The sequence below is a fragment of the Triticum aestivum genome, chromosome 5A, assembly GCF_018294505.1.
Source record: "Triticum aestivum cultivar Chinese Spring chromosome 5A, IWGSC CS RefSeq v2.1, whole genome shotgun sequence".
Taxonomy (NCBI): domain Eukaryota; kingdom Viridiplantae; phylum Streptophyta; class Magnoliopsida; order Poales; family Poaceae; genus Triticum; species Triticum aestivum.
Window position 1 is genome coordinate 528,621,977 of NC_057806.1, and position 288,358 is coordinate 528,910,334.

General features: G+C 45.5%; 1 protein-coding gene across 1 annotated transcript; it reads left to right on the forward strand.

Moving 5' to 3' along the window:
- Window positions 1-184,235: 184,235 nt before the first annotated feature.
- Window positions 184,236-187,959, forward strand: LOC123104513 (B-box zinc finger protein 18). Its single transcript, XM_044526378.1, has 5 exons — window positions 184,236-184,518; window positions 186,876-186,972; window positions 187,057-187,172; window positions 187,258-187,497; window positions 187,606-187,959. The coding sequence occupies exons 1-5, from the start codon at window positions 184,426-184,428 to the stop codon at window positions 187,693-187,695; spliced, it is 636 nt and encodes a 211-aa protein (XP_044382313.1). The 5' UTR covers window positions 184,236-184,425; the 3' UTR covers window positions 187,696-187,959.
- Window positions 187,960-288,358: the final 100,399 nt, after the last annotated feature.

Sequence of the window (288,358 nt, forward strand, 5' to 3'; positions counted from 1 at the left end):
AAAACTGCTAAACCGGTATCTATCATTAGTCCCCTGGTTGAACCGCCAGAACCCATTTGACGCCGCATTGTAGAAAACCGGTTTATAGGTACGGCCGCCGGTTTATCGTAGTTAGATTAACACCCTTTTTTTTATCCGGCATGTCCTTGAACTGGATTACCTATTTCTTGTAGATCTCGTCATGGCAAAACAAGTGTATGAGTGCAACTGGGTTCCCTCTCGCGTCACAGAATCACAGTTGGACGATCTAGTCCTGATCGGCGCTTTGGATAGTAAAGATACGATCCACTGGAGGGTTCCTGGAGATGAATGTCCTCCTACGCCCCAGGAAGGAGAGGTCGTGGTCTTCGCAGATCATATGGCCCGGGGCTTCAAACCGCCCGGCTCTAAGTTTTATCGGGATGTGTTAGCCAACTTTCAACTCCGTACACAGGATATTGGCCCCAACTCCGTCACCAATCTATGTCACTTTCAAGTACTTTCTGAGGCATACCTTCAAGAGGAGCCTTCAGTCGAGTTATTTAGAGATCTCTTTCATCTGAACCGCCGTACTGAATTCACTGACGGCCCTAATACCGAACTGGGCGGTATGGCCATTCAGAAAAGGAAAGAAATCACCTATCCCCACGTCAAACTCCATACTCACCCCAAGGAGTGGAACGCAACTTGGTTTTATTGCAAGGATACCTCCCCTGACAATGAAAATCCCTTGCCTGGCTTCCGTCTGGAACGGCTCAGCAACACTCACCCTTTTCCACAAAGGCTAAGCGCCAAGGAGAGAATTAAATATGCTCCTCAACTGTCCAAGCTCCGGGCCTTCATGGCCAATGGTTTAACAGGAATAGACCTTGCACGCTGCTGGATATCATGGAGCATTTTGCCTCTAAGCCGGCGCCCCAATTTGATGTGCAAGTATACTGATAGTGTCGATGACCCACTCCGACACACTAAAATCCAACTCCCTGATGACGAAGTCACAAAATCTGTGAAAAAGATGCTGAATGAACCGGAGCACCTCTGTGCTCAAACCGGTCTGCCTCCTTACTGCACCACCAACAAACCGCCAGCGGTAATATTTTAATTGCTCTATTGTTGAACCGGTTACTTTTTTTATATGTTTAACATTTAATTACTGCTAATCCAGGGCGATAATCCATTTTGGAGCAAGAAACTTCCTCAAGACAAAACGGAGAAGGCAGGACGGCCAACCCGACCCAAGACCAAGGTTATCAAGAAACCAGCTCATAAGAGAAAAACCACCGCTTCATCTGACCCAGCCGTTGATGATGATGTGGGTAATCCGGATCTTGAGGTAGAACTTGATTCACTTGGCTTGCTTTTTACATGCCTTATTGATGATAATGCTTGTCAGGATGACGCTGAAGCCAGCAATGCGGGTTTCGTTGAGGTAACCATTCTCTCTTCCGATTCAGAAATCTTGCCTTTGCCAAAATTTCGCCGGGCAAACCGGAAAGTTAAATTTTCTCATCCTCTTGCTTATCTGGATTCCCAATTTCTTATGAAGACCCAGCAACACGAAGCTCGCCGCACAACCCGGCACAGTGGCCAGGTAGTTACCTCTGCCGGTTTACCAAACAGTCCGGTTCGAAAACGCCGCTCCGAGGTCTCCGACCTTTTTATTGATTTAAATCGTAAAGCGGGTTTCTTCCGTCAACCTCTTAATCCATCCGACTCCGATTATCAGGTCACTTCTCATTCATCGTCTGGTGAATCGTCAGCCACTCAGCTACCACCTTTGAAAACAGTTGCTGGGTAAGTTAAACTGAACATATGCTTCCAGTATACCGCATAATGGCTTATGCTTTTCCTTGACTTTTTGTTTTTCTTTCAGGGCTAAACCGAAGCCAAGCAAGAAGGCCCGCCTGGATAAAGCGGCTGAAGAAGATGTAGCCCCAGAACATGACCAAGCGCCGGATCGTGAAATGTTTACTTCTGAAGATATCCCCAATGATCCTCCTTTGCAAGACGACGTTATTCCCGAAGAAGGGCTTGTTAATACTCCAGCCTCTACCGATCCGCGTGCCAGCTCCATCCGGATTGAGAAATCCCACACTCCTGCTGACCAAATGGCCGCACCAACACAAACTGGCGAGTCCAAAGATGATGATGTTGTGATTACCGGTGTGGGCCGCTCTGAACCCGGGAATCCTGTCACCCTTACCAAGCATACCATCAAAGAAGATTTTTCCGCTTTGAACAAAGGAAAATGGGATGTTGAACTAGAGACATATGCTGCTCTGAGTGCCCAAGATCTTTACTCCGGCTATTTAAACCGGTTTTACACTAGCCGTGACTGTGAAGCTGGCCTGGTCAAAATGATGAAGGATAAATTTGAGGTAACTTACTTCTTTCCTTGCTGATATTACCTCCATCCGTCTAGCCCCCAAGGGCCGGTTTGTAACGTTGGTCAAACCGGGACTTGATCCTGAACATTCTTGAAACCGATCGGTATAGCCCGCAAGAACCGGTCTAACTCAGCATAAATAAACCGGGGCTCCAATAGAGAACTGTCCTTAGAACATAACTTGATCAAATAGCCATTAGCCCTCAAGTGCCAAGCTGAATACTTGTATTGAGCTTGGGACTTTGTAATCGAGTAATATATAAAAAATTGAAGGTGCATTAGCCCCCAAGTGTCAGGCATATAACTTTGTTATGTGGTTGATACTTCAACTCCTTGGATTGCCTGTGCAAAGCTTAAACGCCGTCTGTGTGCAGGCTGAGGTGAAAATCAAGGAGGACCGAGTTGCCGATTTGCAGGAGGCCTTGAAGACCCAGCAGGCTGAAACAGATAAGGCAAAGCAAGAATTAACCAGCGCTTTGAGCACTGCTGAATGGCTGAAAGAAGGCTTCAAGAAAGAGCGGGCTGACTGGGCCACTGAGAAGGCCGGTTTAACCAAAAGAGCGGAAAATGCTGAAGCGGCCCTTAAACCAGTGGTGGATGAACTGACGGCAGTACAGTGGCAAATACACTCCATGACTGCTGCAATCTTTGGTAAGCTCCTTGTAACCTCTGTGATAAATTTGAATCTGCTGTATCGTAAATCCGGTTTGAGACCATTCCAATCTTGTTGTAGGCACACGTATTGGGCACTTAGGAAATGATGTGCGGAAGAAATTGAAAGCTGCCTACACCTTGGTGGAACAATTGTATACCGGAGCCCAACGGATCATCACCACAGCTTCTTACAACAACCCGGTGCCCTCTTTAATCCAGGACACTCTTAGCAAGTTGTCAATGCTTCCAGCCCGGATTGAGGAGCTGAAAAAATCCGCTGCCCGAACCGGAGCCATCAATGCCTTAATTCGGGCAAAGGCATGGGTGCCCGACTTTGATCCTGTGGAAGCAGCTCAAGGCTATCCCAGTCTGAAAGAAGATGGCTCTGAATTCAACGAAGAAGATTTAAGGGCCATAAACCGTGCAGTGCACCCTCTGGCTTGCCAGCTAGCTGAAGAGGCAGATTTGACGCATTATCAAGCGCAATATAATAATCAAAACAAACGAGTGCCTGCCCCAACTGTTGAAGCGAAGAATCTGATTCCTCCAATCCGTAAGCACACTTACGCCCCTGATATTGAACCGTCTTCCCTGATCCATGAAGAGGCTGTTTTCCAAGATTTAATGGGAATCGACTGGACCACTGTTGATTTCCAGCCGATGGGTAGAGACGAGGAAGCTGGAGCGGCGGAGGATGAGGAGCAGGCTTGAACCGGAAGCCGGTTTGAAGAGCTATTTGCAACATCCTTCCACAAAAACAATGATTTTGTTTGAGCACCATGCTGCCTTGTAATAGGATAGTTAAAACTTCTGCCTGGAATATGCCTTCGTGCATAAGTACTGAAGCTTTTGCTTGAAAAACTTTAATTCATATTTCCTGCAATCAGAAAAATTTGAACTTCGGTGGCGGTTATACTGTCAGCCGGATTATGATCTTGATATGCGTATCAGTAATATAACAAATAGATGATACATAAATACCTGCCATGTTTGAGCATAAAGCTGGCTTTAGCCAAGCCTGAAGCGGTGGTTTTATAAACCATTACCGTCAAAAGGGAGAAAGTAGCTCCCGTACAAACCGTACTGACTTAATACGAGCCCCCTGGTTACTCCATGATGTTAACAGGGAAAAGGTAAACCAGGCAGACTCCTCTGGATTTAAAGGGGGATCAAAAATCATTGGCTGAACCGGAAAAAATATGCTTGTTGACATAAAAGAAATCGAACAAAAGCAAAGAACGAACAAACCATGAAAACAACATGGAAGCAAAGGCAATGATAAAAACCATTTGCAAAAATATGCTATACTGAGCTATTCAGATGGTATTACCATGGTCGGACAGGATCAAGGCCCCCAATAGGAGTGACAATGATTCAAGTCAGCCAGGTCCCCAAATGACTCGTGGCATATATGCCAGATCAAGAGGCGTGACAATGGTTCGGGTTCGACCATGCCCCCAAGTGATTTTGTGGCCTTAGGCCGACCAAGAGGCGTGACTGGTTCAGACTTGACCATGTCCCCAAATGATCTCGTGGCTGTCGCCTATCAAAGGGTGTTCGTTGGTTCGGACACGACCAAGGCCCCCAGTGATATATAAAAAACAAATGTCAAGGGGTAAACCGGAGGCCGCTTTAAACAGAACCACTCCGTGTAACCTCGCATGATGAGAAAGACAGAGACCCCGCTTTAGCTGAGGCTCCGGTTTGATATATCAAAGATAATATATACATTGTCATGATATGTACATAGATAGAGCCGATGGCTCAAGTATAGTAAGGTCGAAGATGAGCTATATTCCACGGCCTGTTGGTCTCCTCCGCTGATGTACGTGAGTCTTGATGCCCTCGAATATCAATCAGATAGTATGACCCGTTGTGCAAATTCTTACTGACCACGAAAGGTCCCTCCCAAGGTGGGGATAACTTGTGCATATCCGTTTGATCTTGGATGAGTTGAAGCACCAAATCTCCTTCTTGAAAAGTTCTGGTTCTAACCCGGCGACTGTGATAACGACGAAGATCTTGCTGGTAAATCGCCGAACGGGCAGCCGCTATATCACGCTCCTCGTCCAATAGGTCCAAAGCATCTTGCCGTGCTGTCTCGTTGTCTGCTTCAACATAAGCTGCCACACGAGGCGAATCGTGCCGGATGTCACTAGGGAGAACTACCTCTGCTCCATAGACCATAAAAAATGGCGTGTATCCTGTGGACCGGTTTGGCGTAGTATTGATACTCCATAATACAGACGGTAGCTCTTCAACCCAACATCCTGGTGTTCTTTGCAATGGGACCATAAGCCGGGGTTTGATGCCTCGCAAGATTTCCTGATTAGCTCGTTCTGCCTGTCCATTGGACTGGGGGTGTGCCACTGACGACACGTCAAGTCGGATGTGCTCACGTTCACAGAACTCCTTCATAACGCCCTTGGATAAATTGGTACCATTGTCAGTAATGATACTGTGTGGAAAACCAAACCGGAAAATCACCTTCTTGATGAACTGCACCGCTGTTGCTGCATCACACTTGCTGACAGGCTCCGCTTCAACCCACTTGGTAAATTTGTCAACTGCCACCAAAAGGTGGGTTTTCTTATCCTTGGATCTTTTAAAAGGCCCAACCATATCCAGCCCCCAAGTTGCAAATGGCCATGTTATTGGGATCATCCTCAATTCTTGAGCCGGCACATGAGCACGCCTTGAAAATTTCTGACATCCATCACATCGTTTAACCAAGTCCTCCGCGTCAGCATGCGTTGTCAACCAGTAGAACCTGTGATGAAACGCCTTTGCCACCAGAGACTTTGAACCGGCGTGGTGTCCACAATCCCTTCATGTATTTCTCTTAAGATTTCACGGCCTTCCTCAGGAGAAACACAACGTTGAAACGCCCCTGATACACTGCAATGATGTAATTCACCATTGACAATCGTCATAGACTTGGATCGCCGGACTATCTGCCTTGCCAGAATCTCATCCTCTGGTAACTCCCCCCGGTTCATGTACGCAAGATAAGGAACTGTCCAATCCAGAATAACATGCAGGGCTGCCACCAATTGAGCCTCCGGATCAGGGATAGCCAAATCCACCTCACCTGGGAGCTTGACCGACGGGTTGTGCAACACATCCAAAAAGACGTTAGGCGGGACCGGTTTACGCTGAGAGCCCAACCGGCTTAAAGCATCCGCCGCTTCATTCTTCCGACGGTCCACATGATCCACTTGATAACCCTTGAAACAACCTGCAATATTATCCACTTCCCGACGATACGCAACCATGAGCGGGTCCTTAGAATCCCAAGTGCCAGACACCTGTTGAGCCACTAGGTCCGAGTCACCAAAGCACTTAACCCGGCTTAAATTCATCTCTTTAGCCATCCGGAGACCATGGAGCAAGGCTTCGTACTCAGCTGCATTATTAGTACAAGGGAACATTAAGCGGAGAACATAACAAAACTTATCACCTCGTGGGGAAGTTAATACGACTCCAGCCCCCGAGCCTTCCAATTGCCTGGATCCGTCAAAATGAATAGTCCAATATGTGTGATCCGGCTTCTCCTCTGGTGCTTGTAACTCCGTCCAGTCATTGATGAAATCAACAAGTGCTTGAGACTTCACTGCCGTCCGAGGCACGTACTTCAGTCCGTGTGGCCCAAGCTCCATAGCCCACTTGGCAATCCGGCCAGTCGCCTCCCGGTTCTGTATAATATCACCCAAGGGAGCTGAACTGACCACTGTGATGGGGTGCCCTTGAAAATACTGCTTCAACTTCCGACTAGCCATAAAAACACCATAGACCAGCTTCTGCCAATGCGGATACCTTTGCTTGGATTCAATAAGCACCTCGCTGATATAATAAACCGGCTGCTGAACCGGATATTCTTTGCCTGCCTCCTTGCGTTCCACCACAATAGCCACGCTAACTGCCCGAGCATTCGCGGCTACGTATAATAATAGTGGCTCCTTGTCAACTGGGGCTGCAAGAACCGGCGGATTAGCTAACTGCCGCTTCAGGTCCTCAAATGCCTCATCAGCAGCTGGACTCCAGACGAAATTGTCTGTCTTCCTCAGCATTTGGTACAAAGGGATAGCCTTCTCCCCGAGGCGGCTGATAAACCGGCTCAGCGCAGCGATTCGGCCCGCCAAACGCTGAACATCGTTGATACACTTCGGTTTAGCTAGGGATGTAATAGCCGTAATCTTCTCCGGATTAGCGTCAATTCCTCTGTTAGACACCAGGAAACCCAGTAACTTGCCCGCCGGAACACCAAAAACACACTTGGCCGGATTAAGCATCATCTTGTAAGCTCGCAAGTTGTCAAAGGTCTCCTTCAAATCATCCACCAGCGTCTCCTTCTGTCTTGATTTTACTACAATATCATCCACATAGGCGTGCACATTGCGGCCGATCTGCTCATGCAGGCAATCCTGTACACACCGTTGATAGGTGGCTTGGGCACTCTTGAGCCCGAAGGGCATAGATACATAGCAGAAGGCTCCAAAGGGAGTAATAAATGCTGTTTTCTCCTGGTCCTTAACCGCCATCTTGATCTGATGATATCCAGAGTATGCATCCAAAAAACTCAAACGCTCACAACCCGCCGTGGCATCAATGATCTGGTCAATACGGGGGAGGGCAAAAGGATCTGCCGGACAGGCTTTGTTAAGATCTGTGTAATCCACACACATACGCCAAGTGCCGTTTTTCTTAAGAACCAGCACCGGATTAGCAAGCCACTCTGGATGGAACACCTCAATAATAAAACCAGCTGCTAGAAGCCTGGCCACTTCCTCTCCAATGGCTTTGCGTCTTTCTTCGTTAAACCGGCGGAGGAACTGTTTCACCGGTTTATACTTAGGATCCACATTAAGAGTGTGCTCAGCGAGTTCCCTCGGTACACCTGGCATGTCAGACGGCTTCCATGCAAAAATGTCCCGATTCTCACGGATGAACTCGATGAGCGCGCTTTCCTATTTGGGATCCAGGTTGGCACTGATAGTGAACTGCTTGGATGAATCGCCGGGCACGAAGTCAACAAGCTTGGTCTCAGCTGCCGATTTGAACTTCAAATCTGAGTCATGCTCTGTAGTTGGCTTCTTTAAAGGGGTCATATCCGCCGGATCAACATTGTCCTTATAATACTTCAACTCCTCCATGGCACAGACTGAATCTGCATAAGCCGCATCACCTTCCTCATATTCCAAAGCGACCCTACGGCTCCCATGAACCGTTATGGTCCCCTTGTAACCGGACATCTTGAGCTGCAAGTAAATATAACAAGGCCGTGCCATGAACTTGGCGTAAGCCGGCCGGCCAAACAAGGCGTGATACGGGCTCCGGATCTTCACCACCTCAAATGTTAGTTTTTCCGACCGGGAGTCGTGTTCGTCCCCAAAAGCCACATCCAGGGCTATCTTACCAACAGGATATGCAGATTTACCAGGCACCACACCATGGAACACCGTATTCGACGGTCTGAGATCTTTGTCTGTTAAACCCATGCGGCGGAATGTCTCATAGTACAATATGTTAATACTGCTTCCTCCATCCATGAGTACCTTGGTGAATTTATAACCCCCCACCTGAGGGTCTACCACTAATGCTAGCTGGCCCGGATTATCAACCCGGGGCGGGTGATCCTCTCTGCTCCACACGATAGGCTGCTCCGACCAGCGCAAGTAACGTGGTAAGGCCGGTTCAACAGAATTCACCGCTCGCCTGTGGAGTTTTCGGTCGCGTTTATCCAAACTAGTTGTGAAAACATGATACTGCCCATTGTTCAACTGTTTTGGCTGGCTCTGATAACCCGACTGCTGCTGCTGCTGCTGGCTGTTCTGATTATTCTGGTGATTGTGACCACCCTGATTGCGACCTGAACCGGAAGCTCCATCGTGATCCGGCCCGTGGAAACCGGATCCTGAACCGCCACCTGATCCGTGATCATACCAGAAAGCATTAGAGTTTTTGAACTCCTGCATGATATAACAATCTTTCCAAAGATGTTTAGCCGGCGCCTCCTTCGTCCCGTGCTTCGGGCAAGGCTGATTCAACAAATAGTTCAAACGGCTTGCGTTAGGATTGGGAGCCCCATTATGATTTGCCGCTTTACCTCTGCGCCGCTGCCCCCTATCTTGTGCATTAGTGTTGGCCACAAAGTCCACGCTGCCATCCGCTTTGCGCTTGCCTCCGTTTCCATGACCCGCTAGTTTGTACTGCTGCTGTTTGGAGTTGCTATTCTTCTTTCCCTTCCCTGCTTCATCATCATTAGGCTCAGGATCCTTGGTACTGTCCGAATCGGCATACTTCACTAAAGCGGCCATGAGGGTTCCCATGTCATTACAGAACCGCTTCATGCATCCCAACTTCAATTTTAGAGGCTCAAACCGGTAGTTGCCTTCCAGAGTTAAGATCGCAGAGTCAGCATTAATCCTGTCAGACGAGTGCAAAATTTCCGAAATGCGGCGCACCCAACGGGTCGTTGATTCTCCTTCCTCCTGGACACAAGCCGCCAGGTCTACTATGGACTTGGGCTGCTTACAGGTATCCTTAAAATTCTGTATAAACCGGGCCCGCAACTAGGCCCATGAGCTGATAGAATTGGGTGGTAGGCTCTTTAACCAAGTACGAGCCGTGCCCTCAAGCATCATGGTGAAGTATTTTGCACATGCGGCCTCATCCACGTCCAGCATTTCCATGGCCATCTCATAACTCTCTATCCATGCTTCAGGGGGTAAATCAGCGGTGTAATTCGGCACCTTGCGTGGACCCTTGAAATCTTTGGGCAGGCGCACATTACGTAAAGCAGGGATCAAGCAAGGCACTCCCAAAGCGGATGTGATTCCTGGTCCGGCAAAGGTGGTAGAACGAACCGGTGTAAGTTGGCCCGCATTATCCTGTGCTGCTAACTCGGCCTCCCTTTGTGCCCGGGCCCGGTCCACCGCATCCTGAGCATCGCCAACACCACCTGCCGGGTCATTACCACGGGCCGCTTCACGGCCTCGCGCATTGCTTGATATGGCCGGTTCATCCATGCGCCTGCTATAGCTCCGGCTCGGACGGGGCGTAGAATGAATCCGATCACGGCTGTATGAGTATGCCTCCTGCTGAATCAGCGCAGTCTGGAGAAGCTCCTTAACCCGGCGTGTCTCTATCGCTTGCGGAGAGTCCCCTTCAACTGGGATAGCCTCTAATCGCGCGGCAGCTGCAACAAGGTTGTCCATAGGATTAGAATAATGACCTGGGGGCGTCTGGACCGGCGGAAAATTCACAATGTTCTGCTGAGGTGGTTCCATCAGGCGAGGTTGGACCGTCCCCCCTGGTCCTGGTGCCTCAATCCGGTTTGTCTTCGGGTACTGCGGCGGATTACTGGGTCCAGCCCCTGGAGTGTGAAAGAGATTTCGGGGGTCAAACCCTACCTGCAGGCGTGATCTGTGCTTCCGCTTCAAAACCTCCTGTGATGCGTTCTGGTCAAGCATGAGTTTATAGGCCTGGGCGTCCAAAGCGGCCCGCTCTGCAGCCATCCTGTCTTTTTCTGCTGCCAGATCCGCTTTGGCTTGCGCGATCTGCTCTCTCACCTTCGCAACTTCTGCATTATGGGCCTCCTGATCCGCCGGATTGGCTTCCACCATAAGCGCGGCCAGTGCGTCAAACAGGTCGGATAGGACTTGAACCGGCGGGCGCATAAGGCCTCCTGCCCCTGCTGCTGCTGCCGCTGCTGATCCGGAGAGCATTGCTGCGGCGGTCGAAGAGTGGTTCACCGCCTGGGTGCCGGCCATGAATATTCCAACCCGGTTGACCTGGCCTGGGGGGTCCGGAATACTGTCGCCATCGGAACAGCCCCTAACCTGGTCGTCTTGCAACTGGTATAGCGATTCGGTCTCTCCGGTCGAGGACTCGTCGCCGGAATAGACGACGGTCTCGCTACCGTGTTCTGACTTGTCCTTTCGCTCTCCTCCGTGGATAACTCCAACGAAGGCATGCTTCATGGCCGGTTTAGCCTGGGTAGATCTCGCACGCTGAGCCGTCTCGATGAGGTCGGTGCAGATGTCCGGCTCAGGCCTAGGCTCACCGATCTTGCCAATGAAAACGTGTATGCCACCAAAGGGGACCCGATACCCGTACTCGATCGAATCGGCCTCGGGACCCCATCCTGCGTCGTCGATGTAGATCCTGCCCCGACAACTCTTGGTCATCCGGCCCACAACATAGCCTTCGAGTCCCTTGAGCTTGCCCTCCAAGATCGTCAAACCATCGTGCGATAGCCCCACGGTGGGCGCCAACTGTCGTGGATTTGTCACGGCAGATGTCCTAGCGAAAGGACTTAGTCGTGGAGCCATCGCTACGAGTTTACTTGAAGGGGTTAAAGCGGACACAAAGACACGAGGGGTTTATACTAGTTCGGCCCCTTCAATGAAGGTAAAAGCCTACGTCTAGTTGTGATGGAATTGATGTGGTCTCGATGGCTAGGGAGCAAACAAGCTTCGCCTAGGCTCGAGTTGTGGTTGTCTGTCCTGAACCGCCACCGGGTCGTCCCCTTATATACACGGGTGACGCCCGTCGGTCCATAGAGTCCTAACCGGTTCATACTCGTATTCCGGTTGGTATCTCTCTATTCCTTACTTACAATACAAGTCATACATCAGGCCGGTTTACGGCTACATGTTCTAACCGACTACAGGCCTTGGGCCTTCATCTGTTTATACCACTAATGAAGTTAACCCGGCCCAAGTAGGCCGGTTTACGCCTAGTGGTAATATCCCCAACAAACGTCGTCTTCCTCGTTTCCGATCTGCTGTCGCCATGCCTGATTCCCTAGCTCTGAGGACCCCCAACGCCTCTGCCGCCTCCCTTGAGATCCGCCTGGTGTTCCCAGCGTTGCTGAAACCTCCCCAACAAGCTCATCGACCCTGAGTTTATTCCTCCCTGATGTTGTGCCCCGGTGGTTGCCGCAACCATCCATGGCACCGCTGTCGTCCTTGTCGACCTAGTGTGCAAGGCTAGGGCGAACTCCTCCTTGTTTGCCTCAGTTTCCCCGAAGCACTCTCTTCCCCTAACTTGATTCCCGCATGGAGTTGCCCCGGCCCGTCGCCACACTAGCCCATTGCCGGCCACCTTCTGTTCACCCTACAACCCAATCCAATGAAAACAATGCCATGTCATCCCCAAAAACCAGCAAAATTATAGCAAAACTGCTCAAGGGGCAAATTTGTCCGGTTTTGGAGTTTTCATGGTCAAAATTGTACCTAATTAGACTTCAGGGTGGGATTTGTCCATTGAGGCACATTTGGGGGTGAGAAATGAACTTCTTTCTACTTCAAAATGGCATCCACTACCCAGGGCCGGCCCTGGGGCAGGGCGAACGGGGCGGCCGCCCTGGGCCCCCAAAAGTCAGGGGCCCCCTCCCAAGTATGCATGTGTAGTATTAGGGCCCATGTTTAGAACGATTTTATTTTTTGAAACCCAGGCACGTGTACTAGCCCATGTTCGCATGTAGGCAAAGACATGAAGGAAATATGCCCTAGAGGCAATAATAAAGTTTTTATTTATATTCCCTTATATCATGATAAATGTTTATTATTCATGCTAGAATTGTATTAACCGGAAACTTAGTACATGTGTGAATACATAGACAAACAGAGTGTCCCTAGTATGCCTCTACTTGATTAGCTCGTTAATCAAAGATGGTTAAGTTTCCTAGCCATAGACATGTGTTGTCATTTGATGAACGGGATCACATAATTAAAGAATGATGTGATGGACTAGACCCATCTGTCAGCTTAGCACTATGACCGTTTAGTTTATTGCTATTGCTCTCTTCATGACTTATACATGTTCCTATGACTACGAGATTATGCAACTCCCGAATACCGGAGGAACACCTTGTGTGCTATTAAACGTCACAATGTAACTGGGTGATTATAAAGATGCTCTACAGGTGTCTCCGACGGTGTTTGTTGAGTTGGCATAGATCGAGATTAGGATTTGTCACTCCGATTGTCGGAGAGGTATCTCCGGTCCCTCTCGGTAATGCACATCACTATAAGCCTTGCAAGCAATGTGACTAATGAGTTAGTTGCGGGATGATGCACTATGGAACGAGTAAAGAGACTTGATGGTAACGAGATTGAACTAGGTATGATGATACCGACGATCGAATCTCAGGCAAGTAACATACCGATGACAAAGGGAACAACGTATGTTGTTATGCGGTTTGACCGATAAAGATCTTCATAGAATATGTAGGAGCCAATATGAGCATCCAGGTTCCACTATTGGTTATTGACCGAAGATGTGTCTCGTTCATGTCTACATAGTTCTCGAACCCGTAGGGTCCGTGCGCTTAACATTCGGTGACGATCGGTATTATGACTTTATGTGTTTTGATGTACCGAAGGTTGTTCGGAGTCTCGGATGTGATCACGAGCATGATGAGGAGTCTCGAAATGGTCGAGGCATAAAGATCGATATGTTGGAAGCCTATGGTTGGACATCGGAATGGTTTTGGGTGAGTTCGGGCATTTACCGGAGTACCTGGGGGTTACCGGAACCCTCCGGGGAGTATATGGGCCTTATTGGGCCTTAGTGGAAAGAGAGAGGGGAAGCCAGGGCAGGCCGCGTGCCCCCTCCCCCTTGGGATCCGAATTGGACTAGGGAAGGGGGGGCGGTGCCCCCCCCTTTCCTTCTTCCTCTTTCATCCTTCCTTCCTCTCCTACTCCAACTAGGGAAAGGGGGGAATCCTACTCCCGGTGGGAGTAGGACTCCCCTAGGGCGCGCCATGGAGAGGGCTGGTCCTCCCCTCCTCCACTCCTTTATATACGGGGGAGGGGGCACCCCATAGACACACAAGTTGATCTCTTAGCCGTGTGCGGTGCCCCCCTCCACAGATTTCCACCTCGGTCATATCGTTGTAGTGCTTAGGCGAAGCCCTGCGTCGGTAACTTCATCATCACCGTCATCACACCGTCATGCTAACAAAGCTCTCCCTCGACACTTAGCTCGATCTAGAGTTAGTGGGACGTCACCGAGCTGAACATGTGTAGATCGCGGAGGTGCCGTACCTTCGGTGCTAGGATCGATCGGATCGTGAAGACGTACGACTACATCAACCACGTCGTCATAACGCTTCTGCTTACGGTCTACGAGGGTACGTGGACAACACTCTCCCCTCTTGTTGCTATGCATCACCTAGATGGATCTTGCATGTGCGTAAGAATTTTTTTGAAATTATTGTGTTCCCCAATAGTGGCATCCGAGCCAGGTCTATGCGTAGATGTTATATGCACGAGTAGAACACAAAGGAGTTGTGGGTGCGGGTATATACATATTGCTTGCCGTCACTAGCTGATTCTTGATTCAGCGGTATTGTTGGATGAAGCGGCTCAGACCGACATTACGCGTACGCTTACGCGAGACTGGTTCTACCGACATGCTTCGCACACAGGTGGCTAGTGGGTGTCTGTTTCTCCAACTTTAGTTGAATCAGATTCAATGAACATGGTTCTTTCTGAAGATCAAAAATAAATCACTATACCACGTTGTGGTTTTTATGCATAGGAAAGAACGGTTCTTGCTAGAAGCCCATAGGAGCCACGTAAAACTTGCAACAACAGAGTAGAGGACGTCTAACTTGTTTTTGCAGGGCATGTTGTGATGTGATATGGTCAAAACGTGATGAGATATAAATTGTTGTATGAGATGATCATGTTTTGTTAAAGTTATCGGCGACTGGCAAGAGCCTTATGGTTGTCTCTTTATTGCATAATATGCAAGTGCCATACAATTGCTTTACTTTATTGCTATGCGATAGCAATAGTTGGCGAGACGACCATGTGATGACACGTTGATAGAGATCAAGATGATGGAGATCATGGTGTCATGCCAGCGACGATGGAGATCATGACAATACTTTGGAGATGGAGATCAAAGGCACAAGATGATGATGGCCATATCATGTCACATATTTTGATTGCTTGTGATGTTTATCTTTTAAGCATCTTATTTTGCTTAGTACGACGGTAGCATTATGAGATGATCCCTCACTAAAATTTCAAGGTATAAGTGTTCTCCCTTGATGAGACACCACGTGATGATCGAGTGTGATAAGCTCTACGTTCACATACAACGGGTGCAAGCCAGTTTTGCACAAGCAGAATACTCGGGTTAAACTTGACGAGCCTAGCATATACATATATGGCCTCGGAACACTGAGACCGAAAGGTCGAGCGTGAATCATATAGTAGATATGATTAACATAGTGATGTTCACCATTGAAAACTTCTCCATCTCACGTGATGATCGGACATGGTTTAGTTGATATGGATCACGTGATCATTTAGATGACTAGAGGGATGTCTATCATGGGGGTTCTTAAATAATATGATTAATTGCACTTAAATTTATCATGAACTTAGTCCTGGTAGTATTTGCATAGTTGTAGATCAATTGCTCGCATATAGCTTCCCCGTTTTATTTATGATATGTTCCTAGAGAAAACTATGTTGAGAGATGTTAGTAGCAATGACGCGGACTAGCTCTATGATCTGGGGATTATCCTCATTGCTGCACAGAAGAATTATGTCCTTGATGCACCGCTAGGTGACGGACCTATTTTAGGAGCAGATGCAGACATTATGAATGTTTGGCAAGCTTGGTATGATGACTACTTGATAGTTTAGTGCGCCATGCTTTACGGCTTAGAATCGGGACTTCAGAGATGTTTTTAACACCACGGAGCATATAAGATGTTCCAAGACCTGAAATTCGTATTTCGGACTCATGCCCGAGTCGAGAGGTATGAGACCTCTGACAAGTACTTTGCCTACAAGATGGAGGAGAATAGCTCAGCTAGTGAGCATGTGCTCAGAATGTCTGAGTACTACAATCACTTGAATCAAGTGGGAGTTAATCTTCTAGATAAGATAGTGATTGACAAAGTTCTCTAGTCATTATCACCAAGTTACTAGAATTTCATGATGAACTATAATATGCAAGGGATAACGGAAACGATTCCCAAGCTCTTCGCGATGCAGAAATTGGCGAAGGTAGAAATCAAGAAAAAACATCAAGTGTCGATGGTTGACAAGACCACTAGTTTCAAGTAAAAGGGCAAGGGAAAGAAAGGAAACTTTAAGAAGAATGACAAGCAAGTTGCCACTCCTGTAAAGAAGCCCAAAGCTAGACCTAAGCCTGAAACTGAGTGCTTCTACTGCAAAGGGAATGGTCACCGGAAGTGGAACTACCCCAAATACTTGGCGGATAAGAAGGATGGCAAAGTGAACAAAAGTATATTTGATATACATGGTATTGATGTGTACTTTACTAGTGTTCATAGTAACCCAGGGTATTTGATACCGGTTCAGTTGCTAAGATTAGTAACTCGAAACAGGAGTTGCAAAATGAACAGAGACTAGTTAAGGGCAAGGTGACGATGTGTGTTGGAAATGATTCCAAGGTTGATAAGATCACCACCGCACACTCCTTTTACCTTCGGGATTAGTGTTGAACCTAAAATAAATGTTATTTGGTGTTTGCGTTGAGCATGAATATGATTGGATCATGTTTATTGCAATACGGTTATTCATTTAAGTCAAAGAGTAATTGGTGTTCTGTTTACATGAATAAAACCTTGTCTACTCCGACGGTGAGTCATCGGTTGGGGAGACGGAATCAATCCGCCCCTTGTACGATGACAGACTCGGGGGCAGCTCCGACAATGAGTCGGCCCCGGTTGACCATGAGTCGCCCCGTTGGACCACCATCTATATGGTGGGCACCGCTCCAACTCTTGAATCCTCCATTGCGGGAGTTGTGAACGGGACCAGCCCTTCGGTGACTTATGTGAACGCATCCGGCCCGGTTAAACCAGCGGCTCAAGTCCTTTCCAAGTTAGTTACCACTTTAATGATGCTCCTCGAGTTGCCGTTGACACCGGAGAACCAGGCCGGGAGCAATACTAAAGTAGCCAAGATCTGTGAGCATATGTCCAAGGCTCAAGAGGACGTCAACACCGAGATTGCTCGCATGATACAGCTACAAACTCATATTCAGCAGGAAACAGAGGCTTAAGGACATAGGCTTGGCGTTTGGGCCTTCGCCGACACGCTTCTGAGGCGGTTCACATGAGACGTCATGAGACTCACCTGCCCCCTGGCTTTGAGGGAAGACGTCTGTTCAATACACCCGCGCCAGGCATTGGGTCGAGCACCCCTGCGACACCGGTTATACCCCAATAGAACCGGGTCGTGCCACAAAATGATAACGACGGGCTGTCCCCGAACCAGCCAACTCCAAACCCGCCGCCTATCCGGACGACTCCCAATCGCTTCGTGACGCCGGTGGGTCACTTCTCTAACCCTATTGATAACTTGGTGGCAGTGACAGCCAATCTCACTATGCTTCCATTCACTGGCACCACCCCTGTGGAGAGAGAGGCTCTGGATGCCATCGACCTATTAAAAACAGCGGTCGCTCAACAGGTAAATTATTCTTACAGTCAGCAACGACTCCACTCTACCCCGCACCCAAGCTGTAGCCGGAGCCGCCATGCTGAGTCGCCAGCCATTTCTAGAAATGCACGACGGCTATGCAAACAACAGCATGACCCGCCCCGGCAAGGAGCTGTGGATGCTGATAACCCACAAGTATAGGGGATCGTTTGTAGCCTTCTTGGATAACTAAGAGTGTCGAACCCAACAAGGAGCTAAAGGCAGAACAAATATTCCCTCAAGTTCTATCGACCACCGATACAACTCTATGCACACTTGACATTTGCTTTACCGAAAACAAGTATGAAACTATTTTGTAGGTGTGATGCTAGAAGTACTTTGCAAGAATAAAACTAGAAGTACTTTGCAAGATAATAAAAGTTAGGTGCTTAGTAAAAGGGTTGTTGTCAACAAGAAATTTATTTGTCCCTAGGCAATTGATAACCCACAAGTATAGGGGATCGCAACAGTTTTCGAGGGTAGAGTATTCAACCCAAATTTATTGATTCGACACAAGGGGAGCCAAAGAATATTCTCAAGTATTAGCAGCTGAGTTGTCAATTCAACCACACCTGGAAACTTAATATCTGCAGCAAAGTATTTAGTAGCAAAGTAATATGATAGTAGTGTAACGGTAGCAAAAGTAACGGTAGCAAAAGTAATATTTTTGGTATTTTATAGTGATTGTAACAGTAGCAACGGAAAAGTAAATAAGCGAAGAACAATATATGGAAAGCTCGTAGGCAATGGATCGGTGATAGAGAATTATGTCGGATGTGGTCGATCATGTAACAGTCATAACATAGGGTGACACAGAACTAGCTCCAATTCATCAATGTAATGTAGGCATGTATTCCAAATATAGTCATACGTGCTTATGGGAAAGAACTTGCATGCCATCTTTTGTCCTACCCTCCCGTGGCAGCGGGGTCCTATTGGAAACTAAGGGATATTAAGGCCTCCTTTTAATAGAGTACCGGACCAAAGCATTAACACATAGTGAATACATGAACTCCTCAAACTACGGTCATCACCGGGAGTGGTCGTGATTATTGTCACTTCGGGGTTGCCAGATCATAACACATAGTAGGTGACTATTGACTTGCAAGATAGGATCAAGAACTCACATATATTCATGAAAACATAATAGTTTCAGATCTGAAATCATGGCACTCGGGCCCCAGTGACAAGCATTAAGCATAGCAAAGTCATAGCAACATCAATCTCAAAACATAGTGGATACTAGGGATCAAACCCTAACAAAACTAACTCGATTACATGATAAATCTCATCCAACCCATCACCGTCCAGCAAGCCTACGATGGAATTACTCACACACGACGGTGAGCGTCTTGAAATTGGTGATGGAGGAAGGTTGATGATGACGATGGCGACGGGTTCCCCTCTTCGGAGCCCCGAACGGACTCCAGATCAGCCCTCCCAAGAGAGTTTAGGGCTTGGCGGCGGCTCCGTATCGTAAAACGCAATGAATCCTTCTCTCTGGTTTTTCTCTCCTCGAAAGTGAATATATGGAGTCAAGGTTGAGGTCGGTGGAGCGCCAGGGGGCCCACGAGGCAGGGGGCGCACCCAGGGGGTAGGGCGCCCCACCCTCGTGGACAGGGTGTGGGACCCCAGACGTGGATCTTTCTTCCAGTATTTTTTATATATTCCAAAATAATTCTCCGTTGATTTTCAGGTCATTCCGAGAACTTGTATTTCTGCACAAAAATAACACCATGGCAATTTCTGCTGAAAACAACGTCAGTCCGGGTTAGTTCCATTCAAATCATGCAAGTTAGAGTCCAAAACAAGGGGAAAAGTGTTTAGAAAAGTAGATACGGCGGAGACGTATCAACAATCGATAACAAGTACCAGTATTCATTCTTGCAATTCTATGCGAGGGAGAGGCATGAGCTAACATACTTTCTCTACTTGGATCATATGCACTTATGATTGGAACTCTAGCAAGCATCCGCGACTACTAAATATCATTAAGGTTGTGAAACCCAACCATAGCATTAAGTATCAAGTCCTCTTTATCCCATACGCCATAGCCCACCTACTCGGGTTTAAGCTTCTGTCACTCTGGCAACCCACCATAAGCGAACCACGAACATATTGCAACACCCTACAACGGGGGGCCCTCACGTTTGCGCAAGAACGGAGGACACGGTAGGACAACACCATAAATAAAATATACAATCATACCAACCAAGATCACGATTAACCCACAGGACAAAATGGATCTACTCAAACATCGTAGGGTAACCATAGATCATTGGGAAATAATATATGGAGTTGAGAACCATGTTTAAGTAGATATTACAGCGGGGTGAAGAGGTGTTACACCGCTGCATAGAGGGGGAGAGAGTTGGTGTTGACGGTAGCAAGATTGTTGATGTAGATCGCCGTCCCGATCATTGCCCCGGTGGCACTCCGGCGCCACTAGAAGCAAGGGGAGAGAGCCCCCTCCTTCTTCTTATTCCTTGCCCCCCTAGATGGGAGGAGAGTTCCCCCTCCGGTCCTTGCTCTCCATGGCGGTGGAGGGGCGGGAGCCCCTCCGAGATTGGATCTCCCTCTCCGTTCTCTTCTGTTTTGTGCTCCAGATCTGGCCAAAAACCGTTTCTTATATTCTGGGAGATCCGTAACTCCAATTGCGCTAAGATTTTAACAAGATTTTTTCCGGATATAAGCTTCCTTGCGCCCGAAGTAGAGCTCCAACTAATGTTCGAGGAGGGCACAACCCACCACCACGCGCCAGGGGCCTCTGGCGCGCCCTGGTGTCTTGTGGGCTGTGTGGGCCTCCGTTTGCGGTGATTCCAACTCCCAAAAATCACATATATTCCAAAATAATTCTTTGTGAAATTTTATTGCATTTGGACTTCATTTGATATGGATACTCTGCGATACAAAAAACATGCAGAAAACGGGAACTGACACTCTACACTGGATCAATAGTTAGTCCAATAAATCATATAAAAAGTTGCCAAAATATGTGAAAGTTGTATAATATTGGCATGAAACAATCAAAAATTATAGATACGATAGAGACGTATCAGATGCCCAGGAGATCGTTGACTCGGCCCGGGCATGACAAGAAGCAGAGACTGCCAATGTGGCGGCTTATCAATCACCTCCTATGACCCCCTTGGCTTCACAAGGTGTTAGGTCAAGCACCCGAACTATCAAGATTCCGTACCTAATGTCGGCTCTGCACAACGAGCGTATGCCCAAAGATTTGAAGGGCCCTCGGAAGGTTTTCCAACTACACGCCCGACCTTGAGCTGGCGGCTTGTATTGAGAGTTATGAAATCGCCATGGACATGCTGGATGTCAGCGACGCGGTCTGTGCCAAGTATTTGACTATGATGCTGGAAGGGTCAGCTCGTATGTGGTTGAAGAACTTGCCCCCTGACTCCATCAATACTTGGGCAGAGTTAAAAGCGCGCTTCATTAAACACTTCCAGGGAACTTGCAAACGTCCTATGACCATTGTTGATTTACATCATTGTGTTCAGCGTGAGGGCGAGTCAGCTCACCATTGGTCTCGCCAGGTTGCGAACATCATCCACTCCTCGGATGGCATATTGGCAACTCAAGCCATTTTTATCCTGGAGAAAAACTGCCATTTTGACCTTATCGTTCAGAAGCTCGGTTGACTCAAGCGGACGGTTACGGACATGGGCGAGCTCATGGATGCCTTGACCCGGTATGCAAAGTCAGACACCACCAAAGATCCTAACCTGGACGATGATCAGACCAACAAAGGGAAGAAAAATGGTGGAGCCAAAGGTCAGCAGGAGGGTAACCCGGGGCACAGTGGCAACCATGGTGGTCAGAGCAATGGTGGTAAGTGCGAACATCCGGAGGGCGGCTCAGACCTCGTTGCTAATACTAATACTGGTTACAAGGGCCAGAGACGGAATAATTCCGGAAGACCACTGAGTGCAAATAAAGCTTGTAATTTTGAGGAAGCCCTTCCGTGTCCAAAGCAGAGTACCACAGATAGGTCGTCAAGTCACTCTTGGGAAAACTATATTATCATTTAGGCTTATCACAATAAAGTCCACCAGAATCATGAGGGATGTGGCGGTGGCAACCTTGGACAACCGGGGGCTGGCTGCTCAAATTTCCCAAGAGGCGGCTCACCGGGTAACTATCACAACCCATGTTATCAAGGCTCGGGCGGCTCAGGATCTGAATATTAGGGGTCTGGCAATCATGGTGACAATCAACATTCTGGCAAAGGTGGCAATCAACATCAGAGCAACCAGACAGGTTTTCAGAGCAATCCTAAGCAGATAAATAGTGGGCAGTATCACGTGTTTACCACTAGTGCCTGCAAGCGGGACAACAAGGTTCAGAAACATGCTGTTAATCTGGTTGAGCCGGTGGTTCCTCAGTATTTGAATTGGTTAGAACAACCAATCACTTGGATTAGGGTTGATCACCCGCCATGGGTTGATAACCCCGGTGGCCTGGCTTTGGTGGTGGCACCTCAAGTTGATGGGTATAAGCTCGCGGAGGTACTAATGGACAGAGGAAGCAGTATCAACATCTTATATTATGACACCTTCGGATGTACTCCATCCATTCCAAATTAGTCGTCGTGGTTTTAGTTCAAATTTGAACTAAAACCACGATGAGTAATTCGGAACGGAGGGAGTATGAACTTATTTGAGAAGCAACTCTTACCTTCTTCAACAGTTTTTCACATGATCGTCCATGAAAATCTGCCTACCCCACCAGGCGGATCAAGCTTGAGGTTGCGTTTGGCGATGAGTATAACTACAGAATGGAGTTTCTGACATTTGAGGTGGTTAAGATCAAGAGTCATTATCATGCCCGTTCGGGCGGCCGACTTATGCTTGTTTCATGGCTCGCCCTTGCTATGAGTATCTCAAGCTCAAGATGCCTGGGCCAAAGGGAACTATCACGGTCAATGGGGAGAGAAAGGTTGCTCATGAATGTGAAGAAGGGGACGCGGCTTATGCTAAGTCGGCCTGCGCAGTGGAGGAGTTGAAATTCTACATGTCCAATGTTGACCCAATCCCGACGAATGCCCACATAACCGTCAGATTTCCATCCGACGGCGGTCTTTTTTTAAGCCATAGTATTTGACAAAACTTCCACCCAACTGGCATGTCTCCCAGCGAACGTTTGCTGGGGATTGGCGTTAGTACCGATGGCGGTTCATAGTCATTCCACGCTCGGGCATTGAAGTTTGTAACTATTTACAATATACTACTCCTCTGGTGCTAGTATAGCAGAGTCCTACTCCACTATACTCCTAGGGCATAGTAGTAGGTACTGTAGTTTATTGTACTAGTACTGTGATCACTAAAGTTGTCTGGCATCGATATGACCCTACGCTGCTGGGATGTGTCTCGTAAGTCAAGCGGTGTGCTGCTTCTACATTGTCGTCATCACCTGTCCACTTCCCGCAGCACATATTCACTTCTCCATCCTCGTCCGCACATAATCGTCCAATCTTCCATCCTCGCTAGGCACCTCCCCCTCTTCCGAAAAACAAGCACTAACAATGGCAGAACCAAGCAGCGTCCGCCAAAAGAGTGGCTGGAATTCGCTCCCCACAGAGGTAACCAAACTCATTGTTTCATGTGTGGACAATCTTAGTACCATGCCGCTCGTCGCGTGCTTGTCGAGGTTGTACTGTTTACTCAAAGCCCTCAGGCCAGAGCTTTTTAAGCCAGCTCCCTACTTGCTGATGCCGCCTGATCTTCAGAAATGGTGTGTCACACAACATAATGATTGTAGGGTGGCAAACTGAAGGAAATATGCCCTAGAGGCAATAATAAAGTTGTTATTTATATTTCCTTATATCATGATAAATGTTTATTATTCATGCTAGAATTGTATTAACCGGAAACTTAGTACATGTGTGAATACATAGACAAACAAAGTGTGACTAGTATGCCTCTACTTGACTAGCTCGTTGAATCAAAGATGGTTAAGCTTCCTAGCCATAGACATGAGTTGTCATTTGATTAACGGGATCTCATCATTAGGGAATGGTGTGATTGACTTGACCCATCCGTTAGCTTAGCACGATGATCGTTTAGTTTGTTGCTATTGCTTTCTTCATGGCTTATACATGTTCCTATGACTTTGAGATTATGCAACTCCCGAATACCGGAGGAACACTTTGTGTGATACCAAACGTCACAACGTAACTGGGTGGTTATAAAGGTGCTCTACAGGTGTCTCCGATGGTACTTGTTGAGTTGGCATAGATCAAGATTAGGATTTGTCACTTCGATTATCGGAGAGGTATCTCTGGGCCCTCTCGGTAATGCACATCACTATAAGCCTTGCAAGCAATGTGACTAATGAGTTAGTTGTGGGATGATGCATTACGGAACGAGTAAAGAGACTTGCCGGTAACGAGATTGAACTAGGTATGATGATACCGACGACCGGATCTCGAGCAAGTAACAAACCGATGACAAAGGTAACAATGTATGTTGTTATGCGGTTTGACCGATAAAGATCTTCGCAGAATATGTAGGAACCAATATGAGCATCCATGTTCCACTATTGGTTATTGACCGGAGATGAGTCTCAGTCATGTCTACATAGTTCTCAAACCCGTAGGGTCCGCACGCTTAACGTTCGGTGACGATCGGTATTATGAGTTTATGTGTTTTGATGTACCGAAGGTAGTTCCGAGTCCCGGATGAGATCGGGGACACGACGAGGAGTCTCAAAATGGTCGAGACGTAAATATCGATATATTGTACGACTATATTCGGACATCGGAAAGGTTCCGAGTGATTCGGGTATTTTTCGGAGTACCGGAGAGTTACGGGAATTCGCCGGGGAGTATATGGGCCTTATTGGGCTTTAAGGGGGAGAGAGAGGAGGCTGCGCGCCCCCCAAGGCCTAGTCCGAATTTGACTAAGGGGAGGGGCGGTGCCCCCTCCTTCCTTCTCTTCTCTTTTCCCTTTCCTTCTCTCCTACTCCTACTACATGGAAGGGGGGAATCCTACTCCCGGTGGGAGTAGGACTCCCCAGGGAGCGCCATAGGAGGGCCGGCCCTCCCCCCTCCTCCACTCCTTTATATACGTGGCCAGGGGGCACCCCATAGACACAAGTTGATCAGTTGATCTTTTAGCCGTGTGCGGTGCCCCCTCCACCATAATCCATCTCAGTCATATCATAGCGGTGCTTAGGCGAAGCCCTGCGTCGGTAGCTTCATCAACACCGTCATCACGCCGTCATGCTGACGGAACTCTCCCTCGAAGCTCTGCTGGATCGGAGTTCATGGGACTCCATCGAGCTGAACGTGTGCTGAACTCGTAGGTGCCGTACGTTCGGTACTTGGATCGGTCGGATCGTGAAGATCTACGACTACATCAACCGCGTTCTCATAACGCTTCCGCTTACGGTCTACGAGGGTACATAGACAATACTCTCCCCTCTCGTTGCTATGCATCACCATGATCTTGCGTGTGCGTAGGAATTTTTTTGAAATTACTGCGTTACCCAACAGTGGCATCCGAGCCAGGTCTATGCGTAGATGTTATATGCATGAGTAGAACACAAAGGAGTTGTGGGCATGGGTATATACATATTGCTTGCCGTCACTAGTTGTTTCTGAAGGAAATATGCCCTAGAGGCAATAATAAAGTTATTATTTATTTCCTTATATCATGATAAATGTTTATTATTCATGCTAGAATTGTATTAACCGGAAACATAATACATGTGTGAATACATAGACAAACAGAGTGTCACTAGTATGCCTCTACTTGACTAGCTCATTAATCGAAGATGGTTATGTTTCCTAACCATAAACAAAAGAGTTGTTATTTGATTAACGGGATCACATCATTAGGAGAATGATGTGATTGGCATGACCCATTCCATTAGCTTAGCACCCGATCGTTTAGTATGTTGCTATTGCTTTCTTCATGACTTATACATGTTCCTATGACTATGAGATTATGCAACTCCCCTTTGCCGGAGGAACACTTTGTGTGCTACCAAACGTCACAACGTAACTGGGTGATTATAAAGGAGCTCTACAGGTGTCTCCAAAGGTACATGTTGGGTTGGCGTATTTCGAGATTAGGATTTGTCACTCCGATTGTCGGAGAGGTATCTCTGGGCCCTCTCAGTAATGCACATCACATAAGCCTTGCAAGCATTGCAACTAATGAGTTAGTTGTGAGATGATGTATTATGAACGAGTAAAGAGACTTGCCGGTAACGAGATTGAACTAGGTATTAAGATACCGACGATCGAATCTCGGGCAAGTAACATACCGATGACAAAGGGAACAACATATGTTGTTATGCGGTCTGACCGATAAAGATCTTCGTAGAATATGTGGGAGCCAATATGAGCATCCAGGTTCTGCTATTGGTTATTGACCGGAGACGTGTCTCGGTCATGTATACATTGTTCTCGAACCCATAGGGTCCCCACGCTTAAGGTTTCGATGACAGTTATATTATGAGTTTATGCTTTTTGATGTACCGAAGTTTGTTCGGAGTCCCGGATGTGATCACGGACATGACGAGGAGTCTCGAAATGGTCGAGGTATAAAGATTGATATATTGGAAGCCTAAATTTGGATATCAGAAGTGTTCCGGGTGAAATCGGGATTTTACCGGAGTACCGGGAGGTTACCGGAACCCCCCGGGAGGTATATGGGCCTTAGTGGGATTTAGTGGAAGAGAGGAGAGGTGGCCAGGGCTGGGCCGCACGCCCCTCCCCCCTAGTCCGAATAGGACAAGGAGAGGGGGGCGGCGCCCCCCTTCCTTCTCTCTCTCCTCTTTCCCCCTTCCCGAATCCTATTCCAACTAGGAAAGGGGGGGAATCCTACTCCCGGTGGGAGTAGGACTCCTCCTGGCGCGCCCTCCTCCTGGCGGCCGCACCCCCCTTGATCCTTTATATATGGGGGCAGGGGGCACCCCTAGACACACAAGTTGATCCACGTGATCATATTCTTAGCCGTGTGCGGTGCCCCCTTCCACCATAATCCTCGATAATATTGTAGCGGTGCTTAGGCGAAGCCCTGCGACGGTAGTACATCAAGATCGTCACCACGCCGTCATGCTGACGGAACTCTTCCCCGACACTTTGCTGGATCGGAGTCCGGGGATCGTCATCGAGCTGAACATGTGCTAGAACTCGGAGGTGCCGTAGTTTCGGTGCTTGATCGGTCGGGCCGTGAAGACGTACGACTACATCAACCGCGTTGTGCTAACGCTTCCGCTGTCGGTCTACAAGGGTACGTAGATCACACTCTCCCCTCTCGTTGCTATGCATCACCATGATCTTGCGTGTGCGTAGGAAATTTTTTGAAATTACTACGTTCCCCAGCAGTGGCATCCGAGCCTAGGTTTTATCTGTTGATGTTATATGCACAAGTAGAACACAAGTGAGTTGTGGGCGATATAAGTCATACTGCTTACCAGCATGTCATACTTTGGTTCGGCGGTATTGTTGGACGAAGTGGCCCGGACCGACATTACGCGTACGCTTACGCGAGACCGGTTCTCCCGACGTGCTTTGCACATAGGTGGCTTGCGGGTGACAGTTTCTCCAACTTTAGTTGAACCGAGTGTGGCTACGCCCGGTCCTTGCGAAGGTTAAAACAACACCAACTTGACAAACTATCATTGTGGTTTTGATGCGTAGGTAAGATTGGTCCTTGCTTAAGCCCGTAGCAGCCACGTAAAACTTGCAACAACAAAGTAGAGGACGTCTAAATTGTTTTTGCAGGGCATGTTGTGATGTGATATGGTCAAGACATGATGCTAAATTTTATTGTATGAGATGATCATGTTTTGTAACCGAGTTATCGGCAACTGGCAGGAGCCATATGGTTGTCGCTTTATTGTATGCGATGCAATCGCGCTGTAATGCTTTACTTTATCACTAAGCGGTAGCGATAGTCGTGGAAGCATAAGATTGGCGAGACGACAATGATGCTACGATGGAGATCAAGGTGTCACGCCGGTGACGATGGTGATCACGACGGTGCTTCGAAGATGGAGATCACAAGCACAAGATGATGATGGCCATATCATATCACTTATATTGATTGCATGTGATGTTTATCTTTTATGCATCTTATCTTGCTTTGATTGACGGTAGCATTATAAGATGATCTCTCACTAATTATCAAGAAGTGTTCTCCCTGAGTATGCACCGTTGCGAAAGTTCTTCGTGCTGAGACACCACGTGATGATCGGGTGTGATAGGCTCTACGTTCAAATACAACGGGTGCAAAACAGTTGCACACGCAGAATACTCAGGTTATACTTGACGAGCCAAGCATATACAGATATGGCCTCAGAACACGGAGACCGAAAGGTCGAGCGTGAATCATATAGCAGATATGATCAACATAGCGATGTTCACCAATGAAACTACTCCATCTCACGTGATGATCGGACATGGTTTAGTTGATTTGGATCACGTAATCACTTAGAGGATTAGAGGGATGTCTATCTAAGTGGGTGTTCTTAAGTAATATGATTAATTGAACTTAAATTTATCATGAACTTAGTCCTGGTAGTATTTTGCAAATTATGTTGTAGATCAATAGCTCGCGTTGTTGCTTCCCTGTGTTTATTTTGATATGTTCCTAGAGAAAATTGTGTTGAAAGATGTTAGTAGCAAAGATGCGGATTGGATCCGTGATCTGAGGTTTATCCTCATTGCTGCACAGAAGAATTATGTCCTTGATGCACCGCTAGGTGACGGACCTATTGCAGGAGCAGATGCAGACGTTATGAACGTTTGGCTAGCTCAATATGATGAATACTTGATAGTTTAGTGCACCATGCTTAATGGCTTAGAATCGGGACTTCAAAGACGTTTTGAACGTCATGGAGCATATGAGATGTTCCAGGAGTTGAAGTTAATATTTCAAGCAAATACCCGAGTTGAGAGATATGAAGTCTCCAACAAGTTCTATAGCTAAAAGATGGAGGAGAATCGCTCAACTAGTGAGCATGTGCTCAGATTGTGTGAGTACTACAATCGCTTGAATCAAGTGGGAGTTAATCTTCCAGATAAGATAGTGATTGACAGAATTCTCTAGTCACCATCACCAAGTTAGTAGAAATTCGTGATGAACTATGATATGCAAGGGATAATGGAAACGATTCCCAAGCTCTTCGTAATGCGGAAATTGACGAAGGTAGAAATCGAGAAAAACATCAAGTGTTGATGGTAGACAAGACCACTAGTTTCAAGAAAAGGGCAGAGGGAAGAAGGGGAACTTCAAGAAGAACAACAAGCAAGTTGCTGCTCAAGTGAAGAAACCCAAGTCTGGTCCTAAGCCTGAGACTAAGTGTTTCTATTGTAAAGGGACTGGTCACTGGAAGCGGAACTACCCCAAGTGATTGGCAGATAAGAAGGATGGCAAAGTGAACATAAGTATATTTGATATACATGTTATTGATGTGTACTTTACTAGTGTTTATAGCAACCCCTCAGTATTTGATACTAGTTCAGTTGCTAAGATTAGTAACTCAAAACGGGAGTTGCAGAATAAACAGAGACTAGTTAAGGGTGAAGTGACGATGTGTGTTGGAAGTGGTTCCAAGATTGATATGATCATCATCGCACACTCCCTATACTTTCGGAATTAGTGTTGAACCTGAATAAGTGTTATTTGGTGTTTGCGTTGAGCATGAATATGATTTGATCATGTTTATTGTAATACGGTTATTCATTTAAGTAAGAGAATAAATTGTTGTTCTGTTTACATGAATAAAACCTTATATGGTTACACACCCAATGAAAATAGTTCGTTGGATCTCGATCGTAGTGATACACATAATCATAATATTGAAACCAAAAGATGCAAAGTTAATAATGATAGTGCAACTTATTTGTGGCACTGCCGTTTAGGTCATATTGGTGTAAAGCGCATGAAGAAACTCCATGCTAATGGGTTTTCGGAATCACTTGATTATGAATCAGTTGATGCTTGCAAACCATGCCTCATGGGCAAGATGACTAAAACGCCGTTCTCCGGAACTATGGAGCGAGCAACTGACTTATTGGAAATAATACATACTGATGTATGAGATCCGATGAGTGTTAAGGCTCGTGGCGGGTATCATTATTTTCTGACCTTCACAGATGATTTGAGCAGATATGGGTATATCTACTTAATGAAACACAAGTCTGAAATATTTGAAAAGTTCAAAGAATTTCAGAGTGAAGTGGATAATCATCGTAACAAGAAAATAAAAGTTTCTACGATATGATCGCAGAGGTAAAATATTTGAGTTACGAGTCTGGCCTTCAGTTAAAACAACGTGAAATAGTTTCACTACTCACGCCACCTGGAACACCACAGCATAATGGTGTGTCCAAACATCATAACCGTATTTTATTAGATATGGTGCGATCTATGATGTCTCTTACCGATCTACCACTATAGTTTTGGGGTTATGCATTAAAGACAGCTGCATTCACGTTTAAAAGGGCACCATCTAAGTCCGTTGAGACGACACAATCTGAACTGTGGTTTGGCAAGAAACCAAAGTTGTCGTTTCTTAAAGTTTGGGATTGTGATGCTTATATGAAAAAGTTTCATCCTGATAAGCTCAAACCCAAATCGGAGAAATACGTCTTCATAGGATACCCAAAGGAGACTATTGGGTACACCTTCTATCGCAGATCCGAAGGCAAGACATTCGTTGCTAAGAATGGATCCTTTCTAGAGAAGGAGTTTCTCTTGAAAGAAGTGAGTGGGAGGAAAGTAGAACTTGATAAGGTAATTGTACCTTCTCCCTTATTGAAAAGTAGTTCATCACAAGAAATCTGTTCCTATGACTACTACACCAATTAGTGAGGAAGACTAATGATGATGATCATGTAACTTCAGATCAAGTTAAATACCGAATCTCGTAGGTAAACCAGAGTGAGATCCGCACCAAAGTGGTACGGTAATCCTGTTCTGGAAGTCATGTTACTAGACCATGAAAAACTTGCAAACTATGAGGAAGCGATGATGAGCCTAGATTCCGCGAAATGGCTTGAGGCCATGAAATCTGAGATGAGATCCATGTATGAGAACAAAGTATGGACTTTGATTGACTTGCCCAATGATCAGCGAGCCATTGAGATTAAATGGATCTTCAAGAGGAAGACGGACGCTGATAGTAGTGTTAATATCTACAAAGCTAGAATTGTCGCAAAAAGGTTTTCGACAAGTTCAAGGTGTTGACTATGATGAGAGTTTCTCACTCGTATCTATGCTTAAGTCTGTCCGAATCATGTTAGCAATTGCCGCATTTTATGAAATCCAGCAAATGGATGTCAAAACTGCATTCCTGAATGGATTTCTGGAAGAAGAGTTGTATATGATGCAGCCGGAAGGTTTTGTCGATCCAAAAGGAGCTAACAAAGTGTACAAGCTCCAGCGATCCATTTATGGACTGGTGCAAGCCTCTCGGAGTTGGAATAAACGCTTTGATAGTATGATCAAAGCATATAGTTTTATACAGACTTGTGGTGAAGCCTGTATTTACAAGAAAGTGAGTGGGAGCACTACAACATTTCTAATAAGTATATGTGAATGACATATTGTTGATCGGAAATAATGTAGAATTATTCTGCAAAGCATAAAGGAGTGTTTTTAAAGAAGTTTTTCAAAGAAAGACCTCGGTGAAGCTGCTTACATATTAAGCATCAAAATCTATAGAGATAGATCAAGACGCTTGATAAGTTTGTTCAATGAGTACATACCTTGACAATATTTTGAAGTAGTTCAAAAATGGAACAGTCAAAGAAAGAGTTCTTGGCTGTGTTACAAGGTATGAAATTGAGTAAGACTCAAAGCCCGACCACGGCAGAAGATAGAAAGAGAATGAAAGTCATTCCCTATGCCTCAGCCATAGGTTTTTTAAAGTATGCCATGATGTGTACCAGATCTATTGTATACCCTACACTGTGTTAAGCAAGGGAGTACAATAGTGATCTAAGAGTAGATCACTGGACATTGGTCAAAATTATCCTTAGTGGAATAAGGAAATATTTCTCGATTATGGAGGTGACAAAAGGTTCGTCGTAAAAAGTTACGTCGATGCAAGTTTTGACACAGATCTGGATGACTCTAAGTCTCGATCTAGATACATATTGAAAGTGGGAGCAATTAGCTAGACTAGCTCCGTGCAGAGCATTGTAGACATAGAATTTGCAAAATACTTACGGATCTGTATGTGACAGACCCGTTGACTAAAATTATCTCACAAGCAAAACATGATCACACCTTAGTACTCTTTGGGTGTTAATCACATAAATGATGTGAACTAGATTATTGACTCTAGTAAACCCTTTGGGTATAGGTCACATGACGATGTGAACTATGGGTGTTAATCACATGGTGATGTGAACTCTTAGTGTTGAATCACATGGCGATGTGAACTAGATTATTGACTCTAGTGCAAGTGGGAGACTGAAGGAAATATGCCCTAGAGGCAATAATAAAGTTATTATTTATTTCCTTATATCATGATAAATGTTTATTATTCATGCTAGAATTGTATTAACCAGAAACATAATACATGTGTGAATACATAGACAAACAGAGTGTCACTAGTATGCCTCTACTTGACTTGCTCGTTAATCGAAGATGGTTATGTTTCCTAACCATAAACAAAAGAGTTGTTATTTGATTAACGGGATCACATCATTAGGAGAATGATGTGATTGACATGACCCATTCCATTAGCTTAGCACCCGATCGTTTAGTATGTTGCTATTGCTTTCTTCATGACTTATACATGTTCCTATGACTATGAGATTATGCAACTCCCGTTTGCCGAAGGAACACTTTGTGTGCTACCAAACGTCACAACGTAACTGGGTGATTATAAAGGAGCTCTACAGGTGTCTCCAAAGGTACATGTTGGGTTGGCGTATTTCGAGATTAGGATTTGTCACTCCGATTGTCGGAGAGGTATCTCTGGGCCCTCTCGGTAATGCACATCACATAAGCCTTGCAAGCATTGCAACTAATGAGTTAGTTGTGAGATGATGTATTACGGAATGAGTAAAGAGACTTGCTGGTAACGAGATTGAACTAGGTATTAAGATACCGACGATCGAATCTCGGGCAAGTAACATACCGATGACAAAGGGAACAACATATGTTGTTATGCAGTCTGACCGATAAAGATCTTCGTAGAATATGTGGGAGCCAATATGAGCATCCAGGTTCCGCTATTGGTTATTGACCGGAGACGTGTCTCGGTCATGTCTACATTGTTCTCGAACCCGTAGGGTCCGCACGCTTAAGGTTTCGATGACAGTTATATTATGAGTTTATGCTTTTTGATGTACCGAAGTTTGTTCGGAGTCCCGGATGTGATCACGGACATGACGAGGAGTCTCGAAATGGTCGAGACATAAAGATTGATATATTGGAAGCCTATATTTGGATATCAGAAGTGTTCCGGGTGAAATCGGGATTTTACCAGAGTACCGGGAGGTTACCGGAACCCCCCGGGAGGTATATGGGCCTTAGTGGGCTTTAGTGGAAGAGAGGAGAGGTGGCCAGGGCTGGGCCGCGCGCCCCTCCCCCCCTAGTCCGAATAGGACAAGGAGAGGGGGGCGGCGCCCCCCTTCCTTCTCTCTCTCCTCTTTCCCCCTTCCCGAATCCTATTCCAACTAGGAAGGGGGGGGGAATCCTACTCCCGGTGGGAGTAGGACTCCTCCTGGCGCGCCCTCCTCCTGGCCGGCCGCACCCCCTTGATCCTTTATATACGGGGGCAGGGGGCACCCCCAGACACACAAGTTGATCCACGTGATCATATTCTTAGCCGTGTGCGGTGCCCCCTTCCACCATAATCCTCGATGATATTGTAGCGGTGCTTAGGCGAAGCCCTGTGACGGTAGTACATCAAGATCGTCACCATGCCGTCGTGCTGACGGAACTCTTCCCCGACACTTTGCTGGATCGGAGTCCGGGGATCGTCATCGAGCTGAACGTGTGCTAGAACTCGGAGGTGCCGTAGTTTCGGTGGTTGATCGGTCAGGCCGTGAAGACGTACGACTACATCAACCGCGTTGTGCTAACGCTTCCGCTGTCGGTCTACAAGGGTACGTAGATCACACTCTCCCCTCTCGTTGCTATGCATCACCATGATCTCGCGTGTGCATAGGATTTTTTTTGAAATTACTACGTTCCCCAACAGTTTATTGATTCGGCGGTATTGTTGGATGAAGCGGTTCTTACTCAGCCCATAGCGCATGACATTACGTGTACGCTTACACGAGACTGGTTCTACCGACGTGCTTTGCACACAGGTGGCTGGTGGGTGTCAGTTTCTCCAACTTTAGTTGAACCGGATTCAATGACCATGGTTCTTTCTGAAGATCGAAAAGCAATCACTATACCGCGTTGTGGTTTTTGATGCGTAGGTAAGAACGGTTCTTGCTCAGCCCATAGCAGCCATGTAAAACTTGCAACAACAAAGTAGAAGCCATCTAACTTGCTTTTGCAGGGCATGTTGTGATGTGATATGGTCAAGGCATGATGCTATATTTTATTGTATGAGATGATCATGTTTTGTAGCGGAGTTATCGGCAACTGGCGGGAGCCATATGGTTGTCGCTTTATTGTATGCAATGCAATCACCCTGCAATTGCTCTACTTTATCACTAAGCATTAGCGATTGAGGGAGTCCTGGATTAGAGGGTCTCCGGATAGCCGGACTATATCCTTTGGCCGGGCTGTTGGACTATGAAGATACAAGATTGAAGACTTCGCCCCGTGTCTGGATGGGACTCTACTTGGCGTGGAAGGCAAGCTAGGCAATACGGATATGGATATCTCCTCTTTTGTAACCAACCTTGTGTAACCCTAGCCCCCTCCGGTGTCTATATAAACCGGAGGGTTTCCGTAGGACAACATACAATCATACCATATGCTAGCTTCTAGGGTTTAGCCTCTCTGATCTCGTGGTAGATCTATTGTTGTAATACTAATATCATCAAGAACAATCAAGCAGGACGTAGGGTTTTACCTCCATCAAGAGGGCCCGAACCTGGGTAAACATCGTGTCCCCTGCCTCCTGTTACCATCCGCATTAGATGCACAGTTCGGGACCCCCTACCCAAGATCCGCCGGTTTTGACACTGACATTGTTGCTTTCATTGAGAGTTCCACTGTGTCGTCACCATAAGGCTTGATGGCTCCTTCGATCATCGCTAGCGATGCGGTCCAGGGTGAGGCTTTCCTCCCCGGACAAATCTTCATATTCGGCGGCTTTGCACTGCGGGCCAATTCGCTTGGCCATCTGGAGCATATTGAGAGCTACGTTCCTGGCCATCAGGTCAGATTTGGAAACTTGAACTACACGACCGACATCTGCGGAGACTTGATCTTCGACGGATTTGGGCCCATGTCGGACGCGCCGTACAGTCTTGACGAGCATGACGTAACTCTGCCATCGGACAATGTTCGGGAGATCGCATCCGCAGCTACTCCGTCCATCAACCCGGAGCAAGTCGCGCCATCCGAGAGCGGAGGGATGGACCCTGCCATGGAGGCCGCACTCTCAGTGGCGATAGAGCAGGATACTGACTTCACCCCTTACGAGAGTCGTGCCGCCAAACCACTGGATTCATCTCCGGCCACAGACTCCGAGCTGCTCATATCCGTGCCCGTCAAGTCCGACTGGGCGCCGATTATGGAGTTCACCTCCGCGGACATCTTTCAGCACTCACCCTTCAGGGATGTGCTAAATTCATTAAGGTCTCTCTCCCTTTCAGGAGAACCTTGGCGGAACTGTGTCCGGCTAGAATGGGATGCGGACGACGAAGAAATTCGCTGCGCACCCACCACCCACTTAGTAGCCACTGTCGACGACTTAACCGACATGCTCGACTTCGGCTCTGAAGACTTCGACGGTATGGACGACGAGGCCGGAGATGAACATGATCCACCGCCCTCGGGGCACTGGACCGTCACCTCATCATATGATATATACATGGTGGACACCCCCAAAGAAGCCAATGGCGACGAGAAAGCGGAGGATGACCCCTCCAAGAAGCAACCCAAGCGCCGACGTCAGCGGCGCCGCTCTAAGTCCCGCCACAGCAAGAGCAGTGATACCGGCACAGGAGATAATAACACTCCGGATAGTGCCGAAGACAACAACAATCCCCTCCAGCACAGTGCAGAGCTAGAGGACGAACAAGCTGGCCCCCCAGAGCAGGCAGCAGATGGAGAACCAGAGGAGGACAATTACATGCCTCTCTCCGAAGACGAGGCGAGCCTCGGCGACGACGAGTTTATCGTGCCTGAGGACCCCGTCGAGCAAGAGCGCTTCAAGCACCAGCTTATGGCCATGGCAAGTAGCCTAAAGAAGAAACAACAACAACTTCAAGCTGATAAAGACTTGCTAGCAGACAGATGGACTGAAGTCCTTGCGGCCAAGGAGCATGAACTCGAGCGCCCGTCCAAGAGTTACCCAAAACGCAGGTTGCTACCTCACCTCGAGGAGGAAGCATTGAAACCTCATTCACCAGTGTACGATGCGGCTGACCGGCCACTACGCAGCCGAGCCAGAGAGGCGTTTCAGCCTAAAGTTCAGACCGCACCCCGTCGCCACTCAGTCAAAAATACTAAGGCCTGGGGCAACACAGAGGACCTGCGAGACATCTTGGACAGTAAGGCAAAAATCACAAGGTCAATATACGGGACACGAGCACGTGCGCCGACACGGCACGATGATCGTCGCGTTGGATACACCAAGAGTAAATTCGGCCGGGCCAAATACAGAAGACAAGACTCATACGAACTACGTCGGGATATAGCCCAGCACAGAGGCGCTGCAACCCCCTATGCTTCACTGATGATGTTATGAATCATGAAGTCCCGGAGGGTTTCAAACCCATAAATATCGAATCATACGACGACACAACAAATCCCGCTGTATGGATTGAGGATTTCCTCCTTCACATCCACATGGCTCGCGGTGATGATCTACATGCCATCAAGTACCTCCCACTAAAACTCAAAGGACCAGCCCAACATTGGTTGAATAGCTTGCCAGCAGATTTAGTTGGCAGTTGGGAGGATTTGGAAGATGCATTTCTTGACAACTTCCACGACACTTATGTGCGGCCACCGGATGCTGATGACCTGAGCCACATAACCCAGCAGCCAGGGGAATCGGCCAGACAATTCTAGACACGTTTCCTGACTAAGAAAAATCAAATTGTAGACTGTCCGGATGCAGAAGCCCTAGAGGCATTCAAGCACAACATCCGTGACGAGTGGCTCGCCCGCCACCTCGGCCAGGAGAAGCCGAAATCTATGGCAGCCCTCAAAACACTCATGACCCGCTTTTGCGCGGGCGAGGACAACTGGCTGGCTCACAGCAACAACACATCAAGGAATCTGGATACCTCGGATACCAAAGACGTTAACGGTAGGCAGCATCGTAATAGACCAAAGCGCCGCAATACGGCGATAACACCGAAGATATGGCAGTCAATGCCGGATTCAGAGGCTCTAAATCCGGTCAGCAGAAAAAAGCCATTTAAAAGAAATACTCTGGCTCCGTCGAGTCTGGATCGCATACTGGATCGCTCGTGTCAGATCCACAGCACCCCTGACAAACCAGCCAATCACACCAACAGAGAATGCTGGGTGTTTAAGCAGGCCGGCAAGTTAAATGCCAAAAACAAGGACAAGGGGCTGCATAGAGATGACGAGGAGGAGCCCCGGCCGCCGAACCCAGGAGGACAGAAGGGGTTTCCCCCACAAGTGAAGACAGTAAACATGATATACGCAACCCACATTCCCAAGAGGGAGTGGAAGCATGCACTAAGGGACGTCTACGCGATGGAGCCCGTCGCCTCGAAGTTTAACCCATGGTTTGCTTGTCCAATCACCTTCGATCGCAGGGACCACCCCACTAGCATCCGTCATGGCGGATCCACCGCACTGGTCCTAGACCCCATCATTGACGAATTTCACCTCACCTGAGTCCTTATAGACGGCGGCAGCAGCCTGAACCTGCTTTATGAGGATATAGTGCGAAAAATGGGTATCGATCCCTCAAGGATCAAACCCAGCAAAACCACCTTTAAAGGCGTCATCCCAGGTGTAGAGGCCCATTGCATAGGCTCAATCACACTGGAAGTGGTCTTCGGATCACCGGATAACTTTCGAAGCAAAGAGTTAATCTTTGACATCGTCCCGTTTCGCAGTGGCTATCATGCACTGCTCGGACGGACAACATTTGCAAAATTCAACGCAGTGCCGCATTACGCATACCTCAATCTCAAGATGCCAGGACCCCGCGGGGTCATAACAGTAAATGGAAACACAGAACGCTCGCTCTGTACAGAAGAGCACACTGCGGCCCTTGCAGCAGAGGCACAAAGCAGCTTGTTCAGGCAGACCACTCATTTGGCGTTACAGCCCCCGGACACCTTCAAGCGAGTCAGGAACAATCTGCAACAGGATCGCCTGGCGCGATCAGCGCTCGCCTAGCAATCCGGCCCCCGTCCTAGTCCCAGTGCAGCGACAAAATTCGTGCCGCGCGTACATAACTATGCATTGAAAATACCATGGACATAGGCGGGGGCACAATCAGGACACACCCCGCATTGTGGCTTAACCACACTAGGGGCTGTATACCTTTGACATTCCTTTTCTCTTTCAGGGCCTCACTCTTCGGAAGCCCTTTCCGGCAGTCTGATTGCCGGACACATTCCGGAAGCAACAACCAAGGCGGCAAGAAGCTAGGATGAACACGGGAACCGCCAGGTGGTCTCTAGTAATACTTGATATACCCGATTTTTACTATTTATGCGTAGCTTGCCTTGGGATAGGACATTTCGAATTGTCCTACTTTATGCTTATTGCACTACTTGTACAAGTACGCTTCGACGTATTATTCAAATAACAATGCATATTATTAATCTGTCATTGCATTATTTAAGTTTTTCTCTTTCTCTTGTATGTCCATTTACGACATTCTACACCTGCACGCTCGGGTGTGGTCAGTATGCCAGGGGCTCTTGTTTACCCCGTAATACGGCGCAAGAAGTCCGAACACTTTCGACAGTGCGGCACCCATTATATGCATCATCTCCGAATCATGTCTTGGGTCAAATGTTGGGTTGCCCGGCTCCCATGCTTTGGTACCTTAAGTTCCGCTATATCGGCTAAGGTAGCGGTGGGAGAACTACTGCGATTGTGTCCCGGTTCTTCCGGACGAGCACCTCAGTAGAGAAAGCCAAAAACTTACTGTCATGATAAGGCGAGAGACTGGTTGCTGTTCGAGAGGTCTCAAGTCCTTAAAGACTTTTTCCGCTTCGGGCGTGGAGTCGGCCTTGTCCGGCTTAGGCGTTTATAGCGCCCCAAATTCGACCCTCCGAATACCAGGGGCTTCGCCAAAAATTTAAAATCATAGACTTCTATGGCTAAGTGAGAGTGATAAAGCATTATAGTCCGATTGCCTGGTTCGTTGTGCTGAGCACCTCCCTTGAAGGACCCAAAATTGGGGTAAAGAGTGTTCAGATTCACCCCGAACACCCCAGTACTAGTTACATGGGGGCAGAAGCCGATGACTGGCTAACTCTCAGATTTTATAAACGGCCGCACATAAGGTAATATTTTAAATTAAGAAAGCGTCGCATGGCACAAAAGAACTCGTTTCATATTACAGGATCACATGGGCATGTTCATTCAAAGATTACATCCTTGTCACACTCATCTGCCACTAAGCGGGAACCCTTCAGGACGCTCTCATAGTAATTCTCGGGGCAGCGATGCTCCTTTCCCTCCGGCGGCCCCTCCTTCACAAGCTTCACGGCGTCCAGCTTCGCCTAGTGCACCTTTGCCCGGGCAAAAGCCCTGCGTGCACCTTCGATGTAGACGGACCACTTGATGACCTCAAGCCGTGGGCAGGCTTCCACCAGCCGCCTCACCAGACCAAAGTAGTTGCCGGACAGGGGCTCGCCAGGCCACATCCAGACTATAAGGCCCCTCATGGCCTGTTCGGCCGCCTTGGGAAGTTCGACCAACTGCTTCAGCTGGTCGCTCAAGGACACGGGGTGTTCGGTCCTAGTATACTGAGACCAGAACAACTTCTCCATTGAGCTCCCCTCCTCAGCCCGGTAAAACTCCGCGACATCCAGCACACTGCGGGGAAGATCTGCAAACGCTCCTGGAGAGCTCCGAACTCGGGTAAGAAAAAGGAAAGTCTCCTTCACATGCTTGCTTTGCATATTGAATGCCTTACCCGCTGCTTGTCGTGGTTCTATGTCTGACAGTAGAATGGGGGGTAGGAATGTAGAGGCAAGATCTTAGCTATGGAGGAGTTGTACACGGGAGTTTTACGAGTTCAGGCCCTTCTCGGAGGAAGTAACAACCCTACGTCTCGGAGCCCGGAGGCGGTCGACTGGATTATATGCGTGTGTGTTACAGAAAGTGCGAACCCTTGTGCCTGTGGAGGGGGTGGCTTATATAGAGTGCGCCAGGACCCCAGCCAGCCCACGTCACAGGGGGTTTAAGGTACATAAAGATGGAGACGTTACTGGTAACGCTTGCAATAAAGATACATAATGACCATTAAAGCTATGACTTAATTCCCGATCGTTGCAGAGTGGAGAGGCTCTAGACCTTCTGGTAGTCGAGTGATTATCTACATGGTCGAGTGTCTTCAGGATTGTCGAGTGGAACATAACTTCATGGTCGAGTGGATGATGATTTTTCTTCGAATGTTCCTGGTACCTTTAGGGATGTCCTTGGGGAGGGTATCTTGAACAGATCCATGACCCTACCCTAGGTACATAGTTTCATCATTAGCCCCCGAATGGATCAGGGTTTGAGTGAGGAAGGAGTTGAGAACACTTCCGACTCATTTTTCGTGGTATGAGTATATCTTGCTCTAGATCAATGATCTGAGGGGATGACACCAACTTCTTTTTCAGTCACCTTGGTCCATTCTTAGTTTTTGTCGAGTGAACTTTTATGGAAGAGTTCTGAGTGATGATGCGGAGGATGTCTTCTGTCTGACAAGTTGTTCTTCTATCCGCGGATTTCGCGGGATTCGAATTTTGGGAAGCATGCCGGATGGGCGAGGCCGTGGTAATCGGGACGGATTAGGTAGGTCACGTCGATTCCCGCGCCACCTTTTTCGCCACGTATCGCGCGCGCGACTGTTGGGGGATTTGATAAGATCATCCGGGCCTACAAGTCAGTCACTTGGAAGTGACCTTATAAAAGGCACCGGACCGGGCTTTTGAACAATGCGCCCTCATTCTCTTTCTTCTTCCTCAGATTTGTCCTCTGCGCCCACTTCCGCTCTCGGCGTCGTAGCCTCCCTCGGACTCAATCCGCCGCCATGGGAAAGGAGAATACGGTGGCGTTGGAGCGCGCGAAGAAGGCGACCACGAAGGCGAAAGGAAAGAGGACCAGCCAGGGCGGATCCTCGTCAAGGTCCAGCCTGCCGCCGGGCTGGATCCAGAGCGACTGGATCCGCTCGATGATCAGCTAAGATGACCTCGACGATCTGGTTGAGGGGGGATTGATCCCCCATGAATCGGCGCGGCTCCCGAGGAATGAGACCGAGCCGCGACCGCTGGAGTGTGAGTGTGTTCTCCTCGCCACTCATGTCGACCACAGGTTCTCTTTGCCTCCCCATCCTTTCTTTCATGGTTTTTTGAACTTCTTTGGGGCTCAACTCCACCACTTCACTCCAAACACCATAGTGTATCTTGCTGCCTTTGTGTCAATGTGCGAAAATTTCTTGGGTTGTCGACCGCACTGGGGTCTCTTCAAGCACATATTCACCTGCCGCTCCCAGTCGGTCAAGAAGGCCAACCCGAGTGACGAGAGGACGCACGTGATCCAGATGTGCAGGGGCCTTGGAATCCAAATGAGGAACAAGAGCACCTTCCCAGCTATGATCCTTCCCGACTCGGTCCGGGGCTGGCAGTCGACCTGGTTTTACTGTAAGGACCAGCCGACCCCATGTCAGTCGACTGGACTTCCCCCCTTTTCCTTGGCTCGAGTGGAGAAGCCTTCCTCCTTGAGGGTGATCCCGGAAGAGAAGGCGCAGGTGAAGGCGTTGGTCGAGCGGGTCGTCCAACTTGTCCGTGACGGGGTGACTGGAATGGACCTACTGGAGGTCTTTCTCAGTCGACGCATCCAACCACTCCAAGCCCGTGACCATCCGATGTGGATGTACTCGGGACTCGAGGACTCCACTCGGATCCACCCGGAGGACGTTAGTGAAGACACGGTGGAGAAGTGGCTGAGAGGAATCACCAGCAACAAAGATAATCCCCGGGGGTCTAGGAGGGTGATTCCATTCGACCATTCGCGCCAGCCAGAACATGTATGATTCTGCATTGTCAAGTATCTTCTCGATTCACTGTGTAACACCTTGTTGACGGTCGACTATATTCCTTTCGTTCATTGTCTTTTCAGGCTCTCATTGATATGTACTCAATGCCCAATGGAGTACAGGAGCAAGACATCAAGGAAGGGGCGAGCGGGGGCAAGAGTGGCAAGTGGCACTCGGATGCAGAGGAGGATGAGGAGAGCGATGACTCGAGTGATGACGAAGAGGTCGACTCGCCTCCTCACAGAGAGATGAGGTCCAAGCACGCTCAAGACCCGGCGAGCATCCCGGTCCTGGCGGCTGCACCGACTAGGCAATCTTTGAAGCGCCCTCGGACGTCTTCCCCAGCGCCGACTGAGAAGGTATCTAAATAGCTCAAGACTTTGCCGCCTCCTACGCCCAAAGCATCGAAAGCCACCTCCTCTAAACCACCGAAGGCTTTGCCCAGAATCAAAGTGACCGTCCCCACCATCTCCGGGTAATCATCTAATCCGTTCTTTTGGTCGACTTGAGCAACAGAACATAATCAACTTAATGTTGACATTTGCAGTGCTGCTACATCTGGAACTTATTCTTACCAATATCGAGACGAGGAGATGGAGGACGCGGTTACCTCCAACCCAGGTAAAAACTCTTATGATCTTGTTCTTTGATTAGTTGGTCGATTAAGTTCTAGTGATTCACTTGGGGTCGACTGATTTCTCTGTAGCTCCACCCAACGTCATCGATCTTCCAGATGATGATGAAGATGTGGCCCCTAGGCCCAGAAAGAACAAAAAGGTAGCAGCTGGCAAGACGTCTCACCAGGGACCGACGACAACACCAACCGTCCGGCAGTCTGAAGACGCAGGTGGGGCCTCTGTAACTTTCGATGTACCATTGTCGAGTGAGCACTCTGCACCATCAATTGTACCGGTGTTTCCTTCAGTCGTCCAACCTCACGCTTCGGAACTCCAAGCTGCCGAACCTGGGTCGTTTTCCCCCTTCTTCACCAACTACCATGTTCCGAAAAACCAGTTGGACGCGGCTGCAGAAGCCATCCGTCAAGCTAACATGATGATGGAGTGGATGAAGACGGTGCACGAGAATAGCCAGGCTGCTTACGACGCCAGCGCTGCACTCCGGTCCAATGTCCAGGTAAGTAAACTTTTGACTGACCTTGTTCTATTAGGATATGCTACCTGAAATATTTTCTTCCATACAATCTCTTATTGTTTGCGTCGAATCTGTACACCCATCGGGTGTTTTGTTGTCTTTGGTATTTGCGGTCTTCCACTCGGCCTGGGCGAGTGAGATGTGAACCGGTGGGGGCACGCTAAGTGCACCCACTGGGTGTAGTCCCCGAGACCGCAGTCGACTGCGGGCAGTCGACTAGGGTCTGAGTTCTTTTTACTTTCTTCTCTTCTACTCAACCCGGACAGACCGGTCGAATGAGATCTAAACCAGTGGGGGCACGTCAAGTGCACCCACTGGGTGTAGTCCCCGAGACCGCGGTCGACTGCTGGCAGTTGGCCGGGGTCTGAATAGTTCTTTTCTCTTCATTTTTTACTCGACCCGGGCGGACCGTTCGAGTTGGGTCTGAATCAGTGGGGGCACGCCAAGTGCACCCGCTGGGTGTAGTCCCCGAGACCGCCGTCGACTGCGGGCAGTCAGCTGGGGTCTGAGTAAACTTTTAAGTTTCATTCACTCGGAAGTAAATAACCTTTGATCTTGTCGATTGACACGTCTTTTACCTTCTGCAGAAATCTTGTACTCTCATTTCTAAGTTTGCCAAATTTGAGGAGAAGCAAAGGCAACTCAACCTCGACCTGGAGCTGGCCCAACAAAAGTCGAAGAAAGCTCAAGATGAAGCTGCTGGTATGGAAGGTAACTGCCTGTCGACCGTTCACGTCGATCGTCTTTTAAGATATTTCTTCGATCTCTTGTTTGATCCGATTGCTTCTTTTGCAGAGAAAATGAGGTTGGCTCTGGAAAAGAAGGACTTGGACCTTGCAGCTGCGCAGAAGGAAGCTCAAGATAAGACTGCCCTTGCAGATCAGAAGCTGGCATCAGTCGAAGCGTTGGAAGGGGAGGTGAACAAGCTGAAGTCCTGTCTCAATGAGTCTAACCGAGAAGTAAGTCGTCTGAAGAAGGATAAGATTGCCTTGAATGAGAAGCTGGAGTCCGTGGTCCGTAAGAGAAATGACACGGAAGCCTATCTGAGAACTCTTGCTAAGAAGCTCTATCTTATGTTGGAAGGTACTCCTTTTAATCCGACTGCTTTGCTGCTTGCAAGTTAATCCTGTCAAGTCAACTCACTAACTCTTTGACTGCAAAATTCTGCCAAAACTTTGACGAGGAAACCGGAAAGATCGATATGGGTCTAGACCCTATCGTTTCTCCGGTTTGCGACGAAACTACCATGAACATGCTTCGACTAGAATCCCATGTCACCAGCGTCACAAATTACCTCGCACGTCTGATGGTGGCAGTTTCACAGATCGACTCATCACTCTGGCCAAGGGCGACACTTCAAAATGACCTGGAATCTCTGATGGCTCGGCTCAACGAGATTCCTGCTCGAGTGCAAGAATGGAAGAATTCCTCTGCCCGGTGTGGTGCTGACGTGGCTTTGTCCTTGGTAAGAGTCCACTGCAAGGAAGCTCATGAAGATAAGCTGGCGGCGATCAAGGTCGCCAACACCAAAAGGCACGATTTCCAGTCCTTTATGGAGACTTTCATCGCTGCTGCCATTCAGATCGCTGATGGAATCGACTTGGATGAATTCGTCGAACCCGCCAGCCCTCCTCCTGCTAAGTGAACAAACTATGAGATTTAAACCTGTCTTAAATTTGCCTCGGAATGCCGAGTGGTTGCTGTAACCATTAAACTCCTTCAGGCTTGATGCTCGAATACTTTTGATTTGTTGCTTGGAACTTTAGGATTTATCCAAACTGCTTTTGAATATGCTTGTGATTGCTTTTGGGATCTGCTCCCTACTTGGAGTGATCTTCGAGTTTGAGATGCAGCCTTGAAACGGAGACTTCAATCGAACTATGCCTTGTCGTCTTTGCGGACAAGGATGAAACGCATGTTGTATTTGTGGCGTAGCTCGAAGGAGAAGGTTGCAGTCAACCTGCGCCTCATCGTCCTTGCGGACAAGGACGAAGCGCATGTTGTATTTGTGGCATAGCTCGAAGAAGACGGTTGCAGTTGACCTGCACCTCGTCGTCCTTGCAGACAAGGGTGGAGTGCACATTGTATTTGTGGCGTAGCACGGAGAAGAGGGCCGCAGTCGACCTGCACCTCGTCGTCCTTGCGGGTAGGGATGGAGCATACGTTGTTCTTGTGGCGCAACTCTTAGGGAAAGGATTGCAGTTGACTGGACTGCAGCTAAGCCCCCGAGTGGGAGGATCGCTCACCATTCGGTAGGTTTTTTACAAACTTAGGCGAGTACTGGACTGCAGCTAAGCCCCCGAGTTGGAGGATCGCTCACCACTCGGTAGGTTTTTTACAAACTTAGGCGAGTACTAGACTGCAGCTAAGCCCCCGAGTGGGAGGATTGCTCACCACTCGGTAGGATTTTATAAACTTAGGCGAGTACTGGACTGTAGCTAAGCCCCCGAGTGAGAGGCTTGCTCACTACTCAGTAGGATTTTACAAACTTAGGCGAGTACTGGACTGCAGCTAAGCCCTCGAGTGAGAGGATTGCTCACCACTCGGTAGGATTTTACAAACTTAGGCGAGTACTGGACTGCAGCTAAGCCCCCGAGTGGGAGGATTGCTCATCACTCGGTAGGATTTTACAAACTTAGGCGAGTACTGGACTCGCAGCTAAGCCCCCGAGTGAGAGGCTTGCTCATCACTCGGTAGGATTTTCTTTCGAACTTAGGCGAAACGGATTCGCGGCTAAGCCCACCCACTGGGGGATTTCAGAGGTAAATAAAAACAACAACAATCGTACAAGAAGATCGTAAAGATCTTGTCTTTGATGAACAAATTACAAAGATATTTCTTATTACATTTTATTCGAACGAGTGCTTAAGTATAAAAGGGGCGGAGCAGCTCCGCGTTCCAAGCCCGCGGCTCGTCCTTCTTATGCTCGACATTGTAAAGGTGGTATGCTCCATTGTGGAGCACTCTGGTGACAATGAAGGGACCTTCCCAAGCTGGGGCGAGCTTGTGTGGTTTCTGCTGATCCACTCGAAGAACCAAGTCTCCCTCTTGAAAGGATCGACCTTTCACGTGTCTAGCATGGAATCGACGCAAGTCTTGTTGATAAATGGTCGACCGGATCAGGGCCATCTCTCTTTCCTCCTCTAGGAGGTCGACTGCGTCTTACCGAGCTTGTTCTGCTTCATCTTCAGAGAAAAGCTCAACTCGTGGTGCATTATGAAGCAAGTAGCTCGGGAGAACAGCTTCAGCTCCATAGACCAAGAAAAATGGAGTTCGACCAGTCGACCGGTTAGGAGTTGTCCTCAATCCCCAGAGAACTGATGGAAGTTCATCAACCCAGGCGCCCGCTGCGTGCTTGAGATCTCGCATCAGTCGGGGTTTCAGTCCTTTGAGAATCAGGCCATTTGCTCTTTCTGCTTGTCCATTCGACTGGGGATGGGCGACTGAAGCATAGTCGACTCGTGTGCCTTGTGAGGCGCAGAAGGTTCTGAACTCATCGGAATCAAAGTTCGATCCGTTGTTAGTGATGATGCTGTGCGGAACCCCATATCTGAAAATCAACTCTCTGATGAAACTGGTAGTAGTACTAGCTTCAAGATTCTTAATAGGCTTGGCTTCGATCCATTTGGTAAACTTGTCGACTGCTATGAGCACATGAGTGAAGCCGCTCCTACCAGTCCTCAGTGGCCCAACCATGTCCAATCCCCAAACAGCAAAGGGCCAGACGAGTGGGGTGGTCTTCAAGGCTGACGCGGGTTTGTGTGACATATTGGAGTAGAACTGGCAGCCTTCACATCTGTCGACTATATCTTTCGCCATTTCATTTGCTCGTGGCCAATAAAATCCAGCTCGGTATGCTTTAGCCACAATGGTCCGAGAGGATGCATGGTGGCCACAGGTCCCCGAATGGATGTCGTGGAGGATCACTCGACCTTCTTCTGGTGTTATGCATTTCTGGCTAACCCTAGTTGCACTTTGTCTGAACAATTGACCCCTTATTACAGTAAAGGCCTTGGATCGACGGACGATCTGCCGAGCCTCTTCTTCATCCTCTGGGAGCTCTTTCCTAAGGATATATGCAATGTATGGCACTGTCCAGTCGAGGGTGATGAACAACAACTCCATGATTAAGTCAACCACAGCTGGAACCTCGACTTCAGTCATATCTGTGGCACTCCTAGGCTGCGGGGGCTCTTCGGCGAAGGGATCTTCTTGAACCGAAGGTGCATGAATGTGCTCCAGGAACACGTTGCTGGGAATAGCTTCTCTCTTGGAGCCTATCTTTGCTAAATCATCTGCTGCTTGATTTTTTAGTCGGGGTACATGATGGAGCTCTAACCCCTCAAACTTCTTTTCCAACCTCCTCACCGTGTTGCAGTAACCAGCCATAGTTGGGCTTCTGACGTCCCACTCCTTCATCACTTGATTGACTACTAAATCTGAGTCGCCATAGACCATGAGGCGACGGACGCCGAGTGAAATGGCCATACACAACCCATACAAGAGTGCTTCATATTCTGCTTCATTATTGGAGGAATCAAAGTGAATCTGGAGGACATATCTGAGCTTGTCTCCTCGGGGGGATACCAGTACCACCCCAGCGCCGGAACCATTCAGTATCTTGGAACCATCAAAGAACATGGTCCAGTGCTCCGAGTGAACTTGAGTCGGCAGTTGTTGTTCAATCCACTTAGCGAGGAAATCTGCTATTGCTTGGGACTTGATAGCTTTCTTTGCCTCGAACTTGATATCCAAGGGAAGGAGTTCAATCTCCCACTTTGCCACTCGACTAGTTGCATCTCTATTGTTCAAAATCTCTGATAATGGAGCGTCGTTGACGACTGTAATGGAGTGATCAGAGAAGTAATGTGCAACCTTCTTCGTGGTCATATAAATCCCATAAACAAGCTTCTGATAATGTGGATATCTTTGCTTTGATGGATTCAAAACTTTAGAGACATAGTATACTGGGCGCTGAACTTTGTAGGTTTTTCCTTCTTCTTCCCGCTCGACCGTAACTACTGTACTGGCGACTTGTCCAGTGGCTGCAATGTAAAGCAGTTAAGGCTCTTTGCTGATTGGAGCAGCAAGCACCGGCTGGGTGGAAAGCAGGGCTTTAAGCTCTGCAAATGCTGCATCAGCTTCGGGAGTCCACTCGAACTTATCTGACTTGTTCATCAGTCGGTAAAGAGGCAGTGCCTTTTCACCGAGGTGAGAAATGAATCGACTTAGGGCGGCCAGACAACCAGTAAGCTTCTGGACATCGTGCACACGCACAGGGCATTTCATCCAGAGTATGGCACCCACTTTCTCTGGGTTAGTGTCGATCCCTCGTTCGGAAACGAGAAAACCGAGTAATTTTCCGCCTGGTACTCCAAACGTGCACTTTGATGGATTAAGCTTGATATCATACCTTCTGAGGTTGGCAAAGGTTTCAGCAAGGTCAGCCAGTAGGTCAGAACCTTTATGTGACTTGACCACAATGTCATCCATGTATGCTTCCACATTTCGACTGATCCGAGTGAGCAAGCACTTCTGAATCATCCGCATGAATGTGGCTCTAGCGTTCTTCAAACCGAATGGCATAGTGACATAACAGAAGCACCCAAATGGGGTGATGAAAGTTTTTTTTATCTTGTCGGGTCCGTACAGACGGATCTGGTGGTACCCGGAATAAGCGTCCAAAAAGGACAAACGCTCACACCCCGCAGTCGAGTCGACTATTTAGTCAATGCAAGGGAGAGGAAAGTGATCTTTCGGGCAGGCCCGATTGATATGTTTGAAGTCGATGCACATGCGAAGTGAGTCGTCCTTCTTTGGGACCATGAAAACATTAGCTAACCACTCGGAGTGGTAAATCTCATGGATAAACTCAGCTGCCAGAAGCCGAGCCACCTCTTCACCGATTGCCTTCCTCTTCTGTATGGCGGACCGTCGAAGATGTTCTTTGACTGGTTTCACTTTTGGGTCGACTCGCAAATGATGCTCAGCCAGTCCCCTGGGAACACCTGGCATGTCCGAAGGTTTCCATGCAAAGATGTCCTAGTTCTCACGGAGGAACTGGATGAGCGCTTCTTCCTATTTGGAGTCGAGTGTTGTTGAAATGTGAGTCGGAGCAGCATTGGGATCCGTCGGGTGAATGTGAGTCAACTTTGTTTCGCCAGACGACTGGAATCCTAAATCTGTGGTAGGCTTCTTGGCTCGCAATAAATCACTCGGATCTGCATTTTTTTGATATTCCTGCAATTCCACTACGGCCATCTATGCATCGGTGATCTTTGAGCCCTTCTGGAAGCACTCTTCCGCCTTCTTCCGACTACCAGTGATAGTGATCACCCCTTTGGGGCCAGGCATCTTCAATTTGAGGTACACGTAACATGGTCGAGCCATAAAACATGCATAAGCTGGCCTGCCCAGAATAGCATGATAGGCACTCTGGAAATCCACAACTTCAAATGTCAACTTTTCTTTGCGGTAATTCTTGGAGTCACCGAACACTACATCGAGAGCGATCTGACCGAGTGATGCAGCCTTCTTGCCGGGAATGACTCCATGGAAACTCATATTGCTTTCACTGAGTCTGGACATCGGAATGCCCATTCCTTTCAACGTCTCTGCATACAGTATATTCAGGCCACTGCCACCATCCATCAGAACCTTAGTCAATTGGGTGGCTTCGACTACTGGGTCGACCACCAACGCTTGCCTCCCAGGGGTGGCTATGTGCGCTGGGTGATTGTACTGGTCGAATGTAATGGCAGTCTGGGACCACTTCAAATAACTGGGTGTCACTGGAGCAACCATGTTCACTTCTCAGTTGATGACTTTCAGTCGATTCTTACTCTCAACGTCAGCGAAAATCATCAGAGTGGAATTCACGTGGGGATAACCATCACCATCCTCTTCCTCGTCCTCAACCTTGTCTGCTTCTTTCTCCTTCTCCTTGGGTTGTTTCTCTCGGAATTGCTGGATTAGGAGTCGACACTGTCGAGTGGTATGCTTCGGGTAAATGAAATTACCTTCTTCATCTTTTTTGGTGTGGATGTGGCATGGTAAATCCAGTACATCATTTCCATCTTGATCTTTTACTTTCTTGGGGTTCCACGGCCCTTTGTGCTTCCCCCTGAACTTTCCTTGAGTCAGGGCTAAGGCTTCACCAGGAGCGGCTGGCTCAGCTTTGCGCTTCTACTTCCGACTAGAGTTTCCTCCTCCGGTTTCATGGGCGACTGTTTTGTGCTTGCCACTCTGGAGTCGGTCTTCTTCTTCACCGTTGGCGTACTTGGTGGCAATTTCCATCATCCGAGTCAGAGTCATATCTCCTATCCGACCGGATTTTAGATTCAACTCCCGATATTTGACTACCTTCTTTAAAGGCATAAATTGCCTGATGATCAGACACATTCTCCACCGTGTGGTGCAATGTGATCCATCTCTGGATATAATCTCTCAAAGTTTCATTCGGTTTCCGAACGCAACATTGTAATTCTGTCAGCCCTGCCGGCCGTTTGCAAGTACCTTCAAATGTTCTGACAAATACTCGAGCAAGATCTTCCCAAGTATAAATGCTACCAAGCGCTAACTGATTCAGCCATGCTCTGGCTGAGCCCTCCAACATCAAAAGAAGGTGTTTCATGGCCACCTCATCATTGCCACCACCGATCTGAACAGCCACTCGGTAATCTTCAAGCCAAGTATCAGGCTTGGAATCTCCAGTAAACTTACTGACTCCAGTCGCCAACCTGAAGTTGGGAGGAATCACCGCACCCCTGATGGCTCTGCTGAAGCACTCTGGACCTGAGACATGCACTCTGCTGCTGGTTGGAAAATCTCTGTCGGGACCTTCTCTGTGAGCTCTATTTCTGTTGACCAGACCCTGAACGAGAATAGATCTCGCGTCAAAGCCCGGTTCCTTGGTGAGGGAGTCCTGGATTAGGGGGTGTCCGGATAGCCAGACTATAACCTTTGGCCGGACTCTTGGACTATGAAGATACAAGATTGAAGACTTCGTCCCGTGTCCGGATGGGACTTTCCTTGGCGTGGAAGGCAAGCTTGGTAATACGGATATGTAGATCTCCTCCCATTGTAACCGACTCTGTGTAACCCTAGCCCTCTCCGGTGTCTATATAAACCGGAGGGTTTTAGTCCATAGGACGAACAACAATCATACCATAGGCTAGCTTCTAGGGTTTAGCCTCTCTGATCTCGTGGTAGATCTACTCTTGTACTACCCATATCATCAATATTAATCAAGCAGGACGTAGGGTTTTACCTCCATCAAGAGGGCCTCGAACCTGGGTAAAACATCATGTTCCCTGCCTCCTGTTACCATCCGTCCTAGACGCACAGTTCGGGACCCCTACCCAAGATCCGCCGGTTTTGACACCAACATTGGTGCTTTCATTGAGAGTTCCTCTGTGTTGTCGCCGTTAGGCTTGATGGCTCCTACCATCATCGATAGTGATGCAGTCCAGGGTGAGACTTTTCTCCCCGGACAGATCTTCGTATTCGGCGGCTTTGCACTGCGGGCCAATTCGCTTGGCCATCTGGAGCAGATTGAAACTTACGCCCCTGGCCACCAGGTCAGGTTTGGAAGCTTAAATCACACGGCCGATATCCGTGGAGACTTGATCTTCGACGGATTTGAGCCTCTGCCTTGTGCGTCACGCGGTCACGATGAGTATTACTTAGCTCTCCCATCGGACAGTGTTAACGAGATCGCGTCGGCAGCCGCTTCGACCCTCAATTCGGAGCCAGTTGTGCCTTCCGCGGATGGGAGGATGGACCCCGCCACGGAGGCCTTACCCTTAGCGGCGATCGAGCCGAACATTGACCTTACCTTGCACGAGAGCCGTGTTGTTAAACTGTCGGGTCCTTCTCCGGCCACGGACTCCGGACCGCCTGCGCCCGTTCCTATCGAATCTGATTGGGCGCCGATCATGGAATTTACCTCCGTGGATATTTTTCAGCACTCGCCCTTTGGCGACATGCTGAACTCGTTAAGGTCTCTCTCCTTATCAGGAGGATCCTGTTCGAACTATGTCCGGCAGGAATGGGATGCAGACGACGAAGAAATTCGCGACCCACCCACCACCCACTTAGTAGCCACTGCCGATGACTTAACCGACATGCTCGGCTTCGACTCCGAAAACATCGACGGTATGGACGACGATGCGGGAGACAAAGAGGAACCAGTGCCCATAGGGCACTAGACGTCCACCTCATCACATGACGTATACATGGTGGATACACCAAAGGAAAACGATGACGAGGAACGGAAGGACGCAACAAAGGGCTGTCCCCTCGAGAAGCAGTCAAAGCAGCGACATAAGCGCCGCCCAAAATCCCGCCTTGACAGAAATAACGATCATATAGACCCAGTGTTAGAGCAGGGCGAACCACTGCCGGACCACGGCAACGCGGAGAATCAAACCGAACAAACCAACTCTGTCAAGGATAATAGTCCGGAGGACATAACACCGGACAGACGCCCAGAGCAACAAAATGCCCATCAAAGGCTTGTTGCCACCGCGAGGAGTCTAAAAAGGTAGAAGCAAAGGCTCAAGGCGGCGCAAGACACTCCAAATCAGATGGAGTAAAGTACTCAACACAGTAGCAAAGTATGGCGGTAATCGCCTCACCAAGAGCTACCCGAAGCGGAAGTTGCTACCTGAATTCGATGAGGAGGCCTTAGATCCCCTGCAACCAAAAATTAAAATGGCCACCCGGCCGAATAGACGACCTCACGGCCAACATGGAGCGGCAAGCAACGCCGCACAGAAGCCAATACGCGATCCATGCAAGTGCTTGCATCAAAAGGACGGAGCAACTAGATCCATCTATGGACCGTGCAAGCGCACTCCAGCACATGATGCAACACACCAAACATCCGAACACCATGACACGCCCAGATACAGGGGCGCCGCACACCCCCTATGTTTCACCGATGAGGTGCTGGACCATGAATTTCGAGAGGGATTCAAACCCATAAACATAGAGGCATACGACGGAACAATAGACCCTGGGGTCTGGATTGAGGACTATATCCTCCACATCCATATGGCTCGAGGAGACGATCTCCACGCCATTAAATACTTACCACTCAAACTCAAAGGGCCAGCTCGGCACTGGCTTAAAAGCCTCCCCGAAAACTCCATTGGAAGCTAGGAAGAGCTCGAAGACGTTTTTCGGGCAAATTTTCAAGGGACTTATGTCCGACCTCCGGACGCAGACGATTTGAGTCATATAACTCAACAGCCCGGAGAGTCAGCCCGAAAGCTTTGGAATAGGTTTCTTACTAAAAAGAACCAAATAGTCGACTGTCTGGACGCCGAAGCCTTGACAGCTTTTAAGCATAGCGTCCGTGATGAATGGCTTGCCAGACACCTCGGCCAAGAAAAGCCAAGAACAATGGCAGCATTAACAAACCTCATGACCCGCTTTTGCGCGGGTGAGGATAGCTGGCTAGCTAGATGCAGCACCAGCGACCCCAGTACATCCGAAGCTAGAGATGGAAATAGGAAATCACGGCGCAACGACAATAACAAACACCGGAATAAAGAAGACAACACGAAGAGCACGGCAGTAAACGCCGGATTCAAAAGCTCTCGGCCAAGTCAGCAAAAGCCGCCCTCTAAAGGCGCCAGAGACGAACTGTCCAGCCTAAGCAAAATTCTGGACCAAGTATGTCAGATCCATAGCACCCCTGGTAAACCCGTTAATCATACCCACAGAGAATGTTGGGTCTTCAAGCAGTCTGGCAAGCTCAACGCCGTACACAAGGGGGAGGATACACCAAGCGAAGACGAGGATGAGCCTCTCAAGCAAGACACTGGGGAACAAAAGAAGTTTCCACCAGAAGTCAAAACAGTTAACGTGTTACACGTGATCAAGCGAAGCAAAGCGGCACTCCCAGAGAGACATGCCCAAGGGCCTATCACAGCGAAGTCCTACCACTGGTCGTCTCAAACTATCACTTTCGACCATCGTGATTACTCAGCAAGTATCCGGCGTGCAGGATGGGCTGCCCTGGTATTAGACCCAATAATTAACGGATACCACTTTACACGAGTCCTGATGGACGGTGGCAGCAGTTTAAACCTGATATACCAGGATACAATCCGCGAAATGGGGATAGACCCAACGAAAATCCGCCATAGCAACACTACCTTTAAAGGAGTAATGCCAGGCCCAGGGGCTCACTGCACGGGCTCGCTGCTACTAAAAGTTATATTCGGCTTCCCCGATAACTTCCGTAGCAAACATTTAACCTTCCACATTGCTCCGTTCCAAAGTGGTTATCAAGCACTACTTGGACGCGAAGCTTTTGCTTGCTTTAATGCAATACCGCATTACGCTTCCGTCACGCTCAAGATGCCCGGTCCACGTGGCATCATTACAGTGAACGGAAATATTGAGCGATCTTTGCGCGCCGAGAAGAATGCGATTGCCTTAGCAGCCGCACACTAAAAACAGCCTCACCAACTAAAGCATTCGATAGGTCGTCAAGACCACGGACACGGTTAGACGAGTCCGGCGCAGCTATATGTAATTCATACCGGATTGAGGGCCACACCCCTATTACAAATACAAGGGGCTCAACGCACGCAGACAAGTGGCAATTTTTTACTCATTTTTATACATGGTTTCTTTAAAAAACCACCTTTTTGCATGACAACTTTTTCACCTAAGTTCCTCTCTTTTACAGATGACCATCGTGCTACACCCGTCCAGGATACGGCACAACGGAGACACAGGCGCAGACGTGCAGCAGGGACCCACTCCAAGGATTCTTTTTAGATTAAGACCCTGCGTAAACTTTTTTTACTCTCTCTTGTTGATACACATCCCTAGAATTCTTAGCACAATTGAGAAGGATGCTGACGTCTTGGCATGTGGCCACGTCAGAATAATGCACGTACCTGGACACAAGGGGCTTCTTACAAAGGGCACTATTTAGGCCCGGTTTATACCATAAAGACCGAATACCTTAGGGAGTGTTCGGCGTCACAAGTTTGGCCTTATATGCATCAGCTCCAAATCATTGTCTTTGGTCAAATGTTGGGTTTGCCCGGCTCCTGTGTTTTGGTGCCTTACATTCCGCTTTATCGGCTAAGGCAGGACCAGGAGAACTACTGCGATTGTGCCCTGGTTCATCCGGACGAGCACCTCAGTAGAGAAAGCCGAAAACTGACTGTCATGATATAGCGTGAGACTGGTCAACCACTCGATGACATATCGAAATGTGAGAATTCCTCCGCCTTAACGAAGGGCCGTTTTCCGTCCAGGCATGTACGCACCCCGAGATCGGGAGAGTGCGGAGCCACCAGGGGCTATCTAGTAGCCCCACTATCAAACTCCTATGGCTAAGTGAAAGTGTTAAAGCATTATAGTCCGGTTGCCTCGTTCGCTGCGCTATCACCTCCTTAATAGGACCAAGACGTTGGGTTAAGTGTGAACACGCGTCTTCTATGAACACCTCCGCATTATATGCGTGGGGGCTAAAGCCGACGACTGCAATCTTTCAGGTTATACACATGTATACAATAACGGCCGCACATGAGGCATCATATTACTTTCAGGAAAAAGTATAAACACGGCCTTAATAAATTTCATAAAAACATTGTGTTTACAATGGTAATACATGTCACTCAAACATAATATTCTTCGAGCATTGGGCCTCTATCAAACGAGCACCCTCGAGAACCTCTTCAAAATAGTGCTCGGCAGCCACTCGGCCTATGGTCGAACCCTGCGCCACAACAGTGGTAGCGTCCATCTCCGCCCAGTATGCTTTAACACGGGAAATGGCCATCCGCGAGCCTACTATGCACGCCGACCTCTTCATCGCATTAATGCGCGGCACCGCACCAAGGAACTGCTGCACTAAGCTGAAATAGTTGTTCGGCTTTGGCTTTTCCGGCCCTAGCTGATCCACGACAGACCTTATGGCGAGTCCGGACAACCTATTTAGTTCGGCCCATTCGGCTAGCTGATCAGTCAATGGAAGCGGACGCTTTGGAACGTTGAATTGCGACTAGAACAGCTTGTCCACTTCACGATCTGTTTGACCTTGGAAGTATTTGGCCGCATCGGCAGCGCTCGCCGCCAAGTCCATATATGCATCTGCCGAACTCCACAGCCGATCCAGAGGGGCATACCATGGATCTCCGAACTTCCTCCGTAGCATGAAGGGCTTCCCAGCCGCAATATCCCCGGCTTCCCGCAGCTCCTCCTTCTTCGCTCTCATAGCAGAGCGGGTGTCTTTGTCCGCCATCGTGGCCTTTTCAAGGTCCGTTGCCTTTGCTAGGTTTTCTTTTTCAAGGAACCGGCAACGGTCGGCAGTGTCTTTTAATTCTATGGCCATCTTGGCCATCTTCTCTTTGCTCTCGCAATGTGCGGCCTTCTCGGCTTTCAACTCTTCGGCCACCTTCAAAGCAGCCGCATTACTAATCCTTGCTTGTTTCTTGGCTCGGGAAAGTTCCGCCCGCAAGGTTTCCAGGGTGGCAACTCCATCTGCAGTCACAACATATTAAAGATACTGACATCATGCTGCTCTTACTATGTGGCATTCACCAGAAAATAACACTTACCCTGTGCCTCATCAAGCCTCTTATTAACAAGCTCGATGCCAGCATCCTCCGCATCCAGTTGCCGCTTCAGTCCGGCAAATTCATGAGTCCGGCTAGCCACCGGAGCTCCCGCTACCTGCACATCAAAGCGGTATGGTTATTACCTGGGACTACGATCCTCTGTTTGCCGTCATTTTCAGCGACAACCAGAGTCTCAGGGGCTACTATCTACACAGGGCACACCTAAAAATGTATGGTACCATCACAAATGTATATCATTTTACGTACCTCAAAGCCCGTTAGTAGACTCATAAAGGCATCATGCAACCCGCTTTCGGAGGATGAGATCCTTTCCATCACCGTACCCATCAATGTACGGTGTTCTTCTGAGATGGCCGTTCGCTCCAACAGCTCTCTCAGTACGTCCGACCTCATACTAGACGGTGTCAGACTCTTCTGTTTGCTCTCTTCGAGAGCCGAACGCTGGGAACTTCAGGTGACTATAGGATTATCTTATGGCCTCGCTGGATCCGGAGAGGCCCTCCGTGACGACACTTCAAGGTCGCCCGCTTCTTGAGCGGAGGAGTCCGGGGGAGGCTTTTCGCTCTCCATCATCTCCGGAAGAAGATCCCCCGAAGATGAGCTCTGCTGAGAAGGGCTAAGATCCGAACTGCAATAAATACTTCGGTTATTCTCCTCAGAGGTAAGGTAGTATGTCTCCACTATTAAAGTACTTTTTGATTACTTACAGCTTGTTGGAGGGCTGATCCCCGCGTGGACTTTGTGCGGCAAGAGCACCCTCCAAGGTAGGACCCTCTGGTGGAGATTTCTTCTCCCGCTTGGAAACCTTGGTTTCTGGATCTTCAGAGGTAGTCCTCTTCCTTCCCCGGGGTGAGAGAATGTCCGATTCCTCCCCTCGGTTATCCTCCCTCACGGAGGTGCTCGTTCCCTCGGTCGGAATAGGTAGCGATGGAGGCACGCTTTCGCCCTCATGATTCCCCCATTTGTCTTCCTTTGAGGGCTCCGGGCAAGGTGCTAGCTCGAGCATCTTTTCCAGTACCAGATTTTCCAAAGCCTCAGGAAGGGGGCCGAACATCGAATCATCTTCGCCTTTGTTATCCATTCCTGGTCAAAGAGCGATTTCTCAGAATGATGTCGTGGTAAATAAGAGATGGTGTGTTCGGCTAAAGGATTACTTACTTGGTCGGCGGTACGGTTGCTGCTCAGGCCCATGTCCTCGGTAGTATCCGGACACTCTATTTGGGGTCCGAAGAATGATTTGTACATCTCCTCATGCGTCAGGCCGAGGAAATTCTGAATAGTATGCGACCCTTCTGGGTTGAACTCCCACATGCGGAGGGGCCGTCGTTTGCAGGGTTGGACTCGACGAACCAGCATAACTTGCACTACCACAACCAAATTAAAATCTCCCTCGAAGAGATCTTGAATGCGGCTTTGCAGTATAGGCACGTCCTTGGCTGGACCCAAGCCCAGTCCTCTGCTAATCCATGACATCAGTTATGGTGGGGGGCCCGAGCGAAAAGCGGGGGCAGCCGCCCACCTGGAACTTCTGGGAGCTATGATGTAAAACCACTCCCGTTGCCATAATCCGGACCTCTGGAAAGGAACCTTTCGGCCACGAAGCTCCTGCCATCTTGCTTATTGACGCGCCTCCGCACGCTGCATGTTGCCCCTCGATCATCTTCGGCTTCACTTCAAAGGTCTTGATCCACAGGCCGAAGTGAGGGGTAATGCGAAGGAAGGCCTCACACACGACAATAAATGTCGAGATGTGGAGAAAGGAGTCTGGAGCTAGATCGTGAAAATCTAGCCCGTAATAGAACATCAAACCCCTGATGAAGGGATCCAGAGTGAGGCCTAGTCCTCAGAGGAAGTGGGAGATGAACACGACGTCTTCGTTGGGTTCAGGAGTAGGGACGACCTGCCCTCGGGCAGGCAGCCGATGCGAAACCTCGGCGGTCAGGTATCTGGCCTCCCTCAACTTCTTGATGTCTTCTTCCGTAATGGAGGAGGGCATCCATCGGCCTTGAAGACTAGACTTGGACATGATTGAAGATCCGGAGCACCTGACCTGGGCTTTGGGTGTTAGAACTCGAGGCGGGGGAATGATTCGATTGAACACGGGAAGGAAAAAAAGTAAAAGCCTTGTCCCTTTATAAAGAGGGCGAATATCAAGCGTCCTCTCCGTAGCCGTTTGGGACTTGCCTATAATCTAGGAGTCCTAGACACGGTTGGGTTACCCACGACCGTGTTAATGAGAATCCCATAATTGGGGGAACACAGTCTCTGCTTTGACAAGACGTGTCAAGAAACCGCCTCGCATTATGTGTGGAGCTGGTTGAAGAAAAACAGTTCGAATAAGCACCGGGCCATGGCATAATGTCATGTTGCCAAAACGTGTCAACAAATTAAGATTTGTGTAAATGTTATTCTCTCTACGACAGTATGTGGAACTCATTTTGCAGAGCCGGACACTATCCTTGTGTTCAAAATCTTCTATGAAGTATTTGGAGGAGGAACCCGCCTTGCAATGCCAAAGACAATCTGCGCGCCGGACTCGTCATCATTGAAGCCTGGTTCAGGGGCTACTGAGGGAGTCCTGGATTAGGGGGTGTCCGGATAGCCAGACTATAACCTTTGGCCGGACTCTTGGACTATGAAGATACAAGATTGAAGACTTCGTCCCATGTCCGGATGGGACTTTCCTTGCCGTGGAAGGCAAGCTTGGCAATACGGATATGTAGATATCCTCCCATTGTAACCGACTCTGTGTAACCCTTGCCCTCTCCAGTGTCTATATAAACTGGAGGGTTTTAGTCCATAGGACGAACAACAATCATACCATAGGCTAGCTTCTAGGGTTTAGCCTCTCTGACCTCGTGGTAGACCTACTCTTGTACTACCCATATCATCAATATTAATCAAGCAGGACATAGGGTTTTACCTCCATTAAGAGGGCCCGAACCTGGGTAAAACATCGTGTTCCCTGCCTCCTGTTACCATCCGGCCTAGACGCACAGTTCGGGACCCCCTACCCGAGATCCACCGGTTTTGACACCGACACCTGGGGTCAACTAGAATCCTTCGCCCACCACTGTGAGGGCGTCTGTCATCCTGTTGCCGAGGCACGTACGATCCACTCCTTGGGGGAGGTGTGGGCACTCTACGATGATCGTCGTGATCGAGTCGGTGATCATACTGCTCGCGGCTTCTGTACTGGTCTCGCCGGTCTCCACGTCCTCCACGCCTCAGGGGCGATCTCGTATTGTGAGCCGACTGGACAGTGTCTGCCACCACGGATCTGCTATGGATCCTATTCCACGACTGAGATACTGCTGTATTCTGCTCTCCCACCGCTCGGATCAAGGCCCGGATCTACACCAGACCTCGACCAGCTTCTGACTGGAAAGGTTGGATTGACTCCACTATTCGGGCCGTAGCTGCGAGATTCTGGATCGGGGTTCGGTATAGCTGAGTCGGAGGCAGAAAAAGTTGGCGTCGACTGGACTCGGGGATACACTGCCGAGCATGCTCGTCAGCGTGCGCGCTGGAGGTTCTCCAGTCGAGTGCGCTCAGCCAAGTTGGCTAGGCGCGCCACCTCCAAGGCCTGAGCCTCAGGGGTTTCTCCAATGATAAGAGTGTGGAGTGCATCCATGTTCCGGCGGTGAAGTTCCTCCGTCCTCTATGAAGAGAGGGGTTCGGGTCGGTACTCTTCATGGACACGCGACAGATCGTCGCCACCATCGCCTCCGTCCTCATGGGTAAAGCCAGGAGGACTACGTGGTCCATTGACCATCAAAACTTCTGCCGCGGGGTCGCTACTGTCACACTTGGATGTAGTCTCTACGGAGCCAGTCGATAGGTCGAACAAGCCGTAGAGAGTTTCGTCGGGCTCGATTGCCGCGACCTGGGGGGTGGCCGATTGGCGAGCCACCGCATGCCTCACCCACCGCTGAAGCCTCGACCGACCGGAACTTTTCCCTCGGTGGGCTGCGGGGAGGGAGGTCGGCACGGGAGCCGACCGATACTGAGTCAATGGCTGCCGAAGGAGGACGCCACAGACGCACGCGTGAAAGTGCATTGCCTCGCGGACGGGGAGTGCCTCGACGTCGAGTGGTCGCTTCCTGGAGCCAAGCGGAGTCGTCGGCGATGAATACGAGCGCACCGAGACGGATCTCGTGGCCCTTGGCCAAACCTCCGCCTGAAACCATGTTGATGAGGATCAGAAAAAAATCGCAACTTCTCCAACAAGTCTATAAGACACCTGCCCCATGGTGGGCGCCAACTGTCGTGGTTCTAAGTCTGACAGTAGAATGGGGGGTAGGAATGTAGAGGCATGATCTTAGCTATGGAGGAGTTGTACACGGGAGTTTTACGAGTTCAGGCCCTTCTCGGAGGAAGTAACAGCCCTACGTCTCAGAGCCCGGAGGCGGTCGACTGGATTATATGCGTGTGTGTTACAGAAAGTGTGAACCCTTGTGCCTGTGGAGGGGGTGGCTTATATAGAGTGCGCCAGGACCCCAGCCAGCCCACGTCACAGGGGGTTTAACGTACATAAAGATGGAGACGTTACTGGTAACGCCTGCAATGAAGATACATAATGGCCATTAAAGGTATGACTTAATTCCCGACCATTGCAGAGTGGAGAGGCTCTAGACCTTCTGGTAGTCGAGTGATTATCTACACGGTCGAGTGTCTTCAGGATTGTCGAGTGGAACATAACTTCATGGTCGAGTGGATGATGATTTGTCTTCGAATGTTCCTGGTACCTTTAGGGATGTCCTTGGGGAGGGTATCTTGAACAGATCCATGACCCTACCCTAGGTACATAGCTTCATCACTACTATCTTCTTCGCCGCATCAATCTCCTGGAGGGCCTTGTGGGCTTCGGCCTTGGCGCTCCGGACGCTTTCAAGCACCTGCGCGAGCTCGGACTCTCGCGTCTTGTAGTCAAGCTCCAAGGACTCGTGCTTTTTGGCGAGAGCCTCGAGCTCTTGCTGCACCTCACCCACCCGGGCTTCTTGTTTCTCCCGTTCAATGTGTTCTTTGGCCGCTTTGTCTTCGGCCACGGACAACGCCTTCCTCAGGGTCTCCACCTAGGTCGTGGCCCCTGACAAATTCATGATGATCCTATTACTTTACACTGAACTTCTTTTTAACTATATAAACTGGGGTATATCTTACCTTTGCTCTCTTCGAGCTGCCCCTTGGTAAGGCCGAGCTCGTCCTCGGACCGCTTCAGGGCCTGCTTCAGTGCAGAGACCTCCACAGTACGTGCGGCAGCGGCCAGCAGGGAAGCCTGCACATACACATAGACATACTCTAATTAGACTCCTAAGTTATCATTTGATACTCTATTCGGCTTTTCTTCGCGAATGCCAAACAGAGCATCAGGGGCTACTACCTATGCGGTAATATTTTTATATTTTGAATGCTTACCTCAAAGCCTGTTAGGAGGCTGGCGCAAACTTCGGTTAGTCCGTTTTTGGCGGACTAAACCTTCTTGACCACCGCACTCATGATAGTGCGGTGTTCTTCATTGATGGAAGCACTGTGAAGCGCTTCCAGCAAGTTGTCTGGTGCCTCTGGTTGGACAGAGGACACCAGTACGGATGGTTGGCCCCCCTTAATGGGGGACCGCCTGCCAAAGTCTGGAACCATCGAAGGTTCTGGCGCAGTGTCTGGCTGGGGCCCGAACTCGAAGCCCGTAGGAGCCTCACTCCCTTGGTACTCAGGGTCTGGGAGGTCGTCGTGAGGTGCCCCCAGGATCACCTTCCCTTGGGTCGGTGCCTTTTGAGACACCACCTCGGCGTTGTCCGTGGGGTGATGGGTGGAAGCCGTTGGAGGAGAACCACTGTTCATATCCGACGATCCCAAAGAGCCGCTCAACGAGGGTACATCGAGATGAGCTTGGGCCGGACTGCATAATCATGTTAGACATGAGCAAATGTAGTACAATAAAACATACCATGAAGTACTATGGTGTCTGGACACTTACGACTTCGCCAGGGGCTTGTCCTTGGGTAGCCACTCGTCGCCTCTATAGGCGGCCGTCGTGGCACAGTCCAGAGGGAGGGTCTTTCCCTTCTTGGACCCTTCGGCCTCCCCGGATGGGTCAGCCTTCCTTTTCTTGTCTCCCCCGGTTGGGGGGGGGGACTTTTCTCCTCCTCCTCGTTTCCGTGGGAGGAGTGTGCGTCGGACTCATCGGACGATGAGTCCGACAGAACCACCTTGCGCCGTAGACCCTTTCGGGTCCCCGCGGCCATCTTCTTGGCCGTCTTTTCCGGCACCTCGTAAGGTGCCGGAGTCAGCATCTTCGTTAGAAGAGCGTTTGCAGGATCTTCGGGCAGGGGGGCTAGGCAATCAAGCTGCTCCGCTGTCTTTATCCAGTCCTGTTAATGACATGAAAGCTTACATCCAGCACATAACCAAACCAGGGCACATAAATACCCTGAGAGACATAAAAGCCTACCGGATGGGCGCGGCGCTTTGCGCTGAGTCTGCGGTCCTCGGTGAGGGAGGGAGGCATCTCAGCGCCCTTGAACAGCACCCTCCAGACGTCCTCGTGCGTTGTGTCGTAGAGCTCTCGCAGCATCTGGTGCTGGGCCGAGTCAAACTCCCACAAAACAAATGCCCATCGTTGGCACGAAAGGATCTGGCGGAAGAGCATAACCTGGACCACGTTGATGAGCTTAATTTTCTTGTTCGTCGTGTTCTGGATGCAGGTCTGGAGTCCGGTCAACTCTACCGAAGAACCCCAGGATAGGCCCTTCTTTTTCCAGGAGGTGAGCCGCGTGGGGATTCCGGATCAAAATTTGGGGGCCGCCAGCCAGTTGGAGTCACGCGGCTCGGTGATGTAGAACCACCCCGATTGCCACCCCTTTATGGTATCCACGTAGGTACCCTCGAGCCAGGTGACATTAGGCATCTTTCCCACCATGGCGCCTCCGCACTCTGCTTGCTGGCCACCCACCACCTTCGGTTTGACATTGAAGGTTTTCAGCCATAGGCCGAAGTGGGGCCTAATGCGGAGGAAGGCCTCGCACACGATGATAAACACCGAGATGTTGAGGATGAAGTTGGGGGCCAGATCATGAAAATCCAGCCCGTAGTAGAACATGGGCCGGCGGACAAACGGGTGGAGAGGAAATCCCAGTCTGCGGACGAAATGGGTAAGAAAAACTACCCTCTCATGGGGTTAGGGCATGGGGATGATCTACCCTGCATTCGGCAGCCGGTGCGCGATATTCGCAGCTAGGTATCCGGCTTCCCGTAACTTTTTGATGTTTTCCTCCGTGACGGAGGAAACCATATACTTGCCTCCTGCTCCAGACATGCTTGGAGTGGTTTGAGAAGAAGAACGCGAGCTTGGGCGCTAGAGCTCGAGTGTGCGGGAATGCGTAAGCGAGAAGGAAGAAGGTGTGGGTGTAAAAAGTAAATCTTTGTCCCTTTATAAGGGAGGAGGAGGCGATGAGTCTCCCCACTTGCCTGGCAAAACCGCTTATTCCCCAGGCATCGCAATTGATGGTGTGGTTGGGTTACCCATGTCCGTATTGATGAGAATCCCGTGATAAGGGGAACACGATCTCTGCTTTGACAAGACGTATCACGAAAACCGCCTCGCGATATGTGCGGAGCTGGTTGAGAAAAGCGGTTCGAATAATAACCGGCCATGAAGTGATGTCATACTATCAAAATGTGTCAGCAGATTAGATTTTTGGAAGTATTATTCTCTCTACGGTGGTATGTGGAACTTATTTTGCAGGGTCGGACATTATCCTTGCATTCAAACTCTTCCATGGTGTATTTAGAGGAGGAACCCGCCTTGCAATGCCGAAGACAACACTGTGCGCCGGACTCATCGTCATTGAAGCCTGGTTCAGGGGCTACTGAGGGAGTCCTGGATTAGGGGGTCTCCGGACAGCCGGACTCTATCCTTTGGTCGGACTGTTGGACTATGAAGATACAAGATTGAAGACTTCGTCCCATGTCCGGATGGGACTCTACTTGGCGTGGAAGGCAAGCTTGGCAATACGGATATGGATATCTCCTCTTTTGTAACCGACCTTGTGTAACCCTAGCCCCCTCCGGTGTCTATATAAACCGGAGGGTTTTAGTCCGTAGGACAACATACAATCATACCATAGGATAGCTTCTAGGGTTTAGCCTCTCTGATCTCGGGGTAGATATACTCTTGTAATACTCATATCATCAAGAACAATCAAGCAGGACATAGGGTTTTACCTCCATCAAGAGGGCCCGAACCTGGGTAAACATCGTGTCCCCTGCCTCCTGTTACCATCCGCCTTAGACGCACAGTTCGGGACCCCCTACCCGAGATCCGCCGGTTTTGACACCAACAATGATAGTCATAGAAGCAATAGTTGGCGAGACGACAACGATGCTACGATGGAGATCAAGGTATCGCGCCGGTGTCGATGGTGATCATGACGGTGCTTTGGAGATGGAGATCAAAGGCACAAGATGATGATGGCCATATCATATCACTTATATTGATTGGATGTGATGTTTATCCTTTATGCATCTTATTCTACTTGATTGACGGTAGCATTATAAGATGATCTCTCACTAAATTTCAAGGTACAAGTGTTCTCCCTGAGTATGCACCGTTGCCAAAGTTCGTCGTGCCGAGACACCACGTGATGATCGGGTGTGATAAGCTCTATGTTCACATACAACGGGTGCAAGCCAGGTTTGCACACACAGAATACTCGGGTTAAACTTGATGAACCTAGCATATGTAGATATGGCCTCGGAACACTAGAGACCAAAAGGTCGAGCGTGAATCATATAGTAGATATGATCAACATAGTGATGTTCACCATTGAAAACTACTCCGTCTCACGTGATGATCGAACATGGTTTAGTTGATTTGGATCACGTGATCATTTAGATGACTAGAGGGATGTCTATCTAAGTGGGAGTTCTTAAGTAATATGATTAATTGAACTTTAATTTATCATGAACTTAGTCCTGATAGTATTTGCATATCTATGTTGTAGATCAATAGCTTGCGATGTAGCTCCCCGTTTATTTTGGTATGTTCCTAGAGAAAAATAAGTTGAAAGATGTTAGTAGCAATGATGCGGACTAGCTCCGTGATTTGAGGGTTATCCTCATTGCTGCACAGAAGTATTATGTCCTTGATGCACCGCTAGGTGACAAACCTATTGCAGGAGTAGATACAAACGTTATGAACGTTTTACAAAGCTTGGTATGATGACTACTTGATAGTTTAGTGCACCATGCTTTACGGCTTAGAACCGGGACGCCAAAAATGTTTTGAACGCCACGGAGCATATAAGATGTTCCAAGAGCTGAAATTGGTATTTTAGACTCATGCGCGAGTCGAGAGGTATGAGACCTCTAACAAGTACTTTGCCTACAAGATGGAGGAGAATAGCTCAACAAGTGAGCATGTGCTCAGATTGTCTGAGTACTACAATCACTTGAATCAAGTGGGAGTTCATCTTCCAGATAAGATAGTGATTGATAGAGTTCTCTAGTCACTATCACCAAGTTACTAGAACTTCGTGATAAACTATAATATGCAAGGGATAATGGAAATGATTCCCAAGCTCTTCATGATGCTGAAATCGACGAAGGTAGAAATCAAGAAAAGCATCAAGTGTTGATGGTTGACAAGACCACTAGTTTCAAGTAAAAGGGCAAGGGAAAGAAAGGGAACTTCAAGAATAATGGCAAGCAAGTTGCCACTCCCATAAAGAAGCCCAAAGCTAGACCCAAGCCTGAAACTAAGTGCTTCTACTGCAAAGGAAATGGTCACTGGAAGTGGAACTGCCCTAGATACTTGGCGGATAAGAAGGATGGCAAAGTGAACAAAGGTATATTTGATATACATGTTATTGATGTGTACTTTACTAGAGTTTATAGCAAACCCCTTGGTATTTGATACTTGTTCAGTTGCTAAAAGTAGTAACTCGAAACGGGAGTTGCAAAATAAACAAAGACTAGTTGAGGACAAGGTGACGATGTGTGTTGGAAGTAATTCCAAGGTTGATAAGATCACCATCGCACACTCCCTTTACCTTCGGGATTAGTGTTGAACCTAAAATAAATGTTATTTGGTGTAGAGTTGAGCATAATATGATTGGATCATGTTTATTGCAATACGGTTATTCATTTAAGTCAAAGAATAATTGTTATTCTGTTTACATGAATAAAACCTTCTGTGGTCATACACCCAAGGTGAATGGTTTATTGAATCTCGATCATAGTGATACACATATTAATAATATTGAAGCCAAAAGATGCAAAGTTAATAATGATAGTGCAACTTATTTGTGGCACTGCTGTTTAGGTCATATTGGTGTAAAGCACATGAAGAAACTCCATGCTGACGGGCTTTTGGAATCACTTGATTATGAATCACTTGATTCTTGTGAACCATGCCTCATGGGCAAGATAACTAAGACTCTGTTCTTCGAAACAATCGAGCGAGCAACTGACTTATTGGAAATAATACATACTGATGTATGCGGTCCAATGAGTGTTGAGGCTCGCGGCGGGTATCGTTATTTTCTGACCTTCACAGATGATTTGAGCAGATATGGGTATATCTACTTGATGAAACATAAGTCTGAACATTTGAAAAGTTCAAAGAATTTTAGAGTGAAGTGGAAAATCATCGTAACAAGAAAATAAAGTTTCTACGATCTGATCATGGAGGAGAATATTTGAGTTACGAGTTTGGTCTTCATTTGAAACAATGCGGAATAGTTTCGCAACTCACGCCACTTGGAACACCACAGCGTAATGGTGTGTCCGAAGGTCATAATCGCACTTTACTAGATATGGTGCGATCTCCCGATTGACCGCTATCGTTTTGGGGTTATGCATTAGAGACAACTGCATACACGTTAAATAGGGCACCGTCTAAATCCGTTGAGATGACACCGTATGAATTATGGTTTGGCAAGAAACCAAAGCTGTCATTTGTTAAAGTTTGGGGTTACGATGCTTATGTGAAAATGTTTCAAACTGATAAGCTCGAACCCATATCGGAGTAGTGCGTCTTCATAGGATACCCAAAAGAAACTGTTGGGTACACCTTCTATCACAGATCCGAAGGCAAGATATTTTGTTGCTAAAAGTGAATCCTTTCTAGAGAAGAAGTTTCTCTTGAAAGAAGTGAGTGGGAGGAATGTAGAACTTGATAAGGTAATTGTACCTTCTCCCGAATTGGAATGTTGTTCATCACAGAAATCAGTTCTAGTGATCTCTACACCAATTAGTGAGGAAGCTAATGATGATGATCATGAGACTTCAGATCAAGTTACTACCGAACCTCGTAGGACAACCAGAGTATGGTCCGCACCAGAGTGGTACGGTAATCCTTTCTAGAAGTCATGTTACTTGACCATGACGAACCTACAAACTATGAGGAAGCGATGATGAGCCCAGATTCCGCAAAATGGCTTGAGGCCATGAAATCTGAGATGGGATCCATGTATGAGAACAAAGTATGGACTTTGATTAACTTACCCGATGATCGGTGAGTTATTGAGAATAAATGGATCTTCAAGAGGAAGACGGACACTGATAGTAGTGTTACTATCTACAAAGCTCGAATTGTCAAAAAAGGTTTTTCGACAGGATCAAGGTGTTGACTACGATGAGATTTTATCACTCGTATCAATGCTTAAGTCTGTCCGAATCATATTAGCAATTGTCACATTTTATGAAATCTGGCAAATGGATAACAAAAGTGCATTCCTTAGTGGATTTAAGAAGAGTTGTATATGACGCAACCAGAAGGTTTTGTCGATCCTAAAGGTGCTAATAAAGTGAGCAAGCTCCAGCGATCCATCTATGGACTGGTGCAAGCATCTCGGAGTTGGAATATATGCTTTGATAAAGTGATCAAAGCATATCGTTTTATACAGACTTGCAGTGAAGCCTGTATTTACACGAAAATGAGTGGGAGCACTGCAGCATTTCTGATAAGTATATGTGAATGACATATTTTTGATTGGAAATAATGTAGAATTTTCTGGAAAGCATAAAGGAATGTTTGAAAGGAGTTTTTCAAAGAAAGGCCTCGGTGAAGCTACTTACATATTGAGCATCAAGATCTGTAGAGATAGATCAAGACGCTTGATATATTTTCAATGAGTACATACCTTGACAAGATTTTGAAGTAGTTCAAAATGGAACAGTCAAAGAAGGAGTTCTTGCCTGTGTTGCAAGGTGTGAAGTTGAGTAAAGACTCAAAATCCGACCACGACAGAAAATAGAAAGAGAATGAAAAGTCATTCCCTATGCCTCAGTCATAGGTTCTACAAAGTATGTTGTTGTGTACCAGACCTATTGTGAACTTCACAATATGTTTGGTAAGAGGGTACAATAGTGATCCAGGAGTGGATCACTGGACATCGGTCAAAAATATCCTTAGTGGAATAAGGAAATGTTTCTTGGTTATGGAGGTGACAAAGAGTTCGTCATAAAGAGTAACGTCGATGCAAACTTTGAGACCAATCTGGATGACTCTAAGTCTCGATCTAGATACATATTGAAAGTGGGAGCAATTATCTAGAGTAGCTCCATGCAAAACATTGTAGACATAGAAAATTTGCAAAATACATACGGCTCTGAATGTGACAGACCCGTCGACTAAATTTCTCTCACAAGCAAGACATGATCACTCTTTGGGTGTTAATCACATAGTGATGTGAACTAGATTATCGACTCTAGTAAACCCTTCAGGTGTTATTCACATGGAGATGTGAAATAATCACATAAAGATGTGAACTATTGGTGTTAAATCACATGACGATGTCAACTAGATTATTGACTCTAGTGCAAGTGGGAGACTGAAGGAAATATGCCCTAGAGGCAATAATAAAGTTGTTATTTTTATTTCCTTATATCATGATAAATGTTTATTATTCATGCTAGAATTGTATTAACCAGAAACTACATGTGTGAATACATAGACAAACAAAGTGTCACTAGTATGCCTCTACTTGACTAGCTCGTTGAATCAAAGATGGTTAAGTTTCCTAGCCATAGACATGAGTTGTCATTTGATTAACGGGGTCACATCATTAGGGAATGATGTGATTGACTTGACCCATCCGTTAGCTTAGCACGATGATCGTTTAGTTTTTTGCTATTGCTTTCTTCATGACTTATACATGTTCCTATGACTATGAGATTAAGCAACTCCCGATTACCGGAGGAACACTTTGTGTGCTACCGAATGTCACAACATAACTGGGTGATTATAAAGGTGCTCTACAGGTGTCTCCGATGGTACTTGTTGAGTTGGCATAGATCAAGATTAGGATTTGTCACTTCGATTGTCGGAGAGGTATCTCTGGGCCCTCTCGGTAATGCACATCACTATAAGCCTTGCAAGCAATGTGACTAATAAATTAGTTGCGGGATGATGCATTACTGAACGAGTAAAGAGACTTGTCGGTAACGAGATTGAACTAGGTATGATGATACCGACGATCAAATCTCGGGCAAGTAACATAACGATGACAAAGGGAACAACGTATGTTGTTATGCTGTTTGACCGATAAAGATCTTTGCAGAATATGTAGGAACCAATATGAGCATCTAGGTTCCGCTATTGGTTATTGACTGGAGATGAGTCTCGGTCATGTCTAAATAGTTCTCGAACCCGTAGGGTCTGCACACGTAACGTTCGGTGACGATTGGTGTTATGAGTTTATGTGTTTTGATGTACCGAAGGTAGTTCGGAGTCCCGGATGAGATCAGGGACATGACGAGGAGTCTCGAAATGGTTGAGACATAAAGATCGATATATTTGACGACTATATTCGGACATCGGAAAGGCGAATGATTCGGGTATTTTTCGGAGTACTGGAGAGTTACGGGAATTCGCCGGGGAGTATATGGGCCTTATTCGGCTTTAGGGGAAAGAGAGAGAGGAGGTTGCGCCCCCCAGGCCTAGTCCGAATTTGACTAAGGGGAGGGGTGTCGCCCCCTCCTTCATTCTCTTCTCTTTTCCCTTTCCTTCTCTCCTACTCCTACTACATGGAAGGGGGGAATCCTACTCCCGGTGGGAGTAGGACTCCCCAGGGCGTGCCATAGGAGGGCCGACCCTCCCCCCTCCTCCACTCCTTTATATATGTGGCCAGGGGGCACCCCATATACACAAGTTGATCAGTTGATCTTTTAGCTGTGTGCGGTGCCCCCCTCCACCATAATCCACCTCGGTCATATCGTAGCGGTGCTTAGGCGAAGCCCTGCGTCGGTAGCTTCATCAACACCGTCATCACGCCGTCGTGCTGACGGAACTCTCCCTTGAAGCTCTGCTAGATCGGAGTTCGTGGGACGTCACCGAGCTGAACGTGTGCTGAACTCGGAGGTGCCGTACATTCGGTACTTGGATCGGTCGGATCGTGAAGATGTACGACTAGATCAACCACGTTCTCATAATGCTCCCGCTTATGGTCTACGAGGGTACATAGACAATACTCTCCCCTCTCGTTGCTATGCATCACCATGATCTTGCGTGTGCGTAGGATTTTTTTTGAAATTACTGCGTTACCCAACACAAACATCAACCCCCTTGATTGCGATCCGATCCCCGTCACCCTCAACTACATTAACGGTATGTACCGGGTCGATATGATCTGGTCGATACATGGTAAGGGAAAAGGATCCTTAGGACATGGTAAGGGAAAAGGATCCTTAGGGCAGGCCTTGTTGACGTCTTTAAAATCGACGCAAAGGCGCCAAGATCTGTCTTTTTTGGGCACCCTGACCAGGTTAGCCAACCAGTCGAGGTGCTTGATGTCACAAATGAATCCAGCTTCTAGTAATATAGCCCGTGTCTCGCCCATAGCTTGTCGCTTGGGCTCGGAAAATCACCGAAGTGCGTGTTTGAATGGTTTTGAACCTTTAGTAATGTTTAGGCCGTGTTTGGATAGATCCCTTGGGATCCCTAGCATGTCCGAAGGGTGCCAGGTGAAAATGTCCCAATTTTCCCAAAGGAAATCTTGTGGTGCCTCATCGATTTCTGGGTCCAACTCGGCACCAATGGACACTGTTTTGTTCGGGTTCGTTGGGTGTACTTGAAACTTGACGATCTCATCGGATGGTTTGAACGAGGTCGATTTGGATCTTTTGTCTAAAATGGTGTTGTCCTAGTTGATTGTGGCCTGGAATGCAATCAGTTCTTCGGCTGCAAAGGCTTCTACCGACAATTCGAGGGCTAGTGAAGCTGTTTTGTTCTCAGCCCTAAGTGCCCTATCCGGGTTGCTGGTGATGGTTATCACGCCATTGGGGTCTGGCATTTTGAGCTTCATGTACCCCTAGTGGGTATGGCGTGGAATTTTATAAACGCTTCTCGCCCTAGCAGGGCATGGTATCCACTTCTGTTGGGTATATAACTATTAGGCATAAGCTGCCCAGGAGGGGTCGGGTCATCCCTATGAAGATTCACCGTAATGAAGCCCAAGATTGTATGGCGGTTCACAGATAGGCTTAGTAGAAGGCCCAGACCCAATGCCGGCTCAAGGCCCATAGAGATAAACTGCCGTATGTACATGACTTGTATTGTAAGGCAGGAATAGATAGAGACCGAGCCGGACAATGTTTATGAGCCGGTCGGGACTCTGTGAGCCGCCAGGCGTCAGTCTCTGTATATAAAGGGATGACTCAGGCGGTGGTTCAAGACAAGTAACTACAGATTGAAAGCTAGGTCAAGCGGATTCGCTCCCTAGCAATCGAAACATAAGCAATACCACCTCAAACTGGATTAGGCCTTTACCTTCGCCGCAAGGGTCCGAACCAGTATAACTCTCATGTCCTTTGTCCTGTTTTAACCCCTTTAAGCTTCCTAGTTGCGATGGCTCCACGCTTAAGTCCTTTCACTAGGACATCTGCTGTGACAATTCCACGACAGTTGGCTCCCACCATGGGGCCAACGCACGGTGGATTTGAGTTCTTGAAGGGCAGCTTCGCAGGGCTCAAAGGATACGTTGTGGGCCGGATGACCAAAAGTCATCGCGGCAAGCTCTACATCAATGATGCAGGCTAGGGCCCCGACGCCGGCTCAATTGAGTACGGGTACCGGGTCCCCTTCGGCGGAATCCACGTCTTCATCGGCCAGATCGGCGAGCCGGGCCCTGAGCCGGACATCTGCACTGACATCATCGAGATGGCTTAGTGTGCGACACCCGCCCGGGCTCAGCCTGCCGTGAAGCATGCCTTCGTGGGATGCACCCATGGAGGGGAATTTTCTGAGAGATATGTGTCTGGTGGTGAGACAGCCATCCAATCTGATGGCGAGACATCCACTGGTGAGACGGATTCGTTGTATCAACTGCAAGATGGTGGGCTTGGGGGCTGTTCCGATGGCAGCAGTATTTTGGACCCCTTTGAGCCGCCGAGTAATACGTCTCCGTCGTATCTACTTTTCCAAACACTTTTGCCCTTGTTTTGGACTCTAACTTGCATGATTTGAATGGAACTAACCTGGACTAATGTTGTTTTCAGCAGAATTGCCATGGTGTTATTTATGTGCAGAAACACAAGTTCTCGGAATGACCTGAAACTTTACGGAGACTATTTTTCGAAATAATAAAAAATCCTAGCAAAAGATCAAGACCAGGGGGCCCACATCCTAGCCACGAGGGTGGGGGCACGCCTGCCCCCTGGGTGCTCCCCCTACCTCGTGGGCCCACTGGAGCTCCTCCGACCTCAACTCCAACTCTATATATTCACTTTCGGGGAGAGAAAAATCAGAGAAAAAGATTCATCGCGTTTTACGATATGGAGCCACCGCCAAGCCCTAAAACTCTCGAGAGGGCTGATCTAGAGTCTGTTCGGGGCTCCGGAGAGGGGAATCCGTCGCCATCGTCATCATCAACCATCCTCCATCACCAATTTCATGATGCTCACCGCCATGCATGAGTAATTCCATCGTAGGCTTGCTGGACGGTGATGGGTTGGATGAGATTTATCATGTAATCGAGTTAGTTTTGTTAGGGTTTGATCCCTAGTATCCACTATGTTCTGAGATTGATGTTGCTATGACTTTGCTATGCTTAATGCTTGTCACTAGGGCCCGAGTGCCATGATTTCAGATCTGAACATATTATGTTTTCATGAATATATGTGAGTTCTTGATCCTATCTTGCAAGTCTATAGTCACCTACTATGTGTTATGACCCGGCAACCCCGAAGTGACAATAATCGGGACCAGTCCCGGTGATGACCGTAGTTTGAGGAGTTCATATATTCACTATGTGTTAATGCTTTGGTCTGGTACTCTATTAAAAGGAGGCCTTAATATCCCTTAGTTTCCGCTAGGACCCCACTGCCACGGGAGGGTAGGACAAAAGATGTCATGCAAGTTCTTTTCCATAAGCACGTATGACTATATTCGGAATACATGCCTACATTACATTGATGAATTAGAGCTAGTTCTGTGTCACTCTAGGTTATGACTGTTACATGATGAACCGCATCCGGCATAATTCTCTATCACCGATCCATTGCCTACGAGCTTTCCATATATCGTTCTTCGCTTATTTACTTTTCCGTTGCTATTGTTACAATCACTACAAAATACCAAAAACATTACTTTTGTTTCATTACCTTTTGCTACCATTACCACTACTATCATATTACTTTGCTACTAAATACTTTGCTGCAGATATTAAGTTTCCAGGTGTGGTTGAATTGACAACTCAGCTGCTAATACTTGAGACTATTCTTTGGCGCCCCTTGTGTCAAATCAATAAATTTGGGTTGAATACTCTACCATCGAAAACTGTTGCGATCCCCTATACTTGTGGGTTATCAAGACTATTTTCTGGCGCCATAGCCGGGGAGCATAGATCTATTCTTTGAGTCACTTGGGATTTATATTTGCTTATCATTATGAAGAACTTGAAAGATCCAAGAACCAAGATTTATCCCTTAATTACGAGGGGAGGTAAGGAACTGCCATCTAGCTCTGCACTTGATTCACCTTCTGTTTTGAGTAAGCTTGTGACACCTAAACCTGCTTCTGCTATTGATTATGATATGTCACATGTTATTGATGATGCCACTTCTGCTATGCATGATACTTATGATGAAACTACTTCTATGCTTGATACTACTATGCCACTTGGTGAATTTCTTGACGAACAACTTGCTAGGGCTAGAGAGAATGAAATTATTGAAACTAATAATATTGATGAAAGTGATGATGAAGACTCTCCCCCTAATAAATATGAATTGCCTGTTGTTCCTGAGGGTTATGTTATGGATGAAGAAGCTACTAGAGCTATTTTAGCTTGCAATGATAGATATCATCTAAAGAGGTTATTAGCTAAATGGAAGTAGCAATCCCTTAATGCTAGAATGAAACCTGACCCTACTTTTGCTACTTCACCTATCTGTGTTACTGATAAGCATTATGAATTCTCTATTGATCCAGATATAATTACTTTGGTTGAATCTGATCCTTTTTATGGCTATGAATCTGAAACTATTGTGGCACAGCTTACTAAATTAAATGATATAGCCACCCTATTCACTAATGATGAGAGAACTTGCTACTTTTATATCCATAAAATATTTCCGTTCTCGTTAAAGGGTGAAGCTAAGATATGGTTTAATTCTCTTGATCCTGGTTGTGCGTAGTCCCCAGGATATGATTTATTACTTCTCTGCTAAATATTTCCCTGCTCATAAGAAACAAGATGCCTTAAGGGATATATATATATAATTTTGTGCAAATTGAAGAAGAGAGTCTCCCACAAGCTTGGGGGAGGCTTCTCCAATTACTTAATGCTTTTCCTGATCATCCTCTTAAGTAAAATGAAATACTTGATATCTTTTATAATGGACTAACAGATGCTTCCAGAGACTACCTGGATAGTTGTGTTGGTTCTTTTTTCAGGGAAAGAACACCAGATGAAGCTGAAATTCTATTAAACAATATGTTGACTAATGAAAATAATTGGACACTTCATGAGCCTATTCCTAAACCAACTCCGAAGAAGAGAGGTGTTCTATTTCTCAGTCCTAAAGATATGCAAGAGGCAAAGAAATCCATGAAAGAAAAGGGTATTAAAGCTGAAGATGTTAAGAATTTACCTCCTATTGAAGGAATACATGGTCTTAATTTACCGCCTGTCGAAGAAATGCATAATTTTAATGTTGGGGAACGTAGCAGAAATTCAAAATTTTCCTACGTGTCACCAAGATCTATCTATGGAGAAACCAGCAACGAGGGGAAGGAGAGTGCATCTACATACCCTTGTAGATCGCTAAGCGGAAGCGTTCAAGAGAACGGGGTTGAAGGAGTCGTACTCGTCGTGATCCAAATCACCGGAGATCCTAGTGCCGAACGGACGGCACCTCCGCGTTCAACACACGTACAGCCCGGTGACGTCTCCCATGCCTTGATCCAGCAAGGAGAGAGGGAGAGGTTGAGGAAGACTCCATCCAGCAGCAGCACAACGGCGTGGTGGTGGTGGTGGAGCGTGGTACTCCAGCAGGGCTTCACCAAGCATCACAAGAGACGAGGAGGGAGAGGGGTAGGGCTGCGCCAAGAAGGAAAGGAACTCGTGTGTCTTGGGCAGCCCAAACCTCAAGTATATATAGGGGAAGGGGAGGGGCTGCGCCCCCACCTAGGGTTCCCTCCCTAGGGGTGGCGGCAGCCCCCAGATCCGATCTGGGTGGCGGCCACAAGGGGGAGAGGGGGAGGCGCACCTGGGGTGGGCCTTAGGGCCCATCTGCCCTAGGGTTTGCCCCCCTTCCCTCTTGGAGGCGCATTGGGCCTTGGTGGGGGGCGCACCAGCCCACCTGGGGCTGGTCCCCTCCCACACTTGGCCCATGCATCCCTCCGGGGCTGGTGGCCCCACTTGGTGGACCCCCGGACCCCTCCGGTGGTCCCGGTACACTACCGGTGATGCCCGGAACACTTCCAGTGGCCAAAACAGGACTTCCCATATATAAATCTTTACCTCCGGACCATTCCGGAACTCCTCGTGACGTCCGGGATATCATCCGGGACTCCGAACAACATTCGGTAACCACGTATATCTATTCCTTATAACCCTAGCGTCATCAAACCTTAAGTGTGTAGACCCTACGGGTTCGGGAACCATGCAGACATGACCGAGACGTTCTCCGGTCAATAACCAACAACGGGATCTGGATACCCATGTTGGTTCCCACATGTTCCACGATGATCTCATCGGATGAACCACAATGTCGAGGATTCGATCAATCCCGTATACAATTCCCTTTGTCTAGCGGTATTGTACTTGCCCGAGATTCGATCATCGGTATCCCGATACCTTGTTCAATCTCGTTACCGGCAAGTCTCTTTTACTCGTTCCGTAACACATCATCCCGTGATCAACTCCTTGATCACATTGTGCACATTATGATGATGTCCTACCGAGTGGGCCCAGAGATACCTCTCCGTTTACACGGAGTGACAAATCCCAGTCTCGATTCGTGCCAACCCAACAGACACTTTCGGAGATACCTGTAGTGTACCTTTATAGCCACCCAGTTACGTTGTGACGTTTGGCACACCCAAAGCACTCCTACGGTATCCGGGAGTTGCACAATCTCATGGTCTAAGGAAATGATACTTGACATTAGAAAAGCTTTAGCATATGAACTACATGATCTTGTGCTAGGCTTAGGATTGGGTCTTGTCCATCACATCATTCTCCTAATGATGTGATCCCATTATCAACGACATCCAATGTCCATGGTCAGGAAACCGTAACCATCTATTGATCAACGAGCTAGTCAACTAGAGGCTTACTAGGGACATGGTGTTGTCTATGTATCCACACATGTATCTGAGTTTCCTATCAATACAATTCTAGCATGGATAATAAACGATTATCATGAACAAGGAAATATAATAATAACCAATTTATTATTGCCTCTAGGGCATATTTCCAACAGTCTCCCACTTGCACTAGAGTCAATAATCCAGTTCACATCGATATGTGATTAACACTCAAGGTCACATCCCCATGTGACTAACACCCAAGAGTTTCGGGTTTGATCATGTTATGCTTGTGAGAGAGGTTTCAGTCAACGGGTCTGCGGCATTCAGATCCGTATGTACTTCGCAAATTTCTATGTCATCTTGTAGATGCAACTACTATGCTACATTTGGAGCCATTTCAAATAACTGTTCTACTTGGAGCTATTCCATTATACGTATCCGGTATCTCTACTCAGAGCTATCCGGATAGGTGTTAAGCTTGCATCGACGTAACTCTTTACGTCGAACTCTTTATCACCTCCATAATTGAGAAACATATCCTTATTCCTCTAAGGATAATTTAGACCGCCATCCGGTGATCTACTCCTAGATTACCTTTGTACCCTCTTGCCAGATACGTGGCAAGGCACACATTAGGTGCGGTACTCAGCATGGCATACCGTATAGAGCCTATGACAAAAGCATAGGGGACGACCTTCGTCCTTCCTCTTGCTTCTGCCGCGGTCGAGCTTTAAGTCTTAACTTCATACCTTACAACTCAGGCAAGAACTCCTTCTTTGACTGGTCCATCTTGAACACCTTCAAGATCATGTCAAGGTATGTGCTCATTTGAAAGTACCATTAAGCGTTTTGATCTATCCTTATAGATCTTGATGCTCAATGTTCAAGTAGCTTAATCCAGGCTTTCCATTGAAAAACACTTTCAAATAACCCTATATGCTTTCCAGAAATCCTACGTCATTTCTGATCAACAATATGTCAACAACATATATTCATCAGAAATTCTATAGTGCTCCCACTCACTTCTTTGGAAATACAAGTTTCTCATAAACTTTGTATAAACCCAAAAACTTTGATCATCTCATCAAAGCATACATTCCAACTCCGAGATGCTTACTCCAGTCCTTAGAAGGATTGCTGGAGCTTTGCATACTTGTTAGCATCTTTCAGGATTGACAAAACCTTCCGGTTGTATCACATACAACCTTTCCTCAAGAAAATCGTCGAGGAAACAATGTTTTGACATCCTGTCTGCAAGATTTCATAAATAATGCAGTAATCGCTAATATAATTCCAACAGACTCTTAGCATCGCTACGAGTGAGAAAGTCTCATCATAGTCAACTCCTTGAACTTGTCAGAAAACATCTTAACGACAAGTCGAGCTTTCTTAATGGTGACATTTACCATCATTGTCGTCTTCCTTTTAAAATCCATCTGTACTCAACAGCCTTACGACCATTGAGCCATTCTGCCAAAGTCTACACTTTGTTTTTCATACATGGATCCTCTCTCGGATTTTATGGCCTCGAGCCATTTATCGGAATCCGGGCCCACCATCGCTTCTCCATAGCTCATAGGTTCATTGTTGTCTAGCAACATGACTTCCAAGACAGGATTACTGCACCACTCTGAAGCAGTACGCATCCTTGTCACCCTACGAAGTACGGTAGTGACTTGATCCGAAGTTTCATGATCACTATCATAAGCTTCTACTTCAATTGTTGTAGGTGCCACAGGAACAACTTCCTGTGCCCTGCTACACACCAGTTGTAGTGACGGTTCAATAACCTCACCAAGTCTCCACCATCCTCCCACTCAATTCTCGAGACAAACCTTTCCTCGAGAAAGGACCCGATTTAAGATACAATCCCTATTGCTTTCGGATCTGAATTAGGAGGTATACCCAACTGTATTGGGTGTCCTATGAAGATGCATTTATCCGCTTTGGGTTCGAGCTTATCAGCCTAAAACTTTTTCACATAAGCGTCGCAACCCCAAACTTTTCAGAAATGACAGCTTAGGTTTCTCTAAACCATAGTTCATACGGTGTCATCTCATCGGAATTACGTGGGTCCCTATTTAAAGTGAATGTGGTTGTCTCTAATGCCTAACCCATAAACTATCGTGGTAATTCGATAAGAGACATCATGGTATGCATCATATCCAATAGGGTGTAGTTATGATGTTCGGACACACCATCACACTATGGTGTTCCAGGCTGTATTAGTTGTGAAACAATTTCCACAATGTCTTAATTCCGTGCCAAACTCGTAATTCAGATATTCATCTCTATGATCATATCATAGATCTTTTATCCTCTTGTCACGACAATCTTTCAACTTCACCCTGAAATTACTTGAACTTTTCAATAATTCAAACTTGTGATTCATCAATTAAATGTACTCAACATCTACTCAAATCATCTGTAAGAACATAACGATATCCACTACACGCCTCAGCACTCATTGGACTGCACACATCAAAATGTATTACTTCCAACAAGTTGCTTTCTAGTTCCATTTTACTGAAAACGAGGCTTTCAGTCATCTTGCCCATGTGGTATGATTTGCATGTCTCAAGTGATTCAAAATCAAGTGAGTCCAAACGGTCCATTTGCATGGAGTTTCTTCATGCATATACACCAATAGACATGGTTCGCATGTCTCAAACTTTTCAAAAACGAGTGAGCCCAAAGATCCATCAACATGGAGCTTCTTCATGCGTTTTATACTGATATGACTTACGTGGTTGTGCCACAAGTAGGTGATACTATCATTACTATCTTATATCTTTTGGCATGAACATGTGTATCACTACAATCGAGATTCAATAAACCATTCATTTTTTGGTGCAAGACCATTGAAGGTATTATTCAAATAAACAGAGTAACCATTATTCTCCTTAAATGAATAACCGTATTGCGATAGACATAATCCAATCATGTCTATGCTCAATGCAAACACCAATCTCGATGGTAGAGGGAGCGTGCGATTGTTGATCACATCAAGCTTGGGAAAAACTTCCAACACATATTGCCAGCTCACCTTTAGCTAGTCTCCGTTTACTCCGTAGCCTTTTATTTCGAGTTTACTAACACTTAGCAACCAAACCGGTATCTAATACCGTGGTGCTACTAGGAGTACTAGTAAAGTACACATCAACACAATGTATATCCAATATACTTCTATCGACCTTGCCAGCCTTCTTATCTACCAAGTATCTAGGGTAATTCTGCTCCAGTGGCTGTTCCCCTTATTACAGAAGCACTTAGTCTTGGGTTTGGGTTCAACCTTGGGTTTCTTCACTAGAGCAGCAGCTGATTTGCCGCTTTCATGAAGTATCCCTTCTTGCCCTTGCCCTTCTTGAAACTAGTGGTTTCACCAACCATCAACAATTGATGCTCCTTCTTGAATTCTACTTTTGTGGTGTCAAACATCGCGAATATCTCAAGGATCATCATATATGTCCCTGATAATATTATAGTTCATCACGAAGCTCTAGCAGCTTGGTGGTAATGACTTCGGAGAAACATCACTATCTCATCTGGACGATCAACTCCCACTCGATTCAAATGATTGTTGTACTCAGACAATCTGAGCACAAGCTCAACAATTGAGCTTTTCTCCCTTAGTTTGCAGGCTAAGAAATCGTCGGAGGTCTTATACCTCTTGACGTGGGCACGAGCCTGAAATCCCAATTTCAGCCCTCGAAATATCTCATATGTTTCGCGACGTTTCAAAACGTCTTCGGTGCCTCAACTCTAAATCGTTTAACTGAACTATCACGTAGTTATAAAAATGTGTATGTCAGATGTTCGCAACATCCACAGACGACGTTCAAGGTTCAGCACATTGAGCGGTGCATTAAGGACATAAGCCTTCTATGAAGCAATGAGGACAATCCTCAGTTTAAGGACCTAGTCCGCATAATTGCTACTATCAACTTTCAACTAAATTTTCTCCAGGAACATATCTAAACAGTAGAACTAAAGCGCGAGCCACGACATAATTTGCGAAGACCTTTTGACTATGTTTAGGATAATTAAGTTCATCTTATGAACTCCCACTCAGATAGACATCCCTCTAGTCATCTAAGTGATTACATGATTCGAGTCAACTAGGCCGTGTCCGATCATCACGTGAGACGGACTAGTCAACATCGGTGAGCATCTTCATGTTGATCGTATCTACCATACGACTCATGCTCGACCTTTCGGCCTCTTGTGTTCCGAGGCCATGTCTGTACATGCTAGGCTCGTCAAGTCAACCTAAGTGTTTCGCGTGTGTAAATCTGTCTTACACCCGTTGTATGTGAACGTTAGAATCTATCACACCCGATCATCACTTGGTGCTTTGAAACAACAAACTGTCGCAACGGTGCACAGTTAGGGGGAACACTTTCTTGAAATTATTATGAGGGATCATCTTATTTACTACCGTCGTTCTAAGTAAACAAGATGCAAAAACATGATAAACGTCACATGCAATCAAATAGTGACATGATATGGCCATCATCACTTTGCTCCTCTTGATCTCCATCTTCGGGGCTCCATGATCATCATCGTCACCGGCATGACACCATGATCTCCATCATCATGATCTCTATCATCGTGTCTTCATGAAGTTGTCTCACCAACTATTACTTCTACTACTACAGCTAACGGTTAGCAATAAAGTAAAGTAATTACATGACGTTTATGTTGACACGCAGGTCATAAATAAATTAAGACAACTCCTATGGCTCCTACCGGTTGTCATACTCATCGACATGCAAGTCGTGATTCCTATTACAAGAACATGATCAATCTCATACATCACATATATCATTCATCACATCCTTTTGGCCATATCACATCACATAGCATACCCTGCGAAAACAAGTTAGACGTCCTCTAATTGTTGTTTGCATGTTTTACGTGGCTGCTATGGGTTTCTAGCAAGAACGTTTCTTACCTACGCAAAACCACAACGTGATATGCCAATTGCTATTTACCCTTCATAAGGACCCTTTTCATCAAATCCGTTCCGACTAAAGTGGGAGAGACAGACACCCGCTAGCCACCTTATGCAACTAGTGCATTTCAGTCGGTGGAACCAGTCTCACGTAAGAGTACGTGTAAGGTCGGTCCGGGCCGCTTCATCCCACAATACCATCGAAACAAGATTGGACTAGTAACGGTAAGCATATTGAACAAAATCAACGCCCACAACTACTTTGTGTTCTACTCGTGCATAGAATCTACGCAATAGACCTAGCTCATGATGCCACTGTTGGGGAACATAGCAAAATTCAAAATTTTCCTACGTGTTGGGGGACTAATCCACGAACACCTATGAGACCGGCGGACCAAGTCCCTTTCGGTTCGGCGGGGGCGGAGGTCGTGCAAAGAGCGGATCGAGGCGAAGCACGCGAGCAGTTACCCAGGTTCGGGCCGCACGGATGCGTAAAACCCTACTCCTGCTTTGTGGTTTGTATTGAGTTCTTGCTCGGGAGCGCCGAGTGCTACAGTACACACCAGCAGCTAACAAGACCGAGTGTGAGTGTTCTATTTTTCCGAACCCTTCTGCATGTTGCGCATGGGCCTCCTTTTATATGCTCAAGGGGTCACCGACAGGTGGCAATGGAGACAAAGGGTAAAAAAGGTGATGCGGTAGGTACAGCTACCTGCTACAGTGTATCATACCTAACTCTGACGGCAGGGGACAAGGGCCTTAAATGCCCGTCTGCGTCGGCTAAACAGTGTAAAAGGGACCGTCAGGGACGCCACCGCTCGCCACGATGGCAATCTTGTCAGCGCTGCTTGCCACCGCGTACCGCTGGCTGCATAGCCGCCCGCCACGCACGCCTGGAAGGGTCTCAGAGCGACACGTTGGTGGGTGTGCTGGAGTGCGGACACAGAGTGGTGGCTTGCCGCGGTAAGCGCCTTGCCGCGGTCGTTGTCTTATCGCGTCCGGGAGCTCGTCGCTCACCGGGCCTTGCCGGGACGCGTGGCGCGCCGCGGCAAGTTCCTTGAGATGCCTTGGGTGGCCTTCCCGGCAAGCTCCTCTTGCCGGGGTCTTGAGGTGCCTTGGTTGGCCTTCCCGGCAAGCTCCTCTTGCCGGGGTCTTGACTTGGATACTTTGTTCTTGAATGGCTCCAAGGGAACCACGGAGGACCTTGGCGGTCACCCGGCAAGCCTTGCCGCGGGATGCTGCGACTGCCCGTGCACAAGTTCGGGATACTAGGGTACCCCTACTCTAGTACACCGACAGGAGCCCCCGGGCCTGGGCCATACACGGTGCCGAGCGCTGTTGGGCCAGGCCCAAAACAGGGCACGGGCACGCACGGCCTAGGTTACGCCGTATCTCTCTCCGTATCCACCGTGCCCTCCCCGAACGGCACGCGTTGAATGCGGCGTCGTGGGAGAGATCATGGGTGGTTACTTTATTCGGAAATGCGGAACGTCCGCCCCCTCCCTCCTTATAAGTAGGTGAAACAGGGGCAGTTCACACATTTGCCAGTTGTTGCTCCAATCTCAGAAATCTCCGCTGCTCCCTTGTCTTCCCAAAGTCGAAAGAGAGCAGCGCTCCGCCCCCCATCGCCACCAGCACCACCAACGCCGTCGACCTCCTCCACCACTTCCGCCATGGCTCCAAAAGCTGACAAGGGGAAGGTTGTGAAGTCGACCGAGGCGCAGCGGCTTGCGGCGCTGCGGAAGGAGCGGGCAGTCTTCCCCCCCCAAGCTCGCCGCGAAGGAGCTGAGGGAGAACTACTACCTCTTCTGGTCGACGGTGACGCGGGTGCACCCGCGCACGAAGGTACTTCCCGCCGCCGCTTGGAAGAAGGCTCCGAACGGATACCCTTTCTTTGCCTTGTTCTTCTACTGCGGGCTCTGCCCGCCTTTCTCTGAATTCTTCTGCGATATCATGAACACCTACGGGTTCCACCTCCTTGACTTCACCCCCAATGCCGTTCTGACCATGGCAGTTTTTGTGCATCTCTGCGAAAACTTTGTCGGAGTCCATCCCAATGTAGCCCTCTTTCGCCATTTCTTTATACCCCGGGTAGAGAGAGGAGAGCCTTTATCCGGCGGAATCGCCTGGATCTCAAGGGCCGAGCAAGAAGGAAACTTATCTGGAGGGAGAGTTCCATGGCAAGTGGGAGGAATGGAGGGCAGACTGGTGCTGGATTGACAAGGAGAACCCGCAGCCGTTTACCACCCGGCGCCAAACCCCAGTAGCACGCGGCAGCGATTGGAGTGATGTGGCCTCGGAAGACGACAGGCTGAAGATTGCTGTCACCCGGATCCTACGCCTCAGGCTTGCCGGGCTAACTGTAGGCGTTGTTGGCGCAGATTTTCTTCGCCGCCGCATCGCCCCTCTGCAGGAACGGGGGAGGCCCGCCTGGGAGTTCAAGAATGCGGCAGATATCATGAGGCTGCGCCCGGGCCTCAACTTCAACTTTACTGTCCTGGAGCTCAACGCGATGCTCCAGGAGCTGTTCAAGTATGACCCCCAACATCCCGAAGTTTTCAGGTTGCCGGGGGGCGTCGTTCCGCTGTGCAACAATTCCTCGCTTGACCGCATCCGGGCAATGATGCCGCAGTGCGACTCGCACGGGATTGTCCCAACTTGGCAAGAGCCTACGGACGACGTCGTGCAGCAATTCTTCGATGGCTTGGTAGAAGTGGCGATCCGCTCCGACGAGAAGGACAGCCTCACCCGCGACACCACCGATGAGGAGATGACACGCATCGCCACCAGGTTGGAAGAGGCGGCGGCAGCCGCAGCCGCAGGCGAATTTGGATTCACCGTGGAGGAGGCAGATGCAGCAGAGGCGGGGAGCCGTGCCGAGCGAGAGGAGCGCGTCGGCGAGAAAGAGCTTGCCGGGCATGGCGCCGGGTCGAGCGAGCCCGCCAAGGATACGAGCGGCTCGCTGGAGATCAACTCGTCTTCCACCTCATCTTCGGACAGCTCGCCGCAAGCAGAGCCTCCATCTCCACCAAGAAGGCGCCTCCGCAAGGCCAGGGAGGTAGCGGAGCGTCAAGCGAGTCAACAGCCGCCGCGCCACGCGACATGCTCCACCGCGGCAAGCCACGTTGCCGCGGGAGCATCTCACGCTGCAGCGGCAACTGGAGTGGGGTCCTCCCGGACCACCGCTTCTGCTCCTGCCGCTTCTCACGCCGCGGCGGCAGCTAGAGCGGGGTCGTCTCAGACCACCGCCACTGTTCCCGCCAAGCGGCCAAGGGAAACCTCTCCTCTGCCTCCTCGCGCTGGACGTGAGCCGGACTTCGACTTCTCCGCGTTCAGCTCCGACGAGGAAGAAGAAGAAGAGTAAGATCCTCTTGTTGTACTTGCAGTTCTTCGATTCTTGCTGTTTTGTCTTGTATATCACTTGCTTTACTCTGAACTTATTCCTTTTCAGGACTCTGGCCCAGAGAGCAGCGAAGAGAGCCAAGGCCCCGGTGATTATCATCGAGGATGAACCCACGGCGACAGCGGGGGGTGCACCCGAGACAACCTTGCCGGACCCGGCAACTTTTCTCCAGAGCAGCCCCCAACGTAAGTATCTGGTTTGCTTTCCGCTGTGAGGCGCGCATGGATACTCTGTCTTTGCTGATATCTGACTGCTGGTCCGTATAGGAGCAGAGCAACCCCACCAGGAGCCAAGGGAGAGTCCTCCAGCAAGGGAGAGCTTTCCGGTAAGGAGAAGTCTCCGGCAAGAGAGAGTTCTCCGGGAAGGGACAGCACCAGCGGCCCCCCGACGGCGGAGACCACAACTGCAGAACCCGGTACAGGTAATCCTCTTGCTTCGAAACTTCCCTTGGGTTCTTCTTCTTTTGATCTTCTTGGGTTTTTGCTTGACTCTTCTCCCTTTTCCGGCTGTCAGACCCATCTGCTACGGAGCTGATGGAGACCGAGGTTGTCGCTGAAGAAGCAGCCGGTGCTGACGATCCCGCCGACGCAGAGGCCGCCAAGGCTGCCGCCGTAGCAACTGGCGAGGGGTCCGGCGATCATACTGACGACCCTGAGGCCGCAGGAGCGCCGGGCGCTACGTCGACCACCGACCCGTCCGCCGCTGCCGCAACGCAAGGCTCCGAAGAGCCCCAGCCAAGCGTTTACTTGAAGGCCGGCGATGGCGTCTTCATCAACCTCCCCTGGGCGTCAAGCTCCAGGGCGCCGGTCGAGGGAGAGATCTTCGACGAAGAAGTGCTCGCCTCCACTGGGCTGACGCTGGTTGATGCGCCAAGCAGCAGCAGCAACGAGTCTGAGGAGGAGCGGCTGCTGCGGAAGCTGGTGTCGCTCTACCGCACGCGGCAAGCCAAGCTGGAATCCCGCGAGGCGCTTGTCGCGAAGGCGGGAGCAGACATCGAGAAGCGCGCGGAGGAGCTTGGGGGTTTCCACCAAGAAGCCCTCCAATCCCTGGCAGAGGAGCGGGAGCAGCTCGCCGAAGCGCAGAAGGCCTTCCTCCTCGAGAAGGCTGAAGTCAGAGAGCAACAGCGGCTTGCCGCTGAGAAGCTGTCTGCGCAGGAAGGCGAGCTGGCGCAGCGGAAGGTCAACCTTGACGCCCACGAGGAGGAGCTTGCCGCGCGCGAGCGAACATTCGGCGGAGCTCTCAAGCAAGCGGAGGATGCTGCCGCGGCCGCCAAAGCCGCCAAGAAGGAGTTGGAGGCGAAGGTGGCGCAGCTGGAGGCCGATCTCGCCGAGAAGGGCAAAGAGCTCAGCGCCGCCAAGGACTCCAACGCGGATCTTGAGTTGAAGCTGTCCACTTTGACCAAGACGCTGGACGGCGCCAAGGAACAGGAGGCGGCCTTGAGAGAAGAGATCAAGGCCGACAAGGCGCTGCTGGAGAGTGTTTCCACCACCCAGAATGCTTTCAGGGAGACTGTGGAGCACTGGACGGAGAGTCTTGTGAATGCTGCCACAGACATTGACAGAGAGTTGGCGCAGCTGGGGATGGAGGATCTCGAGTATCCCTCCGACGAGAACCTCCAACCCAACGCCAAGCTCGTCTTGTTCTTCAAAGGCGTGGCGACGGCCCTTCAGCGGCTCCGGGAGAAGATCCCAAAGCAGCTGGCCGACGAGTCGCGCAAGATCTGCGTGGGAGCTCTTCAGAAAGTGTTGGTGAAGGTGGCCTTCCGCAATCCGGGCCTCAACCTCACCAACGTCCTCAAGACCCTGCCACCGGATGCTGATCTGGAGGCGCTCAAGACCCTTGTCGCACCCATTGTGGACAAGGTGAGCGGGATCAAGAGGATCGAAGGCGATCGCGTAGATTAGGCCGCCCGTTTCTTCTTTCCTTGTCGCTGTTTATCATGTTATGAAAACAATCCGTTAGAGCCGCGACAAGCTATCTTGTAATATAACTCTATTCTGGGTAATGATTGCAATGTTATTCCCTTTACTTGATTCCTCCCTTTGTATGTTTTTGCCCTACGCTTTTAGGGAACTTGCCGGTGCAGGCACCTTAGCCGCGAGCGCTGAGTGCGGAACGTCGGCAGCCTGCTGGCGGTGCCGTTACCGACAAGAAACCTTGTTGCAACTAGTCGCAGCTCACTTAAGTTGTTGAGCGGACTCGAAACAAAGTAAGGGCGCAACTAGCTACGAGTTGGTTCCTCTGCGCACAGGTTTTCCATACAAAGTGCGGTCGTTCAAGGGAGATAACTTAAAATTTTTAAAAATCTGATTGCTCAAACTTTGGCAACTTAGCTTTTCTGTTGTTTGCTTCCCGGCGAGGCGAAACTTTCTTGAACGATGCCTGGTCCATACCATTATCTTCTCCTTTCCCCCCCGGCAAACTTGTGGGCGAGGGAACCTTCCTTTCCTTGAGAAAAAAGAAAGAAGAGAAAATAAAGATATGGAGCCTTACGGCTCGTTATTGCTTACCGGGGAGTAGGTGCTGCACAAAGTATCAGATAACACATGCAAAAAATAGAAAGCATGAAATTGACAAGATGTGTGAAGCACATGAGCTTTACTTATGCACGGGGTCTGCGCCCGGCTTTGTACAAAGGATTACATGCAACAGCGGCAAGAATTGTACAAAAGGTGGTTGCCGGAACAGGTTCCGGCAACCACGCCTTACGGGTAAAACTTACGAAGATGCTCAATATTCCAGGAGTTGCTCACCGGAATGGCATCTTCGGTCTCAAGGCGGACAGCGCCAGGCCTAGTGACTCGTTTCACCCGGTAAGGGCCTTCCCACTTTGGCGTCAACTTGTTGGAATTCTTGGCGGACTGAACACGCCGAAGAACAAGGTCGCCTTCCTCGAAACTTCTGGCATTAACTTTGCAGCTATGGTAGCGGCGCAAAGCTTGCTGGTAGCGAGCAGCTCGCACAGCAGCCTGAAGACGGTCTTCCTCAAGGAGCAGCGCGTCATCTTGTCGCAGCTGCTCTTGCTCAAGCTCATCATAAGCGAGCACTCGAGGTGACCCGTATATGAGTTCTGTGGGGAGAACTGCCTCTGCTCCATAGACTAGAGCGAAAGGTGTCTATCCAGTGGCTCAATTTGGCATCGTTCTGATCGACCATAGAACCACCGGCAGCTCCTTGATCCAGTTTCTTCCGCACTTGTGCAGCCTGTCGAAAGTTCTGGTCTTGAGCCCACGCAGCACTTCAGCATTCGCCGCTTGACCGTTGCTTCTTGGGTGAACAACAGAAGCGAAGCAGACCTTGGCGCCAAGATCTTGGACGTACTGCATGAAGGTGCGGCTCGTGAATTGCGTACCGTTGTTGGTGATTATCCTGTTAGAGATCCCGAAGCGGCAAACAATCGACCTGAAGAACTTGACTGCTGACTGTGCTGTCACCTTCCTCACTGGTTCCACTTCCGGCCACTTTGTGAACTTGTCGATTGCAACGTACAAGTACTCAAAGCCCCTGACTGCTCGGGGAAAGGGGCCGAGGATGTCGAGCCCCCAGACCGAAAATGGCCAGGATAAAGGGATCGTCTGGAGAGCTTGAGCTGGTTGGTGTTTCTGCTTGGAATGGAACTGGCACGCTTCACACTTGGTTACTTGTGCAGTTGCATCCTGGAGGGCTGTCGGCCAAAAGAAACCTTGCCGGAATGCTTTGCCGACAAGTGCTCTTGCGCCAATGTGGTGTCCACATATGCCTCCATGTATCTCTGCCAACAGCTTATGTCCGTCTTCTCGGTGAATACACTTCAATTTCACACCGTTGAGTCTTCTTCTGTACAGTGTCTTGTCGACAAACTGGTACATACTTGACTGTCGGGCTACTCTTTCCGCTTCTTCTTGCTCTTCGGGAAGTTCTCCTGTCTGAAGGAAACGGACAATCTGCTGCGCCCATGCTGGAGCTTGTGGCTCAACAACAAGGACTAAAGGCAAATTTGCTGCTGCGGGAACATCCGCTTCTACGGCGAGAACTTGCGACTCTGCCGGAGCTTGACGTTCCCCGGCAAGTTTGCCGGAGCAAAACTTGTCGGGAGTTTGTGCTTCAACGGAACAAACCCTAGGGCTTGCCGAAGTAGGCTGCTCCTCAGCGCTCTTGGTGTTGGTCTCAGCTGCTGCGGGAACATCCGCTTCTACGGCGAGAAGCTGCGTCTCTGCCGGAGCTTGACGTTCCCCGACAAGCTTGCCGGAGCAAAACTTGTCGGGAGTTTGTGCTTCAACGGAACAAACCCTAGGGCTTGCCGGAGCAGGCTGCTCCTCAGCGCTCTTGGTGTTGATCTTGGGGACTTTCTTGGCGGCGGCTTCGGGAAGCTCTGCCGGAAAATAGTCACCAGAAATCAACTTCCTCTTCTTGCTCTGTCCAGTTGATGGCGTTACGGACGGTTGAGTCAGCTTGAGCACAAAGATCCCTAGTTCCACAGGTAACTTAAGTGTTGCGCACTTTGACAGGCCATCAACAATAGTGTTCTAAGCTCTTGGAACATGCTCCATCTGTAGGCCGTCAAAGTTCTCTTCTAGCTTTCTCACTTCGTCGACGTAGGCTTCCATCAACGGACTCTGATAGCTCTTGTTTATTTGGCGGACGACAAGCTGTGAGTCACCCCTGACAATGAGCTTCTTGATTCCAAGGTCTGCCGCAATCCTGAGACCGGCAAGCAAGCCTTCATACTCTACAGTATTGTTTGTTGCTTGTTCCTTGGGAAAGTGCATCTGGACTACGTACTTGAGGTGCTCTCCGGTGGGTGCGACAAGCAGCACGCCAGCGCCGGCGCCTTGCAGCGAAAAGGCACCTTCAAAGTACATCAGCCACTCTTTGCTTGCTTCGTCGACGGGGATGCTCGTTTCTGGAATTTCTTCATCTGGTGTTGATGTCCATTCTGCTATGAATTCTGCCAATGCTCTGCTTTGGATAGTTGAAGTACTCTCAAACTTGAGGCCAAAGCTTGACAGTTCCAGTGCCCACTCAACAATCCTGCCTGTCGCTTCTGGATTCTGTAGTATCCTCTTCAGCGGAAAGCGAGTGACAACTGTGACCTCATGTGCTTGGAAGTAATGGCGCAGCTTTCTCGAGGCCATGAGAAGGCCGAAAAGCAATTTCTGCATGCCAGAGTACCTTGACCTAGCCCCCTGCAGAAGGGAACTGACAAAGTAAACTAGGCGCTACACCATTTTCTTCTGTATCTCCTCGCGCGTCTGCGCAGATCCATCCTTGTCGGGACCAGAGCTTGTCGGGGAAGCCCCCTGCTTGTCGCTGGATGTGCCTGCTGTGGTTGTTGGCTCGTCATCTGCCTCCCTCTCCGCTACTAACGCAGCACTAACCACTTGATTGGTTGCTGCTATATACAGCAGCAACTTCTCTTGTGGTTTAGGTGCGACAAGTATTGGAGGAGAGGACAGGTATCTCTTCAAGTCTTGCAGCGCAGCCTCCGCTTCCGGAGTCCATTTCATTGGACCTGCCTTTTTCAATAATTTGAAAAATGGTAGGGCGCGCTCAGCAGACCTAGAGATAAACCTGCTAAGAGTAGCCACGCAACCGACAAGTCTTTGTACATCCTTGACGCGCTTTGGTGCTTCAATTTGTTCAATGGCCTTGATCTTGTCGGGATTGGCTTCAATTCCCCGCTGAGACATGAAGAATCCGAGAAGCTTGCCGGAGGGGACTCCAAACACACACTTCTCGGGGTTGAGCTTGAGGCTAATCTTGCGCAGATTTGCAAAGGTCTCGTCTAAATCTTGGATCAGAGTTGCCTGGTCCTTGCTCTTGACCACTATATCATCCATGTAGGCTTCCACATTCTTGTGTATTTGTGGCTCAAGAGCAACATGGACTACTCTTGCACATGTTGAGCCAGCATTTTTTAATCCGAAAGGCATCCGTATGAAACAGTACGTGCCACATGGAGTAATGAATGCGGTCTTTTCCTCATCCTCTTCTGCCATGAAGATCTGATGGTATCCTGAGTATGCGTCAAGAAATGAAAGCAAATCACATCCGGCTGTGGAGTCGACAATCTGGTCAATGCGCGGGAACGGAAATGGGTCTTTGGGACAAGCTTTGTTAACATCGGTAAAATCGATACAAAGTCTCCATTTCCCGTTTCCCTTGCGCACGACTACAGGATTGGCCAACCACGTAGGATGGAGCACTCCTCTGACAAGGCCTGCTGCTTCCAACTTCTTGATCTCTTCTGCAATGAACTCTTGGCGCTCCACTGCTTGCTTCCTGATCTTCTGCTTGACGGGCCGCGCATGAGGACAAACGGCAAGGTGGTGCTCAATTACTTTCTTGGGAACACCAGGGATGTCAGACGGTTGCCACGCAAACACGTCGACATTCGCCCGTAGGAAAGCAATGAGCGCGCTTTCCTATTTGGGGTCGAGAGTGGCACTGATGGTGAAGGTACCACCGACGCCATCCTCCTTGGCGGACACCTTCTTGGTCTCTGGCGGAGCTGCCATTGTCTTCTTACACTTGCCGGTGGAGCTCGATAGTGCGTCTCAACGGCAGCGCAGCACTTCGAAGAGGTGCGCTTGCCGAAGTGGGCATCAGAACTCTTGCCGGACTTGGTCTTCTTCTTCCCCCCGGGAGCTTCAACGGCAAGTGACTTGCGGTCTGTTGCGGCTGCCGCTTCCCGGTAGATCTTGTTGGCGCAGATAAGAGCATCCTTCTTGTTGCCGGGGATAGAGATGACGCTTATCAGGCCTGGCATCTTCAGCATGTTGTATGCGTAGTGAGAGACTGCCATGAACTTGGCAAGTGCTGGACGGCCAAGTATCCCATTGTAAGGCAATGGAATATCGGCAATGTCAAAAGTGACCCTCTCAGTCCTGAAGTTCAGCTCGCTGCCAAATGTTACTGGCAACGTGACCTTCCCCTTCGGCTTACTTCTTCCCGGTTTGATTCCTTGGAATGTGCCGGTCTCTTCAAGCCCGCTGTCAGGGATCTGGAGTTTCTGGAGTACAGCGGAGGAGATCAGGTTCAAGCCGGCCCCGCCATCAACTAGCATCTTAGTGACCTTGAGGTTGCAGATAGTTGGTGAAACCAACATCGGCAAGCACCCGACCGCAGTTGTGCGATCAGGGTGGTCCTCAATATCAAAGATGATAGGCGTGCTGGACCATTTCAGAAGCTTGCGTGAGTCGACAGGTGGTTCCGCTGCATTGACTTCCCGCACCCACTGCTTGAGCTGGCGGTGCGAAGTATGCAGAGAAGCACCGCCGTCAACGCACAACACCTCTGTGGCTTTCTTGAACTCCTGTTTGCTGGTCTCAACATCATCCATGTCTTCGTCATTGTCGTCATCTTCATCCTTGTTGCGGCCGCGGGGAGGTTTGTCTCCTTGCCGCTGCTTGGCCTTGCCGCGGCGTCCTCCCCGGCCGGCGCGCTTCTTGCCAGATTCTGCAGCGCCTCCTTGGGCCCTCTCCTTGTCGCGTCGCTCGTACTCAGCCTTTTGTTGCTGGACAAGCTGCTCGACCTTCTTGCAGCTCTGGAGGTCATGGCCCTTGGTGCGGTGAATCTTGCAGTACTGCTTGTCGGTGCCGTCCTGCTTGTCGGCGACCGCCATAGCCTGTCAGTTGGTGCATGCGGCAATCTCCTTGCCGGAGCTACCGACTTTGGCTTTCTTGGCGCCACCTTCGTTGCCGGACTGCTCAACGACTAGCACATCTTTGCCTTTCTTCTTCCTGTTCCGCCACCGGTTTTTCTTTGCCGGGGCTGCATCCTCGCTGTCAGATCCTCCTGCTCCTATATTCTCTCCAGGGAGTTTCCTCCCTTCTTCAGCACGTGCACACTTGTCGGCCAGGGCATACAGCTCACTGACGTCTCTGATCTTGCACATCGCCATCTCCTCCCGCATCCTGCGGTTACGCACGTTCTGATGGAACGCGCTGATGACCGCGGCAGGGTGGACATCTGGGATGTTGTGCTGCACACGGCTGAATCTCTGAATATACTTGCGCAGGGGCTCTCCTTCCTTCTGGGCGAGTAGATGAAGGTCACTCTCTTGGCCATGAGGTTTGTGGCCACCTGTAAAGGCGCCGACAAACTGATGGCACAGGTCTGCCCAGGAGGATATGGAGTTGTCCGGCAAGTGCATGAGCCAGGACCTGACGTTGGGTTTGAGCACCAACGGGAAGTAGTTGGCAAGGATCTTGTCGTCCCGTCCCCCGGAAGCATGCACCGCGATGGTGTAGATGCTGAGGAACTCCGACGGATGTGACTTGCCGTCGTACTTCTCTGGTACGTCTGGCTTGAAATTCTTCATGCTGGGCCACTGGACTTGCCGGAGCTCACGAGTGAATGCAGGGCAACCTACCGCGTATGGCAAGTCACCTGGTTCCCCTGGCGCATGCATGTCGATAGAGGGCCCAGCGCGCTGGTCTGATTGACGTCGCGCTTCTCTTCGGCGCTCGATGCGAGTACGAGCGTCTTCTTGCTGTCGTTCGTGAAGAACTTGGTGCTGATCTCGACGAGCTCGTGGATCTGATGATGCGGTGGAGTCGCTGTCGAGGTGGATCCGGCGAGTCGGTGATCTTGGCCTTCAGGGCGGAGAGTGCACAGTAGTTGCACCCCCACCGGTCTTGTCGCTACCGGCTCGTGCCTGGCTGACTTGCCGCGGCTGCGACGTGCTCGGCTGCCGCTGAGTGTCGCCGTTGGCGAAGCCGATGAGATTCTGGATGGTGGCCCTCCAGTCGTCGATCTTGTCTGCTATTGGAGGGTAGTCTAGGAGCAGTTGAGCTCGCGCCAAAGCTTCTGCTGCAGTGGCGGGTGGTGGTGGCGAACGGTGCGAGGAGCGGGATATGCTCGGAATTCTAACTATGTTAGAAGGAGCAGTATCCCGTCCAGGCGACTGTGTCTCGCTCGCGCCAGCAGGTTGGCGTGCATGGTGGTCTTGAGCACTCCGAGATCCACCAGCTCGATCTTGGTCCAGCAAACGCATGGTACTGTGAGTACCATGACACTGCCGGTCCCGCGCCTCCTGAGGTGGGCGCGGTGCATGTACGGACGCCGAGGTCTTGGAGTGCGCCCGGTCGTTGTGGGCTACGCCGCCGATGTGCAGCGCGGCCTTGTCCTTGGACCTGGCAGCACCGTGAGCTCCCTCGTCGACGCCCGTTCTTCCGCCAGCATCCGCCCCATCAGCCGTTTGCTCCGGTGGTAGCGGGGCGGACGGAGCAGCCGCCTCCGAAGCCTTCTTCTTCGGCGGCATGTCGATGAAGATGATGGAGATCTAGCTCGTGTGAACGCCGGATCTCATTCACACAACCTCGACGCCCCCTACCTGGCGCGCCAAAGATGTCGGGGGACTGATCCATGAACACCTATGGGACCGGCGGACCGAGTCCCTTTCGGTTCGGCGGGGGCGGAGGTCGTGCAAAGAGCGGATCGAGGCGAAGCACGCGAGCAGTTACCCAGGTTCGGGCCGCACGGATGCGTAAAACCCTACTCCTGCTTTGTGGTTTGTATTGAGTTCTTGCTCGGGAGCACCGAGTGCTACATTACACACCAGCAGCTAACGAGACCGAGCATGAGTGTTCTGTTTTTCCGAACCCTTCTCCACGTTGCGCATGGGCCTCCTTTTATATGCTCAAGGGGCCACCGACAGGTGGCAACGGAGACAAAGGGTAAAAAAGGTGATGCGATAGGTACAGCTACCTGCTACAGTGTATCATACCTAACTCTGACGGCAGGGGACAAGGGCCTTAAATGCCCGTCTGCGTCGGGTAAACAGTGTAAAAGGGACCATCAGGGACGCCACCGCTCGCCACGATGGCAATCTTGTCAGCGCCGCTTGCCACCGCATACCACTGGCTGCACAGCCGCCCGCCACGCACGCCTGGAAGGGTCCCAGAGCGACACGTTGGTGGGTGTGCTGGAGCGCGGACACAGAGTGGTGGCTTGCCGCGGTAAGCGCCTTGCCGCGGTCGTTGTCTTATCGCGTCCGGGAGCTCGTCGCTCACCGGGCCTTGCTGGGACGCGTGGCGCGCCGCGGCAAGTTCCTTGAGATGCCTTGGGTGGCCTTCCCGGCAAGCTCCTCTTGCCGGGGTCTTGAGGTGCCTTGGTTGGCCTTCCCGGCAAGCTCCTCTTGCCGGGGTCTTGAGGTGCCTTGGTTGGCCTTCCCGGCAAGCTCCTCTTGCCGGGGTCTTGACTTGGATACTTTGTTCTTGAATGGCTCCAAGGGAACCATGGAGGACCTTGGCGGTTACCCGGCAAGCCTTGCCGCGGGATGCTGCGACTGCCCGTGCACAAGTTCGGGATACTAGGGTACCCCTACTCTAGTACACCGACACTACGTGTCACCAAGATCTATCTATGGAGAAACCAGCAACGAGGGGAAGGAGAGTGCATCTACATACCCTTGTATATCGCTAAGCGGAAGCGTTCAAGAGAACGGGGTTGAAGGAGTCGTACTCGTCGTGATCCAAATCACCGAAGATCCTAGTGCCGAACGGACGGCACCTCCGCGTTCAACACACGTACAGCCCGGTGACGTCTCCCATGCCTTGATCCAGCAAGGAGAGAGGGAGAGGTTGAGGAAGACTCCATCCAGCAGCAGCACAATGGCGTGGTGGTGGTGGTGGAGCGTGGTACTCCAGCAGGGCTTTGCCAAGCATCGCAAGAGACGAGGAGGGATAGGGGTAGGGCTGCGCCAAGAAGGAAAGGAACTCGTGTGTCTTGGGCAGCCCAAACCTCAAGTATATATAGGAGAAGGGGAGAGGCTGCGCCCCCACCTAGGGTTCCCTCCCTAGGGGTGGCGGCAGCCCCCAGATCCCATCTGGGTGGCGGCCACAAGGGGGAGAGGGGGAGGCGCACCTGGGGTGGGCCTTAGGGCCCATCTGCCCTAGGGTTTGCCCCCCTTCCCTCTTGGAGGCGCCTTGGGCCTTGGTGGGGGGTGCACCAGCCCACCTGGGGCTGGTCCCCTCCCACACTTGGCCCATGCAGCCCTCCGGGGCTGGTGGCCCCACTTGGTGGACCCCCGGACCCCTCCGGTGGTCCCGGTACATTACCGGTGATGCCCAGAACACTTCCGGTGGCCAAAACAGGACTTCCCATATATAAATCTTTACCTCCGGACCATTCCGGAACTCCTCGTGACGTCCGAGATATCATCCAGGACTCCGAACAACATTCGGTAACCACGTATATCTATTCCTTATAACCCTAGTGTCATCGAACCTTAAGTGTGTAGACCCTACGGGTTCGGGAACCATGCAGACATGACCGAGACATTCTCCGGTCAATAACCAACAGCAGGATCTGGATACCCATGTTGGTTCCCACATGTTCCACGATGATCTCATCGGATGAACCACAATGTCGAGGATTCGATCAATCCCGTATACAATTCCCTTTGTCTAGCAGTATTGTACTTGCCCGAGATTCGATCATCGGTATCCCGATACCTTGTTCAATCTCGTTACCGGCAAGTCTCTTTTACTCGTTCCGTAACACATCATCCCGTGATCAACTCCTTGATCACATTGTGCACATTATGATGATGTGCTACTGAGTGGGCCCAGAGACACCTCTCCGTTTACACGGAGTGACAAATCCCAATCTCGATTCGTGCCAACCCAACAGACACTTTCAGAGATACCTGTAGTGTACCTTTATAGCCACCCAGTTACGTTGTGACGTTTGGCACACCCAAAGCACTCCTACGGTATCCGGGAGTTGCACAATCTCATGGTCTAAGGAAATGATACTTGACATTAGAAAAGCTTTAGCATACGAACTACATGATCTTGTGCTAGGCTTAGGATTGGGTCTTGTCCATCACATCATTCTCCTAATGATGTGATCCCTTTATCAACGACATCCAATGTCCATGGTCAGGAAACCGTAACCATCTATTGATCAACGAGCTAGTCAACTAGAGGCTTACTAGGGACATGGTGTTGTCTATGTATCCACACATGTATCTGAGTTTCCTATCAATACAATTCTAGCATGGATAATAAACGATTATCATGAACAAGGAAATATAATAATAACCAATTTATTATTGCCTCTAGGGCATATTTCCAACATTTAATCCATCTCCTATTGAATAAATACATGGTCTTGATAACCCAACACATCTAGTAAAGGTAAATTCTCTCTATAGATACGATAAAGCTGAAATCCCATTTACTAAGTTTGCTAGCCCATGCTTAGATGAGTTTGATAAATTTATGGTTAAGCAAGAAGACTTCAATGCTTATTTTGGTAGAGAATTAAAACGCAGTGCTGATATGTTTGAACACTTGGGTGATTATATGGCTAATGTCAAAGGTGAACTTAAACTTATTACTCCCTCCTTCCATCTATATAGGGCCTAATGCGTTTTTCAAGATGGTCTTTGACTATTGACAAGATTAATAGTACATGACATGCATAATGTGAAAATTATATCATTGAAATCTCCTTTCACATACGAATTTGACGGTATGCTTTGTGTAAGTTGTATGTCATATATTGTTGCTCTCACATTTGGTCAAAGTTAGCCTCGAAAAACGCATTAGGACCTATATAGATGGAAGGAGGGACTAGTAAACATGCTTCTATGGTTACCACTCAAGTAGAACAAGTACTTAAAGCTCATAATGATTTGCTCAATGAATTGAATAGTAAGAATAAAGATTTTGCTATTAGAGTGGCTACTAGAACTGGTAAAATGACTCGGGAACCTTTGTATCCTGAAGGCCACCCTAAGAGAATTGAGCAAGATTCTCAAAGAAATAATATAGATGCACCTAGTCCTTCTAAAAGGAAGAAAAATAAAAATGATAGGACTTTGCATGCTTCTAGTGAACCTATGCCGGGGAGCTGACCCACGAGCACCTATGGGACCGGCGGACCGAGTCCCTTTCGGTTCAGCGGGGGTGAGGGTCGCACGAAGAGTGGATCGAGGCGAAGCACACGAGCGGTTTACCCAGGTTCGGGCCGCACGGATGCGTAAAACCCTACTCCTGGTTTGTGGATTGTATTGAGTTCTTGCTCGGGAGCACGGAATGCTACAGTACACTCCAGCAGCTAACGAGACCGAGCCTGAGAGTTCTGTTTTTGCCAAAACCCTCTTACGTTGCGCATGGGCCTCCTTTTATATGCTCAAGGGGTCACCAATAGGTGGCAACGTAGACAAGGGTAAAAATGGAAAGGTGCTGCGGTTGGTACAGCTACCTGCTACAGTGTATCATACCTAACCCTGACGGCAGGGGACAAGGGCATTAAATGCCCGTCTTTGTCGCCTAAATAGTGCAAAAGGGACCGTCAGGGACGCCACCGCTCGCCACGATGGCAATCTTGTCAGCGCCGCTTGCCACCGCGCACCGCTGGCTGCACAGCCTCCCGCCACGTACGCCTGGAAGGGTCCCAGAGCGACACGTTGGTGGATGTGCTGGAGCGCGAACACAGAGTGGTGGCTTGCCGCGGCAAGCGCCTTGCCGCGGTCGTTGTCTTGTCGCGTCCGGGACCTTGTCGCTCACCGGGCCTTGCCGGGACGCGTGGTGCGTCGCGGCAAGTTCCTTGGGATGCCTTGGTTGGACTTCCCGGCAAGCTCCTCTTGCCGGGGTCTTGTCTCCTTGGCTTGGATATGCCTTGGTTGGCCTTCCCGGCAAGCTCCTCTTGCCGGGGTCTTGTCTCCTTGGCTTGGATACTTTGTCCTTGAATGGCTCCAAAGGAACCACGGAGGACCTTGGCGATCACCCGGCAAGCCTTGCCGCGGGATGCTGCGACTGCCCATGCACGAGTTCGGGATACTAGGGTACCCCTACTCTAGTACACCGACAGGAGCCCCCGGGCCTGGGCCATACACGGTGCCGAGCGCTGTTGGGCCAGGCCCAAAACAGGGCACGGGCACGCGCGGCCTGGGTTACGCCGTATCTCTCTCCGTATCCACCGCGCCCTCCCCGAACGGCACGCGTTGAATGCGGCATCGTGGGAGGGATTGTGGGTGGTTTCTTTATTCGGAAATGCGGAACGTCCGCCCCCTCCCTCCTTATAAGCAGGGGAAACAGGGGCAGTTCACCCATTCGTCGGTTGCTACTCCAATCTCGGAAATCTCCGCCGCTCCCTCGTCTTCCCAAAGCTGAAAGAGAGCAGCACCTCGCCCCCCATCGCCACCAGCACCACCAACACCGTCGACCTCCTCCACCACTGCCGCCATGGCTCCTAAAGCCGACAAGGGGAAGGTTGTGAAGTCGACCGAGGCGCAGCGGCTTGCGGCGCTGCGAAAGGAGCGGGCAGTATTCCCCCCCAAGCTTGCCGCGAGGGAGCTGAGGGAGAACTACTATCTCTTCTGGTCGACGGAGACGCAAGCGCATCCGCGCACGAAGGTACTTCCAGCCGCCGCTTGGAAAATGGCTCCAAACGGATATCCTTTCTTCGCCTTGTTCTTCTACTGCGGGCTCTGCCCGCCGTTCTCTGAGTTCTTCTGCGATATTATGAACACCTACGGATTCCACCTCCTTGACTTCACCCCCAATGCCGTTCTGACCATGGCAGTTTTCGCACATCTCTGCGAAAACTTTGTCGGAGTCCATCCCAATGTAGCCCTTTTCCGCCACTTCTTTATGCCCCGAGTAGAGAGAGGAGAGCCTTTGTCCGGCGGAATCGCCTGGATCTCGAGGGCCGGCAATAAGGACACTTATCTAGAGGGAGAGTTCCGCGGCAAGTGGGAGGAATGGAGAGCAGACTGGTGCTGGATTGACGAGGAGAACCCGCAGCTGTTTACCGCCCGGCGCCAAGCCCCAGTAGCACGCGGCAGCGATTGGAGTGACGTGGCCCCGGAAGATGATAGGCTTAAGATTGCCGTCACCCGGATCCTACGCCTCAGGCTTGCCGGGCTCACTGTAGGCGCTGTTGGCGCAGATTTTCTTCGCCGCCGCATTGCCCCCCTGCAGGAACGGGGGAGACCCACCTGGGAATTCAAGAATGCGGCGGATATCATGAGGCTGCACCCAGGCCTCAACTTCAACTTCATTGTTTTGGAGCTCAACGCGATGCTCCAGGAGCTGTTCAAGTACAACCCTCAACATCCTGAAGTGTTCAGGTTGCCGCAGGGTGTCGTTCCGCTGTGCAACAACTCCGCGCTCGACCGCATCCGTGCAATGATGCCGGAGTGCGATTCACATGGAATTGTCCCAACTTGGCAAGAGCCTACAGACGACGTCGTGCAGCAGTTCTTTGACGGCTTGGTAGAAGTGCCGGTTTGCTCCGATGAAAAGGATAGGCTCACCCGTGGCACCACTGATGAGGAGATGACACGCATCGCCACCAGGCTGGAAGAGGCGGCGGCAGCCGCAGCCGCGGGCGAATTTGGATTCACCGTGGAGGAGGCAGATGCAGCAGAGGCGGCAAGTCGTGCCGAGCGAGGGGAGCTCGCCGGTGAGAAAGGGCTTGCCGGGCATAACGCCGAGTCGAGCGAGCCTGCCAAGGATACGAGCGGCTCGCTGGAGATCAACTCCTCTTCCTCCTCATCTTCAGGCAGCTCGCCGCAAGTGGAGCCTCCATCCCCACCAAGAAGGCGTCTCCGCAAGGCCGGGGACGTAGCGAGGCGGCAGGCGAGTGAACAGTCGCCGCGCCGCGTGACACGCTCCACCGCGGCAAGCACTATTGCTGCGGGAGCACCTCATGGTGCTGCGGCAACTGGAGCGGGGTCGTCTTAGGCCACCGCCACTGTTCCTGCCAAGCGGCCAAGGGAAACTACTCCTCCGCCTCCTCGCGCCGGACGTGGGCCGGACTTCGACTTCTCCTTGTTCAGCTCCGACGAGGAAGAAGAAGAAGAGTAAGCTTTTCTTATTGTACTTGTAGTTCTTCAATTCTTGCTGTTTTGTCTTGTATCTCATTTGCTTGACCCTGAACTTGTTCCTTTTCAGGACTCTGGCCCAGAGAGCAGCAAAGAGAGCCAAGGTCCCGATGATTGTCATCGAGGACGAACCCACCGCGACAGCAGGGGGAGCGCCCGAGATCACCTTGCCGGACCCGACAACTGTTCCCCAGAGCAGCCCCCAGCGTAAGTGTATGGTTCGCTTTCCGCTGGTAGGCGCGCATGGATACTGTTTCTTTGCTGACATCTGACTGTTGGTTTGTGTAGAAGCAGAGCAGCCCCACCAGGAGCGTCCGGAGACCGCCCCCGAAGTGCCAAGGGAGAGTCCTCCGGCAAGCGAGAGTTCTCCGGCAAGGGATAGCACCAGCGTTCCCTCAGCGACGGAGACTACGACTACTGAACCCAGTATAGGTAATCTTATCTTCAAAGCTTCCCTTGGGTTCTTCTTCTTTTTGGGTATTTGCTTGATTTTTCTCCCCTTTTCCGGCAATTAGACCCATCTGCTGCGGAGCCGATGGAGACCGAGGTTGCCGACGGCGACGAGGCCGCCAAAGCTGCCGCCGCAGCAGCTGGCGGGGGGTCTGGCGATCGCACTGACGGCCCTGAGGCCGCAGGAGCGCCAGGCGCTACGTCGACCGCCGACCCGTCCGCCGCTACCACAGCGCCAGGCTCCGAAGAGCCCCAGCCAAGCGTCTACTCGAAGGCCGGCGATGGCGTCTTCATCAACCTCCCCTGGGCGTCTAGCTCCAGGGTGCCGGTCGAGGGAGAGAGCTTTGATGGAGAAGTGCTCGCCTCCGCTGGGCTGACGCTAGTTGATGCGCCGAGCAGCAGCAGCGGCGAGCCTGAGGAGGAGCGGCTGCTGCGGAAGCTGTTGTCGCTCTACCGCGCGCGGCAAGCCAAGCTGGAATCCCGCGAGGCGCTTGTCGTGAAGGCGGGAGCGGACATCGAGAAGCGCGCCGAGGAGCTCCGGGGTCTCAACCAGGAAGCTCTCCGGTCCCTGGCAGTGGAGCGGGAGCAGTTCGCCGAAGAGCAGAAGGACTTCTTCCTTGAGAAGGCCGAAGCTGAAGAGCAACAGCAGCTTGCCGCTGAGAAGCTGTTTGCGCAGGAGGGCGAGCTGGCGCAGCGGAAAGTTAACCTCGATAGCCACGAGGAGGAGCTTGCCGCGCGTGAGGAAAAATTTGGCGGAGCCCTTAAGCAAGCAGAGGATGCTGCCGCAGTTGCCGAGGCCGCCAAGAAGGAGCTGGAGACGAAGGTGGCGCAGCTGGAGGCCGATCTCAAGGCGAGTCGTGAAGAGCTTGCCGTGCTCAAGCTTGAGCGGGAGAAGGGCGCCCACAGCAACTCAGAGCTGCAAGCTCGCCTCGCCGAGAAGGGCAAAGAGCTTAGCGCCGCCAAGGACTCCAACGCAGATCTTGAGTTGAAGCTGACCACTTTGACCAAGACGCTGGAGAAAGTGGAGCACTGGACGGAGGGTCTCGTGAGTGCTGCCGCAGAAATCGATAGGGAGCTGGCGCAGCTGGGGGTGGAGGATCTCGGGTATCCCTCTGATGAGAACCTCCAACCCAGCGCCAAGCTCACCTTGTTCTTCAAAAGCGTGGCGACGGCCCTCCAGCGGCTCCGAGAGAAGATCCCAAAGCAGCTGGCCAACGAGTCGCGCAAGATCTGCGCGGGAGCTCTTCAAAAGTTGTTGGTGAAGGTGGCCTTCCGCAACCCAGGCCTCAACCTCACCAACCTCCTCAGGACCCTGCCGCCGGATGCTGATCTGGAGGCGCTCAAGACCCTTGTCGCACCCATTGTGGATAAGGTGAGCGGGATCAAGAGGATTGAGGGCGATCGCGTAGACTAGGCCGCCCGTTTCTTCTTTTCTTGTCGCTGCTGGTCATGTTATGAAAACAATCTGTTAGAGCCGCGACAAGCTACTTTGTAATATAACTCTATTCTGGGTAATGATTGCAATGCTATTCCCTTTACTTGATTCCTCCCTTTGTATGTTTTTGCCCTACGCTTTTAGGGAACTTGCCGGTGCAGGCACCTTAGCCGCGAGCGCTGAGTGCGGAACGTCAGCAGCCTGCTGGCGGTGCCGCTACTGACAAGAAACCTTGTCGCAACTAGTCGCAGCTCACTTAAGTTGTTGAGCGGACTCGAAACAAAGTAAGGGCGCAACTAGCTACGAGTTGGTTCCTCCGCGCACAGGTTTTCCATACAAAGTGCGGTCGTTCAAGGGAGATAACTTAAAAATTTTAAAAATCTGATTGCTCAAACTTTGGCAACTTAGCTTTTCTGTTGTTTGCTTCCCGGCGAGGCGAAACTTTCTTGAACGACGCCTGGTCCATACCATTATCTTCTCCTTCCCCCCCCCCCCCGGCAAACTTGTGGGCGAGGGAACCTTCCTTTCCTTGAGAAAAAAGAAAGAAGAGAAAATAAAGATATGGAGCCTTACGGCTCGTTATTGCTTACCGGGGAATAGGTGCTGCACAAAGTGTCAGATAACACATGCAAAAAATAGAAAGCATGAAATTGAGAAGATGTGCGAAGCACATGAGCTTTACTTATGCACGGGGTCTGCGCCCGGCTTTGTACAAAGGATTACATGCAACAGCGGCAAGACTTGTACAAAAGGTGGTTGCCGGAACAGGTTCCGGCAACCACGCCTTACAGGTAAAACTTACAAAGATGCTCAATATTCCAGGAGTTGCTCACCGGAATGGCATCTTCGGTCTCAAGGCGGACAGCGCCAGGCCTAGTGACTCGTTTCACCCGGTAAGGGCCTTCCCACTTTGGCGTCAACTTGTTGGAATTCTTGGCGGACTGAACACGCCGAAGAACAAGGTCGCCTTCCTCGAAACTTCTGGCATTAACTTTGCGGCTATGGTAGCGGCGCAAAGCTTGCTGGTAGCGAGCAGCTCGCACAGCAGCCTGAAGACGGTCTTCCTCAAGGAGCAGCGCGTCATCTTGTCGCAGCTGCTCTTGCTCAAGCTCATCATAAGCGAGCACTCGAGGTGACCCGTATACGAGTTCCAGGGGAAGAACTGCCTCTGCTCCATAGACTAGAGCGAAAGGTGTCTGGCCAGTGGCTCGATTTGGCATCGTCCTGATCGACCAAAGAACCACCGGCAGCTCCTCGATTCAGTTTTTTCCGCACTTGTGCAGCCTGTCGAAAGTCCTGGTCTTGAGCCCACGCAACACTTCAGCATTTGTCCTCTCCTCTTGACCGTTGCTTCTCGGGTGAGCAACAGAAGCGAAGCAGACCTGGCGCGCCAAAGATGCCAGGGAGCTGACCCACGAGCACCTATGGGACCGGCGGACCGAGTCCCTTTCGGTTCGGCGGGGGCGAGGGTCGCACGAAGAGCGGATCGAGGCGAAGCACACGAGCAGTTTACCCAGGTTTGGGCCGCACAGATGCGTAAAACCGTACTCCTGCTTTGTGGATTGTATTGAGTTCTTGCTCGGGAGCGCGGAATGCTACAGTACACTCCAGCAGCTAACGAGACCGAGCCTGAGAGTTCTGTTTTTGCCAACCCCCTCTTACGTTGCGCATGTGCCTCCTTTTATATGCTCAAGGGGTCACCAACAGGTGGCAACGTAGACAAGGGTAAAAATGGAAAGGTGATGCGGTTGGTATAGCTACCTGCTACAGTGTATCATACCTAACCCTGACGGCAGGGGACAAGGGCATTAAATGCCCGTCTTTGTCGCCTAAATAGTGCAAAAGGGACCGTCAGGGACGCCACCGCTCGCCATGATGGCAATCTTGTCAGCGCCGCTTGCCACCGCGCACCTCTGGCTGCACAGCCTCCCGCCACGTACGCCTGGAAGGGTCCCAGAGCGACACATTGGTGGATGTGCTGGAGCGCGGACACAGAGTGGTGGCTTGCCGCGGCAAGCGCCTTGCCGCGGTCGTTGTCTTGTCGCATCCGGGAGCTTGTCGCTCACTGGGCCTTGCCGGGACGCGCGGTGCGTCGCGGCAAGTTCCTTGGGATGCCTTGGTTGGCCTTCCCGGCAAGCTCCTCTTGCCGGGGTCTTGTCTCCTTGGCTTGGATATGCCTTGGTTGGCCTTCCCGGCAAGCTCCTCTTGTCGGGGTCTTGTCTCCTTGGCTTGGATACTTTGTCCTTGAATGGCTACAAAGGAACCACGGAGGACCTTGGCGATCACCCGGCAAGCCTTGCCGCGGGATGCTGCGACTGCCCGTGCACGAGTTCGGGATACTAGGGTACCCCTACTCTAGTACACCGACAACCTATTACTGAAACACCTGAGAATCCAAATGATATTTCTATTTCTGATGCTGAAACACAATCTGGTAATGAACCTGAAACTAGTGATAATGTTAATGATAATGTTCATGTTGATGCCCAACCTAGCAATGATAATGATATAGAAATTGAACCTGCTGTTGATCTTGATAACCCACAGTCAAAGAATCAATGTTATGATAAGAGAGACTTTGTTGCTAGGAAACATGGTAAAGAAAGAGAACCATGGGTTTAGAAACCCATGCCTTTTCCTCCCAAACCATCCAAGAAAAAGTATGATGAGGATTTTGAGCGCTTTGCTGAAATGATTAGACCTATCTTTTTGTGTATGCGATTAACTGATATGCTTAAAATGAATCATTATGCTAAGTGCATGAAAGAAATTGTCACTAATAAAAGAAAGATACCGGAAGCTGAAATTTCCACCATGCTTGCTAATTACACTTTTAAAGGTGGAATACCAAAGAAACTTGGAGATCCAGGAGTACCCACTATACCATGCTCCATTAAAAGAAACTATGTTAAAACTTCTTTATGTGATGTTGGAGCCGGTGTTAGTGTTATGCCTCCCTCTTTATATCGTAGACTTGATTTGAATAAATTGACACCTACTGAAATATCTTTGCAAATGGCTGATAAATCAACTGCTATACCTGTCGTATTTGTGAGGATGTGCCTGTTGTGGTTGCAAATGTTACTATTTTAACGGACTTTGTTATTCTTGATATTCCCGAGGATGATAGTATGTCTATTATTCTTGGAAGACCCTTTTTGAATACTGCAGGGGTTGTTATTGATTGCAACAAAGGCAATGCCACTTTTCATGTTAATGGTAATGAGCATACGGTACACTTTCTGAGGAAACAACCTCACGTTCATAGTATCAATTCTATTGGAAAAATTCCATCGATTATTTTTGGAGGTTTTGAATTTCCTCTACCTACTGTCAAGAAGAAATATGATATTCTAATTATTGGGGATATGCATATCCCCGTTGAGGTAACTTAGTGTTATTTGAAATTTCTCCGGTTCCGTGTTATTCGGAATGAGTTTGTTAACAAGACCTGATCAACCTTGCTAATGGATTCCTTTTGATGATCATGAGATGGATGAAGTTAGAAAGCACAACCCCATGTACCCTCCTTTTACTTTATATTATTTATATTAAATAAAGTAAAAATAATATTTTCTGTCTGTTATCTGAATTATCCGTGCAATATAAAAATACCCCGAAAATAAAAGTTCTCCAAATGCCCTGAAATTTAAATATGATTTTTTTCTGGAATATTTGAGAATATTTGGCACTGAGAACACAACAGGGGGCATCCACCTGGCCACGAGGGTGGAGGGCGCGCCCTACCCCCTGGGCGCGCTCCCTACCTCGTGGGCGCACGGTGGCCCTCCTCCACTTATCCCTACACACACACACACTCCTTCTTCCTCCCACAAACACCATTATCCGGCTCAAGCACGAGTTCTAGCTCATTTTGCTGCGATTTTCGATCTCCTTGCTCAAAGCACCTCTCACAAAACTGGTTGGGGGGGATTGTTCCTTGGTATGTGACTCCTCCATTGGTCCAATTAGTTTTTGTTCTAGTGCTTTATTCATTGCATATTGTTGCTGCTTAGGTGACCATGTTCTTGAGCTTGCATGTCAAATTTATATGGTTCCAAGTAGTTCTAATGCATGATATAGGCTCTAGGCACTTGTAGGAGTAGTTGCTATCAATTTTGTTAAGTTTGGTTTACTTTTATTTGAAGTTACTAAAAATTTCAGAATTTTTCAGAAAATAATGAAGAGATTTTTGAGGGGCTCATCGAGCCGAAGCTCGAAGGAAAAGCAACATGAAGAAGCAGAGAGGCCCAAATATAATCTGCCTCGCACCGCGGAGGTTCGGCCGTGTGAATGGCCCTCCGATGATTTCTTGAGAGCAACCGAGATTTATGATGATTTTTATGAATTGGCTAAGAATGCATGCCTCACCAACTTCCTCCGCGACAAACGCGAACAGTATCTCTTACTCACCAATACTTTTGTGCAAAACTTCTACTATTATCCTAGGGAATCACCTCCTTCAGTAGAGTTTCATTTATATGATGTGGTTAAGAAGATGTCACTAGATGAATTTTGCAGGGTTTGCAAAATACCTTTTGAGGGTAGCCTAGAGGAACCACATCGTAAAGATGTGGACGGGTTTATTGACATTATCACTGTAGGGGAAACTAGGAAAGTTTTCGATGCAAGAATCACTAGCATACATTTTCCTGTTTTACGCTACTTTGCAATATTTGCTAGTTGTTGCTTAATTGGTAGCTAAAACTGTGGAAACCTTAGTGTTCCTGATATTATTATTTTGTTTCATGGCTTATTCCGTAACGACTCTATTAGTATGGGCGGTATTATTGCTAAACGGTTAAGTCTGAACCGTACAAAGGGCCCCATCTTTGGTGGTATCTATGCTTCACGCCTTGCTGCATATTATAACATACCCATTAGGCACTATGAAAAAGAAGAAAAAATGTTGCTTACTGTTTATTTAGATTATAAGAGTATGGTACCGCATGATTTTATTGTAAAGAATAGGGAAGGGGAGCTTAAATACAAATTGTACTTTGATAAATGTCATCCTGAGACTATCACCTTGCCTGCTCTTTCCTTGTTTGATTTATCTACAGGCCAGTACCTCGTCTCGCCGAAGGATATTCACGCTTACCAGAACCCTACATCAGCCACAAAGCCAGAGTCGGAACCACAATTTGATCCTCCACGATAGTCTAATTACCAGTGGGATCTGGAGATGATTGCCAACCAATGGCAATCAGAGTCTTCTTCATCACAGTACGACCCCAACTATTACTTTGGGTATTCGCCAGGCCAGCTGTGGCCATAGACCAACTTAGGCCAAAAGCCTAAGCTTGGGGGAGTACGTATTTCTCACCGACATTATATTCATGTTCACACACTCATTGCTAGATGTCGATGCTCATACTTTTTTATTGTAATATCCATACTAGTTTATTTCCTTTTTATGCTTTCTTCTTGTGTGTTTGATAAACCTTAAGAAAAACAAAAAAAATTAGCTGTAGCTTTTGCTAGCTTTAATTTCTATGCCTGTAGTAGTAATTAAAAGGAAAACCCAAAAAGATTTCATGTTCTTCTTTTGCTTGTTGGGAGCTTTCCTGTGTAAATAGTTTTATTTCTTTTCTTTTCTTTGGGGGTCGATAGGAGAAGACCATAATTAAATTGTTGAAGTGGCTCTTATATGCATTATTGATGATCTGACAAAAGAGCCCATATTGCCTTGTCTTCTCATGTTTACTGAATGCTTGCAGATTCCAGCTTAGTCTAATGCACATGCACTATTATTATTATCCACATCGTTCGGTCGTGCAAGTGAAAGGCAATTATGATGATATATGATGGACTGACTGAGATGAGAAAAGCTAGTATGAACTCGACCTCTCTTGTTTTTGTAACTATGATTAGTTCATCGTTCCTGATTCAGCCTATTATGAATAAACATGTTTTCAATGACATCTAGAGATCATATTTTCCTGTGCCATGCTTAATTAGCTAGGAGCCTATAATGGTTTACCTTGGATGCCAACATGCTATTAAAATGGTTGTGATGTGGTATGATAGGGTGATATCCTCCTCTGAATGATTTAAGTGACTTGACTTGGCACATGTTCACACATGTAGTTGAAACAAAATCAACATAGCATTCACGATATTTATGTTCATGGTGGATTATATCCTACTCATGCTTGCACTCAATGTTCATTGACTTTAATGCATGTTCATGGCTGTTGTCGCTCTCTAGCTAGTCGCTTCCTAGTCTTTTGCTAGCCTTCACTTGTACTAAGCGGGAATACTGCTTGTGCATCCAATTCCATAAACCCCAAAGTTATGCCATATGAGTCCACCATGCCTACCTATATACGGTATCTACCTGCCGTTCCAAGTAAATTTGTATGTGCCAACCTCTAAACCTTCAAATATTCATTCTGTTTTGTATGCTCGAATAGCTCATGTATAAACTTTACCATTCTGTTTGGAAACTGTCTATAATTTGTGTAGCATGGAAGATATTGCCATCTCTTGGTTGCTATGTTGACAATGAAAGTATACCGCTCAAAATATTATTCATCTCTATTTTAAAACTAGGCTATGGCACCTCTACAAATCCCTGCTTCCCTCTGCGAAGGGCCTATCTATTTACTTTTATGTTGAGTCATCCTCCTCTTATTAAAAAGCACCCGCTGGAGAGCACCTCTGTCATTTGCATTCATTACTAATTAATTTACATTGAGTATGACTTGACTGGATCTCTTTTATCATGAATTACAATGTTTAGTCAGTCCTTGATCTTTAAAGGTGCTCTGCTTTTATGTTTTACGGTCTCAGAAAGGGCTAGCGAGATACCATCTTGTTATATCATATTATGATTGTTTTGAGAAAGTGTTGTCATCCAAGATTTATTATTATTGCTTGCTAGTTGATTATGCCATTGGTATGAGTAAACATGAGACCTATGCGTTATTGTGAATATGGTTAGTCTATAATCTTTGCTGAAAACTTGAATGCTGGCTTTACATAATTACAACAACAAGAGCAAATAGAGTTTGTAAAAGTTTTTCTTTATCACTTTCAGTTTATCAACTGAATTGCTTGAGGACAAGCAAAGGTTTAAGCTTGGGGGAGTTGATACATCTCCGTCGTATCACTTTTCCAAACACTTTTGCCCTTGTTTTGGACTCTAACTTGCATGATTTGAATGGAACTAACCCGGACTGACGCTGTTTTCAGCAGAATTGCCATGGTGTTATTTATGTGCAGAAACAAAAGTTCTCGGGATGACCTGAAACTTTACGGAGACTATTTTTTGGAAATAATAAAAAATCTTGGCAAAAGATCAAGTTCAGGGGGCCCACATCCTAGCCATGAGGGTGGGGGGCGCGCCTGCCCCCTGGGCGCGCCTCCCTACCTCGTGGGCCACCTGGAGTTCCTCCGACCTCAACTCCAACTCTATATATTCACTTTTGGGGAGAAAAAAATCAGAGAAAAAGATTCATCGCATTTTACAATACGGAGCCACCGCCAAGCCCTAAAACCTCTCTGGAGGGCTGATCTGGAGTCCGTCCGGGGCTCCGGAGAGGGGAATCCGTTGTCGTCGTTATCATCAACCATCCTCCATCACCAATTCCATGATGCTCACCGCCGTGCGTGAGTAATTCCATCGTAGGCTTGCTGGACGGTGATGGGTTGGATGAGATTTATCATGTAATCGAGTTAGTTTTGTTAGGGTTTGATCCCTAGTATCCACTATGTTCTGAGATTGATGTTGCTATGACTTTGCTATGCTTAATGCTTGTCACTAGGGCCCGAGTGCCATGATTTCAGATCTGAACCTATTATGTTTTCATGAATATATGTGAGTTCTTGATCCTATCTTGCAAGTCTATAGTCACCTACTATGTGTTATGATCCGGCAACCCCGAAGTGACAATAATCGGGACCACTCCCAGTGATGACCGTAGTTTGAGGAGTTCATGTATTCACTATGTGTTAATGCTTTGGTCCGATACTCTATTAAAAGGAGGCCTTAATATCCCTTAGTTTCCGCTAGGACCCCGCTGCCACGGGACGGTAGGGCAAAAGATGTCATGCAAGTTCTTTTCCATAAGCACGTATGACTATATTCGGAATACATGCCTACATTACATTGATGAATTGGAGCTAGTTCTGTGTCACCCTAGGTTATGACTGTTACATGATGAACCGCATCCGGCATAATTCTCTATCACCGATCCATTGCCTGCGAGCTTTCCATATAGTGTTCTTCGCTTATTTACTTTTCTGTTGCTATTGTTACAATCACTACAAAATACCAAAAACATTACTTTTGTTATCATTACCTTTTACTACCGTTACCACTACTATCATATTACTTTGCTACTAAATACTTTGCTGCAGATATTAAGTTTCCAGGTGTGGTTGAATTGATAACTCAGATGCTAATACTTGAGAATATTCTTTGGCTCCCCTTGTGCCGAATCAATAAATTTGGTTTGAATACTCTACCCTTGAAAATTATTGCGATCCCCTATACTTGTGCGTTATCATCGAGCAGAGCAGGGATCTTCATGGCTGGCACACAACCCGTTCAAAACTCCATTGCTGCGGCAGCAATAATCTTTGGGTCAGCGGCAGCCGGGGCAGGAGGCCCTGTGTGCCCGCCAGCTCAGGTGTTGATGGAACTCATGGATAGGATGACAGCCCTATTAACCGTCGTGGTTACGCCGGCGGATCAGGATCAACATGATGCAGAAGTGGCATTGTTACGTGAGGAGGTAGTGCAGGCCAAGGAAAACCTAGCAGTAGAGGACTTCAGGATGACCGCAGAGCAGGCAGCTTTGGATGCTCGGGCACAGTAGATTCAATCAGAGGCTTTTCAGCTTACGATGAATATGAACGCATCAAATGAGGTCATGAGAAGAAGGCACCAGAAGGCTCAATCCCGTCTGCCTCTGACTTATGATCCTAGAAACCTCTTCCGTACACCCGGTGCAGGCCCCAGTAACCCGCCGAAAGTAAACCATGTTGCAACACCTGGAGCGGGGACGCCGGTTCAACCACGGGCTATGGAACCTCCTCGGATGAATACTACTCCACCTCATTATGTACCGATGCCATCGGGTCATTATTCTAACCCTTTGGAGAACATGATCGCTGCGGCGGCACGATTGGCGGCTCTCCCGATGGAGGGCGACTCTCCGACGGTAGTTGAAACACGAAGGGTCAGAGAACTCCTTCAGACGGCTCTGGCACAGTAGGAGGCATATTCTTACAGTCGAGACAGGGTTCATTCGACGCCTCGCCCAATCCGGAGTCCGAGTTATAGCAGGCACCCAGATTCAGCAGTCGTTTCAAGCAACGCTCGGCGCCATGACCAGCCGGGCGGGCATGACCCGGCGCGTGATGGAGCTCTCAATTTGGTTAACCAGGACAGGATACGCCAAGAAGCTGAGCGGGCGGTTCAACAGGCGACTGAGCAGGCGGCTCAGTGGGCGGCTTACCAGTCTTTTCCGGTTTATCCGACGACTTTTGTTGAGGCAGGCGTAACTGCGAGGACTGGAGGTGTCCCTTGCTTGGTGCCAGCTCTGCGTAATGAGTGTTTGCCCAAGGATTTCAAGGGGCCTTGAAAGGTGCCTAATTACACGGCCGACTTACAGCCCAGGGCATGGATTGAAAGTTATGAGATGGCCATGGAATTATTGGAAGTCAGATGCTACAATGGCCAAGTACTTCACCATGATGTTGTATGGGATGGCCTGCACTTGGTTAAAGGGGCTGCCACCCAACTCCATTAGTTCGTGGGCAGAGTTGAAGGCCCGGTTTATTCAGAACTTCAAAGACACATGCAAGCAGCCCATGTCAATTATGGATTTGACTAATTGTAAGCAAGAGGAAGGTGAGTCCATGACCCATTTGGTGCGCCGGGTCAAGGCCATAATACATTCATCTGATAAGATGGATGCCGACTCTGTAGTCTTAATGTTGGAGAAAAATTGCCATTTTACGCCTCTGAAATAGAAGCTGGGGCGGCTCAAGCGCGATTGTAATGACATGGGTCAGTTAATGGCGGCTCTAGTCAAGTACGTTGATTCTGATAGTACCAAGGATCTCGAGTCTGACAAAGAGAAGACAGGGAAGGGAAAGAAGAACGGCAATGGTAAGGGTCAACAACATAACCTGGTGAATCAAGGAGGCAATAATAAATGTAAGGCCGACGGTAGCTTGAAGTTTGTGGCTAACGCCAATGCACAGGCAACAATCAACGGCGTAAGGGGAGGCCACTTCCTCGGTCCAGTGGGTGAGGTCCCACTTTGATACGTCTCCAACGTATCTATAATTTTTGATTGCTCCATGCTACATTATCTACTGTTTTAGGCATTATTGGGCTTTATTATCCACTTATATTATTTTTGGGACTAACCTATTAACCGCAGGCCCAGCCCAGAATTGCTGTTTTTTGCCTGTTTTAGGGTTTCGAAGAAAAGGAATATCAAACGGAGTCCAAACGGAATGAAACCTTCGGAAATGTGATTTTCTCATCAGATAAGATCCAGGAGACTTGGACCCTCCGTCAAGAAAGCCACGAGGTGGTCACGAGGGTGGAGGGCGCCTCCCCAGGGCGCACCCCTTGCCTCGTGGGCCCCTTGAAGCTCCACCGACGTACTTCTTCCTCCTATATATATCCACGTACCCCCAAACGATCGGGGACGGAGCCAAAAACCTAATTCCACCGCCGCAACTTTCTGTATCCATGAGATCCCATCTTGGGGCCTGTTCCGGAGCTCCGCCGGAGGGGGCATCGATCACGGAGGGCTTCTACATCATCATCCAAGCCCCTCCGATGAAGTGTGAGTAGTTTACTTCAGACCTACGGGTCCATAGCTAGTTGCTAGACGGCTTCTTCTCTCTTTTTGGATCTCAATACAATGTTCTCCCCCTCTCTCATGGAGATATATTTGATGTAATCTTCTTTTTGCGGTGTGTTTGTTGAGACTGATGAATTGTGGGTTTATGATCCAGTTTATCTATGAATAATATTTGAATCTTCTCTGAATTCTTTTATGTATGATTGGTTATCTTTGCAAGTCTCTTCGAATTATCAGTTTGGTTTGGTCTACTAGATTGTTGTTCTTGCCATGGGAGAAGTGCTTAGCTTTGGGTTCGATCTTGCGGTGTCCTTTCTTAGTGACAGAAGGGGCAGCAAGGCATGTATTGTATCATTGCCATCGAGGATAACAAGATGGTTTTTTTATCATATTGCATGAAACTATCCCTCTACATCATGTCATCTTGCTTAAGGCGTTACTCTATTTTTAACTTAATACTCTAGATGCATGCTGGATAGCGGTCGATGAGTGGAGTAATAGTAGTAGATGCAGAATCGTTTCGGTCTACTTGTCTCGGACGTGATGCCTATATACATGATCATACCTAGATATTCTCATAACTATGCTCAATTCTGTCAATTGCTCAACAGTAATTTGTTCACCCACCGTAGAATACTTATGCTCTTGAGAGAAGCCACTAGTGAAACCTATGGCCCCCGGTCTCTTTCTCATTATATCAATCTCCATCACTTTATTATTGCTTTGCTTTTACTTTTTACTTTGCATCTCTATACCAAAAATACCAAAAAATATTATTTATCATCTCTATCAGATCTCACTTTTGTAAGTGACCGTGAAGGGATTGACAACCCCTAAGCGTGTTGGTTGCGTTGAGCTATTGTTTTTGTGTAGGTATGAGGGACTCGAGCGTAGCCTCCTACTGGATTGATACCTTGGTTCTCAAAAACTGAGGGAAATACTTACGCTACTTTGCTGCATCATCCTCTCCTCTTCAGGGAAATCCAACGCAGTGCTCAAGAAGTAGCAAGAAGAATTTCTGGCGCCGTTGCCGGGGAGTCTGCGCAAAAGTCAACATACCAAGTACCCATCACAATCCCTATCTCCTGCATTACATTATTTGCCATTTGCCTCCCGTTTTCCTCTCCCCCACTTCACCCTTGCCGTTTTATTCGCCCTCTCTCTCTATCCTTCCTTCCTCTCTATTTGCCTCTTTTGCCCGTTTGCTTTTTGTTTGCTCGTGTGTTAGTTTGCTTGTTTGTCGCGATGGCTCAAGATAATACTAAATTGTGTGACTTCACCAATACCAATAATAATGATTTCCTTAGCACTCCGATTGCTCCTCTTACTGATGCTGAATCTTGTGAAATTAATACTGCTTTGCTGAATCTTGTCATGAAAGATCCATTCTCCGGCCTTCCTAGTGAAGATGCCGCTACCCATCTAAATAGCTTCGTTGATTTGTGTGACATGCAAAAGAAGAAAGATGTCGATAATGATATTGTTAAATTGAAGCTATTTCCTTTTTCGCTTAGAGATCGTGCTAAAGCTTGGTTTCCGTCTTTGCCTAAAAATAGTATTGATTCATGGAACAAGTGCAAAGATGCTTTTATCTCTAAGTATTTTCCTCCCGCTAAGATCATCTCTCTTAGAAACGATATTATGAATTTTAAACAACTTGATCATGAACATGTTGCACAAGCTTGGGAGAGAATGAAATTAATGATACGTAATTGCCCTACTCATGGTTTGAATTTGTTGATGATTATACAAAATTTTTATGCCGGATTGAATTTTGCTTCTAGAAATCTTTTAGATTCGGCCGCGGGAGGCACTTTTATGGAAATCACTTTAGGATAAGCTGCTAAACTCCTATATAATATTTTGGTTAATTATTCTCAATGGCATACTGAAAGATCTACTAAAAAGGTGCATGCGATAGAAGAAATTAATGTTTTGAGTGGAAAGATGGATGAACTTATGAAATTATTTACTAATAAGAGTGTTTCTTCTGATCCTAATGATGTGCCCTTGTCTACTTTGATTGAGAATAATAATGAATCTATGGATGTGAATTTTGTTGGTAGGAAATTTTTTGGTAACAACGCGTATAGAGGAAATTTCAATCCTAGGCCTTATCCTAGTAATCCCTCTAATAATTATGGTAATTCCTACAACAATTCTTATGGAAATTATAATAAGATGCCCTCTGATTTTGAATCTAATATTAAAGAATTTATTTCTTCGCAAAAGAATTTTAATGCTATGATTGAGGAAAAATTGCCTAAGATTGATGATTTGGCTAGGAACGTTGATAGAATTGCTCTTGATGTTGATTCTTTGAAACTTAGATCTATTCCACCTAAGCATAATATCAATGAGTCTCTCAAATCCATGAGAATTTCCATTGACGAGTGCAAAGAAAGAACCGCTAGGATGCGTGCTAAGAAAGATGCCTTTATAAAAGCGTGTTCTTCTAGTTCCTATGAAAATAATGATGAAGATCTAAAAGTTATTGATGTGTCCCCTATTAAATCTTTCTTTTGCAATATGAATCTTGATAATTATGGGACTGAATATGATCCACCTTTACCTAGAAGGCGTTCTAAGGATTCGGAATTTGTTGATCTTGCTGCTAAATTTGATAAAAGTGGGATTGAAGAAATTAAAACCCTAGATGTTGCTAAACCCACTATTATGGATTTAAAGGAATTTAACTATGAAAATTTCTATTTGATTGATTGTATTTACTTGTTGCAATCCGTGCTAAAATCTCCTCACGCTTATAGTCAAAATAAAGCGTTTACTAAACATATCGTTGATGCCTTGATGCAATCTTATGAAGAAAAACTTGAATTGGAAGTTTCTATCCGTAGAAAACTTTATTATGAGTGGGAACCGACTATTAAAATTAAAATTAAAAATTATGAGTTTTATGCTTTGTGTGATTTGGGTGCTAGTGTCTCTACTATTCCCAAAACTTTGTGTGATTTACTAGATTTCCGTGATTTTGATGATTGCTCTCTAAACTTGCATCTTGCGGATTCCACTATTAAGAAACCTATGGGAATGATTAATAATGTTCTTATTGTTTCAAATAGGAATTATGTGCCCGTAGATTTTATCGCTCTTGATATAGATTGCAATCCTTCTTGCCCTATTATTCTTGGTAGACCTTTCCTTAGAACGGTTGGTGCAATTATTGATATGAGGGAAGGAATATTAGATTTCAATTTCCATCAAAAAAGGGCATGGAACACTTCCCTAGAAATAAAATAAAATTATCATATGAATCTATCATGAGATCCACTTATGGATTGCCTACCAAAGATGACAATACCTAGATCTATTCTTGATTGTTATGCCTAGCTAGGGGCGTTAAATGATAGCACTTGTTGGGAGGCAACCCAATTTTATTTTTATTCCTTGATTTTTGCTCCTGTTTAGTAATAAATAAATTATCTAGCCTATGTTTTGGTTGTGTTTTTTGTGTTTAATTAGTGTTTGTGCCAAGTAGAACCGTTGGGAAGACTCGGGGAAAGTCTTGTTGAACTTGCTGCAAAAAACAGAAACTTTAGCGCTCACGAGAACTGCTGTATTTTTTATTTGGAAAGTTCTATTTAGTTAATTATTTTTTCAGATGATTAATAGATAAATTCCTCACGTCCATCAATTTATTTTATCATTTTTGGGGTTCCAGATATTGCGTTAGCTACAGATTACTACAGACTGTTCTGTTTTTGATAGATTCTGTTTTTCGTGTGTTGTTTGCTTATTTTGATGAATCTATGGCTAGTAAAATAGTTTATAATCCATAGAGAAGTTGGAATACAGAAGTTTTAACACCCATATAAATAAAGAATGAGTTCATTACAGTACCTTGAAGTGGTCTTTTGTTTTCTTTCGCTAACGGAGCTCACGAGTTTTCTACTTTATGTTTTGTGTTGTGAAGTTTCCATGTTTTGGGTAAAGATTTGATGGATTATGGAACAAGGAGTGGAAAGATCCTAAGCTTGGGGATGCCCATGGAACTCCCAAGATAATCTAAGGACACCTAAAAACCAAAGCTTGGGGATGCCCCGGATGGCATCCCCTCTTTCGTCTACTTCTATCGGTAACTTTACTTGGAGCTATATTTTTATTCACCACATGATATGTGTTTTTCTTGGAGCGTCTTTTATGATTTGAGTCTTTGCTTGTTAGTCTACCACAATCATCCTTGATATACACACCTTTTGAGAGAGCCATACTTGATTTGGAATTTGATAGAATACTCTATGTGCTTCACTTATATCTTTTGAGCTTTATAGGTTTGCTCTAGTGCTTCACTTATATCTTTTAGAGCACGGTGGTGGATTTGTTTTATAGAAACTATTGATCTCTTATGCTTCACTTAGATTATTTTGAGAGTCTTAATAGCATGGTAATTTTCTTAAAATCCTAATATGCTTGGTATGCAAGATTAATAATAAAACTTTCGTATGAGTGTGTTGAATACTAAGAAAAGTTTGATGATTGATGATTGTTTTGAGATATGGAGGTAATAATATCAAAGTCATGCTAGTTGCGTAGTTGTGAAATTGAGAAATACTTTTGTTGAAGTTTGCCAGTCCCGTAGCATGCACGTATGGTAAACTTTATGCAACAAATTTGAAACATGAGGTGTTATTTGATTGTCTTCCTTATGAGTGGTGGTCGGGGACGAGCGATGGTCTTTTCCTACCAATATATCCCCCTAGGAGCATGCGCGTAGTGCCGAGGTTTTTGATGACTTGTAGATTTTTGCAATAAGTATGTGAGTTATTTATGACTAATGTTGAGTCCATGGATTATATGCACTCTCACCCTTCCACCCTTGCTAGCCTCTTCGGTACCGTGCATTGCCCTTTCTCACATTGAGAGTTGGCGCAAACTTCGCCAGTGCATCCAAACCCCGTGATATGATACGCTCTTTCACACATAAACCTCCTTATATCTTCCTAAAAACAGCCACCATACCTACCTATTATGGCATTTCCATAGCCATTCCGAGATATATTGCCATGCAACTTTCCATCATTCCGTTCATCATGACACACTCATCATTGTCATATTGCTTAGCATGATCATGTAGTTGACATAGTATTTGTGGCAAAGCCACCATTCATAATTCTTTCATACATGTCACTCTTGGTTCATTGCATATCCCGGTACACCGCCGGAGGCATTCATATAGAGTCATCTTTGTTCTAGTATCGAGTTGTAATCATTGAGTTGTAAATAAATAGAAGTGTGATGATCATCATTATTAGAGCATTGTCCCAAGTGAGGAATAAACAAAAAAAGAGAAAGGCCATAAAAATGAGAAGGCCCGAAAAAATGAGAGAAAAAAAGAGAAGGGACAATGTTACTATCCTTTTACCACACTTGTGCTTCAAAGTAGCACCATGATCTTCATAGTAGAGAGTCTCTCATGTTATCACTTTCATATACTAGTGGGAATTTTTCATTATAGAACTTGGCTTGTATATTCCAACAATGGGCCTCCTCAAGTGCCCTAGGTCTTCATGAGAAAGCAAGTTGGATGCACACCCACTAGTTTCTTTTGTTGAGCTTTCATACCTTTATAGCTCTAGTGCATCCGTTGCATGGCAATCCCTACTCCTTGCATTAACATCAATCGGTGGGCATCTCCATAGCCCATTGATTAGCCTCGTTGATGTGAGACTTTCTCCTTCTTTTTGTCTTCTCCACATAACCCCCCTCCATTATATTCTATTCCACCCATAGTGCTATGTCCATGGCTTGCGCTCATATATTGCGTGAAAGTTTATAGGTTTGAGATTACTAAAGTATGAAACAATTGCTTGGCTTGTCATCGGGGTTGTGCGTGATGATAGCATTCTTGTGTGACGAAAATGAAACATGACTAAACTATATGATTTTGTAGGGATGAACTTTCTTTGGCCATGTTATTTTGAGAAGACATAATTGCTTAGTTAGTATGCTCGAAGTATTATCATTTTTATGTCAATATGAACTTTTGTCTTGAATCTTTTGGATCTGAATATTCATACCACAATTAAGAAGAATTACATTAAAATTATGCCAAGTAGCACTCCGCATCAAAAATTCTGTTTTTATCATTTACCTACTCGAGGACGAGCAGGAATTAAGCTTGGGGATGCTTGATATGTCTCCAACGTATCTATAATTTTTGATTACTCCATGCTACATTATCTATTGTTTTAGACATTATTGGGCTTTATTATCCACTTTATAATTATTTTTGGGACTAACCTATTAACCGGAGGCCCAGCCTAGAATTGCTATTTTTTGCCTGTTTTAGGGTTTCGAAGAAAAGGAATATCAAACAGAGTCCAAACGGAATGAAACCTTCGGAAACGTGATTTTCTCATCAGATAAGATCCAGGAGACTTGGACCCTCCATCAAGAAAGCCACCAGGTGGTCACGAGGGTGGAGGGCGCCCCCCTAGGGCACGCCCCCCTGCCTCGTGGGCCCCTCGAAGCTCCACCGACGTACTTCTTCCTCCTATATATACCCACGTACCCCCAAACGATCGTGAACGGAGCCAAAAACCTAATTCCACCGACGCAACTTTCTGTATCCATGAGATCCCATCTTGGGGCCTGTTCCGGAGCTTCGCCGGAGGGGGCATCGATCACGGAGGGCTTCTACATCATCATCCAAGCCCCTCCGATGAAGTGTGAGTAGTTTACTTCAGACCTACGGGTCCATAGCTAGTAGCTAGATGGCTTCTTCTCTCTTTCTGGATCTCAATACAATGTTCTCCCCCTCTCTCGTGGAGATCTATTCGATGTAATCTTCTTTTTGCGGTGTGTTTGTTGAGACCGATGAATTGTGGGTTTATGATCCAGTTTATCTATGAATAATATTTGAATCTTCTCTAAATTCTTTTATGTATGATTGGTTATCTTTGCAAGTCTCTTCGAATTATCAGTTTGGTTTGGCCTACTAGATTGGTTGTTCTTGCCATGGGAGAAGTGCTTAGCTTTGGGTTCGATCTTGCGGTGTCCTTTCCCAGTGATAGAAGGGGCAACAACGCACGTATTGTATCGTTGCCATCGAGGATAACAAGATGGGTTTTTTAATCATATTGCATGAAACTATCCCTCTACATCATGTCATCTTGCTTAAGGCGTTACTCTGTTTTTAACTTAATACTCTAGATGCATGCTGGATAGTGGTCGATGAGTGGAGTAATAGTAGTAGATGCAGAATCATTTTAGTCTACTTGTCTCGGACGTGATGCCTATATACATGATCATACCTAGATATTCTCATAACTATGCTCAATTCTGTCAATTGCTCAACAGTAATTTGTTCACCCACCATAGAATACTTATGCTCTTGAGAGAAGCCACTAGTGAAACCTATGGCCCCCGGGTCTCTTTCTCATTATATCGATCTCCATCACTTTATTATTGCTTTGCTTTTACTTTGCTTTTACTTTATTTACTTTGCATCTCTATACCAAAAATACCAAAAAATATTATTTATCATCTCTATCGGATCTCACTTTCGTAAGTGACCATGAAGGGATTGACAACCCCTAAGCGCGTTGGTCGCGTTCAGCTATTGTTTTTGTGTAGGTACGAGGGACTCGAGCGTAGCCTCCTACTAGATTGATACCTTGGTTCTCAAAAACTGAGGGAAATACTTACGCTACTTTGTTGCATCATCCTCTCCTCTTTGGGGAAATCCAATGCAGTGCTCAAGAGGTAGCACACTTCTAGAGTAGTTATTAAATGAGCCCTGTCCAAGGCACGACACTCAGCAGAAACCAGCCACTCACCTATGGAAGGACTGTACGATCTTGAAGGCTTTAAAAAACTCTAACATGTTCGACGGCAATCATGGGCCGGGGTAGCGGCTCAGGTGGTGGCAGTTTTCACAGCCCGGGTGGTGGTTCAAATTACGGCTTTCAAGGCTCTCAAGGAAATCAAGGTGGCTATAATCAGCAATCTAGTGAGGGAGGTCATCAGCAGCAGCAGTCTACATATCAGAGCAACCTAAAGCAGTTGAATAGTGGACAGTATCATGTGTTCACCACCAGTTTGTGCAAACAGGACCAGAAGCTTCATAAGAGGGTTGTAAACGCTGTTGAGCCGGCAGTTCCTCGCTATTTAAAATGGTCTGAGCAGCCTATTCTGTGGAGTAGGGCAGATCACCCTCCCCGGGTTGACAACCTGGGTCACTTGGCTTTAGTGGTGGCGCCTCAAGTTGGTGGGTATAAATTCACTAAGGTGCTCATGGACGGAGGCAGTAACATCAACATCCTCTATTATGAGACTTTCCGACGTATGGGGTTGACTGATAAAAACCTTAAGACGTCCAACACTGTTTTCCATGGAGTGGTGCCTGGTAAGTCGGTGTATCCAGTGGGTAAGATTGAATTGGAGGTAGCCTTTGGAGATGAGCATGATTCTAGGCTGAGAAGTTAACTTTTGAAGTGGTCAAAATCAAGAGCTCGTATCACGCCCTGTTTGGACGGCCGGCTTATGCCAAGTTGATGGCACGACCATGTTATGTTTATCTGCAGCTCAAAATGCCGGGTCATAAGGGCACCATCATAGTGCATGGGAGTCAGTAGATAGCTTTGGAATGTGAGGAAGGCGATGTTGGCTACGCCGAATTTGTGTGTGCAACAGAGGAATTGAAGTTCTATAAGGACAATGTTGACCCGGTGGATATGACGTCTTTAAAGAAGCCAACCACTGAACATGAGACGGTGCTAAAGTTTAAATCGGTTGATGAAACCAAGCTTGTTGATTTTGTCCCAGGCGACTCATCTAAACAGTTCAGTATTAGCGCTACTCTGGATCCCAAATAGGAAAGCGTGTTCATCGAGTTCATCCGTGAGAACCGGGACATCTTTGCATGGAAACCTTCTGACATGCCGGGTGTACCGAGAGAACTCGCTAAGCACACTCTCAATATTGATCCAAAGTTTAAGCCGGTCAGGCCATTTCTTTGACGGTTCAATGAGGAAAGACGTAAGGCTATTGGTGAGGAAGTGGCCCGGCTCTTGGCGACCAGATTCATTATTGAAGTTTTTCATCTGGAGTGGTTCGCTAACCCGGTGCTCGTGCTTAAAAAGAATGTCACCTGGCATATGTGTGTGGATTACACGGACTTAAACAAAGCTTGTTTGGTTGATCCTTTCGCTCTCCCTCGTATTGATCAAATCATTGATGCTACGACGGGTTGTGAGCGTTTGAGCTTTTCGGATGCTTATTCTGGTTATCATCAGATCAAGTTGGAGGTTAAGGACCAGGAGAAGACGACTTTTATTACTCCATTTGGAGCCTTATGCTATGTGTCTATGCCTTTTGGGCTCAAGAGTGCCCAGGTGACTTATCAACGATGTGTGCAGAACTGTCTACACAGTCAAATTGGGCGCAATGTTCATGCTTATGTGGACGACATTGTGGTGAAGTCCAGAGAGAAGGAGACCCTAATAGATGATTTAAAGGAAACCTTTAATAACCTCCGGGTCTACAAGATGATGCTTAACCCGGCCAAGTGTGTATTTGGAGTGCCAGCGGGTAAGCTTTTGGGTTTTCTGGTTTCTAACAGAGGCATCGAAGCTAACCCGGAGAAGATCAAGGCAATCACTTCTTTGGCCAAGCCGGCATGCATCAATGACAGTCGGTGTTTGGCGGGTCGCATTGCTGCTTTAAGCCGATTCCTAAGCCGGTTAGGTGAGAAGGCTATACCACTATATCAGATGATGAAAAAGACAGATGACTTTGTCTAGAGTGATGCTGCTAATACTGCCTTTGAGGATTTGAAGAGATAGCTTGCTGAGCCGCCAGTCCTTGCTGCTCCTATTGATAAGGAGCCATTGTTATTATATGTGGCTGCTAACACCCGTGCTGTCAGTGTGTCCATTGTAGTAGAGCGCAAGGAGGCTGGCAAAGAATATCCGGTTCAACGGCTGGTTTACTACGTCAGTGAGGTGCTCATTGAGTCCAAACAAAGATATCCACATTGGCAGAAGCTCGTTTATGGGGTATTCATGGCAAGCCGGAAGCTTAAGCAATACTTCCAGGGTCATCCCATCATTGTGGTTAGTTCTGCTCCTTTAGGAGATATCATTCAAAATAGAGAAGCCACAGGACGAGTCGCCAAATGGGCCATTGAGCTTGGGCCTCATGGTTTGAAGTATGTGCCACACACCGCTATCAAGTCTCAAGCATTGGTGGACTTCATCAACGATTGGACGGAGCTGCAAATGCCTGAAGAGAAGCCAGACAACACATATTGGACTATTCATTTTATGGATCCAGGCAATTAGAGGGCTCGGGGGTTGGAGTTGTTTTAGCTTCCCCTCGAGGTGAAATTTTTTGTTATGTGCTACAACTGATGTTTCCCTGTACTAACAATGCAGCTGAGTATGAAGCCTTGCTCCATGGTCTTCGGATAGCTAAGGAGACGAACTTAAGCCGGGTAAGGTGCTTTGGCGACTCAGATTTGGTGGCTCGACAAGTATCAGGCAAGTGGGATTCCAAGGATTCTCTCATGGCGGCTTATCGCCGTGAAGTTGATGCTATTGAAACATTTTAAGGGCTACCAAGTGGAGCACATTGATCGCAGAAATAATGAGGCGGCGGATACTTTAAGCCGTCTGGGGCCTCAGCGTAAGCCGGTGCCACCTAACACTTTCTTAGATATTCTGCATAACCCTTCTGTCAAGTTGCCCACAGAGGAAGATCTGGCTGTTCCGGACCCGGAGGCTCAATTGGTGGCGGCTCTTCATGTCATCCCAGATTGGACAGTGCCATATTTGGCTTATATGACCCGGGGCGAGTTGTGTGACGATGAAACCTTGGCTAGACAGATAACCCGGCGGTCTAAGTAAATGACAATTGCCAATGGTGAGTTGCATCATCGCAGTGTCACTGGGGCATTTCAACATTGTATCTCTCCTGAGGAAGGTCAAGAGATTCTTTGTGAGATCCATGAAGGAGATTGCGGCCATCACGCCGGTTCAAAGTCTCTTGTGGCAAAGGCTTTCCATCATGGTTTTTATTGGCTGACGGCTCATGCTGATGCGGAGGATCTAGTCAGTAAATGTGATGGCTGCCAGAAGTTCTCACGACGGGCTCATGTGCCGGCTCAAGAATTGAGGATGATTCCAATTACTTGGCTGTTTGTAGTCTGGGGGCTTGACATGGTTGGGCCTTTCAAAAGGTCCAAAGATAAAAAGACACACCTTCTAGTGGCGGTTGATAAATTCACAAAGTGGGTTGAGGCAGAGCCGGTTAGTAAGTGTGATGCAACCACGGCGGTTCAATTCATGAAAAAGGTGATCTTTCGCTTTGGTTTTCCACGCAGCATCATAACTGACAATGGTACTAATTTGTCCAAAGGCGCTATGGAGGAGTTCTGTCAACGCGAGCACATCCGGCTAGATGTTTCATCAGTAGCTCATCCCCAATCCAATGGTCAAGCGGAAAGAGCTAATCAGGAAATCTCGAAAGGCATCAAGCCCCGGCTTTTGGTCCCTTTACAACGGATGCCGGGTTGTTGGGTGGAGGAGTTACCCTCTATGATATGGAGCATCAATACTACTCCTAATAGGTCTACGGGTTATACTCCTTTTCATGGTTTACGGAGCAGAGGCGGTTCTACCAAGTGACATCCGTCATGACTCGCCCCGCGTGACAGCTTACGTTGAAGCTAGTAATGAGCAAGCCCGTCGGGATGCACTTGACCTGTTAGATGAAAACCGTGACTTGGCAGCAGCCCGATCGGTGATTTACCAATAGGACTTACGCCGTTATCACAGCCACCGGGTTAAGTCCAGAACCTTTCAAGAAGGTGATTTGGTGCTCCGTCTCATCCAGGATCAAACTGATGCACACAAGTTATCTCCACCTTGCGAAGGGCCTTTTGTGGTCAGCAAGAACATGAACAATGGGTCATACTACCTCATTGATGTCCGAGAGCGCAATGACTCACGTAAATCAGAGGAGGAGACCCGCCGGCCGTGGAATATCGCTCATCTTCGGCCTTACTATACTTGAGCCACCGGCTCTCATGATGTACATACTTTGACGATGTATATATTATGATAAGTAATAAGGTAGGACCTTTGTCCTTTTCATCCTCAAAGTTCATATGTCTGCAGCAGAAAAATTTAAAACGACCAAGAGGGGGCTGATCGGGTTCAAATCCGGGTTTCCCTTTGGTCCGGCTCATGATCGTATTTGAATCTAGTCATTAAACCACATGATCACTAGGGGGCTTCCTGTTCAAACATAGGTCGTATTCAAACCAAAGAGAACATAGCTATCAGTACCCTCTTGATCGGCACAATGCTGTAATGCCCCAAGACCGTTGCGCCAGGTGTCTTCCCGTTATGCGCCGTAGTTGCCATGTCATTTGCTTGCATGTTGCATTTCATCATGTCATCATGTGCATTGCATCATCATGTTTTTGAAACTTGCATTCCTCCGGGTCTCCCCGTCCTCTTCGTTGTCCGTTCTGAGCCCAACCACACTCGCACGCGCCCGTGGCATGTCCGAAATAATATTTTATAAGTGGCCGGAAAATGTTCTCGGAATGGGTTGAAAGTTGGCATGCGGTGTAGTTATAGTGTAGATAGGCCACCTGCCAAGTTTCATCGCATTCGGAGTCCGTCTGACGCCCCAACGGATAACTATAGCGACAATATAGTCAGTCAAATCGTCGGACGTTTTCGGTCTCCAAAACCTGTTGCCAGGCTTTCCCTCTCTTTCCTCCCTAGACCATCTACACAGTCCACTACCAACCGCCAGGCCCAATCTAACCCTCCTCACGTCTGGAGCCGTCCGATTGTGATGAGGACCTCGAAACCCCCCTTGCCTCCGTGGCCTTTTGTCAGACCCCCCCCCCCTCTCCGCACAGTTCTCAGATCCCCTCGCGCGTCCGAAAACTTCCCCAAACCCGACCGGGCACTCGTGACCGTTGAGTCCAGATCAACCCCGAAATACCACAATATTTTCTTCATTTATTCTTTTGACTACCCAATTGACTTGGAGCCGTCCGATGACGATCAGACGCCCCAAAAACCCCTTCCACCTGCTATATATACAAACGGAACCCTAAAATTTAGGGATATGTTCCATCCATTCCATCACCGCGCCGCCCTCCACCTTGTCTGTCCTTCCACCTCGGGATCTTCCCAGATCCAAATCCTCCCGCAGCCAACCATCTCCCTCCTCGTGTTCAGCCACCACCAACCAGCAGGCCAGGCCGGACTCCCCATCGTGTCCCTATCCTTCTTCCTTCCCTTCTTCTGGAATTCATCTCTCTCACCCGACTCCCTCTCTTGCGTTCAGGAAACCAACCCCTGCCGCCTTGGGCCCCATCGCCGCTGCCCGGATCTCCACGCCCGCGCTGCGCCAGGCCACCTCGTCACCGGTAATGGATTCCCCAAGCCGCAGCCGTCGTCCCAAGGTCCAGGCCGTCGTCTCGTGCCCAAGCTCCTCCGCCCCCTGCAGACTCATCTCCGGCCATGCCGGCGACCAGCGGCCGCTCGCTGAAGCACACCGAACCAGCAGCTACTCCAGGCCATCGCCCCAGTCTTCCTCGAGCTCCACGGCTTCCTCCCCGTCCCGTTCGTCTGCACCGCTGCCCTCACGCCAAGGCCGGCGTCCCTCTGTTCGTCTCGAGCTCAAGCCCCCCTCTGCTGCCCTTGCTTGGTTAGAGCCGCGCCCCCTCCATTGCCGTGACTGAAGGAAATATGCCCTAGAGGCAATAATAAAGTTATTATTTATTTCCTTATATCATGATAAATGTTTATTATTCATGCTAGAATTGTATTAACCGGAAACATAATACATGTGTGAATACATAGACAAACAGAGTGTCACTAGTATGCCTCTACTTGACTAGCTCGTTAATCAAAGATGGTTATGTTTCCTAACCATGGACTAAGAGTTGTTATTTGATTAACGGGATCACATCATTAGGTGAATGATCTGATTGACATGACCCATTCCATTAGCTTAGCACCCGATCGTTTAGTATGTTGTTATTGCTTTCTTCATGACTTATACATGTTCCTATGACTATGAGATTATGCAACTCCCGTTTGCCAGAGGAACACTTTGTGTGCTACCAAACGTCACAATGTAAATGGGTGATTATAAAGGTGCTCTACAGGTGTCTCCAAAGGTACATGTTGGGTTGGCGTATTTCGAGATTAGGATTTGTCACTCCGAATGTCGGAGAGGTATCTCTGGGCCCTCTCGGTAATGCACATCACATAAGCCTTGCAAGCATTACAACTAATGAGTTAGTTGCAAGATGATGTATTACGAAACGAGTAAAGAGACTTGCGGGTAACGAGATTGAACTAGGTATTGAGATACCGACGATTGAATCTCGGGCAAGTAACATACCGATGACAAAGGGAACAACGTATGTTGTTATGCGGTCTGACCGATAAAGATCTTCGTAGAATATGTGGGAGCCAATATGAGCATCCAGGTTCCGCTATCGGTTATTGACCGGAGACGTGTCTCGGTCATGTCTACATTGTTCTCGAACCCGTAGGGTCCGCACGCTTAAGGTTTTGATGACAATTATATTATGAGTTTATGCATTTTGATGTACCGAAGTTTGTTCGGAGTCCCGGATGTGATCACGGACATGACGAGGAGTCTTGAAATGGTCGAGACATAAAGATTGATATATTGGAAGCCTATATTTGGATATCGGAAGTGTTCCGGGTGAAATCGGGATTTTACCGGAGTACCGGGAGGTTACCGGAACCCCCCGGGAGGTATATGGGCCTTAGTGGGCTTTAGTGGAAGAGAGGAGAGGTGGCCAGGGCTGGGCCGCGCGCCCCTCCCCCTAGTCCGAATAGGACAAGGAGAGGGGGCCGGCGCCCCCCTTCCTTCTCTCTCTCTCTCTCTCTCTCTCTCTCTCTCTCTCTCTCTCTCTCTCCTTTCCCCCTTCCCGAATCCTATTCCAACTAGGAAAGGGGGGGAATCCTACTCCCGGTGGGAGTAGGACTCCTTCTGGCGCGCCCTCCTCCTGGCCGGCCGCACCCCCCCCCCTTGATCCTTTATATATGAAGGCAGGGGGCACCCCATAGACACAAGTTGATCAATGTGATCATAGTCTTAGTCGTGTGCGGTGCCCCCTTCCACCATAATCCTCGATAATATTGTAGCAGTGCTTAGGCGAAGCCCTGCGACAGTAGAACATCAAGATCGTCACCACGCCGTCATGCTAACGAAACTCTTCCCCGACACTTTGCTGGATCGGAGTCCGGGGATCGTCATCGAGCTGAACGTGTGCTAAAACTCGGAGGTGCCGTAGTTTCGGTGCTTGATCGATCGGGCCGTGAAGACGTACGACTACATCAACCGCGTTGTGCTAACGCTTCCGCTGTCGGTCTACGAGGGTATGTACATCACACTCTCCCCTCTCGTTGCTATGCATCACCATGATCTTGCGTGTGAGGATTTTTTTTGAAATTACTACATTCCCCAACAGTGGCATCTGAGCCTAGGTTTTATATGTTGATGTTATATGCACGAGTAGAACACAAGTGAGTTGTGGGCGATATAAGTCATACTGCTTACCAGCATGTCATACTTTGGTTCGGCGGTATTGTTGGACGAAGCGGCCCGGACCAACATTACGCGTACGCTTACGCGAGACCGGTTCTCCCGACGTGCTTTGCACAGAGGTGGCTAGCGGGTGACAGTTTCTCCAACTTTAGGTAAACTGCGTGTGGCTACGCCCGGTCCTTGCGAAGGTTAAAACAGCACCAACTTGACAAACTATCGTTGTGGTTTTGATGCATAGGTAAGATTGGTTCTTGCTTAAGCCCGTAGCAGCCACGTAAAACTTGCAACAACAAAGTAGAGGACGTCTAACTTGTTTTTGCAGGGCATGTTGTGATGTGATATGGTCAAGACATGATGCTAAATTTTATTGTATGAGATGATCATGTTATGTAACCGAGTTATCGGCAACTGGCAGGAGCCATATGGTTGTCGCTTTATTGTATGCAATGCAATCGCGCTGTAATGCTTTACTTTATCACTAGCGATAGTCGTGGAAGCATAAGATTGGCGAGATGACAACGATACTACGATGGATATCAAGGTGTCGCGCCGGTGACGATGGTGATCACGACGGTGCTTCGAAGATGGAGATCACAAGCACAAGATGATGATGGCCATATCATATCACTTATATTGATTGCATGTGATGTTTATCTTTTATGCATCTTATCTTGCTTTGATTGACGGTAGCATTATAAGATGATCTCTCACTAATTATCAAGAAGTGTTCTCCCTGAGTATGCACCGTTGTGAAAGTTCTTCGTGCTGAGACACCACGTGATGATCGGGTGTGATAGGCTCTACGTTCAAATACAACGGGTGCAAAACAGTTGCACACGCGGAATACTCAGGTTATACTTGATGAGCCAAGCATATACAGATATGGCCTTGGAACACGGAGACCAAAAGGTCGAGCGTGAATCATATAGTAGATATGATCAACATAGTGATGTTCACCAATGAAACTACTCCATCTCACGTGATGATCGGACATGGTTTAGTTGATTCGGATCACGTAATCACTTAGAGGATTAGAGGGATGTCTATCTAAGTGGGAGTTCTTAAAGTAAATTAATTGAACTTAAATTTATCATGAAACTTAGTACGTGATAGTACCTTGCTTGTTTATGCTTGATTGTAGATAGATGGCCCGTGTTGTTGTTCCATTGAATTTTAATGCATTCCTTGAGAAAGCGAAGTTGAAAGATGATGGTAGCAATTACACGGACTGGGTCCGTAACTTGAGGATTATCCTCATTGCTGCACAGAAGAATTATGTCCTGGAAGCACCGCTGGGTGCCAGGCCTGCTGCTGGAGCAACACCAGATGTTATGAACATCTGGCAGAGCAAAGCTGATGACTACTCGATAGTTCAGTGTGCCATGCTTTACGGCTTAGAATCGGGACTTCAATGACATTTTGAACGTCATGGAGCATATGAGATGTTCCAGGAGTTGAAGTTAATATTTCAAGCAAATGCCCGGATTGAGAGATATGAAGTCTCCAATAAGTTCTATAGCTGCAAGATGGAGGAGAACAGTTCTGTCAGTGAGCATATACTCAAAATGTCTGGTTATAATAATCACTTGATTCAATTGGGAGTTAATCTTCCAGATGATTGCGTCATTGACAGAATTCTCCAATCACTGCCACCAAGCTACAAGAGCTTCATGATGAACTATAATATGCAAGGGATGAATAAGACTATTCCCGAGCTCTTCGCAATGCTGAAAGCTGCGGAGGTAGAAATCAAGAAGGAGCATCAAGTGTTGATGGTCAACAAAACCACTAGTTTCAAGAAAAAGGGCAAAGGGAAGAAGAAGGGGAACTTCAAAAAGAACAGCAAGCAAGTTGCTACTCAAGAGAAGAAACCCAAGTCTGGACCTAAGCCTGAAACTGAGTGCTTCTACTGCAAGCAGACTGGTCACTAGAAGCGGAACTGCCCCAAGTATTTGGCGGATAAGAAGGATGGCAAGGTGAACAAAGGTATATGTGATATAAATGTTATTGATGTGTACCTTACTAATGCTCGCAGTAGCACCTGGGTATTTGATACTGGTTCTGTTGCTAATATTTGCAACTCAAAACAGGGACTATGGATTAAGCGAAGATTGGCTAAGGACGAGGTGATGATGCGCGTGGGAAATGGTTCCAAAGTCGATGTGATCGCAGTCGGCACGCTACCTCTACATCTACCTTCGGGATTAATATTAGACCTAAATAATTGTTATTTGGTGCCAGCATTAAGCATGAACATTATATCTAGATCTTGTTTGATGCGAGACGGTTATTCATTTAAATCAGAGAATAATGGTTGTTCTATTTACATGAGTAATATCTTTTATGGTCATGCACCCTTAAAGAGTGGTCTATTCTTATTAAATCTCGATAGTAGTGACACGCATATTCATAGTGTTGAAGCCAAAAGATGCAGAGTTGATAATGATAGTGCAACTTATTTGTGGCACTGCCGTTTAGGTCATATCGGTATAAAGCGCATGAAGAAACTCCATACTGATGGGCTTTTGGAACCACTTGATTATGAATCACTTGGTACTTGCGAACCGTGCCTTATGGGTAAGATGACAAAAACACCGTTCTCCAGTACTATGGAGAGAGCAACAGATTTATTGGAAATCATACATACAGATGTATGTGGTCCGATGAATGTTGAGGCTCGTGGCGGATATCGTTATTTTCTCACCTTCACAGATGACTTAAGTAGATATGGGTATATCTACTTAATGAAACATAAGTCTGAAACGTTTGAAAAGTTCAAAGAATTTCAGAGTGAAGTTGAAAATCATCGTAACAAGAAAATAAAATTCCTACGATCTAATCGTGGAGGAGAATATTTGAGTTACGAGTTTGGTGTACATTTGAAAAATTGTGGAATAGTTTCGCAACTCACGCCACTCGGAACACCACAGCGTAATGGTGTGTCCGAACGTTGTAATCGTACTTTACTAGATATGGTGCGATCTATGATGTCTCTTACTGATTTACCGCTATCGTTTTGGGGATGCGCTCTAGAGACGGCCGCATTCACGTTAAATAGGGCACCATCAAAATCCGTTGAGACGACACCTTATGAACTATGGTTTGGCAAGAAACCAAAGTTGTCATTTCTGAAAGTTTGGGGCTGCGATGCTTATGTGAAAAAGCTTCAACCTGATAAGCTCAAACCCAAATCGGAGAAATGTGTCTTCATAGGATATCCAAAGGAAACTATTGGATACACCTTCTATCACAGATCCGAAGGGAAGACTTTTGTTGCTAAATTCGGAAACTTTCTGGAGAAGGAGTTTCTCTCGAAAGAAGTGAGTGGGAGGAAAGTAGAACTTGACGAGGTAACTGTACCTAATCCCTTATTGGAAAGTAGTACATCATAGAAACCTGTTTCTGTGACTCCTACACCAGTTAGTGAGGAAGCTAATGATGATGATCATGAAACTTCAGAACAAGAAACTACTGAACCTCGTAGATCAACCAGAGTGAGATCCGCGCCAGAGTGGTATGGTAATCCTGTTCTGGAAGTCATGCTACTAGATCATGATGAACCTACGAACTATGAAGAAGCGATGGTGAGCCCAGATTCCGCAAAATGGCTTGAAGGCATGAAATCTGAGATGGGATCCATGTATGAGAACAAAGTATGGACTTTGGTTGACTTGCCCAATGATTGGCAAGCAATTGAGAATAAATGGATCTTCAAGAAGAAGACTGACGCTGACGGTAATATTACTGTCTACAAAGCTCGACTTGTCGCAAAAGGTTTTCGGCAAGTTCAAGGGATTGACTACGATGAGACCTTCTCACCCATAGCGATGCTTAAGTCTGTCCGAATCATGTTAGCAATTGCCGCATTTTATGATTATGAAATTTGGCAGATGGATGTCAAAACTGCATTCCTGAATGGATTTCTGGAAGAAGAGTTGTATATGATGCAACCAGAAGGTCTTGTCGATCCAAAGGGAGCTAACAAAGTGTGCAAGCTCCAGCGATCCATTTATGGACTGGTGCAAGCCTCTCGGAGTTGGAATAAATGCTTTGATAGTGTGATCAAAGCATTTGGTTTTATATAGACTTTTGGAGAAGCCTGTATTTACAAGAAAGTGAGTGGGAGCTCTGTAGCATTTCTGATATTATATGTGGATGACATATTACTAATTGGAAATGATATAGAATTTCTGGATAGCATAAAGGGATACTTGAATAAGAGTTTTTCAATGAAAGACCTCGGTGAAGCTGCTTACATATTAGGCATTAAGATCTATAGAGATAGATCAAGACGCTTAATTGGACTTTCACAAAGCACATACCTTGACAAAGTTTTGAAGAAGTTCAAAATGGATCAAGCAAAGAAAGGGTTCTTGCCTGTGTTACAAGGTGTGAAGTTGAGTAAGACTCAATGCCCGACCACTGCAGAAGATAGAGAGAAAATGAAAGATGTTCCCTATGCTTCAGCCACAGGCTCTATCATGTATGCAATGCTGTGTACCAGACCTGATGTGTGCCTTGCTATAAGTCTAGCAGGGAGGTACCAAAGTGATCCAGGAGTGGATCACTAGACAGCGGTCAAGAACATCCTGAAATACCTGAAAAGGACTAAGGATATGTTTCTCGTTTATGGAGGTGACAAAGAGCTCATCGTAAATGGTTACGTTGACGCAAGCTTTGACACTGATCCGGACGATTCTAAATCGCAAACTGGATACGTGTTTACATTAAACGGTGGAGCTGTCAGTTGGTGCAGTTCTAAACAAAGCGTCATGGTGGGATCTATGTGTGAAGCGGAATACATAGCTGCTTCGGAAGCAGCAAATGAAGGAGTCTGGATGAAGGAGTTCATATCCGATCTAGGTGTCATACCTAGTGCATCGGGTCCAATGAAAATCTTTTGTGACAATACTGGTGCAATTGCCTTGGCAAAGGAATCCAGATTTCACAAGAGAACCAAGCACATCAAGAGACACTTCAATTCCATCCGGGATCTAGTCCAGGTGGGAGACATAGAGATTTGCAAGATACATACAGATCTGAATGTAGCAGACCGTTGACTAAGCCTCTTCCACGAGCAAAACATGATCAGCACCAAGGCTCCATGGGTGTTAGAATCATTACTGTGTAATCTAGATTATTGACTCTAGTGCAAGTGGGAGACTGAAGGAAATATGCCCTAGAGGCAATAATAAAGTTATTATTTATTTCCTTATATCATGATAAATGTTTATTATTCATGCTAGAATTGTATTAACCGGAAACATAATACATGTGTGAATACATAGACAAACAGAGTGTCACTAGTATGCCTCTACTTGACTAGCTCGTTAATCAAAGATGGTTATGTTTCCTAACCATGAACAAAGAGTTGTTATTTGATTAACGGGATCACATCATTAGGTGAATGATCTGATTGACATGACCCATTCCATTAGTTTAGCACCCGATCGTTTAGTATGTTGATATTGCTTTCTTCATGACTTATACATGTTCCTATGACTATGAGATTATGCAACTCCCTTTTGCCAGAGGAACACTTTATGTGCTACCAAACGTCACAACGTAAATGGGTGATTATAAAGGTGCTCTACAGGTGTCTCCAAAGGTACATGTTGGGTTGGCGTATTTCGAGATTAGGATTTATCACTCCGAATGTCGGAGAGTTATCTCTGGGCCCTCTCGGTAATGCACATCACATAAGCCTTGCAAGCATTACAACTAATGAGTTAGTTGCAAGATGATGTATTACGAAATGAGTAAAGAGACTTGCGGGTAACGAGATTGAACTAGGTATTGAGATACCGACGATCGAATCTCGGGCAAGTAACATACCAATGACAAAGGGAACAACGTATGTTGTTAAGCGGTCTGACCGATAAAGATCTTCATAGAATATGTGGGAGCCAATATGAGCATCCAGGTTCCGCTATCGGTTATTGACCGGAGACGTGTCTCGGTCATGTCTACATTGTTCTCGAACCCGTAGGGTCCGCACGCTTAAGGTTTTGATGACAGTTATATTATGAGTTTATGCATTTTGATGTACCAAAGTTTGTACGGAGTCCCGGATGTGATCACGGACATGACGAGGAGTCTCGAAATGGTCGAGACATAAAGATCGATATATTGGAAGCCTATATTTGGATATCGGAAGTGTTCCGGGTGAAATCGGGATTTTACTAGAGTACCGGGAGGTTACCGGAACCCCCCGGGAGGTATATGGGCCTTAGTGGGCTTTAGTGGAAGAGAGGAGAGGTGGCCAGGGCTGGGCCGCACGCCCCTCCCCCCCTAGTCCGAATAGGACAAGGAGAGGGGGGCAGCGCCCCCCTTCCTTCTCTCTCTCTCCTTTCCCCCTTCCCGGATCCTATTCCAACTAGGAAAGGGGGGAATCCTACTCCCGGTGGGAGTAGGACTCCTCCTGGCGCGCCCTCCTCCTGGCCGGCCGCACCCCCCCCCCCTTGATCCTTTATATACGGAGGCAGGGGGCACCCCATAGACACAAGTTGATCCACGTGATCATAGTCTTAGCCGTGTGCGGTGCCCCCTTCCACCATAATCCTTGATAATATTGTAGAGGTGCTTAGGCGAAGCCCTGCGACAGTAGAACATCAAGATCATCACCACGTCGTCATGCTGACGGAACTCTTCCCTGACACTTTGCTGGATCGGAGTCTGGGGATTGTCATCGAGCTGAACATGTGCTAAAACTCGGAGGTGCCCTAGTTTCGGTGCTTGATCGGTCGGGCCGTGAAGACGTACGACTACATCAACCGCGTTGTACTAACGCTTCTGTTGTCGGTCTACGAGGGTACGTAGATCACACTCTCCCCTCTCGTTGCTATGCATCACCATGATCTTGCGTGTGCGTAGGATTTTTTTTGAAATTACTACGTTCCCCAACAGTGACCTACAGCTCCAGCGGTGCCTCTCTTCGCGTAGCCGTCCATGCTCGTGCCGGCCAGATCCGGAGGTTCGCCGCCCCTCGCCGTCCCCATCGTCCCCATCTTCGGGCGCCCTGCAAGTTCTGTTGTCGCCCGCTTCCTCTTGTGCGAGAATGAGACGAACGAGCGCTTCCTCTTGCTCGATTCGCCCGTGCCCGTTGACCCGCCGTCCTCCATGTGGCCCGCCAGCCAAGCCGTGCCAAGGCCCAGCACCATCCTCCCTCCACTTCGCGTCTAGCCCAGCTCTACCACCGGCCCAAGGCCCTTTGGTGAGCCTCAGCCCAACCACTGTTTAACCCTGAGCACTATTGGGCCAATCAGTTTCGGCCCGTATAGTGTTTTTTCCTTTGGACGCATTTAATCTTTTATCCCAGGATTTACAGTTTTATAGAAAAACCCTTGCTCTTCATGCATATAATAACTTAATAACCATGCATAATTTATTAAAACATTATATATGCTAAATGCTTAGATTTTCGTCTAGTTTCATAATATGCCACTTTCACCCATGTTTAAAATGTTTGAAATGTTGTTTGTTAATTTTTGCTCTAATGCCATGTTAAAATGCTTTATTTCACAACTAAATAACCGTAGCTCCAAATTTAATAAACTTTATATGTAAATGGGGTATAAAAATGCATAGTTTAACATGGTGTACTTACTTTGCATGTTTAACAACTCTAAAATATGGTTTAGGGCACAACAGTACCAAACCTAAAATATGCATATGAGGATTTTTCGGACTTGTTGCTTGTTGTTCCAGCCTCATTTAAACTTGCCTAGATAGATAGTTTTATTATACTTCACCCCTTGTCATGCTAACCAACATTTAATATTGTTGAGTACATAACCAAGAGAGAACTAATTAAGTGATGTGGTGTTTCGTCAATATGCAATGAGCGCCACTTAATTTGTAGTATTGTTTGTGCACTTTGCCATGTCATGCCTCATTAAACCGGACATGCATCATACTTGATTGTGCATCATGCCATGTTTATGTGATGGTTGTTTACTATGTTGTTTGCTTGTTTCCGGGTTGCTTCTCTCGTTAGCTTCAGTTTCATTCCGGAGTTGTGAGGATTCATTTGACTTCGTCCGTTTGTCTTCTTCATGGACTCGTTCTTCTTCCTTGCGGGATCTTAGGCAAGATGACCATACCCTCAAAATCACTTCTATCTTTGCTTGCTAGTTGTTTGCTCTATCGCTATGTCGCTCTACCTACCACTTGTTTATCAAGCCTCCCAAATTGCCATGATAGCCTCTAACCTTTTTTCAACCATCCTCGCAAACCGTTGTTTGGCTAAGTTACCGCTTTTACTCAGCCCTTCTTATAGCGTTGTTAGTTGCAGGTGAAGCTGAAGTTTGTTCCATGTTGGAACATGGATATGTTGGGATATCACAATATCTCTTATTTTAATTAATGCATCTATATACTTGGTAAAGGGTGGAAGGCTCGGCCTTATGCCTGGTGTTTTGTTCCACTCTTGCCGCCCTAATTTCCGTCATACCAGTGTTATGTTCCTTGATTTTGCGTTCCTAACGCGGTTGGGTGTTATGGGAACCCCTTGACAGTTCGCTTTGAATAAAACTCCTCCAGCAAGTCCCAACCTTGGTTTTACATTTGCCTAACAACCTATTACCCTTCCGTTGGGTCGGCCAACCCAAGGGTCATCTTTATTTTAACCCCCCCGGGCCAGTGCTTCTCTAACTATTGGTCCGAACCGAGCTGCCTACGGGACCACCTCGGGGAAACTTGAGGGTTGGTTTTACTCGTAGCTAGTCTTATCCAGTGTTGCCCTGAGAATGAGATACGTGCGACTCCTATCGGGATTATCGACACATCGGGTGGCTTCGCTGGTCTTGTTTTACCATTGTCGAAATGTCTTGTAACTGGGATTCCGAGACTGATCGGGTCTTCTCAGGAGAAGGAATATCCTTCGTTGACCGTGAGAGCTTGTGATGGGCTAAGTTGGGACACCCTGCAGGGTTTAAACTTTCGAAAGTTGTGCCCGCGGCTATGTGGCAAATGGGAATTTGTTAATGTCCGGTTGTAGAGAACTTTATACTTGACTTACTTAAAATGCATCAACCGCGTGTGTAGCCGTGATGGTCTCTTTTCGGCGGAGTCCGGGAAGTGAACACAATTTTGGGGTTATGTTTGAACATAAGTAGTTTCAGGATCACTTCTTGATCACTTCTAGCTTCTCGGCCGTTGCGTTGCTTCTCTTCTCGCTCTTATTTGCGTATGTTAGCCACCATATATGCTTAGTGCTTGCTGCAGCTCCACCTCACTACCTTACCCTACCCATAAGCTTAAATAGTCTTGATCTCGCCGGTGTGAGACCACTGAGTCCTCGTGACTCATAGATACTTCCAAACAGTTGCAAGTGCCGATGATACCAGTGCAGGTGACGCAACCGAGCTCAAGTGGGAGCTCGATGAAGATCTTGATCATTGTTATGTGTCTTTTCCGGTTGATCAGTAGTGGAGCCCAGTTGGGACGATCGAGAATCTAGCATTTCGGGTTGTCTTGTTTTATTTTGGTTCCGTAGTCGGACCTTGATTGTACTCTGGATGATGTATGTTTAACTTGTATTTGTGTGAGTGGCGATTGTAAGCCAGCTCTTTATCCCTTTCTTATTCAGTACATGGGATTGAGCGAAGATTACCCCACTTGCGACTAAACCACCATGCGGTTATGCCTCTAAGTCGTGCCTCGACACGTGGGAGATATAGCCGCCTTGTGGGTGTTACAAGTTGGTAAGCAGAGCCATCCCCAACTTAGGAGCACCCTACTTGATCGAATTGCTGGCATTGTTGAGTCTAGAACAAAATGTTTTGAGTCTTAGGAATATATATATATATATAGGGCTGGACTATTCTGTTACCGGTAACAGAATATTATTCTGTTACCCTCGCCCCCTATAAGGCGTGACGCATCCATGACCGACCCAGCCCCAATCCGACTCGCTTCCTACCGCCGGAGGCAGCCGCCGCGGGCGAGCGAGCGACGGCGGCAGCCGGAGCGAGGGAGCCCGCGGCGCCGTGATTGGCCGGCGACGGATCCGCCGCCGCCTCCTTGTTCCTTCTGTCGCCGGATCCATCGTCGGGGTCGTCATCCCCGCCTCCTGCCTCCCTCCGTCGCCGGATCCATCGTCGGGGTCATGATCCCCGCCTCCTGTCTCGCTCCGCCGCAGGATCCATCGACAGGGCCGTGATCCCCGCCTCCTGCCTCCCTCCGTCGCCGGATCCATCATCGGAGCCGTCATCCTCGCCTCCTGCCTCCCTCCGTCACCGGGTCTCCTTCTCCGGGGCAGTTATCCCCGCAAGGTGCTTCCTCTACGAACCTCTTCGCTAGACGTCCACCACAAGCAGGTGTTGCGTCAATGGTGCCGCCTCGCAAGAACATGCCAGTAAGACGCCCACGAGAGGTAGAAGAAGAATACAGTACACTGGAGGTAATGTCTGCTCCCCACGTTTGTGTCACTCCATCAGTTCGTCAGTCCTGCTATGAAGAAGAACCCGATGGTACATTGCAAATGCTAGCATCAGTTCATTGACACCCCTGCCACTTGATGCACGATTAGGATGTCGAGGTTACTGTAAGTGCATCTAATATGCTATATTCAGTTAAAGTTAAAAAATAACACATATGCGTCAGTCCAGGTATAAGTGACAAGGTTCAGCTACCGCTGAGAGTTGTATGTTGTTATTCCTAAGAGTACAAGTCATGTAGTTGCGTTAGTTCGAACGAGTAACAAAACTGTTACCAAAAAAATATAAAATTGCTACACAATAAGTTCAGTGATACATAAACTAGCAGTACTTGTAATGTATATGCATTGATGCACGATTAGGATGTCGAGGTTACTGTCAGTGCATCTAATATGCTATCTTCAGTTCAAGTTAAAAAAAAGCACATATGCATCAGTCCAGGTAGATAGTGACGAGAGAGGGCCACAGTTACACAGTAAGTTCAATGATACATAAACTAGGAGTACTTCTAGTGTAGTTGCATAAGTTACAGAAGAACAAAGGAGAAGTCATGCATGAGTTCAATGTCCAGTTTACAAAACAGTGCTAAAAACAGTACATCAGTACATCCGTGTTTGAACATGAACGTTCATCAGTTCGACTGAAAACGAAACCAGATTAATCCCAAAAACTTTTGAATGTTGTTTGCAGAAGCATGCAAGGCGGCGCACGCAGCAAGCATTTCATGAGCAAAACAGATATGGGGCACCACCTGGTTGGGTAACACCAGAAATACCGCCTGGATATTTCAACAGTACAGGCAGATTTGAAGATACACTGCAATCATCAGAAGCACGGACAGGTCCTTCTATACAACAAACAGCAATGTCTGAGAATGCAAGCTTTGCCGCTACTGGGTTGCAACTAGGCCAACAATATCACCAACAACAAATGTTTTCCTTCCCCAGCGCATGCAAAAAGCCAAGGACAAGAAGGCTTCCACCAGTCGCTCCGTCAACATCAATCATCCGTGCTGCAAAAGTAGTTGCGACGGGAAGACCACGGCAAAAAGACAGAAATTTTGGCCACTCTAGCAGGTTCAAAATTACAAGATATGAGCCATATAGACAGGAGCAACATCACAATGAATCTGAGGAGAGACGTCCGTACAACGAGAGACGGAGATCTTCGTCATCGTTGCTCCCTCCAAGAGATGCATTGCGGAATGTGCCAAGGGTGACACCACCGGCGCCCATAAACCAGGGAGAACAACAAACACCAGAGGCATCGCAGAGCTATACACATGTAAGTATCCATATAGAAAAAAAAAATACAAGCACAGTCCATACCATGGTGCTGTGACCACCCCATCTAACATTTTTGTTTTGTCACTGTTGTGTGCAGCCACCTGACATTGAAGCTTATGTTCTGCCAAGGCTAGAGATGAGGTTTGAAACTTTCGAAGAAACTAAGAACTTCTACAACGTATATGCGAAGCACGCTGGTTTTGCTGTCAGGGAAGGCCCCAAGTTTAAGACCAGAGCCTACCTTTATTGCACGTGCCATGGAGTTTATGAATCAAAGGTGTCTGAAGCAAATAGACAGCGTAACAAGACGACAGCCAAAACTAACTGCGGGGCTAAAATGAGGCTGAAGAAGGAAAAGGATGGAACATTTGTCGTAAAAGAGATAGTCTGGGAACACAACCACAGGCTACAGCTCACCGCAGAAATGTTTGCCTTCTTGCACTCCCACAAAAACTTTGACAAAACAATCTTGGAGTACGTCAAGTACCTGCAGTTCAAAGGCATTGAACACACGCAAATCATGAGCATTCTGGCCGGTGATGACCCTGGTAGCTACTTCCTCGAAATGAATGCCAAAGACCTAATTAACTTGTAAGTACAAACTTGTTCTCCTCCCATAAACCGCCTACGTCTTTTTTCCTCTGTCAGTACAAACATATCAAGCAACACATGACCTGACGCCTGTTCAACATGCATTTTTCAATGAACTTTTTATATGCAAGAAAGCAAAGAATTCAAGGATTGATGATGTGGATGATGTCCTAAAGATTGTCAACTTCTTTAGGGAGATTAAAGCTATAAACAGGGAATTCTTCTGTGACATGCAACTCGATGAGTCCGACAGAGTTAAGAACATATTCTGGGCGAACTCAAGCTGCCGAGGAGCGTATCAGGACTTCGGGGACTGCGTAACATTTGACACAACATACAAGACCAACAAGTACCATATGCCACTTGGGGTGTTTGTCGGAACTAACAACCACTTATAGACTACATTCTTTGGTTTTGCCCTGATAAGAGATGAGGATGTAGATTCATTCAAGTGGCTGTTCAGGACATTTTTAAGGTGCATGAGAAGGAAGGCTCCTACATGCATTCTCACAGGTACACCCACTAAAACCACCCCCAACCACCACCACCCTACCAAAAAAGAAAAGGAAAATAACACAGTAAAAATGTTGTGTCAGTTGTATTGGTATATATGCACAACCATCTGCTGACCACTCCGAGTCTATTTTCTCATTACCAGACCAGTGCCAGGCAATGGCTTTGGCGATCGCAGATGTTTTCAAGAACACAGTACATAAGCTATGCCACTGGCACATTATGAAGAAGTACAGGGAACACCTCGCATACCTGTATTTCCTGCACGAGGACCTTAAGGATGAATTCACATCAATTCTCAACTGGCCCCTCATGCCAACTAAGTTTGAGGATGCCTGGAAAAGACTCATGGATAAGTACAACCTCCACGATGATGCCATAATGGTGGGCATGTGGAACGAGCGTGAGAAATGGATATCAGCCTACTTCAAAGAAATTTTCTGCGCCAAAATGACATCCACACAACGAAGTGAGAGCATGAACTATGTGCTCAAGAAGAACTACATAAATGAGAGACATAACCTACACCGGTTTGTCAGCCAGGTAAACTCCTCCATCAAAACCAGGAGGCGGACAGAGAACCAGGAGACAATGGGTAACCGGGTATAGCTCTATCACTTGTCGTAAGACAAAGAATTACATGCTTACTAAAGTAAAAAACTTTATTAGAAGTTTTTCCTGCGAGAAAACTAACAATTTGGTCATCATTCTTGCATCTGCAGAAGGAACAAAACACGCTGACCTTCTATGGGTTTGACACCCAGATGGCAAAGCTGTACACGCGAGCTGTGTACAGCGAGATCAGAGATAGGCTAAAACTGAGCACTCTCTTCACGGCGACAGAGACGGAAGAGCCCACAAAGTACCTAGTGCGCTACAACCACCCGCAAAAACTGTCTGTGTGGGCTCAGCACGCGTTCCAGGTGGTTGCAGACCCCGTGGGAGAAACATATGAGTGCGAGTGCAGGCTATGGGACAACACAGGTGAGGACTACAAAAAAGATGTTACATACTGTACTACTTTTTTTGCAAAGTTTTTGTTCGAATGAAATGACAAAAAACATGCACCTCTTCCAAAAACAAATACAGGTCTTTTCTGCGTGCATGTCCTGTGCATGATGCAGACAATTAAGGCTGAAAGCGTTCCAGAGAAATACATACTCAGGAGATACACCAAACGCCCGAACATCCAGCCAACATTTGACAGAAATGACTTGAGGACAGTAGCGTCAAACAAGGCATCCCAATACTGCATTGAAAGCTCACTACTGACGCTGAACATGAGGGTGCATAGAAAAAGCTTGAGAAGCCAAGAGCAAATGGCAAGGACGCGGGTCGTCATGGACAAACTTGAACAAGAACTCGACGCCATGCATTCTGCTGAAAATGGAGGTGTCACGGACAATGAAGCCATTGAGCAGGATATTGCTACAATGTTGTCCGAGATGAACCATATGGGAGCTATTGACCCGTTTGAGAAGGAGGAAGAGGAGCAGCAGCAACCGGAGCTTGCTCGTGTGCACACTCAAGAGCACCGACAAACTCACATGCGAGATCATGAGCTTGATGGTGCTGTAGGCGAACGACATGACAATAGCACATCCTACCAGCAGCAGCAAGAAAGGGTGATTAAACCCCCAATATTCTCAAACACAAAGGGGAGGAAGAGCAAGACGCAAGCAGCGAAAGCTGGAAAGCAGCAGCCAAAAAGCCACCACGCCCCATCAAGCGCGTGGAATTTGGCCCGGACGGCAAACCCCTCGGGGTAAGGGCATGCGGATTCTGCAACGTCGTGAGCAACCATAACTACCGCACATGCCCACTCCGCACAGATGCCACTGTCAACAAGAACAAGCAGATTGGAGCCACCCAGCTTTCTACCAATGGAGACAACACACGTAACAGCTACACTTGCCGCAAGTGTGGCGGAACTGACGGACATAATGCCCGCACGTGCAAAGTGGGCAAGGAGGTCAGTGGAGCTGAACATAAACAGGGCAAGGTACAGAGTTCCAAGCAATCAAATGAAGACGATGAAGAAGAAGAGTTTGATGAGAATGACGGCCAATCAGACAAAGACAATGACGATGACGGTGTCGGGGGCGAGGAAACTGAAACTGACGATGAAGCTGCCAAGGCTCAACCTGGAAAGAGCGCCGGCAAGGCACAACATTCGGGGACAGTTAGGAGAAGCTCAAGACTAAACAATACATAGTGGTTATCCTGCTGCATCAACTAAAAAATAACCTTGTAGTCTCAGTTGAATCAGCACACAATGAGGAAGCATTTCACAAAACACTCTCGTTTACCAAAACTTATTTAGCTTTATCGTCAATTTCTCGATCAGAACTAAAGTTATTTTTTAGTTTCTGATTTGTGCCCGCTGGAGCAGTGACATTATTATGTAAACCATTTGATAATCATTTTGAATGCAGTCACAAAATACGTTTGAAAAAACTTATCTGGATATATCCGACGCAAAAGGCTACTGTGAACCAGTAACTCGGGAAAAAAATATGTCAAGGAAAATTTTAAACTCTTGTAGCATATCAGTACTGATAACTCTCAGTCGTCAGTACAAGGCAGAGTACACATCAGTACTGATATAATTTCTGATTTGTGCCCGCTGAAGCAGTGACATTATTATTTAAACCATTTGATAATCCTTTTGAATGCAGTCAAAAATAAAATTGAAAAAACTTATCTTGATATATCTGACGCAAAACGCTACTGTCAACCAGTAACTCAGCAAAAATTCAAGGAAATTAAACTTGTTAATCAGTACTGATAACTCTCAGTCGGCAGTACAAAAGGCATAGTAATAACAAACACACCAGTGAACGACTGAAAAAATGTTTGAAAAACAAAGCTATGCCTGCTCCTACCAGTCCCAATTCAGAAAGACCATCAGTACATAAAAATAATTACCTCAAGCAAAATGTGAATATAAATACATCCTGTACTGGTGAAAATCTAATTTATCTGTAAAAAATACTCATAGGTTATCTTGATATAAACAATCCTTTAAAAAATACGAAAATTGTTTTAAAAAACATTAGCACCACACATAGTATCGCTGGTATTTGGTACGTTCAATTACACTTCAATCACCAGTCCGAGTACGACAGTAGAGGAGTTCAGACCTCCACCAACACCGACGCTGACACGTGCAAGTGGGATAAGCAGCTGATAAGTACAGCTTGACTATACAAACCGGTGCCATAGTAAAATGCCATCATCACAACCGCAGAGGCGTGCAAGTGGGGTCTTGCAGGTCATAAGTACAGCTTGACAAGACTAGTCAGTTCAACAGTAAAAACCATTTAACTTGGACGGTTAGTTCTTCCACGCCACCACCCACGCCACCCACTGGGCGGTTGCCACGACGAAGTGCAAACGGCGACCCCCACGACCACTACACACACGCCCCCGACGAACCGCCTCCCACACACCACCGTCGGTGCACTGAAAAAATACCCCATTGTCTTCCATCTCTCCCTCGTTCCCACAAACCACAATTGCCGCTTCCATTTCCACTGCACACAAACCTCCAGCGTCTCTCTCCAAAGCCCACAGTCGCCGGAGGAAGGCCATGGCGGAGGAACCGTCCGCCAAGCGTCATCATGCCGAGACGTCGGACAAGAGGAGCAACCTCATCGACATTAACGTCCCCGGCGAGAAGCGCGACTACAGCAGAATGCTCAAAGGGGTTGAGCTCCATGGCAAGGAGACGCTGGAGATCGTCTGCACCAGTGAACCAGACAAGGCCGACAAGGTGATCTCCAGGCTCTGGAGGAAGCTTGGCGGCAGGATTCGTAGGATCATCGGCGTTGGTGTGCACTACACCAACGAAGATGAACCTCCCCAGATGGCGGCAGTCCTGCAGTTGTGCGTCGACGAACTCTGCTTGGTGTACAACATCGCAGCGGCCACAAAATGGTGAGCAATCCTACTCATTTGCCCTGCATATCGTTTATCTGTTTTATTAGTACTGTATCCTGAAAATTTAATCACACTTGTTTCCCAACTAGATGTACTAGTGTGGTTTGTGAAAAGTGGATGCACTACTGCATTTTCTCAAGTAGATATACTATAAATGTATTTTTGAACCTGATACACTGGATTACTATTTGGAAAATCTTGCGGAAGATTAAATTCTGAAGTTGATCGACTAGTGTAGTTTCTGGAGTTGATACAATAGAGTAGTCTATGTACTCGATGTATTAAAAAAGATATTTCTGAACTTGATGTAGTGAAGTATTTTCTGAATTTGATGTAATGTTATTTTCGTAAGAAAATAAACTAAGTACTTGGTGAAGCACTGGTTCTGTATTATCCTATTTCAACAAAAGTAGACTAAACTAGTACCAATGCGGAACATACAACATTGACTGAAACTATGTATAATCCAAGAAGAAGAATAACATGATGTACTTAATTTAATTTCAGAACTTTCTTTACTAGTTTTTGAAGTACATTCATCCATTGTTTATCCTACATAAACAACTACTTCATGGATTCATCACTTTTAAAACAAAACAAAAATGGATAATTCAAACATCAAAGTAATGCTAATATTCAAAATGTCTCTGCCCTTGGAGGCCCAAGCGCTTGACCGACATGCTGCAGCATGACAAGTTGTTCACATTTGCCGGTTTCAGCATTGAAAGCGGCAAAGAGAAGCTGAAGTTGTCCGGTATGGAGATCAACCCCAACAAGTTCATCGACATTTAGCGCAAGTGGAGAGTTCCATACACCAGAAAAGAGTACGACTCCTTGACTGATGTTGCAGCCAGCGTCATCCACCCATTCTACAAAGGCATGAAAAACAAGATCAGCATGCAGGAAGACTACAAACTGTGGGGGACAAGCGAGCTGCCAGACAACCTCATCGAGTACGCAGGAGTAGATGCGTGCGCCGCGTATAAGTTATGGTTCATGATCGACTACATCATAGATGGTTCGGAATTTGCGAAAGAGCGGGAGGCTAACAACTTCTACGACCACCCCTATTGCCCCTTTACGGGATGAAGATACATCAGAGCCTGCCTTCGTTTTACTTCCGCTTGTGCTTGCCTTTTATCTTGTTGTTTCAAATTAGTAGTTTGCTCTTGTTGGGTTGAACCAGTATGATTATGTCGTGCTTGTCATGTTTGAACAAGTTTGTTATGTCATCAAGTACAATGTTTTGCTTATCTCATTATATAAGTTTGGTTTGGTAGCTTCGTATGTTGTTAATCCATCATTTCAAAATTGAAAAAGTAGCTTCTGAATGGAACGTTGTCGTTGCTCTAAAGTACTAGTTACGATGCAACTAATCACTTGATCGGGCATTACATACTTACTACAATAAAAAGTACAAAGAAGCATCAGTCCGTAAGCGCTACTATGAATGCACTATCAGTACAACTCAGTCTACACGCAAGTACCATAGTTCTGAAAATGACACCAGAAGACACTTGAGAATAATCACAAAAACAAACACAAAAAAGAAGGCAAAAAACTCAAATGAAAAAGATTACACTCACACAAAACTGACAAGAACTAGAACAAAAAGTATGAGTCCAAGTTACTGGAGGAATCAAGTACTAGATTCAAACAAAACAAAAAAATTGACCGCCCAAGGTCAGGAGCAGGCCCTGACAATGCTAGATACTTGAACTCGAGCCCGTGGGCGAATCCCTAGTAATCCGCACAACGCAGGACCCGTCGACCAGGTCCCACAGGTCAAGAGAGAGAGCGAGCACCGTGTATAAGCACTCAGGTAAGTGTTCAGAGGAGTTCGACTGGTGAGCGTCGGCTGCACTTATAAACAGGTTCGGAGCCCCCTCGACTAGCGAGGTGGGACTAAACCCAGAGCGCACGCGCACGACGCACTGCACAGGCACGCGGACGAGCTATCTAGGCCGGAAAACGGCCCAATAGCCTCTACATCGTCAACAAAACACCCCACCAAATAAGCCCAGCTATACAAACTAGAGGGCGGGACAAAGAAATATAAACCACAAGAAAAATGTTTGTCAGTTAACCTCTACAAGAAAAAAGGAAAAAAATATGATACAAAAACAATGAACCTCTAAAAAGAACAAAACTTAATAGCCTTTCTGTTAAATGTACATAATTTAAAAAACAGAATTAAATATTACTTTCAAGTTCAACTACTAAAACTAAAAAAGTTCAAAACATATAATGTTTGTCAATTATGCTAAAATTCTTATTTATTTAAAAACTGACAAGTTCAACTACTAAAACTAAAAAAGTTGAAAACATATAATGTTTGTCAATTATGCTAAAAATCTTATTTATATAAAAACTGACAAGTTCAACTACTAAAAATCTAAAAGTTCAAACATATAATGTTTGTCAATTATGCTAAATTTCTTATTTATATAAAAACTGACAAGTTCAACTACTAAAATTCAAAAAGTTCAAATAGAATTTATTTGTCAATTCTGCTAAATTTATTATTTATATATAATCTGTCCACACCACAACGAACGATCTGCTCGTAAAATAATCTCAAACCCCCACCCCCAACCTAAGTTATAAAAAAATCAGTTCGAACATACATACAACATCAGTACTAAAACAGCAGGATCAGTCAGGCCACTCGCACCACTGTGACATCAAATTTCAAACCCATGCGCTGTTTGAAATTACAATTCAGTTCACACAGTACTAAAACATAAGTGCAGTAAAAATGAGAATACAAAAACTATAAAGGCCTAACTTAGGTTTGTACAGATGAAAATAAAATAAGTACAAGTTTTGAGCAACAATTCTCAGGGCATTGAAAAAAATGTTTTGACATACACTAGTGTATAAAGGCTTCAATAGAAAAACAATACTTAAACATCCACACGGAAAAACATCACAGATCCATACGTCACCTAAACAGTGCAAAATGCCATCATCACAACCACAGAGACGTGCAAGTGGGATTTAGCAGATCGTAAGTACAGCTTGACAAGACTAATCAGTGCACCAGTAAAAAACATTTGTCTTGGACGGTTAGTTCTTCCAGGCCACCACTCGCGCCACCCACTGGGCGGTTGCCACGACGAAGTGCAAACGGCGACCCCCACGACCACTACACACATGCCCCCGACGAACCGCCTCCCACACACCACCGTTGGCGCACTGCAAAAAAAAAACCCATTGTCTTCCATCTCTCCCTCGTTCCCACATAGCACCATTGCCGCTTCCATTTCCACTGCACACAAACCTCCAGCGGCTCTCTCCAAAGCCCACAGTCGCTGGAGGAAGGCCATGGCGGAGGAATCGTCCGCCAAGCGTCATCATGCCGAGACGTTGGACAAGAGGAGCAACCTCGTCGACATTAACGTCCCCGACGAGAAGCGCGAGTACACCAGAACACTCAAAGGGGTTGAGCTCCACAGCAAGGAGATGCTGGAGATAGTCTACACCAGCGAACCAGACAAGGCCGACGAGATGATGAGCAGGCTCGGGATGAAGGGCGGCGGCTTGTATCCGAGCTTCATCGGAGTTGATGTGGAGTACACCAACGAGGAAAAACCTCCACAGATGGCGGCAGTCCTGCAGTTGTGCGTCGAGGAACTCTGCTTGGTGTACCACATCGCAGCAGCCACAAAATGGTAACCCATACTACTATTCATTCATCTGTTGTACCAGTACTAGTCACTAAAAACTTAATGAAAAATTGTTTCCCAACTAGATGAACTACTATAGTCTATGAAGTGGATACACGATTACATGTTTATCAAGTTAAATGCATTTCTAAAACTGTGAAGTGGATTGTTTCACCAGATTAGCATCTGAAAAAAAGTTTATAGCATTCTGAACTTTATGCACCAAATTAATTTCTGAACTTGATGAACTAGCATAGATTCTGATCTTGATGCACTAGTATAGTTTATAGAATTGGTGTATTAAAAGATCTTTGGTGAAGTGGTATAGGTCCATATCTTGATGCACATGTTTCTCAAACTAATTTTTGAACTTGATATAGAATTAATGCACAAAGATGTATCAAGCACTGGTATAGGTCTTTTATTCAACAAAAAAGAAAACTAAACTTGAATCAAGCAGCGCATCTATCATTGACTCTGGTAAAATGATTCTCTAATTTGGTGAAGCATTTGGTAAAGCAAAGAAGATAGCAAAAAAGAAAAAATAACACGGTGTAGTTGAATTTAATTTCAGGACTTTGTGTACTAGTTTCTGAACTACATTCATGCATGACTCATAATATATAAGCATCTACCTCATGGATTATCACTTGTAAAACAAAAAAAGCAGAAGAATTAAATCCTCAAAAAAGAAGACTAATCTATAAATGTGTGTCTCCCCCTTGCAGGCCCAAGCGCCTCAAAGACTTCCTGCGGGAGGAGAAATTGTACACATTTGTTGGTTTCAGCATTGGAGGTGACAAGCGGATGCTGCAGGAGTCTGGTTTGGAAATCAACCCCAACAACTTCATCGACATGCAGCGCAAGTGGAAAGATCCAAAGACCAGAAAATACTATGACTCCTTGGCCGATGTTGCAGGCGGCGTCATCCACCCATTCTACGAAGGCATGAAGAAGAAGATGAATAGGGCAGACCACAAACTGTGGGGGAACAGCCCGCTGCCAGACAACCTCATCACGTACGCAGGAATAGATGCGTACGCAACGTACAAGTCATGGAGACAATCGACAACATTGTGACAGGTTGGGATATTTCAAAAGAGCAGGAGGCTGACCCCTACTACCACTGCAACTTCGCGGATGAAGATGCATGAAAGTCTGCATTTGTTATGTTGAACCAGCTACCTTATGTTGTGTGTGTCCTTAGTATTGTTGTTCCAGATTTGTAGTTTGCTTTTGTTATGTTGAACCAGCTACCTTATGCTATGTGTGTCAGGGTTTGAACAAGTTTGCCTATGTCTATCAAGTACATCGTTTGCTTATGTCGTCCAACAAGTTTGCTAGCTTCCTATTTTGTTCATCCATCATTTGAAGTTGACGTAGGTTGAAGTTGAAACTTGATGGCTGCCACGCAGCACTAGTCATGGAGAAAAAAATAACACATGAATATTTTCGCAAAACAAAAAAAAGTGGCAGACTAACTAAGGACAAAAGCAAATAGTAGCCTTCGATGCTCAGTACAGCTTAGACATGAACGGTAGTACTATCACGCTAAAAAAATCAGTTTTTAGTTTCAGACGAACACTAAAAAGACTAAGTTTCAGCCGAGGACAACATTCAGTACTAAAAAGCATCGTGGTAAAAAGTAGTTAGAAATTCACTAAGTACTGCATCAGGAAAAGCAAAGAAACACCAGTACGTATTTCCTAGTCACTAGCATCCTAGGACTGAAGAGTTCTGGTACAGTTGAACACACGGTACGTTCATTATACAAATATATAAAAAGGAACGGGAAGCTTCAGTTCACATTCCTTAAAACAGTGACATACTAAGAATTAACAGTGGCAATACAACTGAAATCTCAGTACAACTTAGTCTATACAGCAAGTGCTAGGATTATACCAAACATTGCCTGGAGAAGGCCAAAAACTAAATCAAAAAAATATAAGTTCGACAAAAGAGAAAAATCACAAGAAACACAACAAGAAGACATACTAGCATCAAACAACACAAACAATAAATAATTAATCAAAAGTACTAGCACAATTGGAATCTCAGTACAACTAAGTTTATTCGGTAAGTGCTATGATGATACCAATTAATGCATTGAGAAAGAAATAGTTTTGAACTTAATAGGAATATCTCTTAAATGTAGCTAATTTAAACCAGTACTTTAACTCTTACTATGAAGTTCAACTACTAAAGTTCAAGAAGTTCAAAAAGAAATTTGGCACTAAAATTTTGAAAGCCTTACGCTAAATGAGACTTCAAATCAGTACTAACAGAACTATATCATAAGTACAAGAAAACGAGAGTACAGAAACTATAAAGGTCCAAGTTAGGATGGAATCACATAAAAATAAAATAAATCTCACTTTCTGAGCAACAACTCGAAAATACACTTGGAAAAAAAATTGTTTTCAGTTCAACTACTATATAAGTCTTCAGTACAAAAAAAACTTAACCAAAACGAATTCCCGATGAAACATTGTGCCACACTTAAAACACAACACAAAATATACTAGTTATTACATAGTACTCGACAAGACATCAAACACTACAAAATAGAGCCTACAATGTTTTCAAGAGATATATCACACAACTATCCAATTCACTATGCAAATGATGACCATTTATCCTATGCATCAGGAGCCAAAGCCTGAACCTCCTTGGGAAGCTCCGTCACCATAAGATGGTTATTACGGTTGAACACAACTCTATACAGATCCTCAGCGTTCCAATCAACAATGCATGGCTGCAAAACAATAAAACAAATTATCAAAAATCATGACACATAAAAAAAAGGATGCACAATAAGCCAAAAACAGAAAGTGAAAAGCTCAACAAGAAACCCACGTCATTATCTCGAATGTTCTCAACGATCTTTTCACCATCATAGCATCCCGCATACTTCAGAGTATAATGGCCACATTCATTCGGCCCTTGAAGTGGAACCTTGACAAACGTTGGTTTCTTTGCAAACAGCTCCCAATTGGGCTGCTTGCTCGCATTGTACTGAGCATCACCATACACAGCCTTCATTACTTTGACCAATCTAGAAATCTGTAAAAAAACAAAACAACCCACACAGTTTTAGGTCTCAGAAACAGCAGAAACAAAGATGCAGAAATATTAATCCAGTACAGATAATAAATGTCACTCACAATCTTCTCGCAGTCTTTGTGATAGGTGTTCTTCGAAGGACGGTGGTTCTTCGGATAAGGTAAAGAGTCAAGGATGTCAACGCTACTTCGGTACCGATTCATGACATATAAGGAATAGTGGCTCACTTTCCTATCCTTTGATAAAACCATAGGCTTGAATAGAGGACCAAAAAGAGATGTTAAATATTCAAAGTAAAAACCAGCATCACAACAAACAAATAAAAACCAAAAGTCAGCTAGTAGATCTCACAAGGTCGGCACTGAGCAAGTCTTCATTAGCTTTAACATAGCTCTTGAAATCTCTCGCTGCACTCTCCACATTAAACACTTTATTTTCATCCTCGTAAAACGAACAGTCAAGCACAACCTGCAAAAAAGCCAAAATAGAAAATAGACAGCGGAAAAAGAATCAACAAGCAAAGTATTATTAAAAATCGTAAAAACAATAGACAGTCTTGTTCAACATAAAGAAACCGATCTGATTGATTACCGTGATGAAATATGGACTCAGCAATATCCTTTTCCCAGATGCGAAATCAGCATTTCTATCGGGATCTTGCTTCCAATCATCAATGAGGAAGTCAATTACATCACCCTCCATCATTTGCCCAGGTGAAAAAACTTCCCAGATGCGATTCCCAGTGAAGTTAGTTACGTTTCCATCAGGCTGAGGTATCATTGAGAATGTATTCCTGCAGCACACACAAGAACAAAAAGAAGGAGAAGCAAGATAAGGCATTCATAGCAGTTCGAGTTGTATAAAAAGGAACAGTTCAGGCCATATTTATCTAGCAGTTACAAACAACAGAAGAAAAGGAAGAGGAAAAAATAATGAGAGATACTCACTCGCCATACTTCTCACGCCATTCATTACTAAGCAACAGATTATACAACCTGCGAGCCTTGTCCAGGTGAGGGAATTTATAAGGGTGAAGCTGCTGCACAGGGGAGCAAAACTTTATAGGAGCTCTGGGCGCACGCTTCGTGCTTACAACATTGCCAGAATCCAAAGCGGGATCTTTCCTAGCACCACCAGCTCTACGAGCCACTATTCCAGCAAGGGGAGATAAACCTTTGGCAGCAGCGCTCCTCGTGACTCTTCCAACGCCAGCAATCTTGTCAAACACATCATCATCACTGTCTATCAATTCCACAATGGGATTCTTGGGTGTAGTAGGGCTATCTGCACAAGCAGCCGTAAAACCTCTCAGAGCTCCCAACCGCCCCTTCATAACACCAGATCTTGTCTTTTCGGGAGAACGCCCCTGGCTAAGATCAATAGCTACGCGCTCGAGCTCCAAGAACTAGCTACCAAAGAACCTGTAGTCAGGCTCACCAAGATCCAGCCACTCACCTAAAAAAAAGAAGACCGCACAAAGCGTAAGTTCAAATACATATTTCATGAAAGTACTAATAGAGAAGTACAAGCTGCAAAAAAATTACAAAAGTCCATGCACACGTACAGGGTTCGATGCCAAACAAACCCCGGAAGTCAACATCAAACACATCGCTAGTTGCGCAGGTATACAGCAAAGTCTTCCTAATGTCCAAAATGTCTTCATGGCTATAATCGGCCATTTCAATTACACCATCCTCCCGGCAATAATAGGTCTTGCAGTTTTGTAGCATAAAGAATCCACAATCATGCCTGTAAACAAAGGAAAAATCAAAAAAATGGTACAACACAAAATCCAAAAAATACAGGAACAACATCCTCCAGCAACAAAAACAACCAGCAAAAATCATTAAAAACGGATACTCACGTGTTTTCCTGCTGAGGCACCCGCACAAACTCGCAAGAGAAACCATCAATATGCGCCGGTGAGAACGGTTTGGCCCTGTCTACACTGGACTCCCTCCAAAGCTTCTTTATATTATCTGTCATATTCCTTAAGAATCTAACTGCATCACCCCAGGTTTCATCACGGAGTGAATCAAGACACTCGAAACGACGGAACTTCAAATTCAGAACAACCAAGCACCAATGCCCAGATACTTCACTAGGCTTCATGGTAGCCACAAATGACGGCGGATCAAATGTAGGGAAAAGAAGCTGGAAAAAAATCGCAGAGGAAAAATGAATTTACCAAACAATAAAATAAAAGAGGGAAATTGAAATTCATAAGTACAAACAAAAAATCAAATAATCATAAAGAAATTATATCCACCGCCCAAAATTGAGGAACAATCATATCAGTTCAATTCCCTTGCAACAATAAGTACAGCTTTAATAAAAGAAGCACAGATCAAGTTCATTCCCCACACCTCCCAAAACTGCAAAGAAAACATGACAGTTCTAGTTAATGAGTACAAAAAGTCCAAGTTCACCTACTTGGTCAAAACCATCAGCACCTGATCTTGTGAACCAATTTAGCACATTGGAATCAATATTTCCATCACGGATCTTGGTCTGTTGTACAAAAAGAACAACAATAGTTAGAAAATTGGCAAAACAAGTTATCATCCTATTTACAAAAAAAGCAAAATACTGACCGTCACCCATCTGGGAACTATCAACTTGTCAGTGTCTCGGTACTTCTGACGTAGAGAATATAAAACAACATCAGCACTGTCTGAGTTGAGCATGCCAGTGGGGACAAACGCTTTAGCAATAGAACCAACACTGGCATCACATTCTTTATTTTGAAACATCGGCTTGTGACTAGAAAAACACAAAAGATTACATGAATTAAAACTACTGCAACAACAACAATAATCAAACTAGAGAAAGAAAAAGAGACAAAAAATGGTACGGGCAAAATCCCAAACTAACCATTTCGTACGGTTCGTGCGCAACCTCGTAACAGCGAAGAAAAACGTATCAACCTTAACAACATTACCACTTTCTGCTTGCAGAAAATGATGAAAAATAATAAGTTCAACAACTACAAGAGAACATGTCCAAAATGCCAAAATTGAGAAGTACACCCCATTTACAAGTCCTTACCTGGACTATCAGGGTTTGACGACGACGGTAGTTCCTGTGATGAGACCATTATGCCTCCAGTTTCAGGGTTTGACGATGGGACATCTTGAGAGGACACCAATATTGATGCGCTTTCAGGGTCTGTAGAAAGAAAATCCTGGGACGACAAGAGCGCCTCCTGCGTCAAGGGGTCAGAAGAAATTGACAGAAGTAAATCATCATCCTCGGATGGCACCTCCTCCACGCTAGAAGCATATTGCAATGCATCACCGTAATCAAGACCTCCAGGCGGGAAATTCTCCGGCGGCAAATCTTCACAACCAGAAACATTTTCATTCCCAGCAATACCAACACCAGGCGATTTGGCATCAAGTATGCTGGCAGCACCAGCATCCTCATCAGCAACTTTGGTACCAACATTGCACCCACTACTCAATGGAACATCATGAGCATCATCTCCACCACTAAGGACAACCTCACGCTCAACAATAGTAATCTGATGAAAATAAAAATTCAGAAAAAAGTAAATAATATGAACAAAACTAACAATAAAAAATAAGCTACCAATAGGTGCACAGAAAAATAAACCTTGGAAGCATTCACAGCAACATCATCGAACTTGCTGCTGCTAACATTCAAAGCGACATCACCAACAGGCAAACAAGGCTCATCGCCAACAATAGGACCCTGATTCAAATGTAATGAGACAAAAAAACAATGCTATTATGAGCAACAATAAACGGTGTGGGATAGAAAAATGAACAAGCAAGACACATCGGTGCGCATGAAATTTTAAGAAAATATTAATAAACACAATGAAAATAAAAATAACCTTGCACTTATCAGTGGATAGATCATTAACTCCACCGTCAACAGCAGCCTCAACATTATGACTGGTCTCCTGCATGAAAAGAAAAATTAATAAACAGATGTAGATCAGGAAGTTCAACTACAATACTGACAGCAGAACAACATAGTAAAAACATACAAACAATGAGGACTGACTCACATCAACAACAGGGTGCTGCGAGCCAACATCGTTCGTACGCTGATCAGAAACATTAGCCTCAGTACCATCATCAGCCCTGCTGTCGGTGCCAGCAGCCTCATCGTGATCAATCTGCATGAAAGAAAATTATTAATAAATAGATGAACATGAGGAAGTTCAACTACAACACTGACATCAGGACAACAACATAAAAATTGCAAAACACCAAGGACTGACTCACATCAACATCAGGACGCTCAAAGCCAACATCATTCGTTTCGTGGTCAAAAACATTAGCCTCAGTACCATCACCAGCCCTGCTGTCGGTGGCAGCAGCCTCATCCTGCTCAAACTGCTTGATAACAACATTTGCACTTTCTTCATATGGCTTGCAGCGAGAGTTTTGCATAGTTCTGAAACGCTTCATGTTGTTCAACAGGCGAACCGAGCTCTGAACTAGATTAGCGGCACCGTCGCGCATATCACCGATTAAAATTCTCTCCATCTCAATGTAGTCAACAGATTCCTCAGCGTTAAATTGATGACCTTCAGGAAGGATACCATTGATACAGCTCAAACGCTCAACTGTCGTTGGGACCTTTTGCAGCTCAGAACACACATTACTTAAGATATGCTCAGCGCGCTCCAACGCTGAAACAGCAACATCAATACCAAAACCCTGCCTCTGTGAAGCACTAGCATTACTAGGGCCAGGGGGCATAACCAGCACCCTCAACACCACGGCCATCCCTCAACTCATCGGGCAGAGATGAAAACTTCGGAACCTGAGACGACGGCATCTCCAGGACTGGCCGTTTATACACTCGGAAAAAAACAACCTCCTCTTGAGTTTTCCACTACAAACAAAAGGGAAAAATAGTTAATCAATCAACGCAACACATAGGGAAAAATAAATCATGATATTAACAGATTTAAAATCAACACCACTAATAAAACTTTAACTGTCATTGCCAATTTGTTAGTATTTACCAACAGGCCAGTTGAACAAAGTTATTCAGTTCAACCAAACACGAAACAACAGTACTAAAAATCCATACCTAAACCATACAAAATATAAACAGACAACTCTACAGTACACATGTCCACTACAGCAAAAAATAGCTATACCTAAAAATAAAAAAAGGTCTGCAAGAGACAAAACAAACAAAACTCACCGGAAGCTTCCCAAACACCCAAGTCTTTGGATCTGCATTGCCTTTTTTTATCAAATCTGCATCAACCAGATCAGAAAGCTTGGCAGGATCCATGTAACATATGCGGGGGACTCGCATGTCAGGCTCCGCAGTTTTGCCACGGATAAGGCAGTCAAGGTACATTAGTACAGGCCCTATGGCACAGCCTGTGATTGCCTTCCCCATGGTATGACCACTTTGGTACTTGGCAACAGCCCTTCTAAGCTCATCAACCATCAGCTGGCAATAATCCATATTAGCCATGTCCTCAAAGACGAGACCCTCAAACATTGCTGCCTCTCTGGAAACACGCGGGGCAGATCCAGGCAACACAACCTTCATAAACACAATAATGAAGAACACTTTCAGAGCAAGGTCATCTTTGCTAGGATCCTTGACGAGCACCTTGAGCTTATTCCTCAAATCCTTTGTCTTGATATCTTTGTCCCTGCTAATGTCAAGCTCCGATCTTAACTTCATCAGAGCGTCATCATATCCGTCCTCTGACGGCCTTGGCGCAGAACGACCACCACGAGGGAAACCAAATAATTGTTGTATACCATCGCTAGTGATGCGAAGCTTCTTATTAGCCTCACCCATGTCAAGAGTCATTGTATCACAATCTATCCTCAGGTACAAAACTCCCATCAGAGGGCGGGAAATGTTAGACTTCACCCTCCACCTGAAGATAGAACCAAAACCAGATGCATGAACCCTAGCCACATGCCGACTCTCGAGCAATTTAGCACAATCTTCAACCTCTCTCAACGAACATCGCACAGTTAAGTTCAATTTCCGTTGGTCACCTTCATCCAAGGCAACTTTTCCGGCATTGCCTCCCACCGGCTTGACCGGACTCATGACGCTAACAGGCTGTAAATGAAAACAAAAAAGCCACACCTTAAAAAATGAATATAGAAAACAACAAAAGCATATGAATGCAAGTAAAAAGAAAAAGAAAAGATTGCACAAGTTCAACTATTAAAACAACATCAGTACCACCCCTCAATTGATGCAAACAATGATCAGCCTAACCTGGCCGCAATACCAGCCGAAACACAATTAAATCATTGCAAGTACAACTAGTAAGTCACATGCAGTACAAAACACAAACCACTGCAAACAATGAATATAGAAAACAAAACAAGCATACGAATGTAAGTAAAAAAAGATTGCACAAGTTCAACTATTAAAACAACATCAGTACCACCCTCAATTAATCAATACAATGACAAGCCTCACCTGGCCAGCATACCACCCCAAACACAAATTAAATCATTACAATTACAATTAGTAAGTCACATGCACAACAAAACACATACCACTGCAAACAATGAATATAGGAAACAAAACAAGCATATGAAGGCAAGTAAAACAAAGAAAAGTTTGCACAAGTTCAACTATTAAAACAACATAAGTACCACAATCAAAATAGATGCAAAACAATGACCAGCCTCACCTGGCCAGCATACCAGCCCAAACACAATTAAATCATTGCAAGTACAACTAGCAAGACACATGCAGTACAAAACACATACCACTGCAAATTCATCTTCTGAATCAACTTCAATATCATCTTCTTCAGATGCAGAATCTTCAGCTTCAACACGAGCACGCTTCTTCACACCTTTGTTCACTTTTGCAGGATGAACTTTACGCTTCTTATTTTCTTTCAACAAAGACCGCTCTTGAAGAGGAGACGAAGAAGGCTTCTTATTTGTCAAACCTCGTGGACTCCGACGAACAGAGGAGCCACCAAGTTTGCTTGGACCAATTTTCATAGCAAAACTATCCGCATCAGCTTTGCTATTACCAGGTTGGGAAACAGCTTTCACACGTGGACTACGCCTCTGTGTGCCATCAGGATTTCGATCTGACATCTTCCTCTTCAAAACAACTTTCTTCTCCTTAACTCCATCACGATCAAACACTTGCGTCAAACGAGTTTGCATCAAGTTTGTCTTCACAGGCATGTCACTTCCATGAGATCCGACATGAACAGTTGAAAAACCCGCGTCACCACCTTCGTCGCCTACACATTTAGGAGCTTGAGCAACATCAACATCACTTTCTGGCACACAGGCAGCCTTTTGACGCTGTTCCAATTCCTTTCTCTTCTGGAATTCATACTTCTTCTTTCTTATCCTTTCATCCTCGAGCTGTAACTGCATAGGAACATCCTCAGCTTGGGTAACAGGCTCAGTGCCATCAACACTTTGAGACTGAGTAACAGACAACTGCAAGCTGCCATCACCATCATCAACGTTAAGTGAATACATTCCATCATTAATATCTTTAACAACATCAGCAATGTCCTCTGGAACACCATGGCTGTCATTAACTGCATAAACCAATAACATAACCACGCACATAAAAAATTAAAACACAATTAACATTGCAGACACAAAAGATAAATAAAGCGCATTGCATCAGACACAAAACAAAACGGAACAACTGATGTAACTAAGCATATATATGTATTAAAGGCTGATAAAAATAGAGCAAATATAAGGGAAACACCAGCAACATTCGCAAGTTCTTCTAGAGGATTTGGTGTCTCAAAAATAACATTCACAAGATCTTGAAAGCGTTCTGATTTGTCAGAATCAGGAGGCACCGGCACTCCAACATCTGCAACAACATCATAATTAGCAAAAAAAGTACAAGAACAATCAATCAGTTCAACTATGTGAACACTACAAGTTCACCGAATAAAACAAATATGAACCCACCACTTGCAGAACAAACTTCAGAAAACACAACTCTTTCAACACCATACTAGTTCTTCATTGACTACTACAACCTATTCAAATGCCAGGACAGCAGTTCAAAATACACATGGTGATAAGTACTACATCCTGTTGCATCAACTGCCAAAACCATACACGGCATACAATCCAGGACAAAATTAACACATATCAAAATACATACAACTTATAAAGTCGATAAGACAACAACTGTACAACATAAAAACCAGATCTATTAAAACATCATCCAAAATACAGGGAAAATCACCTGCATTCAATTTGTCCAGACTGGATGATGTACCATTGAGATCTACAGTCCTAAAATCGGCCGAACCAGATCTGCAAGACACATGAACAAAAATTAGGGATTTGAACTATTTCAGAAACGAAGCACGCCATACAAAAAGCAAAACTCTTACCAGCAAACACAAAATCCGCCACGCAATCCAGTATCACTGCCGCCAAACGCTCGTTCAACAGCAAAGGAACCCTAGCGAGTGCAGCCTGGGATAGCAAAGAGAGCAAGAGATTAGAAAATAGAGAGAAAATCTGAACATAAGAGGACACAAGCAAAGTCAATGGCAGAGCAAAAAGAACAAAAAGAGCACCCGGACCTCCACCCCTGGGGTTGAGCCCTCCGGCCGACGCTCCCGCGGCGAAACAGGAGTAACAACTCCCGCTCCAATAAAAGAAGAAGAGGGGAACAAAGACGGAATCGATTTGGGGACGGGAGAGGAGCGGAACGGGGAAGATAGGAGGTTAAAAGGTGAGTGGGAGGGTTAAAAGATGACTGGGAGGAAACGGACGCCTAAAGCCCACAACCGTCTAAAGTACAAATAATAACTCATAACAGTACAAAAAAAATTATCAAAAAAGTACAAATGAAAAAACAATTCATAACGGTGATTTTTTCCCCTAAAAAATAAAGATAAGATAATGGGGCAAGTCATGTTATGGACTCGCCTCCGCATGCAATGCCGCGGCACGCCGCGTCGTCACCTGCTACGGCTCGTTCCTGGCTCGGCCTCGCCGGGATGGGGGAGGGGGGTCCCGACCCCCCTCCCCCCCCCCCCCAGGCTCGGCGTCGCGCTAACACGGTAGTGCGCTCGTTTGACAGGCGCAGTGCGGTTATTTTGTTTCCCCTCACCCCACCCCACGCACCCACACCCCTAAGATAGATAATGGGGCAAAGTCCATACAAGGAAGATGTGTCAGTACAACTATGCCCCTCGGTACGGTTCGGTGCGGGGGCAAGTCATGTTTCCCTCACGCACCCACACCCCTAAAGATAGAAAACACGGTTATTCTGTTTCCCCACGCACCCACACCCCTAAGATAAGATAATGGGGCAAGTCATGTTACGGACTCGCCTCCGCATGCGACGCCGCAGCACGCCGCGTCGTCGCCTACTATGGCTCGTTCCTGGCTCGGACTTGCCGGAATGGGGGAGGGGGGTCCCGACCCCCCCTCTCCCCCGGCTCGGCCTCGCGCTAACGCGGCAGTGCGCTCGTTTGACAGGCGCAGTGCGGTTATTCTGTTTCCCCCACCCCACCCCACGCACCCACACCCCTAAGATAGATAATGGGGAAAAGTCCATACAAGGAAGATGTGTCAGTACAACTATGCCCCTCAGTACGGTTCGGTGCGGGGGCAAGTCATGCCACAGTACTATATTCAAACAAACAAAAAAAAGAAAAAGAAAAAAATTGATAGCACAAGGACAAAAAAGTACCAGTCCAAGTTACTGGTGTGGTCAAGTACTAGATCCAAAAAAACAAAAAAAAATTGACTGCCCAAGGACAGGCGCAGGCCCTGACAATGCTAGATACTTGAACTCGAGCCCATGGGCGAATCCCTAGTAATCCGCATACCCGCAGGGCCTGCCGTCCAGGGCCCACAGGTCAAGAGAGAGAGAGAGAGAGAGAGAGAGAGCCGTGTATAAGCGCTCAAGTAAGTGTTCAGAGGAGTTCGACTGGTGAGCGTCGGCTGCGCTTATAAACAAGTCTAGAGCCCCCTCGACTAGCGAGGTGGGACTAAACGCATAGCTCACGCGCACGCCGTGCTGCATAGCCGCGAGAGAGAAGCTATCCAGGCCGAATACAACGACCCAGGCCGATGGCCCAACAAAGTACTTCGCCCCATTACAAAAATCCAGTAGATCACGCACGACAAAAAATAAAAAATGAAAATAATTTAAAAAAAACTCACAAGAAAAATCAGTTAATAAACAAAAATATTGTGAAAAAGTTCAAACACATCTTAATGGTAAGAAGTAAAAATATATATATTAAGACTGTAAATAAAAATTTCAAAAATGAATTTACAAAAAAGTTCAACTACTACAATTCATAAGGTTCAAGTACAAAAATAAAAAGAAAGTATTGTGCAGCGAAGATTAATTTTTTTTATTTTATAAAATACCAAAACTATCATTATTCATCTATAAAAAAAGAAAAAAACGTGCTCCAAAATTCATGTAAAAAAATAAGAAAAAAATATTATACAACAAACAAATTTGATTGGTGATTGACACCCCTAAAATAGAGCAGTACTATCATTAACAGAATGTAAGTTCAGCAAAACTGAATAACAAAAAAGGGTTCTAAAAAAATCATCAGCGTATAGAACCGTCTCCGAGTTATGAACATGAAAAATATACCAGCCAAAACAAAGGATGCCCATCAGTTCAACTACAGAAAATGTTCCAGTACTAATATAAAGAATGTATAAATAAAACACTTATAATTGAGCAGAACAATAGGAAAAACATTACATAACTAGTTCCATACCATTCTGACAAAACCATACAATTCAACCATCTCACATGCAAATGTTTTAAAAGAAAAAATACTGCAACATAATCAACCATACACAAATCTCAAAGCCGGCGTCATTTGCCACATTTAAACCTACAACACATAAATTCTGAACGTCAGAGAGTCGTCTTCTCTCAAGAACATAACCATAACCACAGCACCATCCTCAAATCCAGACTCAGCCGCAAACTCCTTCCACCCAGTACTTAGGTTGATGCAACCATCAAGGTCGATGTGGTAGGCAACATCCATCAACTGATACCCATTCTTGTTTGAAGTCTCCATCTTCAGAACACCGGAACTAGGAGCAACAATCCTGATCCTGGGTGACATTTTCTGCAAATGGACATGGGAGTACAAAACAAAATGAACACCTGACATAACTGAATTTTTACACAGATATAGGAACGATTTGCATAACAAACTAAAATGGAAAAAATCTAAACCAAAACAATAACACAAAACTAACTAGACATGTGAACTGACTAAACTCAAAAATATACATATCAATACACCTACAGTAAAAACATCTATTCATAAACAAATCAGGGATTGTACAAAAAATGGTTTAAATACTATTAAGTAATGAACAAATACACACAGAATGGTCTAAATAAACAAATCATGATCCTGGGTGACATTTTCTGCAAATGGACATGGGAGTACAAAACAAAATGAACACCTGACATAACTGAATTTTTACACAGATATAGGAACGATTTGCATAACAAACTAAAATGGAAAAAATCTGAACCAAAACAATAACACAAAACTAACTAGACATGTGAACTGACTAAACTGAAAAATATACATATCAATACACCTATAGTAAAAACATCTATTCATAAACAAATCAGGGATTATACAAAAAATGGTTTAAATACTGTTAAGTAATGAACAAATACACACAGATTTCGAACAGTTATTTTATAGACAAGCTATTCATAAGACAAAACTGCAGATCCAGTCCATGGGTTTCGAACAGAAACCAACAAGAAAGTAGAAAACAAAACGAATAGAAACACATACCCATGATTCCTTCAAGTCACCATCCGTCAGGCGACAAACATAGGGTGTACGAAACCCATGGTTGCCGTACAGCAAACAAGAAAGTTGCCCACGCCGCTGAGTCTGAGTGAGCTCCAAACCAGACTCGTACACACAGCCGTCAGCTATGCGCGCCATCTTTACCAGGCATCCGCATGAACAATCCTCCATCGAACACACAGGAACAGAGAAAAAGGCAACGAAGAGAAGAGAGAGGAACCTAGATCTGATTCTGGAAGAATGAATAAAAGGGAGGGGGAAGACTTGGCCACACACCACACATAGATGGATAACGTTTATAGTTAGGGACACTCGCAGATTATAAAAATAATAAATAGGCAGATGGGCAGCCAGCTGGTAGGAAATAGTTATTACACAAGCCATCCAACATTTGACCGCAAAGCAGTTCAACTTCAGAAAACCAAGCAGTTCAAAGGTGCACATGTCGAACATATGCAGACAAAACAACACATTCAGAGACAAAAACAAAGTTGAATTCATTTAGTCACTCGAACATCTGCTCCCTCACAACAAAAATCTTAAAAACATAATATTCACTACTTCAGTCATAACAATCAAAGAAACGACGCCATTTTGCCCTGGTGGATGGATGTGGAGCCGTGGCTGCTCTCGCCCTAGCCCAACTAATAATCTGAATATGGTTCCTTCCCCTGCCCTTTGGGAAAAGAAGCTCCAATTCATTGGAGTTGCAAGTATCCATCACCTCACGCGCAAGTCGTCTGTTCAACTCTGCCTCCAGTTCCTCCTCGGCAGCACGTCGCGCCATCTGCCTGCGCCTGCGCCTCCTCCTCGTCTGCTTTGCTACTGCAGCCCTAACATCTATGGCGTCCCCCTCCTCCTCTGTAACCTCTCCCAGCTCAGGATCCATCTCCCTTTTCTTTGGTTGCAGCTCGTAGAATAAAACTGACAGAGGGCTCGGGCTTTATAATCAAAGTGCAGAGCCATCGGTGCGGCTCCCATGTCAACACACAATAACAAAACTTTGACATGGCAGCAGTCCAACTACACATACGGGCATCAATTCAAAACAACACTGAAAAACATGCAACTTAATTACACAGTTTGACCAGATTACCCGAAATCGCAGCTTACAGTCAGCCGCCATACACAACCTCTGCCAACGACAAAACAACATGGGAATCCGGGGTAGAAACAACTCAAAAAAGCAAAATTGACAACGCAAATCTTTTCATATAGTCCTTATGTCTCTCCCTGCAACACCAATTCAAAAGTAAAACAACAAAAAAAGAAGAACAGATTTCCATGGCGGGCGTGGAAAATGACCAAGAACACAAAAACTTGTAATCATAAATTACAGATGAAAAAAATCTCAAAAAACTATAACATACCGATAATTCTCACATCAAAAACGACAAACACGACGTAAATTGAGGCCCATGAACACCACAGTAAACACTGACGCCCAAAATCACGTCCGCCGCCAAAATGCCCATGCCGTCACCTCCGGTGACTACAGATCGCAAAACTCATCCAGCTGAGCGCGCGGACGTGCGGAACCCCTTACATGTCTCCTCTAGCAACGAATGGCCCGCAGCATCGCGCCGAGGAACGACCGGAAGCTCCACATTGCATCCCCTGTTTCCGTCCGTCATGCACGCAGGAAGATCAGTTCTTGTTGAAAAACACGTCAGTCCAAACTATGAACCACGTCAATTCAAAAAGGGTAACAGAATAATATTCTGTTACGCGTAACAGAATAGCCCAGATGTATATATATATATATATATATATATATCGGAGAGTAGGATTCTTTTTACTCCTCAGTCCCTTTGTCGCTCTGGTGAGGCCTCCTGACGTAGAAGTTTTGACTTTTCTCTTCTCAAATTTCATGAAAAAAAATTTAGGATCACGCGGGTATCTTGGAATCATTCTGACAGTTTTGTAACGAGAACATTATTCTTGGTGCCTCCTGACATTTAGGGGTTGTGGCAGTGTCCCGGGGAGTTGATCTCTGAGCTGTTGTCGTCACAATTTTATCATTGCAGTTCTGGAATACCTGAGTTCGCCGACATCGAAAATCTCTTTTATGCAGTTGTTGGTGAGATAACCTTGACGCCACCCAGTACTGGGTGGGAGTTCGGGAGTATTGCCATAACTCGTATAACGGATGCTTTTCGAAGGTTGAGGTACATGATTTCCGAAGGTTTCTTGGTTATGTGTTGAAGGATGGATACAGCTGGATGTAGGGATTGTTAGTTTGGGTGAGATATTATTCTTCCCCTGTATCCCCAACACCTGATTCCATAACCAGAAAGTTTCAGGAGTTTATAACTGGGAATTCAAGTAGCTCATAGGATATATTTCCAATAGACACATGATACGATATGGGATCTATCATATGTTTCTTTCCAGCTTATCCTGCAAACCAAATCCTTTGTTTTGTTTTGAGTTGTGGTATTCGAGTTGCTTCAATGTCAAGTGTTGATTACATACCTTTCCTAAGCGGTGTTCTCATATTTCTATGTGGATGCTAATCCGCCATGATCATTGAGATTGTCATGTCAATTCTTTCCAATCGGTGTGATTCTCTTCAAGATGATCCTATCATTTTTTTCCATTCGCAAAGATCCAATCTCAGTTTTCCTCAATGGTGTTTGTTCATCCGTCCCAAGTTGTCTTTGTTTTCCCGCCCTCCCACCCTTTTTCTTCAAGGACTCACATGTCTTAATCAAGTATCCATCTTATGGATGCAAAGTCTCTTCATTGTTTTCCTTCAATGTTCTCACCCGATGATTCTTCATGAAGATACTAACGAAACGTCAAGTTATCATTATTCGTTCTTTTTATTCTCTGGTGGATTCAATTCAAGCTTTGTTGGTCATATTCCTTTCCTCGTTTTAAATGTTGTCTCATGCCGGTGCATGTCTTAATCGTTCATCTCTCTCTATTCATATCCTAACTGCTAAAGATATCTCAGAAGATTCAAGTTTCCATTCTCAATTCGCTCAAGTTCTTTTGAGGATGCTATCTCATTCAAGCCATTTAATTCAACCGGCGCAATCTTCATTTTAAATCGTTCAACGGTGTTTCTTTTGAGTGGGCCTAACCCACAGGTCTTTTCCCAGGATCTTACCTGACTCTTCTAATTTTCTGGAGTTATTTTCAAATTCATTTCAAAGTGTGACGTAAGAATGAATTGTCATCAGTCATATGTCTTTCTCCAAGATCTTTCAAATTCTTTCATCGTTGGTTCAACCTTTATAATTTTCATTTCGGAGTGTCTCAACAATTCATGGTGGTGTTTCTCGTCGTCATTCTTGAATCTTGAAGACCGAAGAAGAGTTTCTCTTTGATCATATCTGTTCTCTTGAAGATTCATGGTTCTAACGTTATGCCATCCTCTCATAATTGTTTTCGATTGTGAGAATTATTTTCACCAATACGGAGCAATTAAGGAGTCTTTTTAGTTTGATTCTCCAGAGCCCATCATCTCAGAATTATTTCATTTCAGCTTTCAGCTCTCATTCTCCAAATCCTACCGGTGCATCATTTAAATATTCTCTAATCAAGCATCTTCATTCATTTGCTAATTCTTCCCGGTGTTTCGCTATCTTTTCTTTGATCATTTTTAATTCTAATGGTGGTTCGTCCAACATTCCTCTTCCATCATTATCGTATCAATGCATTCGTGCTTTCCAAATCCTACCGGTGGTTCGTTGAAGTCCTTCTCAAGTTTGCGCTATAACTCTCTTAATCCTCTCTACGAGAATAAGCAGTATGCCACATCCATTGCTTCGCATCAATTTAAATTGATGAAGGATAAACATACAGTAATTCTTATTCTTATTTCCTCGAGTAAATTCAATTCCTTATTACAGAGGTTCATCAAAATTCTTGATATCAATTGCTCATCTTTCTTTTCCTGGAGTTCCAAGCTCTCTCAACTATATCATCACGAAGATCCATCTAAATCATTGCAAGGCTTCAATCTTATTCTTTTCATCCTTCACTTCTTACTGGAGTTCTTCATGGAGGCTCAACATGGTGGTTCATCAAGGATTCTTTTCATTCTTCAATTTCTCTTCAAGATTTCTCTTGAAGTTATGATCCGCCAAGCTTTACTCTGAAATAAACATGGTGTTCAGCACATGTCTTATTTTGAGGAGTTCAAACATTCTTCATCTTGCATTTCGAAGTGCAATTATTTCTACCTTATCTTTTGAGATGGTGTTATGCCATTGTTGACAATTTCACTTTGTGTTTCATGATTCATAAGTTGTCCGGAATGACATATTTTAAACCCATCATTTTCAATTCGTTCATGAGTTCCTTTGCAACCCATCAATCTCTTCTTTGGAGTTATCTTGGGTTATACTTCACCTAAAGCTTTCCCTAAGGATTGTTGTTATTTATGGTGCTCATAAATGACCCAAGTTCTTCATTTATCCTCTCGGCGAAATAAGTTTCTCATCTCCTTGTTCATATCAATCCAATCTATTGTTTTTCTTAGTGGCAGAATTTCACCTCAAGATTTCGAGATGTTTTCCATAAGCCCACAACAAGCTTACTCTTTTCGTTGTTGGTTTTCCAACAACTCCGTTATAACCTTCTTGTAAGGGTGCCTTCCAAGCTCATTTGTGGCAGAAGTTGGCATTTTCAACTCCATTCTTTTATTACAATGATCTAGTTTCTATTCTTTTGTTCCAGAGGCATTGTGATGTTGCTATCTTCATTCATCATCTCGGGTTGTGAGGACCATGTTTTTATCCATTTTCAACCGGAGTGTAGTGTCCTTCATTCAAGTTCTCTCATCTTATCAGTTTTACCTCCCTTCTCAACCGGAGTGCTGTCTGAAATCTTTCTTACCCGTTGTGCCTTTCTTTCAATAGTTCCGGAGGCAGTGTGTTGTTGATTTCATCAAGTATCCTCTCATCTTGTCAAGTTCTTATTATTTCCTTCCATTTCCAGTCGGAGTGCTGTCCAAATTATATCAATTGTATTCCTTCTCTATCTTGTTTTAACCGGAGTGTTGTGGATATCGTTCCTCTTCTAACTGAAGTCTCATCCAAGTGCTTTCATTTTGCCAAGCTCATATTCTTTACCTTCCATGTCCAAACGGAGTGTTGTCATAATTGATCTTTATCGTTCCTTGTACATCTTGTTTCTACCGGAGTGCTTGCATATACTTCTTGTCCATTGCACCCCTTTTCTTATGTCTTTCAACCTACAAGGTTCTAGTAAGGTTCCTTGTTCCTCTTTTCTAACGGAGTGTTTTCAACTTTGTTCATCTTCGTTGTATTCTTCTTTCGATTTGTTCAACCTCTCAAGGTTCTTTTGTTTCACTCATTTGTCAAAGAAGCAACTTAGTTTTACCTCTTCCCCTTCATCTTCTGTTTCCCCTGGTGCCATCCTAGATCTCGGGATGAGATCCTCTTGTAGTGGTGGAGTGTTGTAACGCCCCGAGACCGTTGTGCCAGGTGTCTTCCAGTTATGCGTCGTCGTTGCCATGTCATTTGCTTGCGTGTTGCATTTCATCATGTCATCATGTGCATTGCATCATCATGTTTTTGAAACTTGCATTTGTCCGGGTCTCCCCGTCCTCTCCGTTGTCCGTTCTGAGCCCAACCACACTCGCACGCGCCCGCGGCATGTCCGAAATAATATTGTATAAGTGGCCGGAAAATGTTCTCGGAATAGGTTGAAAGTTGGCATGCGGTGTTGTTATAGTGTAGATAGGCCGCCTGCCAAGTTTCATCGCATTCGGGGTCCGTCTGACGCCCCAACGGATAACTATAGCGAGAATATAGTCGGTCAAATCGTCGGACGTTTTCGGTCTCCAAAACCTGTTGTCGGGCTTTCCTTCTCTTTCCTCCCTAGACCATCTACACAGTCCACTACCAACCGCCAGGCCCAATCTAACCCTCCTCACGTCCGGAGCTGTCCGATTGTGATGAGGACCCCAAAACCCCCTTGCCTCCGTGGCCTTTTGTCAGACCCCCTCTCCGCACAGTTCTCAGATCCCCTCGCGCGTCTGAAAACTTCCTCGAACCCGACTGGGGACTCATGACTTTTGAGTCCGGATCAACCCCAAAATATCACAATATTTTTTCGTTTATTCTTTTGACTACCCAATTGACCTGGAGCCGTCCAATGACGATCAGACGCCCCAAAAACCCCTTCCGCCTGCTATATATACAGACGGAACCCTAAAATTTAGGGAGATGTTCCATCCATTCCATCACCGCGCCGCCCTCCACCTGGTCTCTCCTTCCACCTCGGGATCTTCCTAGATCCAAATCCTCCCGCAGCCAACCATCTCCCTCCTCGTGTTCAGCCACCACCAACCAGCAGGCCAGGCCGGACTCCCCATCGCGTCCCTATCCTTCTTACTTCCCTTCTTCTGGAATTCATCTCTCTCACCCGACTCCCTCTCTCTATTGCATTCAGGGAACCAACCCGTGCCACCTTGGGCCTCATCGCCGCCGCCCGGATCTCCACGCCCGCGCTGCGCTAGGCCACCTCATCGCCGGGAATGGATTCCCCAAGTCGCAGCCGTCGTCCCGTGCCCAAGCTCCTCCGCCCCCCAGCAGACTCATCTCCGGCCGTGCCGGCGACCAGCGGCTACTCGCCGGAGCACACTGAACCGGCAGCTGCTCTAGGCCATCGCCCCATTCTTCCTCAACCTCCACGGCCTCCTCCCCGTCCCGTTCATCTGCACCGCTGCCTTCACGCCAAGGCCGGCATCCCTCTGTTCATCTCGAGCTCAAGCCCCGCCTCTGCTGCCCTTGCTTCGTCTAAACCGTTCCCCCGCCATCGCTGTGACCTACAGCTCCAGCGGCGCCTCTCTTCGCGTAGCCGTCCATGCTCGCGCCGGCCAGATCCGGAGGTTCGCTGTCCCTCGCCGTCCCCGCCGTCCCCATCTCTGGGCTCCCCTGCAAGTTCTGCTGCCACGTGCTTCCCCTTGTGCGAGAACGAGACGAATGAGCGCTTCCTCCTGCTCGATTCGCCCGTGCCTGTTGACCCGCCGTCCTCCATGTGGCCTGCCAGCCAAGCCGCGCCAAGGCCCAGCGCCATCCTCCCTCCACTCCGCGTCTAGCCCAGCTCCACCACTGACCCAAGGCCCTCTGGTGAACCTCAGCCCAGCCACTGTTTAACCCTAAGCACTATTGGGCCAATCAGTTTCGGCCCGTATAGTGTTTTTTCCTTTGGACGCGTTTATCTTTTATCCCAGGATTTACAGTTTTACAAAAAAACCATTGCTCTTCATGCATATAATAACTTAATAACCATGCATAATTTATTAAAACATTATATATGTTAAATGCTTAGATTTTCGTCTAGTTTCATAATATGCCACTTTCACCCATGTTTAAAATGTTGTTTGTTAATTTTTGCTCTAATGCCATGTTAAAATGCTTTATTTCATAACTAAATAACTGTAGCTCCAAATTTAATAAACTTTATATGTAAATGGGGTATAAAAATGCATAGTTTAACATGGTGTACTTACTTTGCATGTTCAACAACTCTAAAATATGGTTTAGGGAAGAATAGTACCAAACCTAAAATATGCATATGAGGATTTTCCGGACTTGTTGCTTGTTGTTCCGGCCTCATTTAAACTTGCCTAGATAGATAATTTTATTATGCTTCACCCCTTGCCATGCTAACCAACATTTAATATTGTTGAGTACATAACCGAGAGAGAACTAAATAAGTGATGTGGTGTTTCGTCAATATGCAACTCATTGCATATTGAGTGCCACTTAATTTGTTGTTTGTGCACTTTGTCATGTCATGCCTCATTAAACCGGACATGCATCATACTTGGTTGTGCATCATGCCATGTTTATGTGATGGTTGTTTAGTATGTTGTTTGCTTCTTTCCGGGTTCCTTCTCTCGTTAACTTCAGTTTCGTTCCGGAGTTGTGAGGATTTGTTCAACTTCGTCCGTTTGTCTTCTTCATGGACTCGTTCTTCTTCCTTGCGGGATCTCAGGCAAGATGACCATACCCTCGGAATCACTTCTATCTTTGCTTGCTAGTTGTTCGCTCTATCGCTATGTCGCGCTACCTACCACTTGTTTATCAAGCCTCCCAAATTGCCATGATAGCCTCTAACCTTTTTTCAACCGTCCTAGCAAACCGTTGTTTAGCTAAGTTACCGCTTTTGCTCAGCCCTTCTTATTGCGTTGTTAGTTGCAGGTAAAGCTGAAGTTTGTTCCATGTTGGAACATGGATATGTTGGGATATCACAATATCTCTTATTTTAATTAATGCATCTATATACTTGGTAAAGGGTGGAAGGCTCGGCCTTATGCCTGGTGTTTTGTTCCACTCTTGCCGCCCTAGTTTCCGTCATACCAGTGTTATGTTCCTTGATTTTGCGTTCCTAACGCGGTTGGGTGTTATGGGAACCCCTTGACAGTTCGCTTTGAATAAAACTCCTCCAGCAAGTCCCAACCTTGGTTTTACATTTTCCTAACAACCTATTACCCTTCCCTTGGGTCGGCCAACCCAAGGGTCATCTTTATTTTAACCACCTGGGCCAGTGCTTCTCTAAGTGTTGGTCCGAACCGAGCTGCCTGCGGGACCACCTCGAAACTTGAGGGTTGGTTTTACTCATAGCTAGTCTTGTCCAGTGTTGCCATGAGAACGAGATACGTGTGACTCCTATCGGGATTATCAACACACCGGGTGGCTTCGCTGGTCTTGTTTTACCATTGTCGAAATGTCTTGTAACCGGGATTCTGAAACTGATCGGGTCTTCTTGGGAGAAGGAATATCCTTCATTGACCGTGAGAGCTTGTGATGGGCTAAGTTGGGACACCCTGCAGGGTTTAAACTTTCGAAAGTTGTGCCCGCGGCTATGTGGAAAATGGGAATTTGTTAATGTCCGGTTGTAGAGAACTTTATACTTGACTTACTTAAAATGCATCAACCGCGTGTATAGCCGTGATGGTCTCTTTTCGGCGGAGTCCGGGAAGTGAACACAATTTTGGGGTTATGTTTGAACGTAAGTAGTTTCAGGATCACTTCTTGATCACTTCTAGCTTCTCGGCCGTTGCGTTGCTTCTCTTCTCGCTCTTATTTGCGTATGTTAGCCACCATATATGCTTCGTGCTTGCTGCAGCTCCACCTCACTACCTTACCCTACCCATAAGCTTAAATAGTCTTGATCTTGCGGGTGTGAGATTGCTGAATCCTCGTGACTCACAGATACTTCCAAACAGTTGCAGGTGCCGATGATACCAGTGCAGGTGACGCAACCGAGCTCAAGTGGGAGCTCGATGAAGATCTTGATCATTGTTATGTGTCTTTTTCGGTTGATCAGTAGTGGAGCCTAGTTGGGACGATCGGGGATCTAGCATTTGGGGTTGTCTTCTTTTATTTTGGTTCCGTAGTCGGACCTTGATTGTACTCTGGATGATGAATGTTTAACTTGTATTGGTGTGAAGTGGCGATTGTAAGCTAGCTCTTTGTCCCTTTCTTATCCATTACATGGGATTGAGCGAAGATTACCCCACTTGCTACTAAACCACCATGCGGTTATGCCTCTATGCCTTGACATGTGGGAGATATAGCCGCATTGTGGGTGTTACAAATGCCAAACTCACTAGGGGGCTTCTTGATCATATTTGAATCATAGCTTAACCCCTTTTGGGTCCGACTTGGATCGTATTCGAATTAGGGTCGTTAAAAACCTCTCAAGGTCATTTGGGGGCTTCCTATTCAAACATAGGTCGTATTCGAACCAAAGAGAACACAGCTGCCAGTACCCTCTTGATCGGTGCAACGCCAAAGCCACTGGGGCTACATGATCATATTCGAATCCTAGCTTAACCCCTTTGGTCCAGTTTACTGATCGTATTCGAATCAGAAGCCCCAATTTATTGTATATTGCTTAAGTTTTTTGCAAGCAGTCTTTGTTTTTTCTTAAGATTTTTCCAGATCTAAGTATGAGCATGGTTTAAATTTAACCCGGTTTGGTTCTAACTATAAGTCGCCAGCATAAGATACAATCTGATGTTTACTAACTCAGCTTGTTTTTTTTTTACTATAAGTCGTCGGTATAAAGGTCTTGGGTTATCGCCCTTACTACACTGGTTTGACGAAATCAACAATGTGATCAACTATCACAGGTATGAAATAAAAATTCCAATCATATATGATTATTATTTTAACCATGCACCCATGGTTAAAATTCATGATAAAGTTCATCTTGAGGCATTATGACCCGTCCAGCGGTAAACCGCCAGGACGCTTTTTATCTGTTGAATGCAGGAGCAGATTCAAATTCTTAAAAGGGGCACATGGCATATATTCACAGGATGGATAAATAAGTGGCATAATATGCACGATGGCATAGCAGAACAAGAAGTTTAAATACTAGCCTATTACAAGGCATTTGGAGCCAAAAAAGGATAAAACTGTTTCTCTCGCGCACAGCAGATGATAAGTTAAGCCGGTGCATGACTCGAGGCCTGGCTAACTTGATGGTTGGGGTTCATCCCTCGTCGGTTCGTCCTCCTCCACTGTCTGGAAATTGGATTTGGTCCAGTCAAAGCCAAGTAGGGCGATAAATTCAGCCTCGTCATCTATTAGACCAGACGGGTCAATCTCAGGGGCGAAGGTGTGCTTACGGCTCGGCGGGAGTAAATCCATCACTTTGTATGAAGGCGTCGCTATCTTCTTATTTTCAGTATCAAAACCCGGCTGATATTTGTTAAGATCGGTCTCATCGACAAGGATTGTAGCAGACGGGCGGATTTCTTTCACGCAGGCCGCAAAGTCTTGTTGGTCAAAAGGTGTTCCATCTTCCTTGAAGCTAGGATACCCCTTGGTTATGTTTGCTGGGTCAAGCTCTGGCATCTAGGCTTTAGAGCGGCTTAAAGCTGACACAGCTCCGTCTCTAGCGCAAGATCGCTTGATCTCTTGGAACCTAGCAGGGAAGACGGATAGCTTTTTCAAGACGTCGCTCAATAAGTTTGGCTCTTGGTTCACTGGGGAGATAGTGTCAAGAGTCCGTTGAGCTTCGGTGTACAATTGCTCCACGAGTGTGTAAACCGCCTTCAGCTTTATCAACGAATCTTGGCTCAAATTGCTGCTCCTGGGGCCTGTGCAGATTATACAATGGGTTAAGCGGCGGCTTATATTATGATGACAAGGATTCACTTTGAGTAATTGACAACATGACTTACCAAAGATGGCAGAGACCATCTGAGACACATGGTTCTTTAAACCAGTGAGTTCAATGGTAACTTTTTCCAGAGCCGCCTCAGCTTTTTCGGCACGATGGGTCAAGGCAGTTTTTTCATTGGCACAAGCTTCCTTTTCTGCACTGAGGTTGGTCTTCAGCTTCTCTGTTTCAGACACACTAGCCTGCAATTTGGATTCAGCCTTTTGGGTCTCCGTTTCCTGAGCCGCCAGCCGGGTCTTCGTCTCATTCAGTTGTGTATCCAAGTCAGCTATAGCAGACTGCAGACAACACAGGTTTATCAAAGTATGTTCACAAGAGGATTACCACAGTTAAAGTCCCAAGCACTTTGTCAAACAAACACACTTGGCACTTGGGGGCAAATGCCCGCCAAAGAATTTTTTCTCTTCTAAAAAGTCCCAAGTGTCTTACAAGTAACAACGCTTGGCACTTGGGGGCTAATGCATGTTGCGCGAAATTTTATCTATGAGACGGATAAACTGTTAACAGTTTCAGCTAATACATAAGGGATACGAAGATAAGTATTGCTCTTTCTAAATGACCGGTTCATTCATGCTGATTAAGCCGGCCCTTGGGGGCTAGAGATGCAGAAGTATGTTATTACTAAAATCCGGTTTAAAGTTCTTAAACCGGACTTGAAGGAAGACTAAAACGGAAGCTTATAAATGTTTTAAGTCTACAGATCATTCAAATTTATCATAATCATAAGACTTGGGGGCTGGTAGAGTATATAATTCATGAAAGTCGGGGAATGTACCTCATATTTTTGCTGGATCTGTTTGACCATCTCAATTTCTGCATCTCGGTTGGAGTGTGCTTGACTGAGATAACCAGATAGCACATCACTTATACTCAGATGAGCATAGTGAGAAACGTCAAACCTCACTTTCTATCTCTCCATAACTTCTTGCTTGGCGGAGTGTTTTGCCAGCACAGTTGGGTTCTCTGGTTCAACGAATCTGGAGCCAGTAATCAAAATATCACCGCCATGGATCTCTGGCGGCTTAACTGAGCTTGTCGGTTCAACAGTTGAGAGATCACGAGCAGTTTCATCAACAGACGGTTCAGGAAAAACTGGATGAATGTTGACAACAGGATCCTCCGGTGCTTCAAACTGTTCTGGTACAAGAGGCGGCTGCTCAGATTCAATAGTTTTTGGATCCTCAGCCGGTTTTGACACCTTTGCTTTTTTAGGCTTGGCTTGACCGCTATAAGAGAATTTGTGATGAGTAGGCATGATAACAAAGATATAAAGGGACATAAAGAGAGGTAGTTATCTTTACCCAGGGGCAGTCTTGAAAGCCGGTAGTTGAGTCTATGAAGAATCACCAGAAGAACAAGAGACCTCCTGCAAAAGTGCAATCACAGTTAAGAGAGCAATAGAATAAACTCATTGGTAAGGGCAAAAGTCAAGGATGAAAGGAACCTCATTCTGGCGTTTCCGAGGAGTCTTTGGTAAACCGGAGGGTAAATTGTTGTCTCCGCCGGTCCGGGTCTGGCAGCGGCTCTCATGTTGTTGTCGTTTCAAAAGAAAATGGGGATCTAAATAAGCCAAGGGGTGTGAAAACCTTACTTTCCGGGTTACCCGCCGAGGTTTCTGTCTTGGTAAAGTTTCTGAGTCAGAGGAAATAAGAGTTACCTCTTCTTCGACTGCATGGCTGGTTCCCGTGTCACCCGATAATAGTTAGTGTCAATAAAGTTGTTAAAAAAGTGGCCAAGAGAGTCAAGAACTACCTCCAACTCAAAGGTGTCGTCCAGCTTGAGTAAGTCAGAGGCAGTTTGTTTCTTCCTAGATTTTCTGCTGGTCTTCTTGGCGGCTATCATCGCAGCTTTAGCTTTCTTGGCAGCCTCTGGTCACATTTGCCTTTCCAAAAATCAGATTTGGCCTGGGAAAGGATAACATGTTGAAATCTGTTCGAATACTTAACTGTCGAAGGAAAATAAGTTAAAAGGATTTACCTCTAGAGCCGGGTTAAGCTTGTAGAAGGGATTTAAACCCACGACATTGCAATCTTCATATTTGCTGTTAACAAGAGTGCTTGCCATTTCAACGATTGCCTCTTCAGTCAGACGTAGAGTACTATGGCGCAGAGGGTCATCTGTTCCTCCGGTGTAATTACACATCAAGCCGGGTCAGCGGCTTAGAGGGATGATCCTCCATGCGATCCAACAGCGGGTCAAGTCAACTCTGGTTAAGCCGTTTGCCAGCAAGGCTTGAACCCTTTTGATTGTTGGGTGAAGTTTCTTGTGTTCAGCGGCAGAAAGTTTATCAGGGAGTGAATACTTAGCGTCAAGACGCTCAGCACGATAACCCGGCATTGGCTTCTCATCAGTCGGCGATGTATCTTTGCAATAGAACCAGGTTTGGTTCCAGTCTTTGGGATGGCTTGGCAAGACTACTAAAGGAAAGACAGCATCCCATCTGCGCTGGATCGAAATCCTGCCAAGTTCCAAGATGGGGTCGTTAGTGTACTCATTCTGGCGGTTCAAATAGAAGTATTCTCTGAAGAGTTCAACAGTAGGTTCTTCTTGAAGATAAACCTCGTAGAAAACTTAGAAGTTACAGATGTTTGATATGGAATTGGGTCCAATGTCTTGCGGATGAAGTTTGAAAAAGTGTAGAACATCTCTAAAGAATTTTGAGTCGGGCGGCGAAAATCCCCGGTTCATATGATCAGTGAAGACGATGATTTCACCATCCTTTGGCTGAGGTCTTTCTTCGGTCGGATCAGGGGCGTGGTAAGACATGATGCTCTTCTCTGGTAAATATCCAACGATGACAAAATCCTTTAGGATATCTTCAGTGACTATGGAAGTGACCTAGTTGCAAACTATCATCATCTTCGGAGGCATGGCGAAAAGACAATCTAAAAAGAAGTAATTTTCCGGCTCAAACTAAGTGGTAGAATTACAAGCTAATAGTTGCAGTACAGATGTGTAATGGCGGCTTAAATAAGGGCTAATGGTATATGAAGGAAAATAAGCCGGCATGGTAAGCCGCCATGAGAAAAATATTCAAGAGTTGCCCGCAATGAAAAGTTGGCTAAGTACTAAGATAAACAAGTTTCACAGGCTGCAGCTACTATTTTGGATCAAAGGTTGTCCAGGAAAGGAAAAATAAATCTAGACCTAAAAAACCAGTATAGATGAGTTCATGAGCTTGCACGAGTTTGTTCTTCCAGGAAAGGGGATCTACTGATACTAAAGGTGGAAATAAAACAACTACCACATTCGTTTAATGCCATTTTTCAGATCAAAGAAGCTCACAGCACAACCTGGGAGATGAACTACGATGAACAATGAAGAACACAGAGGAGCTCGCAAACCCTAGTGCGGATCTAAGGTATGAAAAAGCAGAAACTTACAGCTGCAGATCTGCTATGGAGGGTCGCCGCCGTTATCTGGATCGATTCAGGTTGATGCAGCGGCCGAGGTTGAGGAAGACGAAGTGCTCTGCGGCGGCGGTGGAGCTCGAGCGGCAGAGGGGTTGCGAGAGAAGGAAGAAGGAGAAAAATGTGAGATGGCTTTCGGATCCTATTTATAAGGAAAGGAGCGATAGGCAGGCGCGAAAGACGAGGAGGCCAAAACAATGGTTATCCAGCTAGATGGATGCCTCGATTTTCGGAAGGGCATTAAGGCAAAGATCCGTCGAAGATGACGTCATTGCGGTTTTCTGAAATCTTTGGAGATGACATCATGGCGGGTTATAAGGTTTTCACAACAGATGAGAAAGGATTTTTTTCTAAGTCTTGAAGATTGACATGAACAAGTTCAAATCAACATGGGGCCTAATGTTGGGGATATAACTATTAGGCATGACCCGCCCAGGAGGGGCCGGGTCATCCCTATGACGATTCACCGTAATGAAGCCCAAGATTGTACGACGGTTCACAGATAGGCTTAGTAGAAGGCCCAGACCCGAAGGCGGCTCAAGGCCCGTAGAGATAAACCGCCGTATGTACATGACTTGTATTGTAAGGCAGGAATAGTTAGAGACCGAGCCGGACAATGTTTATGAGCCGGCCAGGACTCTATGAGCCGTCGGGCGTCAGCCTCTATATATAAAGGGACGCCCCGGGTGGCGGTTCAAGACAAGTAACTACAGATCGAAAGCTAGGTCAAGCGGATTCGCTCCCTGGCAATCGAACATAAGCAATGCCACCTCAATCTGGATTAGGCCTTTACCTTCACCACAAGGGGCCGAACCAGTATAACGCTTGTGTCCTTTTTCCCGTTTTAACCCCTTTAAGCTTCCTAGTTGCGATGGCTCCACGCTTAAGTCCTTTCACTAGGACATTTGCTGTGACAATTCCACGACAACTTCGGAAGGGCACGACGTGGAAAGTCGACTCCTCGGACCGATAGTTCTCGGGAGTGCCAAAGACAACATCAATGATCTTTTTCCCTTGCATCGTGATTCCTTGTCGGGATAATTCCTTTGAATGTAATAGAGTTGTGCTGGATGCGAGTTGTATCAAATTGCATTTTTTTCCAACGTGCCTTCGTAACTGAGGTTTAAGCTACCGCCGCCGTCCATTAGCACTTTATGTAGTCGGCATCCGTCCACTATGGGGCCGAGAACCAGAGCGGCTGGGCATCGGCTTAAGTCGACCACCGGCTGATCGTGCTGCTCGAACGTGACCACGCGGACGGTGGTGTGCGTATCGGGGCATGGACGAGCTCCTGTAGAGCCCGTTTTCTTTTATTCCCTGACTTGTATGTTTGGTAAATCATCAGGACCTCAGCTTCTTCCAAGGGCTTTGCGGAATAACTAATGGTGTGCCTATTTGCGAGGAGGGCCTCGCCACCCTTGGCCACTTGTTTCACAACCCAATAGGCTCGAAGGCTGCGGGTTGGATTGGTGTTGACTAAAATAGAGTGTATAGGGCATGGTTGATTCAGCAGTCCATCTAGGGTGGTCTGGGATCTCGTCTTCTTTATTTTTGGAGATGACTCTACTAGCACGGGTTGCTTGAATGGCTCTCATTATGCGAGGTCATGTGTTTTTGATCCATTCGAGTACACTAATTCCTGGGACAGCCAGGCCTCTTCAATGGCGCAAAATTTTATCACCAACTCTGAGAGTTCGAAGAAGGTGTGGACTCGACACCGAGCGAGGGAGTTTAACAGTCCCTCATCATGACAGTTGTGGCTAAAGGCAGCCAGTGCTTCCGCATCTGGGGAGTTGGCTATTCTGTTCTTAATGAGCAAGAATCATGACCAAAATTCTCGAATTGTCTCTTCGGAATGCTGTTTTACGTCTAGCGGGTCACAGACATTGGGAGGCCCCGAGTTACTTGGACAGTATTCAATGTGGGTGGTGGGTGGGGTAAAAAAATCCTAATCCAATGGGGGGGGGAGCTCTGAGGCTCCCCCATGTCCTTTGCGGGGAGAGTGCACTGAAGAGGAAGTCCCCGGGCTTGGCTTGACATCCGAAACACCAGCATCTCCTGGCTTATTATTTTCATGCTTACTCCTCATGGGAGGGCTTGGATCCGAGGTTCCTTTAGGTTGGATTCCGTTGGCCAAACTGGTAAAAGGAGCGTAAAGCTCCAGAAGACTTCGCGATCGTGCCCTACCACCTCGAAGGGGGAATGCGATTCGAGATCTGTCGGGTCTCTGGATGGCCCGTTGGCGAGAGTCGTCGATGCGTCTATGGAGCTAGGGAGACTCGGATAATCGGTTGGTGAAGCCATCGGTCCGGGGCGATCAACAGTGAGGTGTCAATGAAAGCACCAATGTCGGTGTCAAAACCGGCAGACGTCGGGTAGGGGGCTGAGCTGTTAGATTGGATCGATGGGTAACAAGAGATAGACGACATGGTGTTTTTACCCAGGTTCGGGCCCTCTTTAAGGAGGTAAAACCCTACGTCCTGCTCTTGCTTATATTATGGATGTATCAAAGTACATAGTTGATCTACCTCGAGATCGTGAGTTGTGGTCTAAACCCTAGGGGTATGAGGATGCTGAATGTATGAAATGCGTCTAAGGACTAAACCCGCTGGTTTATATATGAACTAAGGGTATCTAGAGTTACACATGGTCGGTTGGCATCTAGGGTTTGCATGCCGAATCTAATAGATTTTCTTGGAGCACACGCCACATCTTTGGTGAAGCCGGATACACATAGGTTGGAGGTCTCCGGAGTCCTTCCTCATTAACAGGCCACTAGCTCGACCCACAAACTAAGCCACCTGGGCCGAGGCCCCCTAGTCTAGGACACCTTCAACCGTCCAGTATGCCTACAAAGGAATTTACCACTCTCGGTGATGAGCATCATGAAATTGTTGATGGAGAATGGTTGGTGATGACGACGGTGGCGAATCCCTCTCTCCGGAGCCCAGAACAGACTCCAAATTAGTGCTCTCGATGAAAAACATGAGGGGTGGTGGCTCCGTATCGTAAAACACAATAAACTTTTTCCTCTGGAGGAGACTGAATATATATATGCTTGGAACTAGGTCAGACAGAAGCTCGTGGGATGACACGCCACACTTGTCGTTGATAGAATATGAAGGTATGGGCAGACACCCCACACTTGTCATTGATAGATTTCTCATTGATTCAGTCGTGGCTGATATTAAGCATGTGACTGATGTCTTTGCCTCATGTGCTACCTAAATCATGTAAAAATTATGTTAGTTTTTGTGTTTTTCATTCTGATCCGGATTGCATACGGGCGACTCTTTGCAGTGTTGCCATTTGATCAATAAAGTAACCTTATCTTAAAAAAACTTTGTTGCCACTGCAAAGTATGATAAATGTGTCACCACTTCAAAATATGGTAAGTGCGTTATCATTGCAGCCCGCACCTTCCACATCTGTAAGGCAAAAAGTAGCACTCCCTCCATTTTTGTATACAAGACCACTATCAAAATTACAATTTGCATCTATACAAGGCCACTAACATCAATCGAGGTAAAATTGATGAGGTTTGCCTCGTACTAACAACCGAGGACATTAATATCCCTTGCATGCATGTGGGAATGAGAAGGTTGGTTTTCGTGTATCACATTAATCAACCAATGAGGAGTGGGAGGGTTGTCTTGTTGTGTGTTGAAGAGAAAATGCACATTAATTAACACGTCAAGTGAGAAAAAAGACTAGCTTGCAACATTGGTTTAAGTAGGCATTGATTTCTACCTTGGTACCTGTAATATAAGTTTGTGGCCTTGTATACAAAAATGGAGGGAGTATATATAGTTTTCCAGGCAGTAATCCAAAATTAGGCATGAGGCAGCATACCAAATATGTCACTCTTTTAAAAAAGACAGCGACGCACCTACCAGTAGACATTTGGCGGGAGAAGAGAACCACCCAGCGACGGATTCACAGCCACACACACGGCCCTTTTCTAGTTCGTGGCGCACGCCTCTCTTGGGCCCACCTCCCCCTAAAAATCAAATCCCAAATCCACAAAACCCACCCACCCACCACCACCACCAGGCCCATCCGAGAAGCCTCAACGTGTCAGATCCAGCCAGCCCAGGATACCCCTGCCCCACCGTCAGCGGCGCGGGTCGGCCATTTTATCCGGTACCCGAAGCAGCCCCAAAGCTGGGCGTACCCCCTCCCGCTTTACAGCGGCATGAGCCGGGTCCATGCGCCGGAGGTCGGCACGCCGCAGAGACGCCGGGGGGGCCCGCGCGCCGTACGGCCCGCGGCCGCGTGGGCCGGGTCCACGGGGGTGTGCGCCCGTGGGTCGCGGGGCCCCACCGCCGATCCCGCGGCGGCTTCGCACCACCAGTCCCGCGGGGAGTCCTCCGCCTCCAGCTCGCGAGTCGCTGCCACATCACATCTCGCCTCCGCCTCCTCCCTCCTCCCTCCCTCCCCACAAACACCCCCGGCTCCCGCCGCTGCCGCGTCTTCTACCCGTCCAGTCGCCCTCCCCGCTGCCGACTTGTCGCCGCAGCCGAAGCACAGCACAGCACAGCGCGGAGGCGGAGAGAGGTTGATCCGAGGGCGGAGAGAGAGGACGTAGCGCGCGGAGGGGAGTGAGGAGGGAGGGCGGGATGGAGGGCGGACGATGACTGCGCGCGCCGCGGCGGGATGAGGACGATCTGCGATGTGTGCGAGAGCGCGGTGGCGGTGCTCTTCTGCGCGGCCGACGAGGCCGCCCTCTGCCGTCCCTGCGACGAGAAGGTGCGCGCTCTCTCCCTACTCCCGCGACCATCTGTCCAGCCACGCGGATCGGGCTACGCCTTGGCGTTGCTGCCTCAGTATGCGGTGTTGACCAGCCACGGGTCGCTGGCTGTTGCTCCGATGGCTGGGTAGATCTGGAGCTGCGATCGAGAGAATCGCTCCACTACGTTCGTCTTCTCGCATGGTGGATCTGGGAGAGCTGTCCTGACAGCTCTGACGTTTTTTGAAAAACAACTTTGAAAAGGCTACTCCCTTTATCTGAAATTTTTCGTTCACTATGGCGTTGGCTTCATACTACAGTAGTAAATTACTAATATTCCTGCTATATCTACGTATTTCGAGTCTGGTGATTACCATGGGCTTGCACCCCGAATCCCACATATAGTTGGTGACTCTGTAGAGATTATGGTTTAGCTTACCTTGCGAGACTACAAATTTCTCAATACGGTGCGATGGGGCAAAAAAAAAGGGTGATTGGTTTACACAACTTTGTTGCTCATGTGTCAAACGTTGTTCTTATCCTCGAAAACTTATGCTTATGGATCACTTGAAGTTCAGTTCCGAAATGGCCAATCTGTATAAATGAGAATATTCTCTATTCTTTTTCTCATTCTTTTAGTGGTAAAACTAGTTATGCGAAATGCAAATGATATTCCCTACACAGTATACCTTATGATGTAGGCTGTGACCTTGGTTTATTTGTTTTCTGAGAAGCTACAGAATCGGTATCATGCTATTCAAAATCAGCAGTGCATACAAAGTACATATTGTTTTTTAGGTGAACATTCCAACTTGGCATGAAATGCTTTTTAAACCAGTTTAAATGTACCGAGGTGGATGCTGCTGTCTGATAAAGCTATAGCTGATGTTGATGGTACTATATGTGGGTTATTGTGCATGTGGGTGGGCTGAGGTCCCGGTGGCTTCATGCGCCCAATCATTTCTAGATTTTGATCATTTTTGTTTGACATATTATGAAACACATTTCATAAACAATAGTTCTTTGAACATTTTTGGCTTGTTGCTATTATTTTTATATTATGTCTTGATTTACCCATTAATTACTTTATCTGTCCGTTCTGTGCTATTGCTGTGCTTTGTTGGAGGTGTCAAATGCTCTTATAAAAATGTTGAAATGATAATCTTTTACGGTGCCTATTATCATCTTATAACCATTGTATGCTCGTTTTTCTTTCCTTTGATGTTCTGTAATACTCCCTCCGTCCCAAAATAAGCGTCTCAACTTTGTACTAACTTTAGTACAAAGTTGCACTAAAGTTGAGACACTTATTTACAAAGTTGCACTAAAGTTGAGACACTTATTTTTTTTTTGCGCATGTTGAGACACTTATTTTGGGACGGAAGGAATACATGTTTAATGAACAGTACTTGTCAGCATTAGATCTTCTACAGAACTCATGCACGCTGATTGCCCAACATAAGAACCCAGGTCTTCTCATGAACTTAAAAGAAGGTGTCACACTAGCTAGTGTTTGTCACAGTATGCTAGGACTATGTTTCTGTTTCCAGTTGATAATAAATTGTGTAGTTGTGTACGAAACTGTTGCCTTGTCAAAGCATGTGTATGTGATTAGAAGACAATACTATTTTGCTAATTAGCAAGTATACTACTGGGACTAGAAGTGGTCCCTCCACCTACCAATTTTCTGCAACCTACTGGAAGTTCCCAAACTGCTAGGACGTTCGTGGCATGTTGCACGCTGGAGCATACGTTTTCCAAGCAATTTGCTCCGTTACCAAAAGAGTGCCTACTTGACCTTTTGCAGAACTGCAAATGAGCCCAAATAGTGATTAATGCCCCCCTCCAAATAGGTGTTCTGACATTGCTAGTGTGGTGACATTGTCGGGAGCATTTGTGTTGCACAACATATTAAAGTTGCTTAAAGGTGAAAACACCATTTTTGTCAGCAAAATTTTACAAATAGTATAAATGGTAGTCCCAATTTCATACAGAAAAATGGGGAAGGCTATATCCTGTTATTTTTTCATACGAAGAATGATGCTACTTATGTTGGTTTACAATTCATCACAAGCACTGGCGTTCCAAAGTCTATTCAGTATCTTATTTGGTCAAGCTGGAGCAAATGTTGTGCTCTTGATTTGTAAATTCAAATGATAAAGTTATGGCTCTATTATGCTTTTAGGTAATATATAGCCATACTATTGTCCAAAGTAGTGCATGTCTGATGCATGTGCAAATCCTTTCTGCAGTACTATTAAAAAAGATACACGTTCCAGTTTTCATTGCTTCAAATCATTATAACTTGAATACTTGATTGTCAAGGCACAATCTTCATCTTCCAGTTTCTGATATTTCTTTGAATGTTGTACTCCAGGTACATATGTGTAACAAGCTTGCTAGTCGGCATGTAAGGGTTGGGCTTGCGGACCCTAATAAATTAGTACGCTGTGATATATGTGAAAGTTCTCCTGGTATGCATTTTCGACCTTAAAACAATTCTTATGTCACTTATCTATTAAAGTTTGATTTCATCAGCTTTCGACCTGTCTATGCAGCTTTCTTCTACTGTGACATAGATGGTACATCACTTTGCCTGAGTTGTGATATGGCTGTTCATGTTGGTGGGAAACGAACCCATGGAAGATACTTGCTGCTAAGACAACGAGTCGAAGTATGATTTTAATTGTTAATCAACTAATGGTTGAAATCTCATGTACTATATTATATTATTACTTGAGGTTTGAAATTTTGATTAGTTTCCAGGAGATAAACCAGGGCATATGGACGATGTAGCCATGCAACAGATGGAGTCTGAAAACCCAAGGGACCAAAATAATGCTCATTCGGTAGAAAAGGAGCAAATGGTGAACCACCACCACAATGCCTATGATCCGGCCTCAGATGGCAATTGCAACGGCCAGGGTGCCATTGACTCAAAAATGTTTGATCTTAATATGAGGCCAGCTCGTAATAATGGGCAAGGTTCAAGTTCCCAGGTCTGTCCTATTTTTGCCATAACAGAAGTAACTTGTCTCAAGTGTTCTTTCCCAAGTACTTACAGTCTCTCCTCTTGTCTCCATTACTCTTCCTGGTGGCAAATCCAGACTCATGGAGTGGATCATAGCCACAACAACAACCATGACTCTTCAGGAGTGGTCCCAACATGCAATTACGATGGAGCCACCGACAAGTAAACATTGGAATCTCAGAATGTAAATTGCTTCGGTTGCTGTTATAAACATTTCGTCCGCACCGGGAGCTTGAATTAGCTTTAGCCTTAGTGGCCAGGCTAAATGTATCGTTGCAGGGACCTTAGAATGTGTGTTGTTTTTTACTAGAGACGAAGCTAACGACTGTATCTGGATTAAGCATGGCATGCACTAGACGCTGTGCTGCGGATTTCTGTTGTATGCTATCAGGAACTGTACAAAGAAATAATAGACCTCTCATTTTGTGTACTGGAACTGCTATACATGCCAACTACTGTGAATGCCAGAACTAATATGTTGCAAGGAGTGCTCTCTCTTTCTCTCTCTAAAAAAAAGAGATGCTGCTAGGAGTACGTGTTATCTATGAGCATTTGCGGCCTCTCGACGTAACGAAGCCGGAGTGCGAAAGGCCGCTGTTGTGCAAGCTGTGATCTTGTTTACTTTGCTGCCAAAACATAAAGTTTGGCAATGCCTGTTTTGGTACAAAAGAGTGGTAATGTCAATGAAACTTTCTCAAGGTTTGGTTGGGCACCAAATTTTTGGCTCGCTTCTGGGCAGTAAACCAAACACCTGACCTGTCCATACATTGGTTTGGCCAATTGTTTGAAAACAAACGTGTCTGGTCTCTTTCCAGTTTCTGCAATGCCATGGTTTGGGTATCACCAGATCGATCATCTTGCAGCCAACTAAGCCAACCTCCTGATTCTCTGAAGAAGTTTCCAGGGACTCTGAAGTTCATCTCAACCAATCCAATGCATCTCTCTGGCATGATCCTCTTCACCTGGCCTGCTACTGGGTGCCTAGCTACATGGCCACTTGCTCCGTTGTTAGGCTGTTACATTTGCATCTCTACCAAGATATGCAGGCATCTTCGACCGAGATTTATTCCAATCTCCGGAAGCGCTGGCAACTCTGCCTCGCTACCGTGCAAACCTCCGAACGAGATATCTGTCACACATCGTTCCGACAGGTGAACTGGTTTAAGCAGTTGATCCCGCCAGCCAGCCAGCCACAGTACGAAATATGCCATAAGGGCACCTCCAACTCTAAACCGGACACCGTATCTGCCTGCGGACCGGGGGACCAGTTCATGGATACGAACAAGCCGGCCATCCAACCATAGCCACAAATGTCCGGAGACATTTCAAACGGAATTTAATGGAAATAAACAAATTTGATGAATATTTAAACAAACCAAATGATTTTCATTCATACTACATAAAACTAGATGCTTTTTCATCTAAACTGGAGCAAAATCATTATATTTTAACATATTTTAACTAAACTGTACTCTAAACCTAGTTTAAATGACCGTTGACGCTTGTTCCCCATGTCCGGACAGCCATGAGAGCCAGGAAATGAAGCTGCACCTCCTCAGCCTACAAGCGGCTAATCGGCCAACGATGACGACCCCGCTAAGCTTAGCTTCATATATCAAGGTTTGAGATTGGGAGGGGAGAAGTAGTGGCCTTCTTGGGACCCGAGCGTCGGCGGCCTCTGATGCTCTACTCTTCCTCGCTGCCAGCGGCGCCCGCGGATGTATCGGCTTCGTCGTCCCGGCGGCGGGGCGCGGCCGAGGTGGAGTTGGCGACGTCTTCCTCGTCCTTGCCGTAAACTTCATCTATCACCTCGTCGATCTCCTTGAAGGCGGCTTCCACATCCGCCTCATGGACGCGGTACCGCTAGCGGCCGCGGCGGATGTTGCGGGCGGAGCGGTAGGATTGGAGCAACATCTCCTGCTCGCCCATGTCCACGTCTGTCGCGATGCCTGTGCTGGTAGTGAGTTGCTCCTTCGCGCGCCGGTGCTCGAGGAGGCGGAGATTGTAGGCCTCTTCTGTTGGGGAACACAATATTTCAAAAAAGTTGCTACGATCACACAAGATCTATCTAGGGATGCATAGCAACGAGAGGCAAGAGTGTGTCTACGTACCCTCGTAGACCGAAAGCAGAAACGTTAAGTAACACGGTTGATGTAGTCGAACGTCTTCACGATCCAACCGATCAAGTACTGAACGCATGGCACCTTCGCGATCTGCACACATTCAGCTCGGTGATGTACTTCGAACTCTAGATCCAGCTGAGGCCGAGGGAGAGTTTCTTCAGCACGACGACATGTTGACGGTGATGATGAAGTTACCGGCGCAGGGCTTTGCCTAAGCACTATGACAATATGACCGAGGTGGAAATCTGTGGAGGGGGCACCGCACACGGCTAAGAGATCAACTTGTGTGTCTATGGGGTGCACCCTTCCCCCGTATATAAAAGAGGGGAGGAGGAGGAGGAGGGCTGGCCTCAAGGGGCGCGCCCAAAGGGGGGATTCCTACTCCTAGTAGGAGTAGGTTTCCCCCTTTTCCTAGTCCATGTAGGAGAAGGAAGGAGAGGAGAGGGAGAAGGAAAGAGGGGGGCGCCGCCCCCTCCCTAGTCCAATTCGGACCAGCCCATGTGGGGGGGGGGGGGTGAAGCCTCCCCTTGTGGCCCTTCTCTCCATTCCACTAAGGCCCATGAAGCCCCAATACTTCCCCCGACGAATTCCCGTAACTCTCCGGTACTCTGAAAAATACCCCAACCACTCAGAACCTTTCCGATGTCCGAATATAGCCTTCCAATATATCAATCTTTATGTCTCAACCATTTTGAGACTCCTCGTCATGTCCGTGATCTCATCCGTGACTCCGAACTATCTTCGGTACATCAAATCACATAATTCATAATACATATCATCATTGAACATTAAGCGTGCGGACCCTACGGGTTCGAGAACTATGTAGACATGACCAAGACTCATCTTCGGTCAAATAACCAATAGCGGAACCTGGATGCTCATATTGGTTCCTACATATTCTACGAAGATCTTTATCGGTCAAACCGCATAACAACATACGTTTGTTCCCTTTGTCATCGGTATGTTACTTGCCCGAGATTCGATCGTCGGTATCATCATACCTAGTTCAATCTTGTTATCGGAAAGTCTCTTTACTCGTTTCGTAATGCATCATCCCGCAACTAACTCAGTAGTCACATTGCTTGCAAGGCTTATAGTGATGTGCATTACCGAGAGGGCCCAGAGATACCTCTCCGACAATCGGAGTGACAAATCCTAATCTTGATCTATGCCAACTCAACAAACACCATCGGAGACACTTGTAGAGCATCTTTATAATCACCCAGTTATGTTGTGACGTTTGATAGCACACTAAGTGTTCCTCCGGTATTCGGGAGTTGCATAATCTCATAGTCATAGGAACATGTATAAGTCATGAAGAAAGCAATAGCAATAAACTAAACGATCATAGTGCTAAGCTAACGGATGGGTCTAGTCCATCACATCATTCTCTAATGATGTGATCCCATTCATCGAATGACAACACATGTCCATGGCTAGGAAACTTAACCATCTTTGATTAATGAGCTAGTCAAGTAGAGGCATACTAGGGACACTATGTTTGTCTATGTATTCACACATGTACTAAGTTTCCGGTTAATACAATTCTAGCATGAATAATAAACATTTATTATGATATAAGGAAATATAAATAACAACTTTATTATTGCCTCTAGGTCATATTTTCTTCAGTCTCCCCTTGCACTAGAGTCAATAATCGAGTTCACATCGTCATGTGATTTCACACCAATAGTTCACATCTTTATGCGATTAGTTCACATCTTCATGTGACTAATACCCAAAGGGTTTACTAGAGTTAATAATCTAGTTCACATCGCTATGTGATTAACACCCAAAGAGTGATCATGTTTTGCTTGTGAGAGAAGTTTAGTCTACGGGTCTGCAACATTCAGATTCGCATGTATTTTGCAAATTTCTATGTCTACAATACTCTGCATGGAACTACTCTAGCTAATTGCTCCCACTTTCATTATGTATCTATATCAAGACTTAGAGTCATCTAGATTGGTGTAAAAAGCTTGCATCGACGTAACTCTTTACGACGAACTCTTTTATCACCTCCATAACCGAGAAATATTTCCTTAGTCCTCTAAGGATAGTTTTGACCGCTGTCCAGTGATCTACTCCTAGATCGCTATTGTACTCCCTTGCCGAAATCATGCTAAGGTGTACAATAGGTCTGATACAACATAGCATACTTTATAGAACCTATTACTGAGGCATAGGGAATGACTTTTCATTCTCTTTCTATTTTTGGCCATGGTCGGGTTTTGAGTCTTTACTCAATTTCACACCTTACTACTCAGGCAAGAACTCCTTTGACTGATCCATTTTGAACTCCTTCAAAATCTTATCAAGGTATGTACTCACCGAATGTCTTATCAAACGTCTTGATCCATCTTTATAGATCTTGACCCAATATGTAAGTAGCTTTACAAGTAATTCTTTCTTTGAAAAACTCCTTTAAAATTCTCCTTTATGCTTTCCAGAAAATTTTACATCATTTCTGAACAACGATATGTCATTCACATATACTTATCAGAAAGGCTGTAGTGCTCCCACTCACTTTGTTGTAAATACATGCTTCACCGCAAGTATGTATAAAACTATATGCTTTCATCAACTCATAAAAGCGTATATTCCAACTCCGAGATGCTTGCACCAGTCCATAGATGGATCGCTGGAGCTTGCATACTTTGTTAACACCTTTAGGATTGACAAAACCTTCTGGTTGCATCATATACAACTCTTTTTTTAATAAATCCATTAAGGAATGTAGTTTTGATATCCATTTGTCGGATTTCATAAAACGCGGCAACTTCTAACATGATTCGGACAGACTTTTAAGCATCGATACGAGTGAGAAAATCTCATCGTAGTCAACACCTTGAACTTGTCGAAAACCTTTTGCGACAATTCGAGCTTTGTAGATAGTAACACTACTATCATCATCCGTCTTCCTCTTGAAGATCCATTTATTCTCAATGGCTCACCGATCATCGGGCAAGTCAATCAAAGTCCATACTTTGTTCTTTATACATGGATCCCATCTTAGATTTCATGGCCTCAAGCCATTTTGTGGAATCTGGGCTCATCATCGCTTCCTCATAGTTCGCAGGTTCGTCATGGTCTAGTAACATGACATCCAGAAAGGATTACCATACCACTTTGGTGCGGACCATACTCTGGTTGACCTACGAGATTCGGTAGTAACTTGATCTGAAGTTTCATGATCATCATCATTAGCTTCCTCACTAATTGGCGTAGGAATCACTAGAACTGATTTCTGTGATGAACTACTTTCCAATTCGGGAGAAGGTACAATTACCTTATCAAGTTCTACATTCCTCCCACTCACTTCTTTCGAGAGAAACTTCTCCTCTAGAAAGGATCCATTCTTAGCAACAAATATCTTGCCTTTGGGTCTGTGATAGAAGGTGTACCCAACAGTTTGCTTTGGGTATCCCATGAAGACGCATTTAACCGATTTGGGTTCAAGGTTATCAGGTTGAAACTTTTTCACATAAAAATCATAGCCCCAAACTTTAAGAAACGACAACTTAGGTTTCTTGCTAAACCACAGTTCATATGGTGTCGTCTCAACGGATTTAGACGGTGTCCTATTTAACGTGAATGCAGCTGTTTCTAATGCATAACCCCAAAACGATAGTGATAAATCGGTAAGAGACATCATAGATCACACCATATCTAATAAAGTACGGTTATGACGTTCGGACACACCATTACGCTATGGTGTTTCAGGTGGCGTGAGTTGCAAAACTATTCCACATCGTTTCAAATGAAGACCAAACTCGTAACTCAAATATTCTTCTCAGCGATCAGATCATAGAAAATTTATTTTCTTGTTATGATGATTTTCCACTTCACTCTGAAATTCTTTGAACTTTTCAAATGTTTCAGACTTATGTTCCATCAAGTAGATATACCCATATCTGCTCAAATCATCTGTGAAGGTCAGAAAATAACGATACCTGCCACGAGCCTTAACACTCATCGGATAGCATACATCAGTATGTATTATTTCCAATAACTCAGTTGCTTGCTCCATTGTTTCGGAGAACGGAGTCTTAGTCATCTTACCCATGAGGCATGGTTCGCAAGCATCAAATGATTCATAATCAAGTGATTCCAAAAGCCCATCAGCATGGAGTTTCTTCATGCGCTTTACACCAATATGACCTAAAAGGCAGTGCCACTTATAAGTTGCACTATCATTATTAACTTTGCATCTTTTGGCTTCAATATTATGAATATGTGTATCACTACGATCGAGATTCAATAAACCATTTATATTGAGTGTATGACCATATAAGGTTTTATTCATGTAAATAGAACAACAATTATTCTTTGACTTAAATGAGAACCGTATTACAATATACATGACCCAATCATATTTGTGCTCAACGCAAACACCAAATAACATTTATTTTAGGTTCAATACTAATCCCGAAGGTAAAGGGAGTGTACGATGGTGATCTTATCAACCTTGGAATCACTTACAACACACATCATCACCTTGCCCTCAACTAGTTTCTGTTCATTTTGTAACTCATGTTTCAAGTTACTAATCATAGCAACTGAACCAGTATCATATACCTAGGGGCTATTATGACTAGTAAAGTACACATCAATAATCTGTATATCAAATATACCTTTTTTCACTTTGCCATCCTTCTTATCTGCCAAGTATTTGGGGTAGTTCTATTTCCAGTGACCATTCCCTTTGCAATAGAAGCACTCGGTTCCATGCTTAGGTCTAGCTTTGGGTTTCTTCACGGGAGTGGAAACTTGCTTGCCATTCTTTGAAGTTCCCTTTTTTTTCCTTTGCCCCTTTTTCTTGAAACTAGTGGTCTTGTTAACCATCAACACTTGATGCTCTTTCTTGAATTTTACCTTCGTCGATTTCAGCATCACGAAGAGCTTGGGAATCATTTTCGTCATCCCTTGTATATTATAGTTCATCACGACGTTCCAGTAACTTGGTGGTAGTGACTAGAGAACTCTGTCAATCACTATCTTATCTGGAAGATTAACTCCCACTTGATTCAAGCGATTGTAGTACTCAGACATTCTAAGCACATGCTCACTGGTTGAGCTATTCTCCTCCATCTTGTAGGCAAAGTACTTGTCAGAGGTGTCATACCTCTCGACTTGGGCATGAGTCTGAAATACCAATTTCAGCTTTGGGAACATCTTATATGCCCCATGGCGTTCAAAACGGTTTTTGAAGTCCCGGTTCTAAGCCGTAAAGCATGGCGCAGTAAACTATCAAGTAGTCATCATACCGAGCTTGCCAAACGTTCATAACGTCTGCATCTGCTCCTGCAATAGGTCGGTCACCTAGCGGTGCATCAAGGACATAATTCTTCTGTGTAGCAATGAGGATAATCCTCAGATCACGGACCCAGTCCGCATCATTGCTACTATCATCTTTCAACTTATTTTTCTCTATGAACATATCAAAAAATAAACGGGGGGCTATAACGCGAGCTATACAACATAATTTGCATATACTATCAGGACTAAGTTCATGATAAATTAAAGTTCAATTAATCATATTACTTAAGAACTCCCACTTAGATAGACATCCCTCTAGTCATCTAAATGATCACGTGATCCAAATCAACTAAACCATGTCCGATCATGACGTGAGATGGAGTAGCTTTCAATGGTGAACACCACTATGTTGATCATATCTACTATATGATTCACGTTCGACCTTTCGGTCTTAGTGTTCCGAGGCCATATCTGCATATGCTAGGCTCGTCAAGTTTAACCCGAGTATTCTGCATGTGCAAAACTGGCTTGCACCCATTGTATGTGAACGTAGAGCTTATCACACCCGATCATCAAGTGGTGTCTCAGCACGAAGAACTAACGCAACGGTGCATACTCAGGGAGAACACTTGTACCTTGAAATTTTAGTAAGGGATCAACTCATAATGCTACCGCTGTACTAAGCAAAATAAGATGCATAAAAGATAAACATCACATGCAATCAAAATATGTGACATGATATGGCCATCATCATCTTGTGCCTTTGATCTCCATCGCCAAAGTACCGTCATGGTCTCTATCGTCACCTGCATGACACCATGATCTCCATCATCTTGATCTTTATCAACGTGTCATCACATGGTCATCTCGCCAACTATTGCTTTTGCAACTATTGCTATCGGATAGCAATAAAGTAAAGCAATTATATGGCGCTTGCATCTTATGCAATAAAGAGACAACCATAAGGCTCCTGCCAGTTGCCGATAGTTTCAACAAAACATGATCATCTTATACAACAATTTATATCTCATCACGTCTTGACCATATCACATCACAACATACCCTGCAAAAACAAGTTAAACGTCCTCTACTTTGTTGTTGCAAGTTTTACGTGGCTGCTACGGGCTTAGCAAGAACCGTTCTTACCTACGGCATAAAAACCACAACGTGGTATAGTGTTTGATTTTTGATCTTCAGAAAGAACTCTGTTCATTGAATCCGATTCAACTAAAGTTGGAGAAACAGACACCCGCCAGACACCTGTGTGCAAAGCACGTCGGTAGAACCAGTCTCGTGAACGCGGTCATGTAATGTCAGTCCGGGCCGCTTCATCCAACAATACCGCCGAATCAAGAAACAACTAGTGATGGCAAGCAATATGTATATACCCACGCCCACAACTCCTTTGTGTTCTACTCGTGCATATAACATCTACGCATAGACCTGGCTCGGATGCCACTATTGGGGAACGCAGTATTTCAAAAAAATTCCTACGATCACGCAAAAACTATGTAACGCCCCGGTAGTTAAGCTACAGTAACCACACACCCTAATGGTGACATGTCATCGGTGTTAATTTTCTAATCACTTTGATCCAAACCGGATTCAAATTCAGTTTAAAATAAAGTCAAATTATTATTTCTTCAACCGGTAAAACAAAAATGTTCGCTGGGTTGCAAAAATTTCACTATCTAATTGTCCTATTTTACCAACATTATTTGAATTATTAAGATGCCGTTAACCTATTTTAAACTAGGCCAAACAACCCCTTTTATCTCATTTAAATTCCACCGTATATTCTGGGAGACACAAATTGTCCCTAAAACTTTTTGTGGTAGTGGAAATTATTGCAATATATTTAAAAATGGCCAATCTCCATAGTTTAATTGCAAGCAGTGGCTTATTTAATTGCAAACAGTGGCTGTTTTAAATGTCAGAAAAGGGAAATGAGAAAACTAGCTACTGTGCTAATGGGCTCTACCTACTACAGTAAACGGCCCAGCCCACTACCAAGGCTTTTCCTTCAACCTCTGTACAGAGGGAACAGATGCCCCATCGTGGACTCCGCATGCCCGTCCACGCCGTGGATGTCACCGTGTCGACCATCCTGCGGTCGTGCAGTTGGATAAGAGCATCGTTGCGAGTCCCCTGGCAAACCTGAACACTTCCCCCTCCCCTTTCCTCCCTCGCTCGCCTCTCTCTCGATCTGGATCGGAGCCGAGTGCGGTGATCGCCGTTGCTCTGGAATCGCCATAGCCACCCTCCTCCCCAAGCTGCGCCAAGGCGTCTAGGAGGACCTTCACCCTCGTCCTCGTCCTTCTCGAGTACCAAGACGAGCCGGACCGCCCCGCAGCTCGCCGGCATCATCGTCCTTCCCCGCACGCGCTCCTCAGTTTTGCCGCCTCCCCGAGTCGCTCCCGAGCACCCTGTGAGCTCACCGCCTCCACACTTTCCCGCTTCTTTCCATCCCGTAGCAGCCACCACCGTCACGCCTGCCCACGCTTGTCTGCGGTCGTCTCCGACCGCGACCGCGGTGCTCCCGGTCGTCGCTAGTTACGGCGCCCCATCCTCGACCCGAACACTCCCGCATGCGCTCTGCTCTCCTCAACCGTGCCCCCGCCCGCTGGTGCCTCTGCCCCGTGCCCGCGCGCCGGCCGCCCTGCTGCAGCCACGCCCACGTGCTGCTAGCGCCGCCCGCGCGTCGCTCCGGCTGCCCGGTGCCTCCCGCTGCTATACTACTGCTGCTTCTGTTGCCGTTGGCAACTGCTCCTGTGCTGCTGATTGCTACTACACGCCTTTTGCCGTCACTGCTGCTGCCAAGCGCTGCGGCCTCCGCCTCCTGCTGCTACCCGCACCCCCGCGAGCTCCCAGCCGCCGTAGCTGAACGGTCCCGCGCCCCAGCCCCGAGCTCGGCCGCGCCGATACCAACCCTTGCCGACGCGGCCCCACTGCAGCCCAGCCATGCGCTGGCCTCTCCGGCCCCATCCCGCAGCCGCCTCCGCCTTGCCGCGCTCGACCGCCGCGACCTCTGCTAGCCGGCTGCGCCGAGTCGGGGTCCCTGCCATGGCGCGAGCAGGCCTCTAGCCGCCGACGCCTTGAGCGTTCGTGCGTGCCCTACCTGGGAGGCCGGCTATGCCTCTGCTAGTGGGACAACCCAAACTAGATTAGGGGGCCTAATTAACTCTATTAACTTAGCCTTTTACTAACCTTTCTCTTACATGTGGGTCCTCCTGCTAATAAAACGTGGCTAAATAAGTTTACTAAAACTGTGTCAATGACATGTGGCCCCACATGTCAGCTTGACCCGGTCAACCTTGACTCTGTTGACCCACTTGTTGGGCAGTTGACGAAGTCAACTAGTCCCACATGTCATCCTCTCTGGTTATGTACCCACTGGGTACGGATAGCCTTTTTCTATTTAATTTCGAAATAAAAAAATTCTAGAAATTTCAAAATAATATTAAAACTTTGAAAAAATCATAGAAAATAAACCGTAGCTCGGATGAAAAAGTTTTCTACATGGAAGTTGATCAAAATGACGAGACGAATCCGTATGCGAGGTCCGTTCATTCGCCACATGTCCCTAGCATAGCGAACACGCAACTTTTCCCCTCCGGATCATCTGCCCGAAAACGCGGAACACCGGGAATACTTTCTCGGATGTTTCCCCCCTTCACCGGTAGCACTATTACTGTGTTAGGTCATCCCTAGTACCGCATATTGCCATGTTATGCTTTTTGATGATTTGATTGCTCTGTTATTTATTGTGTTCCCCCTCCGTTACTTCTTTTCGGTAGACCCCGAGACCGCGGTTGAACCAGTGATCGACTACTTCACCTTCGAGGGTCCGTTTCTGTCTGTAGAGCAACCAGGCAAGCCCCCTGATCATAAGATATCGCCTATTATTCTCTCTATTGCTTGCATTAGAGTAGTGTAGCATGTTACTGCTTTCCATTAATCCTATCCTGATGCATAGCCTGTCTTTGCTACTACTGTTGTTACCTTTACCTGCAATCCTAAATGCTTAGTATAGGATGCTAGTATTCCTTCAGTGGCCCTACATTCTTGTCCATCTGCCATGCTATACTATCGGGCCGTGATCACTCGGGAGGTGATCACGGGTATATACTTATATACTTAATATATGATACTTGTGGTGACTAAAGTCGGGTCGGCTCATAGAGTACCCGCAAGTGATTCCGATGTGGGGGCTGAAGGGGCAGGTGGTTCCATCCAGGTAGTGGTGGGCCTGGGTTCCCGACGGCCCCCGACTGTTACTTTGTGGCGGAGCGACAGTGCAGGTTGAGACCACCTAGGAGAGAGGTGAGCCTGGCCTTGGTCGGCGTCCGTGGTTACTTCAAAACAACCCGCTTAACGAGATCTTGGTATTTGATCTGAGTCTAGCCACTGGCCTATACGCACTAACCAACTACGTGGGAACAGTTATGGGCACTCGACATCATGGTATCGGCCGAAGCCTTCTTGACGTCAGCGACTAAGCGGCGCGCGCCAGATTGGATTGGAACGCCTGCTCTTGTATTAGGGAGGCTAGGTTTGCTTACCGGCCGCGTTCGCAACGTGCAGGTGTGAAATGGGTGATGGGCCCAAACCCCTGCGCCATAGGATTTAGACCTACATGCTGACCTCTCTATTGTGCCTAGGTAGGGCTGTGATGTGTTGATCTTCCGAGGCCGGGCATGACCCAGGAAAGTGTGTCCGGCCAAAGGGGATCGAGCGTGTTGGGAAATGTGGTGCACCCCTGCTGGGAAGTTTATCTATTCGAATAGCCGTGTCCCCCGGTAAAAGGACGACCCGGAGTTGTACCTTGACCTTATGATAACTAGAACCGGATACTAAATAAAGCACACCCTTCCAAGTGCCAGATACAGCCCGGTGATCGCTCTCTAATAGGGCGACAAGGAGAGGATCGCCGGGTAGGGTTGTGCTATGCGATGATACTTGGTGAACTTACCATCTACTCTCTTCTACATGCTGCAAGATGGAGGCGGCTAGAAGCGTAGTCTTCGATAGGACTAGCTATCCCCCTCTTATTCCGGCATTCTGCAGTTCAGTCCACATATACTACCCCTTTCATTGATACCAATGCATATGTAGTGTAGCTCCTTGCTTTCGAGTACTTTGGATGAGTACTCACAGTTGCTTTGCTCCCCCTTTTTCCCTTTCTATACCCGGTTGTTGCGACCAGACATTGGAGTCCAGGAGCCAGACGCCACTGTCGATGACGACTCCTACTACACTGGAGGTGCCTACTACTACGTGCAGGCTACTGACGACGACCAGGAGTAGTTTAGGAGGATCCCAGGCAGGAGGCCTGCGCCTCTTTCGATATGTATCCCAGTTTGTGCTAGCCATCTGATGGCAACTTGTTTACTTATGTCTATACTCAGATATTGTTGCTTCCGCTGACTCGTCTATGATCGAGCTCTTGTATTCGAGCCCTCGAGGCCCCTGGCTTGTAATATAAAGCTTGTATTATTTTAATTTGTGTCTAGAGTTCTGTTGTGATATCTTCCCGTGAGTCCTTGATCTTGACCGTACACATTTGCGTGTATGATTAGTGTACAGTCAAGTCGGGGGTGTCACAAGTTGGTATCAGAGCCGACTGCCTGTAGGAATCCCCCTTCCACACTCCTTGGTTGAAGTCGAGTCTAGTCATTGCAATTTTTTTTACTAATATGGCTGTGTGTCTTACGGGCCCCCGTCACCATTGGGTGATATTAGGATCTTTTATTCCTCGACCTATGCTCTGGGACTCTGATCTCTCTTCTATTCGGGTTTAAATGAATTTACTAACTCTAACATTAGGATCTTGTGATCATATCCACCCGGAGAGCCCCATATTACAGATGATCGCCTGCTGCACCAGAAGATTTCGAAGATACTCTTCGATGATTGTCGAGACCCTTGTGCCCTCTACCTTTTCAATTCCTTACTACTAATATATCCATATGGATAACGATATACACATGTTGCTCTTACAATCACTCCCAATTGCTCTTGTTATTACAATATACATTGAATTGTTCTCCGACTTTTATGAATCCAATGTGCCACTGCCTTATAGTTCTTGCTGCAGAAATACCCCTACGGATAATTCCTCGTACTTATCGAGTATCCATTCATCCCAAGTTGATCATGTGTTTCACAAAAGTCTTCGAAATACCACCCGATCTTTCAAAAATCCTCAGCAACCTATTACTCTTGTAATTCTTGCTTTTTTACATGGTTAATCTTATAAGTCTAGTAATCTTGTTGGTATCCTTTGTGTTTACCATTTTCAGCCCTTTGATTCGATATGTTTGTGAATGGTCACAATCATTAGTTGAAACTAGAATTCATCCTTCCGGACCAGACATAATTTTAGACATGAGCTGGATCTCGACCAATCAGATTGCCATCGATTGTACTCCTAATCCTATGCAACTTATCCATCCTTAATCAGAGCGTTTGCTTCTGATCCCTTGATTTGGAAATCATAAATCTTTTGCATCTGAGCTTTGAATTAGTCAGTTGTTTCTATAATCTGATCCCCTTGCATTTTTCTTCCTCTGGTTGAGTACCGATGCTCACATCAGATCCCTTGAGGACCATTGGATCCTTTGTTGGATTTTATCTGACAGCGTCCTTCATATTTAATCACTTTGGAAGTTCTTTCTCTAATATGTAATGCCATTGGTAAACCCTATCCTCTGATTGGCCAATCATGCTCTGCTTTTAAGCTGGTGATATTTACTCTTGAAACTTGTTGTATATGTTCCTAAGATGCCCTGATGGGTTCAACCTATGCCTTCCTTTACCCCTGTGAACCCGAAAGAGATCATGGGTTATACTAATCTGATATTTCACCAGGTAAAATTTTCAAAACTAATGTCATTTTTGAAACACGAAAAGTGAATGGAAGGTTATGCATTGGAGAAGTGGGAATCGACCTTGAACTTGTGTTCATGCCCATGGAAATGATGTATATCTTATCAATAAAGCTTCTCTTAAATTAAATATTCCCTTGGTATAAGTTCGTCTTATATCTGGGATCTGGCCTTTTGCAACCGTGGTTCGGCCATGTTCTCGTTTTAAATAACATTTCTCGGACAAGTTGAAGTTCTTTTCTTCTACAGAGCAATATCCCAGTCCAACCTCTACTTTGATCTGTCGTCGAGTATTACCCCCTGGTATCTCGAGATTATCACCGAACATCATAACTTCTTATGAGATCTTCATCAAGTACTACATTCTCACCGATTCCAATTTTTCCTGGGTTGTGAGTGGTTAGTCACTCGAGTACACCGATAACTGAATCATGTCCGTTCTACGATTCAACAATTCTTAGCAATCTTTTTTGCTTACGAGTTTGTACCCGATCACATCATTCCTAGCCTGCTTGGCTATATCATTATCGTGCTGATTTTATCTGTGCTACCTGGTTCTTAATTCTAGAGCACAACTTTCGATGATGAGCTAGGCTTACATCGATTTTCCTCATCATATCCTTTCGCCTTGAACAACAAGCTTGATTTCAAGCTTGTGTCGTACCCATGGTTCCAATAACCTTTCGCTTCATCATTCCTTTGACTTGATGTCGTCGCTGATTGATTACAACTTCATGAAATCTCTCGACACATGTGTCATGATCATCATCAACCTTATGAGCTCTTACGGGATATCAATCGAATTCATGATGAGAAATACCATCCTTGCCGTCGATGATTTGTGTTATCATCGGCCACTTTATTTCCCTCCCTCCAACACAAACTTGTTCGTGTTTTGTGTTATACATTGAGTTCCTTGCTATCCAGCATTTATTCTTCTTTACCTTAGGATATTTCCACCTTTTATGTCAAAAATTTCGTGGGAATTTCACCACCTCTGATAATTCTTAATACAAGTGATACTTCTCACCATCACCATTCCTTCTTGGTCCCCGTGTTGTTTATAGCCAGAATGCCGACAAATGAACTATGTTGTGTGAATTCAAAACTTCTAGCAACTATTGCTTGTATGTTACGAATGATAGTTTCTTTCTTCATGTGTTGATTATTGACTCATCATCCAAACATAGATCGTGCTACCTAGTCCAGATTTCCGGGTGCACCCGTCTATCATTGTTAAATTGTGTATGTTTTCCTTGAGCATACCTCATTATATCATTTGATCTAACTAATGTTATCTCCTTGTTCACATAATTATGGAAATCTATCTTTTTTGGAAATCTCGGTGAGTTGTCGCCAAGTCCATCAGCCACCTCCTCATCCTCTCCTTGGTTTAATGATGAACTCTTGTTTCAGGACTTGCTTCCATTCATTTCCCGAGAATTTTACAATGTCATCTCGTTAATTTGTGTTGCACCTTTTTCTTCTCAGGCATACTGAGTCTGAGGTATCCTGACACCAATCAGATCTGAGTCTCGGTCGGATATGATGGTTGGAACATATTTCCAAGAGTTATAACATTGGTCTTTATATGACCTGGTAAGGTGATGTGATGCCTAGCACACCTGGCCAGAGGACCTATTGTTATAGTTTTCCTTTTTAGCAAGCTTAGCGATTCTTCTATGAGGAAATCGTAAGACTTATTTTATAAGTTGTTCCTAATGGATCCTTTGTGTATCCAAAGTCCGACCTTTGCTTGAAGACCATGTCAATGCTATCTCGAAGCATGTATGTGGTACTCCGATTTTTAATAAGAATATTTGAAGCATAATGCTAAATCTTGTTTATCAAATTATCCAAACACCATTGTATGGGTAATGGCATGAAATTTCTTCCCCCCTTTCCTAAAGGGTTTTCTACATTATATCATGTCGTGGATATCATGCTCTGTTTTTCCTTGGGAAGGATATACCCCTGAATAATGTGTTTAAACACATTTTCCTTTCCATTGTTCTATTTAATCTGATGATCACCTTTTCCATTCCATTATTTTGTTTAACCTTTCTGGTGATCTATATGATCTAAGCAGTAATATTCTTCTGCTTATGTAAACACCTAGGTGTACAATCGTGTCGGTAAGACCCTGTTACTATTGTTGATTACATTCCGGTAACCAACGATGGACGAGAGCTTTGCCTATTGGTCTGCCTCGTTCAACGAGCAGGAGAATGGTTCTCTTCGTCCCTCGCCCTTGGTACCAATGTTGTTGTTGACATAACTGACAGGCTATCCTCTAGCATTGATTACATGATCGTGCAAATCGTCACCGCCTTCATACTTTTAACCCACATGGTGGGCCCATAACCCACAGTTCCACAGGATCGAAACCTGACTCTCCTGTACACCCCCTATTCCTAAGTTTGTTCCTCGCGCATGGCCTCGTATGTAATTCATGAGCCACCTTCCGAGAGATCATCAATTCTGGTATCAGACAAAATACTTATTCTCGTTGCTTTGAACCCCTTTCACACCTATAACAGGCATCGAACGATTGCCTACCGGCTCGAAACTTCCCAGGATACCTCCTTACTTTGCTCTTGATATTTTCTTAAGTTCCAATTCGAGAGTTACTTTCCGCCACCTTCCCCGATGTTATCGACTAGATAATCAACCTTGCAGAGGACCGTTCTCCGGGAATACCCACCCTTTATTCTTTCGTAAGTACGATGGAGTTACTGAAGAAAGGATGCCAACTTCATCGTGATGACCTAAAACAAAGGAATGAAGACATCACTGAAAGGTTCAACTTCTTCGAGAAGATCCGTTAGAATTTCGTAACTAGAACTTTCCCCCTCACTCCACCTCTTAAATCTTGGGACAAGATTTCTTGTAGTGGAGGAGATTTGTAACGCCCCGGTAGTTAAGCTATAGTAACCACACACCCTAATGGTGCCATGTCATTGCTGTTAATTTTCTAATCACTTTGATCCAAACCGGATTCAAATTCAGTTTAAAATAAAGTCAAATTATTATTTCTTCAACCGGTAAAACAAAAATGTTCGCCGGGTTGCAAAAATTTCACTATCTAATTTTCCTGATTTTACCAACATTATTTGAATTATTAAAATGCCCTTGACCTATTTTAAACTGGGCCAAACAACCCCTTTTATCTCATTTAAATTCCACCATATATTCTGGGAGAAACAAATTGTCCCTAAAACTTTTTGTGGCAGTGGAAATTATTGCAATATATTTAAAAATGGCCAATCTCCATAATTTTGCAAAGTCATTTGGTGACTTATTTAATTGCAAACAGTGGCTGTTTTAAATGTCAGAAAAGGGAAAAGGGCAAACTAGCTACTGTGCTAATGGGCTCTACCTACTACAGTAAACGGTCCAGCCCACTACCAGGGCTTTTCCTTCAACCTTTGTACAGAGGGAACAGAGGCCCCGACATGGACTCCGCACGCCCGTCCACGCCGCGGATGTCGCCATGTCGACCATCCTGCGGTCGTGTAGTTAGATAAGAGCATCGTCGCGAGTCCCCTGGCAAACCCTAGAACACTTCCCCCTCCCCTTTCCTCCCTCCCTTGCCTCTCTCTTGATCTGGATCGGAGCCGAGCGCCGTGATCGCCGTGGCTCTGGAATTGCTGTGGCCACCCTCCTCCCCAAGCTGCGCCAAGGCGTCTAGGAGGACCGGCGCCCTCATCCTCGTCCTTCTCGAGTACCAGGACGAGCTGGACCAGCCCGGAGCTCGCCGTCATCATCGTCCTTCCCCGCACGTGCTCCTCTGCTTTGCCGCCTCCCCAAGTCGCTCCCGAGCCCCCGGTGAGCTCACCGCCCCTCACTTTCCCCCTTCTTTCCATCCCGTAGCAGCCACCACCGTCGCGCCCGCCCGCGCTTGTCCACGGTGCTCCCGGTCGTCGCTAGTTACGGCGCCCTGTACGCGACCCGAACACTCCCGCACGTGCCCTGCTCCCCTCAACCGCGCCCCCGCCCACTGGTGCCTCCGCCCCGTGCTCGCACACCGGCCGCCCTGCTGCAGCCGCGCCCATGCGCTGCTAGCGCCGCCCGCGCGTCGCTTCGGCTGCCCGGTGCCTCCCGCTGCTATACTACTGATGCTTCTGTTGCCGTTGGCAACTGCTCCTCTGCCGCTAACTACTGCTATGCGCCTGTTGCCGTCACTGCTGTTGCCAAGCGCTGCGGCCTCCGCCTCCTGCTGCTACCCGCGCCCCTGCGAGCTCCCATCCGCCGTAGCCGAACGGTCTCGCGCCCCAGCCCCAAGCTCGGCCGCGTTGACACCGCCCCTTGCCGATGCGGCCCTGCTGCCGCCCAGCCATGCGCCGGCCCCTCCAGCCCCGTCCCGTGGTTGCCTCCGCCCTGCCGCGCTCGAGCGCCGCAGCCTTTGTTGGCAGGCTGCGCCGAGCCGGGCTCCCTGCCATGGTCGCGAGCAGGCCTCTGGTCGCCGACGCCTTGAGCGTTCATGCGTGCCCTGCCTGGGTGGCCGACTATGCCTCTGCTAGTGGGCCAACCCAAACTAGATTAGGGGGCCTAATTAACTCTATTAACTTAGCCTTTTACTAACCTTTCTCTTACATGTGGGTCCTCCTGCTAATAAAACGTGGCTAAATAAGTTTACTAAAACTGTGTCAATGACATGTGGCCCCACATGTCAGCTTGACCCGGTCAACCTTGACTCTGTTGACCCACTGGTTGGGCAGTTGACGAAGTCAACTGGTCCCACATGTCATCCTCTCTGGTTATGTACCCACTGGGTACGGATAGCCTTTTTCTATTTAATTTCGAAATAAAAAAATTCTAGAAATTTCAAAATAATATTAAAACTTCAAAAAATCATAGAAAATAAACCGTAGCTCGGATGAAAAAGTTTTCTACATGAAAGTTGATCAGAACGACAAGACGAATCCGAATGCGTGGTCTGTTCGTTCTCCACATGTCCCTAACATAGCAAACATGCAACTTCCCCCCGGATCATCTTCCTGAAGACGCGGAACATTGGGAATACTTTCCCGGATGTTTCCCCCCTTCGCCGGTAGCACTAATAATGCATTAGGTCATCCCTAGTACTGTGTATTGCCATGTTATGCTTTGTGATGATTTGATTGCTCTGTTATTTATTGTGTTGCCCCTCTGTTACTTCTTTTCGGTAGACCCCGAGACCGCGGTTGAACCAGTGATCGATTACTTCACCTTCGAGGGTCTGTTTTTGTCTGCAGAGCAACCATGCAAGCCCCCCCTTGATCATAAGATATCGCCTATTCTTCTCTCTATTGCTTGCATTAGAGTAGTGTAGCATGTTACTGCTTTTCGTTAATCCTATCCTGATGCATAGCCTGTCTTTGCTACTACTGTTGTTACCTTTACCTGCAATCCTAAATGCTTAGTATAGGATGCTAGTATTCCTTAAGTGGCCCTACATTCTTGTTCGCCTGCCATGCTATACTATTGGGCCGTGATCACTCGGAGGTGATCACGGGTATATACTTATATACTTAATATATGATACTTCTGGTGACTAAAGTCGGGTCGGCTCATAGAGTACCCGCAAGTGATTCCGATGTGGGGGCTGTAGGGGCAGGTGGTTCCATCCAGGTAGTGGTGGGCCTGGGTTCCCGACGGCCCCCGACTGTTACTTTGTGGCGGAGCGACATGGCAGGTTGAGACCACCTAGGAGAGAGGTGGGCCTGGCCCTGGTCGGCGTTCGCGGTTACTTAAAAATAACCCGATTAACGAGATCTTGGTATTTGATCTAAGTCTAGCCACTGGCCTATACACACTAACCAACTACGCGGGAACAGTTATGGGCACTCGACGTCGTGGTATCAGCCGAAGCCTTCTTAACGTCAGCGACTGAGTGGCGCGCGCCGGATTGGACTTGAATGCCTGCTCTTGTATTAGGGAGGCTAGGTCTGCTTACCGGTCGCGTTTGCAACGTGCAGGTGTGCAATGGGCGATGGGCCCAGACTCATGCGCCATAGGATTTAGACTGACGTGCTGACTTCTCTGTTGTGCCTAGGTAGGGCTGCGACGTGTTGATCTTCTGAGGTTGAGCATGACCTAGGAAAGTGTGTCCGGCCAAAGGGGATCGACTGTGTTGGGAAATGTGGTGCACCCCTGCAGGGAAGTTTATCTATTCGAATAGCCGTGTCCCTTGGTAAAAGGATGACCCAGAGTTGTACCTTGACCTTATGACAACTAGAACCGGATACTTAATAAAACACACCCTTCCAAGTGCCAGATACAACCCGGTGATCGCTCTCTAATAGGGCGACGAGGAGAGGACCGCCGGGTAGGGTTATGCTATGCGATGATACTTGGTGAACTTACCATATCCTCTCTTCTACATGCTGCAAGATGGAGGCGGCCAGAAGTGTAGTCTTCAATAGGACTAGCTATCCCCCTCTTATTCCGGCATTCTACAGTTCAGTCCACATATACTACCCCTTTCATTGATACCAATGCATATGTAGTGTAGCTCCTTGCTTGCGAGTACTTTGGATGAGTACTCATGGTTGCTTTTCTCCCCTTTCCCTTTCTATACCCGGTTGTTGCGACCAGATGTTGGATTCCAATAGCCAGACACCACCATCGACGATGACTCCTACTACAATGGAGGTGCCTACTACTACATGCAGGCCGCTGACGACGACCAGGAGTAGTTTAGGAGGATCCCAGGCAGGAGGCCCGCGCCTCTTTTGATATGTATCCCAGTTTGTGCTAGCCATCTTATGGCAACTTGTTTACTTATGTCTGTACTCAGATATTGTTGCTTCCGCTGAGTCGTCTATGATCGAGCTCTTGTATTCGAGCCCTCGAGGCCCCTGGCTTGTAATATAAAGCTTGTATTATTTTAGTTTGTGTCTAGAGTTGTGTTGTGATAGCTTCCCGTGAGTCCTTGATCTTGATCGTACACATTTTCGTGTATGATTAGTGTACGGTCAAATCGGGGGTGTCACAATCTATCTAGGGATGCATAGCAACGTGAGGGAAGAGTGTGTCTACGTACCCTCATAGACCGAAAGCGGAAGCGTTAAGTAATGCATTTATTCTAGTCAAACGTCTTCGCGATCCAACCGATCAAGTACAGAACGCACAACACCTCCGTGATCTGCACATGTTCAACTCGGTGATGTCCCTCGAACTCTAGATCTAGGTAAGGTCGAGGGAGATTTTCTCAGCACGGCGGTGTGTTGACGGTGATGATGAAGTTACCGACGCAGGGCTTCACCTAAGCACTATGACAATATGACCGAGGTGGAAATCTGTGGAGGGGGGCACCGCACACGGCTAAAGAGATCAACTTGTGTGTATATGGGGTGCCCCTTCCCCCGCATATAAAGGAGGGGAGGAAGAGGAGGGCCGGCCTCAAGGGGCGCACCCAAAGGGGGGATTCCTACTCCTAGTAAGAGTAGGTTTCCCCCTTTCTTAGTCCATGTAGGAGAAGAAGGAGACACTTGTAGAGCATCTTTATAATCACCCAGTTATGTTGTGACGTTTGATAGCACACTAAGTGTTCCTCCGGTATTCGGGAGTTGCATAATTCATAGTCATAGAAATATGTATAAGTCATGAAGAAAGCAATAGCAATAAACTAAACGATCATAGTGCTAAGCTAACGGATGGGTCTAGTCCATCAGATCATTCTCTAATGATGTGATCCCGTTCATCAAATGACAACACATGTCCATGGCTAGGAAACTTAACCATCTTTGATTAACGAGCTAGTCAAGTAGAGGCATACTAGGGACACTATGTTTGTCTATGAATTCACACATGTACTAAGTTTCTGGTTAGTACAATTCTAGCATGAATAATGAACATTTATCATGATATAAGGAAATATAAATAACAACTTTATTATTGCCTCTAGGGCATATTTCCTTCATCTTCGGGCTGCGCCTGTCAACACCATGTCGGTGTAGTGAGCACGAGTCTTGCCCATGGTGATGCTGGCATGGGCCGGCGATGACATTGGCAGTGGCTCGTCATCGACCGCCTCTTACATTGGGTCCTCCGCAGCGCTGGCCTCCAGTGAGCTCGTCCGTGTGCCGGCCTGCCAGCCCAGTTGCAATGGCGATGATCTCCTTCTTTTGCTTGGACGAGAGGTTGTCCCAGAGGACTTTGGAGCTCGAGGAGGCCATGTCGCGTGTGGTGCTGAGAGGAGATAGAGAGTGGAGGAGGTTGGATGAAGTTGTTTCTGGGCCTGGGGTTTAAATAGCAGGCAGATGGTAGGGCATGCGGTGAGGTGGTTAATGGTGGGCGGCAGACAGATGCACGGGTGGCGCCGGAGCAGGTTCCTCGGCAACCGCACATTTTTAATGCAGGGAGGCGGATGAACGGGCTTTCATTTGGACAAGGAGTAGCCGCATGAGGCGAGGGTGATGCGCTTGGCCGGCATGCCGCTTCAATGCCGGAGCAATATGAGAGGTCACGTCCACTCTTGAGCCAGAATGAATGTGGCACTGACGCTCAGGAATGGTATTGACCGCTTTGGACGGGAAAGGGCGCTGGCGAGGGAGTGTTTTTGGCTGGGCCAGGGTTGTCGGACGCTTGTGTGGCAGCAATCCGGACGCCTGCAAAGCCCCACACCCCTAGTTGACTTCCGGCTTGGCAGAAAAATGGCATTCGAACCACCGAACGGATCGATACAGAACCGTGTAGGATGGCCAAACACGTCCGGACCGCGCGATCTGAACGGTTGCGGGTGGTTTAAGGGTCCGCATTTGAGATGCCCTAAGATTACAAGTCGTTATTTCCTCCTCATGGAAGTGTTGGAAATATGAGCAATTTACCGAATGATTTTATTAACAGAAATACTAGATAAAGCGTGACTTATAGCAGAGATAAAACAAGTCATGTGATCTGACAGAGAGAAGGTAAATAGCATCTGCATATATGAACTATAGTCAAACATATCTAGAGCAGACAATAGAGCAAGTTGCATATATGAAGTAGAACTTAACAAATGTAGGGCAAACACTAGAACAAGGAACTGTGGCAGGACCTCTAACAGAAAGAGCAAGAACACGTACGGAACAACAGCAGCAACAGAAGCACTGGACTTGGGGTCGACATCCTCGCCAACCATGTCGTCGAAGAGATTGTCGATGTCGGGGAAGAAGTCGTTGTTGGGGAAGTAGTCGTTGGTGTCCGGAGCATCCGTGATGAACCGGTTAGTAGTCGCGTAGAGTGCTCCCCAAAATGCTTATCACCCTTCTCCCGTATAGGACTCAAAGCGATGGGGTTTCAGAGGCCTACTGTCCCGACTCGCGGTGCATGCCGCAAGCCGTGATGAGGAAGACAGCAGCAGCTCAGAGATTGGAACCGGTGGCGAGAGGAAGAAGTTCTGGTGCACCTCTCTGAGAGGAGCGACCTCCCTTTTATAGGCGCAAGAGAAGGAGGCGAGAGGCCAGCAACGAGAGATGAAGCAAAAGAGGGAGGCAAAGCAAACGGACTTCTGCAGAAGAGGCGCGCCATTCGGATTTAGTGTGCACTACAGAAAAACATTTCAGCTCCCGCGTGACCTTTCGTTACCCGTCGTGCCTGGCAAAAATTTAGACATTGGCCCGACTCATTCCTGCAACCCGCGGCGCGTTGTGATGAGGTGTGGCAAGGCGGGCAGCGGAGGAGGAGCGCACGTGGATGTCCCTCTTGTTCTCATGCTCATACATGTGGGGAAAGAACCTTCCTTATAAAAAGGTCCAACTCCCTCTAAACTAGAAATGTGGGACTAAACTTTAGTAGTGCCCCTTGCCTTGCACGAATGGGCTAAGTGGGCCTCTAGGATTTATTAGGAATTTCTGAAAGTTTTATATAGAGGTATTGCAGTGGAGACTGTTAAGTTGAACTTCTACCTAGAACTCTATGCTACACTATTAAGCAACTTGAACAGTGGTCTGGGCCTTGAACTACAAGTTTTCTGTGAATCTAGCTTCACACAAAGCCTTGACCAATACTAGGCTACCGTGGGTCTTCCCCGTGGGTGGAGCTTATGCGTCATACTCCGTGACCTTTCACGAGTTTGCTAGAGAGAACCCTACTCTCATAGATTGCGACGTTTGAAAATCCGGCTCATATAGGTGTGTTCTTCAAAAGATGTTCTGTAGGAGAACATCTCTGCTTAAATGAACCATTTAGAACACATTAATATATACATCAACCTGCCATGCAGATTTAGGAGAGTATTGCATCTTCATGGAGTGGTATTGTTAACAGTAAGGATACTCTCCTCTGAGTTGACCAACAGCTTGTCTTCCACATCTAATTCACGGGATCTCCGATCACATAGACTAGGTTACCACTGTGAACAACTCATATTGCGGGTCTTATACCCATCTCCTTTGATGCATTATCTATCCAGTCATGTGATAGACCCTTAGTAAAAGGATCTGCCAGATTTTTAGATGTTTGGATATAATCCAATGCAATAACTCTAGAGTTTTTCATTTTCCTAGTAGATTTTAACCTTCTCTGAACGTGTCTTGATGACTTCATGTTATCCTTTGAGCTTATCACTTTCATGATCACAATTTGATTGTCGCAGTTCATAAGGACACCCGGTACAGGTTTGTTGGGGAATGCAACATGCAATTTAAAAAAATCCTACGCTCACGCAATATCTATCTAGGAGATGCATAGCAACGAGAGGGGGAGAGTGTGTACACATACCCTCGTAGACCAAAAGCGGAAGCATTTGACAACGCGGTTGATGTAGTCGAACTTCTTCTCATTCCGACCGATCAAGCACCGAACGTACGACACCTCCGAGTTCTGCACACGTTCAGCTCGATGACATCCCTTGAACTCTTGATCTAGCAAAGTGTCGAGGGAGAGTTTCGTCAGCATGATAGCGTGGTGACGGTTATGGTGAAGTGATTCGCGCAGGACTTCGCCTAAGCACTACGACAATATGACCGGAGGCGTAAACTGTGGAGGGGGGCGCCGCACACGGCTAGGAATCAATGTTGTGTGTTCTAGCGGTGCCCCCTTCATATATATAGGTTGGAGGGGGGAGAGGCAGCCAAGGGGGCGCCCCAAGTAAGAGGATTCCTACTTGGGCGCCTCCCAATTCGGCCTCCCCCCTTCCATATTCATCCGGAGGGGGAAGGAAGGAGGAGGGAGGAGAGAAGGAAGGGGGAGGCCGAATTGCTCCCCTTCCTTTCTCTCTTCCCCTCTTTCTTCCCCTTTATTTTGGCCTACATGGGGCACAATACTCATCGGTCTTTTGTTCCAGCAGTCAAGATATAGCTTCTAGCTTTGACCCTGGGTAACGGTACCTGCATTCCCGTGAGCATTCCTATCCCATTGCTCTCTATTCTCTAATTCCCTTAATCAAACAAAGTTTATATACCCTCGAACGCAGAGGAAAAGAAGTAAGATACCCCCGCCCCCGAGCCGGGACTCCTACCAACCCCTTAGGGGCTGGTCTGTCCCCTTGTTGGCCCATTAGGCCCATGTAGTTGCTCGGGGGATGCCCAAAACCCCTTCCGGTGACCCGATATGTACCCGATACCCCCGGAGCACTTCTGGTGTCCGTATATCATTGTCCAATATATGAATCTTTACCTCTCAACCATTTCGATACTTCTCATCATGTCCGTGATCTCATCCAGGACTCCTAACAACATTCGATCACCAAATCGCATAACTTATATAATACAAAATCATCATCGAACGTTAAGCGTGCGGACCGTACGGGTTCGATAACTATCTAGACATGACTGAGACACCTCTCTGGTCAATAACCAACAACGGAACCTGGATGCTCATATTGGTTCCCACATATTCTACGAAGATCTTTATCGGTCGTGCCGTAATGACAACATACGTTATTCCCTTTGTCATTGACATGTTACTTGCCTGAGATTCGATCGTCGGTATCTTCATAGCTAGTTCAATCTTGTTACCAGCAATTCTATTTACTCGTTCCGTAATGCATCATTTTGCAACTAACTCATTAGTCACATTGCTTGTAAGGCTTATTATGATGTGCATTACCGAGAGGGCCCAGAGATACCTCTCCGATACTCGGAGTGACAAATCCTAATCTCGATCTATGCCAACCCAACAAATACCTTCGGAGATACCTGTAGAGCATCTTTAAAATCACCCAGTTACATTGTGACGTTTGATAGCTGATACGTCTCCAACGTATCTTTAATTTTTGATTGCTCCATGCTATATTATCTACTGTTTTGGACATTATTGGGCTTTACTATCCACTTTTATATTATTTTTGGGACTAACCTATTAACCGGAGGCCGAGCCCAGAATTGATGTTTTTTGCTTGTTTTAGGGTTTCGAACAAAAGGAATATCAAACGGAGTCCAAACGGAATGAAACCTTCGGGAATGTGATTTTCTCAACAAATAAGACCCAGGAGACTTGGACCCTACGTCAAGGCACAAGAGAGGAGGCCACGAGGTAGGGGGCGCGCCTGCCTACCCCAGGCGCGCCCTCCACCCTCGTGGGCCCCCTGTTGCTCCATCGACGTTCTCCTTCCTCCTATATATATCCATGTACCCCCAAACGATCAGATACAGAGCCAAAACCCTAATTCCATCACCGTAACTTTCTGTATCCACGAGATCCCATCTTGGGGCCTGTTCCGGAGCTCCGCCGGAGGGGGCATCGACCACTGAGGGCTTCTACATCAACACCATAGCCCCTCCGATGAAGTGTGAGTAGTTTACCTCAGACCTACGGGTCCATAGTTAGTAGCTAGATGGCTTCTTCTCTCTTTTTGGATCTTAATACAATGTTCTCCCCCTCTCTTGTGGAGATCTATTCGATGTAATCTTCATTTTGCGGTGTGTTTGTTGAGACCGATGAATTGTGGGTTTATGATCAAGTCTATCTATGAACAATATTTGAATCTTCTCTGAATTCTTTTATGTATGATTGGTTATCTTTGCATGTCTCTTCGAATTATCAGTTTGGTTTGGCCTACTAGATTGATCTTTCTTGCAATGGGAGAAGTGCTTAGCTTTGGGTTGAATCTTGCCGTGTCCTTTCCCGGTGACAGTAAGGGCAGCAAGGCACGTAATGTATTGTTGCCATCGAGGATAACAAGATGGGGTTTTCTTCATATTGCATGAGTCTATCCCTCTACATCATATCATCTTGCTTAAGGTGTTACTCTATTTTTTAAGTTAATACTCTAGATGCATCTGGATAGCGGTCGATGAGTGGAGTAATAGTAGTAGATGCAGGCAGGAGTCGGTCTACTTGTCTCGGACGTGATGCCTATATACATGATCATGCCTAGATATTCTCATAACTATGCTCAATTCTGTCAGTTTCTCAACAGTAATTTGTTCACCCACCGTAGAATACTTATGCTCTCGAGAGAAGACACTAGTGAAACCTATGGCCCCCGGGTCTATCTTTATCATATTGATCTCCTACTACTTAGTTATTTCCTTTGCTATTTACTTTGCCTTTATTTTACCTTGCATCTTTATCACAAAAATAACAAAAATATTATCTTATCATATCTATCAGATCTCACTCTCGTAAGTGGCCCTATAGGGATTGGCAACCCCTATTTGCGTTGGTTGCGAGGATTTATTTGTTTTGTGCAGGTACGAGGGACTCGCGCGTAGCCTCCTACTGGATTGATACCTTGGTTCTCAAAAACTGAGGGAAATACTTACGCTACTTTGCTGCATCATCCCTTCCTCTTCGGGGAAAACCAACGCAGTGCTCAAGAGGTAGCAATAGCACACAAGGTATTCCTCCGGTATCCGGGAGTTGCATAATCTCATAGTCAAAGGAATGTGTATATGACATGGAGAAAGCTATACCAATAAAACTGAACGATCAACATGCTAAGCTAGCAGATGTGTCTTGTCCATCGCATCATTCTCCTAATGATGTGACCCCGTTCATCAAATGACAACACATGTCTATGGTTAGGAAACTTAACCATCTTTGGTTAACGAGCTAGTCTAGTAGAGGCTTACTACGGACACAGTGTTTTGTCTATGTATCCACACATGTATCAAGTTTTCGGTTAATAAAATTCTAGCATGAATAATAAACATTTATCATGATATAAGGAAATGTAAAATAACAACTTTATTATTGCCTCTAGGGCATATTTCCATCAAGGTTTCTCAACAACCGACAAGTCATTTAAGAGCCGATGAAGCCAATATGCTTCGACCGTAGTTGTATCTAGTGTTGTGAGTTCTACTTCCATTGTTGACCTCATTAAGATGGTCTGCTTGCAAGACTCCCAAGAAACAGTGCCACCTCCGTGAGTGAATACATAACCGCTCGTGGCCTTTATCTCATCAACATCTGAAATCCAGTTTGAGTCACTATACCCTTCAAGCACCTTTGGGTGCCCAGTGTAGTGAATTCCATAATTCGCAGTGCCTTTCAAATAACGCAAAACTCTCTCTAGAGCTTTCCAATGCACATCTCCTGGTTTTGAGACAAACCGACTTAGTTTGCTAAAAGCAAAAATGATGTCAGGTCTTGTAGCACTGGCTAAGTACATAAGCGAGCCAATAATCTGAGAATATTTCAATTGATCTCTAGCAATTCTTCGATTCTTTCGAAGCAGCACTCTAGCATCATATGGTGTTGGAGAGGGCTTGCAGTCACTATAGCCAAAAGTAACTCAAGATCTTTTCCACATAGTGAGATTGAAGCAATGTAATCCCACCATCATCGTCTCTCAACAACTTGATGTTCAGAATGACATCACCCACTCCTAAATCCTTAATCTCAAAACAGCGAGATAGAAAATCCTTGACCTCCTCAATAACATTCAGATTTGTTCCGAAAATCAGTATGTCATCAACATTCAAGCAAAGGATAACTCCCTCGCCCCCACAATGGCGATAGTGCACACATTTATCAGCTTCGTTAACAACAAAGCCTACAGATGTTAAAGTTCTTTCAAACTTCTCATGCCACTTCTTGGGTGCTTGCTTAAGTCCATACAAATACTTCAGCAACTTGCACACTTTTCCTTCCTGACCATCTACTACAAACCCATCTTGTTGTTCCATGTAAATTTCCTCATCCAACTCTCCATTTTGCATCATGTTTTCCTACTGTTATTTATGATGTTTTTAGCCATAATAATGATTTTTGGAGTAATTCTAATGCCTTTTATCTCATAATATGCAAGGTATACACAATGAGGGAGAATTCCGACAGTTGGAAATCTGGACCTGGAAAAGCCATGCCAGGCTACCTATTTTGCACAACTCCAAACATGCTGAAACTTCACGGAGAATTTTATGTTATATATGATGAATATTGGAGCAAATAAGTACTGGAGGAGGCCCACCAGGTGGGCAAAACCCACTAGGGCACGCTAGGGAGCCCAGGCGCGCCCTGGTGGGTTGTGCTCACCCAGGCCCACCTTCGGTGCCCATATTTTGGTATATAAGTCATTTTGACCTAGAAAAAAATAAAGAGATGACTTTCGGGACGGAGCGCCGCCGTCTTGAGGCGGAATTTGGGCAGGAGCACTTTTGCCCTCCAGCAGAGCGATTCCGCCAGGGGAACTTCCCTCCCAGAGGGGGAAATCATCGTCATCATCATCACCAACAACTCTCCCATCTTGGGGAGGGCAATCTCCATCAACATCTTCAACAACACCATCTCATCTCAAACCCTAGTTCATATCTTGGGTTCAATCTTGTTACCGGAACTATAGATTGGTGCTTGCGGATAACTAGTAGTGTTGATTACATCTTGTAGTTTATTACTACATGGTTTATTTGGTGGAAGATTATATGTTCAGATCCAATATGCTATTTAATACCCCTCTGATCTTGAGCATGATTATCATTTGTGAGTAGTTACTTTTGTTCTTGAGGTCATGGGAGAAATCATGTGAACTTGATATGTGTTCGATATTTTCATAGTATGTATGTTGTGATTCCCTTAGTGGTGTCATGTGAACGTCGACTACATGACACTTCACCATATTTGGGCCTAAGGGAATGCATTGTGGAGTAGCAATTAGATGATGGGTTGCGAGAGTGACAGAAACTTAAACCCCAGTTTATGCGTTATTCCGTAAGGGACCAATTGGATCCAAAAGTTTAATGCTATGGTTAAAATTTATTCTTAATACTTTTCTCGTAGTTGCGGATGCTTGCGGGAGGGTTAATCATAAGTAGGTGGTTTGTTCAAGTAAGAACAACACCTAAGCACCGGTCCACCCACATATCAAATTATCAAAGTAGCGAACACGAATCAAACCAACATGGTGAAAGTGACTGGATCGTGTATCCTCAAGAGCGCTTTGCTTATCATAAGAACCCGTTTTGGCTTGTCCTTTGCCTCAAAAGGATTGGGCTACCTTGCTGCACTTTTGCTACTATTATCATTACATGCTCGTTACAAATTATCTTGCTATCAAACTACTCTATTACTTACAATTTCAGCACTTGCAGACATTACCTTGCTAAAAACCACTTGTCATTTCCTTCTGCTCCTCGTTGAGTTCGACACTATTACTTATCGAAAAGAGCTACAATTGACCCCCTATAATTGTGGGTCATCAAGGCTATTTTCTGGCACCGTTGCTGGGGAGTGGAGCGCCTTTGGTAAGTGGAATTTGGTAAGGAAACATTTATATAGTGTGCTAAATTTTTTGCCACTTGTTACTATGGAAAACAATCCTATGAGGGGTTTGTTTGGGGTATCTTCACCTCGACCGGAACCACAATTACCTACCCCTCAACCTACTGCACCTACTAAAAATATTGAATATGAAATTCTTTCGGGTATGATATAGCAACTGCTAGCTAATCCTTATGTAGGGGACGAAACTGAACATCCTGATATGCACTTGATATATGTAGAACAAATTTGTGGATTGTTCAAGCTTGCAGGTTTACCAGGAGATGAATTTATGAAGAAGGTTTTCCCTTTATCTTTGAAGGGAAAAACATTGGCATGGTATAGGCTATGCGATGATATTGGATCCTGGAATTGGAATCGATTGAAATTGGAGTTCCATCAAAAAATTTATCCTATGCATCTAGTTCATCGTGATCGGAATTATATATGTAATTTTTGGCCTCGTGAAGGAGAAAGTACCGCTCTAGCTTGGTGGAGGCTGAAGTCAATGTTACACTCATGCCCCAATCATGATCTCTCGAGAGAAATTATTATCCAGAATTTTTATGCTCGGCTTTCTCGTAATGATCAAACCATGCTTGATACTTCTTGTGCTGGTTCTTTTATGAAGAAGACTATTGAATTCCGGTGGGATATTTTGGAAAGAATTAAATGCAACTCTGAAGATTGGGAACTCGACGAAGGTAAAGTGTCAGGTATTAAACTTAAGTATGACTGTGTTAAATCTTTTACGAATACTGATGCTTTTCAAAAATTTAGCACTAAATATGGACTTGACTCTGAGATAGTAGCCTCCTTTTGTGAATCATTTGCTACTCATGTTGATCTCCCTAAAGAGAAGTGGTTTAAATATGACCCACCTATTAAAGAAGAAATTAAAGAACCGGTACCAGTTAAAGAAGAAAGTATAATTTATAATGTAGACCCAGTTGTTCCTACTGCTTATATTGAGAAACCACCTTTGCCTGTTAGGATAAAGGAACATACTAAAGTCTCAACTGTGATCAACAGAAGTTATATTAGAACACCTAAACCTGATGAACAAATTAAAGTAGAACCTAGTATTGCTATGGTTAAGGATCTCTTGGAAGAAGATGTAGATGGGCATGTTATTTACTTCTGTGAAGAAGCTGCTAGAATTGCCAAACCTGATAAAAAGGATAAACACAGACATGTTGTTGGCATGCTCGTTGTCTCAGTTAAAATAGGAGATCACTGTTATCATGGTTTATGTGACTAGGTGCTAGCGTGAGTGCTATTCCTTATTCCTTATATCAAGAAATTATGAATGACATAGCACCCGCAGTGATAGAAGACATAGATGTCACTATCAAACTTGCTAATAGAGACACTATATCACTAATTGGGATTGTTAGAGATGTTGAAGTCTTGTGTGGGAAAATAAAATACCCTACTGATTTTCTTGTTCTCGGTTCCCCAAAAGATGACTTCTGCCCCATTATCTTTGGTAGACCTTTCTTGAACACTGTTAATGCTAGAATAGACTATGAGAAACAAACTATCAGTGTTAGTTTTGGTGATGAGTCTCATGAGTTTAATTTTTCCAAGTTTAGTAGAGAACTTCATGAAAAAGAATTGCCTAGTAAAGATGTATTAATTGGCCTTGCTTCTATTGTTGTGCCTCCTACTGATCCACTAGAACAATATTTGCTAGACCATGAAAATGAATTACATATGCATGAAAGAAATGAAATAGATAAGATTTTCTTTGAACAACGTCCTCTACTTAAACACAATTTGCCTATTGAAACTCTAGGAGGTCCTCCTCCACCTAAAGGTGATCCTGTGTTTGAATTAAAACAATTGCCAGACACTTTGAAATATGCTTATCTTGATGAAAAGAAGATATATCCTGTTATTATTAGTGCTAACCTTTCAGAACATGAAGAAAAAAGATTATTGGAAGTTCTAAGGAAGCACCGAGCTGCTATTGGATATACTCTTGATGATTTAAAGGGCATTAGTCCCACTCTATGTCAGCACAATATTAATATGGAACCTGATGCTAAACCCGTTGTTGATCACCAACATCGGTTAAATCCGAAGATGAAAGAAGTGGTAAGAATGGAAATATTAAAACTTCTAGAAGCAGGTATGATCTATCCCATAGCTGACAGTAGATGGGTAAGTCTTGTTCATTGTGTCCCCAAAAAGGGAGGTATTACTGTTGTTCCTAATGATAAGAATGAACTTATTCCACAAAGAATTGTTACAGGTTATAGAATGGTAATTGATTTTAGAAAATTAAACAAAGCAACTAGAAAAGATCATTACCCTCTGCCTTTTATTAATCAAATGCTAGTAATATTATCTAAGCACACACATTTTTGCTTCCTTGATGGTTATTCTGGTTTTTCACAAATACCTGTTTCTCAACCCGATCAAGAAAATACCACTTTTACTTGTCCCTTTGGAACTTATGCTTATAGACGTATGTGTTTTGGTTTATGCAATGCACCTGCTACCTTTCAAAGATGTATGACTGCTATATTCTCTGACTTCTGTGAAAAGATTGTTGAGGTTTTGATGGATGATTTATCTGTTTATGGGAAGTCTTTTGATGATTGTTTAAGAAATCTTGATCGAGTTTTGCGGACATGTGAACAAACAAATCTTGTCTTGAATTGGGAGAAGTGCCACTTTATGTTTAATGAAGGCATTGTCTTGGGTCATAAAATTTCTGAAAGAGGTATTGAAGTGGACAAAGCTATGGTAGATGCAATTGAGAAAATGTCATGTCCTAAAGATATCAAAGGTATTCGTAGTTTCCTAGGTTATGCTGGTTTCTATAGGAGATTTATCAAAGACTTTTATAAAATTTCTAGGCCTCTTACAAACCTTTTGCAAAAGGACATTCCTTTTGTTTTTGATGATGATTATTTAGAAGCCTTTGAAACACTCAAGAAAACCTTAATTTCTGCACCTATTGTTCAACCACATGATTGGAACTTGCCTTTTGAAATTATGTGTGATGCTAGTGATTATGATGTTGGTGTTGTTCTGGGACAAAGAGTTGCTAAGAAACTGAATGTTATTCATTATGCTAGTAAAACTCTAGATAGTGCTCAACGAAATTATGCTACTACTGAAAAAGAATTCTTAGCAGTGGTGTTTGCTTGTGATAAATTTAGACTTACGTTGTTGATTCAAAAGTAATTGTTCACACCGATCATGTTGCTATTAAATATCTTATGGAAAAGAAAGATGTTAAACTTAGACTTATTCGATGGGTTCTCTTGCTACAAGAATTTGATTTACATATCACTGATAGGAAAGGAGCTGAGAACCCCATAGCTGATAACTTGTCTAGGCTTGAAAATGTGCCTGATGACCCACTACCTATTGATGATAGTTTTCCTGATGAGCACTTAGCTGCAATAAATGTTGCTCACAACACTCCTTGGTATGCTGACTATGCTAATTACATTGTTGCTAAATATTTACCACCTAGTTTTACATATCAACAAAAGAAAAAATTCTTCTATGATTTAAGACATTACTTTTGGGATGACCCACATCTTTATAAAGAAAGAGTAGATGGTATTATTTGACATTGTGTACCTAAGCATGAACAGGGACAAATACTATGGAAATGCCACTCCGAAGCTTATGGAGGGCATCATGCTGGAGATAGAACTGCTCACAAGGTATTGTAATTTGGATCTTATTGGCCTACTCTCTTCAAGGATGCTCGTAAGTTCGTCTTATCTTGTGATGAATGCCAAAGAATAGGTAATATCGGTAAGTGTCAAGAAATTCCTATGAATTATTCACTTGCTGTTGAACCATTTGATGTTTGGGGATTTGATTACATGGGACCTTTTCCTTCCTCTAATGGGTATACACATATTTTGGCTGCTGTTGATTATGTTACTAAACGGGTAGAAGCAATTCCAACCAGCAGTGCTGATCACAACACCTCTATTAAAATGCTTTAGGAAGTTATTTTCCCAAGGTTTGGAGTCCCTAGATATTTAATGACTGATGGTGGTTCACACTTTATTCATGGTGCTTTCCGTCAAATGCTTGCCAAGTACTCCCTCCGTTCCTTTATATAAGGTGTATTTGTTTTTTGAAAAATTTCCATAATGTAAGGTGCATTTCTTCTAATTCCTCATAATTCCCCTTTTAGCCCACCAGAAAAAGGAAAGTATCTCTTTCTTGATTGTCTGTATCCCTCCTTGTAGCAAAAGAAGGAAAATATCCCTATCTCTCTCGATTACATGTATCTCATACTTTCCTGGACTAACTGATTTACCTGCCACAAACCAATAAATTTTCTTTGGGTAATTTAGTCCTAACATGTCCATAATCATGTGCCTTGGTCACCGTGCCAAAAATAATACACCTTATATAAAGGAATGGAGGGAGTATGATGTTAACCATAGAATTGCATCACCTTATCATCCTCAATCTAGTGGTCAAGTTGAACTTAGCAATAGAGAAATAAGATTAATCTTGCAAAAGACTGTCAATAGGTCCAGGAAGAATTGGTCTAAGAATTAGATGATGCACTTTGGGCTTATAGAACAACATATAAAAATCCTATGGGTATGTCTCCTTATAAAATGGTTTATGGAAAAGCTTGTCATTTGCCTCTTGAGTTAGAACATAAAGCATATTGGGCAATCAAAGAACTCAACTATGATTTCAAACTTGCCGGTGAAAAGAGGTTATTTGATATTAGCTCATTAGATTAATGGAGAACCCAAGCTTATGAAAATGCCAAGTTGTTTAAAGAAAAAGTCAAAAGATGGCATGATAAAAGAATCCAAAAGCGTGAGTTTAAAGTAGGAGAATATGTTCTTTTGTACAACTCTCGCTTTAGATTCTTTGCAGGAAAACTCCTCTTAAAATGGGAAGGCCCCTATGTCATCGAGGAGGTTTATCATTCTGGAGCCATCAAAATAAATAATGCCGAAAGTACTAACCCGAAGGTTGTTAACGGGCAACGAATAAAACATTATATCTCAGGTACGCCCATTAATGTTGAAAGTAATATTATCCAAACTTTGACACCGGAAGAACATATAAAAGAGTCCTTCCGGAACACGTGATACGGTAAGTAAACGGACTTTGAAAACTCCGCAAAAATATTTTTCGTCAGTTTTGGAATATTTAGAAAAATAAGAAACTTCCAGGAAGCGTACCCTGGTGGGCACAAGCCACCAGGGCGCACCTGGCAGCCAAGTGCGCCCAGGTGGGTTGTGCCTACCTGGGGCACCTTCCGGACTCCGTTTTTCTATGGCTTGCTTGTTTCCCAAGATAAAAAAATCGTTATATACCTCCCGAACCTATTGACCACTTTATCGCGAAGAAATCTTTTGTTCTCCTTTCTTGCTATTTTCGATTAGATCTGTTGGGCCAGGCATCATGTATTCTTCTTCCTCCAACAACGTGGAAGAGGATGCTTGTTGATGAAGATCGAGCCAAAGAGAGAAGAGCCCGTAGAAGCCATCAAGGGATACGAGAGCAAGGAGTTTACCATAGATCAACCTCTAGTCTTCGAGCAAGCACTTCTAGCCAAGGAGGAAGAGGAAGATATCCTTAAACCTTACTATGCTCATCTTACTCCTACCGAGATTGAAGCCTTTTGCATCATTGAAACAGTTCGTGTGCAAAATAAGTATCTCACCCGTGAAATATTCTGCATCAAGAGCACATCATCCACCTCCAGAGCATCATCCGTCGATTGGATAATCTCTTGATCCTCAAGGATAGGATTTCTTCATCACCACCACCTTCTTCTTTATCACCAAAAGAGAACTGAGTATCGGGTATGAGCACTCCCCTTGGCTTCCGCCAAGCTTGGGGGAGGTGCCCCGGTATCGTATCATCCCGACTATCTTTTGCCTTTACTTATTTTAGTTTGATATTTTGCTTTAGATGAATAAAATTTTAGTTCAATCCTTTATTTTTGTAACAGCCTGGATTTTGGCCCTTTCCTTTTCTTTTAATTTATTTAGTTTTTGCTCTGTTTTTCTTTTTGGTGTGGTTCTGTGGCCTTGCCACCTGGGAAATCATCCTCATCCCCCCTCCCAAGTGGCTCATCTTTCCCAAAACCTTGCCAAGATCATGTCACTTCACTGCTTGACCAAACCCTAATTTCTTTTTCTCAGGAATATTTCTTTTTCTATTAAACGAATAACCCTATCTGCCCTAGGTTGTGAAGCAACCTATATTTCTGCCCATCCAAAAATCCCCAAATAATTCTTATAATTTTTTGGGTCATATCTTCCTCAAATATGGCAAAATATTTCATTGGCCATATTTCTCATCATGCTCAATAAATTCATTTCCTATTCTGTCCTAAATGGCACATTGTGAAGCAAGTGCTATTTATATTTGCCCATTTGACCGCAAACTTTTTGGACATCTTTTCCTGTCCAAATAATTTCTTTGTGCCAAAATTCAAATTTATTTGCCTAGCCAAACTTCATCAGTGAATTTTCAAAGTTTCTCTCAAACAGAAGGCTTTGTGAAGGAAGTACTAGCTAGGGTTATCCAAATTAGTTGAAATTTTGCACACTCCTTAATGTGCTCACATCATTTCTCTCCTTCAATTTTCAGCCTTATCCAATCATCTATGTGAGTACAGGACAAAATCTTTGATTTTGTCAATATTTCCAGATTGTGAAGCAAGTACATTTTATATTACTTCATTTTGCCTAAAAATTTGCCAGAGCATTCTCATTACCATAAAATCTATCTCCACCAAATTTGGGACCAATTCATCAAGTAAATATTCCTCTGGAAGTTATGCAAGTTTCTGTCCAGAGGAGATGTTTGTGAAGCAAGTACCATTTTGGCTTGACCAATTGGTATGAAATTTTTACAACATCTTAGTATGGCCAAATCCCTAAGCCTTGCCAAATTTCAGCTTTTTTGGCTTCTCCTTGTGAGTGCACCTTCCTGATCTAGTTTCTGGACCATAATGTGAGTTACAAAGCAACTATATTAGTTTGTGCTCCATTCTGCTCCAAAATCTCCGGGATTATAGTCCTTTCTAAACTAATCACCCCAGACAAACCTTTTGGACCCAACCAAGTTACTACTGATCACCAATGCACGTTCAAGTTTACTACAGTAAAATTCGGAGGTTAATTAGCATTTAACCAGAGCGATTTTCACCAAACTACCACCGCAGTTGAAACCTTCCCAGGAAGGACAAACCCCCAGACATCGTTTGGCTGGCCTTGTGGCACTTTGTGCACCAGTGCACGTGGTGACCACGAGCTCTGGCATGGCATGGACGCGAGCTGGATGGTTTCTTGCTCGGGCCCCTCCTCCTCTCGTCGCCTTCGCGCTCATGAGCATGTCTAACCATTTTACCGCGTCGTCGCCGTCCTCCTGGAGCCATCTCCCCCTCCATAAGCCCTCCATCAGCGCTCGTCGCCGCGTGCCCACGAGAAACCTGTAGCCGACCGTCTCTGTTTGCGACATGGCTTGTTCCTCCTCTTGTCCCCAAGCTCTGCTCGTCTCTGTGACCCTCTGTAGCGCGTCTGCTTCTCCCTCGTCGTGTTCCCGCGCCATCCCGTGCTCGCTGGCCATCACCAGAACGTTGGCCGGATCCCCACGGCGACACCCGAGCTTGGCCTCCCTTTCCAGGCTATATATAGCCATCCCCGCGGCCTCCCGAGCTCATCAGCTTCCTCTCCTCCCTCCACTACCCCTCCCCAGCCTCTCAAACGAGCTCGAGAACCTCTCCTGCCCCTCCCATGGCCGAAGCCTCGCAGCGGTGCTCCGCTCAAATTCGGCCGACCCGAGCCTCCCCCTCCTCTTCTCCACCTCCGGCGACCTCCATCACCACCCCGGAGCCACCCCAACACCTCATCTCCTCCTCCGGTGGCCTCTGACCGCAAGCCCATCACTGCCCGGAGCCACCGTCCGTTGCAGCCGCAGCCTTGCTCGACGCCGTACTCCCCGTGGTGTGTGGATGCTCCAGGAGGATGGCTCGGGGGATGGCCGGAGTCGGCCAGGCAAGCGCCGGCGCCGGCGGCCTCTCTCTGGACCACGGGCGAGCACAGGGAGAAGACGAAGGCGACAATCCCTCCCCGCCAGCTAGCCTTGGAGCCCACAGGCCCCGCATGTCAGTGAGACTAGGCCCGGCCCCACACCCTGCTGACTGGATTAAGTGGAGGCGCAAACCCGTGAGTGCATTTTCGCTTCTAGAAAGCGTATTTTCCCTCTCCTTCACCCAAAGTACGTTTTCCTTTTCTCAAAGTGTATTTTGTCTCTGTTGCAGCGAGTAATACGTTTTCCAGAGGAGAAGGCGTATTTCCGCAAGCGCTCTTTGTTTTTTCAGCCGACGGCCTGTTTGTGATGATTTCTTTATAGATAGGTCCCTGGCAGAAAAACCTCTATATCTTTTTGATCCTAACTCCAAATGAGGTGATTCCAAAGCCCACTTCTTCATTTCGTCGAGCCCGTTGGTATCATTTTGACCCTGGTTTGACAATGTGAAAATGACCTTTTTGCCCTTGCCCCTAATCAGCCCCTCTGAGAGAGAACTTTTCCGGCGATTTGTTCCACGATTGTTCTGCACATCTCCCCGGTGCATTCTTCATTCCCAGGCAAGTCACAACCACCTTTTGCATGATAGCCATGCAATATCATTGGTTTTCAACTTAAATCTTTAATAACTGTATGATTGTTTTGCTACTGCTATCGTTATTTCAGTTATGCTTATGGATCAGTGATTACCGTCATGCTATGTTTTCTTGCACTCTGTTATCATGTTGTACCTGCTAGTATTACTTTCATATTGGTCATGCTTGATACTAGTACATGTTGGGTTGGTCATGTTCTTCGGTGCATGACTAACGTCGGTTACCGAGTACCGTTAATATGCATTGTTCCTTTGCTGTTAGTTGGTTAAGTGTTTACTCGATGATGTTATTGATGTGTTCTTGCATGGTATTTATTGTTGATGATAATGGTCATGATATGAGTAGTGTTGTACTTGTGATATTCATGCTTGTCATTATGCCATGCTCAGTTGAATATGATTCATTGTTGATATCGTGGATACTTATGTTGTACCCTGTGCTTATGTTGATAGCATGCTCATGCATTGTAATTGCATCATGTTATTATATCATGGATCAGATATTTGCATTCAAGTTTAACCGGATTAAATTGAACTTGAACAATTGTTGGCTGAGTCATGGTGCCACCATATCGAGCTGACCAGTGCAACCACGCTTACCTATTGGGAAGGTCTTAACTGGGTCTATTGTCATGCCTCTCGCCGGTGCCTCCAACGAGGGAAGGTTATGGGCGCGCGCTACCCTGATCAGGTAGGCGGACATAAGCCTTGTGTGCCTGTTGTTGTTGTATGGATCCTTGTCCCCGTTTGGGACCGTTTATGTTTTGCCACGATGGTGGCCGTTGGTGCCTTTGGTAGGCACGGGGCCACCCATGACTTAGCCCAAAGGGGAGTTGGTCGGAGTGGCCGGGAGAGTGTCATGGCAGTAGGACGGTTTTGTCGGAACGCCGTTGGTCCACCCGAATGGGAGTGCGAGGCCATGGGTTCCGTGTTTTGGGTACAGTGTACTAGCCTCTGCAGAGTGTGTATTAAATCTATCGATAGTCGTGCCCACGGATAAGGGCCCAGTTCGTGTCAGTCACACTATGGGTCAACAGTAATAATAATAACTTGCTTAATAATAACCCTGGTTCGATGATGAGAAAGAGATTGGTGGTGATCGTGGAATGATCACCGTTTGGTTATGATGTAACCCGTTGAGTCCAGAGTGGTTCCGTTTGTGATCCATGAATGATCATCGTGGTATCGAGGATACCGAGTTGTTGGATATTCGTGATGTTGTGCGAGAATCATGGGTGAAGATCAAGCTCCTTGTGGCCATTTAATGATTACTACGGTATTGTTTATACCAAGCTTGATTTGATCCTGGGATGATCGTGTGACGTCCGAGGTTGGTAAGTGATGCATGCGATGGTTATGAGTTAACCCGAGCAAAATAAGTGGTGCATATAGTGTCATCATGTTGCATGCTAGTATCGTCAAATTTGTATGTTCATGCCATGATCATATTGTTCTAGCTGTATCATGTTCATGTTGTTCATGCCATGTATCCTGGATCTCATGATAATTCCTTAACCTATAATTGCCATGTTGTCGTTTGTCTTGAATTCTTCTGGTTATTGTGAGCTTGCAAGTACATTCAATGTACTGACCTGGCGTGTCAAGCCAGTTTGCAGGTCATGCTGTGATTTCTTGATTGCTTGTCATGGTTTCTGTTCATGCGAACTAGGATAAGCGTTCCAGCCAGAGTCCCTGCGGAGTGGAGTTCATCATTGTCGTCGCTGTTCCGCTGCTGGAATTATTCCGCTGCTTCGAGTTGTTCTTCTGCTTGCATGGAGCAACTGAGGATGGCGTAGTGTCACCATGCTGATGTTATTCATTGTAATATCGGAGACATTGTATTCATATTCGTGTAATAATAGAAAGCTGGTTTGTTCTATGCTAAGCACTGCCTTATTCCAGAAGACTTCTCCCCAATCTCTGGGTTGGAATACGGGGCATTCCGGTTTCTTTGAGCCGGGGTGCCACAATTTTCGAGAGTTTTCTTAGTGATATATCCTTGTAATCGTGTGTGAGATATATAATAAAGTTTAGTTTGAGTTTTTGCTTTCTTTATTTTCATGTTGCAATTAAAAGAAAGGAAATAAATGAAAGAAAGGAAATAAATGAAAGAAAGGAAATAAATGAAAAATATCATATGCTAATCTTATGGTAGGTGATGACACCACATAAGGAAAAGTATAAGTAGAAAATTTGATTAGAGATTGACAAACATAGCAATAGTCAATGATGCAACTCATGAAAGAATTAATAAGGGAAGAGAAGATTCACATATAAATATACCATCCTAGAAATCTTTTGTGATTGTGAGCCCTCATCAAAATATTATATGCCAAAATTGTTGATGTTGGACAAGGAAGACAACCTAATGGTTCATGTTTGTTTATATTCACATAAAAGTCATATTGTCATAGATCCTTTCACATATGGTGCTTGCCCCCTATCTTTGCTAGCCAAAAATTCCACACTAAGTAGAGATACTACTTGTGCATCCAAAAACCCTTAAACCCAAATCTTATTTTCAAGAGTCCACTATACCTACCTAGGGATTGAGCAAGATCCCTGAAGTAAGTTGTCATCGGTGCAAAAAGGCAATAAAAATTGCTTCTAGAAGTGTGAGATCATTTAGTGTAAGAGAAAATCGAGCGTTGCACGAACTTGTGATGGTGAAGAATAAAAGCGACAGACTGCATAATAAAGGTCGCTATCACAAGGGGCAATGCAATGTGACGTTCTTTTGCATTAAGGGGTTGAGCATACAAACAAATAAGCGCATGGCAACCTCTGCTTCCCTCTGTGAAGGGCCTATCTTTTACTTTTATGTATTTACTTTTATGCAAACAGTCAAAGTTTTCTCTCTATTCCTTTTTATTTTCTCCTTTGGCAAGCATCATGTGGTGAGGAAAGATCTAGGCACATATGTCTAGTTGAATATAGATAGCATGAGTTACTATTGTTGACATCACCTTTGAGGTGAATACGTTGGGAGGCGAAACTACAAGCCCCTATCTTTCTATGTGTCCGGTTGAAACGGTTTGCTCATGTGTACGCAGTGAGTGTTAGCAATCATGAAAGACTATATGATGGTTGAGTATGTGGACTTTCCTAAAGGCTCCGACACGTGACCCTTCCTGAAAAGATGATGAATTTTAGTTGCAAAGTTGATTGAGAACATAGTTTGTTGGATTCTAATAGAGTTTTTGCTTTATACTTCAATAGTGTGATGAATTATCACTTATTCATGAGAAGTCTATGATAAGAGTTCTATGATAAAAGTCTTATGTTTAAGTTTGTTGTTATAATAATGAACATGATGCTTCTATATCTGTATTTTGTTTTTATCGACACCTCTCTCTCTCTAAGCATGTGGACATGTTTTTTATTTCGGTTTTCGCTTGAGGACAAGTGAGGTCTGATACATCCATTTTGCATCATGCTTTTATATCGATATTTATTGCACTATGGGTTGTTATTACACATTCTGTCACAATACTTATGCCTATTCTCTCTTATTCTATAAGGTTTACATGAAGAGGGGGAATGCCGACAGCTGGAATTCTGGGCAGGAAAAGGAGCAAATATTAGAGACCTATTCTACACAACTCCAAAAGTCCTGAAACTTCACGGGAGCATGTTTCAGAATATATAAAAAATATTGGGCAAAGGAAGTACCAGAGGGGGGCCACCCACCATCCACAAGGGTGGGGGGCGCGCCCTACCCCCTGGGCGCGCCCCCCTATCTCGTGGCCCCCTGGCAGCCCTCTGATGCCCATCTTCTGCTATATGAGGTCTTTTGTCGAGGAAAAAATCATAAGCTAGCTCACGGGACGAAACTCTGCCGCCACAAGGCGGAACCTTGGCGGAACCAATCTAGGGCTCCGGCGGAGTTGTTCTGCTCGGGAAACTTCCCTCCGGGAGGGGGAAATCATCACCATCGTCATCACCATCGATCCTCTCTGCGGGAGGGGGTCAATCTCCATCAACATCTTCACCAGCACCATCTCATCTCAAACCCTAGTTCATCTCTTGTATCCAATCTTTGTCCCAAAGCCTCAGATTGGTACCTGTGGGTTGCTAGTAGTGTTCATTACTCCTTGTAGTTGATGCTAGTTGGTTTATCCGGTGGAAGATTCTATGTTCAGATCCTTTATGCATATTAATACCCCTCTGATTATGAACATGAATATGATTTATGAGTAGTTACGTTTGTTCCTGAGGACACGAGAGAAGTCTTGCTATAAGTAGTCATGTGAATTTGGTATTCGTTCGATATTTTGATGAGATGTATGTTGTCTTTCCTCTAGTGGTGTCATGTGAACGTCAACTACATGACACTTCACCATTGTTTGGGCCTAGAGGAAGGCATTGGGAAGTAATAGGTAGATGATGGGTTACTAGAGTGACAGAAGCTTAAACCCTAGTTTATGAGTTGCTTCGTAAGGGGCTGATTTGGATCCATATGTTTCATGCTACGGTTAGGTTTACCTTAATACTTCTTTTGTAGTTGCGGATGCTTGCAATAGGGGTTAATCATAAGTGCGATGCTTGTCCAAGGAAGGGCAGTACCCATGCACCGGTCCTCCCACATATCAAATTATCAAAGTACCGAACGCGGATCATATGAACGTGATGAAAACTAGCTTGACAATAATTCCCATGTGTCCTCGGGAGCGCTTTCCTTTATATAAGAGTTTGTCCAGGCTTGTCCTTTGCTACAAAAAGGATTGGGCCATCTTGATGCACCTTATTTACTTTACTTACTTGTTACCCGTTACAAATTACCTTATCGCAAAACTATCTTTTTACCGATAATTTCAGTGCTTGCAGAGAATACCTTGCTCAAAACCGCTTATCATTTCCTTCTGCTTCTCGTTGGGTTAGACACTCTTACTTATTGAAAAGGCTATGATAGATCCCCTACACTTGTGGGTCATCAAGAATCTTTTCTGACGCCGTTGCCGTGGAGTGAAGCGCCTTTGGTAGGTGGAATTTGGTAAGGAAAATTTTATATAGTGTGCTGAAATTTACTGTCACTTGTTACTATGGAACATAATCTTTTGAGGGGCTTGTTCAGGGTATCTTCACCCCGATCACTAGAGCAAAGAGTTTCTCCTCAACCTACTGAAAATGTTTACTTTGAAATTCCTTCGGGTATGATAGAGAAACTGCTAGATAATCCTTTTACAGGTGATGGAACATTACATCCCGATTTGCACCTAATCTATGTGGATGAAGTTTGTGGATTGTTTAGTTTCATGCTATGGTTAGGTTTACCTTAATACTTCTTTTATAGTTGCGGATGCTTGTAATAGGGGTTAATCATAAGTGGGATGCTTGTCCAAGGAAGGGCAGTACCCAAGCACTGGTCCTCCCACATATCAAATTATCAAAGTACCGAACACGAATCATATGAACGTGATGAAAACTAGCTTGACGATAATTCCCATGTGTCCTCGGGAGCGCTTTCCTTTATATAAGAGTTTCTCCAGGCTTGTCCTTTGCTACAAAAAGGATTGGGACATCTTGCTGCACCTTATTTACTTTATTTACTTGTTACCCATTACAAATTACCTTATCACAAAACTATCTGTTACCGATAATTTCAGTGCTTGCAGAGAATACCTTACTGAAAACTGCTTATCATTTCCTTCTGCTCCTCATTGGGTTCGACACTCTTACTTATCGAAAAGGCTACTATAGATCCCCTACACTTGTGGGTCATCAAGACTCTTTTCTGGCGCCATGCCGGGGCATGAAGTGCCTTTGGTAGGTGGAATTTGGTAAGGAAATTTTATATAGTGTGCTGAAATTTACTGTCACTTGTTACTATGGAACATAATCCTTTGAGGGGCTTGTTCGGGGTATCTTCACCCCGACCAGTAGAGCAAAGAGTTGCTCCTCAACCTACTGAACCTACTGAAAATGTTTACTTTGAAATTCCTTCGGGTATGATAGAGAAACTGCTAGCTAATCCTTTTACAGGTGATGGAACATTACATCCCGATTTGCACCTAATCTATGTGGATGAAGTTTGTGGATTATTTAAGCTTGTAGGTATGCCCGAGGATGTTATCAAGAAGAAGGTCTTCCCTTTATCTTGGAAGGGAAAGGCATTGACATGGTTTAGGCTATGTGATGATATGGGATCATGGAACTACAACCGATTGAAATTGGAATTTCATCAGAAGTTTTATCCTATGCATCTTGTTCATCATGATCGCAATTATATATATAATTTTTGGCCTCATGAAGGAGAAATCATCGCTCAAGCTTGGGGGAGGCTTAAGTCAATGTTATATTCATGCCCCAATCATGAGCTCTCAAGTGAAATTATCATTCAAAATTTTTATGCTCGGCTTTCTCTCAGTAATCGCTCCATGCTCGATACTTCTTATACTGGTTCTTTTATGATGAAGACTGTTGAATTCAAATAGGATTTATTGGAAAGAATTAAACGCAACTCTGAGGATTGGGATCTCGACGAAGGTAAGGAGTCAGGTATAATACCTAAGTTTGATTGTGTTAAATCTTTTATGGATACCGATGCTTTCTGTGAATTTAGCACTAAATATGGACTTGACTCTGAGATAGTAGCTTCTTTCTGTGAATCCTTTGCTACTCATGTTGATCTCCCTAAGGAGAAGTGGTTTAAATATAATCCTTCCATTGAAGTAAAAGTAGTTGCACCTATTAAAGTTGAAGAAAAGACTATCACTTATAATGATACTGTTGTTCCTATTGCTTATATTGAGAAACCACCTTTCCCTGTTAGAATATAGGATCATGCTAAAGCTTCAACTGTGGTTCGTAAGAGTAATACTAGAACACCTACCCCCTCCGAGCAAATTAAAGTTGAACCTAGTGTTGCTATGGTTAAAGATCTCGTGGCCGATAATATTGATGGGCATGTTATTTACTTCTATGATGAAGCTGCTAGAATTGTTAGACCTGATACTAAAAATAAGCATAGACTTTTTGTAGGCATGCCTGTTATTTCTGTTAAAATAGGAGATCATTTCTACCATGGCTTATGTGATATGGGTGCTAGTGCAAGTGCAATACCTCATTCCTTATATAAAGAAATTATGCATGATATTGCACCTATTGAGATAGAGGAAATTGATGTCACAATTAAACTTGCCAATAGAGACACTATTTCACCAGTTGGGATTGTTAGAGATGTTGAAGTCTTGTATGGGAAAGTTAAATATCCTACTGATTTTCTTGTTCTTGGTTCCCCACAAGATAACTTTTGTTCCATTATATTTGGTAGACCCTTCTTGAATATTGTTAATGCTAAGATGGACTGCAATAAGGATATTGTTTCTGTTGATTTAGGGGATATGTCTGATGAATTTAACTTTGCTAAATTTCATAGACAACCTCATGATAAAGAATTGCCTAGTAAAGATGAAATTATTGGTCTTGCTTCAATTGTCGTACCTCCTAATGATCCTTTAGAACAATATTTCCTAGACCATGAAAATGATATGTTTATGAATGAAAGAAGGGAAATAGATGAAGTATTCTTTAAACAGGGACCTATTTTGAAACACAACTTGCCTGTTGAAATCCTAGGGGATCCTCCTCCACCCAAGGGTGATCCCGTGTTTCAGCTTAAACCTTTACCTGATACTCTTAATATGCTTATCTTGATGAGAAAGAGATATATCATGTTATTATTAGTGCTAACCTTTCATAGCATGAGGAAAAGAAATTATTGAAAACTCTGAAGAAGCACTGTGCTGCTATTGGATATACTCTTGATGATCTTAAGGGCATTAGTCCCATTCTATGCCAGCACAAAATAAAATTGGAGAAAGACGTGAAACCGGTTGTTCATCACCAACGACGGTTAAATCCTAAGATGAAAGAAGTGGTAAGAAAAGAAATACTAAAGCTTCTTGAGGCAGGTATAATTTATCCCTTTGCTAATAGTCAGTGGGTAAGTCCTGTCCATTATGTCCCAAAGAAGGACGGTATTACTGTTGTTCCCAATGATAAAGATGAATTGATCCCACAAAGAATTGTTACAGGTTATAGAATGGTAATTGATTTCCGCAGATTAAGTAAAGCTACTAAAAAGGATCATTACTCTTTACCTTTTATTGATCAAATGCTAGAACGATTATCCAAACATACACATTTTTGCTTTCTAGATGGTTGTTCTGGTTTCTCTCAAATTCCTGTGTCAAAAGAGGATCAAGAAAAGACTACTTTTACTTTCCCTTTCGGTACCTTTGCTTATAGACGTATGCCTTTTGGTTTATGCAATGCACCTGCTACTTTTCAAAGATGTATGACTGCTATATTCTCTGACTTTTGTGGAAAGATTATTGAGGTTTTCATGGATGATTTCTCCGTATATGAAGGTATTGTCTTGGGGCATAAAATTTCTGAAAGAGGTATTGAAGTTGATAAAGCTAAGGTTGATGCTATTGAAAATATGTCATGTCCTAAGGACATCAAAGGTATAAGGAGTTTCCTTGGTCATGCCGGTTTTCATAGGAGGTTCATTAAGGACTTCTCTAAAATTTCTAGGCCTGTGACTAATCTCTTACAAAAAGATGTCCCTTTTGTCTTTGATGATGATTGTGTAGAAGCATTTGAACTACTTAAGAAAGCTTTGATTTCTGCACCTATTGTCCAGCCACCTAAGTGTAATTTACCCTTTGAAATTATGTGTGATGCTAGTGATTATGTTGTAGGGGCTGTTTTAGGGCAAATGGTTGATAAGAAACTAAATGTTGTCCAATATGCTAGTAAGACTCTGGACAGTGCCCAGAGAAATTATGCTACTACCGAAAAGGAATTTTTAGCGGTAGTATTTGCTTGTGATAAGTTCAAACCCTATATTGTTGATTCTAAAGTAACTGTTCACACTGATCATGCTGCTATTAAATATCTTATGGAAAAGAAAGATGCTAAACCTAGACTTATTAGATGGGTTCTCTTGCTTCAAGAATTTGATTTGCATATTATTGATAGAAAGGAAGCTGAGAACCTCATTGCAAACAACTTGTCTAGACTAGATAATGTTCTTGATGACCCACTACCTATTGATGATAGCTTTCCTAATGAACAATTGTCTGTCATAAATGCTTCTCGTACGGCTCCATGGTATGTTGATTATGCTAATTATATTGTTGCTAAATTTATAGCACCTAGTTTCACATACCAGCAAAAGAAAAAGTTCTTCTACAACTTAAGACATTACTTTTTGGATGGCCCACACCTTTATAAAGAAGGAGTAGATGGTGTTATTAGACGTTGTGTACCTGAGCATGAACAGGAACAGATCCTACACAAGTGTCACTCCGAGGCTTATGGAGGATACCATGCTGGAGATAGAACTGCACATAAGGTACTACAATCCGGTTTTTATTGGCCTACTCTCTTCAAGGATGCCCATAAGTTTTTCTTGTCTTGTGATGAATGTCAAAGAATTGGTAATATTAGTAGATGTCAAGAAATGCCTATGAATTATTCACTTGTTATTGAACCATTCGATGTCTGGGGCTTTGATTATATGGGACCGTTTCCTTCCTCTATTGGGTATACATATATTTTAGTTGATGTTGATTACGTTACTAAGTGGGTTGAAGCTATTCCAACTAGTAGTGCTAATCATAACACCTCTATTAAGATGCTTAAAGAAGTTATTTTTCCGAGGTTTGGAGTCCGTAGGATCGAAAGTATGTCTAGAGGGGGGGTGATTAGACTACTTGACCAAATAAAAATCTAGCCTTTTCCCAATTTTAGTTCTTGGCAGATTTTAGCAACATAGCACGAGTCAAGCAATCAACCTACACATGCAATTCTAAGAGTATAGCAGCGGAATGTAAAACAATTGCATATGAAGGTAAAGGGATGAGTTTGAGGGAGCAAACGCAATGTTGACACGAAGATTTTTTATCCGTGGTTCCGATAGGTGGTGCTATCGTGCATCCGCATTGATGGAGACTTCAACCCACGAAGGATAATGGTTGCGCGAGTCCACGGAGGGCTCCACCCACGAAGGGTCCACGAAGAAGCAACCTTGTCTATCCCACCATGGCCGTCGCCCACGAAGGACTTGCCTCACTAGGGTAGAACTTCACGAAGTAGGCGATCTCCTTGCCCTTACAAACTCCTTGGTTCAACTCCACAATCTTGTCGGAGGCTCCCAAGTGACACCTAGCCAATCTAGGAGACACAACTCTCCAAGAAGTAACAAATGGTGTGTTGATGATGAACTTCTTGCTCTTGTGCTTTAAATGATAGTCTCCCCAACACTCAACTCTCTCTCTCATAGGATTGGATTTGGTAGAAAGAAGATTTGAGTGGAAAGCAACTTGGGGAAGGCTAGAGATCAAGATTTATGTGGTTGGAATGGAATATCTTGACCTCAACACAAGTGTAGGTGGTTCTCTCTCAGAAAATATGTATTGGAAGTGTAGGCATGTTATGAGGGCTCTCTCCACGAATGAAGAGTGGGTGGAGGGGTATTTATAGCCTCCACAAAAAATCTAACCGTTATACACAAATCACCAAACTCGGTGGAACCGATTCAGAGAACTCGGTCAGACAGATTTGGTTCATAATGTGACCGTTAGGTGTTTCGTTGGGATCAACATGTCAACTTGGTGGGACCGATTTCATTAGGGTTAGGGCATAACGTAATCTCGATGAGAACGATTACACAAACTCAGTGGGACAGATTTTGGTAATAGACAAACAGAGAGTTGGTCTGGCAAACTCGGTGGGACCGATTCACTCATCTCGGTTGGACCGAAACGTTACGAAAAGGAAACAGAGTGTTTGCATTGCAATCTCGATGGGACCGATCGCTCATCTCGGTTTGACCAAAACGTTACGAAGGGAAACAGAGAGATTACAATCCCATCTCGATGAGACCGAGATCCCTATTGGTGAGACCAAAAAGACTAGGGTTTCTGGCAGTGGCTATGTCAACTGAACTCGGTGGCGCCGGATAGAAAGAATCGGTGGGGCCGAGTTGGATATTTGGTGTGGGACATATGTGGATATGAGAAAGTAGTGGAGGGTTTTGGAGCATATCACTAAGCATTTTGAGCAATCACCTCATTAAGCAACACCTCATCCCTTCTTAATAGTATTGGCTTTTCCTGTAGACTCAATGTGATCTTGCATCACTAAAATAGAAAATGTAGAGTCTTGTGATTTGAGCTTGAGCCAATATTTTATCCTTAGCATTTTGAAGGGTCCACTTTCTAATCCATGCCATGCCAACCATTGAGCTTTCCTGAAATATTCATCTTGGAATAGCATTAGCTCAATGAGCTATATGTTGTTAGGAATTACCAAAACCACCCAGGGATAGTTGCACTTTCAATCTCCCCCTTTTTGGTAATTGATGACAACATATAGATCAAAGCTTCGACAAGTGATAAAAAGTATTTGAAAAACATCGTCGCTTTGAGAAGTATGTGATAAGCAAGAGCTCCCCCTAAATTTATGCATTATTTAAAATTTGCTTTCGAATCCAAATGCACAATCGATTAGGATCATGGGTTACTCTTCCATGTCACATACATCTTGGTGGAGCGCCCAAAATTATAGAAGTTAAAGCATGCACTCATCACCAAAACAAGTGAAGGATCACCTAGGATATAAGAAATAATATCATCCAACAAGCATTAAGGGTAGCATATGATCAAACACAAGATCAAACAAGTATCTCACAAGTAGCTCACACAAGCACACAATAAAGTTTCAAACAAACCAAATAAGTGCAAAGAGAGATAAAAACCAACACACTCTCTCTCTCAGCGTATGATCCATACATTTTTCTCCCCCTTTGGCAACAAGTTACCAAAAAGTTAAAAAATGCATAGTGCTAAACGACTCTCAAGCTTGATCTTCGGTGGGAGGTGTCGAGAGAACTCCAAGAACGAAAGCTTCTGATGAAGTAGCTGGAGCTGGTGGAGTAGCTGCTGGAGGTGGAACTGGAGCTGTAGCTACTGGTGCTGATGTTGTAGCTCTAGTGTCTATCACTGGCACTGCAGCAGATCTTTGTCCTCTGGGCACTCTGGCAAAAGCATCCGTGGTAGGCTTACCCTTCTTCTCCTCTGCTTCCTCCTGAAGTTGCTGAACTGCAGTTTGGATCTCTATCACCTTGACATCAAGGTCACAGAACTTCGGCTCAATGATCCTTTCCAGACTCTCTTGGTTCTTGGTCAGGGTGGCCAAGCCCTTCTCAATCCTCAGGGTGGATTGGATCAGATATCCAAGCTGGTCTTACTTGCTCTTCAAGAATACCTGAGATGCCTCATCTGCTGTTAGCATCTTTGCAGCCTTCTCTGCCTTAGCCTTCTCTCTGTTTTCATGTGCTTGAGCTGAAGATAGTTCATTTTCATTCATCACTACTGTATTATTTTCAAATTCAGGATAGATGGGCAGGTTCTCCTTGTCCAAGAGATATGTGCATGTGCCCATCTTTGAGTTAATGAGCTCCTGAACGTGTGGAGCATACCCACAACTTCTCTTCTGATCAGCAGCAGTCCTCTTGATTGTCTCAACAATCAGGCTCATAACCTTGAACTTCTGTGGGACATCAAATATGTGCAGTAAGTTGATGGCATGTCCTCTGATCATCTTGTGATCACCTGACTTGGGTAGCAGTGTGTGCCTTAATATCCAGTTGATTGTTGGCTGACCGGACATCATGTAATGGACAGATCCAAACTTATGTGTATCCAAGGCAACATCTGGGACCTCCTTGTACATGTTGGCCATAGTGTCGTGGTCTTTCTTCTTCTCTGCATAAATGTCCAAGCACTACAAAAAAGGACACATCCGTGACATTTTGGGCCGAACGATTTTTTTTCTGTCATACATATGACACTTCTATGACGATAATTGTGACAAAACCCGGTATCATCATAGGTGTGGTGGGATCCTACTTCTATGACAAAAAATAATGACAGAAAATGGGCTTTTCGTCCTGGGCGGGCCGGAGATGCAGCTGCATGACATTCTTTGGGCCGTCCATGATGGAAAAACCGTGGTAGAAGCGAGGGGGAGGAAAATTTCGGGGAGTTCCTGGTTACGGTGGGAGGTCGGGGGCCGAGCGATGTGCGTTTCTCTCGTACACGTACGCGCGTGTGTGCGAGGCATTGGCTCTAACTGAACCCGAGCGAGGCGTTGGGCTCTAACTGAACCCGAGCGATTGCACTGCAGGCTACGAGTTACTGAACCTGAGTGATCGATCGATGGATGTTAACTGAACCCGATCAATCGATTCCTTCGCTACTGCTGCTATTGAAGCCGATCGATGCTACCTCTGGGATGAACGGTGAGCGTTGCGCGCGGGGGGGGGGGGGGGTGGATGAACAGTGAGCGGTGGCGTTGCCTCTGGATGAACACGACCCCGTGGTGTGGTGGAGGGCTGGATGAATAGTAGACGATGGAGGGGTGCCCGTGGAGGGGTGGTTGAACAGGCCCCCGTGGTGTGGAGGGCTGGATGAACAGTAGACGGTGGAGGGGTGCCCGTGGAGGGGTGGTTGAACAGGACCCCGTGGTGTGGAGGGCTGGATGAAAAGTAGATGGTGGAGGGGTGGTTGAACAGTAGCCGGTGGAGTAGTGCGTGGTGGAGGCTGGATAAACAGGAGCCCGAGGAGGCTGGATGAACAGGAGCCCGTGGAGGCTGGATGAACAGGAGCCCGTGGAGGCTGGATGAACAGGAGCCCGTGGAGGCTAGAGGAGGCCGATGGTGGAGATGAACAGTATCCCGTGGAGTCCCGTTTTGTGGTACGCCACACCTCTCCCGATCAACAGGACCCCTATTTCGACCGTAGGAGGTCCGTTTCCTCCATTTTGCGGTATGCCACACCCCTCCCGATAAATAGGACCCCTATTTCGACCGTAGGAGGTCCATTTCCTCCGTTTTGCGGTATGCCACACCCCTCCCGATGAACAGGATCCCGTTTCAAACGTGGCCGGTCGAACACAAGGCCGTTTCCTCTGTTTTGCGGTACGCCAGGCCTTGTTTCCATCGCCTATTCCATCCAAGCCCTCCTGATGAACACGACGCATTCTGTTGCCTCCCGATGAACACGACGCATTCCGTTGCCTCATCGTGAACATGATGCATTCCGTTGCCTCCCCATGAACACGACGACGATGTTGTTTCTCCGTTCCGACCCAGCCATGTACACGAGCCCTCGCCCTACGTATGCGCGAGTAGGCGTTCGAGACCCCGCCCGTATGTACACATACATGGCCGTATTTTCTTTCTTGCACCCTGACCGTTGTACGTACGTGTACATGCTACGTGCGCGCCTCTACATCGACTAGTATATATGTACATACATGTTCGCGACCAGAATGACAACGCTACGTACGCTTCGACCAGGTGGGTCCCGACTGTCAGACACTTCCTTGCGTGCGAAGATGTAGCTGGTGGGTCCCAGCAGTCAGGGGGGCGAATCGTTTAGTTTTTTTTTTGCCCGGACGCACTTCCTTGCGTGCGAAGGTGTAGCTAGTTGGTCCCAGCAGTCAGGGGGGAAACGTTTTTTTCACGAAATACGGTGGCCCGTCCGGTGGGTCCCCGCTGTCATGTGGAGGAATAATTATTTTGCACGTAATAAGGAGGCACTTCCTTGCTGCGGCCGTGGACCCAGCTGTCAGCCTCTCCACGTACAGTCCACGTCCGATGGAAGTCGTTCCTTGACCACGTTGACCATTCCGCGCCAAAAGCACCAGGGCGGTGGACGACGGTGAGGCCTAGGAAGGGGACGACAGGGAGCCAGGGAAGACGCGGCAGTGGAAGCCCATGTGGAGAGGAGTACGAGGGTTCACTGGTTCGGCTGCGGTGTGAGGCTGCCGTCGCTGCAGGGCCTGGCCAGCGGTGGGAATAGTAGGGGGCGGTGAGGCCTCCGCGGCAGCACAGCCGACCACAGGAGGCAGGAGCATGCGGCACGACCGGCGCTGCTTTGGGCGGCTGGAGCAAGAAGACCAGAGGTTGAAGAAGCACTACGGCCGTTGGATGGACATCATACGGTCACTAGAGCTAGAATTGTTCATATTGACTAAAGTTGACAAAGGCCCCCGTCCCAGTCAACTTAGTAGGCCCACAAGTCAGCCTCCCACCATGGTGGGTCCCAACTAGCAGGGGGAGTATTCATTTTTTTGTGTAATAAGGAGGCACTTCCGGTGGGTCCGAGTTGACAGCGGGGGGAACGTTTTTTTCGCGAAATACGCTGGCCTGTCCGGTGGGTCCGAGCAGTCAGGGGGGAAACGTTTTTTTCGCAAAATAAGATGGCTCGTCCGGTGGGTCCCTGCTGTAAGGTGGAGGAATAATTATTTTGTGCATAATAAGGAGGCACTTCCTTGCGGCCGCCTGGACCCAGCTGTCAGCCTCTCCACGTACAGTACTCTTCCGATGAAAGTCGGTCATTGACCATGTTGACCACGCCGCGCCGAGAGCACCAGGGCGGTGGTCTGGACCACGGCGAGGCCTAGGAAGGGGACGACGCGGAGCCGGGGAAGATGCAGCAGTGCAAGCCCACACAGAGAGGAGTACGAGGGTTCACTGGTTCGGCTGCGGTGTGAGGCTGCAGTCGCCGTAGAATAACAGGGGGTGTGGGTGAGTGGAGGGATGGCCTGGCCAGCGGTAGGAGTAGTATGGGGGCGGTGAGGCCTCCCCAGCAGCACAACCGACCACGAGAGGCAGGAGCAGGCGGCATGACCGGCGCTGCTTTGGGCGGCTAGACCAAGAAGACCAGAGGTTGAAGAAGCACTACGGCCATTGGATGGACATCGTACGGTCACTTAAGCTAGAAATGTTTATTGTTGACTAAGTTGGCAAAGCCCTTGGTATGCTCCAACTTAGTAGGCCCACAGGTCAGCCTCCGAAACGGTGCACCCCAGATGCCAGGGGGAGGAATCATTTTTTGGGTGGCCGAAGCTAAGAATATCCGAGATTGAAGAAGAAGCACGACCTCCGTTGGATAGACATCCAACGGCCACTGCTGCTGGAACCGTGTGTTATAAGTTGGCAAAGCCTTGCAAACGCGTCAACTTATTTTTTTAGGGGACGCGTCACTTAGTAGGCCCACAAGTGTGTGGCAGAGAACTTATAGCCCATTCACATTTTGTAAGAATGTACAACCCATTTTGGAATTCTAATGGAATTTACAACAGCCCATTTATAGTTTGTGAAAAGTACAACCCATTTTCTAGCTAGGAAAATGATTAATAATTTCAACCAACCGTTGAAGACAGAATTCAATAAAATTTCCCACATTTTGATGGGCTCCGAAATATTTTTATCCCGAAATTTCTAGTCAGATTAAATATAAATTTGTATTACATAAAAATCCAATGAAACATTGCGCATGCAACAATGAAAATTTAAGATTTTAAAAATCCATAAATAATATTTTATAAACTAATTTCGTGTTTGGTGCATTTTTTTATAGTTACTGCCCAGTTTTTATAATTACATCTCATTTATTATTTTTTAAAGCCCATTTTCTTGTTAAGACTAATGCATCCCTCCTAGGAAGGATTTGCAGCCCAGCGGGGCGGAGAATAACAAGTTGACCTTGCCTGGGTATTCCTCAAAAATACGTATAGCTGGGCTAGCCATTTTCATCTTGAAAAAAATTAGTATCTAGGCTGGATATCTGGCCTGGGCTAGACGGACCACAGCCCGCCTAGTTAATACCCTGCTCTCCTTTGAACAACAAGAAATCATCGCCAAGAAAAACTCTGCAGTGCTCACGCCTCAAAAACACAAATACTGCTCGAGCTGCTTGGTCCCAGTTGTCGGCCGCACCTTGTGCAATTCTCTCGTTTATATTGACTACATAGGTTGAAAATGGTGTGGGACCGTGATGTCAAGAAACCAGGAGAAAGCAAAAAAAAATAGTTGTACATAATAAGGAGGCACTTGCGTACGTAGGGCTATGGCCCTAGTGGGTCCCTAGTGTCATCCAGTCAAAATAAAGTCATCTCCTGAATCCTCATGTTCGTTGACGATGTTAACAATGCTCGGTGCCACGGCGAGCGCAACAACTCGAAGGACAACGGAGAGGGCCTCGCGAGCCCTACGGATGGTTTGATGCAGCGCCCGCTACTCATTTAGGAAGCCAGGATCATCGGACACCTATGAGCACCTTCGAGAAACTGAGACGGCATGAAACGGTAAGGCCGCGCTTGGGAGCTCTTGTTTATTTCAAACCTGTATTAACTTACAAGTGTAATTTACTCGTCATCGAAAACAACGCGTAAAATACAGGCGTAATGAAACCGAGGGCCCAAGGTCTGTAAGTAAAACCGGCGGGTTACGCGTGTAATTTGAGAGACCAGTGTATATTTTACGAGCACTGCTATATGGACGACATTACAAGACGATACATGCACGACGTGCGTATCATGCCATCCATGGGCAAGGCTGAAACAACAGCTAACGGCTATATTAGCAATCGTCCGAGTGTCGTTCAACGTTTTTATCGTGTGTCAAGTACTTCCGATATTTTACTAGTCGAAATCGACCAACCAAGCGCCTTCGCTCGAGACCATCTGCTTTAATTTACAAGCGTCAGTTTTACAAGCGGTTTTGGTTGGAAAACGACGATCCAATCACGGCCTAATATCATGAGTTGGTCGGAAGATCATATGGTTTCACGTCTAATCTACCCGACTTGTCGTATAGGCTATGAATATAACATCAGACGATGAACTTCTTAAGCACGTAAACAACAGAAGAGGATGATCTTCTTAACAAGCAAATCACTGGCATTAGATCGACATGCAAAACAATACGAAGCATTATTCTCAGGAGGCATGGTGAACAGCTCGTGATGCCGCATGCCACAACATTCCAAGCTCAACTTTGCAATCAAACACAAGGTCTGGCATTACATAGACAATATTCAGAACAAACTCTTAACACAGGAATATCTCAGCAGAGTAACTATTTACTTCTAAACTAAACACATGAATAGGAAAAAACACTCGACGCTGGTCACAGCAAGGGCGTCCCACTCAAAAATATCAAATGCATGTCTTCTGGCTAACATCAATGAGCAAATTTTGACAAGGTTTTCCAATTCCAATATATTAACCTAACGTCTTTTGCTAACATCAATGATTAAACTTTGACAAGCTTTTCCCATTCAAAAATGTAATGCCTTTGATCGTGGAATCCTGTCGCTTCTTGCTAACATCAATGATTAAACTTTGACAAGCTTTTCCCATTCAAAATATGTAATGCCTATGATCGTGGAGTCCCGTCGCTTCTTGTACTTGTTTGGGCACTTCTTGCCCAGGGCACTCCACGTGTTGTTAAATTGCCAATGGTCTCTGCAGACTAGTCATGTCACCGGTGTCTAGTATTTATGGCACCGGCTGTAGCAATGGAGGGATTCGGTGCCAAACTAAGAAAAGGTGAAATTGGCACCTCTTTTGGCCTACATAGTGGAAGGCCTAATACTCTGTAAAGCTTCTCGGTCATTCCTTCTGTAATGTAGCGCAAACAATGACTGCTTCTTTCTGCAAAGTGGAACGACCTACTGGACCCAGTAATGCAGCAGTTTGCCTTGGACACATTGGCTCCTTTTGTGCAGTTGAACTAAAATCGAAGTCGGAATAAAACCGAGCTTTAATTTTGATATCCCTGTAAGCAACAAAAGGTATAAGGGAAACAATTACTGAGAAATAACAGTTGATGACTTGTACTCCCAGAAGAAAAACATCTATCGATCTACCTTATCTTAATGGGAAACAAAGCGGGAGAGTAGCAATTCTCAATCAGTGTGATTCATTCATATTAACTGAGACATTATCTTAACAATGCCTTGTTTCAAGATGTATAAAGAACGAAAAAGCAGAAAAGTATCATTCCTAAAACAATGCGACTGATTCATTTTAACAGAGACAATATCTTAACAATACCTTGGTTAAACATGTAGAAAGAACTACAAAGCAGGATAGTACCATTTGTAAAACACTTTAAGTCTGTAACTGATATATAATAATAGAGACATTATCTAAACAATACATTTCTTAAACATGTACTCCGGCCGATCCCTAACAGAAATGGTACTCCTGCCGATCCCTAACAAGTGTTTGCAGTTTTGAACTAAGATTCAGTTCCAGGGTAGAGTGGGCGCAACAACAGTATGTGCTTCCATCTACTTATAAAGGGGGTGATGCAGAGTTTGTTGTAACAAAGCAACAAGCATCATGTCTGGGTTGGTTCCATTTTTGTTCACTACTTAATGGGAAAAGACAGCAATACAATAGCTTCAATTCAACATTTATTTAAAACAGTACCAATACAAGTAGCACAACATCTCAAAGCACACTGCACAATCATGTGGATGAAGGCATGTACTGACCTTTCATGAGACCGACAATGATAAAATACGAATCTGCCAACACGAATAGGAAATCCAATCTCGTTTTGTGCAGTTGCACTGAAATCAAGCAAAGTGTTTCGCGTAGCGAAGCAAAATGCCGCAATAGCAACAAGTTGAATAGATATCCCTGTATAAACAGAGGCAAAAAAGGAATCAATTACTGGCTAATAAAGGAGGATGAAACATGCGGCCACAAAAATGGTAATCCCGCCAATCCCTAACAAGTGTTGCAGTTTTGAAATAAGATTCAGTAGTTAATTCTGAGAGTGGCATCAATTACTGGCTTATAAAGGGGGTGATGCTGAATTTGTTGTAACAAAACAACAAGCATCATGTTTGGGTTGGCCCCATTTTTGTTCACTACTTAATGGGAAAAGACAGCAATACAATAGCTTCAATTCATCATTTATTTAAAACAGTACCAATACAAGTAGCACAGCATCTCAAAACACACTTCACAATCATGTGGATGAAGGCAAGTACCAACCTGTCATGACGCACACAAGATCACGTACGAATCTACCAACATGAATAGGAAATCCAATCTCGTTTTGTGCAGTTGCACTGAAATCAAGCAAAGTGTTTCGCGTAGTGAAGCAAAATGTCACAATAGCAACAAGCTTGCAGGTTTACCAGGAGATGAATTTATGAAGAAGGTTTTCCCTTTATCTTTGAAGGGAAAAACATTGGCATGGTATAGGCTATGCGATGATATTGGATCCTGGAATTGGAATCGATTGAAATTGGAGTTCCATCAAAAAATTTATCCTATGCATCTAGTTCATCGTGATTGGAATTATATATGTAATTTTTGGCCTCGTGAAGGAGAAAGTACCGCTCTAGCTTGGTGGAGGCTGAAGTCAATGTTACACTCATGCCCTAATCATGATCTCTCGAGAGAAATTATTATCCAGAATTTTTATGCTCGGCTTTCTCGTAATGATCAAACCATGCTTGATACTTCTTGTGCTGGTTCTTTTATGAAGAAGACTATTGAATTCCGGTGGGATATTTTGGAAAGAATTAAACGCAACTCTGAAGATTGGGAACTCGACGAAGGTAAAGAGTCAGGTATTAAACTTAAGTATGACTGTGTTAAATCTTTTACGAATACTGATGCTTTTCAAAAATTTAGCACTAAATATGGACTTGACTCTGAGATAGTAGCCTCCTTTTGTGAATCATTTGCTACTCATGTTGATCTCCCTAAAGAGAAGTGGTTTAAATATCACCCACCTATTAAAGAAGAAATTAAAGAACCGGTACCAGTTAAAGAAGAAAGTTTAATTTATAATGTAGACCCAGTTGTTCCTACTGCTTATATTGAGAAACCACCTTTCCCTGTTAGGATAAAAGAACATACTAAAGTCTCAACTGTGATCAACAGAAGTTATATTAGAACACCTAAACCTGATGAACAAATTAAAGTAGAACCTAGTATTGCTATGGTTAAGGATCTCTTGGAAGAAGATGTAGATGGGCATGTTATTTACTTCTATGAAGAAGCTGCTAGAATAGCCAAACCTGATAAAAAGGATAAACACAGACATGTTGTTGGCATGCCCGTTGTCTCAGTTAAAATAGGAGATCACTGTTATCATGGTTTATGTGACTAGGTGCTAGCGTGAGTGCTATTCCTTATTCCTTATATCAAGAAATTATGAATGACATAGCACCCGCAGTGATAGAAGACATAGATGTCACTATCAAACTTGCTAATAGAGACACTATATCACCAATTGGGATTGTTAGAGATGTTGAAATCTTGTGTGGGAAAATAAAATACCCTACTGATTTTCTTGTTCTCGGTTCCCCAAAAGATGACTTCTGCCCCATTATCTTTGGTAGACCTTTCTTGAACACTGTTAATGCTAGAATAGACTGTGAGAAACAAACTGTCGGTGTTAGTTTTGGTGATGAGTCTCATGAGTTTAATTTTTCCAAGTTTAGTAGAAAACTTCATGAAAAAGAATTGCCTAGTAAATATGTATTAATTGGCCTTGCTTCTATTGTTGTGCCTCCTACTGATCCACTAGAACAATATTTGCTAGACCATGAAAATGAATTACATATGCATGAAAGAAATGAAATAGATAAGATTTTCTTTGAACAACGTCCTCTGCTTAAACACAATTTTCCTATTGAAACTCTAGGAGGTCCTCCTCCACCTAAAGGTGATCCTGTGTTTGAATTAAAACAATTGCCAGACACTTTGAAATATGCTTATCTTGATGAAAAGAAGATATATCCTGTTATTATTAGTGCTAACCTTTCAAAACATGAAGAAAAAAGATTATTGGAAGTTCTAAGGAAGCACCAAGCTGCTATTGGATATACTCTTGATGATTTAAAGGGCATTAGTCCCACTCTATGTCAGCACAATATTAATATGGAACCTGATGCTAAACCCATTGTTGATCACCAATGTCGGTTAAATCCGAAGATGAAAGAAGTGGTAAGAATGGAAATATTAAAACTTCTAGAAGCAGGTATAATCTATCCCATAGCTGACAGTAGATGGGTAAGTCTTGTTCATTGTGTCCCCAAAAAGGGAGGTATTACTGTTGTTCCTAATGATAAGAATGAACTTATTCCACAAAGAATTGTTACAGGTTATAGAATGGTAATTGATTTTAGAAAATTAAACAAAGCAACTAGAAAAGATCATTACCCTCTGCCTTTTATTAATCAAATGCTAGTAATATTATCTAAGCACACACATTTTTGCTTCCTTGATGGTTATTCTGGTTTTTCACAAATACCTGTTTCTCAACCCGATCAAGAAAATACCACTTTTACTTGTCCCTTTGGAACTTATGCTTATAGACGTATGTGTTTTGGTTTATGCAATGCACCTGCTACCTTTCAAAGATGTATGACTGCTATATTCTCTGACTTCTGTGAAAAGATTGTTGAGGTTTTGATGGATGATTTATCTATTTATGGGAAGTCTTTTGATGATTGTTTAAGAAATCTTGATCGAGTTTTGCGGACATGTGAACAAACAAATCTTGTCTTGAATTGGGAGAAGTGCCACTTTATGTTTAATGAAGGCATTGTCTTGGGTCATAAAATTTCTGAAAGAGGTATTGAAGTGGACAAAGCTATGGTAGATGCAATTGAGAAAATGTCATGTCCTAAAGATATCAAAGGTATTTGTAGTTTCCTAGGTTATGCTGGTTTCTATAGGAGATTTATGAAAGACTTTTATAAAATTTCTAGGCCTCTTACAAACCTTTTGCAAAAGGACATTCCTTTTGTTTTTGATGATGATTATTTAGAAGCCTTTGAAACACTCAAGAAAACCTTAATTTCTGCACCTATTGTTCAACCACATGATTGGAACTTGCCTTTTGAAATTATGTGTGATGCTAGTGATTATGATGTTGGTGTTGTTCTGGGACAAAGAGTTGCTAAGAAACTGAATGTTATTCATTATGCTAGTAAAACTCTAGACAGTGCTCAACGAAATTATGCTACTACTGAAAAAGAATTCTTAGCAGTGGTGTTTGCTTGTGATAAATTTAGACTTACATTGTTGATTCAAAAGTAATTGTTCACACCGATCATGTTGCTATTAAATATCTTATGGAAAAGAAAGATGTTAAACTTAGACTTATTCGATGGGTTCTCTTGCTACAAGAATTTGATTTACATATCACTGATAGGAAAGGAGTTGAGAACCCCATAGCTGATAACTTGTCTAGGCTTGAAAATGTGCCTGATGACCCACTACCTATTGATGATAATTTTCCTGATGAGCACTTAACAGCAATAAATGTTGCTCACAACACTCCTTGGTGTGCTGACTATGCTAATTACATTGTTGCTAAATATTTACCACCTAGTTTTACATATCAACAAAAGAAAAAATTCTTCTATGATTTAAGACATTACTTTTGGGATGACCCACATCTTTATAAAGAAGGAGTAGATGGTATTATTTGACATTGTGTACCTAAGCATGAACAGGGACAAATACTATGGAAATGCCACTCCAAAGCTTATGGAGGGCATCATGCTGGAGACAGAACTGCTCACAAGGTATTGTAATTTGGATCTTATTGGCCTACTCTCTTCAAGGATGCTCGTAAGTTCGTCTTATCTTGTGATGAATGCCAAAGAATAGGTAATATTGGTAAGTGTCAAGAAATTCCTATGAATTATTCACTTGCTGTTGAACCATTTGATGTTTGAGAATTTGATTACATGGGACCTTTTCCTTCCTCTAATGGGTATACACATATTTTGGCTGCTGTTGATTATGTTACTAAACGGGTAGAAGCAATTCCAACCAGCAGTGCTGATCACAACACCTCTATTAAAATGCTTTAGGAAGTTATTTTCCCAAGGTTTGGAGTCCCTAGATATTTAATGACTGATGGTGGTTCACACTTTATTCATGGTGCTTTCCGTCAAATGCTTGCCAAGTACTCCCTCCGTTCCTTTATATAAGGTGTATTTGTTTTTTGAAAAAATTCCATAATGTAAGGTGCATTTCTTCTAATTCCTCATAATTCCCCTTTTATCCCACCAGAAAAAGGAAAGTATCTCTTTCTTGATTGTCTGTATCCCTCCTTGTAGCAAAAGAAGGAAAATATCCCTATCTCTCTCGATTACATGTATCTCATACTTTCCTGGACTAACTGATTTACCTGCCACAAACCAATAAATTTTCTTTGGGTAATTTAGTCCTAACATGTCCATAATCATGTGCCTTGGTCACCGTGCCAAAAATAATACACCTTATATAAAGGAATGGAGGGAGTATGATGTTAACCATAGAATTGCATCACCTTATCATCCTCAATCTAGTGGTCAAGTTGAACTTAGCAATAGAGAAATAAGATTAATCTTGCAAAAGACTGTCAATAGGTCCAGGAAGAATTGGTCTAAGAAATTAGATGATGCACTTTGGGCTTATAGAACAACATATAAAAATCCTATGGGTATGTCTCCTTATAAAATGGTTTATGGAAAAGCTTGTCATTTGCCTCTTGAGTTAGAACATAAAGCATATTGGGCAATCAAAGAACTCAACTATGATTTCAAACTTGCCGGTGAAAAGAGGTTATTTGATATTAGCTCATTAGATTAATGGAGAACCCAAGCTTATGAAAATGCCAAGTTGTTTAAAGAAAAAGTCAAAAGATGGCATGATAAAAGAATCCAAAAGCGTGAGTTTAAAGTAGGAGAATATGTTCTTTTGTACAACTCTCGCTTCAGATTCTTTGCAGGAAAACTCCTCTCAAAATGGGAAGGCCCCTATGTCATCGAGGAGGTTTATCATTCTGGAGCCATCAAAATAAATAATGCCGAAAGTACTAACCCGAAGGTTGTTAACGGGCAACGAATAAAACATTATATCTCAGGTATGCCCATTAATGTTGAAAGTAATATTATCCAAACTTTGACACCGGAAGAACATATAAAAGAGTCCTTCCGGAACACTCCAGAATCATGAAAATAAGGAGCTACATGATACGGTAAGTAAACGGACTTTGAAAACTCCGCAAAAATATTTTTCGTCAGTTTTGGAATATTTAGAAAAATAAGAAACTTCTAGGAAGCATACCCTGGTGGGCACAGGCCACCAGGGCGCACCTGGCAGCCAAGTGCGCCCAGGTGGGTTCTGCCTACCTGGGGCACCTTCCGGACTCCATTTTTCTATGGCTTGCTTGTTTCCCAAGATAAAAAAATCGTTATATACCTCCCGAACCTATTGACCACTTTATCGCGAAGAAATCTTTTGTTCTCTTTTCTTGCTATTTTCAATTAGATCTGTTGGGCCAGGCATCATGTATTCTTCTTCCTCCAACAACGTGGAAGAGGATGCTTGGTTGATGAAGATCAAGCCGAAGAGAGAAGAGCCCATAGAAGCCGTCAAGGGAGACGAGAGCAAGGAGTTTACCATAGATCAACCTCTGGTCTTCGAGCAAGCACTTCCAGCCAAGGAGGAAGAGGAAGATATCCTTAAACCTTAATATGCTCATCTTACTCCTACCGAGATTGAAGCCTTTTGCATCATTGAAACAGTTCGTGTGCAAAATAAGTATCTCACCCGTGAAATATTCTGCATCAAGAGCACATCATCCACCTCCAGAGCATCATCCGTCGATTGGAGAATCTCTTGATCCTCAAGGATAGGATTTCTTCATCACCACCACCTTCTTCTTTATCACCAAAAGAGAACTGAGTATCGGGTATGAGCACTCCCCTTGGCTTCCGCCAAGCTTGGGGGAGGTGCCCCGGTATCGTATCATCCCCACTATCTTTTGCCTTTACTTATTTTAGTTTGATATTTTGCTTTAGATGAATAAAATTTTAGTTCAATCCTTTATTTTTGTAACAGCCTGGATTTTGGCCCTTTCCTTTTCTTTTAATTTATTTAGTTTTTGCTCTGTTTTTCTTTTTGGTGTGGTTCTGTGGCCTTGCCACCTGGGAAATCATCCTCATCCCCCCTCCCAAGTGGCTCATCTTTCCCAAAACCTTGCCAAGATCATGTCACTTCACTGCTTGACCAAACCCTAATTTCTTTTTCTCAGGAATATTTCTTTTTCTATTAAACAAATAACCCTATCTGCCCTAGGTTGTGAAGCAACCTATATTTCTGCCCATCCAAAAATCCCCAAATAATTCTTATAATTTTTTGGGTCATATCTTCCTCAAATATGGCAAAATATTTCATTGGCCATATTTCTCAGCATGCTCAATAAATTCATTTCCTATTCTGTCCTAAATGGCACATTGTGAAGCAAGTGCTATTTATATTTGCCCATTTGACCCCAAACTTTTTGGACATCTTTTCCTGTCCAAATAATTTCCCTGTGCCAAAATTCAAATTTATTTGCCTAGCCAAACTTCCTCGGTGAATTTTCAAAGTTTCTCTCAAACAGAAAGCTTTGTGAAGGAAGTACTAGCTAGGGTTATCCAAATTAGTTGAAATTTTGCACACTCCTTAATGTGCTCACATCATTTCTCTCCTTCAATTTTCAGCCTTATCCAATCATCTATGTGAGTACAGGACAAAATCTTTGATTTTGTCAATATTTCCAGATTGTGAAGCAAGTACATTTTATATTACTTCATTTTGCCTAAAAATTTGCCAGAGCATTCTCATTACCATAAAACCTATCTCCACCAAATTTGGGACCAATTCATCAAGTAAATATTCCTCTGGAAGTTTTGCAAGTTTCTGTCCAGAGGAGATGTTTGTGAAGCAAGTACCATTTTGGCTTGACCAATTGGTATGAAATTTTTACAACATCTTAGTATGGCCAAATCCCTAAGCCTTGCCAAATTTCAGCTTTTTTGGCTTCTCCTTGTGAGTGCACCTTCCTGATCTAGTTTCTGGACCATAATGTGAGTTACAAAGCAACTATATTAGTTTGTGCTCCATTCTGCTCCAAAATCTCCGGGATTATAGTCCTTTCTAAACTAATCACCCCAGACAAACCTTTTGGACCCAACCAAGTTACTACTGATCACCAATGCACGTTCAAGTTTACTACAGTAAAATTCGGAGGTTAATTAGCATTTAACCAGAGCGATTTTCACCAAACTACCACCGCAGTTGAAACCTTCCCAGGAAGGACAAACCCCCAGACATCGTTTGGCTGGCCTTGTGGCACTTTGTGCACCAGTGCATGTGGTGACCACGAGCTCTGGCATGGCATGGACGCGAGCTGGATGGTTTCTTGCTCGGGCCCCTCCTCCTCTCGTCGCCTTCGCGCTCATGAGCATGTCTAACCATTTTACCGCGTCGTCGCCGTCCTCCTGGAGCCATCTCCCCCTCCATAAGCCCTCCATCAGCGCTCGTCGCCGCGTGCCCACGAGAAACCTGTAGCCGACCGTCTCTGTTCGCGACATGGCTTGTTCCTCCTCTTGTCCCCAAGCTCTGCTCGTCTGTGTGACCCTCTGTAGCGCGTCTGCTTCTCCCTCGTCGTGTTCCCGCGCCATCCCGTGCTCGCTGGCCGTCACCAGAACGTTGGCCGGATCCCCACGGCGACACCTGAGCTTGGCCTCCCTTTCCCGGCTATATATAGCCATCCCCGCGGCCTCCCGAGCTCATCAGCTTCCTCTCCTCCCTCCACTACCCCTCCCCAGCCTCTCAAACGAGCTCGAGAACCTCTCCTGCCCCTCCCATGGCCGAAGCCTCGCAGCGGTGCTCCGCTCAAATTCGGCCGACCCGAGCCTCCCCCTCCTCTTCTCCACCTCCGGCGACCTCCATCACCACCCCGGAGCCACCCCAACACCTCATCTCCTCCTCCGGTGGCCTCTGACCGCAAGCCCATCACCGCCCGGAGCCACCGTCCGCTGCAGCCGCGGCCTTGCTCGATGCCGTACTCCCCGTGGTGTTTGGATGCTCCAGGAGGGTGCGGCTCATCTCCGTGAGTGCGCCGACCTGCTGCATGGCTCGGGGGATGGCCGGAGTCGGCCAGGCAAGCGCCGGCGCCGGCGGCCTCTCTCTGGACCACGGGCGAGCACGGGGAGAAGACGAAGGCGACAATCCCTCCCCGCCAGCTAGCCTTGGAGCCCACAGGCCCCGCGTGTCAGTGAGACTAGGCCCGGCCCCGCACCCTGCTGACTGGATTAAGTGGAGGCGCAAACCCGTGAGTGCAATTTCGCTTCTAGAAAGCGTATTTTCCCTCTCCTTCACCCAAAGTACGTTTTCCTTTTCTCAAAGTGTATTTTGTCTCTGTTGCAGCGAGTAATACGTTTTCCAGAGGAGAAGGCGTATTTCCGCAAGCGCTCTTTGTTTTTTCAGCCGACGGCCTGTTTGTGATGATTTCTTTATAGATAGGTCCCTGGCAGAAAAACCTCTATATCTTTTTGATCCTAACTCCAAATGAGGTGATTCCAAAGCCCACTTCTTCATTTCGTCGAGCCCGTTGGTATCATTTTGACCCTGGTTTGACAATGTGAAAATGACCTTTTTGCCCTTGCCCCTAATCAGCCCCTCTGAGAGAGAACTTTTCCGGCGATTTGTTCCATGATTGTTCTGCACATCTCCCTAGTGCATTCTTCATTCCCAGGCAAGTCACAACCACCATTTGCATGATAGCCATGCAATATCATTGGTTTTCAACTTAAATCTTTAATAACTGTATGATTGTTTTGCTACTGCTATCGTTATTTCAGTTATGCTTATGGATCAGTGATTACCGTCATGCTATGTTTTCTTGCACTCTGTTATCATGTTGTACCTGCTAGTATTACTTTCATATTGGTCATGCTTGATAGTAGTACATGTTGGGTTGGTCATGTTCTTCGGTGCATGACTAACGTCGGTTACCGAGTACCGTTAATATGCATTGTTCCTTTGCTGTTAGTTGGTTAAGTGTTTACTCGATGATGTTATTGATGTGTTCTTGCATGGTATTTATTGTTGATGATAATGGTCATGATATGAGTAGTGTTGTACTTGTGATATTCATGCTCGTCATTATGCCATGCTCAGTTGAATATGATTCATTGTTGATATCGTGGATACTTATGTTGTACCCTGTGCTTATGTTGATAGCATGCTCATGCATTGTAATTGCATCATGTTATTATATCATGGATCAGATATTTGCATTCAAGTTTAACCGGATTAAATTGAACTTGAACAATTGTTGGCTGAGTCATGGTGCCACCATATCGAGCTGACCAGTGCAACCACGCTTACCTATTGGGAAGGTCTTAACTGGGTCTATTGTCATGCCTCTCGCCGGTGCCTCCAACGATGGAAGGTTATGGGCGCGCGCTACCCTGATCAGGTAGGCGGACATAAGCCTTGTGTGCCTGTTGTTGTTGTATGGATCCTTGTCCCCGTTTGGGACCGTTTATGTTTTGCCACGATGGTGGTCGTTGGTGCCTTTGGTAGGCACGGGGCCACCCATGACTTAGCCCAAAGGGGAGTTGGTCGGAGTGGCCGGGAGAGTGTCATGGCAGTAGGACGGTTTTGTCGGAACGCCGTTGGTCCACCCGAATGGGATTGCGAGGCCATGGGTTCCGTGTTTTGGGTACAGTGTACTAACTCTGCAGAGTGTGTATTAAATCTATCGATAGCCGTGCCCACGGATAAGGGCCCAGTTCGTGTCAGTCACACTATGGGTCAACAGTAATAATAATAACTTGCTTAATAATAACCCTGGTTCGATGATGAGAAAGAGATTGGTGGTGATCGTGGAATGATCACCATTTGGTTACGAAGTAACCCGTTGAGTCCAGAGTGGTTCCGTTTGTGATCCGTGAATGATCACCGTGGTATCGAGGATACCGAGTTGTTGGATATTCGTGATGTTGTGCGAGAATCATGGGTGAAGATCAAGCTCCTTGTGGCCATTTAATGATTACTACGGTATTGTTTATACCAAGCTTGATTTGATCCTGGGATGATCGTGTGATGTCCGAGGTTGGTAAGTGATGCATGCGATGGTTATGAGTTAACCCGAGCAAAATAAGTGGTGCATATAGTGTCATCATGTTGCATGCTAGTATCGTCAAATTTGTATGTTCATGCCATGATCATATTGTTCTAGCTGTATCATGTTCATGTTGTTCATGCCATGTATCCTGGATCTCATGATAATTCCTTAACCTATAATTGCCATGTTGTCGTTTGTCTTGAATTCTTCTGGTTATTGTGAGCTTGCAAGTACATTCAATGTACTGACCTGGCGTGTCAAGCCAGTTTGCAGGTCATGCTGTGACTTCTTGATTGCTTGTCGTGGTTTCTGTTCATGCGAACTAGGATAAGCGTTCCAGCCAGAGTCCCTGCGGAGTGGAGTTCATCATTGTCGTCGCTGTTCCGCTGCTGGAATTATTCCGCTGCTTCGAGTTGTTCTGCTGCTTGCATGGAGCAACTGAGGATGGCGTAGTGTCACCATGCTGATGTTATTCATTGTAATATCGGAGACATTGTATTCATATTCGTGTAATAATAGAAAGCTGGTTTGTTCTATGCTAAGTAGTGCCTTATTCCAGAAGACTTCTCCCCAATCTCTGGGTTGGAATACGGGGCATTCCGGTTTCTTTGAGCCGGGGTGCCACAATTTTCGAGAGTTTTCTTAGTGATATATCCTTGTAATCGTGTGCGAGATATATAATAAAGTTTAGTTTGAGTTTTTGCTTTCTTTATTTTCATGTTGCAATTAAAAGAAAGGAAATAAATGAAAGAAAGGAAATAAATGAAAAATATCATATGCTAATCTTATGGTAGGTGATGACACCACATAAGGAAAAGTATAAGTAGAAAAGTTGATTAGAGATTGACAAACATAGCAATAGTCAATGATGCAACTCATGAAAGAATTAATAAGGGAAGAGAAGATTCACATATAAATATACCATCCTAGAAATCTTTTGTGATTGTGAGCCCGCATCAAAATATTATATGCCAAAATTGTTGACGTTGGACAAGGAAGACAACCTAATGGTTCATGTTTGTTTATATTCACATAAAAGTCATATTGTCATAGATCCTTTCACATATGGTGCTTGCCCCCTATCTTTGCTAGCCAAAAATTCCACACTAAGTAGAGATACTACTTGTGCATCCAAAAACCCTTAAACCCAAATCCTATTTTCAAGAGTCCACTATACCTACCTAGGGATTGAGCAAGATCCTTGAAGTAAGTTGTCATCGGTGCAAAAAGGCAATAAAAATTGCTTCTAGAAGTGTGAGATCATTTAGTGTAAGAGAAAATCGAGCGTTGCACGAACTTGTGATGGTGAAGAATAAAAGCGACAGACTGCATAATAAAGTTCGCTATCACAAGGGGCAATGCAATGTGACATTCTTTTGCATTAAGGGGTTGAGCATACAAACAAATAAGCGCATGGCAACCTATGCTTCCCTCTGTGAAGGGCCTATCTTTTACTTTTATGTATTTACTTTTATGCAAACAGTCAAAGTTTTCTCTCTATTCCTTTTTATTTTCTCCTTTGGCAAGCATCATGTGGTGAGGAAAGATCTAGGCACATATGTCCAGTTGAATATAGATAGCATGAGTTACTATAGTTGACATCACCTTTGAGGTGAATACGTTGGGAGGCGAAACTACAAGCCCCTATCTTTCTATGTGTCCGGTTGAAACGGTTTGCTCATGTGTACGCAGTGAGTGTTAGCAATCATGAAAGACTATATGATGGTTGAGTATGTGGACTTTCCTAAAGGCTCCGACACGTGACCCTTCCTGAAAAGATGATGAATTTTAGTTGCAAAGTTGATTGAGAACATAGTTTGTTGGATTCTAATAGAGTTTTTGCTTTATACTTCAATAGTGTGATGAATTATCACTTATTCATGAGAAGTCTATGATAAGAGTTCTATGATAAAAGTCTTATGTTTAAGTTTGTTGTTATAATAATGAACATGATGCTTCTATATCTGTATTTTGTTTTTATCGACACCTCTCTCTCTAAGCATGTGGACATGTTTTTGATTTCGATTTTCGCTTGAGGACAAGTGAGGTCTGATACATCCATTTTGCATCATGCTTTTATATCGATATTTATCGCACTATGGGTTGTTATTACACATTCTGTCACAATACTTATGCCTATTCTCTCTTATTCTATAAGGTTTACATGAAGAGGGGGAATGCCGGCAGCTGGAATTCTGGGCAGGAAAAGGAGCAAATATTAGAGACCTATTCTGCACAACTCCAAAAGTCCTGAAACTTCACGGGAGCATGTTTCAGAATATATAAAAAATATTGGGCAAAGGAAGTACCAGAGGGGGGCCACCCACCATCCACAAGGGAGGGGGGCGCGCCCTACCCCCTGGGTGCGCCCCCCTATCTCGTGGCCCCCTGGCAGCCCTCTGATGCCCATCTTCTGCTATATGAGGTCTTTTGTCGAGGAAAAAATCATAAGCTAGCTCACGGGACGAAACTCTGCCGCCACGAGGCGGAACCTTGGCGGAACCAATCTAGGGCTCCGGCGGAGTTGTTCTGCTCGGGAAACTTCCCTCCAGGAGGGGGAAATCATCACCATCGTCATCACCATCGATCCTCTCTGCGGGAGGGGGTCAATCTCCATCAACATCTTCACCAGCACCATCTCATCTCAAACCCTAGTTCATCTCTTGTATCCAATCTTTGTCCCAAAGCCTCAGATTGGTACCTGTGGGTTGCTAGTAGTGTTCATTACTCCTTGTAGTTGATGCTAGTTGGTTTATCTGGTGGAAGATTCTATGTTCAGATCCTTTATGCATATTAATACCCCTCTGATTATGAACATGAATATGATTTATGAGTAGTTACGTTTGTTCCTGAGGACACGAGAGAAGTCTTGCTATAAGTAGTAATGTGAATTTGGTATTCGTTCGATATTTTGATGAGATATATGTTGTCTTTCCTCTAGTGGTGTCATGTGAACGTCAACTACATGACACTTCACCATTGTTTGGGCCTAGAGGAAGGCATTGGGAAGTAATAGGTAGATGATGGGTTACTAGAGTGACAGAAGCTTAAACCCTAGTTTATGAGTTGCTTCGTAAGGGGCTGATTTGGATCCATATGTTTCATGCTACGGTTAGGTTTACCTTAATACTTCTTTTGTAGTTGCGGATGCTTGCAATAGGGGTTAATCATAAGTGGGGTGCTTGTCCAAGGAAGGGCAGTACCCATGCACCGGTCCTCCCACATATCAAATTATCAAAGTACCGAACGCGGATCATATGAACGTGATGAAAACTAGCTTGACAATAATTCCCATGTGTCCTCGGGAGCGCTTTCCTTTATATAAGAGTTTGTCCAGGCTTGTCCTTTGCTACAAAAAGGATTGGGCCATCTTGATGCACCTTATTTACTTTACTTACTTGTTACCCGTTACAAATTACCTTATCGCAAAACTATCTTTTTACCGATAATTTCAGTGCTTGCAGAGAATACCTTGCTGAAAACCGCTTATCATTTCCTTCTGCTCCTCGTTGGGTTCGACACTCTTACTTATTGAAAAGGCTATGATAGATCCCCTACACTTGTGGGTCATCAAGAATCTTTTCTGACGCCGTTTCCGGGGAGTGAAGCGCCTTTGGTAGGTGGAATTTGGTAAGGAAAATTTTATATAGTGTGCTGAAATTTACCGTCACTTGTTACTATGGAACATAATCTTTTGAGGGGCTTGTTCAGGGTATCTTCACCCCGATCACTAGAGCAAAGAGTTTCTCCTCAACCTACTGAACCTACTGAAAATGTTTACTTTGAAATTCCTTCGGGTATGATAGAGAAACTGCTATATAATCCTTTTATAGGTGATGGAACATTACATCCCGATTTGCACCTAATCTATGTGGATGAAGTTTGTGGATTATTTAGTTTCATGCTATGGTTAGGTTTACCTTAATACTTCTTTTATAGTTGCGGATGCTTGTAATAGGGGTTAATCATAAGTGGGATGCTTGTCCAAGGAAGGGCAGTACCCAAGCACTGGTCCTCCCACATATCAAATTATCAAAGTACCGAACACGAATCATATGAACGTGATGAAAACTAGCTTGACGATAATTCCCATGTGTCCTCGGGAGCGCTTTCCTTTATATAAGAGTTTCTCCAGGCTTGTCCTTTGCTACAAAAAGGATTGGGCCATCTTGCTGCACCTTATTTACTTTATTTACTTGTTACCCATTACAAATTACCTTATCACAAAACTATCTGTTACCGATGATTTCAGTGCTTGCAGAGAATACCTTACCGAAAACTGCTTATCATTTCCTTCTGCTCCTCATTGGGTTCGACACTCTTACTTATCGAAAAGGCTACTATAGATCCCCTACACTTGTGGGTCATCAAGACTCTTTTCTGGCGCCATGCCGGGGCGTGAAGTGCCTTTGGTAGGTGGAATTTGGTAAGGAAAAATTTATATAGTGTGCTGAAATTTACTGTCACTTGTTATTATGGAACATAATCCTTTGAGGGGCTTGTTCGGGGTATCTTCACCCCGACCAGTAGAGCAAAGAGTTGCTCCTCAACCTACTGAACCTACTGAAAATGTTTACTTTGAAATTCCTTCGGGTATGATAGAGAAACTGCTAGCTAATCCTTTTACAGGTGATGGAACATTACATCCCGATTTGCACCTAATCTATGTGGATGAAGTTTGTGGATTATTTAAGCTTGTAGGTATGCCCGAGGATGTTATCAAGAAGAAGGTCTTCCCTTTATCTTGGAAGGGAAAGGCATTGACATGGTTTAGGCTATGTGATGATATGGGATCATGGAACTACAACCGATTGAAATTGGAATTTCATCAGAAGTTTTATCCTATGCATCTTGTTCATCGTGATCGCAATTATATATTTAATTTTTGGCCTCGCGAAGGAGAAATCATCGCTCAAGCTTGGGGGAGGCTTAAGTCAATGTTATATTCATGCCCCAATCATGAGCTCTCAAGTGAAATTATCATTCAAAATTTTTATGCTCGGCTTTCTCTCAGTAATCGCTCCATGCTCGATACTTCTTATACTGGTTCTTTTATGATGAAGACTGTTGAATTCAAATAGGATTTATTGGAAAGAATTAAATGCAACTCTGAAGATTGGGATCTCGACGAAGGTAAGGAGTCAGGTATAATACCTAAGTTTGATTGTGTTAAATCTTTTATGGATACCGATGCTTTCTGTGAATTTAGCACTAAATATGGACTTGACTCTGAGATAGTAGCTTCTTTCTGTGAATCCTTTGCTACTCATGTTGATCTCCCTAAGGAGAAGTGGTTTAAATATAATCCTCCCATTGAAGTAAAAGTAGTTGCACCTATTAAAGTTGAAGAAAAGACTATCACTTATAATGATATTTTTGTTCCTACTGCTTATATTGAGAAACCACCTTTCCCTATTAGAATAAAGGATCATGCTAAATCTTCAACTGTGGTTCGTAAGAGTAATACTAGAACACCTACCCCTTCTGAGCAAATTAAAGTTGAACCTAGTGTTGCTATGGTTAAAGATCTCATGGCCGATAATATTGATGGGCATGTTATTTACTTCTATGATGAAGCTGCTAGAATTGCTAGACCTGATACTAAAAATAAGCATAGACTTTTTGTAGGCATGCCTGTTATTTCTGTTAAAATAGGAGATCATTGCTACCATGGCTTATGTGATATGGGTGCTAGTGCAAGTGCAATACCTCATTCCTTATATGAAGAAATTATGCATGATATTGCACCTGTTGAGATAGAGGAAATTGATGTCACAATTAAACTTGCCAATAGAGACACTATTTCACCAGTTGGGATTGTTAGAGATGTTGAAGTCTTGTATGGGAAAGTTAAATATCCTACTGATTTTCTTGTTCTTGGTTCCCCAAAAGATAACTTTTGTCCCATTACATTTGGTAGACCCTTCTTGAATATTGTTAATGCTAAGATGGACTGCAATAAGGATATTGTTTCTGTCGGTTTAGGGGATATGTGTGATGAATTTAAATTTGCTAAATTTCATAGACAACATCATGATAAAGAATTGCCTAGTAAAGATGAAATTATTGGTCTTGCTTCTATTGTCGTACCTCCTAATGACCCTTTAGAAAAATATTTGCTAGACCATGAAAATGATATGTTTATGAATGAAAGAAGGGAAATAGATGAAGTATTCTTTAAACAGGGACCTATTTTGAAACACAACTTGCCTGTTGAAATCCTAGGGGATCCTCCTCCACCCAAGGGTGATCCCGTGTTTCAGCTTAAACCTTTACCTGATACTCTTAATATGCTTATCTTGATGAGAAAGAGATATATCATGTTATTATTAGTGCTAACCTTTCATAGTATGAGGAAAAGAAATTATTGAAAACTCTGAAGAAGCACTGTGCTGCTATTGGATATACTCTTGATGATCTTAAGGGCATTAGTCCCACTCTATGCCAGCACAAAATAAAATTGGAGAAAGACGCGAAACCGGTTGTTCATCACCAACGACGGTTAAATCCTAAGATGAAAGAAGTGGTAAGAAAAGAAATACTAAAGCTTCTTGAGGCAGGTATAATTTATCCCTTTGCTAATAGTCAGTGGGTAAGTCCTGTCCATTGTGTCCCAAAGAAGGACGGTATTACTGTCGTTCCCAATGATAAAGATGAATTGATCCCACAAAGAATTGTTACAGGTTATAGAATGGTAATTGATTTCCGCAGATTAAATAAAGCTACTAAAAAGGATCATTACCCTTTACCTTTTATTGATCAAATGCTAGAACGATTATCCAAACATACACATTTTTGCTTTCTAGATGGTTATTCTGGTTTCTCTCAAATTCCTGTGTCAAAAGAGGATCAAGAAAAGACTACTTTTACTTTCCCTTTCGGTACCTTTGCTTATAGACGTATGCCTTTTGGTTTATGCAATGCACCTGCTACTTTTCAAAGATGTATGACTGCTATATTCTCTGACTTTTGTGGAAAGATTATTGAGGTTTTCATGGATGATTTCTCCGTATATGAAACTTCTTTTGATGATTGCTTAAGCAACCTTGATCGAGTTTTGCAAAGATGTGAAGAAACTATTCTTGTATTGAATTGGGAGAAGTGCCACTTTATGGTTAATGAAGGTATTGTCTTGGGGCATAAAATTTCTGAAAGAGGTATTGAAGTTGATAAAGCTAAGGTTGATGCTATTGAAAATATGTCGTGTCCTAAGGACATCAAAGGTATAAGGAGTTTCCTTGGTCATGCCGGTTTTCATAGGAGGTTCATTAAGGACTTCTCTAAAATTTCTAGGCCTGTGACTAATCTCTTACAAAAAGATGTCCCTTTTTTCTTTGATGATGATTGTGTAGAAGCATTTGAACTACTTAAAAAAGCTTTGATTTCTGCACCTATTGTCCAGCCACCTAAGTGTAATTTACCCTTTGAAATTATGTGTGATGCTAGTGATTATGTTGAGGGGCTGTTTTAGGGAAAATGGTTGATAAGAAACTAAATGTTGTCCAATATGCTAGTAAGACTCTGGACAGTGCCCAGAGAGATTATGCTACTACCGAAAAGGAATTTTTAGAGGTAGTATTTGCTTGTGATAAGTTCAAACCCTATATTGTTGATTCTAAAGTAACTGTTCACACTGATCATGCTGCTATTAAATATCTTATGGAAAAGAAAGATGCTAAACCTAGACTTATTAGATGGGTTCTCTTGCTTCAAGAATTTGATTTGCATATTATTGATAGAAAGGAAGCTGAGAACCTCATTGCAAACAACTTGTCTAGACTAGATAATGTTCTTGATGACCCACTACCTATTGATGATAGCTTTCCTGATGAACAATTGTCTGTCATAAATGCTTCTCGTACGGCTCCATGGTATGTTGATTATGCTAATTATATTGTTGCTAAATTTATATCACCTAGTTTCACATACCAGCAAAAGAAAAAGTTCTTCTACAACTTAAGACATTACTTTTTGGATGGCCCACACCTTTATAAAGAAGGAGTAGATGGTGTTATTAGACGTTGTGTACCTGAGCATGAACAGGAACAGATCCTACACAAGTGTCACTCCGAGGCTTATGGAGGATACCATGCTGGAGATAGAACTGCACATAAGGTACTACAATCCGGTTTTTATTGGCCTACTCTCTTCAAGGATGCCCGTAAGTTTTTCTTGTCTTGTGATGAATGTCAAAGAACTGGTAATATTAGTAGATGTCAAGAAATGCCTATGAATTATTCACTTGTTATTGAACCATTCGATGTCTGGGGCTTTGATTATATGGGACCGTTTCCTTCCTCTATTGGGTATACATATATTTTAGTTGATGTTGATTACGTTACTAAGTGGGTTGAAGCTATTCCAACTAGTAGTGCTGATCATAACACTTCTATTAAGATGCTTAAAGAAGTTATTTTTCCGAGATTTGGAGACTCTAGGATCGAAAGTATATCTAGAGGGGGGGTGATTAGACTACTTGACCAAATAAAAATCTAGCCTTTTCCCAATTTTAGTTCTTGGCAGATTTTAGCAACATAGCACGAGTCAAGCAATCAACCTACACATGCAATTCTAAGAGTATAGCAGCGGAATGTAAAACAATTGCATATGAAGGTAAAGGGATGAGTTTGAGGGAGCAAACGCAATGTTGACACGAAGATTTTTTATCCGTGGTTCTGATAGGTGGTGCTATCGTGCATCCGCATTGATGGAGACTTCAACCCATGAAGGGTAATGGTTGCGCGAGTCCACGAAGGGCTCCACCCACGACGGGTCCACGAAGAAGCAACCTTGTCTATCCCACCATGGTCGTCGCCCACGAAGGACTTGCCTCACTAGGGTAGAACTTCACGAAGTAGGTGATCTCCTTGCCCTTACAAACTCCTTGGTTCAACTCCACAATCTTGTCGGAGGCTCCCAAGTGACACCTAGCCAATCTAGGAGACACAACTCTCCAAGAAGTAACAAATGGTGTGTTGATGATGAACTTCTTGCTCTTGTGCTTCAAATGATAGTCTCCCCAACACTCAACTCTCTCTCTCTCATAGGATTGGATTTGGTAGAAAGAAGATTTGAGTGGAAAGCAACTTGGGGAAGGCTAGAGATCAAGATTTATGTGGTTGGAATGGAATATCTTGACCTCAACACAAGTGTAGGTGGTTCTCTCTCAGAAAATATGTATTGGAAGTGTAGGCATGTTATGAGGGCTCTCTCCACGAATGAAGAGTGGGTGGAGGGGTATTTATAGCCTCCACAAAAAATCTAACCGTTACACACAAATCACCAAACTCGGTGGAACCGATTCAGAGAACTCGGTCAGACCGATTTGGTTCATAATGTGACCGTTAGGTGTTTCGTTGGGATCGACATGTCAACTTGGTGGGACCGATTTCATTAGGGTTAGGGCATAACGTAATCTCGATGAGAACGATTACACAAACTTAGTGGGACAGATTTTGGTAATAGACAAACAGAGAGTTGGTCAGGCAAACTCGGTGGGACCGATTCGCTCATCTCGGTTGGACCGAAACGTTACGAAAAGGAAACAGAGTGTTTGCATTGCAATCTCGGTGGGACCGATCGCTCATCTCGGTTTGACCAAAACGTTACGAAGGGAAACAGAGAGATTACAATCCCATCTCGATGAGACCGAGATCCCTATTGGTGAGACCAAAAAGACTAGGGTTTCTGGCAGTGGCTATGTCAACTGAACTCGGTGGCGCCGGATAGAAAGAATCGGTGGGGCCGAGTTGGATATTTGGTGTGGGACATATGTGGATATGAGAAAGTAGTGGAGGGTTTTGGAGCATATCACTAAGCATTTTGAGCAATCACCTCATTAAGCAACAGCTCATCCCTTCTTAATAGTATTGGCTTTTCCTGTAGACTCAATGTGATCTTGCATCACTAAAATAGAAAATGTAGAGTCTTGTGATTTGAGCTTGAGCCAATATTTTATCCTTAGCATTTTGAAGGGTCCACTTTCTAATCCATGCCATGCCAACCATTGAGCTTTCCTGAAATATTCATCTTGGAATAGCATTAGCTCAATGAGCTATATGTTGTTAGGAATTACCAAAACCACCCAGGGATAGTTGCACTTTCAATCTCCCCCTTTTTGGTAATTGATGACAACATATAGATCAAAGCTTCGACAAGTGATAAAAAGTATTTGAAAAACATCGTCGCTTTGAGAAGTATGTGATAAGCAAGAGCTCCCCCTAAATTTATGCATTATTTAAAATTTGCTTTCGAATCCAAATGCACAATCGATTAGGATCATGGGTTACTCTTCCATGTCACATACATCTTGGTGGAGCGCCCAAAATGATAGAAGTTAAAGCATGCACTCATCACCAAAACAAGTGAAGGATCACCTAGGATATAAGAAATAATATCATCCAACAAGCATTAAGGGTAGCATATGATCAAACACAAGATCAAACAAGTATCTCACAAGTAGCTCACACAAGCACACAATAAAGTTTCAAACAAACCAAATAAGTGCAAAGAGAGATAAAAACCAACACACTCTCTCTCTCAGCGTATGATCCATACATTTTTCTCCCCCTTTGGCAACAAGTTACCAAAAAGTTCAAAAATGCATAGTGCTAAACGACTCTCAAGCTTGATCTTCGGTGGGAGGTGTCGAGAGAACTCCAAGAACGAAAGCTTCTGATGAAGTAGCTGGAGCTGGTGGAGTAGCTGCTGGAGGTGGAACTGGAGCTGTAGCTGCTGGTGCTGATGTTGTAGCTCTAGTGTCTATCACTGGCACTGCAGCAGATCTCTGTCCTCTGGGCACTCTGGCAAAAGCATCTGTGGTAGGCTTACCCTTCTTCTCCTCTGCTTCCTCCTGAAGTTGTTGAACTGCAATTTGGATCTCTATCACCTTGACATCAAGGTCATAGAACTTCGGCTCAATGATCCTTTCCAGACTCTCTTGGTTCTTGGTCAGTGTGGCCAAGCCCTTCTCAATCCTCAGGGTGGATTGGATCAGATATCCAAGCTGGTCTTACTTGCTCTTCAAGAATACCTGAGATGCCTCATCTGCTGTTGGCATCTTTGCAGCCTTCTCTGCCTTAGCCTTCTCTCTGTTTTCATGTGCTTGAGCTGAAGATAGTTCATTTTCATTCATCACTACTGTATTATTTTCAAATTCAGGATAGATGGGCAGGTTCTCCTTGTCCAAGAGATATGTGCATGTGCCCATCTTTGAGTTAATGAGCTCCTGAATGTGTGGAGCATACCCACAACTTCTCTTCTGATCAGCAGCAGTCCTCTTGATTGTCTCAACAATCAGGCTCATAACCCTGAACTTCTGTGGGACATCAAATATGTGCAGTAAGTTGATGGCATGTCCTCTGATCATCTTGTGATCACCTGACTTGGGTAGCAGTGTGTGCCTTAATATCCAGTTGATTGTTGGCAGACCGGACAGCATGTAATGGACAGATCCAAACTTATGTGTATCCAAGGCAGCATCTGGGACCTCCTTGTACATGTTGGCCATAGTGTCGTGGTCTTTCTTCTTCTCTGCATAAATTTCCAAGCACTACAAAAAAGGACACATCCGTGACATTTTGGGCCGAACGATTTTTTTTCTGTCATACATATGACACTTCTATGACGATAATTGTGACAAAACCCAGTATCATCATAGGTGTGGTGGGATCCTACTTCTATGACAAAAAATCATGACAGAAAATGGGCTTTTCATCCTGGGCGGGCCGGAGACGCAGCTGCATGACATTCTTTGGGCCGTCCATGATGGAAAAACCGTGGTAGAAGCGAGGGGGAGGAAAATTTCGGGGAGTTCCTGGTTACGGTGGGAGGTCGGGGGCCGAGCGATGTGCGTTTCTCTCGTACACGTACGCGCATGTGTGCGAGGCATTGGCTCTAACTGAACCCGAGCGATTGCACTGCAGGCTACGCGTTACTGAACCTGAGCGATCGATCGATGGATGTTAACTGAACCCGATCGATCGATTCCTTCGCTACTGCTGCTATTGAAGCCGATCGATGCTACCTCTGGGATGAATGGTGAGAGTTGCGCGCGGGGGGGGGGGTGGATGAACAGTGAGCGGTGGCGTTGCCTCTGGATGAACACGACCCCGTGGTGTGGTGGAGGGCTGGATGAATAGTAGACGATGGAGGGGTGCCCGTGGAGGGGTGGTTGAACAGGCCCCCGTGGTGTGGAGGGCTGGATGAACAGTAGACGGTGGAGGGGTGCCCGTGGAGGGGTGGTTGAACAGGACCCCGTGGTGTGGAGGGCTGGATGAAAATTAGATGGTGGAGGGGTGGTTGAACAGTAGCCGGTGGAGTAGTGCGTGGTGGAGGCTGGATAAACAGGAGCCTGAGGAGGCTGGATGAACAGGAGCCCGTGGAGGCTGGATGAACAGGAGCCCGTGGAGGCTGGATGAACATGAGCCCGTGGAGGCTAGAGGAGGCCGATGGTGGAGATGAACAGTATCCCGTGGAGTCCCGTTTTCGGTATGCCACACCCCTCCAGATGAAGAGGACCCCCGTTTCGACCGTAGCACTCCAACACAAGTCCGTTTCCTCCGTTTTGCGGTATGCCACACCTCTCCCGATCAACAGGACCCCTGTTTCGACCGTAGGAGGTCCGTTTCCTCCGTTTTGCGGTACGCCACACCCCTCCCGATAAATAGGACCCCTATTTCGACCGTAGGAGGTCCATTTCCTCCGTTTTGCGGTATGCCACACCCCTCCCGATGAACAGGATCCCGTTTCGAACGTGGCCGGTCGAACACAAGGCCGTTTCCTCTGTTTTGCGGTACGCCAGGCCTTGTTTCCATCGCCTGTTCCATCCAAGCCCTCCTGATGAACATGACGCATTCTGTTGCCTCCCCATGAACACGACGCATTCCGTTGCCTCACCGTGAACATGAAGCATTCCATTGCCTCCCCATGAACACGACGACGATGTTGTTTCTCCGTTCCGACCCAGCCATGTACACGAGCCCTCGCCCTACGTATGCGCGAGTTGGCGTTCGAGACCCCGCCCGTATGTACACATACATGGCCGTATTTTCTTTCTTGCACCCTGACCGTTGTACGTACGTGTACATGCTACGTGCGCGCCTCTACATCGACCAGTATATATGTACATACATGTTCGCGACCAGAATGACAACGCTACGTACGCTTCGACCAGGTGGGTCCCAACTGTCAGGCACTTCCTTGCGTGCGAAGATGTAGCTGGTGGGTCCCAGCAGTCAGGGGGGCGAATCGTTTAGTTTTTTTTTGCCCGGACGCACTTCCTTGCGTGCGAAGGTGTAGCTAGTTGGTCCCAGCAGTCAGGGGGGAAACGTTTTTTTCATGAAATACGGTGGCCCGTCCGGTGGGTCCCCGCTGTCATGTGGAGGAATAATTATTTTGCACGTAATAAGGAGGCACTTCCTTGCTGCGGCCGTGGACCCAGCTGTCAGCCTCTCCACGTACAGACCATGTCCGATGGAAGTCGTCCCTTGACCACATTGACCACGCCGCGCCAAAAGCACCAGGGCGGTGGACGATGGCGAGGCCTAGGAAGGGGACGACGGGGAGCCAGGGAAGACGCGGCAGTGGAAGCCCATGCGGAGAGGAGTACGAGGGTTCACTGGTTCGGCTGCGGTGTGAGGCTGCCAGCGGTGGGAATAGTAGGGGGCGGTGAGGCCTCCGCGGCAGCACAGCCGACCACAGGAGGCAGGAGCATGCGGCACGACCGGCGCTGCTTTGGGCGGCTGGAGCAAGAAGACCAGAGGTTGAAGAAGCACTACGGCCGTTGGATGGACATCATACGGTCACTGGAGCTAGAATTGTTCATATTGACTAAAGTTGACAAAGGCCCCCGTCCCAGTCAACTTAGTAGGCCCACAAGTCAGCCTCCCACCATGGTGGGTCCCAGCTAGCAGGGGGAGTATTCATTTTTTTTGTGTAATAAGGAGGCACTTCCGGTGGGTCCGAGCTGACAGCGGGGGGAACGTTTTTTTCGCGAAATACGCTGGCCCGTCCGGTGGGTCCGAGCAGTCAGGGGGGAAACATTTTTTCGCAAAATAAGATGGCCCGTTCGGTGGGTCCCTGCTGTAAGGTGGAGGAATAATTATTTTGCGCGTAATAAGGAGGCACTTCCTTGCGGCCGCCTGGACCCAGGTGTCAGCATCTCCACGTACAGTACTCTTCCGATGAAAGTCGGTCATTGACAATGTTGACCACGCCGCGCCGAGAGCACCAGGGCGGTGGTCTGGACCACAGTGAGGCCTAGGAAGGGGACAACACGGAGCCGGGGAAGACGCAGCAGTGAAAGCCCGCGCGGAGAGGAGTACGAGGGTTCACTGGTTCGGCTGCGGTGTGAGGCTGCAGTCGCCGCAGAATAATAGGGGGTGTGGGTGAGTGGAGGGATGGCCTGGCCAGCGGTGGGAGTACTATGGGGGCGGTGAGGCCTCCCCGGCAGCACAACCGACCACGAGAGGCAGGAGCAGGCGGCATGACCGGCGCTGCTTTGGGCGGCTAGACCAAGAAGACCAGAGGTTGAAGAAGCACTACGGCCATTGGATGGACATCGTACGGTCACTTAAGCTAGAAACGTTTATTGTTGACTAAGTTGGCAAAGCCCTTAGTATGCTCCAACTTAGTAGGCCCACAGGTCAGCCTCCGAAACGGTGCGCCCCAGATGTCAGGGGGAGGAATCATTTTTTGGGTGGCCGAAGCTAAGAATATCCGAGATTGAAGAAGAAGCACGACCTCCGTTGGATAGACATCCAACGGCCACTGCTGCTGGAACCGTGTGTTATAAGTTGGCAAAGCCTTGCATACGCGTCAACTTATTTTTTTAGGGGACGCGTCACTTAGTAGGCCCACAAGTGTGTGGCAGAGAACTTATAGCCCATTCGCATTTTGTAAGAATGTACAACCCATTTTGGAATTCTAATGGAATTTACAACAGCCCATTTACAGTTTGTTAAAAGTACAACCCATTTTCTAGCTAGGAAAATGATTAATAATTTCAACCAACCGTTGAAGATAGAATTCAATAAAATTTCCCACATTTTGATGGGCTCCGAAATATTTTTATCCCGAAATTTCTAGTCAGATTAAATATAAATTTGTATTACATAAAAATCCAATGAAACATTGCGCGTGCAACAATGAAAATTTAAGATTTTAAAAATCCATAAATAATATTTTATAAACTAATTTCGTGTTTGGTGCATTTTTTTATAGTTACTGCCCAGTTTTTATAATTACATCTCATTTATTATTTTTTAAAGCCCATTTTCTTGTTAAGCCTAATGCATCCCTCCTAGGAAGGATTTGCAGCCCAGCGGGGCGGAGAATAACAAGTTGACCTTGCCTGGGTATTCCTCAAAAATACGTATAGCTGGGCTAGCCATTTTCATCTTGAAAAAAATTAGTATCTGGGCTGGATATCTGGCCTGGGCTAGACGGGCCACAGCCCGCCTAGTTAATACCCTGCTCTCCTTTGAACAACAACGAAATCATCGCCAAGAAAAACTCTGCAGTGCTCACGCCTCAAAAACACAAATACTGCTCGAGCTGCTTGGTCCCAGTTGTCGGCCGCACCTTGTGCAATTCTCTCGTTTATATTGACTACATAGGTTGAAAATGGTGTGGGACCGTGATGTCAGGAAACCAGGAGAAAGCAAAAAATATATAGTTGTACATAACAAGGAGGCACTTGTGTACGTAGGGCTATGGCCCTAGTGGGTCCCTAGTGTCATCCAGTCAAAATAAAGTCATCTCCTGAATCCTCATGTTCGTTGACGATGTTAACAATGCTCGGCGCCACGGCGAGCGCAACAACTCGAAGGACAACGGAGAGGGCCTCGCGAGCCCTACGGATGGTCTGATGCAGCGCCCGCTACTCATTTAGGAAGCCAGGATCATCGGACACCTATGAGCACCTTTGAGAAACTGAGACGGCATGAAACGGTAAGGCCGCGCTTGGGAGCTCTTGTTTATTTCAAACCTGTATTAACTTACAAGTGTAATTTACTCGTCATCGAAAACAATGCGTAAAATACAGGCGTAATGAAACCGAGGGTCCGAGGTTTGTAAGTAAAACCGGCGGGTTACGCGTGTAATTTGAGAGACCAGTGTATATTTTATGAGCACTGCTATATGGACGACATTACAAGACGATACATGCACGACGTGCGTATCATGCCATCCATGGGCAAGGCTGAAACAGCAGCTAACGGCTATATTAGCAATCGTCCGAGTGTCGTTCAACGTTTTTATCGTGTGTCAAGTACTTCCGATATTTTACTAGTCGAAATCGACCAACCAAGCGCCTTCGCTCGAGACCATCTGCTTTAATTTACAAGCGTCAGTTTTACAAGCGGTTTTGGTTGGAAAACAATGATCCAATCACGGCCTAATATCATGAGTTGGTCGGAAGATCATATGGTTTCACGTCTAACCTACCCGACTTGTCGTATTGGCTATGAATGAAACATCAGCCGATGAACTTCTTAAGCACGTAAACAACAGAAGAGGATGATCTTCTTAACAAGCAAATCACTGGCATTAGATCGACATGCAAAACAATACGAAGCATTATTCTCAGGAGGCACGGTGAACAGCTCGTGATGCCGCATGCCACAACATTCCAAGCTCAACTTTGCAATCAAACACAAGGTCTGGCATTACATAGACAATATTCAGAACAAACTCTTAACACAGGAATATCTCAGCAGAGTAACTATTTACTTCTAAACTAAACACATGAATAGGAAAAAACACTCGACGCTGGTCACAGCAAGGGCGTCCCACTCAAAAATATCAAATGCATGTCTTCTGGCTAACATCAATGAGCAAATTTTGACAAGGTTTTCCAATTCCAATATATTAACCTAACGTCTTTTGCTAACATCAATGATTAAACTTTGACAAGCTTTTCCCATTCAAAAAATGTAATGCCTATGATCATGGAATCCTGTCGCTTCTTGCTAACATCAATGATTAAACTTTGACAAGCTTTTCCCATTCAAAATATGTAATGCCTATGATCGTGGAGTCCCGTCGCTTCTTGTACTTGTTTGGGCACTTCTTGCCCAGGGCACTCCACGTGTTGTTAAATTGCCAATGGTCTCTGCAGACTAGTCATGTCACCGGTGTCTAGTATTTATGGCACCGGCTGTAGCAATGGAGGGATTCGGTGCCAAACTAAGAAAAGGTGAAATTGGCACCTCTTTTGGCCTACATAGTGGAAGGCCTAATACTCTGTAAAGCTTCTCGGTCATTCCTTCTGTAATGTAGCGCAAACAATGACTGCTTCTTTCTGCAAAGTGGAACGACCTACTGGACCCAGTAATGCAGCAGTTTGCCTTGGACACATTGGCTCCTTTTGTGCAGTTGAACTAAAATCGAAGTCGGAATAAAACCGAGCTTTAATTTTGATATCCCTGTAAGCAACAAAAGGTATAAGGGAAACAATTACTGAGAAATAACAGTTGATGACTTGTACTCCCAGAAGAAAAACATCTATCGATCTACCTTATCTTAATGGGAAACAAAGCGGGAGAGTAGCAATTCTCAATCAGTGTGATTCATTCATATTAACTGAGACATTATCTTAACAATGCCTTGTTTCAAGATGTATAAAGAACGAAAAAGCAGAAAAGTATCATTCCTAAAACAATGCGACTGATTCATTTTAACAGAGACAATATCTTAACAATACCTTGGTTAAACATGTAGAAAGAACTACAAAGCAGGATAGTACCATTTGTAAAACACTTTAAGTCTGTAACTGATATATAATAATAGAGACATTATCTGAACAATACATTTCTTAAACATGTACTCCGGCCGATCCCTAACAGAAATGGTACTCCTGCCGATCCCTAACAAGTGTTTGCAGTTTTGAACTAAGATTCAGTTCCAGGGTAGAGTGGGCGCAACAATAGTATGTGCTTCCATCTACTTATAAAGGGGGTGATGCAGAGTTTGTTGTAACAAAGCAACAAGCATCATGTCTGGGTTGGTTCCATTTTTGTTCACTACTTAATGGGAAAAGACAGCAATACAATAGCTTCAATTCAACATTTATTTAAAACAGTACCAATACAAGTAGCACAACATCTCAAAGCACACTGCACAATCATGTGGATGAAGGCCTGTACTGACCTTTCATGAGACCGACAACGATAAAATACGAATCTGCCAACACGAATAGGAAATCCAATCTCGTTTTGTGCAGTTGCACTGAAATCAAGCAAAGTGTTTCGCGTAGCGAAGCAAAATGCCGCAACAGCAACAAGTTGAATAGATATCCCTGTATAAATAGAGGCAAAAAAGGAATCAATTACTGGATAATAAAGGAGGATGAAACATGCGGCCACAAAAATGGTAATCCCGCCAATCCCTAACAAGTGTTGCAGTTTTGAAATAAGATTCAGTAGTTAATTCTGAGAGTGGCATCAATTACTGGCTTATAAAGGGGGTGATGCTGAATTTGTTGTAACAAAGCAACAAGCATCATGTTTGGGTTGGCCCCATTTTTGTTCACTACTTAATGGGAAAAGACAGCAATACAATAGCTTCAATTCATCATTTATTTAAAACAGTACCAATACAAGTAGCACAGCATCTCAAAACACACTTCACAATCATGTGGATGAAGGCAAGTACCAACCTGTCATGACGCACACAAGATCACGTACGAATCTACCAACATGAATAGGAAATCCTATCTCGGTTTGTGCAGTTGCACTGAAATCAAGCAAAGTGTTTCGCATAGTGAAGCAAAATGTCACAATAGCAACAAGCTTGCAGGTTTACCAGGAGATGAATTTATGAAGAAGGTTTTCCCTTTATCTTTGAAGGGAAAAACATTGGCATGGTATAGGCTATGCGATGATATTGGATCCTGGAATTGGAATCGATTGAAATTGGAGTTCCATCAAAAAATTTATCCTATGCATCTAGTTCATCGTGATCGGAATTATATATGTAATTTTTGGCCTCGTGAAGGAGAAAGTACCGCTCTAGCTTGGTGGAGGCTGAAGTCAATGTTACACTCATGCCCTAATCATGATCTCTCGAGAGAAATTATTATCCAGAATTTTTATGCTCGGCTTTCTCGTAATGATCAAACCATGCTTGATACTTCTTGTGCTGGTTCTTTTATGAAGAAGACTTTTGAATTCCGGTGGGATATTTTGGAAAGAATTAAACGCAACTCTGAAGATTGGGAACTCGACGAAGGTAAAGAGTTAGGTATTAAACTTAAGTATGATTGTGTTAAATCTTTTACGAATACTGATGCTTTTCAAAAATTTAGCACTAAATATGGACTTGACTCTGAGATAGTAGCCTCCTTTTGTGAATCATTTGCTACTCATGTTGATCTCCCTAAAGAGAAGTGGTTTAAATATCACCCACCTATTAAAGAAGAAATTAAAGAACCGGTACCAGTTAAAGAAGAAAGTTTAATTTATAATGTAGACCCAGTTGTTCCTACTGCTTATATTGAGAAACCACCTTTCCCTGTTAGGATAAAAGAACATACTAAAGTCTCAACTGTGATCAACAGAAGTTATATTAGAACACCTAAACCTGATGAACAAATTAAAGTAGAACCTAGTATTGCTATGGTTAAGGATCTCTTGGAAGAAGATGTAGATGGGCATGTTATTTACTTCTATGAAGAAGCTGCTAGAATAGCCAAACCTGATAAAAAGGATAAACACAGACATGTTGTTGGCATGCCCGTTGTCTCAGTTAAAATAGGAGATCACTGTTATCATGGTTTATGTGACTAGGTGCTAGCGTGAGTGCTATTCCTTATTCCTTATATCAAGAAATTATGAATGACATAGCACCCGCAGTGATAGAAGACATAGATGTCACTATCAAACTTGCTAATAGAGACACTATATCACCAATTGGGATTGTTAGAGATGTTGAAATCTTGTGTGGGAAAATAAAATACCCTACTGATTTTCTTGTTCTCGATTCCCCAAAAGATGACTTCTGCCCCATTATCTTTGGTAGACCTTTCTTGAACACTGTTAATGCTAGAATAGACTGTGAGAAACAAACTGTCAGTGTTAGTTTTGGTGATGAGTCTCATGAGTTTAATTTTTCCAAGTTTAGTAGAAAACTTCATGAAAAAGAATTGCCTAGTAAATATGTATTAATTGGCCTTGCTTCTATTGTTGTGCCTCCTACTGATCCACTAGAACAATATTTGCTAGACCATGAAAATGAATTACATATGCATGAAAGAAATGAAATAGATAAGATTTTCTTTGAACAACGTCCTCTGCTTAAACACAATTTTCCTATTGAAACTCTAGGAGGTCCTCCTCCACCTAAAGGTGATCCTGTGTTTGAATTAAAACAATTGCCAGACACTTTGAAATATGCTTATCTTGATGAAAAGAAGATATATCCTGTTATTATTAGTGCTAACCTTTCAAAACATGAAGAAAAAAGATTATTGGAAGTTCTAAGGAAGCACCAAGCTGCTATTGGATATACTCTTGATGATTTAAAGGGCATTAGTCCCACTCTATGTCAGCACAATATTAATATGGAACCTGATGCTAAACCCGTTGTTGATCACCAATGTCGGTTAAATCCGAAGATGAAAGAAGTGGTAAGAATGGAAATATTAAAACTTCTAGAAGCAGGTATAATCTATCCCATAGCTGACAGTAGATGGGTAAGTCTTGTTCATTGTGTCCCCAAAAAGGGAGGTATTACTGTTGTTCCTAATGATAAGAATGAACTTATTCCACAAAGAATTGTTACAGGTTATAGAATGGTAATTGATTTTAGAAAATTAAACAAAGCAACTAGAAAATATCATTACCCTCTGCCTTTTATTAATCAAATGCTAGAAATATTATCTAAGCACACACATTTTTGCTTCCTTGATGGTTATTCTGGTTTTTCACAAATACCTGTTTCTCAACCCGATCAAGAAAATACCACTTTTACTTGTCCCTTTGGAACTTATGCTTATAGACGTATGTGTTTTGGTTTATGCAATGCACCTGCTACCTTTCAAAGATGTATGACTGCTATATTCTCTGACTTCTGTGAAAAGATTGTTGAGGTTTTGATGGATGATTTATCTGTTTATGGGAAGTCTTTTGATGATTGTTTAAGAAATCTTGATCGAGTTTTGCGGACATGTGAACAAACAAATCTTGTCTTGAATTGGGAGAAGTGCCACTTTATGGTTAATGAAGGCATTGTCTTGGGTCATAAAATTTCTGAAAGAGGTATTGAAGTGGACAAAGCTATGGTAGATGCAATTGAGAAAATGTCATGTCCTAAAGATATCAAAGGTATTTGTAGTTTCCTAGGTTATGCTGGTTTCTATAGGAGATTTATGAAAGACTTTTATAAAATTTCTAGGCCTCTTACAAACCTTTTGCAAAAGGACATTCCTTTTGTTTTTGATGATGATTATTTAGAAGCCTTTGAAACACTCAAGAAAACCTTAATTTCTGCACCTATTGTTCAACCACATGATTGGAACTTGCCTTTTGAAATTATGTGTGATGCTAGTGATTATGATGTTGGTGTTGTTCTGGGACAAAGAGTTGCTAAGAAACTGAATGTTATTCATTATGCTAGTAAAACTCTAGACAGTGCTCAACGAAATTATGCTATTACTGAAAAAGAATTCTTAGCAGTGGTGTTTGCTTGTGATAAATTTAGACTTACATTGTTGATTCAAAAGTAATTGTTCACACCGATCATGTTGCTATTAAATATCTTATGGAAAAGAAATATGTTAAACCTAGACTTATTCGATGGGTTCTCTTGCTACAAGAATTTGATTTACATATCACTGATAGGAAAGGAGTTGAGAACCCCATAGCTGATAACTTGTCTAGGCTTGAAAATGTGCCTGATGACCCACTACCTATTGATGATAGTTTTCCTGATGAGCACTTAACAGCAATAAATGTTGGTCACAACACTCCTTGGTATGCTGACTATGCTAATTACATTGTTGCTAAATATTTACCACCTAGTTTTACATATCAACAAAAGAAAAATTCTTCTATGATTTAAGACATTACTTTTGGGATGACCCACATCTTTATAAAGAAGGAGTAGATGGTATTATTTGACATTGTGTACCTAAGCATGAACAGGGACAAATACTATGGAAATGCCACTCCGAAGCTTATGGAGGGCATCATGCTGGAGATAGAACTGCTCACAAGGTATTGTAATTTGGATCTTATTGGCCTACTCTCTTCAAGGATGCTCGTAAGTTCATCTTATCTTGTGATGAATGCCAAAGAATAGGTAATATCGGTAAGTGTCAAGAAATTCCTATGAATTATTCACTTTCTGTTGAACCATTTGATGTTTGGGGATTTGATTACATGGGACCTTTTCCTTCCTCTAATGGGTATACACATATTTTGGCTGTTGTTGATTATGTTACTAAACGGGTAGAAGCAATTCCAACCAGCAGTGCTGATCACAACACCTCTATTAAAATGCTTTAGGAAGTTATTTTCCCAAGGTTTGGAGTCCCTAGATATTTAATGACTGATGGTGGTTCACACTTTATTCATGGTGCTTTCCGTCAAATGCTTGCCAAGTACTCCCTCCGTTCCTTTATATAAGGTGTATTTGTTTTTTGAAAAAATTCCATAATGTAAGGTGCATTTCTTCTAATTCCTCATAATTCCCCTTTTATCCCACCAGAAAAAGGAAAGTATCTCTTTCTTGATTGTCTGTATCCCTCCTTGTAGCAAAAGAAGGAAAATATCCCTATCTCTCTCGATTACATGTATCTCATACTTTCCTGGACTAACTGATTTACCTGCCACAAACCAATAAATTTTCTTTGGGTAATTTAGTCCTAACATGTCCATAATCATGTGCCTTGGTCACCGTGCCAAAAATAATACACCTTATATAAAGGAATGGAGGGAGTATGATGTTAACCATAGAATTGCATCACCTTATCATCCTCAATCTAGTGGTCAAGTTGAACTTAGCAATAGAGAAATAAGATTAATCTTGCAAAAGACTGTCAATAGGTCCAGGAAGAATTGGTCTAAGAATTGGATGATGCACTTTGGGCTTATAGAACAACATATAAAAATCCTATGGGTATGTCTCCTTATAAAATGGTTTATGGAAAAGCTTGTCATTTGCCTCTTGAGTTAGAACATAAAGCATATTGGGCAATCAAAGAACTCAACTATGATTTCAAACTTGCCGGTGAAAAGAGGTTATTGGATATTAGCTCATTAGATTAATGGAGAACCCAAGCTTATGAAAATGCCAAGTTGTTTAAAGAAAAAGTCAAAAGATGGCATGATAAAAGAATCCAAAAGCGTGAGTTTAAAGTAGGAGAATATGTTCTTTTGTACAACTCTCGCTTCAGATTCTTTGCAGGAAAACTCCTCTCAAAATGGGAAGGCCCCTATGTCATCGAGGAGGTTTATCATTCTGGAGCCATCAAAATAAATAATGCCGAAAGTACTAACCCGAAGGTTGTTAACGGGCAACGAATAAAACATTATATCTCAGGTACGCCCATTAATGTTGAAAGTAATATTATCCAAACTTTGACACCGGAAGAACATATAAAAGAGTCCTTCCGGAACACTCCAGAATCATGAAAATAAGGAGCTACGTGATACGGTAAGTAAACGGACTTTGAAAACTCCGCAAAAATATTTTTCGTCAGTTTTGGAATATTTAGAAAAATAAGAAACTTCTAGGAAGCATACCCTGGTGGGCACAAGCCACCAGGGCGCACCTGGCTGCCAAGTGCGCCCAGGTGGGTTGTGCCTACCTGGGCACCTTCCGGACTCCGTTTTTCTATGGCTTGCTTGTTTCCCAAGATAAAAAAATCGTTATATACCTCCCGAACCTATTGACCACTTTATCGCGAAGAAATCTTTTGTTCTCTTTTCTTGCTATTTTCGATTAGATCTGTTGGGCCAGGCATCATGTATTCTTCTTCCTCCAACAACGTGGAAGAGGATGCTTGGTTGATGAAGATCGAGCCGAAGAGAGAAGAGCCCGTAGAAGCCGTCAAGGGCGACGAGAGCAAGGAGTTTACCATAGATCAACCTCTGGTCTTCGAGCAAGCACTTCCAGCCAAGGAGGAAGAGGAAGATATCCTTAAACCTTACTATGCTCATCTTACTCCTACCGAGATTGAAGCCTTTTGCATCATTGAAACAGTTCGTGTGCAAAATAAGTATCTCACCCGTGAAATATTCTGCATCAAGAGCACATCATCCACCTCCAGAGCATCATCCGTCGATTGGAGAATCTCTTGATCCTCAAGGATAGGATTTCTTCATCACCACCACCTTCTTCTTTATCACCAAAAGAGAACTGAGTATCGGGTATGAGCACTCCCCTTGGCTTCCGCCAAGCTTGGGGGAGGTGCCCCGGTATCGTATCATCCCCACTATCTTTTGCCTTTACTTATTTTAGTTTGATATTTTGCTTTAGATGAATAAAATTTTAGTTCAATCCTTTATTTTTGTAACAGCCTGGATTTTGGCCCTTTCTTTTTCTTTTAATTTATTTAGTTTTTGCTCTGTTTTTCTTTTTGGTGTGGTTTTGTGGCCTTGCCACCTGGGAAATCATCCTCATCCCCCCTCCCAAGTGGCTCATCTTTCCCGAAACCTTGCCAAGATCATGTCACTTCACTGCTTGACCAAACCCTAATTTCTTTTTCTCAGGAATATTTCTTTTTCTATTAAAGGAATAACCCTATCTGCCCTAGGTTGTGAAGCAACCTATATTTCTACCCATCCAAAAATCCCCAAATAATTCTTATAATTTTTTGGGTCACATCTTCCTCAAATATGGCAAAATATTTCATTGGCCATATTTCTCATCATGCTCAATAAATTCATTTCCTATTCTGTCCTAAATGGCACATTGTGAAGCAAGTGCTATTTATATTTGCCCATTTGACCTCAAACTTTTTGGACATCTTTTCCTGTCCAAATAATTTCAGCTTTTTTGGCTTCTCCTTGTGAGTGCACCTTCCAGATCTAGTTTCTAGACCATAATGTGAGTTACAAAGCAACTATATTAGTTTGTGCTCCATTCTGCTCCAAAATCTCCAGGATTTTAGTCCTTCCTAATCTAATCACCCCAGACAAACCTTTTGGACCCAACCAAGTTACTACTGATCACCAATGCACGTTCAAGTTTACTGCAGTAAAATTCAGAGGTTAATTACCATTTAACCAGAGCGATTTTCACCAAACTACCACCGCAGTTGAAACCTTCCCAGGAAGGACAAACCCCCAGACATCGTTTGGCTGGCCTTGTGGAACTTTTTGCACCAGTGCACGCGGTGACCACGAGCTCTGGCATGGCATGGACGTGAGCTGGATGGTTTGTTGCTCGGGCCCCTCCTCCTCTCGTCGCCTTCACGCTCATGAGCATGTCTAACCATTTTACCGCGTCGTCGCCGTCCTCCTAGAGCCATCTCCCCCTCCGTAAGCCCTCCGTCAGCGCTCGTCGCCGCGTGCCCACGAGAAACCTGTAGCCGACCATCTCTGTTCGCGCCATGGCTTGTTCCTCCTCTTGTCCCCGAGCTCTGCTCGTCTCTGTGACCCTCTGTAGTGCGTCTGCTTCTCCCTTGTTGTGTTCCTGCGCCATCCCGTGCTCGCTGGCCGTCGCCAGAACGTTGGCCGGATCCCCACGGCGACACTCGAGCTCGGCCTGCCTTTCCCGGCTATATATAGCCATCCCCGCACCCTGTTGACTGGATTAAGTGGAGGCGCAAACCCGTGAGTGCATTTTCGCTTCTAGAAAGCGTATTTTCCCTCTCCTTCACCCAAAGTACGTTTTCCTTTTCTCAAAGCGTATTTTGTCTCTGTTGCAGCGAGTAATACGTTTTCCAGAGGAGAAGGCGTATTTCCGCAAGCGCACTTTGTTTTTTCAGCCGACGGCCTATTTGTGATGATTTCTTTACAAATAGGTCCCTGGCAGAAAAACCTCTATATCTTTTTTATCCTAACTCCAAATGAGGTGATTCCAAAGCCCACTTCTTCGTTTCGTCGAGCCCGTTCTGTTGGTATCATTTTGACACTGGTTTGACAATGTGAAAATGACCTTTTTGCCCTTGCCCCTAATCAGCCCCTCTGAGAGAGAACTTTTCCGACGATTTGTTCCACGATTGTTCTGCACATCTCCCCGGTGCATTCTTCATTCCCAGGAAAGCCACAACCACCATTTGCATGATAGCCATGCAATATCATTGGTTTTCAACTTAAATCTTTAATAACTGTATGATTGTTTTGCTACTGCTGTCGTTATTTCAGTTATGCTTATGGATCAGTGATTACCGTCATGCTATGTTTTCTTGCACTCTGTTATCATGTTGTACCTGCTAGTATTACTTTCATATTGGTCATGCTTGATACTAGTACATGTTGGGTTGGTCATGTTCTTCGGTGCATGACTAACGTCGGTTACCGAGTACCGTTAATATGCATTGTTCCTTTGCTGTTAGTTGGTTAAGTGTTTACTCGATGATGTTATTGATGTGTTCTTGCATGGTATTTATTGTTGATGATAATGGTCATGATATGAGTAGTGTTGTACTTGTGATATTCATGCTCGTCATTATGCCATGCTTAGTTGAATATGATTCATTGTTGATATCGTGGATACTTATGTTGTACCCTGTGCTTATGTTGATAGCATGCTCATGCATTGTAATTGCATCATGTTATTATATCATGGCTCAGATATTTGCATTCAAGTTTAACCGGATTAAATTGAACTTGAACAATTCTTGGCTAAGTCATGGTGCCACCATATCGAGCTGACCAGTGCAACCACGCTTACCTATTGGGAAGGTCTTAACTGGGTCTATTGTCATGCCTCTCGCCGGTGCCTCCGACGAGGGAAGGTTATGGGCGCGCGCTACCCTGATCAGGTAGGCGGACATAAGCCTTGTGTGCCCGTTGTTGTTGTATGGATCCTTGTCCCCGTTTGGGACCGTTTATGTTTTGCCACGATGGTGGCCGTTGGTGCCTTTGGTAGGCACGGGGCCACCCATGACTTAGCCCAAAGGGGAGTTGGTCGGAGTGGCCGGGAAAGTGTCATGGCAGTAGGATGGTTTTGTTGGAATGCCCTTGGTCCACCCGAATGGGAGTGCAAGGCCATGGGTTTCGTGTTTTGGGTACAGTGTACTAACCTCTGCAGAGTGTGTATTAAGTCTATCGATAGCCGTGGAATGGGTCAACAGTAATAATAATAACTTGCTTAATAATAACCCTGGTTCGATGATGAGAAAGAGATTGGTGGTGATCGTGGAATGATCACCGTTTGGTTATGAAGTAACCCATTGAGCCCAGAGTGGTTCCGTTTGTGATCTGTGAATGATCACCGTGGTATCGAGGATACCGAGTTGTTGGATATTCGTGATGTTGTGCGAGAATCATGGGTGAAGATCAAGCTCCTTGTGGCCATTTAATGATTACTACGGTATTGTTTATACCAAGCTTGATTTGATCCTGAGATGATCGTGTGATGTCCGAGGTTGGTAAGTGATGCATGCGATGGTTATGAGTTAACCCGAGCAAAATAAGTGGTGCATATAGTGTCATCATGTTGCACGCTAGTATCGTCAGATTTGTATGTTCATGCCATGATCATATTGTTCTAGCTGTATCATGTTCATGTTGTTCATGCCATGTATCCTGATGATCTCATGATAATTCCTTAGCCTATAATTGCCATGTTGTCGTTTGTCTTGAACTCTTATGGTTATTGTGAGCTTGCAAGTACATTCAATGTACTGACCTGGCGTGTCAAGCCAGTTTGCAGGTCATGCTGTGATTTCTTGATTGCTTGTCGTGGTTTCCATTCATGCGAGCTAGGATAAGCGTTCCAGCCAGAGTCCCTGCGGAGTGGAGTTCATCATTGTCGTCGTTGTTCCGCTGCTGGAATTATTCCGCTGCTTCGAGTTGTTCTGCTGCTTGCATGGAGCAACTGAGGATGCGTAGTGTCACCATGCTGATGTTATTCATTGTAATATCGGAGACATTGTATTCATATTCATGTAATAATAGAAAGCTGGTTTGTTCTATGCTAAGCAGTGCCTTATTCCAGAAGACTTCTCCCCAATCTTTGGGTTGGAATACGGGGCGTTCCGGTTTCTTTGAGCCGGGGTGCCACAATTTTCGAGAGTTTTCTTAGTGATATATCCTTGTAATCGTGTGCGAGATATATAATAAAGTTTAGTTTGAGTTTTTGCTTTCTTTATTTTCATGTTGCAATTAAAAGAAAGGAAATAAATGAAAGAAAGGAAATAAATGAAAAATATCATATGCTAATCTTATGGTAGGTGATAACACCACATAAGGAAAAGTATAAGTAGAAAAGTTGATTAGAGATTGACAAACATAGCAATAGTCAATGGTGCAACTCATGAAAGAATTAATAAGGGAAGAGAAGATTCACATATAAATATACCATCCTAGAAATCTTTTGTGATTGTGAGCCCTCATCAAAATATTATATGCCAAAATTGTTGACGTTGGACAAGGAAGACAACCTAATGGTTCATGTTTGTTTATATTCACATAAAAGTCATATTGTCATAGATCCTTTCACATATGGTGCTTGCCCCCTATCTTTGCTAGCCAAAAATTCCACACTAAGTAGAGATACTACTTGTGCATCCAAAAACCCTTAAACCCAAATCTTATTTTCAAGAGTCCACCATACCTACCTAGGGATTGAGCAAGATCCCTGAAGTAAGTTGTCATCGGTGCAAAAAGGCAATAAAAATTGCTTCTAGAAGTGTGAGATCATTTAGTGTAAGAGAAAATCGAGCGTTGCACGAACTTGTGATGGTGAAGAATAAAAGCGACAGACTGCATAACAAAGGTCGCTATCACAAGGGGCAATGCAATGTGACGTTCTTTTGCATTAAGGGGTTGAGCATACAAACAAATAAGCGCATGGCAACCTCTGCTTCCCTCTGTGAAGGGCCTATCTTTTACTTTTATGTATTTACTTTTATGCAAACAGTCAAAGTTTTCTCTCTATTCCTTTTTATTTTCTCCTTTGGCAAGCATCATGTGGTGAGGAAAGATCTAGGCACATATGTCCAGTTGAATATAGATAGCATGAGTTACTATTGTTGACATCACCTTTGAGGTGAATACATTGGGAAGCGAAACTACAAGCCCCTATCTTTCTATGTGTCCGGTTGAAACGGTTTGCTCATGTGTATGCAGTGAGTGTTAGCAATCATGAAAGACTATATTATGGATGAGTATGTGGACTTTCCTAAAGGCTCCGACACATGACCCTTCCTAAAAAGATGATGAATTTTAGTTGCAAAGTTGATTGAGAACATAGTTTGTTGGATTCTAATAGAGTTTTTGCTTTATACTTCAATAGTGTGATGAATTATCACTTATTCATGAGAAGTCTATGATAAGAGTTCTATGATAAAAGTATTATGTTTAAGTTTGTTGTTATAATAATGAACATGATGCTTCTATATCTGTATTTTGTTTTTATCGACACCTCTCTCTCTCTAAGCATGTGGACATGTTTTTGATTTCGGTTTTCGCTTTAGGACAAGTGAGGTCTGATACATCCATTTTGCATCATGCTTTTATATCGATATTTATTGCATTATGGGTTGTTATTACACATTCTGTCACAATACTTATGCCTATTCTCTCTTATTCTATAAGGTTTACATGAAGAGGGGGAATGCCGGCAGCTGGAATTCTGGGCAGGAAAAGGAGCAAATATTGGAGACCTATTCTGCACAACTCCAAAAGTCCTGAAACTTCACGGGAGCACGTTTCAGAATATATAAAAAATATTGGGCAAAGGAAGTACCAGAGGGGGGCCACCCACCATCCACAAGGGTGGGGGGCGCGCCCTACCCCCTGGGTGCGCCCCCCTATCTCGTGGGCCCCTGGCAGCCCTCTGATGCCCATCTCCTGCTATATGAGGTCTTTTGTCAAGGAAAAAATCATAAGCTAGCTCACGGGACGAAACTCTGCCGCCACGAGGCGGAACCTTGGCGGAACCAATCTAGGGCTCCGACGGAGTTGTTCTGCTCGAGAAACTTCCCTCCGGGGGGGGGAATCATCTCCATCGTCATCACCATCGATCCTCTCTGCGGGAGGGGGTCAATCTCCATCAACATCTTCACCAGCACCATCTCATCTCAAACCCTAGTTCATCTCTTGTATCCAATCTTTGTCCCAAAGCCTCAGATTGGTACCTGTGGGTTGCTAGTAGTGTTCATTACTCCTTGTAGTTGATGCTAGTTAGTTTATCCGGTGGAAGATTCTATGTTCAGATCCTTTATGCATATTAATACCCCTCTGATTATGAACATGAATATGATTTATGAGTAGTTACGTTTGTTCCTGAGGACACGGGAGAAGTCTTGCTATAAGTAGTCATGTGAATTTGGTATTCGTTCGATATTTTGATGAGATGTATGTTGTCTTTCCTCTAGTGGTGTCATGTGAACATCAACTACATGACACTTCACCATTGTTTGGGCCTAGAGGAAGGCATTGGGAAGTAATAGGTAGATGATGGGTTACTAGAGTGACAGAAGCTTAAACCCTAGTTTATGAGTTGCTTCGTAAGGGGCTGATTTGGATCCATATGTTTCATGCTACGGTTAGGTTTACCTTAATACTTCTTTTGTAGTTGCGGATGCTTGCAATAGGGGTTAATCATAAGTGGGATGCTTGTCCAAGGAAGGGCAGTACCCATGCACCGGTCCTCCCACATATCAAATTATCAAAGTACCGAACGCAGGTCATATGAATGTGATGAAAACTAGCTTGACAATAATTCCCATGTGTCCTCCGGAGCGCTTTCCTTTATATAAGAGTTTGTCCAGGCTTGTCCTTTGCTACAAAAAGGATTGGGCCATCTTGATGCACCTTATTTACTTTACTTACTTGTTACCCGTTACAAATTACCTTATCCCAAAACTATCTTTTTACCGATAATTTCAGTGCTTGCAGAGAATACCTTGCTGAAAACCGCTTATCATTTCCTTCTGCTCCTCATTGGGTTCGACACTCTTACTTATCGAAAAGGCTATGATAGATCCCCTACACTTGTGGGTCATCAAGAATCTTTTCTGACGCTGTTGACGGGGAGGTGGAGCGCCTTTGGTAGGTGGAATTTGGTAAGGAAAATTTTATATAGTGTGCTGAAACTTACTATCACTTGTTACTATGGAACATAATCTTTTGAGGGGCTTGTTCAGGGTATCTTCACCCCGACCACTAGAGCAAAGAGTTTCTCCTCAACCTACTGAACCTACTGAAAATGTTTACTTTGAAATTCCTTCGGGTATGATAGAGAAACTACTAGATAATCCTTTTACAGGTGATGGAACATTACATCCTGATTTGCACCTAATCTATGTGGATGAAGTTTGTGGATTATTTAGTTTCATGCTATGGTTAGGTTTACCTTAATACTTCTTTTATAGTTGC

What these genes read in the sequence shown, in the direction of transcription:
- LOC123104513 (XM_044526378.1), top strand. Translation starts at nt 184,426, where the DNA reads ATGAGGACGATCTGCGATGTGTGCGAGAGCGCGGTGGCGGTGCTCTTC. An exon ending in GCCGTCCCTGCGACGAGAAG is followed by an intron (nt 184,519 to 186,875) that starts GTGCGCGCTCTC and finishes GTTGTACTCCAG; the next exon opens with GTACATATGTGTAACAAGCT. An exon ending in TGCTAAGACAACGAGTCGAA is followed by an intron (nt 187,173 to 187,257) that starts GTATGATTTTAA and finishes AATTTTGATTAG; the next exon opens with TTTCCAGGAGATAAACCAGG.